This window comes from Microtus oregoni, unplaced genomic scaffold (assembly GCF_018167655.1).
Source record: "Microtus oregoni isolate MIOR12 unplaced genomic scaffold, Mior012 000096F_ref0000112, whole genome shotgun sequence".
In the NCBI taxonomy this organism is placed as follows: domain Eukaryota; kingdom Metazoa; phylum Chordata; class Mammalia; order Rodentia; family Cricetidae; genus Microtus; species Microtus oregoni.
Window position 1 is genome coordinate 2,168,924 of NW_024544709.1, and position 288,358 is coordinate 2,457,281.

The following is a 288,358-nucleotide window of genomic DNA, read 5'->3' on the forward strand; positions in this document are numbered from 1 at the left end:
ACACACCTTTAATTCAAATCTTTAACCTAGATAGAAACTGGGCTACACCTTCTGCTGGAAGCATGTACATGGTCATAGAAGAACAAAGCTTCAGTTCTTTTCCTGCATGCCCGGTCTTTACTAGAAAATATATTTCTTCACTGGCATTAGAGTCTACTGTTTTGGGATTCCAGCATATACTGAAGACCTGCTGAAACATTTAGCCTTGTGGACTGAGTAACTACTGGATTCTTGAACTTTCTGTTCACAGCCAGATATTGTTGAATTAGCTGGACCATGGCCTGTAAATCATTCTAACCTAAATCCAATTTTTTTCTCTACATAGATAAATTCATTCTATAAGTTCTGTTTCTCTAGAGAACCACAACTAGTACACTAACATTCTTACATACTCCATTATTGTAAGTGGTAAATTTTATTTTAGTGTCTCTGCAGACATCATCATCAGGTCATATAAACAAGTGCCCGCTCTCTGATACATTTTCCTCCCCACTTATATCAATACTAGGAAGACATTATAAATACTTTGCAGTTTAGATTTTTCTTTTTTAATCAAGCCACAATTACTATGCTGAAAAAGTGTTTCATTTCGAGAACTGGCCATAGATCATAATCGTGAAGAGTTGTCTTCCTTCACTACTCTTTCCGGACTGCATCATTAAACCCTCACTTTTATGTTCAAACCCAAATATTGACCTATTTCCAGTTCCAGAAAGTTAAAGTGCTCTCATTGGAAAGTTTTGCTTAAGTAAGAAAAGCGCAATAACTAAAGCAAATAATGAAAACTCTTAGATACCCACGGCAAGCGAATTTCTAAAAATGACGGGCTTGAGCATTGTGTAGTTTACAAAATTTTAAAGTGAGTTAAAGCAAAGCATGGTTATAGTATGGGGAAAAGAAGGCGAACAGATCTCTCAGTTTTTAAGCCTAATGTTACTTTTGGCCAATATGGCTTATAATAATTTCTTATAAAGAGAAAGATCCTACTTATCCTAGTCTTACTTCTGCTACTGTGATAACATCTTCTTATTAAAGGCACCTTTGTCGAAAAACCGTCCTTTCAAGGAAGTGAAGGCAGGGACTTACGCACCACAGTCACAATGAAGAGTAGAGAGAGATGAATGCGCCCATGCTTTCTCATTTCTTGCTACAAGCTAGCCTTTTGCAATTTTATGAAGTTCAGGACCTCTGACCTAGGTATGATGTTGCCCATCATGGGCTGGGTCTCCTGACATTAATAAACAAACAGTATGCTCTCGCATGACTGGCCAACCTGATGCAGATAATTGCTCATAAAGGCTTTCTGCCAGGTAAGTTTAGGTCCTGTCAAGTTTACCTAAACTACATTAAAGGTAGTAATTTAAGAATGAGCATCAAGAAAAATTCCCATCACTTCTATGATTTTGCTTTGTTTAAAACAATGATAATGAATCTCTCCTTATAAGTTAAACATACACCCTTTTGCATACAATTGCTGCCTTGCATACTAATTCCAAATTACTAATTAAAAATATGGATCGGCCCCATGAACTTAAGTTAGTGCTCCAACCAACAAGAACTAAGTTATTAATTCAATACAAATTAACCTTTAATGGATGGATTACTTTGAAATAAAAAGATGTTTGGGTCCATTGTTTTATTGAAAGCAGTTACTAGAGGATATTTATCTTGTGTGTTTAAAAATCTATTATTAGCAGCTCTAGGAGTCCCTCTAGCCCAATTAAAACCTCTGCTTATATTTTCCATTACCTGAAGTTGCTCCGTAGATTGACATTAATTACCACAGTCATCTAGCCAATATCTAAATTTATTGTGCATCTGTTGTTTACCTTCTATAAATTTTAGATATGCATAAAACAATCTACTCTCACTAAAATGTGCATTTATTTTTAAAATTATTCTTACTTTGTATATATTCCAAACTGTGGTCATAAACCTTATATTCTATAGATTCAATCAAAGATTAAGTTTAACACAATTAATTGTGGTAATTTTTTTTTGGTGGAGGAGGATTTGCAGTAAATTATCAAGTACCCAAAGTCAATTTTTTTCTTGTCTATATGTAAATTTTGTTCATTAGTTGTATTATAGTAAGTCCAATAAACATGAATTTTATTACATTCTTAGGAAAATGTTAAATTGTCTGTGGTACAAAGAATTAGGGATTATCATGTTACTTGTGCTTAGTGTAATAACTACAAACACTTTTCATACATGCAATTATGGTTGAAACATGAACCATATGTAACATAACAAATCCAAGTGTTTTCAACCTGGGTCTAAGGTTTTAAATATGTCTCTAAAATGGTCTTTGAAATCTATACAAAAATCAATGATAGAATTAAATCTGTCCATTTTGTTAGTGGATATTTTTTAACAGAAGCTTAGTTTCCAAGTATTTTATCTGTATTCCTAACCCCTGAGAGCAGCACTGCAATCAGTCAAAAGAAATATTTCTGGAACACCTACTGCGCAGTGAGCACTTTAGTGATCCATCAAATGGCAAACAGAAAAATTAGTACCTAGCAAGAACAGCTACATCTTAATATTGTGATGATGACCCAGATCAAGTGGTTAGAAGTATATCGCAGTGTGAGAAGGACGACTTCCGGCTGATCACCTACCCATCTGCACCTCAGCAGCTTCATCTAGACATTAGTCCTAATGTTGACATTACATGTTTATTGTGAAGGTAAATATGATATTGTATACATAACAATAATTGGGACCTAATAAATCCTTGATAAGTTTCTTAAGTTTTTGCTTTCTTGATTTTTCTTTTTCAAGACAGGGTTCTCTGTAGTTTAGGAACTTGTCCTGGAACTCACCCTGTAGAACTGCCCGCCTCTGTCTCCCAAGGGCTGAGATTAAAGACATATGCCACCACTGCCTAGTTCTTGATACATTTCTAATGCCTATTTAATCCTGAAAATTACCAAATCCTGCTGTATTTGGAACAAACTGATTATCCTTCAAAATGAGCTTTATTAGCAGAGAGAAAAAGATTGTCACACAACTACAGGAGCTATGTTGGACCATAAGGTAGGACAATGTAGGAAGGGAGAGAGCATAGTACCAGAAGCAGCACAACAAGCTGCAATGTGGGAGGCATCAAAGACATTGTAAAAACAGTAATAGAATTACTTAAAGGGAAGATGGCCACCATGGAGAGTGTGGGATGGGGTCCTAAATAGGAGCAGAAGAGAGGAGAGAGCGTACTCTAGAGCAGAACAGCCAGACATGAAGAATGAGAGATGAGAGAACCCCTTTTATAATTTTTCCTCAGCTGGTGGGGAGGCTGACCACAGATAGAAGTCTGTTCAGGAGCAGACAAGAGTACCTTGTTCAGCAGCAGTGATAACTATATTCAGTTTCCCATTATTCCTTTAGACCTAAGAGACCATAGGTGTGGCTTGATTTCCAAGAGAGAGGTGTCAGAGTGGGTAGGTAGGCTGGCACAGTCAGTCAGCAGGTAAGCATACACACAGAATGAACCATTATGCCTAGTTGCTCATATCAGAACTAGACATTTGCCCAGCCTTCCTTCTAAGGAACTGGGAATTCCCTTGCTCTCTGGTGTAAACAGGTCCTCTCTAGCAAGAGACTAGATAGGTCTTCCAGTTTTTAGACCTCTTTGGAATGTGAAAAAAATGGTTTCAGAAAAAACAATACCCTTATATACTTTCAGACAATTTAACTTTCACAGATTTTACTTTTCAACTGGCCTTTCAGAAGTCATTGACCCTGAAGAAACGCAAGTATTCAAGTTGACTTTGAATATGTTTATGTTCAATAACTACTAAAGGTCCTTTGTCTACTGCAAGTACATCATAAGGATACTGTCATAGGCTCCATGTTCTCTCTCTCTCAAAGAAACAAAGAGGAAACAGGGCTTGGACATCATCCATCCTTTACAAAGCAAGCTTGTGCATATTAAGCAGCTCTTGTTTTTCTTTCGTTTCTTCAGGTACCTTTACACAGGGTTCTCCCCACTTAGAATCTTTTGAATGGTTTCTTCAATACTAATTAAAAACATACCTTTAAAAACATATCTGCATCCAGTTTGTTTGAAAATGCTGTGGTACACATCCCTCATCCTGTTTGTAAAACTACACTGCAAGAAATTTTGAAGGACGTTCATTCACTGCTTACAAAATTTCAACTGTAAGGGACTAAATTGAAAGAATAAATGTCCAGCAATGTGGTCTCTAATTCTTAGGCAGATTAACAGAAGAGCTAATTGTTAGAAAAGCCCCCAATATAACCTCTTGATACTGGAGAAGGAAAATTCTACAGACTTTTAGCACATATGAATATAGGATAAGTATAGATATATCTCAACAAAGTTTCACAGAAAATTTTTTAAAAAAGCTAATAATTAAGAACATAGCTTATCTGGTAAAACGTGTGTCAAATACAAGTGTGGCAAACCGAGTTTGATCCCAGGAATTCATGGGGCAAGCTTGTTGTTTTAGCACTGGGAAGGTAGAGACAGAGCTAAATAAAAGAGCCACAGGCCAATAAGATTGTGTCCCCCCAAACAAGGTCAAAAGCTCCTGAGGGATAACATTTGAGGTGTCCTCTGCACATATGCATGAACAACCTTGCACACAGGCAATCTGTATTAGTCACTATTTTATTGCTGTATAGAGACCATGACCATGACAATTCATAAAAAAACACTCAATTGGGGGCTTGCTTATAGTTCCAGAGTTTTAATCCATTATAATCATAGTGTGGAACATGGTGGAAGGCAGGCAGACATGGTGCTAGAAAAGATCCTGAGAGCTCTACATCCTGATCCACTTGCAGCAAGGAGAGAGAGAGAGAGAGAGAGAGAGAGAGAGAGAGAGAGAGAGAGGAGAGGGGGGGGATAGAGAAAGAAAACTGGGTCTGGCACAGGCTTTTGAAACCTCAATGCTCACCCCTGTCATTTCTTCCAATAAGGCTACTCCTCCTGCTCCTCAAATTGCTCCACCCCCTGACTCAAATATATGCATTCAAACGAATGCAAATATAAGCCTTCAAATATATGATCTTATGGGGAATATTCTTATTCAAACCACAACACAATCCCTTAGTAGGATGTATATGTGTATCTGCAAATGCACACACACACACACACACACACACACACACACACACACGTACTATGCATCATACATTGTATTTAACATAGAAAAGGCAAAGAATCTCAGGACACACAACTCTGTCTTTGAGATTTCTGACTTATCTTTTCTTAAAATTTGTCCTGAATGTTAATCAAGCCACCTATAAATACTGCATGAAGTCTCAGGACAATTCTATCTAAGCCCTATTTATGTCATTTGTGTTGAATAAATCAATCTCTGTGGTTTGCTGAAGGATAAAAGAGAAATCTAATTTCTGTCAAACCCATTAGATAGCCTTTCTCAAATATCCTTATCAAGTCCACTGAATCTATAAGTTTATTACTTTCCCAATCTAATTTTCTCTAAAGGGGCAATGATTCCTTTTCTCCCTTTCTTTTTCTTTTTGCTAGTAAAGCAGAATTCACCGTGACAAATTGTTTTAAAGCTGGCATAGAAAAAAAGAAAAGAAAAAGAAAAAATTCTCCAGAGTATTAGTTCTTAGTAAAGCTTTTATGTGCTTCTTTGGTTATGCTTGCAATTCATGGAGTAGGCAGAACTTTGATGTCGATGCTTCTATTAGTCATCCAAGAGGTGTCCACTGAGCTTTTATTGTGACCCACTGTGTTTTGCTAGTGCAAGAGAACAAGGCTTCAGAGTCTCCTTGAGATGACAGGAAAATAAACCATAACAACAACTCAGTGCTTCCACGAGTCAATGACAAGGACATCACCGAAGAACAATAAGGGAGGGAATGTTTGGCAGCCCTGACTGCTACTTTGGAAAAGAGGAAAAGAGCCTTAGAGGGAGACCACACACACATCACTCAGAACTGCATCATACGTCCTCTCTGATGTTGCTAAAATAACAAAAAGATAATGGATACACATTAATACATAATCTTTACTATTTTGGCTATATAGTCTAATCTACAGCTGTCTGATCTAGAAGACACTTTATGTAAGTCCTTGTATTTAGGGTTTAAGCTAATAAGCATGGTATCTTGTTATCAAAAAACCTGACAATGCCTGCTTACTTTAGGTTATCCTTCCATGGATGTCAGTGGAAGTAATGCTACCCTAGATACATTAAAGACTAATCTAGGATCTCGTTTTACTCTAAACGTAGCAACTTGATGGAGCAGTATGAACATCTGATACTCAGAATTCTTTCTGCATGCTCATGAGTGATCTTAATATTTTTCTATTGTTCATTTTATTAAGAGATATTTTGCCTTGACATTTTAAAGCAACAGTAAAACTTTTTTAATTTTAATAAAATAGACGAGATATTTTAATTATAAATATTATTATCTACTTAATATTTTCAAAAGTAAATATATCTACAAAGTTACTGTTGGAGCTGGATAAGGCATAGTCATTGAACCCTGCAGCAGGTGGGGCTAGAGAGATTGTTCAGCGGTTAAGAGCTCTGGCTACTCTTGCAGACGACCTAGGTTTGATTTCCAGCATCCACACAATATCTCACAGCTACATATAACTCCTGTTCCAGGGGATCTGATGTGCTTTTCTGATCTCCACAGAGACCAGGCACACACGTAGTGAACAGATATATATGAAAGGGAAAAAAATCAGTCCTTAAAAGTAAAATAAAAAATATTTGACAATTAAAACTGAAAAGAAATGAAGAGAAGAGAAAACAAAACCCTACTAGTTAACTTGAGTCAGAATTCTTAGGTCCTTGCAATTGCTGAGATAGGGTGATAAAACTCATGAGATGTTGATGAGATAGTACAGGCATGCTCTTTGCTCTGTTCCAGGATCAGTTAAGTATTTCACCATAGGCAAGCAGCTTGAACTCTAAGAAAGATGAATGAGAGAATTCTCAGGTGAGAAGAGGATAGAGAAATTCCCTTGACATCCTAATCCTAGGTGCACAGCTGTAATTAATATTCACATGTGCATTTTCAGCAAGCGAGCCCCTAAATTACCTCAGAGTCCCTTCATTGCCCCGAAGTTAATGGCAACAGTGCCAGATGACCCTTAATCCTTCTTTGGCTCTAAATACTATGAAACTGTGATTTTTACAGTGGAACTCTTAGTCGTATTTTCTGCAGATTTAGGAAGTGTTTGTAGTGAAGCAAGTTCTTTGACAGAATGGAGGCACTTAAAGACCCAAGTTATCCTTTTTAGGAGAAAGTAGTCATATTTTGTTTTGCTTCAGGGGTCTGGAGAAATGAACACAATGGAATACTCCCTTTACTCATATCCAGTTGATTTCTTCCACTACTGGTGTATGTATATTAACACATCTTTGCCTACCAGATTAACACTCATTTGTAAGATAGTCTCAAAACTTCTCTGAAAATAATTTCAATTTCTTGTTACAATTTTTAATTAATTAATTGTTTAGGTCCTGGAGCTTGACCCCAGCATCCAGCATGTTAGGCAACTGTTACAGTGCTGAGCTACTTCTCCGAACTTCAAGTTAATTTGATTAGGTCTGAAGTGCCAGGCAAAGACCCATGACCTAATTCTTTAACTGGGTGTATTACATAAGAATGGAAAACATTAGCAAATAGCTCAAACATTTCAACAGGATGTAAAAAAAATTCATAGTGCATTCTTCCTTTCACCACCACAATCATTCCCAGCTCTCAGATTCACAAGATTCTCAACTCTGAGCTACTCAGTGTAAATCCCAATTTATAATAAGCAGAGAAAGCCAGGCGGTGGTGGTGCACGCCTTTAATCCCAGCTCTTGGGAGGCAGAGGAAGGCAGATCTCTGTCAGTTCGAGGCTAGTTTGGTCTACAAGAGCTAATTCCAGGACAGGCTTCAAAGTTACAGAGAAACTCTGTCTTGAAAAACAAAAACAAACAAACAAAAAAATAAGCAGAGAAAACAGTTCATAATGCCTGACATTAGATATAGTGCTATCTATTTTGTTCCAGGGATTCTTAGGAGACTTCCTGGCAGTTCAATGGATAGTAGTTATTCATTTCATAATAGGAAGGAAAAGCAAAGTATGTATCGGGGGAGGTAGGGTGCATGGAAATGCAGGTGCCTACAATGACCAGATGCATCGTGGCATCAGGCTTTGAGATGCACTGTACCCCATGAGAAAATAAACTATCTCTGCAGAGCAGGCAGTGCTGTTGAGCCAACCCATGTGGGTGTTGGGAAACAAATCTGGGTCATCTGCAAGAGCAAAAAGCACTTTTAATCTCTGAGGCATCTCTCCAGCTGCTAATCAGGAGATTTTTTTTTTTTTTTTTTATTTTCGAGACAGGGTTTCTCCGTAGCTTTTTGGTTTCTGTCCTGGAACTAGCTCTTGTAGACCAAGCTGGCCTCGAACTCACAGAGATCGCCTGCCTCTGCCTCCCGAGTGCTGGGATTAAAGGCGTGCGCCACCACCGCCCGGCAATCAGGAGAATTTTTAACTACCGGATTCTGCCATGTATGTGACAGGGATGTGTGTGACAAGATGGGAAAAAAAAGAACAAAACTATTTTTTATGTGAATTCTGTAGTAAATGGGGGGACTGATTACAATCGATAACTTTTTCTTTAATTCCAATAGTTATATACAATACCCGAGTCTAATCCACTGCCTCTCGATTTCTCAGTCTCCTCTGTGGGTACAAGTTTGTCTCAAAGTACAGCATCTGTTCTCCCACAACTATCTCCTGAGTTCTTATTCTGGGCATGCTGAGCATTGAGGCTTTCTGCTTCCTCTGTGACCCTACACCACTGTGTCCATCTTTACCTGCCTGGAATTTCTACACAAAATTGGATCTAGAAATCAATACCACTTTCTCTACTGTTGGCCTGAGAATTGGAGTGGCAAAAGTTGTGGTTTTATGGTACTTTTTCTAAGAGGCTCTGATTTGAACGTCTGACTTTCCTTTCATTAAGGTTTGGTGTATAGAAAAGGTTTTTTAATGCTCTGAGTGAGGTGCAGCGGAAGATCACACGTACAAATTCTCAAGTCTACTTTCTCACAGAGTACAAATTGGGATCCCCTTTATACCACTGTGTCTAACACAAAGCCTGATGCCCCTAAATCTGTAAGCATTTGCTGATCATCTTATTTTGTCATGGCATTGTAGAAAATAAGTATGCTTGTTCATCATTTCAGCAAATATTAATGGCTTAAAATCACCCACTGGTCAGGATAGTGGTCAGAAAGACAATATGTGTTGTTTCTTTCTCTTTTGCCTGACTTCTTGTAGTTGGTACCAAGGGCTTCCACTTGTATCCCAGTATGATTACTAGTTTTCCTTTCCACCCTGTTTTCCCCCCAAGTGAAATTCATGCTACCTGTGCTCAGCACAGGACAATGGACAACACCTGACCTGTTATGGCCGGAGAACTTACTTTTGTTCCGTCCCCTCCCCATGCAGGATAGCTCTCCAGATGGCCTTTGGCTCCCTCTGGTTTCCTGATGTGGGATGTTTTTCTGTATATGTGTTTCTTCTACCAGTTAATGAATAAAGCTGTGTTGGCCTATGGCAGGGCAGAATATATCTAGGCTGGAAGAGTTATAAATAGAGATGATAGGTGGAATCAAAGAGACACCATGTAGCTGCTGAAGGAGAAAGACGCCAGGTTGATCCGTCCCTAGATCACAGGCATGTGGCAATACATAGATTAAAAGAATTGAGTTAATTTAAGATTTAAGAGTTAGTTAATAAGAAGCTGGAGCTAATAGGCCAAATAGTATTAAAATTGATATAGTTTCCATGCAATTGTTTGGGTCTGGGAAATTAATGAGCTTTCTCCAATTATGAAGTGGTGCCCACTATCTGGGGCATCATCCCTGCATCATCTTTGAACAGAACCTTGCATACTATGGTCATATTAATAATATTAATTTTTACTTGCTATAAATGTAAAAAGTTTTCCCATTTATTTGTGCTTTTTCACTTTTCTTCTTAATCTTTTGTGACATTTACTCTTAAACATTTAGTTTTTCATGCCACCTTAGAAGGGGGTTTCTTAATATCTGTTTTCAGAAAGTCCATTCTTAGTCTGTTAGAAGAATATTTTTTCTTAAATTTATACTGCTGCTTAATTAATCTATCAGTTTTAAGATATGAGATTGATCATGTGTTTTTATTTCAGTTTTTCTATATGGTGGATTACATTTGCTGATTCTCAGTATGTTGATTCATTCCTGCATTTCTGGGTTTGAGCCTACTTGATCAGTGCTTTTAACTGCTGGGCCATCTATCCAGCCTACCACTGAATGCTTTTAAAAAGAGGGTGACACGATCTTATTAGGACTAATTTTGTTGCTTTGGGTACAGTGGAAGAGTAGAATAAATGAAAGCATGTAAATGGAACTGTAAGACAGAAAAATTAGAAGGTACTTAAAATCCAAGAGACAGATAACTGTGATTTGGGTGGGCTGAGGAAAAGTGACAATTTTATCTGTTCCCCTATTTTTTCAATTACAAGATATATTTTTATCAGACTTTTAAAATATGCATTTAAACATATTTTTAAAAATATGCACTCTAATAACACACTTTAAAAATATGCAGTACCCAAATTAGAAAATCTAAAGCGTGTCCTTATGATTCTCTGGAATTCCTCAGTGTCTGTTGCTGTTTCACGCTTTTTGTTTCTAATTTTATTAATTTGGATCTTCTCTTCCTACCTCTTAGTTAATTTAGCTAAGGGCTTATCAATGTTATTGATTTTCTCAGAGAACTCACTTTTTGTTTTATTGATTTGTTCGTTTCTTATGTTTTTGTTAGTTTGTTTCTATTGATTTCAGCATTGCGTTTGATTATTTCTTGCTCTTGGGTGTAGTTTTTTTGTTCTAGAACTTTCAGGTGTGTGATTAAATTGTTAATATGAGAACTCTCCAATTTTTGTATGTGGGTGTTTAGTGCTCTTTGAAACAACTTCATTGTATCCAATAGCTTTGACTATGTTGTAATTTTATTTTCAATCCATTCTAAAAAGTTTGTAATTTCTTTATTAATTTCTCCACACCCAGTTTTCATTAAGTAGTAAGGTTTTCAGTTTCCATGAGTTTGCAAACTTCATGTTTTTTTTCCCCACTGTTGTTGGTGCCCAGCTTTAAACCACAGTGGTGAAATAGGATGCAAGGGGTTATATCAATTTCTTGTATCTATTGAGATTTACTTTGTGTCTAACAATGTTCTTAATTTTGGACAAATTTCCATGAGGGCTGAGAAGAAGATATTTTCCTTTGAGTTTGGGTAAAATGGTCTGTAAATATCTGCTAGGTCCATCTGATTAATGACATCATTTAGGTACAGCATTTTTCTGTTGAATTTTTGTCTGGATACCTGTCTGTTGGGGAGAGTGAGTGCAAACGTTACCCACTATCACTATGTAAGCGTCAGTGTGTGATTGTAGCTGTTGTTGCATCTCTTTTATGAACATTGGTGCCCTTGTTTTTGGTACATAAATGTTTAGAATTGCAACATTAAATGTGTCTTCTGATTAGCTTTGAAGTCTATATTTGAAGATATTTAAAGGGCTACACTGGCTGGTTTCTTGCTCAACATAACATTTTTCTTTCTTCTCTCCTGAAATGTCTATCCTTGATGTTAAGGTGTGTTTCTTGGATGCAGGAGAAGGATGGGTCTTGTTTGCTCATGTAATTGGTTAGTCTGTTCTTTTTTTCTAGGGGATCAAGATCATTCATATTGATCGTTATCAATGAGCAGTGTTTGTTGATTCCTGTTATATTGTTGTTATGGTGTCACTTTGCTGTTTTTCTTCCTCCTTTGATTTATTGGTCTGTGATTATTTATTCCTTGTGTTTTCTTAGGTGTGTTTAACTCTTTTCAGATTGAAGTTTTTCTTCTAGCGCATTCTGTAGAGTTGGATTTGTATACAGAGACTACTTAAATTTGGTTTTATTAAGTGATGTTTATCTTTCCTCATCTTTTGTGACTGAAAGTCTGGACTGCATCTGTGATCTCTTAGTGTGTTAGAACATCTATGCAGTTCCTTCTGGCTTTTAGAGTCCCCACTGAGAAGTCAGATGTTATTCTAATGAGTCTTTAAACATTACTTGGTTTTTTTTCCCTTATAGGTTTTAACACTCTTTCTTTGGTCTGTATATTTAGTGTTTCTTTATTAAATGCGTGGAGAATTTCTTTTCTAGTCTATGTCATGTTCTGTATGCTTCTTGAAACTTGATATCCACCTCCATTACATTAGGAAGATGTAGATTTATTTTTAGTTTTTTTTGAGAATTTTCCACACTCACTTCCATGTCAGTTATATTATTGATATTGCCATTCTAACTAAGGCAAGACAAAATAAATTGTTTTGATTTGCATTTACCCAATTGATAGGAACAATAAAAATTCTTTGAAATATTTCTTAGCCATCTTGAAATATTTTTGAGAGCTCTGTTTAGATACATAGCACATTTTATTTTTGGGTCATTTGCTTCAAGTTTCTTTAGGTTTGTTTATTTTTTGGCTTGGATACACACAAATGTATGTGTGATATATATATATATATATATATATATATATATATATATATATATATATGACTTTCTCTGCACTCAATTATTTCCTTAGCTGTGCAGAAGCTTTTTAATGCTATGAGGTCCCACTTGTCAATTGTTGACTTCAATTTCTGAGTAAATAGAGTTCTACCTACTCATATCATATAGAGTACTACCTATGACTTTTTTTCTAGAAATTACAGCATTTGTGGCTTCACTTTGGGCTCTTTGCTCCACTTGGATCAAAGTTATCCTAAATAATTATGATAGCATAATAAATAGGGGTCCAATTTCCTTCCATACTTAGACATCCCATTTCTCAGCACCATTTGCTGAAGATAATTTCTTTTCTCCATTGTATATTTTTAGCATCTTTGTCAAATATCATATATTTGTAGAAACATGCACTCATGTTTGGGTCTCCTACTTTGTTCCATTGGTCTTAGCATCTGTTTATGCTGGTAAGATATATTTTTATTATTATAACTCTATAATATATTGTGAACTCTGAATGATCATCACTCTAGAAGGTTTCTTTTTGCTCACAATTGCTTTGTATTCCAAGGTGTTTTGTGGTTCTATATAAATTTTAGAATTTTTGTATATTTCTGTGAAGAATGTTGGGGATTTGGCCTGGGATTGCATTGTATATATTGTTTTTGGCAGAGTGATTGTCTTCACAACATTAAGTCTACCAATACATGAGGTTGGGAGGTCTTTCTACCATCTAGTGTCTTTCTCAATCTTTTTTCTTAGAGATGTTAAATGTTCTTGAATAGTTCTTTCACCTCTTTGCTTGGGTTTATTTCTAGATGTTTTATTTTCTTTGAAGCTATTGTGAATTGGGAGTGTGATCTCCTTTTTCATGTGTTTGTAGTTGACGCATAGAAAGACTACTGATATTTGCAAGATTATTGGTATCCTGCCACTTGGTTGAAACAGCTAATCATTTCCACAAGTTTTCTGATAGAATTTTTGAGATGTCTTATGTTTAATATCATATCATATGGAGATAATGGTAATTAGACTTCTTCTTTTCCTTCTTGTATCACTTTGATTCCTTGCCTTATTGCTTCAGGGATAGTGGAAAGCCTTGTTTGAGTCTCAATTTTAATAAGATTACTCTGCATGTTTCTCCATATATATATATATATATATATATATATATATATATATATATATATATATACACATGGGGAGAGAGAGAGAGAGAGAGGTTTGTAATGGGTGGAATGATGTAGAACTAGAACAATACAGAACAAGGAAGAACAAGAAGGAAAAATGAGAAATGATAGATTGAAGAGAAACGCATAAACAGAACCCGTTGTGAGTAGACTTCTTAACCCTCAGATTTTTAGCCCCCCTTTAGCTCAGCCTGGCTTCTTTAATTGAAGCCTGAATGGACACTTTAAAAGGTAGAACTTTTAAGACTCTTATTAATAGTCAGATACAGAGGAAGCAAGATGAGAATGCTTTCCTGAGAAAAGGCACCAAACCACATGACTAAACATATTTTAAAAATTATGGGTTTAGTTTAAGTTGTAAGAGCTAGTTAACAATAAGCATGAGCAACAGGTCAAACAGTTTATAATTAATATAAAACCTCTGTGTGTTTTTTGGGAATAAATGGCTGTGGGACTGGGTGGGATAAAAACTTCCACTTACAAATGGCATCCCACTCACCTGGTGGTGACGTGTCAGAGGAGCAGTAGCTGGCAGTTGACTTCAGGATATCAGCCCACCAGCTTGGAAGGCACTGATAGGTGAATCTCGGATAGGAAAGACCTTAAGAACCTTGACCCCAGAATGTCTCTTGCTACTGCTGTTTTGTTTTGTTTTGTTTTTTTTTTTTTTTTTTTTTCCCGAGACAGGGTTTCTCTGTGGTTTTGGAGCCTATCCTGGAACTAGCTCTTGTAGACTAGGCTGGTCTCGAACTCAGAGATCCGCCTGCCTCTGCCTCCCGAGTGCTGGGATTAAAGGCATGCGCCACCACTGCCCAGCGCTACTGCTGTTTTTATATGTTTGACACTGCCACTTTTCTTTGATATCTGGTATGGTGTGAATAGGTACTTTTGATGTGGTGTGATTATCATTCTACTTGGGCATTTTTTGCCTGTGGATTATAATGAAGATGATTTCCTCTTCAGCTACACTGTTTAAATGAAGCAATGATTTTAGACAATAATAGTGTGAGCTTAAATAGGACTTTGATGATTAAGTGTTTTTAATAAATATAATAAAGGATTATGGTAAGGTTAGTTCAGTGGAAAAACTAATATAGGTAAAAGCAGGATATGGTTTTACTCCTGCCTCTGAAAAAGCAGGGCTGCAGATGATAAAATGTAAGAACAAGGAAATGTCACAAAACTAGTTTCTCTTGAGGAGCTCTAAAGACTGTGAATTAGTGCGGCTCACGACACCAGTCTGTGCTCTATGTGCCGGCATACCGTTCGTGAACCGGGCAAGGGACTGAAGATTGAAACACACAAAGACTCACAGACAGCACAGACAGAGAGAGACACGGGTCATCCTTGAAGCAAGAATGCTCCAAGAATGCCCCCTTTATTGTGTCCAGGGGCAGCTTATATAGGGATAGCCACGCCCCAGCCAAACCCACCAGAAACCACTCTCCTGCCATCAGGAACTCCTGAGGGTCTCGTGCAGAGCAGCTGTAGGCACTCAGATAAGGGGAAAATAAGTTGTTTCAGGATGTGGGGGTTCACAGCTCCCAACAACTTAGGCTAATGATTAAGAAAAACAATTGTGTCCCAGAAGCTGAGTTAGTTCACATTTTTTTTTAAGTCTTAATTGTTAAGAATTGTGTTCATGAGTTTTGGTGTACATCATAGCTAAAACAAAGCTTTAAATATGACTGAAGGCTAGGTTAAGATGTTTTGTTAATGGATTTTAGCTAAAAAAAACAACTTGGAAACAATATAAAGTTCAGAAAGGCACAAGGTTGAGTAAGGGACTCGTTAAAGTCAGGGAACAAGAACAAGACATCCCAATTATTATTAGTTGACATGCCTTTCTTGTTAGGATGGTTTGATGATCAAAGATGATGATTAATTCTTTGTGCCTATTTCTGCACTCATATCTCTATCTATCTATCTATCTATCTATCTATCTATCTATCTATCTAGAGATAGATCTGTCAACAAATGGGTATGCAACCTGAGGATTTAAAGTAGGTTATAGAGAGCCCTGGAACTGGTTCTAAGTCACCTGATGTGGGTTCTTGTAACGAAACCTGACATTAATGTTTACCCAGCTCTTTGTCCTTTGTGACTCATGATCTACTTGCAGCAAGAATAAGACACACGTTTGTAACAGTGCATGTCCTTTATAAGAGAAACAGCAGTAAGAATGTCCACACGACACATTTCATGCATATGGTCTAGCCTTGTACAATGCTAATAATTCTTTTACATACATTCCACGGATTCCTTTACTAACATGTGGTTCCTTTACTAAAGGGCAAACAGTTCTAAAACACATTTTCATAGTTACATTGTTATTTATTTCACTCCTGTAGCATACACTGAATACTGGAAAACACTTGATGTTCCATTGTGGATTACTCAATATTACATATCCACTTCTATAAATTAAATTTTTTAGGAAAATCCACAGTTTAAAAAAATCATACAAGAATAAGCTAGCGTATCACAATCAACAGAGAATGAATCCAACAATTCCAAATAAGAAAATGTGTGGAACAGCTTCTCTTCACAGGAAACTCACTGTATGTGAATCCTACTTGGCTTCATTTAATTAAAAAGCTGAAAAAGAAAGGAAATTATTACACATTGAGCAAAAGAAACCAGCTACTCACTCCATTCTAAATCAGTGTACATAAATATAACAAAAACACCATCATTATCATCAGCCAAATGAAACTTTGCCATCAGGGTCTGATTGTGAAACGGGCTCCTGTAACGGGGTCAGGCTTACAGCGAGGACCGTGTCAGAGGTGACCCAGCATGTGCTAAGTGAGCATCAGTCAGATCAGCGTTGAAAATGCAGGTGTAGGGGAACTAAAGGGAACGGACCTAAATAATATCTGAGTTTGAATTTCCTGAAGAAATTTTACATTCTTACTGAATTTATAATTCATTTGTTTACATAAAATAGTAATTACTTGCAACATTGTATGTAAGCCACTTTTAAAAGAAATATTAAAAGCAAAAATGAAATTAATGGTTACTGAAGCAGAGGAGATGTTGGAAAACTGTTCAACCTAGTAAATTTAACATTTCAATATTTAAATTATATCCTGATATGTATGACTTTGTCTTTCTGAATCTCTTTACTTATCAGTGACGAGAACACTTGTGGATAATCTTAAGTTTTGTCTAATACTAATGATTTATATTAATGCTTAACTAAAACACATTGAAAATAACAATTATAATTATATAAAATATAATTTACATATAAAGGTTTTACAAGTGAAACATTATACACTGCTTTGATGTTATTTTATAATTTATGACTATATAAAGGCAACAAACGTAACTGTTTTTACAGAATTGTTACAGATAGAAATATGTGCCAATACCAGTATGCAATCATACACTGCTTTTGTTTGGGGCAGCTCCTGATAACTGTAGTAGACAAGCATCACCTCTGCAAGGAGGGTGATTGGTCATCCTTGTGGGTACAAGCTGCAGTTACTGCTGATTCCACACAAACCTCCACAGCAGCTGGCAAGGTGGAGGGGCGCTGTGTGCATGCACTCACTGGCACTCTCTGTCCTCAGTTACAAGCTTGTTCAAAGGGAAACGTCAACTTGAGGATGGCTAACAAAGAGAAACCTTTACCAAATACAGTGTGTATACAATACAGTAAATATGCGGGTGTATGCACAAGAGCATGTGGGGATAGAGGCTGGCGTCTTCTTCAGCATTCGCTGTCTCTTAGTTTATTGAGTAGAATCTCTCATTGAACCTGGAGACAATTAGCTCAACTGGCTAGCTCTGGGGATTTCTGTCTCTGCTCTTGGTGTGCTGGGTTTACAAGACACACTGCCATGTTCGGCTTTGTATGTGGGTGCAGCGCACACTCTGTCTTAGCCACAGAGTTTAGTTACAGTTGAACAAATGGGACCCTGAATCTGGGAACTGGTAAGTTAAGTGTTCTCTCTTTCCCTCTTTCTCCTCCCACCTATGGGTACAGAAGCCAGAGAACAGCCTTAGCATTCCACAGGCACTGTACACCTTTCTTGTTTTGTTCAATTGACCAGCATCTTTCACTGGGCTGTAACTTCCTTGTAACTAGGCTGGGTGAAGAACCTCACTGATTGCTTTTCTCTGCTATCCGGACCAACGCCTCTGCACAGCAGACTCTGGTCTTGCTGCCCACTTGACCTGCCAGAAATGGTCTCACAGATTTAGAAGCCTGTATATGTTGTGCACATATATACATGTAGTAAACACTCATACATATAAAATAAATCTTAAAAAAAGTTTCTTAGGAAAGTACCAGCTGTTATTCTCTGGGTGCTCACTCAGAATCTCATGCTTGGAATGCCCAAGATCTGTTTTAACATGAAAGCAGCATACTGAATGCATCACACTGGTATCAACAATCAATGGTTAGTATAATTTCTGTCTAGCTTGATCTGATATATCTTTTTATCGGTGCCTGCCTACTACTGCTGATGCATTATCAAATAGTATGATAGTTTTTTATATTTATACTTTGAATAGTGCTTGGATATTTTCATTTATATTATTTGTCATAAATATGTATGTTTTTATATTGTACTTAAACCTAAATTACCAAATACTGAACACATTTCTCTTATTCTTCAGTGCTATAAGTTTTCTGAAGGAGCAAGAGGCTGCCTTGGGTGCTCCTCAAGTCCTGCTGTCGCCCAAGTACTCTCCATCAGGAACAGATCTCACTGTGACATCAGGACTCTGTATAATCACAGTACTGACTCCTGGCTGGCTGGCAATGTCAGCTGAGGTAACAGAACAAGCTAGAAGCTGATAAGCAAGGGAGTGAACTGTTCATATGGAGACCAAGCACTGGGTGGGACTTGTACAGACATAAACACTTCCTTTCCTTTAGTCTCATGTATGTCCTATGCCCATGCTGTCTCTGAAGCTTTACTATTGCTCAAAGTATGGAAGGGGAGCTGAGAAACGCTAGTTTATAATGTAGAACAGGAGGATGATCTCAAGTGTAACTTTACGTTGGCTCTTTTTTATCACATACAACATTCAGAAACAAATATAAACCGCCTTTGACTTCCTCAGTGTAACATTCCAGAAGCACACCAGCCAAGTCCATTACTTAAAATCCAAAGTGACTTTATAGAGCATGACTCAAATTTTCTCAGATTATAGCCCCTCCCCAGAGTCATTCTTAAGCAGCAGTTAGCAAAGTGTCGGTCAACTGATGAGTGCTTGGCACAGAAGGGGCTGTAGGACGTGGAACGACAAGCCATGTTCCTTACATTTCTCTAGAGAGAAAGTCCCAGGTACAGAGAGTGTCATTAAAACAGCAACCGTGAGAAAAGAATATGAGGGACCTAACAGTACAGGACAAGAATGTGGGCTGAGTACAAGGACTCTACAAATTCCAACTCCTTTGTCAAGGAGAAGTGGTAGAACTTCATTTTGGATGCAGAGGTGATGCTAACTTGGGACAGACAAGTAGAAGATGAACTGCTCAGCTAATTATTTAGTTCTGCATCTCAGGGCTAATATATCTGACAGTGAGATAATAATAATAAAAAATAGGGTTTGAAGCTTGAAAGGAAAAAACTAGTCAATTAAGTGATAGAAAGGTCCATCCTGATAGATTTTTCCGCCTCTCTGCATTCACTGTCTGAAATGCCAGGGAACAGTGGTATGCTATTCCTTTTTGTTTTCACCTTACCATCTCTTCCTGATGTTTGGAAAACCCAGGATGTGCATTTTGTCCAACTGGGAAGTAGTGAGATGTCTGACTAAATGAAATTTCTTATCTCCTGTTCTTCATGTTCTAAAGCCACGGGAAGAGTCGGGGAGCTCTTGTGGCCAGGCAGGATTCTCTGCCAAGAATCACATGTGTGGTAAAAGAGACGCTGTTGGGAAAAGAAGGACCTCACTTTTCCACTAAGTACAATATGGATTTTTTTCTTGTTTCTTCTTGTTCCGGGTTTTTGCTTTGTTTTGTTTTATATTTGAGGCAAGGTTTAGTCAAGAATGGCAATGAGATCTTGATCTTCTGGCCTCCACCTCTCTAGTGCAGGTGCGCACCACAACCGACCACTAGTTGAACCTGTACTCCTGTAGTTAGTGTCCTGCTGATTCACTTTCTAATATTTAATCCCCTACATTTGCAAGTGTAAAATGGCATGCTAGTGAGAGTAATTATCGTCCTTAGTGGGACCTCATTAACCTAAGTCCTGAGGCTCTTTCCTTACTAAGGGTCTACAGAAGCCAGGAAAGTCTTATCCTTTGAAAAGGTCAAAAGAAATCCTGGCCTTTATTAGGAATAAGAGACCCTGGGGAAGGAGTTTTTCTACTCAGAGTTATAGAAGGTAAAAGCTACTAGGTTTAATAACTAGCAAGGTCAGTTCTCTACACAGTTTGTACACAGAGGCATACTTAGGATGAATTTTCATGATATGACTATTAATAAAACCAGATATGCTCCACGTGTAGTGGAGTTCCCTGAGAGGGACCAGCGCTCTGCTTAATGGCACCTTAAGGTGGACACTGTTTGGAGGAAAACAGATTCAATTAACAAGCACAATCCTTTGTGATGCAAAATGTTGTGTCAAGGACCATTCATTCCCAAAATAGTCTTCCAGAAAGGAAAGAAATGAAACATGTGGTGGCTGAACTGTACATAAAAACTTAACAAAACAGTGTAGCGAAGTGATACAAAGTAAATGCTAAGGTCCTTGTTGCAGATGAAGAGAGGTTAGGTGAAGTCACTGAGAACCAAGAGTACTTCAGGGACTATACATTTATCCACAGGCAATTCTAAGGTTGTTGTGCATAATCTCATATAAAGAAATAGCCAAAGATACTGAACAGGTACAGAAACGAGACACCTTTAACTATATGTCTCCAACTCTTTAAAAGTCAACCAGACGAGATCGGGCAGGAGCATGGAAGCACAATTCTTAGTTAAGGGAGCCACCTTAGGGCTGGCAAGAGACTTGAACCTAGAGTGGCTCCCAGGAGCCCAAGGCGATGTCCCCAGTTAGTTCCTTGGGCAGCTGAGGATAGGGAACCTGAAATGACCCTATCCTATAGCAATACTGAGGAATATCTTGCATATCACCATAGAAACTTCATCTGGTGATGGATGGAGATAGAGACAGAGACCCACACTGGAGCACTGGACTGAGCTCCCAAGGTCCCAATGAGGAGCAGAAGGAGGGAGAACATGAGCAAGGAAGACAGGACCACGAGGGGTGCACCCTCCCACTGAGAAAGTGGGGCTGATCTATTGGGAGCTCACCAAGGCCAGCTGGACTATGTCTGAAAAAGCATGGGATAAAACTGGACTCTCTGAACATGGCGAACAATGAGGGCTGATGAGAAGCCAAGGACAATGGCATGGGGTTTTGATCCTACTTCATGTTCAGGCTTTGTGGGAGCCTAGCCAGTTTGGATGTTCACTTTCCTAGACATGGACGGAGGGGGGAGGACCTTGGACTTTCCATAGGGCAGGGAACCCTGACTGCTCTTTGGACTGGAGAGGGAGGAGGAGAGGAGTGGGGGGAGGGGGAGAAGGGTGGGAGAAGGGGGAGGGAAATGGGAGGCTGGGAGGAGGGGGAAACTTTTTTTTTCCTTTTCTCAATAAAAAAAAAATAAAAGTCAACCAGAGCCGAGCAAAAAACGACAAGGCAGTAGCTAATTCTAAGACTATATTATATTAGTAAATAGATCTAAGATATTTTAACCAGATTTTTTTCAACTACAAAGTCAGAGATCTTATTTAAAGTGCAAAAGCAAGCCCAAAACTTTCATTCTAATATTATTTTCTCATTATGCTACTGTCGCTCTGAGCCAATTAAGACTCCTCAGACAGTTAGCACAGTGATGGAATGAATACAGACATTTCATGCTTTCTCCTTCTGCAGTAGAGGCTTTGATGATCCAAAGATGTTTTTAAGAGACATCTGCAGAAAATACTGGTTAGTCTGAGTGCCAGTAGAAAAGGCTGAGAAGATCATTATCTCTAAGCAGAGACCACCATCTTGCCATGCCAACATCCTCTTAGAAAACAAAGCAAGGGGAAAAGCCAGTTCTTATTCAATATATAAATGAAGTCAGTGCTACCAGAAAAATGTCTTCTGAATTATGTCTCAGATGGTAATTAGATAAAATCTCTAGGAATCCTGATATTTCACTGGTAAGTTTCAAGGGACTATGGAGTCCAATTAAATTCATCAAAAGGTTCAGTGAAAACCTGCTCTTCACTCAAATTATGTAAACACGAGCCAAAGCTACTTGGTGTGCACTGTAAAGAAAACTCCATTAGAGAAAAGTAAAATATGAGTGTAAATATTTATATCAGAATTAATGATAATTAGCATTAAACATTTATAGGGCAATTAATTACTACTATATACTGGTATTCTAAGACATTTACATATATTATCTCCTATAAATAAAAAGGTGGTATATCAAACTGACTTTATTTATAAGCAAGAACACCTATGGTTTAAAAAGTTTAGCAATTTGCCTATGGTCACACCCAGACTGGGATACAGGGTAAGTCTACTTATTGAGGTTTCAAAGGCGATCTGTGAATTTAGTTGTTGTACGGAACAGGTTAATGCTACAGAATACTCTTAATACTAACAAGGAGAAGCCTTAAGAAAGCAAGACAGATAAATAAAGTAGACTTTTATGCTTTTAAGCGGGCACATACATAAAGATAAAGAAAATAGAAATTTTAAAATTTGTGTGAAAAAATGTGTTGTGTGGGAAAAATTTATTTAAAATACAAATGAAAATGAATAATCAGGAAAGGATCACTATAGAGGAAATCAAAGGATATAGAATATAATAGAGTGATTAAAAATTGTGAGGAAAGGAGATATTGAAATGAAAGTCAAAATCAGGTCTTAAAGAAGACACTGAAAGAAGAATACTGTAATTGGATGTTTTTGTCCTGACTGCCTGCTCCTAAATACCCAACAGCTGCTTCCCAAATTACCACACAGAGGATTATATTAATTATAAATGCTTGGCCAATAGTTTAGGCTTTTTAATAACTAGTTCTTACACTTAAATTAACCCATAATTCTTATCTACATTCTGCCCTGCGACTTGTTATCTCTTCTCAGTATGGTATTCTCATCTTGCTTCTCTGAATTTGCCAGTGACTCTCTGACTCTGTCCTTCCTTTTTCCAGAATTCTCCTAGTCTGCCTCTTTTGTTTAATCTCTTCCTGCCCAGCTATTGGCCAATCAGCTTTTTATTAGCAAATGAAAATAACACACGTTCATAGTGTAGAAAAACTGTCCCAGAGCAGAATATTATAACATAAACCAAGAGAGTAATTTCTTTCTGAAACATACACAAGTGGGGTGACCCTCCTCCCCATGGCATAGCACAACACAGGTCTAATCCTTGGAAAGGCTCCCTTCTGCTCCTCACTCTGAACCTTCACCATTAGAATACCCTGGTTCCCAGGCTCTCTTGGACAGTTTGCTAGTTTTCTTTCTACTGATTCTACTGTTTGCCAACAACTCCTCATGTGTTTTCATCTAACCTTAAATGTCATATTCACAAACCAATTCTTATGTATGATTCCCACCTCTTAGTTATTTTTAAGAGAGTTCATCTACATTTCTATCCACATCAGTCCAACACTATAGAGTAGAGGAATCTTCACAGGGAACGGTCACCTTATACAGACAAAGCTCAATTCTTGCCTGTGCCATAGAGTAATTAGGCGGGGACACAGGTTCAAATGGTCCTATTATGTGTGTACAGGATTATCAATAGGAAGGCTTATGTTTAGCATTTGAAAACCTTCATTGCTGGGTGTTTTATATATTTTACCTGGTTTCAGAAAACAACAAACCCTAGCCAACAACCGTCCCCAATGACAACAACAAAAAAAGCCTACATCAAACAAACCCAGAGCAGTGGAGTTACTGTATTAATAACAATCCCTCAGAAATAAGTATGCATACTGGAAAGCTAGTCATAGTAAAAAAAGTGCTGTCAAATGTCACACTCTTATAACAAACTAAAAAACTGTATTTTCTCTTGTTCATAGACATCACATTTGTATCTATATAGGCTATGACCTTTGAATACAATTTCATGTGCTGATACACAGAAAAGTTATATTAATTTTCCCTTTATATTTCTTTACTGTTAACTAAATAAAGTTGAGAACTCAATGATGACTTTTGCTAGCCTTTATATTTTTACAAAACCAGAGAGGCATTCTGATTTCATATTTTTGGATTCTTTTTTTTTTATTCTTGATTTAACTTTACTGTATATATCAGGAAAATTCTCCCATTTCTTTTAGATTTTCTGCAATTTTGCGGAGTATAAGTTTTTAAGTATGTTTTTATGATTCTCTGGATCCCCTTTCTGTCTGTTTCTATGTCTACCTCTGTACTTCTAAATTGCTTAATTTGGATCTTTTCTCACAACACAGATAAGAATCAATAGCTGGTATTATTAGCCCTAATGAACCACTAAAAGAGTTTAAATGAAAGCATCAAGATTACTATAAATGTCTCACCTGTATGGATAGCCGTGATACTTTGAACGGAATATTGAAAGTAGGAAACTGAAGAAGAAGACCACCAGGCCTAATCCCACGAGGCATATTACTAGGAAGACAGACAACACCGTTAGGGGCTGAAAACATGCAAGTGGTGCTTTTGAAATGCATCCAGTATACAAATACTTACATGTCACAGTTCAGGCTCACACAAGGACCACAAATCAGACCGTTCACTATACAAACACTTACATGTCACAGTTCAGGCACACACTAGGACCACAAATCAGACCGTTCACTATACAAACACTTACATGTCACAGTTCAGGCACACACAAGGACCACAAATCAGACCGTTCCCTATACAAACACTTACATGTCACAGTTCAGGCACACACTAGGACCACAAATCAGACCGTTCACTATACAAACACTTACATGTCACAGTTCAGGCACACACTAGGACCACAAATCAGACCGTTCACTATACAAACACTTACATGTCACAGTTCAGGCACACACAAGGACCACAAATCAGACCGTTCCCTATACAAACACTTACATGTCACAGTTCAGGCACACACTAGGACCACAAATCAGACCGTTCACTATACAAACACTTACATGTCACAGTTCAGGCACACACTAGGACCACAAATCAGACCGTTCACTGTACAAACACTTACATGTCACAGTTCAGGCACACACAAGGACCACAAATCAGACCGTTCCCTATACAATGTATTCATTACTTTCCACAATCTTCTCAATGAGAATGTACTATTTGGGGGTATGAAGACAACAACGCTGACTTAAGACTAGTGGTTATTTTCTTCTCTTATAAAGTCCCAGAGGGATCAGAACAGAACCAAATGTGACAAGTCACAAACATGATTGTCAGTCCCCAGATAATGAAGTCTGGCTACAGCAGAAGGAGCAGATGATGGCAGATGCTCAGAAAATCCTCTTCTCAGATGTGCGTCACACAAAAATGTAATTCCAGCTCTTGGTTTCATGATTGCCCAAGTAGAGCCCATTTTATTTAGAAACACGACATCTCAGCAAACACAAAGCTATGAACAAAATCCTGTGCATAGGGAACTTGTTAGTGAAAGCCAACGAGGAGGAGACCACTCCAGAGTAGGTCTCGGTGTCAGACTGTTATAGGAGGGCTGAGGCTACCTGTGGCCTGGGCTGCAGTGCAGGCTTTGAACACTGCTGCAGTAAGTAATGAAACTGGAGAGCAGGGACATTGCTTTCTTAGTTTTCATTTTCTTTTCTTATGATTGGGAATAGATGACTAATAAAACAAATTAGCTCCTCTTTTCTTATACATACGGTATTTAAGCAAGATTCACTGCTATTAGTAAAATTAAAACCTGCTTCTAAAGTTTAAAATATATTAGTCATTTAAATGTAGACACACTTAGAATAAATAAATCATATTTACATATGTCCATAAAATTAGGCATTGGTGTTACTTAAATATCAGTTATGAATAAAACATTTTTAAGATAATTAATATAGATTTGTTAGTCTGAGGGAATATCAAGAGAGTGGCATAATTAGATTAAAACATTAAGTCAGAAGAACGCTGCGGTCAAACAGATCTCTGTTTCTAAGGTGGGGTAGGAGCGGGAGGAAAGGCCCGACAGCAATGCTGAAATCACGGCAGTGAATGCACTGCCTGTGGACACACAGTCACTGATGGGCGGTTGTCTGCACGGTTTTGTCAGGCATGTCAACCGCTGTCTACAGCTGAAACTATAAAACATCATCCTGCAAAGGAAAATGCCTTTCAAAAAATATATATAATCCACAAATATGAATCCTAGCAGACCCAGGATATATACTACGTAAATTTCTTACAACTCTCTCACTGGCTTAGTTTTATTTCATACCTCCTCAAATACAGTATTCTACCACATACTTTTTCTTTCATACTTTCTTAGGGGACCATTTAGAAGAGGAACAGAGCAATGGAGAAGGATGCTTCAAATCTGTGATCAAGCAAAGCTGATGGACTAACGTCACTCTATGCAGTGAGAGCAAAATACTGCTAGCCTAGTATCTGAGGATGGGATTGGAGAAGCCTGTGAGCTAACAGCAGGGGAGGAAGACCTCAATGAGGCCCACACTCTTGCACAGGGAAGAATGATAACCACAGCAGTTGTGCAGGTCAAAACCATCTCTTGTTCCTTTTCACATGTATCCTATCCCTTCCCATTCACACACAAAATTAATCTGGAGGATTAATTAAGGGGAACAGATGTTACAACAGGAACATCTATAAGATGGAAGTTCAGGGCAAAGCTTTCATAGATTCTGTATCATAGTTGTGAGATTAAATAATTCATTACATATCTCTTACTATAATTTACATTGGAGGAAATAACACTAATATACTCTATATTAAGCATATGGGTTCATAAAAATGCCTTGTCAGTGCCAAGAACATTTGTTTATAAGGATGTGCCACATTATTGATGTCACCATGCTCACAGCAATGTGCTCAGTTCTGAGGTTTTTTTCTATTAGTGTCGATAGCATCAGAGAACATTGAGGCCAGGCTCAACTCTCTACACTACCTCCAAACATTTCAATACTTCATGCTTTTAAATTTCTAGAAGTCACCACAGCTCTTTTACATACTCATAATATTAAAAGTACAGTAAAAAACAAATCTAGGTTTTTAGTTTTAATAAATTAATATTCTTTTGGGGATCATGTGCTTTTTATATCTAAATTTTACGTTTTAAAACAGCTCAGGAATTATACAGTAAAATGGGTTGCTGCAAACCATGGCGGTATTCATTGAATGATGTGCTGTAGGAAGCTATAACATTAAGTCTGGAAAACTCGGTGGCATGAAACTGTACCCAAGCCTCACTCTTTCCTCACGCCTTCTCAGGGCAGCAGATACTCCTACATACTCTGCTGTGTTTACAACATCACCCATCAAATCAAGAGGTAAATTCTATCTACAATCCTTTGATATGGAACAGTCCCATCAAAGGATAAAAGTTAACTCCCTTAAACCTAAATGCTGGCATCTAACAGGGTTGTAAATCTGGGGGTGGAGAGGAATAGGAGATAAGCAAAGACCCAGGAACCGGCAATTCTTCCCTTTCCTGGAACAGAGATCCCTGTGGTCTCATAAATGTCAGTAAAAGACATGGAGGGATTGGAAAGTAATCAAGTATCTGTGCACAAAGGAAGCCTCAGCAGCAGCTCCCCGCTTCTGCACCAGCTTCAGTGAGATACCTGAGTCTCATGACATAAAAATACATTACTGCCAATAAAATCTCTGCAGACTGACCATCTGTGCCTTGAGGATGTTCCAACTGAGACCGGCTGTAGCAGAAATGGGCCAGACAGCGCTGAAAGAGTGTTGCTCCCTCCCTCCCTCCCCTGTGCATACAACTCACAGAAAGCTGTCACGTGCCATCCTGAAGAAATGTTTTCAAGTTCATTCTCACATACATCAAATAAAGGGGGAAAAAAGTAAAACAAAATCTTAACCTCCTTCAACATAGAACTCTTCCAAGGGAGGTCTATGTTTACAAAAAGCTGTTCTGTTCCCCCTTTGAATTAAAGACTAAAACAAAACAACAAATACAGCAACATAAACTTACTCCGTCTTTTTCCGACATCCCCTTTGGAAGTTGCTGCTTCATTTAGAAGAACCATCCCCATGGTGATAGCAGCATCTACAGTAGTTGTCAAGGAAACCATAGACAGGTGCGAATAAAATCTGCTATTCTTTTTTCCTGGATCTGAATATAATGTTCCGGAATGGTTAAAGGACAAATGTGAACAGGTGAATGCCAATCAATTCTTTGCATATTAAACTTACCAATCTTGGAGTTTGCTTTGACTTTTAAGACTTTCATTAACACATATGAATTACAGTTTTTAAAACCAGTTATAAAATTTCATATCTTACATAAAAATACGTGCTACTTTTAGTACAGTGAAATACACTGCTGGCAAGTCTAGAAGAATGTATTCATCAGGAATTCTGTTTAATTCTTCTCATTGTCATAGCATGCCTCTGCACATGTATATAGTTCTAGAATTTTAAAAGTATTACTTAGAGATTCTTTAACTGTTTAGAGAAATACCTAGCTCAGATACCAATGACAAGACTTATACAATCAAGCCAGAATATTATGATACAATCTGACCACCTGAAAAAGACATTTTAAGAATGGAAAACAACCGTGCTGTTGATATTCATACTCATTGTCAACTTGACTAGATTTAGAATCACCAAATAGCCATAGCCCACACATACTTGGGAGGGTGTTCTTCTGAGGTCTTTTGGGCAACAGAAGACCTACTCTGACTGTGAGCAACACCATCCTATGAGCCACGATCCCAAACAGAATAAAAAGAAACGAGGAAGGAAGCTAGCCAAACAGCAGAATTCCCTGCCCCACTTCTGGACTGCAGGTGCAGTGCGGCCATGCCCTCTTCGTCATAAGGAGCTCTATCCCTCCAAAAGTGAGTTAAAATCATCCCTCTTTAAGTAGCTTTCATCGGTTATTTCATCACAGCTACAAGAAAGAGGAGACTCCTCACCTACTTACTGTGTGCTTATAACTGACGATTTACTCAGACATGCTCACAGAAGCCAGGAGCTAAAGTGACGGGATCAATCACCTTCACAAAATAATCTTGTCAGACTATCAAAACACTTTTGATATTATCTACTGCTAAGATTATAGAACTTATCAGTGCTGGAAACATAGTATGTATCTGTTCAAACGACTAATGAATTGTAAAAAGTTAGAGAAAAATAAAAAGAATTCTGGTTCGGAATGTCATCCATCTCCTTGACTATGACTTCCTTGTCTTCCTTTCTCCTGTGATGTAGAGGAAATAGCCAGTTATACTATTTGTGTCTGAGTTTGTGCCAGACATCATTACCCAGTGTCTGGATGTAATATTCAACTCTTCAAGTTATTTTTTATGTTTCACTGAACTCTCCATGTAAATGATTTTCAAACTATTCTAATTACTATAGCACTGAAACCTTTTCTGGAAAAATAAACTAGGCAAATCTTTGTTAGAGGCTGAACATGACCAGAGTTGCATCCCCAGTCCTGTGTGGTGCTGTCTGTCCATCCTACACAGTCGGACAGTGCATGCTCCCACTAAGCTTTCAAGGGAGCCTTAGCACAGAGGCGTGAGTCCACGGGAGCTTGAAGGTCAGAGGAGTCCTGGCTGTTAGTCACATAGCTCTGATTTTCTTATGACAACTGTCCTGAGAGTTAATGTGACAGTAAATACAGACTGCAACAATTCATTATTTCTAAAATGTTTTGGACAATCTGCCTGTATGAATTCCTCACAGTCTGCTATCACAGAGTGCTAATAACACATAATGGAAAAATGAATTAAAACGTGTCATTTTTGTTCAGAGACGAAACTACTAGTACTCAGCTCTACCTTTTGTTGTAATTACATTAAAAATACTCTTGTGACAAATGAGTATGACTGATGTTGATCTTTAAGGGAGTTTTACTTCAATTTTAATTTTTTCATAATACTTATACTCATATATAAATTATGACTTAAACATTCACATATACACATTTGATAAGTGATAGTTCATACAGAATTCTGAAGAATTTTAACCAAAATAAAATTTTGCGAATATTAAAAATGTAGTTAAAATTTGTAGTATTCTATAGGTACTAAAACCAAAGCCAATATTCATTTCACAGTTATAGCTGATAAATAGCTATCTCAAATCTATCAATAAAATTGTGGATAAGGTGGTACAAACTAAATCTTCAAAACTAAAACCATGGCAATTTTAATGAACATAAAGCTATATGTAAAAATAGTTCCAGGGTCAAATGATATATAGACCACACAAATGTCTACTGTGTTTATGAACACGCACACAGACACAGACTGGTAATCATGGTGTAGAGTGTATCTCAGTGGTGCAAGGCAGTGCAGGCCTAGCTGATCAGAAAGACTGTGTCTCAAGGGAAGAGAGCAACAGCACTTGCCTACTATGCACAAGCCCTTGGTTCATTCTTCAGTGAGAGAAAAAACCAGTATGTTAATTCGATGAGTTTTCATTTTATTTTTCTGAGCTTTCCACTGTTGAACACTGAACTGCACATCTCATCTGAAATGCTTTAGAATTTCTTGCAAATTTAAAATATCCTGATAGAAGGTTCTAAGATTATTTTGTAACAGTATAAAATATTTTATTGTTTTCTCTTACTTAAGGCACTGGGGCTGTTCCACCACCATACTTGCTCTTACAAATCCTGCTGCATGCAAAATTCAAGAAGTCCTTGTTTTTTACTGCTGAGTAGTACTCTAATATGTATATATTCCATACTTTCTTCATCCATTCTTCTATTGAAGGGCATCTAGGTTGTTTCCAGGTTCTGGCTATTACAAACAATGCTGCTATGAACATAGTAGAGCATATATTTTTGTTGTATGATAATAGAAAACACTATCCTGAGTGAGGTAAGCCAGACCCAAAAAGAGGAGCATGGGATGTACTCACTCATATTTGGTTTCTAGCCATAAACAAAGGGCATTGAGCCTATAATTAGTGATCCTAGAGAAGCTAAATAAGGAGAACCCAAAGAAAAACATATAGGCATCCTCCTGAATATTAACCTTCATCAGGCGATGAAAGGAGACAGAGACAGAGTCCCACATTGGAGCACCAGACTGAAATCTCAAGGTCCAAACCAGGAGCAGAAGGAGAGAGAGCATGAGCAAGGAACTCAGGACCGCAAGGGGTGCACCCACACACTGAGACAATGGGGATGTTCTATTGGGAACTCACCAAGGCCAGCTGGCCTGGGTCTGAAAAAGCCTGGGATAAAACAGGACTCGCTGAACGTAGCGGACAATGAGGACTACTGAGAACTCAAGAACAATGGCAATGGGTTTCTGATCCTACTGCACGTACTGGCTTTGTAGGAGCCTAGGCAGTTTGGTTGCTCACCTTACTAGAACTGGATGGAGGTGGGGGTTCCTTGGTCTCTCCACAGGGCAGGGAACCCTGATTGTTCTTCGGGCTGAGGAGGGAGGGGCACTTGATCAGGGGAGGGGGAGGGAAATGGGAGGCGGTGGCAGGGAAGAGACAGAAATCTTTAATAAATAAATAAATAAATAAAAATAAATAAAATCTAAAAAAAAAAATCCTGCTGCAAAGAATTATCTCCATATAGGCCTCTTTGCATGTGTGCACAGACCTCCTGCACCCAGCTGCAGTGCATTTGAGGCTAGGTATGTGTACCTTCCAACTTGTTAGTTATAATGGTCCTGTTCCGGAGTAAGGTTGAGCCTGCACTGTCCTTACCTTGCATGGAGGACTGCTGCACTGCTAATCTCAGCAAGCTGCTAAGGAAGAAGCAGTATGACCACTTGAGTCTGGGCCTCTGGGCTATGCTGATTGTTTCTGTCGTTTTTCTTCTGCCCATTTAAAGTTTCTGTATATTCCAATTAGGTATGTCTCCACTGTTTTTCTGAATGCTAGTTGAATAATGTATTATACACTGATTCTTCTAATTTATGTCTAGCATTTATTTCATCATGCAGAAGTTTCTAGTTCTAATGTGAACAAATTAATGTTGTGCTTGTTTTCTTGCTCATGAAATGAGTTTCTATCTCTAGGTCTTCCAATATTCCCTGATCGTTTCTTATCAGAACTTTAAAAGGTAAGACACACCATTGCAGGTCTTGTCCATCTCATTTTGAGGAGAGTCACAGGGGCTCTCAATGAGCACAAGGTCACATATGACTGAGACCTCAGCCCACTGCTACTAAATCATTCTCTTCCCTTGTTTACCCTATTCTGGTCCTGTGCAGTGACGTCAAGTCAGATTAGCCCCTGCCTTGAGATCGATGAACGTATTATTCCTACTACCTGCAATGCTGTGAACGTTGCTTGTGACCCCTTCCCTCGGTCTCACCAGGCTTCTCTGTTCTTATTACCCGACCAAATTCTATTGATTACGTTTGTTCTTTTACAACTCCACACATTGTTTACTCTCACCCCACTCTCTCTTATTCCTTACATAGCTCCTATATGCACATCTTTCTGTTTTGTTTTATAACCCACTGGATCATTTATGTGACCACAGGTTTGGAACCCAGTGGGGACACAAATGAAGAAAATAACAGTGTCTCTCCAAAAATCCATCAGTAGCAAACAGTTCACCAGGAGAAGAGGGCCTTATGATCCCTCCCAATCCATAACTGACCCCACCTTACTTCCTAACAAAACACATGTTCCTGGGCACCATTCAAAGCATTTCTCTGGGCATCACATCACATGTTTCCTGGCTGACATCCTCCTCTGACTTTGAATAAAGTCTTTTTCTCTCCTCACATTGAATTTGGTTCAATTTGCCTTTAGGTTAACAAAATAAAAATACTTAGGGATAACTTGTAATGTTGGGATACTAAAAACATAGAGTCAGCTACAATATACAATACATTTACATGTGGAAGACTAAGTAGTCATATAATAAAGTGACAGACGTTATTACTACTAAAGCAAGACAATTTTGTCATGCTAAATGAAAATAAAATATTGATGAACACATAATCTCACGTCTTTCCATAGAGATTCAGAGAAATGATGAGGAAGAGAAAGAATTTTTTAAAAAGCTAATTGTATCTATTCTTGGGGTAGCAAAACTGTAGATCTTTGTTTTCTTGACTGACTACAGGTTTTCTGTGTGGTATAAGATATAAAGATGTAAATAATATTGGCTATGCATCCTGCATAATGTCTGTTGCTACCACTCATCTACCTGTTGTAATACAAAAAATGGTCATAAAAGTGTGTCTGCGTTCCAATGCAGCTGTATTAAAGGACTAGCAGGCAAGATAGATTTTGGTGTGAAACCCAATCAATTTTATACAATAGGAATTTAGGACCAATCTTTTTAATTGAATTTCAAGTGTATGCCTTAGTAAACCCTTGGGCATTCAACCCCAAAGAGAGGTTAACCTGGAGGGATGACTATTTCAGGCTTTGTAAAACCCAAAGGTAAACTATAGTGTCAGCAGTCAGGGCAGCAAAGAGGCACAACTGCCTTCTTGAGTTTGTTGCGAAGGCTAATCTAGGCTTTTAATAGAACACAGCCGCCAGACTAAAATTTTCTGGTCATAATGAAGACATATGGATTTAAGAACAACAGGTATAGGACACCAAGCTATGATGTCCTCTCTACCAGAACAGTTCATAAAGAATAAGGTAGCTCTCACCCTTTTATCAGACAAACTTCTCTATCTGCAGGTGGAGACAATTATAGAAAACAATTCCTACACAAAACCACAGCTCTCATCTCAAAGGGAATTAAAGACAGTTTATTATGGAAACATTTTGGGTGACCATGGTCTAGGAACACAGATTTAGGTTATCCTAAATTCACTGTTCCAATGTGGAAGAAGTTTCATGGTTTTATACAACAAAGACAGTCATACCAAGATAACTTAAAAGCAAACACTGGGTACATCAGACTGACACAGCAAGATGGTTGGGACACTTCTATAGGATAAAGATGCTGCTCAATGACATTCTTAGCTACTGAGTGGTGAACATTATTGTTCTGCTTGGTTAATAGATTCCAAGACAGTTTTATTTACTAGTTACAAGATACTCTAACAATAAAGTGGGCAAATAATAATTCCAGAGGATTAGAACTAGTCTAAGATCAGGTAATTAGCTCTGGGCATGCAGTATTCCAATCTCTCCAGAACACCAAAGTTCCAATCCACAGATATAGCTTCTTTCCAGGATTTCCCACACAACCACAGCTGGTCAAATGCAGAGAACAGCTGAGAGTGGGGTGATCAGCCCCAGTAGACACATCTACAACAGAACTACTGCACCAAGGCTCAAAGAGTATCATAGAAGAAATGGTGGAAACACTGTTAAAAGCTGGAGGACCAGGAAGGCTGCTGAGATTGTGTCTCCTAGAAATGACAGGGAAGCTACACTCATGACACCTCAACAACATGACAGCCAAAAATGACTTGAAGAAGTATACCAACAGACACACTTAACATGGAAGGAGGAAATCTCACAGTCCCCAGCCCTAGACAAAGAACATCAGTTAACTGAGGACACTGTAGAGTGGGAGAATTAGTTGTCCTCAGGAGTAAGCTGCGAACTGTGTTATCTGATACGAAGAAACACTAAAAGGACACACACACACACACACACACACACACACACACACACACACACACAGTGAGAACTTTCACGCCCCCACCTGCTGTCTGTAGAAATTCTTTTTATACCCCAAAGCACAAGGGAAATTGGTTCAGCTTCTCCAGGCCGGGTGTTGCTTGCTCTTGCTGCTGTATCACACGGAGTGACTGCAGCACATGTCCCACTGCATTGTACTGGGAGACACTGAAGCTGACAGACAGTGAGCACTGTTAGTTCTATCACTCCATGAAGATGGAACTGAGCAACACTAAAAGAATTTTTCTGGGAGCTATATAAAGCATATGTCAGTTATTCTGGGTGTTTCAGACACACACCCTATAAAGTGTCCCCATGCCATTTATTACTTCTCATATAATTTTCCCCAAAACACGACAGAGCACTGCTTCTCCTCTCCTTTCTCCTGAGTTAACAATGCTCTAGTGAGATGAAGAACTGTGCAGTGACAGGACATATACATCCTTAACGTGTGACCAGTAGATTCATTCTACTGTCTCTTGGGCATTCAACCAAACTTTCTATAAAGAAACCTTTCTTAATGATGTGTTTTATATTAAAAAGAAACTCATAAAATTATTGTAAAATACTGTAAGACAAAATCAGTAGACTATTATTGGTAGAAATTAACATAAGAAAAATTTCAAAATGGCTCTTAAACTTTACTATTAACAAGTATAAGCTAAATTTAAAATAGTAGCCCTCCCTTTAAAGTTTTCTCTGAAGTAGGAATACACAGGACTAAGAAAGAAAAAATTGCCACAAGAATAAAGGGAATGGGGACTTTTAATTGATTTATGTACTATTGAAAAATATATATAGAAGACTTCATACTATTTACGAAATATCTTTCTGTCTTAAATCTCAGTTTGATACCAATGAACCAGGAAATGAAACCCCAGAGAACTCCTAGTTACTAAGAAGGAAGACTTCCCACTAGCTTCTCACTGCTCGGTATTCCTCGTGGTCAACAGACTTGATACTTATATGAAGCATGCTGTAAACATGCTGGACCACGGGGTGGGGGGAGAGAAGAAATGGAAAAAGTCCAAACTGTAAATAAACAACTTACCAGAAACAAATACCTAGGATTTCCTTTCATTTGCTTCAAGCTGTATACCTTGTACTTCATGAACATATGTAAATAATTAAAATATAAACTCTTAGTTTTTAATGATGAGTTGGTCACATCAACACATTCACAACTATTTCACTTTCCCACCTAAAGCCACTATGGTAAACAGCAGCAAAAAGCAATAAGCAAAAAGCTTATAAAATTATACATTACTAAGCCAATGAAAGCAATAGGCTAATTTGACATGTAATTCAATATACGGATCCAACTGTGTCATCAGCAGATGAGAAACCGTGACACAAACAGATGAAGAAGATGGTCACCATGGCTTGGTAAATTTCAGAAACACATGGTTTCAGTGCCCGGAATAATAAGCTAAACATTTAAAAATTCTTTAAATCTCATCTCAAAGCTCAGGTCAATGAAGAGTATCTTTTTTTGAACTACCCTGAAAGTGAACAACTGGAAGAGTTCCATCTCACTATGGAAGAATGGAACTATTTCAGCATTTTCCAGTATAGGCTTTATTACTGTAATGATACCAGGGGCTGTATTTTCCAAGTCATCTACACCTTTGTCATTTAGGCCAATAAAATGTATCTCAGTGTTCAGTTTGTGACTGGTAAAATTCCAAGTGGGAAAAAAATGGAGATTAAACTAGTGGGTTTTTTAATCCTATGCTTTATGTGTGCTATATCCAGTCCAAACAGAAGACAGTAATATATTTCTGTCCTACTGTATATACCAGATACACAGTTCATTCTTCTATTAAGCTCCCATTAGAGGAAAATTATTTAAACACACACACAGAGATGACACAAATACAGAGACACACAAAGACATATACAACACCTACGCAGAGATAATCAATGCTTTGAAACTTAATAGCCAGTAAATTAATAATAAATTAATATAATTATATAATCATATTTATAATCTGTAAATGATTATAATTATATAATTATATTTATAATCTGTAAATGATTCAGCATAACAGAAAATATAGTGCAACAGGAAGAAACTGCATGAGAATTAGAAAAATTAGTTTTAAAGTTAATGTATTTTAAAAGTCTAGATATTTACTGCCATAAATCAGCAATCTGTTATCTCTTCTTTACCTGCTTCAAAACCTCATACTTCAAAGGATACTCAGTACCAGAATGATGTGTGACTCTGCCACAAACTGAGCCTGGCTGCTCCCATGAATGTAGCTCTGTAAATGAAGAAAATAAGCAAAGAGTCACGAATGGGGAGACAAAAACGGATTCACAGTTCTGTCAGCCATGTAAGCCATACAGTCATCTATCAAGTTTCTACTTATAATTCTTATGAATAAATTTGAGCTAACTGTGAATAGATTGAAGTTTTAATGATATTGCTACAACTGTAGAACACAACTTGGTAGTAAGTCATCCCACATGTATGAACTTTACTCCTTAAAACGTTACCACATACACAAGCACATAAGCAATGGCTCTACTGGAGTCCTTGTAAAAACACCGGGCAGAGTAAGGTAAAGATCAAGCAAGCAAGTTTTCAACTTCTTATTGTTTAAATATTGGCCCGCAGTGTCCAGCCACTCTTGGCCACATCCTCAACATCTGGAATGAGGAGTGAGCCATAGAAAGGCACACAGGCCACTTACCCTGAAGCACTCTCTATGACCCCTTATGAAGGTCGCTGGTTTTTGAAGATGTTTTATTACTTTTAATGTTTTTAGTTAGCAAACAACACAATAGATTTTATTCTGACCATCTCATGGACATGCTGTTGTACTGTTCTTACAAGCCATTCCAAATGCCCTGCTCTGTTCTCTTCACCCCATATGAGTAGTGCTCACAAACAGTTAGTTTCCTTTTCTGGGTAATTGCTTTAAATAACAGTCCTTGTATAGGTTTCTCATGTTAAAAAACAAAAACACAGCACCTTGTAATACAAATAAGTATCCTAATTTTTTTCTATTATATATAGTACATAATTGTATTATTTGAGTTTCAAAAGGTCCCGCAATTGCTTTTGTTCAATTTTGTCTTGTGACAATAAACAAAATTCTCTGTGTTTTAATGATAAGCACACTTAACTAGGACCAGATTATACCTTCCTGGTGCTATCCTTGGATAAGTTATAAAATAAATTCAGTATTTTCTCATCAATAAAATATAGAACTCTACTACGTACCTCCTAAGGTCTTTTTAAAGTCTAAATTTTTGTCATCACTGTTGTTTTGGGTACTTTATTTAAAAATTTCCATTTTTTTTAAAAATTATTATTTATGTGTGTGTATGTGTGCACGTGCACAATGTATGTGTGTGTGTGTTTGTGTGTACACATGTCAGGGAATGCTTGTGCAAGTCAGAGAACAACTCTATGAAGCCAGGGCTTTCTTTCCACCTTAGAGTCCAGGATGCAGACTTAGATCCACAGGCATGCTCTGCAAAAGCTCTTACTTGCTGAGCCATCCTATTCTAATTCTTCCTTCATACATTGTACCCCAACTTCAGTTTCCCCTACCTCCAGTCCTCCTAGGTGCCCCATTTCCCTCCCCCTCAGACACACACCCTCTTGTTTCCCTTGAGAAAAGAGCAGTATTTCCTATCTAAATCCTTCATTTCTACCTCACATTCTAAACAGACTTACCTCCTGGACAGATGGGTTTGTAAGCACAGCCACACGAAAGTCCAAATATGAGTCTTCTAATGCACTCATGGGATGACTTCTAAACCCTGCTATTCATATTCTCTCCCAACTTTATTTAATATTCTTCCATGAAAACTACTATGACTTTAACAAAGATAATCTAACAGCTAATCAAACAGGATTCATCCTCTCTGATACATGACAAAATACATGTATTACGACTAACTCATGGTAAAATTATTTCTTAGAAAAAGCCAAGCAAATAAAATACTATAAATTATAGTTGACATCAATTCTAGGTAAAGAATCAAAGAATCCACAAAGAGTAAGATTTTATTCTTTTATTAATTTAATCATAAAGATAACAATTATATTCATAATAGTATAGTAATAGCTATAATTTATGGACTACTCATTCTGTCTAAGGTACTTAAAAGTTCTACCTGAAGCATGCAGAGGAATCTTAACAGCCCTATAATATATGGTGGTTTATTAAAGCCATCTTATAGATGAGAGGTGAAAAAATCTCCAGCTTTTCAGAAGCTTTAGGAATTGAACTTTGGTCTTTGTGAATCAAAATTTGGGCTTTTATTCTACTGTAGTACACTGTCATTTGCTGAATGTGTGAGAAGATTATATAATTTCCTACTTTAATCTTTTAACAACCAAATAAAATAGTTATTACCTGTCATCTCCCTATGATAAAATAGAACCTAGAAATTTAATTCTTTGTTCAACATTGTATAACTAGTAATTATCTACGTGATATCAATAAAGTTTTTTTTAATTAATCCTTACTTGGCAATCAGATAAGCAATTGTTGAAACTTAAAGGAATTAAAACCAGTATTTCTATAACTGCCTAAAATAACTGACTATATCGATTTAGGATAGTAAGCCCAAACCTACAGAACAGTTTCAAGGCACCATGTTTATTTTTAAATACAATAAGGAGAAATTCAGGCTTTTGTTCTGGTTGTTCTAAGGAAGAGAATCTTCTCTAATAAAGCTTCTGTTGGGGTCACTGAGGAGAAACGACCATTTCACATAGCCCTCTTGGGACCGCCTCATTGGATCGTCCTATCCTCTTTAGTGACCCCCTCATTTCTAGGTTGCCACTCTAATCTACTTCACTGGAGCCTCTTGCTTGAAGCTCATGGCAGTCCCTGCCTCCCAATACTCAGCTATCTCCAAACTCTCTGGTATCTCCGAAAACCACAGGTTTGGGCCTCTTCTGTATCTCAAGGCATTCTCACCCAAACTTCAGTGATTAAATTTGTATGCACGGCTCTCACATTTGCTTTTAGACTCATAAGATATCTATTCCACTTCTACCAATTGTCGTTAACAGATCCCACCTAGAGATCTGAAACTTAAAAAAGGGCTAAATAGAAACTTTTGATGCACCTTCATTTCTACTCCAGAATTTGCTGTTTCTCTCATTTCAGGGAACAACTTGATTTATCTAATTGTTAATGCTAAAACTTTGAAGACATCCTTGCGTCCCCCCATATATCCAACCATTCAGAAAATCTGGCCTCTACTTTTAAAGTCCTTCCCAATTCAGAATTTGTCAGCACCTACAGACCTGGCAAAGGTGCCAAAGGAGGAAGCCGAAGACTTCCTGTCAATCAGGCCATCGTCACCTTTTGCTGAGCTTGCTGCAAAGACTTCTTCACTTTGCTCAGACTGCCCTATCAGTCTGTTTGTCAGTCAGATTAATCCTGTTTAAAGCACACCAGATCCTATCATTACCTTGCTCAGCCTCGATGCATTCCAAAATGTGTGCAGCAAATCTTACCACAGAATGCACTATTTCCAGTCACAACACCAGAGACTTGTACTTATCGCCAATTTGTATGTACAACCGTAGTTCAGAGAGAGAGAGAGAGAGAGAGAGAGAGAGAGAGAGAGAGAGAGAGAGAGACCCAATACCCAACAGACTTCTGTATTTTTTCTGACAACACTTCAAAGATGTCAGTTCCAGTCAGATGGATGCGGAAAAATAGGTTGTCTTCTGATATTTAAAATCTTTGAAATTCACTTTGGTTCTTTGAGATTTTCTACCAGGAGGGCCACAGCACTGCTGACTGACCCCACAGCCTGTATGAAATGAAAGATGTTTTTCTTTATATAATAGAATTAAGTTCATAAAGTGCTTCACTTTGCTCAGACTGCCCAAACAAACAAACCAACCACCATGAACTGTGGAAGCCACATGGATTGGAGACTGAAAAGTCCCAGGAGAACAAGTATGTAAGGAGCAATTATCTTGCTTTGGTTTCAAGATAGCCACCTTCCCACTCTATGCTCACAAGAACTCCTTGGTAAACCGTCAGTTGCTTGGTAAACTGTCAGTTGTAGGGGGTGGTCTATTCTCTGCTCACAGAGCCACCAAACCTGTAAGATAAAGGTCCTCTCTTTATGACCTTCTCACTTCTACTTCCTGCAAACATGACTTCTAAATCTTGTCAACTAACTGTTGTTCATATGTCAACACATAAACCCATGTGAAGGGTGAAATTTAGAGCCCAGCATCTGCTGGTTTCATTTCAGGACACCACTCCTAACAATCATCCAGGAGAGATGTACAACAACAAGCTGGTCTGGTCTTCAAATTATTTTGTATGCTAAGTTATTCAGAATATATAAATTAATAATATTTCTTTTCAGATTCTCAGAATACTAGAGGTCAACAATGAATACTTTGGTTTTTGTAAAGACTGGACAGATAAATGATTGTTCTTAATGTTAGTCCTATTAAAGACTCTAACGGTAGAGTAAGAGTGTCCCACTGTGTCTAACTATAATCCTGCCTAAGGCAGAACAACTGAGCCTTTATGAAAAGCATGTAAACATGAAGCAAATTTGAAAGAAGAAAGGAAGAAAGATAGGAAGGTATGCAAGCACGCAGGGTCGAGGAGACATTCTGGGTCAAGAAGATCACTATGCAAAATAAGTGGAAATCCCTCACTGGAATTTTAATAAAAGGTTCCTTTATCTTGTATAGCTACATATTTCCAGGTCTATCCTTGGAGCCGTCTTTGTATTCCTCATGTTACATCAACTTCTCTAGGTAGGATTAATTTTTAGTAGGCAGCTACATTGAAGAGCAGATGAGCTATAGATAATAAAATGGCTAGGTCAAGTCCTTCTGGGTTTGTTTAAAAGAAGAGGTACAAATAGGTATTATCTACCTTCAGTATTTGATTTCCCTAGAGGTTGTTCATACCCTTTGCTTTAACCTTCTATGCATTTCATTAAATTATTGGTGCAAACTGAAAGAGAGCTAAAATATAAAATCAAAGTTCATGAAAACCGTGATAAATTTCACTCATTTGTAACTGTCAACTGTCAAGGATAGTCTCAAATCTATTGTTACCTAAAAGATTAGAGGCATTTTTTATTATTTTTACACGCTATATTACCACAGAAGTTAACCTGGCTCAGGCATACTCTCAAAGGGTTCCTTAATTGTAACATTTCCCTTGATGACTAAAAAGGAAAGTATTTCTCAAAAGAAGCCTCAAGTTGTGTGTGCATGAAATTGACCTAAGATATTTTCTTAAAAAAAGACTACGGGTTTTTATAACAGGGTAGAACATTTAAAAACAGTCGGTGATGGGACAGAAATAGTATTTCATTATGCGAGAAGCTTTCTGGAAAGGGGCAATGCTGTAATCATGTATTTTAGAAAGGTTAGAAGCTCAGAAGAAACATTTCACTACTATGTTCTTTAACACAACGAACAAACTGTCATTGCAAATGTAGAAATTTCCAGTTCATATAGAGTGATGGCTAAAAACTGAACAGAAATAATAGTAGGAAACTACATGACATAAATCAGACAGGTAATACTGTCTTAGGATTTCTACTACGACAATGAAACATCATGATCAGAAAGCAAGTTGGAGAAGAAAGGGCTATTTGGCTTACACTTCCATTTCACTGTGTTTATCAGTGAATGAAGTCAGGGTGATAGTGATACCATCAACAGTTTGGTAGAATTCAAGAAACGAAGATTCAGAACAGAATTACTGTACATACTGCTCTTGTGTTATTTATATAAAGTTACTTCATAGGTTATGTGCTTGAGGAAAGGGCTACAGAACGATGTGATACTTGATTTTTGGAAAGAATTACCTAAAAGAGAGACACATTTAAAAATACACCGGGAATCAGTATATGTGTCGTCCTTCATCTGCCTTCAGTCAGCAATAAGATGCAGATTGAGCCATGCAGATTTGCTGTGAGCTACTCTGGACAGAACTGCTGCAGCTCCCATGAGAAGGTAGAGAGTTATTAGCAGAAATTTCACCAATAAAATTTTAACATGTAATTAGTTAAGTATGTTTTAAAGACAGAGCATGTCCAACTGAACCTGTAAAGTCCTGTAACAAACAGTTTAATGGACTACGAATATCGTGCTATGCACTGACTGAGGTGTGTACTCCCAGCAAATATACCTGTTGGAATTCTTAACTCCAACAACCTAAAACATGACTAAGTGGAAAAAAAGGCATTCAAAGAATTCAATTAGAATTAAATTGTTATGTCATTCCCTAATTCAACAAGGGGAAGCATCCTTGTACAAAGAGATGATGGCAGACAGGTAGAGAGAGAGGCTGTAGTGATATTTCATTTGTATTTTAATAAAGAAAGCTTGCCTAAGACCAAAGAGTAAAACAGTCCCACTGGTCAGCCCATATGTACCAGCATTAGAGAGGAATATAAGACAGGAGGAGACAGCTCTCAGCTCAGTCTCATTCTGAGGATTCGTGGAGGCAGGATCACCATTTCGGTCTGAGGCAGAGGTAAGAGCAATTGGCTGGCTGTTTTGCTTTTCTGATCTTCAGGGTGAACCCTAATATCTGTCTCTGGGTTTTTATTATTTGCGCTGCATCTATAACCTCAGAGAAGGGAAGCAGAATCTTGCTTACTGACACTTACTGACTCACTTACTGACCTTAGACTGATGGAGGAAAGTCATTGGCTAATAAAGGCACTGCCCTGGCCCATTTTATTGGTTAGAGGATAGGTGGGAGGAGAAAACAGGACAGAACACTGGGAGGAAGAGGAAGTGAGGTCAGAGACTTGACAGCTCTCCTCTAGGGAGCAGACGCCTGAGAGAGACGCCATGCCCCGCTCCCGGGATGAAGCTCCGACCCAGGATGGACTAGGCTAGAATCTTCCTGGTAAGCGCACCTTGGGGTGCTACACACAGATGATTAGAAGTGGGCTAAATTAATATGTGAGAATTAGCCTAGAAGAGATTGGGCCAAGCAGTGTTTAAATGAATACAGTTTGTGTGTTGTTATTTCGGGCATAAACTAGCTGGGCAGGCGGCTGGGGTGTTGGGGACGCAGCCCCGCCGCCGCCCTTATTACTTCATATGGCGCCCACGTGGACAACTGCTTCCACATAAAGCCTGAGACAGCTTGGGAAGTAATTCTAGAACAAAATGAAAGCATTGTGCCTGGTTTCTTGGTAGCAGTAATTTCTCGGTTCTACTCTGCTTGCTAGAGGCAAGCAAGCGCCTCATCTAAGAGAGGCTTCCTGACTCAGCTTTAGCTGCAAAGCCTGCAGCTCATTAAGAGGTCCTGCCACGAAACACTTAAACGGTGTTGACGAAAAGCTGAACACATGCTTTTCGGTTTTCAGCCATAGCAGGAAAAAAGCTGCGCCGTTTAAAAATGCCGGCTTTCTGGGCCATCCTGCCAGGGCAAACTCTGACTGTTTGAGGCAGGAGGGCCAGCTACCGAGAGAGGACTTGAGTGTTGTCTGTAGCTCACTTGCTGGCAGGGACCTTGAAATGCCATACAGTTGTTGCAGTAAACATGGCTACAGCCTGTATATCCGCCATGAGGCTGGAAAGCTAAGGAATGGACTGGATCTAGCTGGCAAAGCCACGCCTTTAATCCTACTGATATTGCTTGGTAAATTAAAGACTCGTGTGGTCAGAAAAAGAGAGATATACAGTAAAGAGAGATTCAAAGGCAGAGAAAATTTCTAAATGGTTTGAAGTGTGTTAAAAATATATGCAGACTAAAATTTAAAGTTCTTAAAGTAACAAAAAAAAAAGGAAGAGAGTTGTTGTGTGTAGTAGCACACGCCTTTAATCCCAGTGCCTAGAAGGCAGAGACAAACAGATCTCTGTGAGTTCAAGGTGTAGTAGTGTACACCTTTAATCCCGAATGCCTGGGAGGCAGAGACAGGCAGATCTCTGAGAGTTCAAAGACAGCCTGGTCTACAGAGTTACTTCAGGTCAAAGATACAGAGAACCTATCTCAAAAAGCAAAAAGTTAAAAGTAAAAATAAACAAAATAGAGGTTAAAATAAAACGAACAAAGATGGAAAATACACAGAGAATCTTGATACTGTATGCTATTATGCTCTCTTTGAATTGTTTGAATGCTGAGGAAGGAGCAACAGCTGCTAAAAGATATTTATTTATAAATGCTGCTGAACTAATCCGACATAGATATTTTGATGCCTTGACTTTGAAATTTGGATCTAAGGACATGATGCTTTGGAAAAGAGTTTCTTATTTTGTTTTCACAGAGGATGAGACGCTGTTCATTTCTTCTATTCCGATTTGGTATGATGGACCACGCCCTCCTGAAGGGTTGCAGTGAACATCTTCAGAAAATTGCTTCACTCAACTGCCAACTGAGATGAAACTAGCACACAGGTTATACCATGAAAGACCTAATTAACGACGCCCCCATTCAGCAGGAAGCAGTTTGGAGAGAAAAAACTGCGCCCATGTTCCCAAATATTGTTTATAAATGTTCTTTTACATTCAAAGGGGGATATGATAGAGATATGAATAATTTACATTGATATGGATTTTGTTTTAGTGATTTAAGGTCAATTTTGTTATATGTATATGTGTTTCTGATCTTGATTAAGGAACTGTGATTGTGTAGTTCATTTAAAAATGTAATGTATAATTAGAAATATAGATTGTTAATAGATAATCATAATAGTCAAGTTTGTAGTCATGTTAGTTAAGATTTTCTAGATGTACATAGATATATTTTAGATAGGCATTCTTCATATTTTTCAAAGATTATAGAATATGGCATTTTAAATGTTTTAATAACTTAGGACTTTTCATGACAATGAAACACTCTGCTCCTGGCAGCACCAATCTACTTCAAGAGGAAGATGGGCATCGAAGAGGCATCTTATGGAGTTTGATAGCCATTTGGGCAAGAAACTGCTCTTGCCTGGACTATTGCATAAACTGGACACAGAGAACCCGCAGAGAGAGGACTACTGAACTTGCCTAAGGTGAGATGATCTTTCGGGGTTCCTGATTCATGAAAGAGTCTGCGAGACATTCTGCAGGACACAACAGATAGTGACTGAACTGACTTTGAATTTTCCTGCTTTATGGAAATGTCTGCTGGATACCATGGGCCTGAAGGCTGAAGATGGATGCCCCAACGGTACAAAAGAACTTTGGGTGACTGTCCAGGCAGCGAGATGTCTTTGTCATTTCTAGAGTTTGAAGTTTCTTAGTTCTTGTTTACTTAGGTAATATTATATCTTTCTGGAGTCTTTGATGGAGTTAAGAATAGTTAGTTATAGTTATAGTATTCCTTAGTTATGATAAAGATTATTGTAACTTTTACTTGATAACTGTTTTGTTATATGTAGTTTTGCTATGTTAAAGTTAAAGCCTTTTTTTTTGTTTAAACCGAAAAAGGGGAAATGATGGAGGAAAGTCATTGGCTAATAAAGGCACTGCCCTGGCCCATTTTATTGGTTAGAGGATAGGTGGGAGGAGAAAACAGGACAGAACACTGGGAGGAAGAGGAAGTGAGGTCAGAGACTTGACAGCTCTCCTCTAGGGAGCAGACGCCTGAGAGAGACGCCATGCCCCGCTCCCGGGATGAAGCTCCGACCCAGGATGGACTAGGCTAGAATCTTCCTGGTAAGCGCACCTTGGGGTGCTACACACAGATGATTAGAAGTGGGCTAAATTAATATGTGAGAATTAGCCTAGAAGAGATTGGGCCAAGCAGTGTTTAAATGAATACAGTTTGTGTGTTGTTATTTCGGGCATAAACTAGCTGGGCAGGCGGCTGGGGTGTTGGGGACGCAGCCCCGCCGCCGCCCTTATTACTTCATTAGACCTCAAGATTCCAGCCTCTGTTCAAAAGAATTTATATTGCTGAAACACCAGCAAGTGTTCCTTTGTTACTGTAATCCAAAGTACACTAATACAGGTTCAGCTGGCAAAAATCTAGTATTTCTTTTCTAGAAGTATATAAATTGATGACACTAATGAATAAAATTATTTTTGCTGGCTTCCAGGAGAATAATGTTAATGTTCGACTTTTCCTTTAAAAGCATTCATATTGACTACTCCTGGAAGTATGTATAGGTGAACACACACACACACACACACACACGCAAATAAAACTGATAGAATGAAAGAACAAAGTGGCACTTTTTACTACTTATGGTTTATGTTGTTGTTTTAAACTTCTACATAACACGCACACACACATACACAAACACCATAAAACGATTATTTGGGATCAATTTCATTTTCTGTCAGTGCTGGTCATAGACCCCACTTTGTGCATGCCACAAAAACTCCTATTGAACTATATCCTCAACCCAACATACTCTGTCAGACAGATATATATTCTTACTATCAATAGTGACAATATTACAACATAATATGAATTGTTTACAAATGCACACAAATTACTTTTTATAAATTATGGAAAAATATCAATCAAAATGACTTAACATGGAAATGCCCAAGTATCAACTTGATGGTACTTTACAGGCTCCTAGAGAAAATAAAACCAAATAAATTGATCTTAAGTGAAAAATGGGAAGATGGCCAGAAGTGTGCAGTAACAAACTTCAAGAACAAACACGACTTAATTGGGGGAGGGGGAGGGAAATGGGAGGCGGTGGTGGGGAAGAGACAGAAATCTTTAATAATTAAATAAATTTAAAAAAAAAGAACAAACACGAATGAACTGAAATCTTTACTTTCTCTAATGTTTTACAAAAGACAGAAAAGAACACAACAGAGCTTAACAGGATGCAGGATGAGCAGGAAGGGAGGGTGAAATAGGGGGCAGAGGCTTTGGGGAAAGAATATTAAGATTCAGTTAGTATCAATCTGAGAATGTTTTAGAAAAACAAGAGGACAATAAGAGAAATGTAAAAAACAGGTCAGGGCTGAAGATCGGAAGAGACTAACAGCAAATAAGACCGCACTAGAGAGCTCTACCTTTCAAGTGTATGTCCTGCTGTTGGAGAGTTACAGGATCTGATGAGTGTCAGGAGGCTTCCAAATGGGTATGTATAGTGGGAAGACAGGCACAGAATTTAAGGGGAAAATGTTAACACAGAGACAGCATGCTAAAAGTATAAACCTACAGGTCTCAAACAAAGGGTAAGATTCGTTTAAGTGAGGACATTAGAACTTATTAGAAATCTTTACTACTCTTTCAGAACCCTGGATCATATTTTTCAAATAAGTTATTAGGTGATTCATTCAGATAGTACATAGCTCAATCACACTTTCTAATGTGAGTACATATGATATAACATATATATTATTCAATCCTAAGCAATACAAAGAAACTCCAAATCTACTTATTTTTTTCTCTAGAAAGGGCTGAACAATTTTCACATAACATTAAATGGAATTCATATATCATCTGTTGGCTGCTGCCATGTTTTTCTTAAAGTTCATAAAATTAGCTTCTCATTTCTTTTTTCTTTCAGTTCCCCAAACATTTCAAAACATGACTATAGTAAACTGGGAAAAGAGAAGTATACTTTTTACTATATTTTCATAGTAGAATCATTTCAATCCCTACTGAAATTTTTCAAATGAAAAACTCCCTCAAAATATAGGTAAATGTCTGTAAGCAGCATTATATTTATTGATATACACCAAGGGAAATTATACAGTTCACGTAAGGATACATTTTATTTTCCAGACAGGCTGTCCCATCTTTAGAAATGTCTATTCTATTACCTTGCCTGGAGAATAAGTTAAATAACTGCCCCAAATTCATCAATATGCAATAACTTACAATGCGATTTGATTTGGAAGCAGGTGTAGGTGATGGTCAAGTATCCCAGTCAGGGACAGCCAAGGACACAGTGAAACAAAGAACTGGTATGCTGATGGAGGCAGAGATTGCGGTGGTATACCAGCAAGTCAAAGAATGCCAAGAACTTCAGACAACTATCAGAAAATAGGGAAAGTACTGGTAATTTCCCCTAGAACCTCCAGGAGAAGCCAAGTTTGCCAGTCTACCTGCATTTGGATGTCTGCTTTCCTGATCTCTAAGCATTACACTACCCAGTGTATGGACAGCTTTAGAAAGTCAATACACATCATTATCCACTTGCAAAATCTCTATAGAAACTCAAGGGCCTGGGCTCTCGCATTTCTGTCTTCACGTTCTGTACTTAAATGTAGAAAGCTGCTGTTCCAGTTCTGCTACCTCAGAAGGTATCTTATCATAGCTTTCCACTCTAACACTGTGAGCGTATCATCCTTTCATGCCCAGTACTGAGAGGGGTTGGTATAATTGATGTTCAGTTATTACTTTCAGAAGTTAAAAAAATAGAATTAAATATGACAATCTACACATCTCAGAAATTCTTACATAAATTCAGTTGATGAAAGAATATTTGAAATGATCATTGAAGGACTGAAGAAACCAAAGCCCAACAACTTGAAACCAACAGCTGCATTTTCAACATATATTTACAAAGCTCACTGATAATGTCTCAGGATGATTATTTTCCAAATACCTGTAATTTATATTTAACTATCATTTCATTTCTTTAACAGGTATTAGGAAAGTCACTGAATCTCAAAAATAAGAATAACATCCAAAATTAGGCTATCTAAACATACTTTAGTATACTATTAAATAATAGCATTAGGCTTTTGGACGTAACATACTTAAAACCACAACAAACTAATTATTTGAGAATTAAAGTATAGAGCCAACACCCTGAAAAGACATATCTTAACTGTTTTTATGTTGTTCTGTGGGCATGAATCAATGCCTAAGCTTCCACATACCTTCATTTCAAAATTTAAATTGCATAAACTAGAAAACAATGTTCAGTTGAACAGAGGGTGCCTCAGTACTTTAGTTTCCAATAACACTAAAACTGTCATACCCAGGTCCTATTCTTGTGCTTTTAAGAGTACAGTGTAGCTGTATTTCATCCACACAATGGAAGTTATGTAATATTTACTATTATATTCATATTTTATATTATAACCTTCATTTCAACATGAGCAATAAAAATTGTCTATTCTCTTTAAACAAAGGTAACATAGTCTAACTTTTCCTATGTTATAATTTGAAGTGCCTGTACTGACAGCTGAAACTATTTTCCATTATCTGCTTGAAGGAGAACACAGTCATCAAGAACAATTAGAAAGGGCTGGAGAGTTGTCTCAGTGGGAAAGAGCATTTGTTGTCCGCGAAGAGGGGAACATTTGATTCCTAGCAGCTACATGGTGGCTTACAACTGCCTACAACTCCAGTTTCAGGGGATCCGAGGCCCTCTTTTGACCTCTGTGGGCATCAGGCATGTACGTGGTGCATACACATACATGTATGCCAAATACTCATCCACACAAAATATGAAAATCTTTAGGATTTTTTAAAAAATAAAGTTTAAAGGTCATTTTCTTTCGTAGCTAATTTAGAACCAGAAGTTCAGACTCTAAGAAGATGTTAGATTATTTAAGAATTTTTTGTGTCATTTCTTGAGAACAGCACTTCAAAGCATGGTACTTTTCCTAAGAAATAAGATTTTCTTTTGCATGCATAACTGACTTACTATTAAAATGAGAACAATACTACTAGGCTAGAAGATGAAAATAAGCCAATATATCATTTGCATATGCTGTACCTATATGCCTAACAGTCATTTTATGATCAACTGAAAATTCACTGGCGCTCTGATACAAGACGGGAAATATTCATGTCTGCACTACAACCGGGTGCAGTGAGAGACCCAGACAAGAATTGCAGTAGACTTCATGTTCCAATTTAAGGCATTCACTCATTTATGATACCAGTGAGTTTAGAAACCAGACATCTGAATCTAAGCTTGATCACGAGTGCCATTGTGTCCTAACATAGGAAGTGGGGTTTCTAGGCAGATTTCCCTAATAAGAAATATGATTGAAGAGTATGGAAGAGGTGATCCCAGCAGCAAGAGAAGTTCCTCTCACATTAGCTGTCAATGTCCCCTCATGCAACACCACTGGCATGGAGCAGTGACTGCAGTCGAGATAAGCAAAGCTTAGTTTCTAACATATTGCAAACAGCTCTGCTTGAGAACTCTTATATCCAGTCTTCTGAGAAACTTTCTACCAGACCATGTTAGCAACAGTCTAGTAAGAATTATTTTAAAGAAATCTGTTAGTTCTAACAATGCCAAAAATAGCTACCTAAAATTTTTCATTGAGTTGATATGAAATGGATTTATAAAAATTGCATATATTATTTCTTAATAGCCAATTAATTTAGTAGAATACTATATTTCCTATATTCTCCCTATAAATAGCTTCATTATACTGAGATAATAAAATGGTTTCATTAATAATGGTTTAAAATTGCAATAATTACGCTTAGTGTGTACATGTGGAGGGGGTGTACATGCATGTATACAGGTAACATGGCCTATGCTAAGGTAATGGGACAATATGCAGAGCTCCTCCTTCCACCATTTGGGTCGTGAGGATTGAATTTAGGTTGTCAGGCTTGCTCTTGAGTATCACTCCCTTCTGAGCCATCAAGCAGACCCTTTTATAGCAATAATTATGTCTATACAGCATGTACAAGCATAATTTTTAAAGTATGTGATTAAAAAGTATCAATGGCACCATGCAGCTCTATTCAACTTAACAGGTGAAGAGGAAATTCAGGCACACACCTCCTTGAGTCACCAAAAACACATCTCTACATTCCTTCGCTCTGCACTGGGTGACTACCACGCCCAGCCCTGTATTCATGGAGGGCACAGGAAGGAAGCATGCAAATGGGTCCTTTCTAATTGTCTGAGAAGAGATGGGTCATGAAAATATAAATATCAGTGGTAATGTAAATAACAGCATGCAACTGAAATAAAGCCACAGGGATTCTAGATAGACCTAGGAAATTATGTAACAAAAGATAGAATAATGACTTAAAAAAAAAAACGAAACAAAAGGGTGAAGGGCACCAGGTGTTATAACACAGAAAAAAAAAACTGATTTGAATTGTTTTGTGATCAACATGTTTTGTTAAAGAAATCACTTAATCCTACTAATATCCTGGAGATCTGATATTACAAGTGATTTAAGATTTCCAAACCCAAATCCTGTAGCAAAGTTGAATAATATAAGAACGAAAGGTGTGAGACTGTAGATACATAGCTCTGTAGGTAAAGACACTTTCAGCTGAAGACCTAAGTTCAAATCTCAAGCACTCTCAGAAGAGTCTACCACATCAGCCAAAGTGATTCAGATTCCAGGGAAAGGGAGGTGGAGACAAGAGTCTCAGTAAGTTTGTGGATAGCTGGCCTGGTTTATGAGAAGGGAAGAAACCCTGTCTCAAACAAGGAGGAGTGGCAGAGGTTTGTATCCATATGCTGTCCTCTTGTTCTCATGTGTGCATGACCACATCCACATACATGAAGTCAGGAGCACTGAGTGTACACAGACATACATTCACACATTCCTTGTGGAATAGTCCTCATGTACACTGTAAAGATTTGTCACTTGGACTGGTTTAATAAAAAGCTGATTGGCAGTAGCCAGGCAGGGATTATAGGTGGGACAACCAAACCAGGGAGAATGATGGGAAGAAAGGTAGAGTCAGAGGGGATACCACCCAGCTAGCTGCTGAGGAAGAGGATGCAGAGAAAATGAGGTAAGAAACCATGAGAGATGTGGCAAAGCATAGATAAGAAATATGGATGAATTTAATTTAAAAGTTAGCTAGTAACAAGCCTGAGCTACCAGCCAAGCATTTATAACTTATTAAGTCTCCAAGTCAGTTATTTGGAAAGCTGCTGCTGGGTACATAGAAGAAACAGGAAACACTGCCTGAATACAGGGTTGTCCCAAACTATTATTTTCAGCATCACTAATAAAGTACACATACATTAAGAACACTAAAAATTCAAAATCAATAGTTCCACCATAATCCAAAATACATGACATTTGTAGAAATTTCCATTTAGTCAAGAAAAAGGTAAATGAGGGTTTAGTTTCTTTTACTTCTCTTTCCAAAACACTACACGCTATACTGAATTAGGCTCAACGAAATCTTTCAAGTTATACCTGTACTAGTATCACCTGTTGTAGTACCCCAGGGTACTACCTTGTAGTACCTTCTACAGCCCTGGGTTCACAGAGTTTAGAAGGCACTTCCTTCTCTACTATGAATGTGCCCCACAACGATATGGAGATATAGTAGTCACTTGGGAGAATCTACATGCGGTAACTCGTTTACCATAATGTTGAGGTTCTAGTTAAATAATGGTGGCAAAGTCTCAGGGTTGCCTGTTTTCAAGAACTGTGTTCAGTTTCAGGAGCAGTAGAGGGTTTATTTCTCCCTGACTAAATTAATTACCAAGCACAGGACTCCCTTAGTAGGGCTTACTGAAGGCTACCTATGAATTTACTGATAGCTTTTTCAAGTATAGTTCTGAAGCCACAAGGTCTTTTAATAGATGATTACTTCAGGGGATGGTTTCCGGTTCTAGGGTACAGAAGTCTTCTTGTCCTTCTTGTCCCTTATACACATTTCTCCACTCACTTTCAGACCGTGTACACATGCGCACACACACACACACACACACACACACACACACACACACACACTTTCCAACACAGAGCTTTCTATAGCTGTGCTGACTGTCTCATGAGGAAGTTACCTACCATCTCAATGTCAGAGATGGATCACCATTACTGCTTAACAAGGAAAATTGTATATGTGTTTTGTAAATAAAGTCTGATTTTTGGTAGCATAGAGATTCCTACCATCTATTAAATGTATTTTAAAAAAGCTGAAGGATGAATGCCAAAGTAGGCAAGTATAGCAAGTAAACCCTAGGTGGTCATGAGAACACTAACACTGCTGCTCCATAAATAATGGTTGTTCTCTTCTCACAACGGTGCTGTTAGTCTGAAAAAACTCTGACAACCTGAAATCCATCAAAAACCTCCTGAATTATCACTGAGAACTGAGAACATCTGTGTCAACATGACCGAATAGTTTGTTTAAGGAAATCTTTGCCTGACAAAGATAAGACTATAAGCCAAAGAAATAACAATAGTGTTTGCTTCAGGAAATCTGTACAAATCAATTTAACATGAACAACAGTCCACACACCTGGGTACGTAGCTCACTGCCAGAGCCTTGCCTTACAGTATCCAGGAAAAACAAATTGGAGTGTCATAATCTTTTCCAAATCCTATCAGTTGCCTGCCTTGGCATGCCCACTTAGACCACGTAAGCCCAGCTCCAAAGCTCTGGGAAGATTCCACTTCTCTCTGAAGCGCCACACAGTCCTTCTTCCTCAGTCATGACGTGCTCCTACATCTGTCCTAAAATGTCAGCTACTGCCCTCACTCCCAAACACCTGCAAAAGATGTTATACATTTCTTACATTCCTAACTACAGAATAATAAATATTTATGTAATTTCCTATAGAATATACAATTTTATATATAAGAATTTAAACAAGAGTCTAGCTTAAAACTTCTCATAAAAAAACAGTATAGTCAAGCAGCAGTATATTTTGTATGTAACATGTGAGCTTTTAGCTCCATGTTCTTTAAGACTCCTGTGTTTATGTCACACATCGCATTTCTTGCTAGAAACCATATGGTCCTCCAGTTTAATTACTGGTTAATAGATTAAGTTCTAAAATCATGGGTCGCCTTCAGCAATGGTAAAACACTAAGTTTATTAAAAATGCTGCATGACTATAACTAGAAATCCCTGACTTGGAGTCACCCTTCCATGTTGCAGTATTTATGACACTCTTGTTCCTAGACCATCTTTGTCCTAGGATTTTCAGGCAACATTTTGTTTTCCTGTAATTATTGAGTATGGACGAGGAAAGTGTAGAGCTCTGAGTGCACAACTAGACTGCAGTGACAGATGGGTCCTAGAGAAAGAACAGAACAGTGTGAAACAATCCCATAGACAGAGAGATGCATTTTTAAAGATGGATAGTTACATTCTGAAAACATAACCTAATATTTACTAAGTATATAAACTGAAATCTAATATATCTACACAAAATACAGTTTTACATATTTGAAAAGTTTCTATTACTGGGAAAATGACTTTTCATTCTTTCAATGGAAAGGACAATACATAATTTTGCCTAATATTCTTGGCCCCTGACAGAATTTTACAAGGCTTGATGTAGGACACTGCCATTTTATTTAGTGAAGAAAATGTTTCTTTCACAGCAACTGTTCTTTTGCTTTCGCACCATTCACACTGCAGCTTTGCTGTGTCGTCTACTACATGACTACTTCACTGTTGCAAACAATGACTTTGCAGACTGCACATTTCAACGGTGTTTATTTGAAGTATAGATTGATTGAAGTGGAAGAAATCAGTATTAGATAGACATTTAAACATGGTATGTCACATATTAATTATAGTTTGACACAAAGCCTCATTTAAGTCTGAACTGAGTATCTTAGCTAAATATCAAGCTTTCCAAATGGATGAAGTTTTAGGACATGCAACAATTATAAACTATGACGGATAATTGATTATGCAGGATCAATAGTTAATGTTTCAAAGGAAGAAACAGTTTTGTAATAATAATCTATAAAGTCTGTGTAGTCAATGTTCTACTAAGTAAACTGTAATATATGTAATGCCATTACTTTTCCAGATTATTCCTAAAAGAATTAAAAAAAATCAATCAAAAAATAAAGCAAAGTTCAAGGAAATTTATGAATGCACAAGTTTTATATCTAGTCTAGTTATTTTGGATGCATCTTTTGGTACATTTTTCACTCAAGAGGAGAATAATTACAGCTTCATGAGAACTACAATGAAGTATTCTGGCATAATGATCAAGTATTTTTACTTCATTAATGGACATGATTATGAAATGATATATGGTAAATGAAAGAGTTATAGCAAGCAAGATAATACCACTCAGAATAATAATATTCTCTCAAGAAAAACAAATAACTTTCATAAAAAAGTTGTATGTGAAATGGGTTAGAAAAAGAAGAGCTCAGGGAATGAAGGAAGGAGGAAAGCCATTATGAAACCACAGCACATAAGGAAAGAAAACATGTTACGTGTTTCCTGTGAACAAGAATTAAATTAAATACAATATATTGACTTATTCTTCTATCTCCATGGATTCTGAATTACTTAGTTATTTGAACATAATGATAATAATGGTTTAATACTGGAAGGAAGAAAGGAGCAAGTGGTGGGATGACAAAAGCTGAGAGAAATCTATTGACACATGAATTTTGTCAAGTATTTTTTAAATGTGAATTTTCCCCAATGCATATCTATTTATTCCCACAGTAGCATTATTTTGAAATTCTAGTCATATATAAACCAAGCCTATTTTTGCCTATAGGATAAGCAAATTGTGTTGCTTTTCATAGTTATTTGAATAGAAGGCAGTTAACAAATATTTTTGTTTTGGTAACATGTGTAGCATATAATATGAGGTTAAAGTTTACAGAAGTCCTAAGGCATATAAAACACTAAAATTATATTATAGCAAATATTTAAAACTTACTCTAAGTTTTCATTTTGGTGTATACAGAAGTAACATAGATAATACGAATACTAAAGTGACTGGTTTTGAATGTTTATTTACTTCAGATTTCATTACTATTATGAAATGTCAAATGGTATTATATTTGGTAGCATTCATAGATTAATGTCAATTAGTGAAATTTATAGGTCTTATTCTTAAATTTAATGATACACATTTAAAATGCTTTTCCTAGATTTCAAATTATATGCCAAGGCCAGCTAGGGAGGCAATGAAGTCAAAAGTAACAGGCAATATAGGGAAATATGTGCAAAAGATCAGACAGACATGGAGTTGACATAACAACCCTGCAGCATAGTAAGAAGCAAGCTTCTACAGATGAGACTCTCTGCTGACCCATAGAACCATACGCAATTCCTTTCTGGTTTATGAGGCGTCACAGTGAAGCTGTACCAAACATAACATCTGACATTAGTGCCCTCTCAAGAAATGTTCACTGCACTGAAAAGTAACGGGATGAATCAACCAGGCCAGAAAGAAACCTGGTTCTAATCCCTAATATAAATGTTCTGCCCATCTTTTGTACATTAATTATATTGAAATTTCTGGGCTCTATTGTTTTTTAATAAAGGTAAGATCAACATTTTTGTTGTAGATGATACCGAACAGCACTGGTAAACATCTCTACTCAAAATATCACAACAGTAGTTTCAGTACATACAAACTCCAACTTATAATTGGAGATGGCATTATACAACTAATAAGACCCTCAGAGATCCACCAGGAGTATAACCTGAGGCATGAAAGTGATGCATGGCGATAGATAAGGATCTATATTCATTCTTCTAATGTTGACATCCAATTATGCCAGCACCATTTGCTGAAGATGCTTTGTGTGACATGGGGTTGGCGAAGATCCTTTCCTATTCTGTAGGCTGTCGTTTTGTCTTGTTGACTATGTCCTTTGCTTTATAGAAGCGTCTCAGTTTCAGGAGGTCCCATTTATTTATTGTTGTTCTTAGTGCCTGTGCTACTGGGGTTATATTTAGGAAGTGATCTCCTGTGCCCATGCATTAAAGGCTACTTCCCACTTTCTCTTCTATCAGGTTCAGTGTGATCAGATTTATATTAGGGTCTTTAATCCATTTGGACTTGAGTTTTGTGCATGGCGATAGACATATGGGCAGAACACAAGGAACATTCATAACTCAATTGCAAAGCAGTGACAAAACCTGGATTATGTATGACCAACAGCAGCAGTCCTAGGCAATAGCTGACATCTAAATCTTGTTTTAAAAATATTTATTTATTTATTATGTACACAATATTCTGTCTGAGTGTATGCCTGCAGGCCAGCAGAGAGCATCAGACCCCATTACAGATGGTTGTGAGCCACCATGTGGTTGCTGGGAATTGAACTCAGGACCTTTGGAAGAGCAGGCAATGCTCTTAACCTCAGAGTCATCTCTCCAGCCCACTAACATCTAAATCATAAAAGGAACAATATATTCGTTTATAGTGGGAGCAATAACCTAAATATAAACTTTACTGCTTTTATTCATTTTTCTTTAAGATGACTATCAACAGAAAGGTTTTGTGCCCCATATAACTATGAGTTGTATAGTTTCCCTTTAGCTACACAGTAATGATCACTTCCGTGATGGCTTTCATGCTGTTAAGTAGATCATTAGTGCTTGACTTGTGCAATTACAGAGCATCTTAACAGTGACAAACAAACTCACAATCAGCTCAGCACTCTCCTCCTGCACTATTAATTCTCTTATATTCCTCATATCGTTTACATTGAACTAGAACTTTGTTAATAGTTTCAGCTTTTTAAAGTAGTGTTATTTCACAATTAATATGTCATAATATGGAGAAAAACACTGTACTACAGATAGCTTTTATGTATAAAGCATTGAAATCAAATGAAAAAGTCAAAACAAATCGCAAATGTTATTTTATTTTTATTAAGCTTGTTTTGTCCACTGTAGCTAGACTAGTTAGAAGCTTATGTAATTAAAGACAGAATAAGATGTTCAGAACTGACACGTCATCTATCAATTACATGTACTTACTTTATATTACATACTGAACCAAACTAGAAGAGTCCAGCTGAGAAGAGGGAGAAAGGACAGCATAGAAAACCTCACAGAAATGGCTAGACTGCCTCATGGGAATTCAGAGTCTGAACCAACAAGCAGGGAACCCTTAGGGAACCACTTAGGTCCTGTGCATACACGTGTCAGTGGTGTAGCTTGATCTATATATATATGTGGGACTCCCGGCAAAGGGAGCAGGAGCTATCCCAGGTGCTTTGACTGGCTCTTGTGCATCTATTTCTCAGGCTAGATTGCCTTGTCCAGCCTGAATACAGGGGGAGGCACTTGGTCATGAGACAGTTTGATATGCCATGCTTTGCTGGTACCCATGGGAGGTTTGCCCCTTTTAAAGTGAATACAGGAGAGGGGAGGGAAGGTAAGCTGTGGTCAGAATGAAAAATAAATAAATTAAAATTTAAGAAAGCATCTGTCATCTTTAAAGAGTAAAAGTAACATCAGTAAGGAGAAACTGTGCTGTCTACAATAGGGCAGGAAGAAAAGCATCCTGAAGGCAAAACTCCATCCACTGAAAAAGCCAGGGTATAAAATGAAAAATCCATTTTAAAGACTTTCTTCATAAAGAAGGACAGCAGGGCTGTTCTACTATCAGGGCCACTCAGGCAAGTGTCTTCCTGCTCACGCCGCATAAGCACAGAGAGGACACAAAAACTAGAGCCCAAGGAAGCCTAGATACTTGTGCTGATGGGAACAGAACCTGGCATTGTTTATGTATGTTGATTTTGCCTGTACAGGATTTACAGGACTGGGAGGTTTGCACCCAGGTTTCCAAGATAAGCTGACGACATTCCAGGTGGAAAAGTCCTTCATGAATCAGTGCATGGAGATGTGAGCCTAAGACAGAATGGAGAACTCAGCATGGCAGAGATGCCAGACATATGAGAAGCCAGGCAAAGTGGATGGCCCAAGAGAAAGAAACACACATGAACTGAAAGCAATAGGGCCAAAAATCTGAGGATGCCCAAGCTAGTGACACTTCATATGGCTTGACGGACAGATTTAATGTCAGCCTGCTAGTTTTCAGTTGTTTAAATTCTCCCATTTGGAATTGGAAAATTTATTCTGAGACATTGTATTTTACTTTTTTATGTTTTTAAATTTGGCTGGGGCACACATCTAAGAGATTTTCTTGAATGTTCGTAGAAGCGTGGTACTTCTAAATAGTCCAGGAAGTACACCACCAGGGACTCCTGGTATTGAATGAATGCATCTTACGTTTAGAGACGATCATAATACTCTGGATGGCAGAGGATGAGCACTGTGCTTAGATGTCTTCCATAGACTCATGCTTTGAGCATGTATTCCCCAATTAGTGGCAGTCTCTTGAGAGGCTATTGATTTTTAACATGTGAGTGGTTTGCTGGAAGACATCAGGTCACAAGAAATAAGATCACAAGGACCTTTGAGAGGTCCAAATGCCCCTACTCTAGGGCCTACTTTCTCTGTTTCCAGGTCTGCTGTAGTGCACACCGACTCTGCCTGACGTTCCTGCTCTCATGGATTAGCATACCCTCAGATTGTGAGCCAAAGTACATATGTCTTCCTTGAGATGCTTCTGCTGGGTGCTCTGTGACAGCAGTACAACAGGAACCATAACTGGCTACACACTGAAACGTTTCCTCATGAGATCAAGAGTGAGCGCTGTGGAAAAATAACTGATCACAGGTATGGGTGGGATGAGGAGATAACTGATAGCAGTCTGCTGACCTGAATGGCACCACTATGTAATCCAATAAAAATCCTTCTATTTTTCCAAAAGAACAAAAAAGAAAATGAGAAAATAAAGCAAATCTCTAAATATTTTTAAAACTCAGAAACTTAATATTAAACGTGCAGGGGAGAAAGTGGATATGTAAATCTATTACAGTATTTCCTTCCCATCTAAATAAAAGGAATCTAACAGACCAAGTCATATGAATTTGTAAGCTATTACTGATATAAATTCCACTACTTATTTTTAATAAATCATAAGTTTTTACAAGGTTTTCAATTCTACTTTTAAGTAGTAAAGGTTTCTTAATACTCTAATATGATGTCAGAATTCTTAATGATATTTAAATTAACCTCTGAAGGTTAAACTTATTACTAATGGGACACTAGATACTTGTTTAATTTTTCTTATGTTGTATTTCATGTTGTTGCCACAGTAATTTGCAAACCTGTAGAATACTGTTAAGTATATGTGTGCATTCTGGAGTGGGGACAGTAATGTTTAGGATGATAACATCAAAGAAGTCTTTATACTAAGTAATACATATTATGTGTTTATGCATGTGTGTGTATATAGGGCAGAAGTAGTAAATGAAAAAACGTGTGGCTTTATGAAGAATACCTGCTTTTACTAGAGGATAATCATAACTTCATTTAAGAGGGATCTTGTTTATAGTATCGACTGATAGAAAACAAACTTACCACTTGTCCATTGTGTGGGTTCTTATGAGCATATGGAGGTCCACGGATATGATTCCACATCTGGCCAGACGTCATAGCAAAGACTATACACTGAAAACCAGGGTACAATATTTCAATACATAAGCCAGGGAATGGCAGAATAATGCATTTAAAAAGTAACACTCACCATTAAACTACCATTTAAGAATCATGTTTCAGCTCACACAGTAAAAAAAAAAAATCATTTACTATAAGATTCTGAGCATTTACTATCTGCATCTTCAATTCCACAGCTATGAACCTGACTAATTGTCCCCGAGAGATAGGGTGATGGCTAAATGACAGAACGTGTTATGCCCCTGGCAGAGTGACAACCTGAGAGCCCTTGTGAAGCTGCCAGTCCAAAGAATAGCTGAGACAGGAGGCAGAGATAAAGAGCATGAGCCTCTCCATCTCCTAAACTTCCGTTGCATGCTGGCTGGGGGGCTGTCCAAAGCTGATGTTTTTGGGTTACCATAGCTCCACCCCCACTACTACTTAGCTGCTTTTGGCAAAGTGCCCACAACAAATCTAAATCTGTACAGATGGAAGAAGCTATGAAAAGATACATTCAAGAAGAACTCCTAGAGATTATTTTTATACCTGTTGGCTCTATGCCAGAAACGTTTATTTGGAATATATTCTTGATGGTAACAAAGCGTTAATGGGGGGGGGGGGGCGGTTAATGAACAAGAAGTAACAGATTGGTCATGATAATTTATAGGTATGTGACTAATACCAAAATACTATTTTAAAATTCATAAAGTCAAAAACACCTCTAGAACAAAATGTGTGCCTGGGGTCAGAATGTTCCCTTTGGCCCTGTGATCTGTCCTATTACTCTTCACTTCAGCGGCCATCTCTGGAACTGACCTATCTCGATGAGGTTAAATATAGCAATAAACAACTAGCCAGGTTTGTGCGGTTTGTTTGTTTTTTGTTTTGTTTTTAAAAACAGGACACAAAGAAGAGCAGGATGTGGCACATCTTTAGAGGACAGAAAAACTCAGAGAACTAAGATGATTATGTGCAATAACTGCTTTTTGAACCAGAGTTTCAAAAGAAAATGGAAAACTAGTTTAGAGATGTTAATCTCAATCTTCTACTCGCCTTGCTGAAAGTAACTCTGACATTAATTTGGTCTTCTTAGAAGCCAGAGCTGACATGGGCAGAGTTGAGTAAGACATTTTCTGAAGCCAGATATTTACAAATATTTGTACAAAACTTAAGACTGTATATTAGAATACCAGTTCTACTATAGGTAGAAAACATATTTAACCATCTAAAACTACAGTTTATGATGAAATTATGTGAGGAAAATAAATTCTATATTTAATTCACATATTAGTGCCAGTGATTAGAGAGACTGGTGAGTTAAAATTTTGTGCTAAAGACATACAGTTCAGGTAAAAGGTATTTAGAAATCCCACAGAGATATAGTAGTAAAAAACACATTTAGAGTAGAACGGCTGACCTCTGCTACTGTCATAGACAGCCAAAGATACCAGAATTCTACTGGTTTGGGGCAAGGCCTTCACAAGAACTAAATCTGCAAGTGAAACTATCCTAATGCACCTTGCCTTATTGTACTGACTGCTTTGTTAATCCTACTTCCAGACACGGCCAAGGTTAGACTTCATGAAGAGACAGTACTTGCACTATGGAGAACAGTTTCGAGAAATTAGTAGGAAGAAATAATAGTGGCCTCTCCCATGGTACTGATAAGAACTGACAGAAGGACAATCATATAAGAGGTGGAAACAGTGGGCCTTGACAGTTTATTGACATGACAGAAAACATACTCAAAGCTAAAACTAAGAACCCAGGTATCTGGCTTCTTCTTTATCTTTGAGGCAGAGTCTCGTAGTCAATGTATAAGCTCTGTTTGCATGAAAATAACGGCGTGGTCCAATCTGACTTGTGAGCCACAGTTTCCACCTCCCGGGGTCTAGGATTACCATGAACAATATGTATGGGTAGGTTACTGGTTTCTGACTAGAGTAATATGGTAATTTGAAGAGCTACTTAGAGATACTCAGAATGAGGTTTAGGCATGCAAGAGTAAATAAGGAGAAAGAAAAACTTGGAATTCAGTTTAAAAGAGTAAATACGATATGCCCTCAAAATACTCCTTTCTGGAGCTGAAACAATGGCTCTGCAGCTAAGATCAACAGGCACTCACATATACATATAAAATCAAATCTTTAGAAAATTCATTTCCAAATGCACTACACATTATATAACAGCAGAAGTAAAGGAAAAGATGACTAGAGATGACTATGAGAAGAAATTGAATTTCTCAAGAACACAAGGTAGGGCGAGATTAAAATAAAGTCTAAGAGGAACCCCAGAAGGTGACTCAGAAATACAAGTCATCACAGACGTTGGAACCTGCTGTGGAATAATCCTTCTGTATGCTGTGAATATGTATTACTCTCATTGGTTAATAAAACAATAATAAGCTAACAGCAAGGCAGGAAGTATAGGACAGCCAGAAAGAGAGAACCCTGGGAGAAGGGAAGAGTCAAAGGAGTAGCCAGCAGATGCAGAGGGAGAATGCGACAGATGTACTATGCTAATAAATGTATCATTACTTGGCAGAGCACAATTTAAAAATATGGGTTAATTTAAAATATGAGAGCTAGTTAGTAATAAGTCTGAGCTAATGACCGAACACTTGTAATCAATATTAAGCCTCTGAGTAATTATTTGAGAGTGGCGGTGGGACAGAAAAACTCAGTCAACAGGAACCCAGAGGTCTGATGTAGTTGGGAAATGTTACATAAATAGCAGGCAAACACAGTATTTTAAAAAATGAGGTCATAGTGGTCTGCAAACATCATAGTGGGGGGGGGGAGATCAAATATAAAACAACCTGACAAGTCTCAACATGGAGGTAGAAGGTATTTACCTGGGACATTTACATCAATCACCTCTCCAATGCTCAGGGCACATCACCATAAAGGGGTCAGAAAGAACACAAGAGCTCAAGGACAGGAAGGAGTGCTGTGAACAGCTGTCTGCTGGACATAACAGGATGTTGTACCAATGAACACAACAGCATGGCTGCATGCACAAGACCTACATCCTCTGGGCCTATCAACAGCCCATCATGGGCTTTTAGAAAGGAAGCTATTATTATACTCCGGCCAGCTGCACTGCTAGAGAATTAGTTACAAAGAGAAGATTTTACAATGATACTGAAAGAAGTGAGGGTGGTTAGAGTACTAATATTAATAAGTAAGAAGGGGGACAATCTAGCACATGAACAAGAGGTGGTAGCCTCAGGTAGGAGTTGAATTTGTTCAGTGTTGACAGTAGTCCAAGACACAGGAGGTTCATCTATCAAACAGGGTGCTACAAGGGAGTCTGGGAATTTACATCAGATAAAAACAAATCTTAAAAAAAAACAAATCTTCATTTGCAATCATAACAAAAATGCATAATCATTGTCAACTGTGCATTTGAGTGCCAGATCAAAACCATTTTTGTGGCATGTGAACTACACTCAATAAAACAAATATAGAATTTTTCCTAAGATTTCCATGTGATAGAGTTTAGCCAATATTTGAAAATAAAGAATTACTGCTAAATTATGATACTGACACCATGATACTGTAAAATATTAACATAGCAATAGATACAAATGTAAACACATTTTGCTCGTGCTCAAGAGGAAATGACCAAATTTTCTTAAATATAGATTAAGCAACAACACAATCTATGGTAGGTTACTTAAATTTTGCAAATTTCCTTTAGTTAATTATATACTCAGGTCCAGAGGTTGGAGTAAGAAACATAAAGGAAGCCGGGCGGTGGTGGTGCACGCCTTTAATCCCAGCACTCGGGAGGCAGAGGCAGGCGGATCTCTGTGAGTTCGAGACCAGCCTGGTCTACAAGAGCTAGTTCCAGGACAGGCTCCAAAACCACAGAGAAACCCTGTCTCGAAAAAACCAAAAAAAAAAAAAAAAAAAAAGAAACATAAAAGAGCCTTAAGGAAAGCATGCTCTGCTGAGCCAGCTGAGGCAGTAACAGACATACTTCCAGAAATCTAGGACTCACAAAGTTCTGGCAATTTTCACAGGACACAAGAAAATCCTGAATGAACAATCTTCTAAAATTCATGGCTTGCTAAGTTTATCCCAACCAGCCTTTAAATGTGTCATGTTTTTCTCTTTGGCTTTAACTGCTAAAATATCACCATCTCAGTATACTCCTTAATGTGGATATTTCGGGGGGTTCCATTAATATAAGTGAGACTTTTATTAAATATAATATTCAGAAAATGCATGATTCATGAGGACACAGTCTCTATGAACCATCACAACGAACAAGAACACAGTGCTAGTCTTTCGTCTTTAAATATTTGGTTACCTGCCCTACTCTTATTGACTTGGTGAAGTTCTTTATACTTGTGAATACAGGTTTTTTTTTTTTTAAATACACAGAGGGCAAGTAAGACTTAGCAAAAGGATGCTATTCCCTTCATTATATTAGTGTCACATAGCAAACAGTTCTGAACTTTAATAAAGCTCATTTATTTATTCTATTACACTTCATCTTTTGTTCTAGGATATTCTTTTCTAACAATGCATACCTACACCTTCTGTTGAAAACATTACACTCCCTAATAGATTGATAATTCAGTTTGCTGTCTTATACCAGGTTGTAGGTGAGAGGTATGTTCATGTTTTTGGCACTTCCACTGCATGTAAAACTTACTTGTCTCAAAATGCATGATTGTATAACCTTGAACATGTTTTTAGACAACTGTGTTCTGTGTATCTTGCTGTGAAATGAAGAAAATTTTACTAAGAATATACAGTTTATGTTGGTTTTTAAGTACCATTTTTCAATCATTCTAGCTTTACTTTTATGTAGTTATGCTTATTCTATTCTTTGCTCTTTGCATTTTCAGCAATATTAGTATCTCTTGTCAACTGTCACAAAATTTCCCACAGTAAAAAACACATATTGTTACACTGTGGAAGCATCCAATTGGTGATTACATTCTACCTTTGCTTAAGTCCCTTTTCTTAAAACAATCTTTTAATAACAATCTTGGTATAGTTTACTTACCTTTTATTGAACTGACATGGGAGTGCTTCTGACAGTCTGACAATGTGTGATTTCTTTAAAACTTTCTTTTATTTGGTTAAAGCATCTGAATATTTTATATTGCTAATTTATGTATATTGAGTATTTCAACCTTGCTGAATTACTCACTAGCTCTTGTATTTCTATTCATTCTCATTCATATTCTCTCCCCTCTCCATTTATGCACATCCAGACCCCACGATAAAACTTCCAATAAGAGGCATCTTATTCTTCATCTCAGAGATGTCAAAATTTGTGAATTAAGATCTTTAGAGAATGTTTCATTGTCAAATTGACTGATCCCTTCCTACCCATCTTTCATTTACTTTTATGCCAAATGGTGCTAAATCTAGCAAATGCTCATATATATAAGATCATGATTCTTTTTTCATATTAGTGTAGAAAATTTTATTAAATTTTTATATTAAAGTGGGCTTCTATTATTGAAATAAAAATATAACTCACATTACTATTTTAATGATAAAAATCAAAATTTTGTTGAAAATATTTCCATTTATATTCATGAGAACTGACTTATTATTTTATTTTTAAATACCTGTGTCATAACTAAAAAAGCAGTTATTTTGTTTCAGAAACCTAAGAAAATTTCTATTCTTATTGATCTAAGTATTTATATGATAAGACTATTACTTCTTAATCGTTTGGGAGAATTAGCTATCTATTATATGAAGGTGTTAAGAATGGACTCAATAGCATATAATGCAGATATTCTCTCTCTCATGTCTCGATTTGGTTTGCTAAATTTACTCAAGTTTCTCAATAATTACCAATTACAATGTTGAAATGTGATCCCTTAATTAACAAGGTATCTACTGAATCATGGCTAGGCTACGACCCTGACAAAGTTCAAATCTATGTGCTATCATGTCTTGAACAGACAGAAACTGGATCCCAAACTGGAAGTGTCACATCATAGTATTAAAAAAAGAATCTACCTTGCATCTGGGGTTCTAAAAGTATTTTGTCCTTGGTAAATATGTTAAGACACTATATGCCTGAAGTGTTTGCTAAATTATTTCCTGATTTTTTTTTGTTTCTCTACAAAACCAGATACTTGGGTATTTAAAATATAAATTTTTAAACACTGGATGAAGACCAAAAGTTGGGCTAAAACGAACACAGTATAAACAGCAACAATAAGAGTCACTCAGAGAATGCTGCTCATTCAAGGAGTAGCTTCAAAGGTTATTCCACTGGGAAGTATTTCAGGCTCCTCAGGCTGGACCTTAACCCAGTCTAAAAGAAGCTCTATTTGGAAAACTAAGATTTGAGCATGCTATCAAAGCTCACTATAAAGCACAGCATGAGTACACACGCCTACCTGACCTTCCTCACTGTACAAGGAGGATTCTGAAGGCAGGCTTTGTGTGCCGCTTTATCATTGCTTATCTTTGTGTCACCCTAAGTTCTTGAAAGTTCTCAGTACAAGGCAAATTTTCAGACTCTCTTGGTATTCAATAAACACCTGAACAAAGGAAAGGTAAACTCACAACTGTTATTCTGAAACTGATCTAAATAAGGTAGCAGAAGAAGGAAAAATTAAAATGTACTAACTCCTCAACTGGAGTCTAATAACATGGTTAGTAAAAATAACCATGTCTTCAAATCTAAACTGTCTGTTCGCTTCGCTTCCACTCTTTCAACAAACCCTTCCAGCACTGTCGTGCGTGCTCCCAAGTCTACAAAGACATACTTCTGTCTCACAGTTGCAAGGGATACTGACTTTTAGTCCTTGTAAACCTGGCAAGCATTCAACAGAACTCAATATATTGTGCCAACCCTCTCACAAAGAGAAGTTTCTAGAACCCTGTGATAAACTAAGAGTGCTGCTCCTAACACGTACGTTTATGCTTTCCAAAATGGGCTACTCAGCTCTGGAGGCTCTCCAAGTCCAAGCATGGTCCACGGCACTATACATTTAACAACTTGAAGCAATGGGCTTTCATAAGATAGTTCACTTGGTGAAACTGGTTTACATTTCAAATACTTAAAAAGATGAATAAAATAACAAAACACACTTTATCATTTCTCACTTTCACTTCTGTAGCTGTTTCATAGATATATCTACTTAGCATCAGAGACAAACTTTAAAAAAAGTTTTTTATCTTCTTATACAAAATTTATGGAAGCCGGGCGATGGTGGCGCACGCCTTTAATCCCAGCACTTGGGAGGCAGAGGCAGGCAGATCTCTGGGAGTTCGAGACCAGCCTGGTCTACAGAGCTAGTTCCAGGACAGGCTCCAAAGCCACAGAGAAACCCTGTCTCCGAAAAAAAATAAAATAAAATAAAACAAAACAAAAAACAAAATTTATGGAAGACTACAAGTATTTTCAGGCCTTGGAATTAATCAAATACTAGCTGTTAATGAAAAAATTCAAATATAGTTATAGTTCTATATCAGTGAATTACACATGTAAATTCAATTAATTAGAAATCAGAAACAATTTTAGGAAATTTTGACTACTCTGAAACATGTAGACATATGTTTTCCATGGTATTTGTCCCTACATGGTAAAACGTAATAAGCATTTACATGGTACTTATTAACCTATAAATGATTCTAATGTAGACATTTACAGGACATTGAGCATCTGCAGACTGTGCTATCTAGATGCCTCCCAGATAAAGTCTTTTATAGGTACGAAACAATATAAGTATTCAGAATTCTAAGTAAGATTATATGATTTTATTATTACATATCCTTAAAATAAAACAATGCAACTGCTATTCCCAGCGATTACACGGATCTTCTCCTACATACAGCCTTCCTCTACCATCCGTTCGTTTCAGCGACCAACTCCTTCAGACAGTCTCCCATATTTCACTCCAGCTGGCAGATTTGCAAACCACCTATTGTGCCCTTCCTTCTTCTCTGCTCCTATTCCCAAGAGATCTCACAGATCTATCTCATTAACTTGTCTAACACCCCATCCTATGTCTCAGCTACTCCCACAGACACTTCCTGAAAATACTTCTGCCATGCTGGCTAGGGAATCAGGTGGGCTATTTTACCTCTCCCTCTTCTCTGCCATTCCCAATCCTGGAGTCTTAACTCCATCCTTGCAGCAGACTACCTTTTTCTCATTCCTCTCTGCCCCTGTTCCCAAAGGTCTACACAGGTCCTGGTCTCACACCAAGCTTTCTTCTCTCTACTCTTCAACACCATCCCTCTTCTAGGTCATCCCCATTTCTCAGTGTTAGCTTCCAATACCTAGAAAGACATTAAGACCCCTCATGGCCACACCGAGAAGGATCACAGAAGCAATACACAGTCACCACACTCTAAGAACCAGAGAGGGCAACAGAAACCAAGGAACAAAACACACACTTAGCAAACACAAGACCAGATAGCAATACCTACAATTATAATCAACCCAAATCCAGATGCCTAGACACCAACATAAAAATATATTCAATAATAACACCAGGACAATATATTGCTAAATGAAATGAAAAATTTAGAAACATGATGAGGAACCTCAGAAGCGAGCTTCTCCAACAAAGCTCAAGGTACAGAATAGAGATAGAAGAATGGATACCCCGGTTAAAGAAAATTTTAATTTAAAAAAATCCAGACACAAAAAATTAGGAAATCTAGGAAACTATGAAAAGACCATTTGAGAATAATAGGAATAGTGAAGAAGAGGAAGAAACCCAGGTAAAGTCATAGAAAATTCCAAGACAGCCAGGGCTATACAGAGAAACCTGTCTTGAAAATCTAAAATTAATTAATTAGCTAATTAATTAATTGAAATACATAAGGGAGGAGGTTTTTTTCTACCCTCTGTGAAATCAGAGCCACTCAATATCTTTGAATGTTTACTCCAACAAATCACAATGTGTTTAAGGCTTAAGGGCCTTTCCTGAATGTGAAAATTGTCTGGGAATTTATACTAATCTTCAGCCTTTAAGCTTCTCATAAAATCTAAGTAATTAAACTGATATAATTTCTTTGAGGCGGGAGAAACAATTGGGTGTGAGAATCTACTAGCACAGCTCATCAGTAGGAGCAGACAGAAAGAACTTCTATCCCACTGTGATTTACTGCGATAATAAGGCTGGCTTATTAGACTTTTAATGATGTCTTATCTTTCATGTTTTTAATTGCAGATCCTTGGGATGTTTTCTCTTGTGTTTGAAATGAATGTCACTATTCACCACACTAATATTGCTTAGGTTAGAATGACAGTAATCTGTGAAAAACTAGAGGTGTCATGCAGCTCTGCACTATGCACTACGAACGACACAATTTTAACCCATTCTTGTATTTCAAGCAACACCACTTTTGGAAAATTACAATCTTTAAGTTTGTTCTACGTTCCTTGAAATTATATACTGCTATAATTCAGCATTGTATTCAATCATTCTATAACAACACCATAAATCAGGAAACAATTAATCCTCCAACTAAAAGGAAAGTAGAATAAACGGAGAATGAACCAATGACCTGGGTTCGGTTCCAGGGAACCATTGTTGCCTTCAATAAATAGAAAGTATTTAAGAATAATTTTGTCTTCTACTCAAGAAGCTTATGAGACAGTAAAATCTACCTGTCTCACTTTTGTAATATAACTTAGAACCTAGGAAGCTATGCAATATGTATGTGTTAATACCTCCAGAGCTCATTTCCTCTTTGCCAGGAAGTTCAAATCTTTCTGTCCATTCTATATAAAAATCATGATGAATAATTTCCTCCTGTTTGCAATATACAGTATATTCTTATTCGAGTCATGAACCAAAAACATAAAGTAAGTACAGTAGTAAATTTAATTTTTACCCTTACAGGACAGTGTACTCAGTGGTAAGGGCTTATAACACTAATTAATTTCTTGGGAAGCATGTTTTTAAAGATCATCTATAAAACATACACCTAGTAGTACCTAGACTTATTATTTTTTTTTCCTAGAAAATAGCACAGGGTAAGAGGCTGTTTCCAGACAGAATTTCTCTTTGTTACAGCTCTGGCTTTTTCTAGAACTCACTGTACTTTGATCAGGCTGGCCTTTAACAGAGATCCACCTGCCTTTGTCTCCCAAGTGCTGGCATTAAAGGTGTGCACTACAACCTAAGGGTGTGAGAGTTTAATCTCTATATTAAAGAAAGGAAGAGATATAAAAATGTAGGCAGTTTACTTTTTTAAGATCAATTTATCATCATGATAGAACTGAAAATGTATTGTCTGAAAACGTCTGTTCTAGAATTCTGTTAGTGACTTCAAAATGGCTCTTATGGAGAGTGGTTCACATGCCAAGATTCCCTTGTCGGGTACGTATTTTTAAATGTTAGAATATAGTCTTCTATGCCAAGGTAACTAGTTCATAAGGTTTCAAAGTAAAACTCAACAAAACTATGCACATGACACAGATGTGTCCAGTGAACTAATACCCGAGATTAAAAAAAAAAAATGTTCCTGATTTTAGACACAGCCAGCTTTCTCAGTAGAGAATACAGGTAATTAGGTTCAAATTCCAGTTCAGAGAGTTTCCAGCTGCACAAACTGTAGCAAGTTGATTTTAATTGACTCTTTGTTTTCCTGTAAAATAATAATATAAACTTCTTTGCATAATTCCTGCAACACACACATAAATTCAATAAATAATAATACTTATCATTATTGCTGTCTGATACGCTATGAGAGTTCAAAGAAGAAAACTGACTACTATTTATCCTTTTGGTTTGAAACAAAGGCCAGATTTGATATGATATTCTTTAAGTACTAGTGAATTGGAAAATTTCAACTGTTGGGTGAGACTGCTTGTTTATTCCCGGCTGCCAAGACTCCCAAAATAATCACACAAAAATTATATTATTTGCACTACTGTTTGGCCAGTAGCTTAAGGGTATTTCTAGGTAGCTCTTGTAAACTAACCCATCTCTATTAATCAGTGCATCACCACAAAGTCGTGGCCTATTGACAAAGTTTCAGTAGGCTCCATTGGAAGTAGCTATCTCTTACAGTTGTTACATGGCTTCTCACTGACTCTTACTGTTTTCTCCCAGCATTCAGTTTAGTTCTCCTGCTTAGCTTTATTCTCCCCATCACAGGCCAAAGCAGCTTCTTTATTCATTAACCAATAAAAGCAACACATATACAGGTCTTCCCACATTATTCAACAACACTTTCAAAGACAAACTGTACTTTTACAAATAAATTTGGGTATTTGCTGAAATAAGCAACCTCAAATCCAGTCAAGACAAAACTTAACTTACTTTTTGACATGACACAGTTTACCCAATGTTTATTTATTTTCCTTCACTTTAACTCAATTAATACAAAACAAATAACTTTCTTAGATAGGTGTTGCCTTCTTTACTCTTAAAAACATGAAATCAAACATACAATATTTCATGATACTGGAAAGACACAGAGATTCTGTGTGGATATCTAAACTGCATGTTCCTGGAGAAGAGAGACCTGCTGGGAGCTGCCAAGAGGGCCTACTGCCCAGAGTCTCTCCTAGACTGCTCTGTGGGGTCTGGTCTGTGTGCTTTCAGTCCGCCCTGTGAATCCCATCTCAGTTCTAATGATCCCTAATGACTTGGTGAAAATAAAATGTGAAGTATGAAGGACATAAAAGGCTATTGGATATAGGCAAAGTGAGAAGAAGCTGGACAAGTATGCTACTAGATTATACATATTGCATTACACATGTCTGATTTTAATATGCTAACCATAGATAGTTCAGCTATCTTAACTTTTCACAATATTTTATTTTAATTGGAAATATTTATAGGTTTCACCATGACATTTTCAGACACACATATATTATGTTTTGACATATGTATCTAGTCCTCTAAGCTTTTCTTCTTCCTACAGGAAATGTAAGATATTTCACTACCATGTACTTTCTTCCTATTATAAAAGAGACTTAATTATGTATTCAAATTGTGCCATATCTAAGACACCTATACATCAATACTACTAAAGTCTACTATTGTAGGTTCTTCAAAAACTGCCTTAAACCTTCACATGACAACTATATTAAAAGTAAATCATGTCAATAACGAATTTCATTCTAACTTTTACCCTAATATTTTTATTGAACATATGACTAATTTAAAGAGTAAAATGAAGAATAATGAAACAAAATTAAGCATAATTTTAACCTTTACTACAAAGATGTCTACTATGGTTATTGCCAGATAAGCAGTGCCTAATTAACAATGTTCACATGAATTCACAGTTTATTAACCTTTTAAAATTGTGATTGATTATGATTTCTGTGGCATCTAATTATATTCACAATGACAATCTATTTCTCCTCTAAACAATTATTGTGATGTTTTACAATTAACAAGACTCATAATGCTTAGCCTGTCACATGACATACTGCTTCCTATTTTATGCTTTTTATTTTAAAATTCTGGTGCTAATTTGCCATACTTCCTATAGGATTTCTGCTTTCATTATCATAAGTGCAGTTTGCAACATGCCTGGATACACTATGCTTTAGTCTTCTCTAAATTATAATATTCTTAAAATATTTTTAATATTGTAGCTTTTATTATTTACAGAATAATAACTGCTAAAGTTTCCATAAACTATGATATATTCTCTACTTTATTTTTCTGGTGTAAACAGGATCCTTATTTATAACTCATTTAATACTATATATGCACATGCATCTATTGCTGTTTTTTGTTTGTATTATCTGTACGATTCATATATGGATATGGTTTCCTTTTCGTTAACTAGCTATTGGCCAGAGTTTACTCTGAGAAGGAAGCAATTTTCAAAGCTGGGTAGTCCATTTTATATTTTAAAGAAATCTACTGTTTCATTAAAATTCAAAACCTCAACATGGCCAGGCTCAGTGACACACACCATTAATCCCAGAAATCTGGTAGCAGAGACAGATGGATCTCTGTGAATCCGAAGTCAGCCTGGTCTACACAGTTCTAAGACAGGCAGAGCTACACAGTGAAATCCTGTCTCAAAGAAACCAAAACAAACAATAAAACAAAAAATAAAACCAAACCAAACCAAAACCAAACCTCAACACTACCATACCTCTCTCATCTATCACAACCCATCTAGGTACACAAAATTTTCACTCACTCATTTCTCCATTGTCAGGGCCAAGACTGCTTAACTTTCAAGATCAAAGGAGAGCTATCATATTCAAAGCGGTGTGGCTCTACCATAATTAGAAAATCATGACATATTTTCCAATAATAACAAGAAGTTAATGGCATCAATCCCTTACCTCAAATGACTGACAGACCAGATTTTAAAAAACACACCCCTCTACATACTGCCTGAACACGCACTTAAAATTAAAGATGGAAAAGTTATTTCAAGCAAGTGCCACCAGAAAGCAAGCATGAGTATCTACACTAGTATCTCAATACCTCATAAAAAAATTAAAGAGATAAAGAAGAGCAGTTCAATACAATAACTCCCTATCAGGACTATATACGACTGTATATAAGCATTACACACACACACACACACACACACACACACACACACACACACATATATATATATATATATATATATGATATACCAAATATCAGCCCAAACAACTTCATAGAAAAAAACCTGTGCATAAAATCATGGACTGATCTTCACATATACCACTACTTTATCTGGACAAAGCATCAATAAAGAAGTTATCAGAAATAAAGGGCAATTTGCATGAAAATGATATAACAGACTTGGACAAAATATTCAAACCACAACATTGCAGACTACACCTTCTCAGTACTAAAAGACCACAAAACTTTTCTCTAAAACAGGCCATACTTGAGGATATAAGAAACTGAGGGATACCTTGCTTAGCTTAGATCTAGTGGAAAGGGCTTTGGTCCTGCCTTAAAGTAATGTGCTAGACTTTGTTAACTTCTAATTGGAAGCTTTACCCTCTCTGAGGAGTGGAAGGGGCATGGGGTAGGAAGGTGGAGGAAGGGGAGGAGTGGGTACTTAGATTGGTATGTAAAATAAGTTTTAAAAAAAGGAGGAAGAAAGGAAGGATGAAAGAAAAACTGAAAAAAAGTATTGCACTGCACTTGATAACAATGAAATAAAATTAGAAATATGAAAGAAATTACAGAAAACATATATAAACTCACAGAAACAGAGCAACACATCCATCTCCACCTAGTAAAACTGTTCCTAAGAAATCAGGGGGCAAATTTCAAACTCCAAGAAATACAGAAAATGAACACATAGAAAACTTTAATATACAAGAAGCTGTGAGATACAATAAGAATGGTCTTAAGAAAGAATATGTATAATTGCACATCCCTAAATTTAAAGCTTAGAGAAATATCAACATATCTTACTAATGCATTTTAAGGTCTTAGAAAAATGAGGATAAGACAAAAATGAAAATAAATAAATAAATAGAAAGCAATGATGATCAAGGCAGAAAATGAAGAGAAATTAAAATGACAGTGCAATGAAACTAGCCTTTAAGTGATTCACAAAAATGACCAAAACAACAAAAGCAAAAGAAAAGTAACAAAGACGCCCAATTAATAAAAATAAAGTGAAAAAGAAAAACATTACAATAGATACTAATGAAATTAAGAGGATTTTAATTGGAAAATCTAAAATAGGCAAATTTACATCAACAAAATCAAACAAAGATAAAATAAGCAATTTAAACAGAAGACTGAAATAATAATAAAAAAAGTTTCCAAATAAAAACTGCTAAAGTTCAGTTAGATGCATCACTGGATTCTACCGACAAAATAACCAATAATGCTGCTCAAACTATTACAATAGGAAGGAAAAAACACTTAAAATCATTTATGAATCAATCTATTACTATTTTCATATCAAACACAAGTAAAGAGATAACAACTATGAAAGAAAATTATAGTTCACAAATACTGATGAAAACACATGGAAAATTGCCTGTAAGTACTGAAAAAGTATACACAATCACACATCAAAGGGAATATCCATCAGTCAAAAGGTTCAAGGATGTTTCAACAAATACAAATTTATATAAGGTAATTATGTTCGAGGAGAGAAATCAATTTGAATACAACATCAGAACAAGCCTTCAACAAAGTACTTTCAAAATGAAACCTCAGAAAAACTAGGAATAGAAAGAACTTAGCTCAACAAAGTTAATTACTATACACGGTAAAATACAGCCAGCCAACTTTATACTAATTAGTAGAAAATACGAAAATGTTCCTCTAAAATCAGAAACAACACAAAGAAAGATACGAACTTTCTCAGCTCTTATTCAATGGTCAAAGTCTTAGCTTGAGCAATAAAATCAAAAGAAAAGGTAATCAGGAAAGCAAAAGTCAAATTATCATCATTTGCCACAATACCAGTAATTCTATATGTCAGAGGTATTATAAACTCTATAGACAAGTCTGAGAACTGAGGAAGATTTTCAGAAGAGTACAGAATAAAAAAAAATCTCATTTTATAAAATGGGAGAAAAGGAAATGAAAGGGAAGGTTATTATTAACCAACCACCTAGGAATAAAGTCATTCAGTAATATTTAATTCATTTTGAGTTTTACCGTATTGTATAAAAATGGTCTTGTTCCATTATTCTGCAAGATGATGTAGAGTTTTTCCAACACCGTTGATGAAAACACTATCCTTTCTCTAACATGTATTGTTGTTGCCCGTACTAAACATCAGCTGACTATACAGATGTAGAATTACTTCCAAGTTCTTTCTTCATTTCCATTTCTCTTTTCATCTGTTTTCATATTAATAGCTTACTCTTTTAAATGTTTACAGCTTTGAAAGATTTTAAATCAGAAAGTGTGATGCCTATAGGTTTGCCCTTTTATCCAGTCTTGTGGTTCCATAAAACCTTAATTGTACTATTCCATTTCTGTGTAAAAAGAAAAGAAGCCATAAGGGCTAATTACATTGAATCTGTACATTCTTCTAAGTTTTATCATTTTAACAATGTAAGTTCTTCCATTTCATTTTGCCTTTTTATATTACTTTCTTACCATCTTTATTTTTTAGTGTATGAAGTTTTTTTGTTTCTTTAGTTATCTTTATTATTAATTATTTTATTCATTTTGCTACTACTGCAAGATTATTTTCTTTTAGATAAAATCTTATTAAGTGTATAGTCACTATTAATTTTTGAAAATATTTTTTTGTTTTGTTTTGTTTTTTCGAGACAGGGTTTCTCTGTAGCTTTGGAGCCTGTCCTGGAACTAGCTCTTGTAGACCAGGCTGGCCTTGAACTCACAGAGATCCGCCTGCCTCTGCCTCTCGAGTGCTGGGATTAAAGGCGTGCGCCACCACCACCTGGCTGAAAATATTTTATTAATTCTTTAGATCACCTATTACTGAAAGTTGTAAATACTGACTAAGGTTTTTTCGGTTTGGGTGTTGTTGGAGAAGGCCGCTTGTTGGTTTCCAGCTGCCCAGCTTGCTTAGACCCAAAATATTCACAAAGAAACTGTATTAATTAAATCACTGCTTGGCCTGTTAGCTCTAGCTTCTTATTGGCTAACTCTTATATTAATTTAACCCATTTCTCTTAATCTGTATGGTAAAGTTCCCAGCATCTAACTCTGGCGACTCTATGGCTTCTCTCTGACTCCGCCCTTTTTTTCTCCTGGCATTCAGTTAAGGCTTCACCGCCTATCTCTGTTCTACCCTATCAGGCCAAGCCAATTTTCTTTATTCATTAATGGTAATCACAGCATACAGAAGGGAATCCCATATCAGGGTATCTTTAGTTTTCTGTAGGGAAGCTTACTTCTTTGTGTTGTTGGTTTGTTTGTATAAATAACATCCATTTCTCTCTCGCCTAACTGCTCTGGTTATCCAATACAATGTTGAGAACAGATGGCAGGGTCAGCATCTATGTCCAGGTCCTGCTCTCGGAGAAGCTTTAAGATTTTCACCACTAAGTATGAGGTAAATTCTAGTCACATAAAATTATTGTTATACTGAAAAACTTTGCTCCCATAGTAATTTTTAAGATTACATAATTAAGACTTTCAATACAGAAATAATCACAAGGATGTGAGTCTTCCTTCTGCTAATATTACATATTATTACCATGTATTTGCATATAATCAACCATATTACATCTGAAGATAAATCTTAAGTCTTATGTAATCACACTTGTGGTTTGCTAAATGTAGTATTGGTATTTGGTCTACCAATAATTTATTGACGATTTCTGAATCTATGCTATTCAGGAATATTGGCCTGTAGTTTCTTAGAGTATTTGGTCTGACTTTGGGGGTACTGGTGGTCTTATAATTTTTTGGAGTTTTTTTTTTATTTTTGTAAAGCAAAAAATAGTAGCATTAATATTTTCATGTTTGATAGAATTCAGAGAAGCCATTTTTTTCTAGTTCTAGACTGATAACACTCATCTATTTTCTCATTACTAGTATGTGCAGCCTTTCTATCCCTTCCTGGTTTAGCCTTCATAGGTTCTATGTGTCTAGAAACATACCTACCTCCTTAAGGTCATCCAATTTGACAGTGTACAGTTTTTATGAGACTGAGGTGCTGCCTACTGCGCTAAGAAGGCGCTAGTGTACAGTGTTTATAGTGTTGCTCATAGTCCTTCTTATTAGTAAGGCACAGACTATGATGCAACCTCTCTTTATGTGAGTTTTTCTCATTGTTGTCATTTTATCAGAAAAAAAAAAGTTTTATAGAGGCCTGGACTGAATTTGCCATCTATTCCAAGTCTTGCTGAAATCTGATTTTGTCTTTTGTGAATTCTGGCTTTCCTCTATCCTTTTTCTTTACAGTAGGCTGTTCATCGCAAGCTCTGGCTTTCTTGTGACTTGCTGTAAGTTAACTCTAAAAGGGTTCTGCTGTGCTGTAAAGGTTTGGCTATGCTGCACTTGCTTTTAATTAAAATAAAATTACATTATTCTCTCCTTCCAGTCTCCCTCTGACCATTTGAGTTTACATTTTCGTTTTTTAATCTCCTTCTTTGATCAGTAATTGTTCAGAAGTTTGCTAATTTGCAAATATTTGTAAATTTTCTGATTTTTCTGACTGCTAGTTTCACACCAATGTTGTCAGAAAAAATACTTAATATGATTTCTGTATTACTAAATTTATTAAGACCTAATTTTGTATTCCAATATACAACCTATCCAAGAAAAAGTCTTCTGCGTACTTGAGAATAATCTGTATTCTGCAGCTGCTGCAAAGTGTTTCCTGTTTACGTCTCTTGAGTTCTTTTGTTCTATAGTGTTCCTCACATCAGCTGTTTCCTTAATAGTCTTCTGTGTGGTTGATTTCTCCATTGTTAAAAGCAGGGAACTGAAATGCCCTAAGGGAGGCTGACTATTTCTTCCCTTACTCCTACTAACGTTTCTTTTCTGTACTTAAATCCTCCAAAGCTGTGAACATACCTTACAGAAGCATTAGTGAATTGGCTCCTTTTGTTATATAACACCCGTCTTTCTTCTGCATTTTATATGTTAAGTATAGGCACTCTTGCTCTCATTTAATTACCATCTACATACAGACCCTATAAGTCTTTTACTTTCAAGCTATATGCATCCTTAGCCAAAGGCTTAAACTCTTCATCTGCATTTATTTATTATGAAATAATAAGTCAATTATTTTCTATATGTCTTAAATTCCATTTGCCTTCTAGTCATCTTAGCTTTCTCTGTTTAATATTTGAAGAGTTCATAGAAAACCCTGTGTGTTCATCTTTCAAGGTTAAGGTAAGTAATCGAAAGGGCTCACAGCAGTGGAGAACGGTAGAATGCCTCTCCTATGCTATACTTGGTATACAGTTACTCTATCAAATGTCCTGGAGAAAGTTGAGTCAAGGATTCAAGGATGACAATACTAACCCACCCACGCTTACATGAGTATTCTTGGTCATTTAGGGACCTCAGATAAGGCATTTATCAGTCCCATGGAAACATTATCACGAGACCTGGCTGAGACACCTTAGCTGAGTAACTTCTTCCACTCTCATTCAAGACTTTTTCCCTCCTAAACACTGCCTAACCACCCCACCCCCAAAATGCATTTCCCTTTTGTAGGGCTTAAGACCAGCTGCTCTGCTGCTCTGCTGATCCAGCCCGAGCTGGATTTGCCTTCTTCCTTATCTGGTACTCACACAGCAATGCTACCTCACACAGGCTCAGTAAGTGAGTAGAGGCTGCTACAGCTCTGTTCCCAGCCTTAATAGATGTGACAACCAGAAACTCAATGAACTAGCATGTGCAGATGGAAGTAACTGAGCGGGACGCAGCTCATGAACAGCAAAATGCATCCTTTAGACATTCTAGGGAGTGCTACTGAAATTATGACAGACTCTGAGGAGCTCATGGGCACTTCAGAAACTGGTCCTAAGGACTGAAAGCACATGCCACCAGCAATGCTTAGATTGTACATGCAAAATTTTAGATCTGTCTGCTCCTTTAACTCCACATTCCTAGTCAAGTTTGCATACTAGATTATATGGAAAAACCTAAAAACTGAATTCTAAAAACAGTGGGAAACAACACAAGCCATTCTCATAGTCCTCTGACAACAGGGCCAAAACCAGTCAGAGTTCCCAGCACTTCTTCTTCTTCTTTTTTTTTATTTGTAGTTTTACATTTTTAATCCAACCTTGAATCCTGGAGTACACTCATGCTCATACCGTAAGCCATGAGTGTTTCCTGCTGATATTCAGGATTTTTAGTCTATCCCTAAACAGGAAGAAATTTCCTATCCATCCTCATGATGGAATGAGTAAGGTCCCATTCTCTCTTAAAGACACCATGAGACCTGGCTGCACGAACATAGAAGGAATTATAGAGAGCTGTGCAGAAGAAAGAAGGGTGTTCACACAGCTTCCTACATTTTCTTCAGTTGAAAGCTTACCAGCATGGCTAGGTGTGAAGTCACAGGCCGGTTCCACGCTACTCTAATCACAACAGCCTTAGGTAAGACAAAATCATTTGAGGCCTCTGATTTTCTTCTTTTAGAAAAATTACCTCAATATTCCAAAGCTTTTGCTTTTCTATATGAACTTTAGAACCAGCTTTGTTATTTCTTCTAACAAGGTCATTTAAACATGAAGAAATATGATATGCAATACTAAACCTCATGCTCCTGAATACACTGGCCTGGTAGCATCCAGGCCAGTTTGCTACAGTGTAGTAATATGAGCGGCGGGGCTGCATCCCCAGGACCCCGGCAGCCTGGCTAGCTTATGCTCCGAAATAACAACACACAAACTGTATTCTTTTAAACACTGCTTGGCCCTTCAGCTCTAGCCCTTACAGGCTAATTCTCACATCCCGATCAACCCATCTCTAATAATCTGTGAGCTCCGGTCTTACCGGGAAAGGTTCAGGATGTCTAACTTGGCGGCTTGCTTCATCACGTGCGTCTGCCCAGGAGAGCTTAGCATGGCATCTCTCTGAGGCATCTGTTCCCGAAAGGAGAGCTGTGGAGTCTGAGCTCACTTCCTCTTCCTCCCAGCGTTCTGTTCTGTTTACTCCTCCCACCTATCTTCTAACCAATAAAATGGGCCAAGGCAGTTCCTTTATTAGCCAATGACCTTCCTCCATCACTACAGCATTAACGGATCCAGTCTGGCAACCTCTGCTTCATCAATACATGTTAAACAAGTTCGCACGTAATGCAATGAACACATTGATGTGACTGAACTTAAGTCTCTCATTTTTTTATGTCACATGGCTTTCTCCCTGTGTTGTTTCCATATCTACCTCTGTGCTAATTATAGTAGTTTCCACTTTAACCCATACCTTGAGTTTTTAACGGTATCTCTGTCTTTTTTCCCAGCTATTCCTCTGAAGATTACAACATGCATCTTAAGCTAATCCCCATCAACTTAAATATGATACTGAACAACTTAAGACATAGGAACAGTGCGTGAGCCGGGACCAAGTTAGCCTTTATCTGCTACTCCTATCATATGCAGACATACATATATATAAGACATCAGACAATTCCTTAAACCAGTGTTACAAATTTTGCTTTCCTAGCATATATTTCAAATTAACTGAAAAATGAAAATTTAATAATTCTTCATATATTTGGAAATATTTCTATTTTTCCAGTAATAGTTTAAGCCTACTTCTGTAATACAAATTTTGAGTCTCTATTTATAATGTACACTTTTTGAAGAGGAGAATTTTGTTTTTTAAAATACTTATTTATTTATTTTATCTTCAGTGATTTGTCTGCAGATACATATGCCCACCAGAAGAGGGCATCAGATCCCAAAAGGCAGTTGTAGACCACAGTTATAGATGGTTGTGAGATGCCATATGGGTACTGGGAATTGAATTCAAGACCTCTGGAGATTAAGCAGTGTTACTTCACCACTGAGTCATCTCTCCATCCTTGTAATCTATAATTTAATACTAATATTTCAACTGAAGTCTTAAATAGTAATCACACCACTTTTCAAGGCGTTTTGCATTTTATTGCACTAATTCTTAATATCTTATGCTTATTCTTTAGGGGACACAGTGTCAGAGCATGTAGAGGTCGGAGGACAAGCTGCAGCTGTCACCCTCATTCTACACACCGACTCTGAAGACTCAAGTAGGTAGACAATGTCAGCAGCAAGAGCCTCTACCACCAAACAATCTGGTTGGCCCCTTTATTAGCTAATTATTTTTAAAAATAATAAAAAGGATGATTTTAGGTAAAGACAAAAATCCAGCTTTGTAGAACATGAGGTAAGAGCACATTCTCTGGATTAGTCTTTTTAAAAAAATATATTTATTTATTTATTATGTATACAACATTCTGTCTGTGTGTATGCCTGCAGGTCAGAAGAGAAGACCAGACTTCATTACAGATGGTTGTGAGCCACCATGTGGTTGCTGGGAATTGAACTCAGGACCTTTGGAAGAGCAGACAATGCTCTTAACCACTGAGCCATCTCTCTAGCCCTCTGGATTGGTCTTAACATGGCCTGGACCCATCACCCACCTTTCAGAGGCGCTCTCAGTCACTGCCCACTGCTGGAAGTGTAACGTCCTAACATCAGTTTAATCCCACGGTGTATGCCTAGAACGCCTTCTGTGCTCCCCACTGCCATGACACTGCACACGACAGTTCACTTTTATCTTGTTCTGCCCATCATTGTCCATAACTACTTCAGAATTCCATTGCTCTTCAAAATTCAGCTGCTGTCTCACTTTAGGCTGCCTGTCCAATTTTCCCTTCCCTTCCGGATGGCACCTTCCCTGTGTATTCCAAAACAGCCTATTCAACTTTGCACTGTACGTGTGTGTTTACCAGTTTGTAGCCCCACAGCTGGTTCATTACAGAAAGGTCTGTGTCTCATCGTTCTATAACCAGTAACAAGTGTAACAAGTAAGACAAGTGTACAGTGGAGGTAGAAGAACAACCGCTGGGGGAAACTGAACATCCAAATCTCTATAGCTAACAAATTAGTCCAAACTGCTAATTCTTATTAATTCATTACCATACTTAGAGACATACTCAAGATACATTTCACTAACATTTAGAATGTGTCACATACTACAGTCACTACATTTTAATAGTAAAAAATGGAAGAAACCATATACATAGTTTAAGCTGAATACTAAATTTAATCTATTTTACTTATAAAAGTAACATGCCATTTCATTTGGGTTATTTTTCACTGCAATAACAATCTGACTCTTTCTGTTACTATAAAACACAATTTCACAAGGAACAGAGGCAGCAGGATATGTGATAACATACCAGAGATACCATGGCCCAACCAGTCTTGTTATAGATAAACTCCAAGTTGTTCCTCCTTAGATAGAGCAAGCCACCAACCAGCGATACTAACAGGGCCAGAGCAATGGTGCCGGAGTAGTTGGGTGGCCTGAAAACTCGAATCTGCAAAAAGAAATGATAATCAAATGAGTGAAGAATAAAAACTAATACTTCTAGCAATATTCTAGTCATCACCACTTTAATTTATAGTTTTCTTTGAGAAATACACACAATGAATGTATTTTGATCATAATTATTCCCAACGCCTCCCTTTAGCTCCTTCGGGATGTGCCCTCAACTTTCCATCCTCTATTTGTTATTTTTTTACCAACAAGCTATTAACTCTCTTCTGTGCTGTCCCTCTCCAATGTGCTGTCCATAGACTACTGTACTGGGGCCATCCACTGAAGCATAATTGACCTATAGTATTCCTAACCTTACCACCAAGAATTCAGAGAGCTGACATCCTATTTTTCACACCTAGTTTTGACACAATATTTAATGAGCTCTTAACAAATCAAAAATATGTGCTTTGAACAACTTGGCTGTACAGAGATACTCTGTTCCTTTTACTTGTATGCTGGGGTCTATGCAAATGCTACATATGACGCCCAGAGCTATTCTGGATCACACAACAAACTAGCTAGTACACAGTAAGGCAAGATGTAGGCACATGTAACTTATCTCAACTAGAGATTTTAAATGCAATGTTTAACAAAGCTATTCAAACATAACTCAGAAGTGAAATTATTCCTGTATGCACCCGAGCTGACCTCTACTTTCACAAGCAACTACAGCATGCATGAGGAGATGTGCCCACATATATGTTTGCAGGAATCTACACTTTCGTTACTCTTTCACAGATAACACAGAAGCTCTACATGCAACTGAAGAAAGAGGAAGCTGTTTGTGAAGTGCCAGCGCCAGTATACATCCTCCAGGAGCACAGTAATGTTCCCATTATTCTACTTCTCTGCCAACACCAACTATCCCATATCAGCTCTAGACAGCTTCCTGGGTATAATGCACTATCTCACTGTAGTCTGGTCTTGGATTTGCCTGCAATGTAATGATGAAGAACATTTTTCTCTGTGTACTTATGGGCCATATTTACATTTTCTTCAATGAATTGTTTATTCAGATTAATTTTTAATTGAGAGTTGGTATTTTGTTACTCAGTTTAAGAGCCACACATACACCTTGATATGTGGGAAGTCTTCAGAAAATATAATATGTAAATATTTACTCCATCCTGTAGGCTGTCAATTCACATCCATGTTAATGTACTAGATAAAAGCTAGATTTACAAAGTTAGACAATTGGAACAAACTCATGATTTATAAATTTCAGATCGTTGTTGTAGTTACATTTTCTATTTAAAAGAACCAGGATACTCTGATGACATGGTTAATTGAATGCTAGATAGAGTACAGAGAAAAATCAAGAGCTATAGAAAATAAATGTACCAGAAAATAAGGGCATGCTTTGAAAACAGTTATGAAGCCATGCCTCCGGAACCAGGAGCCTGGGGAAAAAATGTGGGGGAGGGAGGACACTCAAGATAGTCAAATCTTGGGCAATTTTAGCACTCAGCTAATTAACCATAGCAATAAACTAGAAATAAGAGTAACAGGGAAGTGGCAGAGAAAACAAGAAGATAACAGATTCCAAAGGCAGGAAGTACTCCATATCAAACAACAACCATTGGGAGAGGAAAGGGGGAAGAAGGGACGGGTACAGGGAACGAAAAACAGGGACATGTAGGAAGAGACAGGGATGACGAGGGGGAGGAGAGGAGGCAGGGAGAGAGATGCCAAGTGGAGAGAGAGAGAGAGAGAGAGAGAGAGAGAGAGAGAGAGAGAGAGAGAGAATAAGTGGCAAAGAATGGAGCCAGGGAAAGTTTAGGGCTTTTGATGTGTAATTTCTATCAGTAGGGCAAGAAAAGGATGGCCACAGTTTTTCTCCTCAGTGTGCACAGTCTAAATAGAGGGAGATCTCACCCGGTCAGTTTATATCCAAGATACGGTGCTGGCTGGACCCTGTCCAGAAAAGAACCACCAAGAAACGACTAACCTCAGAAACAAAAGTCCCTTCTTAGGTAAAAAAGTTGTATTTGACATACAAAATCATACTACTGGACAATATTTTAAAAGAACACTACAAAAGAAATTTTGAGCAGATCATTAATAAACATAATCTTTCACAATGTTAGTGGGTCTCCCACAATCAACAGAGTGGTGAAACCTAACAAGGAATTCAGAGAAAGAGCCAGAAATCTAGCCACCATGGTGACAAGCGAATTCAGGAAGAATTGGTAACAAATACTCTAAGAGAAAATTGTGATGAACAAGATTATGGACACTGTCTTAATAAATATAAGCTATTAGATATAAAAGGACCCACAAGCTATCAAAATGCTCCAGATTAAAGGATATTTAAAACACATGGTAACTAAATGAATGACTTGACTCTGAACTGGATCACAAAAGGTGAAAACATTAAACATCATTTAACTGGATTCTAGTTTGTATTGTGTCGCTTTTTATAAAATGTCAACCTCTGTGAATTCACGAGACTCCCAATCTCAATATGCTTATAATAAGCAAAATTCATCCTATATAATTTTTATGGGAAAAGTGAATCTGTGTATGTAAATCAAGGCAGAGGAACTGGACCTGAATATTGGAGTAGAAATAAAAGTCACCAAGCAAACATGCTACAACGATAACAGATAAAGCTATGTAAATGATGTATTCTTAAAACTAGTACTATTTTCATTTTGAGTGCACTTTCAATTTGTAATATCTTCTATTTATATTTTATAATTAATACAACTAAAGAATTAAATACATGTGTGATAGGTAGACAAGCCAGAATCACTTCTAATTGCTAGTATATCTTTAACTGACTGTAAATATTTTTGTTTATATTTTACATTTTCATTTATTGTTATGAATTGAGTAAAATAATAATGATCAAATTAAAATATATGTATTGTTTGTGTGTGTATGTGTGTGTGTACATGTGTATGAATTTGATTTCAAATGCCCAAGGAGGAAAGAGGAGGGTATTTGGACCCCTAGGCCTGGAGTTATAGGTTATAGGTTAGCTGCCTGACCTAGGTATTAAGAGCTGAATTCTATGGCCAAGATCAAAAACACCGATAACAACTTATGCTGGAGAGGGTGTGCTCAATTATGTTCATAGCAACATTATTTGTCATAGCCAGCACCTAGAAACAACATAAAATACTCCTCAACCAAAGAATGGATAAAGAAAACATGGTATATTTACACAATGGAGTATGATATAGCATAAAAAAATTATAACATCTTGAAATTTGGATGGATCTAGAAAACATCATATTGAGTGAGGTAACCCAGACACAGAAAGACCATTATCATATGTACTCACTCACAAGTGGATTTTAGACAAAAAGCAAAGAAAAACCAGTCTACAATTCACAATCCCAGAGAACCTAGACAACAAAGAGGACCCTAAGAAAGACATACATGGATCTAATCTACATGGAATAGTAATAGACTAGAGCTCCTGAGTAAATTGGGATAATGAGGATCATGAGAGAGGATCAAAGAGGTGTGGGAAGGGAGGGAGGGGACTGGAAACAATATATAGCTCAATAAAGCAATTAAAAACCCTTAATTCTAGCCCTCTCTAAGAACAGTAAGGGCTCTTATCCTCTAGGCCTCTAGTATTTCTTGTAAGGAACTAGTAAGAGCAGCTACTCAGTCCAGGTTTCACGGGCAGGGAATGTAGCTGAATAGTAGAATATATATTCAGATATTCAGACTACATAGGTCCTGGGTTCAATCTAGCATGGCAAAAACAAAATTTTCTTTAAGCAGAAAAAGTTTTAAAAGGCCACAGATAAACAAAAGCAAAAAAAGAAATCCTGTTGCTTCATTACAACAGTCTAGCAAACCAAGCTCATCAACATAAACATATCTGAGTGTACGTATAATACATAGTCACATACACATATTTACTGTACTGAGCAAAAACATACATGGACATCCGTTCTGTCTGCAATCCATTTTGCTAGCTGTTCAGCTGCAAATCCAATTCGTTGAAGGTCAAAAGTATCTGCTCTCTTGGGTCTGCCTTTGGAGGGAAAATGCATGAATGTGGGAGCAGAGTTCATGTTGAGCTGTAAAGCAAGTGATAAAATGCTATTTGTAACAACACCAGAATATTCCGTGTCATTCATCAACATCTTACGTGCTCTTATTTGAAAATTCAGAGGAAAGAATTTATTAGGAAAGTCTGCATGGCTTTCTCGAGTTTAAATTCTACTTTTATTCATCTTGATACACAATTTAGTGAAGCGGAAGGGCTCAATTTGCTTACGCTGTCCGAACTGACACGTTTAACATACCATTCATGTCCCCAATTTGATATTTTGACTCGGTTTTCTTGTCTCTCTACACTTTTATGATAAAAAAAAAAAAAAGATGCAAAATGCCTGGAAGTGCAAACAGAAACCCTGAGATCTGCCAGCAGGTGGAGCACGCCACTCTGCAGCAGCTGCAGGAGCAGGGCAGAAGTGGGAGCACATGGGGAACCTGTGAGCTGTCAGCAGGTGGAGCACTCCACTCTGGAGGAGTTACTACAAACAGAGCAGAAATGGAGGTGCATAAAAAATTCATTTCAAGAACATTACAAGTAAGGCATATTTCTTATTAAAATTTTAAAAATTAGCCTTTGTTGTTGGTTAATAAGCAACAAGTATTTTTGTTATAAACAACTTGAATATATAAGAGATAAGAAAAATGATTGATAGTCTGGTTCTATTCAAGTTCTTAATAAGTTATGTCAAAATGTCTAAAGCATGAAAAACTTTTATAAAGAAAATTCTTACTCATAAAATACAAGAAAGAAAACACTGCATCTTGTGTTTATTAAAAATATATTCGAAAATAAAAGGGTATTTGATAAAAGAGCTAATTACAATATCAATGTATTAAATTTCTGATATCTGGGGATAAAATTTAAAAGACCTTAAGAGAAAAAGCAAAGAGATTCACTCAATGAGAATGGAAATCACAACCAAGTAACTTGGTAGAAGACAGCAGGCAACAGGTGAGGCTAGCCCTGAACGCTTAGCTGTGAGGATGATGATGTTTACAATCCAGTCAAAACAGCTCCTGGCTCGTAAATAAACGCTACCTGTAGCTGTGTATTCACAGCTTAGCAAGACAAACTGAAGTCTCAAAAGCAATACATCTATATAAAATATTTCTCATTTGTACTACTGTGAATGCTATCAAACTCTCATTTACCACCACATTACCGTAAATGCTCCAGACGGATAGGGAATGCTTGATGCTTGGTCTCTGTTTACCCTGGTTTCTGTTTATTCTCTCAACACACACACACACACACACACACACACACACACACACACACACTGCTAAATTTAAATTGCCACTTGTAAAAGTGGAACCATCATGATGGACACCTACATAAAAGGCCTCTCTGCTCTTCTCCCACAGCTACACAAGAGGGAGTTCTTCATAAGCTGCTGACACTGTTGTGTTAGTCTCTGTGTCCTTTGTAACTGTGAGTCTATACACTTGGTTCACTTTAAATTGCCCACTCTGAGGTATTCTTACTCTGGACATTCAAAGACAGCACTTAGGCAATTAATTTTCCTAAAAGATATCTGGAGATTACATTTTTGTTCTGTTTCTTTTCTTAGTATTCATTTGTTTAGCCTTTCGACTCTTGCCGTACAATTTAGATTTAGCCAACATCTGCAAAAATACGCAGTGTGAGGAGGTTGACAAATGTATGCTAATACGATTACTAACTTATACCAATACAATAGCAATTAGTAAAAACATATCTCGGGACTACAACTAAGCATCTTCACATGTTAATACCTCACTCTAATAATCCCCCACATTATCTCTCCTGCTCCAGAGATAGCGCACAGTCGATAAAAACTTCAAATCACTCAGCTATGACGAGGTAAAGCTAGAATGTGGCCTCAGATGTCCTACTTCACGCCCTACACTACCACTACAGCACAAGGCTCTGCAGAAGCAACTCCACAGCAACCATTTCATAAATAATAGAAATTTGAACAAGTTCATTATAAAACTAAATTACAAAACCAGTTCCTATAATGTGGTAAAAACCTGACAAATTCTAACATACCACAGCATATATCATACAACACATATCATATCATCAATAAATTGTGTATGCTTCATATATGTATTTATATATGTGTCAAAGAGGAATAGGAATCTTCTCTGAATTGAAATAACACCTCCTGGAGAACAGAGGGAGGCTTGTGAGACCTGGGCAGTAAACAACCTTAAAAGCCTGGAGAGCTGAAACTTAAAGAATTCCCAAGAGCCTAGGGAAGGTTATAAAAGCGGGAAGCAACTGCTGTCAGAATAGGCTTTGGAGCTGTCTGCAGGAGACTGTGTATCACCACCCTCCTGAAATGCCTGCAAGTCATACAAAGAGCTTGGGGTTTGCAGCTTTTATGAATCATCACTTATTCGTGACGTCCCTGGAAATCATCCCTGTTCATGCCAGCAAACTCTTATCCATACTCCTAAGGAAACCCAATAAACACACTGGCTCCCAAGCTGGATTTGTGTAGAATCATTATTTTGGTCTGTTATCAGTTCCCGATCTGAGGAGTAGATGTTCATTTTCATTTCTCCCCCAAAAGTCTCACACATAGGATGATACAAAACGTGTTTGTGTCCCAGCACTGTATCTTATTCCACATGTCAACAGATTACCACTCTAGGCTAGGGATAACCATGGCAACAATACCATTTCTGACTGCTTCATTTGGCAGCATCACTCAGGAACACATATGAAACACTCAGAGTGCACTGCTGGTCAAAAGTCCGGGTCAGGACTCACGGTGACAGTCCCACCAGCGATGACTAGCATCCTCCTGCCCAAGTACAAGGCGGAGTCTACTGAGAAGACTGCATCTACACGTGTTGCTGTAACTGAGTAGGTGACTTAAGAGAAGTTTGTTTTCTGAAATTTTTGAGGATTAATGTGTAAGATCTAGGTGAAGGGCGAGGCTGGGTTTCTGAGGAAGCTTCTGGTCCTAGCTCTCAAGAGACCGTTTCAATGCTGGGTTTCCCATGTCTGACTCTGCACACCTGCCCTCCTGCTATTCTCACAAGAGGTATCGGTCCTACTTGATTAGTGACCCCTCCTTGGAAGTCCTTTAATGTTCTCTCACACACACATGATCACTGGTGATTTACAATTGCATCACTGCCTGAGATCCAGGCCATCACAAGCAGAAAACACAGATAAAATTCTATCTGTTGGAGTAGAAAATAAGTAACTCGGGCAGCAGCTAAGTGTGTAGAGTGCATATTACAGAAGCATGGGCACCTCAGCTCAGACCACCTGTACTTGAACACAGGACCACATGTCTGCAGCCCAAGCATGGAGGCTGGGGTTTGAGATAGGTCGACCCCATGAGTCAGCTGGTCAGCTAAACAAGCCAAACGGGCAATACTCAGGATCAGTGAAAAACCCTATCTCATAAACATATCACATAAATAGGGATCAGGAAGATGCCTTATGGTACAAACCAGGCAGCCTGAGTCCAACTTCCCTCCTGTCCCAAAAAATTTAACAGTGAAAACAGAGAACTAACTCTACAATGTTGTCCTCTGACATCAACATCAATTTATGGCATGCACACCAAGACATAGATCACACACACATGTACACATAATAACAATAAATAATATGGAGAGCAAAATGAAAATACTCAGTGTTAACTTCTTGTTTCCATATATACAGATATGCATGTACGCACATATCCACACATGCACATATACATGTACACACATATCATATGTGTGTTGAACTTATATGTTGAACTTATACTATATGAAATGTCATAAGCCTGTGTGAAATACAACCTAACCAATACATAATTATCATAGTACGGTTAATTCACATATATTGTCACTGTGTGCTAAAAAGCACATTTCCTCTAAATAAAAATGCAAATGCTTTTACTACAATATAAAGGCAAAAATTGTGTAATGATGGAATTAGTAGTCTCCAAATATGAACTCTACTTTAAACACATCACATTACTTACTATGCTCACTCATTTACTCAGTGAGTTGTATTTATGTGGTAGACGAGATGTATCAAAACTAACAAATGCAGTTACGCATTTCAAAATCATATCTAGAGAGTTTTCACCTGCTGGAAAACATCTGTTCCTTCATCATAGTCCACCATTCCAAAGAACAGTTTGTTGCAGGAAGCAGATGAATAACGCCAGGAATTAGCCAGGATTTGATATTCCTCATTAGCTTGCCTGAAACAATAGTGGGACAAAAAAATTTAGTGTACAATGAACAGAGCCATCAACAGAACAAGTAATTCTGGGGTAGAGCTAACCAATTACTGTAGGGACCATCATCTCATTAATACTTGTATGAAATACAAACTAAACTACTATACAGCATAAAAAGATCAACAAATACTTTTTAAAAGGAAGTACATTAGAGTACAAGTTTATTGTTCATGAACATGTAGTTACAATACAGTTACACTTACTCATATGCATGGTACTGAATCCCTTCTATTTTTTTAACCAATATATACAAAGCTTAAAGATTTAACTGTTTATAGTATAGGCTACAAATGCTTCTAAATATTACAACACTAAAGAGGGTTGGTTTGATATGTCAAAGTAGAGGATAAGAAGTAATGGAATTGGTGTGCTTAATTAATTTTTGTATATAAATCAGATAATCCTGAAACATCATCTACAATTAAGGGTCAGGAAACACAATGATGTTATCTGTGTTGTTACTGTTCATCAAATGGAATATTCTAATGGTAAGGTGAGCTAAACTTTATCTTTCATAGGAGAAAACGTAAAGATCAGTTTAGTTTGGGACTATTATAATATCTAGACACACAGGGCCATCAAATCTAGAGAAAACATGGAGGAGCTACAGTAACAGGCTCTGGCTCAGTGTCAGCAAATAAAGGATGCAAGGCCCATAGTATTAAAGCGATGGCATTGAGACAGTATGTAAACACACTGCAAAATTCAGGTATTTTATTAGAAAATATTTTGTTATAGAATATCAAACCTAGGAAAATGGAAAATCATTAAGAAGTAACATTCTTGTGATAATGAGAAAAATAAAAGGGAAATCCACCAATATAAAATAAAGCAAGGGATAAAATAATATTTTAGATTTTTCAGCATCTGTGTATACAATAGCTTCTGATGAAACATCCTAAAACAGGCATTTCAGATTTCTCTATATCATGTTTAAGTTGGTCCACGTATATCAGTCAATTAAATATGCATATGTGTACTCACAGTTCAATCAATAAATCCATACAAATTGAAAAACAATGTGCAAATGACAAATGACAAACCCTTGACTTCAAGATGCTTACATTCTAGAGGGAGCTCTTACACAAACACAAACTATCAGATAATTTCTAGTTCTCTGAAGATTTCTTAATAAATCTGTGTTAATAAACCAAGGAATCAAAGGTGAGTTCTCTCTACCTTTAAATTCTGCACCATTGTCATTCTATTTTTTCTAGAGTTAATTTTCTAACAATCACATTGTAAATCCACTACAAAATCCTCCACACCTTAGCCACACCCGTACCACAGCTCTAGAAACATAACACATTTGGTCTACTTCACAAAAATGTCATGGTCATTCTTACAACATGCATTAGACATTTTGTTTAGAAAGCCCTCTCTTCCTTCAAAAGGCAGTACAAATCTGCCATGTCTTTTGAAAGGCACTTCCAAGTCTACCCTTGTAAGCTTGCTGATGCTGCTGACTGCAACAGCAACCCTCCACAAAAGCGAAGAAGGACTTGCTGCATGCACATTAACTGTTCCACTTGGATGTAGAGTTCTGTCCAGGGGTAGAACCTGGAACTTTTACCAAGTTCTGCTGTTAGTGATGCTGAATAATACTCTTTCCTCCCTGACTTTTTTTTTTTAAGATAAAATTCATCTGCATTAGAGATTCTCAATCGTGGGATGTGACTAAAAGTCACATATTTCACTCTATTTAGGGGGAAAGAACATTGAACGTTTTATATATCTCACTATAAAAATAATATAATTATTCTCATTTAAGTTGGTTTCATTGAATACTTGGTTCACTTTATTTTTATAAACTATAACTACACAGTGAAATGTGGGGGGGGGGGGCATTGTGGTAACACCAGAGATATCAGGGCCCAAATAGTCTTGTTACAGATCAACACCAAGTTGTACTGTCTTCAAAAGAGCAAACCATCAACAAGAGACACTAACAGGACAAAAGCAATGTATGCTACTTGAAAAATGAATGCCATTTATGACTCTCACCATGATAGTGAATAAATCATTGAGAGACATGTTAATGTCAATTTTATAAGCAAATGTGGAATTTAAAACATAAATATGTTTATATTCAGCATTTTAAGTAGATGCTGCAGTAACAAAGAGAAATGGCTGACACTGTCTACCTCAGAGGAGCAGACATACACAATCATAACACAGAAATAAGAAACACAGTTTTAAATGTGGCTTACAATTGCATACACTAGATGGGGAAAACAGATTAGAAGCACGGTCAGTGGAAACATCTGGGACAAACGAGTCTGTTCGAATGACTAAAGCTATGAGCAAGACTAACAGGAAGGAAGATAGCAAACCACATAAACGAGCCACTCTCAAATGTGTCCTATGTTCTACAGAATCTAGGCCTCATCTAGACAACAAGGAAAGGAAAGACTAAGAAGATAACTAGGAGTGAGGCTCCATTCTGTAACAGTGACCAGCTTCAGGAGCTTTTGAAAGGAGTGTGTTTGCAAACAGTATCTGAGCTGTGTCAGATAACCACGTGTCTGAGGGCAAGTGCCATTATGATAAAGGTCTGGAGCCCATTTAAAATGCTCAAGATGGGAAAACACAGGTTCCTAAATTATTATACAATCATGTGACCTATCTTGTACATATTCTTCTTTGGAATCTAGAAGATCACAACATCCAACTAAAAATTCTATACAATCCTTAGATGGTTAGTTTTGATTGTAGACTTTATACAAGTACAATCACCTGGAAAGAGAATCTCAATGCATAATTATCTGGATAAGTGTAGCCTGTAGACATACTTTTGAGGGCTTTTCATAACTGGAAAAATGAAGGTGGGAAGATTCACTCTCAATGAGAGCAGCACTGTTTCCCGGACAGGGTCCTGGGCTAATGAAAAGGGGAGTGTATTAGTCACTGTTCTATGGCTATGAAGAGACACCATGACTAAGCAACATATAGATGAAAGCCTTTGAGGCTTAGATAAATTAGATAACTTTTAGAGGTTTAATCCCTCATCATTATGGTGGGAAGGAGACAGGCATAGCACAGGAGCAGTAGCTGAGAACTCTACATCCAGAACTACAAGCAACGGGGAGGGAAGGAAGGAAAGAAGGGGGAGGAAGGCAGGGAAAAAGAGAAGAGGGGAGGAGGGGAAGGACAGAGGAAAGCTGAACTTAGTAGCATGGAATTATGAGTCTTCATTAATTCAACTGCTTTCTGCTTCGGACTTCACAGAGTGACAAGTTGCTTCAAGATCATGCTGCATTGAAATCCCCAGAAAGACAGACGACAGCCTCAGATTGTACACTGAGCCCTTTCTGGCTTACTTTGCTCTCAGGGTATTTTATCACAGCAATAGGAAAAATATTAAGACTAATCCTCAGAAATATCTATAATCTGAATAAAAGATTCCATGAAAGCCAAAGCAAATTACAATTCTAAACTCAAATACAAAACTTTGAGCAAAGGTAATATTGACAAAATAAACAAGGCTTTCTCCTGTTTGGGTACATTGAGTAAAAATAGTTCCAAGGAACAAATCTATCTCTAAAACAAAACTAGAAAAAATAAAATTCATAAATATGTACTACTAATGCTATATATTCAAAGTACAAGTCATTAATCAGAAATAAATGTGTCCAAAGATGTAAAGCCAATTATCTTCTATTTCCACTACTATTCTAACTTCTAAACAGGGAATTAAAGAAACCTAAGAACAACAACAAAAAAATCAGTGGAGCCTAGCCCATTTATCAGTTTATACTGAAAGCACACACAATTATTAGTGTGTATTAGCATACTGCATTCCTGACTGCTAGTCAAAATAAAAAGTGAAAGCCACAAACACCAGGAGCTCAGACACAAATAACCACACCTTTAATAGTACCATCGGGGAGAGACGCCCATAGGAAAATGAGGGTTCAACCTTAGGGAACTGAGGGAACAGCATGAATTGTCCCAGTGTGCTCACGAGCCTGAAGAGGGCAGTCAAGCTGCATGAGAATGATCCAGGAGCGTTAAGTAAACTGCAGAGCACTGTTCTGTTAAATCTCTTGTATTAAATCTTCTCCATTTTTTATTAGAGAACAAGAAAAAAAATCACTTAATTCAAATGCTATAACTTTTTACATTATACTCTTTTAAAAAGGTTATGTAAAACTAAAAAGGATTATTAACTCATCTATGGTTCGATATATTTTATATTTCCCAAGATGAATGTAATTTTCATCTTTAAGCATTTAAAGGAATGTTTTAAGTCATTTCTCCTCATGATATTATTCAAATTTCCTATCATATAAAAGACTCATATTAAAAGTATATGCCTTTATAGTTACTTATGATTAAATTACATATACATAAACATATATTACATAGTTATTTCAAAGTATGTCTTCATCAAGCCTCAAATAATTTCAGACGACAGTGATTTGCACAGATTTGAAGTCGACATGCCTTTTAAAAAGGCTTCTGGTATTACAGTTGGGGAGAATAAAAATAAAAAAAAACTAAATAGCATCATTCAAAGCTTGTAACTGCTTTTCTGGCTGTGCTAAGCTGGTCACTGTGTTGGATTTTCCTCACTAAATCCAATGCAACTATGCTAAGGGAATATTTACTCAGGCTCACAGTTGCCAAGGCTTTAGTCCATCACAGGTTGACTACACATTACATTGGGCCTAAGGGCAAGAAGAATAAGATAATGGCAGAAGCATGTGAAGAGGTAATTCACCGTGAGGTGCCCAGGAATCAGGGTACAGAAAGAGAGGACAAGAAATTCTTCCAGGGCCAGCCTCTTAGTGACATATTTACTCCAATCAGGCCCACCTGCTACGATCCCACCAACTACCTACTCTGAACCCAGCAAAGAATTTATCCATTTATAAAATCATAGCTGTGATAATCCAATCACTTCCCCGGAGCCACACTCTAAACACTGCTTGCATGAGATTGCACAAGGTCTTTTTTTGAAACATGTCAAACCACAAAGATTTGCATGTCCATGACAACACTCCATATCCATATTGTCTTCGTTTTTCAAAATAAACAGTGAAAAAATAGTAAAAATTTGAATAGAAAAATAGAAATATAAAATACAGGATAAATACAAATGGTACAGATGAGAAACATAGAAATGCTTAAATATGGATATCAAGATAAATAACATACAGATAGCAAGGAAACAAAAAGATATACCACTTGCTCACTGAGCAAACTTTTTAAAGTCTATGTGGATAGTTCAGAGGAAAATTATAAATAAAGTGAACATAGTAATGAAGATTAAAAATAAATCAACAGATAAATAAAGTGATTTCTGATAAAAGGAAGAAATACTTCCTCATCTCAAAATATTCCAATACCTTCTAGAAACATAAAATTTAACTTAAGGATAGGAAATCATCAGTGAACAAGTTAAAATAACGCACATTTTCTTTACCATAACATATTCACTGTGATCGCTATTCTTATCAACTTCACTACATGGCAAGATGCTAAAATAGCTAAAAAATATACTTCCAGGGGAGTCTGTGATGGTATTTTCCTAAGTATGCTTAGAGGAAAGACACAGCCAGACTTGGTAGCACACACTTCAATCCCAGCACTTTGGAAGCAGAGGTAGAGGGTGTACTGGGAATTCCAGGTCAACCTGGTCTACATAATGAGTTCTAGGACAGCTAAGTTTTACATAGTGAGATCCTGCCTCAAGAAACAAACAAAATGGAGGGAAAACTAACCTCGACTATGAGCTGTATTATCTCATAGAAGGGGGACCAGAGCAGAGTAAAGCGGGAAAGCACAAAAACACTAGCAAAATTATCCCTGCCCATTGCATTTCCTGACACCATGACATGAGCTGATCTGCTTTGCCATACTCTTTCTGCCATGGGCCAAAATGTAGATTCTCTCACTTAAGTTACTGTTCTCAGATATTTGTCACTTAGACAAACAGGTTAGCTAGCACAGGGAATTAGCACTAGGGGAGTAAACTCAACTATGACATGGTAATTGCTGAGTACATTTAGTCAAGTTTACAGTGAGAATTGTCAAAAACACCTTCAAAAGATTTCTTGTATCTGATTATTGATATGTATCTGTCTGGTTTTGCTTTGGAGCAGGCGCTGATAACACATTAATTTTATTCCTGTTCACTAGAGAAATTTCAACATAGAAACTAAACAACTTATCTGTGTCTCACAGTAAGGAATAAATGGAGCAAGCAAGAACTCAGTCTCAATTGGAGAAAGCTTTATTGTAGGTGGAGTCTCCTGTTCCAACCGCCTGGTCCCCAATAATCAACTCAGAGGCTGAATATGAATTAGAAATGCTTGGTCAATAGCTCAGGCTTATTGTGAACTAGCTCCTATAATTTAAATTAACCCATTTCTATCAAAGTACATTTTGCCACGTGGCTGGTGGTTTTACCTGTGCTTCAGCATGTCCTGCTTCCTCTCCATTTCCTGGCATCTCCTCTAAATCCCCTGAGTCTGTCCTTCATCCTCCCACCATTCTCCCTGTGCCATCTCTTTTTGTCCTGCTATCGACCAATCAATTTTTTATTAACAACGAGCATGATCCACAGCATTTCACTCTTTTTGCCTAATTAAAAAGGAAGGTTTCAACTTTAACATAGTTTAATTATATATAACAAAACAGTTATTAAGTAAGAATTACAGTAACAATATCCAATTCATTTATATTTGGCAAAAATTCAAGAAAACATTTTATCATCTATCTTATAAGCCCAAAGTTTTGTATCTAATTTATCTTTTATCATAACTAAGGAAAATTAGAAGTATAACTATCTAGTATTCAAATCCATCAAAGACCTCAGAATGGTGAAATGTTATTTAAGGACAAGGACATTTTGTTGCCTGGATAGTCCCCCAAAGTTAATCTGCAATGCTGGGGCATCCAACCCTGGTTTACAGACCTAGCATATTTGACAGAATTCCTGTGAAGCAGGGAATTTTGAAGGACTATACTACCTTGTCTTGGCAAACTTCTAGTCACCTGTCTTGTCTCCTGCTGGTACAGCTTGGATTGGACAGCATATTGTCAGTAACTGAGGCAAAGGCAGTTTCTTTGCCCATATGGCTAGCTTTTCACAATTACATTTGGCTATAAGAATATAAATATGTTCTCAATTCTCAGAACCACTCTCAGCCCTCATCAGAAATCAGAACTTTTTAATGCAATCCATTAAACCTGTGTCACATTAAGTTGGCTAAACCTTCTAATAATGTGTTTTGTAATACATGTGTATATATTAATTTTTATACCAATTTTCTAAATGTATTATTTATACACACAAAAGAGTTCTTAATAGAGAGCATAAAAGAACACTTTGAGAGAAGGATGCTTTTTACATGATACAGTGTGGATTGTAGCCTCAGAGGTCAAACAATTTGATGTGTGTTCAAAATAAAATCAATGTACAGAAGTATAAGTTACTATAAATAAATACAAAACTATGATACTAACACCTACCAAGTGTAGTGAGAATAGTCACACACTGTAGGCAGAATTTGAACTCTCAAGATCTGAACTTGAGAATAACTTTACAATTCATGATGTACAAATCTAGAAATGTCATAGTCATTTTATCCCTCCCCTCTTTTAGCATGAAAATATGAGTAATTCCTCCCTCGAGGGTTGTTAAAAGGTGAAAGCATGAGGCATGTCAAACTCCTAGCTAAGTGACAAAGGGTTATATAAAACTCCATGTGTCCGACAACTGCCAGAAAAGTGGATTATTCACACGCAGTTTCATGTTTCTTCAACAGGTACTTCTCTCTCTCTGCACCAAGTCCCAAAGTCTTCTTTAATTTCTCTCCATAAAGTCGCCTTACTATTGACAAGTGTTTCCACATGTTCTTCTGTGATTCTTCTAAACTTCCTATACCTAGAGTGCACACATGACACAACACATACACTAGAAACATACCAAATAACCACAGCAACAGACAAAAGAATATGCATGACGTATTAATTTCCAGACATTCTCTACATCCAAATATGGTTTATGAATATTCAAATTAATAATAGAAAGGTATTGTCATTGATCTCTACTTTTCTTTCCTGATATTTATGAGTTTAGGAAAGTACCAATTTAAGGCATAAGTACTTGTCAAGGTCCAGAATTCCAAGTCTGTTCTGAGATGGAGAGCTCTAGTGGGTGAGTCTGTTCATGTTTATCTTCCCAGTATCCAGCTAAATACCTTATATAACCACTGTCAGTAACTGTAAAAGACAAATTATAATCTCAGCAGAGGAATCTGGTAGTAATACCAAACTCTAGGGTGGTTACTACTAAGTTTATGAATGTTTCTTAACAATATAGTCTCCCATTTAATAAAATTCTACTAAGCACATAAATACACACATAACTTAAGCCCATATTTCCCATCCTCATCATCATCACCACAGTCACCTTTCCAAAATTCTTTATACAAAGGGCTTTCATACTTCTGTTCATATTTCAAGTTATCTCCAAAGAATAAAGTTATAAGTAGAAAATTACATATCACTGTAAAGTCATGATAGTCAACAAATAATTCCTTAATAATGATTTTATTTTACAAAAACAACAAATAAAATGATTTACAGTGATAAATAAAATGCTATACACAGAGACTGTATATGACCACTCTCAAAGGTAAAAGGGGATAAAGGCAGAGAATTAAAAGTAAGCAGCATTTTTCAGTTCAAAACCGAAAAAACTTCTTGGTTATGTGGGTGGCTGACTACATGAAATGAAGTGAAGTTTGACCCAAGAGACTCTAGTATTGGGGACACAATGAAAGAGCAACATCACCACTGCAGTCACAACCCATCAGTGGGGGTGGGGGTGAAGGGTGGCAACAGGCACTTAACAAGAGGTCAAACTGGGAAATAGATAGAAAGGTGGTCTGAAAGCAACTGATCTAGAAGCTATAGTTTAGCCAGAATTTGAGATATATTCTGCATTTCCCAATATTAAGTACTGTAACGTTGAGAAAATTGTTGCTTTGGAAAATAAAAAAAATCATTTACATTTCAAACTTGGTGTGGTGGCAAACAGCTTTAATCCCAACACTAGGGAGGCAGAGTCAGGAGGATCTCTGTGAGTTTGAGGCCAGCCAGGTCTACAAAGTGAGTTCCAGGACAGCCTGATCATACATTTTGTTTGTCACACCAAGAATTGCCATGCTGTCCTGGAAACCATCTGTCATGTGATCACATGTGGCACTGATGTGATAATGGAACCTGATTCAGGGACACAAGTCACAGTTTAGCTTGTTTTCCTCCTAAGATCCATGGCACAGATGAAGATGGCCAGCTTTAGAAAACCCAGAGTCTCAGCCTGTATCAGGGAACGAGCATCAGAAGCAAGAAGTTTAGGTGCTGAAAACTCAAGCTCTGGTCCTGTTGCACACCCCGCACTGGGCAGTGTGTTGGCCCATCCATCATGTGGGCTCCTCCTTATGCTTCAAACTCTTTCCCTTCTCCATCTGCCTTACCTTCTTCCAGTCTTCTCTTTCTCTTTTCACCTTTCTCTTGTTCTCTATCTATACTTTTTTAATGTTACTTATTTCATTTCTTCCTTTAATTCAATCCATTTTTTAAATCCACTTTATAACTTTTCAGTTTGGAGTTATGCAGAAGGTAAAGCCAATGAGGTGTTTGCCACCAATACTAAGAACCTGAATTCAGTTCCTAGACCCACAGTGGAATCAGAGAAGCAATTCCTGTAAGTTGTTCTATGACTTCTACTTGTGCTGTGTATGCATACACACACACACACACACACACACACACACACACACCACACGTTTGTGCTTACTGTATTGTATTGATTATTTTCAAAGCTATGGAGAGAGGTGGAATTAGTTTTTCTCTATTTCTGGTTCATTTCAATTTGTTGCCATGACTATACTGCCCCCCTCTCTCCCAACCCCCAAGGCTGGAACACCTGAGAATACACTGTGCACGGTGCATGTACTCTATTGATGACACTCCTAACAGACCTAAGAGCCACAACTCTTTGCTCTGCCCACAGCTCACATCTTCGTCAAAAAGTTTAATTCAAAGATTAAATGACATTTTGCTATTAGTAAAAGTAAAACTACAAATGAATAGCCAATACTATGATCTAAGTAAGCCTGACTAGACAGTTTTGAAAACCCACTCTTGATTCTTGAACAAATACAGCAAAACAAAGAAAAAACTAATAGTCTGGGGACAGTGCACTTGATAAGAAAATTAGACATGATACAAGCAAAATCAGTAATTAAAAATACATATATATTTATCATAGTATTGTTGAACTTCAATAAGTATGAATTGTGCAGAGTAGCATTCCACACTAAGATAGTGTTCATGTGTTACTATTTTACTCCAATTAAATTCACTTACCCTTGATCTTCTTATCCATCTCCCATCACCAAACCATTTACCTCCCACATCCCTATCATACCCAATTCATTTGGATTGCTATTTATTTCCTTAAAGTCATCCACACATGACTAACACATGCAATATGGCTCCTTGTGAGCCTGGTGTAATTTATCTAACATGATGACTTCTAATTTTCCTCATGATCCAACAATGTCCTTATTTTTACTCCTCTCTAGCTCTCTGGTACCATGGACCTGAATAAATGCATCTTCAGGTTGCCTTAGTCATGGTGTTTTATCTGAGTATCAGAGAAGTAATAAGACAACAAAGTATCTTCCCTCCAAACCTACTTACAGCTCTCAGATATATACTACAACAGAGGAAAGAAAGTCTACTGGACAACACACAGATCAGAAGAGAATCACCTGCATTCAGTCTCAACACTCTACTACTACATGCCTCTTGATGAGAATGTATGAATGACCTTTATGTCACTCATACACTCAATTACACAAATCTAGTTGTAAGTAAAGTGAAAAAATCAAAGTGTCAATGTCTTTAGAACAAAACACCACAAAAACCATGTATCATGTGAGAGTAATATAAAACAAAAGAAACTAAGGTATGGCAATCACATATAACAGATCAACACTGATTACCTCAAAACAAACAAAAGGAGAGACTATGTCGGAATGGCTTCATGCTTTCAAACTTTCTACCGAATTTAGGAATGTACTGACTGACTGCTCCAGTTCAGACACCTCTGCTGATGGCTGACAAAGGTTATTTGACTTTTACTTGAAAGAGAAAAAAAATTAAAGGCAGTAAATGTTACCCATTTGTAAAATCTTTGTAAAGAGTAACACTGGTGCCAAATATTCTACTGTCCCAATTTCTTGTACGTTTGAAATTACAATAGAGATAAGGATCAATGATTAAAGCAAGAACTTAAATGCAGAATACAGAAAACAGAAAAGAGCTCAGACAAATGTTACAGTATTTCCTTCATCAGCAAAAGATATGGCAAAAAGTAAAGAAGCTGGGATTATACAACCTGACAAAGAAACTCCGAGAATACCAATAGACTGAAATTATAACATGTTGAAACATAAATTAAATCACTGAGCTAAGCAATAACTCCAGAATCATTTCTACTGTTAAATTAGTGAACATTTTCTCCCGAGTATCAACCAAGCCATGAGGCAGAAAATAAGTGAATGGCAGTGGAGTTTCTAGTCTTTGGCAAATCTTGTTTAAGGAAGTGAACAAAAGAGTGAATTTAAAACAAAAGCTCTCAAAGACACATTATTTAAGGAGTAAAAAACAAGTAAGGGTTCAAGTCTCCATTTATAAAGTAATGTACTTAAAATGGCCTTTGGATAACATGCCAACACAATGTAATTTACACATGGTTTTCATCTGCTAACTTGAGAACCTAATCTTACAAGTGACTTCACTGGAGTCAACAGAAGTCCGACGAGTTCTGCCCTGCATGGCTTCGGCTCAGTACACTAAATACTGCACCTGCTGCCTTAAAACAAAGTTTCCACAACCATTTGTTTAGGAATTGCTGGTTGATGCATCTACACCCAAAAACACCAATATTTCAGTTAAATATGCCAGGGCAAGACACAAGTTCCACCCCTAGGGCAAGGGCTATGATGAATCCATGCTCTTGGGAGGCATCACACTCTAAGAGTTCTCCAGTCACAAAATCTCGCCATGGAGGGCATTTAGCATTATGATTTCAGGAAAATTAGACAACCTCTCAGCTTTAATGTCAATGCTAAAATGGATTTTATCAGATATACCTTTCAGTAAGAGAATCACAAGTTTGTGTATGTATGTATATGTGTTTTATATACACACATAAGCACACATTTCTATGTTCATATGTGAATATGCACATATAGTCACTTAACATCTAATCAAAACATATCTGTAATTTACTATGTTTCAAATGAAGTACAATACTACATTAATCTGTAACACATCATCATATTTGTTTATAAACTTTGTCTAATTCTAAAATGAAAGATTTTATTTTCCTTCTATTTGATTTTTTTAAAAAATCTACTGATCCATATTAACAACCTTGAAAGAGGCTGCTTTGTTCCTAGAAGAGAGTCAGTTCTAGAGATGAGTAAATTTGTGCAAGAACACAGCTAAGCAATTACAGAAATATTCTCTACAGTATAATTTAGCAACGGAAGTTTGGAGTTAACACTTAGAGGAGGTGAGAATTGTATTGAATAGTCATAATTAACAATTTTATTTGGCTAAGGTCTTTGACGTTAACGGGGAGAGAGGTGAGAATTGAATTCTGAAGTTTGAGAATAAAGTGACTGTGAGGGAAGAGCAGGAAGACTGGTGAAGGACTTAAAGGAAGCCAGAAGCTCAGTCACCAGCCTCTCTGCAAGCAACCATACATCTAAACAGAACTTGATGCTACGAGAAACTTCCTGTGCCTTAAAAGAGAAGGAAAAGGCAGCAAAGGCTAAAATTGGAAAGCATATATTTTTGAAAACTAACTAGGAACCTTTCAAAACTATACAGAATTGTAAAATATTACAACGTCAGTGCAGAAACCATCCAAACTTACACTGACATAGAAAGAACCAGAAAAACTCATTCCTGTGTGGGGTTGGGGAGGGAGCAATCACTGCAGAAAGAATGATTTTCTCAAGTGTCTCCAACTCCCCTTGAGGCTGTTTGTAATGCAGGTATATACAATCAGGCATGAAGACATATACCTAACTAACACTAGAGACTGCAAAATGAAGGCCAGTCAAGGCCCAGAGCTAGTTTCAGGTTAGCCTCATCTACATACAGAGTGAGCAACATACACCCACAACACACACACATATAAATGATGGCACATAACTCAGTAGGAACAATCAGTTAGCAATAGACAAAAGACATGAAATGGTACTTCATCAAAACTATCTAGATAACACACAAAAAAGATATTCAAAATTAATATGCATATAAAAAGGCATTAATCTTCACCAGCCATTATGAAATATTCAGTTGTTTTATTTGAACAAGCTGAATATGCTTTATTCGCAATGCTTGTTATAATGTTTTAAGTTTAGAATTATTTTAGATTTTTAAAATATGTACATATAATGTAAAAACTTGGAAAGGGGGATCAAATCTACATATAAGATTCATTTGTTTCATAACACCTGATACACATAACCTACAGGTAATTTTGCAAAATAGTCTGCCTACCCTTTGACTATGGCCTATCACAGACACACTAATAAACATTTGACTATGGCCTATCACAGACACACTAATAAACAAACTGCAAAACACCTGCACTATGAAATTATTACTTGGTATTAAAAAGAGCATGCTGTTGATAAATGCAACATCTTGGGTGGTATTTGAAGGAATTATGCTAACTCAAAAAGAAGGGGTACAAAAGATTCTACAATGATTAAATATTCATAACAATCTTGAAATAACAAAATTATACGAATGGGAAATCAATTGGCTACCTGCCAAATTCAATGCACAGAGTGCAATATGGCTGCAAAGAAATGGCTATCTAATCCCTCTATATTGTGGCAGACCAATGCTAATTATTTACTTACAATGTGGCATTGTGGCTTTGCAAGATATAACTACTAGAAGGTACTGGAGAAACCATCCACAGGAAACTGTTTTGAATAAAGCTGTCATCCACTTGTGTGGTGAAGACACGGTAAGCAGCTGCTGGCACTGTTGAGTTACTTGGTCATGAAAGCTCGTAACTCCACATGTGTGTACATATACATAGTGAACATTATACATATTAGTGGTTTGATCCACTGAAAAATCCAGAGCTGAATGGGCTGTTAAGAGGTGGGGAAAAATAAAAGGTTGCTGGGCTATGCCTCTGAGAGCTTTGTCTCAGCCCTGGATCCTTGAACTACTTTTGGGCTGCCTTCATTGAGTGCAAGCCCCAAAACACAAATCCAAGTGAAAATAAAATGAAATACCCAAAATGAATGAAGCATCTTTCCCTGCGTCACATCGACTTTTCTCGGCTACTCTTCCACAGAGATGTAAAGCAGCACAGAGTCTCTGCATCACTTCTAACAATTCTACCATTATCTCTGAATTTACATGCATTAGATCTGTTCTTTCCAAAATTCCTTTCTGATAAACACGTCATTCCTTTCAAATTCTTTATCTCTCTCATCTACTCAGAAGTTTCTAATCATTAGGACCAAAAGTAAATGAATGTCCCTGAAAAAAAAAAAGTTCCTTTACATGGAAGTATACCAGGGAACTACTTCATAGACCACAGATATTACCTACGGATCTATAAACAAAAAGACTTAACAATGAGAAGTCAGTTTTAACAGATACTTCTGACATTGGACATTGTCCTGATTCACAGCTTACTTTTACAATTCAGTAATATTTCACACTAAAAATGTACTGGATTTTCTTATACATGTATATCGTAATACAAGCATATAAGCTGGGGCTATTGCTCTTTCCAGGAGTTTAAATCCATAAATTACCTGCAGACAGAACATTGCCGCTGAGGCTGGAGAGCAGTGAACATAACAATCATAGAGTAGTTTCGAGGTGGGGCCTTTACGAACTTCCGGAACTTGTCGCCATTCATTCGGAAGATCGAGCGCCTGGAACTCCATTCCATCAGCTGTTCTACTTTTTCAGCCAAAAGGTTCTGAAATTAAATAGAAAGAAACATTACAAGGGCATTCGTTCCCTGGAGTCACTCCCACTCTGGGGTGTTCTCACTTTCCCTTAGTAAGTCTGCATGTGCTGTGCTGTCTAAATGATTCGTGAGACGCTAATAGGTTTCAATTACATTTTATATAGATAGAATTATATCAAGGCTATATTCTTAATTTAATGTTTGTTAATAGCCTTTATTTGGGCAAATATATTAGCCCCTTATTGATCTGACTTGCACAAATATTTCATTTTTTGCAAATGAAGTTAAAGTTTATAAAAAGGAGCCAGGCAGTGGTGTTGCACGCCTTTAATCCCAGCACTAGAGAGGCAGAGGCAGGAGGATCTGTGAGTTTGAGGCCAGCTGGGTCTACAGAGAGAGGTCCAGTCAAAAGCTACAGAGAAACCTTGTGTCAGAAAAAAAGAAAGAGAAAAAAATAGAAAGCTTATTAAAAAGTTATTAAAGAAAATCAAATTTCTGCTCTCAGAAAAAAAAATACAGCTAAAAATTGTCTTTATTCTATTTTTTTAAAAAAAAAAAAAGCCAGCCAGCAAAGAAGTCTGTACCAAGCGGAAGACACACAGACAGGCAGGAGACTTGAAGATCTGAAGAACGACAAAGCAACAAGTTTCCTGCAGGTCTGATCTGCTACCCCTAGGATGGATGCTGAAGAAGCCAGCAACATAAGCACGTGAATGGTGCAGACAAAAGAGACTTAAGGAAACTTGCTCTGCTTCTCAAAGGGCAGGGAAAGGACATCTAGGTAGGATCAAATCAGCAGCTCTACCCAAGCTGACCACCATGGACACACACACAGAGACACAGATAGGTGTATACACATTCTCTCCCTCTCTCCCTCTCTCCCTCCCTCCCTCCCTCCCTCCCTCCCTCCCTCCCTCTGCCTCTCCCTCCCTGTCTCTCTTTCTCCCTCTCTCCCTCCCTTCCTTATCATGCTCTCTAGCAAACTGTGGAGTGGGAGCATCTCCTTGACTAAACTTCCTTTACTTTTATACATGCAATAGCAGAGAAATCTTCTAAGTATAAAAATCCATAAAAGACCACTGTGTAATTTTATTTATAAAGGTCACAAGCAGGAGAAATTCAATTGCAGTGATGGAAGGAAGGTGATGGACATGGGGCAGGCAGGGGAACAATGAGAAAGGCAGAGATTGAAAGATCACAGAAGAGGCTAGAGTTCTTCTGCCATTCCAGAGTGGATACCCAAGCTTCTAAGCAGAAGGCTCGTCCTCAGACCACTGACTGTCCCTGTAAAAGCCTGAAAAGAAACCCTACAAATGGATGTGCATCTGGAAGCAAGACGGCCCTTGTCCTTGCAGACCACACAGGTGTCAGGTCAGAACAGGCTGGAAGTGTTTCATCTAAGCCAGTTCCATATACAGTTTAGGGGGAGAGGCAATCTCGCCCCTTCCTTCGCAAAAAGAACGCTCACAATGGTTCCCTATGAACTCTGCAGAGGTGGACATACACAAAAAGAGAAAGGCAGATGTATCACCTGCCTTTTATGGGGAAAAAAAAGCAAAAAAAAAAAAAAACATTAGTGTATGCTGGTCCTACCAAGGCAAAGGGAAAAATTAAATCAAAAGAAATGGAAGAAGAGGGTGCAGCCTGGCTGAAGAGTGGGCAGAAAGTATTAAAGTTGGCATATAAGGACAAATGTATGATAAAGAATTATAGCTAATTACTGGGTTAATTGTGTTTGTTTTTAAATGACATAATCTGGCTCTAACCAAAAGGCAAGAACTGAAATTAACTCTAACTTGAAAACAACCCATTTAGATGCAGATGAATGTAACCATTAATTCCTCCTGAAAGTCTGAGTACATTTTTATAAGACTAATAATCATATTAAAATAACTAATAAAAACTAATTGGGAAGAAACTTTTCAGCCCCGTCAACAGCCCCAAAGAGTTTTAAGAACTCTACAGGCAGGGTTAGCTCTTAAGTCTTCATTCTGAGAAGACACACATTCTCAAGGTACAGAAAACTACTGGATATTTATAGGATTTAAGCCTTCAACTCTTCACGCTAAAGCTCAATGAATCAAGGTTGCCCAAAGTTCCTTTAAGCTTTTACAATTTAACTAACAGGTACAATATAAACGTAAAGTGTGTCTTAAATATTTGAGAATTGTCATTTTAAAGCAAAAACAGTCTTCAAAGCAGAAACTAAGCCGAGTCAAGTCAAATCCCTGAGGAAGCCTAGGAAACTAGTTTTAGAAACTGCTACCTCTCTGATTCCTAGGGGAGATCCTAATGAGACATACTTTTCTCATTAAACACAAATATTCACAGCACACTTTGAATTTCTTCAAATGATAGCTGCTGGAGCAGTTGAGTCACATAATTAAACCAATATCTATCAGTTAAAACAACTGCTTAAATCAAACTGTTTCAGTCTACTTAAAACATACCATAACTTCAGAGACTAGAAGAAACTCCCAGAGGTATTTCTCACGGTGAGAACGTAACGATGCCATCTGTATCCCAACAGGAACCAAGTGACCTAAGTGTATGATGGACAATCAGGGGGTTTATCTGACAGCTCAAGAATCCAGAGCTTAGAAACCCGCAGTCTTTTGTTCTGTGTTTGTGGCACACAGACATGTTCATGTCAATATGTGCAGGGTGTGTGTGGGTGGGTGTGCTTGTGTATGTGGAGACGAGAATGGATGTAGTACGCTATTTTTTTTTTTTTTTTTTTTTGGACAGGGTCTCTCACTGAATCTGAAGCTCATAATTCAGCTAGGCTGGCTGGAGCTTCATAGACTGTCCCATTTCACAGTCTCCAATTCTTGAGATATAGGTGTGCTGGGCCACTCTCAGTCTTTACTAGGTGCTGGAGAACGGTACTCAAATCCTTGTGCTTGGACAACAGCTACTTTACTGAATGAAGCAGCTTCCCTGCTGTGAAAAGACCAAGCTCTTAAAAGAACTGTTAGCAAATCTGCCCAACCTTTACCGTGAAGAGAAAAAAAAAAAAGTTTCTGTTTTTATGGAGAAGTAAATCTACCCTCTGGCCAAGAGGGAGCTGCTATCCCAATCTTCGCAGCATTTTATATAATGATGTCCTTGAAAAGACAGCGCAACCACCAGACCTGTGCACAAAAACTCTGCTCAGACATGCGTGACCATGAAACACAAGTGGTCCATGGAGAAGTGCTTCCCAGTCATACCGAGAAGTTTACTCTTTAAAACAGTCAATTTACAGACATAACCTAAATTTTAAAGCCTCAAATGTGACAGGCAGGCAGGGCGTTTACGTCCATTTAGAAATTAAAGTTCCAGTTCTGGTGTGCATGTTTAAAATGGGTATGGAAAGATCAGTACTTCTGAATGGAAAGGGGCATCTGACCTCCACCTCCCCAGACTGGGTTCCAAGACAGTTCTGTATTTGGCTTCTCATATTACATATCCTAAAATATACTTGGCATCGCTGACTAGTTTTTAGTTATTTTAAGGTTTTAAGATTTCAAAGGTAAGAGCCATCAACTACTCACATAAAAATATTCACCTATCTTAACAAGTATTCCACTGAGACCTGTGCTGCAGGAAACAAGGATGGAATCTGGGCTTCCCCAGTGCTATCCACCTTACGGACCAGCACCCTCAGAACCTGACGCCATCACCAATGAAAAGTCTCAGCACAGAAAAGAATTTATCTTGGTCAGTCTGGATTATTTTGACTAATATACTAATTTACTAATTACTATTTACTAATATACTAATTTCTAGTTCCATTCTCCCACAGATGATATAAATTTGTTCTTACCAGCTGAAGAAAACCCTATAGTATATGAGTGTGTATTTGTGTATGTGTGTGTGTTTGTGTATTAACCATTCATTCATTTGCTGATGGAAACCTGGGATGAATCTATAACTTGCAGGGCTGCGGTAAATATGGAGAAAAAGAAATTTAAGGAAGGTCTGGGAGATGGCTCAGCAAACACATTCTCCCACAGATGATGTAATTTTGTTCTTGCCAGCTGAAGAAAACCCTAGAGTATATGAGTGTGTATTTGTGTATGTGTGTGTGTTTGTGTATTACAGAAATATTAACTTTCAAGAGAGAACAGCTGTAGAGATGGAGATGCTTAAAAGGAAATTTCATTTAAACGTCATTCAAACATAATGGAAAGTAAACTCAATACTAGGTCTAATACAAGGGACCTGGCTTCATGTATCAACTGTCAGGTATCACAGACTGTCAGTAGAGGAGAATGTTAATTTAAATTATAATGACACCCAAAGGAAGTTACACATTTTAAAACCATGATTTTTGTACTTATTTATCACAAAACCCTAAATACCTACTAACTGCTTACTGAATAAACGAAATGTGGCATATCCACATGATGGAATGCTGCTGAGGAGGAAACAGGCAAATGTCACATCAATGTTTAATACGGAGAATCCTCAAAACTACTCGCTGAACGCAGACACCAGAGAACACAAAGTGCCGTGATTCCAGGACATGGGTCCAGGAAACTCTCTAGATACAACACCAAAACCCATGGGCTGGGGCTGGGGAGAGGAATCAAATACTTTAAATGGTAAATGTCTACGAGTCTCTTACTGGAAACATATAAATGCTATAAAACTTATTTCTGGGATAATTATACCATCCCTGAAAGTTACTAAATCACTGAATTACACCCTTGAATGAGTAAGTTTATGGAACGTAAAACACATCTAAAAGATAAGAAAGCTCCCTGTCATGAAGCAGGAAGGCTAGCAAGGATGAGAACAGGGTGCAGCACTGAACGCACAGATCAAAGTCTAGACTACTGTTCTGTACTCGCCCTTGCATGGTGCTTCCGGGAGGTGATAAAAATGTAATGAAATGTGTTAGCGGGTAGTGCACAGAAAATGCTAGCTCCCAGAAGAACAGTTATTCTGATGTTATGCAATCTGAGGATCTCAGTCTTGCAGAGGAGAGAACATAATTTTCTGCACAAATCCATAGTGGATTTCCTTGGGCCTATCTGTAAAATATAGCTAGACAAATAACAGGAAAAAAAAACAACAAAGTTTAGTAGCACACATACATGGTAGGCACATATGAGACAACATAATGGAACAGTCAATCTCTAAAGTATATTTCAAAATCTTGACGTTCTCCTGAGTCCCTCATGGTCTTTGGAGAGAATGATGACCATGAACGCCACCCTACTTTCAACCGAGGAATCAAAGAGGTAGAGACACTTTATGTCACGAAACTTGCTGCAATAAACAGACAGCTGTGAAATGAAACAATGCAACCTGTAACAAATGGAGTCAAGGAGCTAGGGAGAAACTAGGAGATTAGAAGCACTCGTTGCTCTTAAAGGGAATCCAGGTTTGAATCCCGAGGGACTCACATGGTGGCACATAATCACCCTTAACTCAGTTCCAGGTGACCCAAAGTGTTCTCTAACCTCTGGGCACCAGACTTAGACCTGGTACACATATATAGATTCAGGCAATCATACACATAAAATAATTATATCTTGAAAAGAATGCACATTTTAATTTTAAAAATGAACAAAGTATTTGATGTTCAAAATATGACTGAATTTATATGTATGGCAATGTATCCAAATTGTTTCTCTCAACCGTTTTTCATGCATAAAATTCAAACAAAATCTAATAAAGATGTTGACAAGATTAAAGCATGGGAAATATTTATACCACAAATGACAACAAAGTCAAATTTTGTTCCCATCTCTTCAGGTAAAACTCTTTCAAAAGCATTGATAGGAAGCACATAAGAGACTATCTGTAGTTAAGATAACCTAGTTATTACTTTATATCTCAGACTTTTACAATTTTTTGAGTACTTACACTGCATGAAAAACATTATGTTACATTCACAAAATGAAAAACTGCTTCATAATTTGTGTTTTGTTTGGAAAATGGCATGACCAGTTTGATGGTTTTTACCATCACTTCCTAAGGAACGTAAGACAGATAATTATAGCAAATACATTTTAGCAGTGATATGTGGTGTTGGGGCTTTAGCGTATAAGAAAATGGCTGTGTGATAGTAACTAGAAAAAGATAGTAAAAATAATTTTATTTCTGTGACTACTAATTCACAGTGGCTACTTTCAATTTGCAACAACTGTTCTGCATCCAAATTAATTCTATCTAACACAGATACCATGTGTATATCATAAGAAAGAATTGAGAAGTCTGTAACTGAGAAGCTTCAAGTAGGAAGCCCTACATAGTGCTTCCTGGTTCACACCATGTAAGCAAGATGTTTGGAGACTTCATTCACTATGAATGGAGCAAGTCACCAGATGCCTTTTTGACCTGAACAATACCCATCCAGACATGGGCCAAAATAAATGGTCCTTTCTTATGCTCACTCTGAGTGTATTTACCACACTGACATGAAGGTGCATGTGTGTTTCTACTTCATAAATGCAATATTGTTGGAGTTTCTACGTTTTTCGCTTTACAAATAACAAAATGGAGAGCAGGGTGAGGCTGTCTGTTCTACTGCTATGAAAAGACACCATGACCAAGACCAAGACAACTTTTAGAGAATATTTAGTAGGGGTCTTACTTATAGTTTCTACGGGCTAGTCAGTGAAAGAGATCCTATCTCAAAAACAAAGTGGAGTTGTGACTGAGAAGGACCACCAGCGTCTTCTACTGGTCCCTAAACACACATGCACACCAGCATGTATATAATACACAAAGAGAAAAAAAAATAATAAAAACCACAGAAAGCAAAACAGTTAAGTGTCAATTAAAAGGGAACGATAAAAACATCTAACAAAGACTAGATGAAAGCCAAGACTCTGCCCTCCAGTACAGAACAAAGCAAGTGTAGGTTTCAGCTCCCGAGACCATGCCGCATGCTCTTTCACCCTTCACCACCTGACTCCACTCTAGGAAACTACACTCAATGCAGACATATCAAATTCCTACTTCAGGGTAAGGGGTGTTGTCTGAGAAAACAAGAAGTTTCATAATATTAGAATGTCAACAGTTTCTACTATGTTTATCTTTGTTGACTAACACCGTGGTTCGTTTCAGTAAGAAATGACTCAGAGAACACACCAGAAGTTCTTCAATAACTTAAGTTACATGTATGTCTGTGCTAAGAGACTGAAGAAAGCAACCCAGATATTGCAAATCCAATTCAGTTACCCATAGAAAGAAGCTACAAGAAACCAATAAGAACAACAAACACCACCACTTTTCTGGACTTACTAAGTAACATGACAGAAATGCTTAAAATGGGCAAATTTAGGGCAAAGTTACTGCAGAGTACTAAGCGCCTTTGTGGTTGCACTCTGCCTCCGTAAATAACAGCCTGCTCAAAGATGGTTTTACCTTCCGTACACAACAGCCAGGCAGGTAGTCAGCATCAGTCCTGAATGTCAGTCAGTCCAGTAGAAGCGCACAGACACACAGAGCACAACACAGAAGTTAAACATATTAACTATAATATGATCCTTTTGTATTATAATAACTATTTTTTAAAGGTTTGTGAACTGTTTTAATTCAGAAAGTATAAAAAATTAAAAGCCCAACCAAGTATATCTACCCAACAAAATGTAACTACTGCTCACTATCCTCAGTGACCTGGGATCTTCTGGTTTATTTTAACATGAACAACTAAACTAAGCAATTATGTGAATTCATTGTAATCTCTTCCATCTTTACTTCCTCCTGCCACTGGGAAGACCCTCCCCCAAATAACCTCAAAAATATAGTTCACAAGTACATGTAAAATGGAAGATGTGAAAGACAACTCAATTGGGTTACACAAAAAGAAACCTAGGAAGCTTCTTCACTATGTGCAAAACTCATTTAATGTAGGTTGTATCCAGAAAAGTATATTGTAGTAGAATCCATAAGATATAAACAGCACTCAGTGAACAGCAGGGAATAAAACATAATAATTCATAGGAAGTTAAGTCCTAAATAATATAAATCAAAACAAAATTAAATGCTGGCTCTACGCTGCAGTTAATTCTAAAATCTGAGAAAGGCAAACTGCAATTTAAAAAAGAAAATCACAGAAGACATATGAATAATGCGTTCATGGTTTATGTAGACCAAGAATCATTTGTAAAAGCTGACACAAAAGGAGCTTAAAATACAGTAAATGATGTAAAGTCCTACGTATTTACTTCTAGAACTCAAGTTTTCTTGATGCATATGTTTATTTAGAAAGGAAAAAAGTATTGCTTAATCAATAAGCAAGGCATCCCCTGAGGAAGCCAAGCCTACGCACACATGTAGGGGAACAAAGGCTTCACTGAGCACGTGCTGCTGCTGAAGAAGAGACACTAACTCTGACGGACACTCACTCTAGAGCAGTGGTTCTCAACTGTCCTATGCAGACACACTGGAACACAGTTCCTCACATTGTGGTCACCCCAACCATAAAATTATTTCATTGCTACTTCATAACTGTAATTTTTCTACTGTTATAAATCATAATGTAAATATCTGTCATGCATGATATCCGACATGCAACCCCTTTTAAAAGGGTCACAACCCACAGGTTGAGAACCACTGCTCTAGTAACTAGCATTATACAAATTATCAGCAGAAACATAAAATCTCTTAAGTACCCAGAAAAAAGCATCTCAGGCCCATGCTATTTAGACACTTGAGCAGTCTCTTACTAATCAGTAATATTTCCCATATTAAAACTATCATCACTGTCTTCAAAATGCCAAAGGATACACTCTATCTCCCTTATGAGGTATCTGAGGCTTAGCCTGCATCCAATATGGGAGTGCTGCCCCCTCTGCTACAGAACCACTGATTTTATAGATGATAATAAAAAATCAAAGTATCCAAATTAAATCTCCATTGTTATAAAATTAATCCATGTACTACTACCCTGATCAACTGTGAACAATGAATTTTTACATTTTAGCTTTCTTAATGTAATATTTTATTCATTATTAGTTATTTTGGAATTTCACATCATGCACCCTATCACACTCACTTACCAGTCCTCCCAAATCCACCTGGCTTTTAAACAAGCAAGCAAAACAAGTCAGGGCCTCTGTTTAGCTGTGATATGGTGAGCTGCCAGACTGCCACTAGGTGGAAGTGCCACCATGAAGGTGGTGTTCAGTGGTCTAGGAAGGCTCCATAAATCCCAATCAACCTTACATCTTTATACACTTCAGCCCTTCCCTTCTTTAGGAGACAGCACAATGATGACAAAATGTTTGGGATAAAATTTACAGGGAAAAGGAAAGAAAACACTATACAATGCCAAAACAGTATATAAATATAAAGAAGATATCCACAAAACTAAGAAAAGAATGCAAGTACTTCCTTTTAAAATAGTGGATAAAAGGCCCAGCTCAGTCTAGCTACCCATGAGACACATACACCTACCATTCACAAAGGGAACACATACACTGAGGCCCACAATGTCATAGATTTGCACTATGAATTGCTTGTCTTGATTTTGGTGAACATGTTTAGTGCCTATACTATAGCTCCACTAACCATATGACAGTCCATTATATAGCTGTACACATTAGCTCAGATAATCAGTAGCATTAAGTAATCAAATTAGTCGTTTCTATTATTAAGCAATGCTAAACTGGTAGTCCATTTTAAGCAAACAACTGGGAACAAAACTGAGTACGAGCAACAGTGCTAACAAAACAAATACAAAGAAATTCAGATCACAGGATTTGAACAGTTCAATTAATTCTACTCTTGAACAGCAAAAGATCTCATGTCACAATTGCCAGAACTACACCGAGTTCCTTCCTCTGATGTCCGTGTAAGTCTATCTCTCTTCCCCATATCACATCCCATTCATTTAACTGACAACCCATTAAGAAAAAGGAACCAATTAAACAGTATTTCCTATACACCAAGCCAATAGTTCCTTTACCCTGATACATTTCTGACCGTCAGAAAAAATAAGCACAAAACAAAATAAAGTATAAATAACAAAACCACCCAGAGCAACATGGAAGCCGGAAGAACTAAGACAAAGAATTGATATCAACTATGATCAATATGTTAAGTGAAGAAAGTAAAGAGCATGCAAGAAAAGACAAACAGGGAGGGAGGCAGAGGTGGGAAACCTAAAAAAGGACCAGAAGCAAAGACTAAAGACAATAATCACTAGATATTTAGGAGAAGCGGCAACAGGAGGCAGGATATGAATATGCTACCCACGAGCTTATTAGTCGACTGCACGTAACTGAGGAAGGTCTCTGACCATGAGGCTACATGACCAGAAACCTGAAACTCTGAGGAGCAAGCAAGACTGAACACAACATGGCACACAATATCCAAGCACTGGAAGTTATGTATGAAACATTAACATCAATATAGTGGGATAGGACAGGAAGATAAAGCAAACAGGAGAAACGTGCAACAATAACAGCCAGAATTTCTCCAAATCAACTCAGAAGTAAAACAACAAATCCAAAGAGCTCAGAAAAACTATCTCTCTCTCTCTCTCTATCTCTCTCTCTCTCTCTCTCTCTCTCTCTCTCACACACACACACACACACACACACACACTTAAAAGAAAAAGAAAAATCAAAGATAAGGCACTATAGGGAGAGGACTGAAACATTATCTAAAGAAAACTAAAGGTAAGGTTTACATCTGACTTCTCAGAATCTCAAGAACTAGTCTGAAATATTTCAACTATCGGGGGGGAAATTTGAGAATTCTGAGCCCAAAGAAAAGATATCCTTCAAAACTGAAGTGAATAAATACTTTCTCCAAAAATATAAATTGAGAAAATGTGTTACCAGCAGACCCTCCTTTCAAGACATACTACAGAACATACACTACATTGGTGGTACAGTGGTGAGCATAGCCGCCTTCCAAGATCTACAGAATGTTCTTTAGAAAGAAGACAAGCACACAATTTCTCCCCTCAATTTACTGAACGAAGGCGAAGGCAAAGATGGAATAAATAAAGATAGCACTAAAAAGTAAATAAAATGCACACCTTTAATCCCAGCACTTGGGAGGCAGAGGCAGGTGGATCTCTATGAGTTCAAGGCCATCCTGGTCTATAAGAGCTAGTTAAAGGACAGGAGCTCAAGCAAGAACCTGGAGGCAGCAGCTGAAGCAGAGACCTGGAGAAACACTACTTACTGGCTTGTTCTCCATGGCTTACTCAGATTGCTTTCCCATACAACTCAGGACACAGGGAATGCTTCTCCCACATCAACCATAATCAAGAAGATATTCCACAGACATGCCCCCAGGTCAATCTAATGAAGGCAATTCTTCAACTGGGCTTCAGTCTTCCCAGGTGTGCCAAGTTGACAACGACAATGTGAAAGAAGCACATCACACTAATCCGTACTCTTTCGTTTCTTTGTCCCAATTATTTCAAGTTAATGTTAATATAACAATATAAAACACAGGACAAATTTTAGAATTCTTACACTTTAAATGCTTCAATACTTCCAAAACCAGCAGTCTTAAGGCTGATGATGGCTAAACTGGAAATAGGACTTGCCTCTCTTGCAGAGGACTGGAGTTCACTTCCCATCACCTACAAGACAGCTCACAAGCATCTGTAACTCCAACTCTAGTAGATCCAGCATCCTCTTCCAGCCTTTGTGAGCACCAGCTACGCACATAGTGCATATACAAGCAGACAGACAAAACACTCATCCAGATAAAAAATTAAATTTACAATATTAAAAAAGTCTCTTTACTGTTACCTCCTGTAATTTTCAAAATATGTGTTATACTTTCTTATTCCAAGGGGAAAAGAAACAGCCCCTTTACAATCAGGTCAAGCAAAATCCAAGAGCATAAACTATTGAGTGTCTGACAAATAGGATTCGCTCTGATCTTCTGGACCCAAAGGCCATGGACAGTTCCACTTCTTGTATCTGTGCCACCCTCAACACACACAGCTTGTCTCACAGGTTCTCAGCTCCACTCCACCCATGACACTGTCCTTGACTGTCATCTCTAATATGCTGGGTCTCCACTGCCACTTAGGCTGTGCCTTTGTCAAGTGCCTCTCCTAATTCTCTTTAGACTGACCCTGCATGAGGGTGGAAACCTTAACTGCTTCTCTACATAGCTTCTTTAATCCTGGAGCCCCCATACAACTGAGACGGCACCTTAATCAACAGCCTGTCCTACTCCCTCTTCAGGGAGATGCTAACCTTGCCACCGAGTACCAAGCCTCAGCTACTCTCCCATGAGCCCTCCTTCCAATCCTTCAAACCAGTACCATATGCATGAGTCCTACACATCATTTGTCCAGGTCTGCTGTCAGTGTGATGTAGAGTCTTGGATTCCTTTGGATGACAGCTTCTATATGCTGACACCCAAAATTTTACCTCAATAAGGCTGGCCTCTCATTAATCACAGCCAACTCTTCAGCCCCTGGTAACCAGGATCTACTGGCACAGGAAAGCAAAGGCTATACTGCCACAGTTCTTAATTCAAAATATATCAAGAACAGCTGTGACAGTCTTTGCTTCCCTCTGAAACTTCACAAGCCAGGCATTCATCCTCTGCACCTCTCTCAACATTCTATCTTCCAAGCCCCCACAACAGCTCATTAAGCTCAGAGTACTTTCTAGCTAAGGCTCCAAAAATCCTTCCAGAATCCTCCCAAAAAAGATACATGTCCAGGTTCATTACAGAACACCGTACATTCCTGATACAAGTTTTCGTTTATCTGTTCCCTGTTGCTGTGAAAAACTCTGCCTGAAAACAACTTAGGAGGGAGGTGCTTATTACATTACCTCTTGCAAGTTACAGTCCCCCAATGAGGGAAAAAAAGCAGGAACTCAAGGCAGGAACCTAGAGGCAGATACTGAAGCAGAGATAGGCAGGAATGCTCAGCTTGCTTTGCTATACAACCCGGTATCATATGTCCAAGGGTGACATTACACACAGTGTTCTGAGCCCTCCCACATCAATCATTAATGGAAACACTGCCCCATAGCAATGCCTACAGACCACCCCTCAATGGATCCAGTCTACCCAGGTGACTCTACAGTTTGTGATAAGTTTAAAAAACACTCACCAGCATAGAGAAAATATATAGATTTAACTTCCCAATAGAAGAAAACAAACAAAAATCACAACAAAACATATGAAACTATAGAACAGTGCACATTAGGAAATAAAAAAGCATTAATATTGAAGAGAGAGGAAACATAGTGAGTTTTACTTCCTTCAGAGGGACGAATACAAAGCTGAGGCATGGGAGGCCATACCAACAGAGAGGCCAGGTACCCAAAGAAACTAGAATCAAGGTAAAGAACTATTGAGTTATACAGAAATCTGAAAAACTCTATATCCTGAATACTCACCTAATTGTTGATCATATCCTAAATATGAAGTTGTAACCGAGGCCATGAAAAGATTTAACTCAAACTACAATGATTGCTAATTTCTCCCTAGAAATGCAGGTCTGTCTAGGAGTGCTATATTACCAGGAGCCCAGGACAGGCTGCTTCCTAGGGTTCACTTAGGCGGTACAAGTAGGAAACAAATAATCAGACTTGATGTACATGGGTACCTTACCTAAGCCCTGTGAAGGACAAACTAGGTGTCTGTTGTCCTTCCTGGCTCCGTGTAACAACCTGCTTCATATAACTTGCCACACGAGTATTTTCCATCTCACTAGACTCAGACAATGGGTAAATAGTGCACAGTACATATGTTTAAAAAGAGCAGTTACCAGACACTCACAGTCAAGAATAGCATCCGTTCCCAGCAGCCACATGGAAAACAAACAAAAAAACAAAAAAACAAACTAGCAAACAAACAAAAACCTCCTAATTTAAGATGCATTAGTGAGTACTCAGAAAGCTTTGCCTCAGTAGAAAAGATTAATCTCTCTCATATGAAATGCTGTCCTGGTCCTACCTAATAAATCTTATGCAAAACCTTAAAAGCATCAAAATACTTGCATCGCAACCAGAATAAACCTTAGTGATACTTCCAAGAAGACAAACATCTTGTATCGTCCAAGTAAAGCCTACATAGTCTGATTTCCATTCAAGCACTTCTGAACACAAAGCAAAACAGGACACATTTCAACATAAGAAATCAATAAAAGCCACAACACAGATGGCAAAATTAGCAGGGAATGACAGTGAACTGCATTCTACATGCTCAAGACATCAGACATAAAATATAATAGTTATAGTCAATCTAACTTCTAGAGACACAGACATAATATCTAAGACCGAGATATAACTGGTAGAAGTGTGTGTGTGTGTGTGTGTGTGTGTGTGTGCGTGTGTGTGTATACTTACACTTATAAGTAACTATAACATACAAGCTTGTAAGAAATTTGTTTTAGAGTTTCTATTGCTCTGCTAAAACACCACAAGCATAAACAGTTTGGGAAAGAAAGAGTTATTTCACTTACACATCCACATCACAATGCATCTACAAAGGACGTCGGGGCAGAAACTCTAGCAGGGCAGAATCCCGGGGGCAAAAACTGATTCAGAGGCCATGAAGAGGTACTTACTAGCTTGCTCAAAGCTTGTTCAGTCTGATTTCTCTATTAAATTCTCTGCTTACTAATTTTTAGGATAATAATAAAGATAAATAGTCTACCAAGCAGTCCAAAACAAGAAAATATTGAAATAATACTGTTCTTATTTTAAGGTACAAATGTTATTTTAAAATTCTATTACTATTCCTTTTGAATTCTGTCTTCAATTTTGAAACTTTCAATTTAAGTTTACACAAACTCCTCAATCTAAGGCCATAGCTATAGAGCACAGAATTCTATGTAGAACTTTAGTAAGAATTTAGTATAGACTATAGAACCACTAGCTTACACAACTGCCATGCTAGTTGTGAATATCAATGCGAAGAAGCTAATTTTCCATCTCAAGGTAAATTTAATTAGTTTTCGTTTTAATTTTTTTCATTATCCACTATTAATCTCACATTAAAGCTTTCTTTGAACTATACATTTCCTTCTTAGACTTCATGTTTAGTTTTCTAATTGGTCAATTATAAAAATCAATCTGCATCCTAATCTTATTTCATCTGAGAAAGCTGTAGTGTACACATGAATATCTCAGTATCTTGATAAAGTACAGGCTCAGAAGCAAAGCCCCTGAAGGGCAAGCTGCAATACTGCAGCCCTGAGCTCCTCTGTGAAGCTGGGGATGCTAGCAATGAACCACAGTGAACAAAGAGTATGAGCACCAACAACCTAGCAACAATTACCTGTGAAATAAAAGGGTTGATCTTGAGGTAATATATTACAAGAAGTTTTAGTTTGAAAATAATGAAATCAAGAAGTCATATATTTGAAAGAAATTTGAATATTTAAAGAATTCAAATATGTTAGAATAATGATGTAAAGGCACTAGTATGTAATTATACGACAGTATCATTAGCTTACACCACGTTTGCTAATGCAGTTCAGGTTGAAAACATTTAAGTGTCAGATCTCTCTTGAAAGACTGAGAAAAGCAGTCCCCAGAACTTCATTGTCATTGAGCTCTGATAGTTCTAAGAGCATAGATAGAAAAGTTCCTTCCAGCATGTTTACAGGGTCCAGAAGGAAATGAGGGATGCCCTAAGAAAGGTTGTTCCCAAACAATGTAAGTAAACTGGTGTGGGGAGTGTGTGAAATGAATATGGGTCACTTTCCTTAACATTTACTAGACAGAAACACTAACAAAACTGGAAGTAGTAATGACACATTAAATAGACACAATGCATTTCTGAAATGTTAGTGTATCTCTAAAAATATTTTAAAGCATAAAGGTCAAAAACAAAAGGACAGAAGATCCAGACAGATGCACAAACAGCAGCTTCATCAGCCTCAGTTCTGCCTGGCTAAAGTAAACCTTATGTCACAAGCTAAGCATCTCCAATCCCAACACCTGAAATCCAATGTGCTCCAAATTCTAAAGTCATTTGCATGTCAACAGGATCTCACAGATGAAAAGCTCCATTATTATTTACATGTGACAGATGGTGTGTGACTTTTCCTGGAGAAACATACACAAACTCCTAGTCACATCAGACAGGACACTAACAACCCAAAGAAACATTTTCATGCAAGTCTAACTCAGTCAGCAAATCGACTTTAGAATTTGGAGCACATTGGATTTCAGGTGTTGGGATTGGAGATGCTAAACTATCACCTCCACAAACCCTATGCAGCTGTGACAGGATTACATGACGCTGGGCAGATAGATAGTGAAGGATCTGATGATCCTCACTAACCCCTCCTCTAGGCACAAATGTTAACAGCCCTAATCTTATCAGAACCTCCTACAGATAATCACAGAAATTGATGTCTCAAGGGAGTAAAGATCAGGTCACACCCAGAGGACAATATTCCACAACACTATTTAAGATTTTACAAAATACTCAAATTAAAAACGTTTTGTAGATTACATCTACAAAAGCATCTAAAACATGAACAAATCATGAATGACATCCAGATAGGCCCACATAAGGAAGTGAAGGGAATTGGCTATTAACATATGAAGAGCAGTAGTTTTCAAAGTATAAATCCCCAACCAGCATTTCCCAAACTTTAGCATGGACCAGAATTTGTCAAGAAGCTGTTCTTTATTTAAATAGACATTTCAAAACCAGGTCAGTAGGACCTAAAGCTTCTCATTCTAACAAGCTCCAATAAAGCTGGTTTTGCTGGTGAATTGAGAAAGGTCACAGAGACCTACCTCTCCCTGCCGCTAAACTAAAGCAGCAGAATCCCTAAGTACACTCAAAATACTTCTCCTTATCCCCACAAATAGGTGTAGTCCGCACCCTCCACCAAGAAAACTTCTCTTTGCAACAAAGACCTCTATAGAAAACCACAATGAACCAAAATGGAGAATTGTGGGGCCGTTCCAAAAGGATACAAGTACAAAGCATTCCTACACTAAGGCTAGAGACTTAGGAAGATCTTAAAAGCCAAAGGATCAGGGAATTTGCTGTGAAGCTGTGTCCCTAGGGTGCCAGTCATTAATCTATCCCTGCCATTTTTTTTCCCTCTTGTAGATGGCATGGTGTGAATGGGGGTGGGGAGATCTCCACTGCCTTTAATGTGGTGTGATCATCTTTTGGAAATGTCCTGTCCTACTGAGCATTTTTACCTGTGAATTGTTATAAAGAATTTCCTCTTAAGCTGTACTGTTGAAAATGTTGTCCTTCCCCAGGCCCTGATAAAACATGGGCTGCAAAGGATAGAAAATAAGAACAAGTAAGTGTCATACAGCTAGTTTCTCAAGGAGCTATATAGACTGGGGTTAGGTTAACGATTAAGAAAAACAACTGAATCCCAGAAGCTGAGTTAGCTCAAGTTCTTTTAATCTTAATGTTGACAGATGCCTTCATGGGTTTCAATGTGCATCATAGCCAACACAAAGCTTTAAAAATGACAAAAGGTTAGGTTAAGATGTTTTTGTTAATAGCTTTGAGGTAAAAAACCTGTATAAACAATCTAAAGTTTAGAAAGGCACAAAGTTGAGTGAGGGACTCATCGAGATCAGGAAACAAGAACAAAGCAGCCTGGTTATTATTAGCTGACAGGCCTTTCTTGTTAGGAGGCTGGCGATCAAAGATGATGATTAATTCCTGTGCCCATTTCTGCCCTCAGCTCCCTGATATAAAAAACTGTTGACAAATGGGTATGCCCCCTGAGGATTTAAAGTAGAGATGACTGATTGTTTTTCATATATAAAAGTTTAGATTTGTGACTCTTCTAAGATTTCTTCTAAGATTACCTTTTAAGATAAATAAAAAATGATTGGCTCTTTCTTTGTAACCCCAAAAGAAATGGCTGAGAAAAGTACCTTGCTTGCTTACACTCTGTTAATGTATAACAAGTTGCTTGGATATGTGAGTTTTGGGGATAATTTGTTTTGCACCTATAATACAAAAAAAATGTTTAATCATCTAAGAGATATGGAAAACATGCTTTTTTATTTGTATTCATTGTCATCATTCACTTAAAAGTAGAATGTTTCCACATTATAATTTTTATACTACTTGAAAGATGTTGCTGCAATATATAAGCGGCAAGGGAAAAAAAGAAAGTTATTTAGAAGCAGGACAGTAAGAGAGACAGAAGGAATACATCTGGATGGAAGACAAGAAATAAAGACCAGATAGAGAAGATGACAGAAAGATCCTAAGGGTGTGTGTGTGTTTCCCTTTTTCACCAGTCCCAGAGTTACGTATAGTCCCCTCCCCACCCCCGCCCCAGCAACAGATAGAAAAGTCCAGTTGAGTGATTAGTCTGCCAGTTCCCTGGCTCTCCTTCAATCCTCCAGCTGCTTGAGGTGGTCTTCACAGCTGCAGTATCAAGGAAGGTCAGAAGCAACAGCACATGACTGCCTAAACATGAACAACAAGACCACCACCAACAGATAGGCCAAAGCTGACAAGGAAAGCAAAGTCCAGGAGGCCTCATTCCTCTAATGTAGCAAAGAACTACAGACAATTAAGGAATGCTGAAAACAGTAGATATTGTTATTCCCAAGGAAGAGAACATTAATTCGTTATCAAGTACCAAATAGAAAGGAACGGTATACAGAAGGGTTGAGGGAAGAAAGGGAAGATTAAAAATGTATTAAACTAATGCTGGTATCATTTGAATAAATGCTACACTACTGCCCAGCTGCTCTTCCACATGAGCCCAGGATGCATAACAAGAGATGTGTTCAAACAGGAATGATGCGGGGCAGTAGTGGCACACTCCTTTAATCCCAGCACTGAGGAGGCAGCGGCAGGAGGATCTCTGAATTCGAGGCCAGCCTGATCTACAAAAGCTAGTTCCAGGACAGGCTCCAAAGCTACAAAGAAATGTAGCCCCCATGCCACTACAGGTCGGTATGTGAACCGGGAAAGGGGCCTGGAGATTTAAACAGAGAGAGAGAGACAGAGAAAGAGAGACAGAGAGAGAGAGAGACAGAGAGAGACAGAGAGAGACAGACAGAGACAGAGACAGAGAGAGAGAGAGAGAGAGAGAGAGAGAGAGAGAGAGAGAACACTTATATAGGCTCTGGCCACACCCCAGCCCTTGGGATCTTTCAGTCACAGGCCCACCGGAAACCACTCTCCTTCCATCAGAGTCTCGTGCTCAGAGAGAGCAGCTGCAGGCACAGGTAAAGATGTTGTTTTGCTCAGTTGACTCCAGCAAGCAAAGGATCTGAGGCAGGCAAAGAAAGTCAAGGGGCCAGGGGTCTGCAGTCCCCAAGAGAGAAAAAAACAAATAACAATAACAAATGACAAAGACCCAACCTATATCTAGTTATTTGACATCTACCTCATAGATTGAAGTGAAAATACTGCATAAAACCTCTCAGCATTGCGCTCAAATGTATAAAACAGTACTCTCCTCCTAATCTAGAAGTGTGACCCCAGTCCATCTGAGAAACAACCTGGTTAACTGGTTTCTAGAAACCCAGCCACGGGAGGATTGGTCTATTACTTTGCACTTTGCTACCCTACTAAGACGTGAATAGAAACATCCGCTACAAGGTCATGGGTTTGCCCCCAGGAGTCAGAGCTCTTTGCAGGAAGCTATGCAAGCACTGGAACACGGGGGTGGAAGTGGAAGAGGGCAGAGACGAGGCGCTGTCTCTGCTTCTGGGTCCAGGCGCCATGTGAAAAGCCTCACCACACACCCACTACCACAAGTGACTCCAGGACTCTGCATCGTACTTCCTCACCCCATGGACACAAATCCCCAGAACCAAGAGCTAAAATGAATGTTTGCTCCCCTGTCCGTCACGTGTTTCGTCACAGGCACAAGTCGCTGATGAGCCGCTCTCGTATTTCTTTCCTTACCGGGTCTCCACGATGGTCTCCATCTCTACTCCATCCACCCAGCACCCCTGGAAGCTCCTGCTTTCACGCTGCACTGACTTCCTGCCTCCACTGCTGTTCTCAGCCACAGTCAAGCACTGCCAATAGCAACTTCCCCTCTTGTTTTTACCTGGAATTCACTCACTGACCTTATTAATTCCTGACGAGCAGCAACTGACCTCTAAACGAGCAAAGATGATGGATGGTTTGCTGATTTGCATCCTCTCTGAAAACACTTAGTCCCTCCATCAAAGAGACGCCTTTGGTTTTTTGAGTTATCCCATTCTCCAAGTTCTCTGAATTCCCTTACCATTTCCCAGGCTTTTTGATGGATTTTCTTGAGAATCCTGTTTGCTCTGTTCTCTGTTCTGCATGAATTCCTCAGGCACTTTTTCATACTTTCATGGATTTAGCTACTGACTTACATAACTATGACACCTACTTCAATCTCAAAACTGTGTCTTTCAACTTCTGTGGTGCCTAGCATAGCTCGGTAACTGTATCTTAATGTCAGTGACTTCTCCAGTTGTCTAACCTATATCTTTATTTTATTCTATCCCCTTCTCTCCATTATTATAACATCTAACTTTCATAATCCTTTCCAAATTAGTGCTACGATACCTTTAGTTTTGAGTCGTATTTTGGAGCACATCAAGCCTAATATATCTTTCTACAATATTGCAACAATTGTGCTTTGTGAGCAGATGCACAGTGCCGCACATGTCTGCATTTATTCATTGAAATCTTCACATCTCCTACAATATAAATTCCAAATATTATAAGGTGTTCTGGTTTTTAAAATACCTTTAGCTTATACCTCTCCAGCCTCAGTCCATACTAACCTCAACAGGTCATGCCCTTTCCCCATCCTCTCCCTTGCTAAACTGTTAGACTGCATTCCTAAAGCTAGCCACTTCCATTATCCAGCCACTTTATGCCTGACACATACCTAACACTCAACACTCAGGACCAACTATCAAAACATCAAGGTCCAGTTATCAAAATTCATTTTTGTGATTGACCTAATTAAAATACCCAATCAGAACTTACCAATATGTCCTAGCTCATTCTAACACAGACCTCTTTTTTCCTTTTTAAAATTAACACTTGCAAAGCTGTTTGCTGCTGTTTCAGAGTCAGCCACCTTGTCTCTTTGCCTTGCTTACTAAAGGATCTTTGTGTTTGGTTTGTTCTGGGAAATTGGCATTTGGATGTGGTCTGTGCCTAATCCGGGATCCAGAAGAGACCCGCATTATGTTAGTCCCTTCGTTTGATGCCGTGTCTGGGACTGACCCTTTTCCAACTCTTTCCCCACACTTTCTAGTCCTCCTGATGCCTGATCCAATAGCAGCTGATTGGTAAGACTCCCATCCTTGCTGCCCTAAACAATCCCAAGTCATCAGTGAAGGCCCTTGAATGTCTGATGTCTGTGTAATCTGTGCCTAACCTAGGGTCTAGAGGGGAGCACCCTGCATTATGCAGGTCCCTTCACAAACGGTCTTACTATTTTGAAACCCTCTAAATTCATCTTAACAAAGTTGTTCCTTGTGAAGTCATTTCCACCTGAGTCTTCACAGACTGGTCATTTCTCAGCACCACCGCAAACACACACATGCCACATCCAGTCCCCAGACAACTCAGGGATCAGTTTTTGGTTTTTTTTTTTTTTTGGTTTTTTTTTTTTTAAGTTCTACTGACCGGCCAATTTCATAACTACAAACCCGCACACTTGCTCTTTATCTACTTACCTAAAAAGAATAATACTTTCATGAAGTTCACAACGGAGAATGCTAAAGAAATATTCAAAAACTTGAATCTCAGAAAAGCATCTAAGCATATTAAATTCCCGTCATTGGCCATGTCAAAGGAGCAGTAGGTGGTGACTGAGGTTCAGGGTTGCAGCCCACCAAGAGCCAACCCCCATGGGTATTTCTCAGGTAAGCAAGCCTCCCCCACTCCAACACAAACCCCATAAAGCCTCTTGCTTCTGCTGTGACATTTACAAGTTTGCTGTTGCTCTACTTCTCTGGTATCTAGCATAGTTGAATTAGATGTGGGGAGATTCCCCATTGCCTGTAATGTAGTGTGTTTATCTCAGGGAAACACCCCAATCTACTGTACACTTTTAACTATGAATTATTATGAAGATGACTTTCTCCCTAAGATGTGCTATCTAACAGATAATAATGGTAGCTTATACAGATCTTTGGTAAATAAAAATAAATACAGGGATATGTTTCACAGCCAAGGACTATGAGTTACACCTAGAATCTGTTTTAGATCACAGGCTGTTCTGGGGGAAGCCAAGTCAGCCGAGTCCAGCCCTGTCAGTCCATCAGAAGAGGTTGGCGAATCAAAAAGAAAAACATCAAGAGAGTATGTACATGTCTTCTCCTTAACCCCCATCAATAGAAAAGGTCTTAGCTTATGCCACCATCAGTAGTTTTCTCTCATAGCCCTGTGCTGCTGGAGGCTGGTCCCCAGACAGCAGTAAATTAGCACAGGAAAATAAGAATATTAAAACTGTTAGGTCATCACTTGTTGTATAGTAAGTTGATGACCTTTGTTTCAAAACCATCGCCCCTGAGATGGACAAGGCTAAGCAAGGGACTTGACTCTACATGTGTCCTAGTGAGGTGATAAGTTCATTCCCAAATTTCTCTCAAAAACTGTACCACCAATTTAATCAAATGTCATCTCAAAAGTGTTCTTCTGGCTTTGGACATGGAGAGACATATAACATATGTAATATGTTCTTTCAAGAGCTCTCCGAGAGAGAAAACACTGGTTTAATAATTAATTATAGTTCCCCTCCACAAAACAATATAATTGGTAAAGTAATTAAAGCAATTTAATTGAAATCGCCAGACAATGTAGCATGTGGAATAAACTTACAGTGGATCAAAGGTGAACACTTCTAGTAAAAATCAATTTGCTCTGAAGCTGATAAGATGGCCAGATGGAAACCTGGGAAAGTAAGTTTTATCCTTGCAGCCAATAAAAAGGAAGAATGAGAGAACACTCAGAAGCTTTCCTCTGACCTCCACACATATGCCATGGCATGTGTGTCCGCATACACATCATGCAAACACACGGTAATAAAACAGCATGCTCTCATACTAGGAAGCAATTCCATTCTAAAACAGTAACATTCAGAAAGGCGTCCTTAAAGGAAATGAATGCATTAACCTAGGTAACACCAATACAACACCAAGGTTCTTTTAGTATTTGTTTACTGCCTTTGTCTTATTGTGCTCTGCAGTAAAAGTCTTTGCTGTATGTGATATAATTTTTTTTAATGTTCGGAAAACTATCATGAGCATCGATGTTTCCTATTCAAGTGAAATTTACTAACTTGCAGTATTCCCCATGTAATGTGGCTTTCCTTATTAGCATCTATCAACCTTCTCTCGCTTTTAGACCCAAACTGATAGCTATTTGCTTTGTTACACTGACAATACAAAATGACAATGAATTCTGTAGCACCATGCTCCATGCCTTACTTCATCAGGAATTCCAGCCTGACCTTGTGTCTGTTCAGAACTTCCAGCAGGGCTGGTACAGAAGTGCAGAGAACATCAACCTGGACTCAGCAGAGAACATCAACCTGGACTCAGCTAATGCTGGTTTCAAGGAAACAAACAGATGCACAACTGTATCTGCCACATTCACGCTATTTCTACCTCAAGACATGTCACAACACCTTGGCAGTGAATTTGATGTTAATAACAGCTTAGAAACCACTAAATTTATGGAATGAGATGCAATAAAGTCAGAGATTCTTTGCCAGTTGGCATGTATCATCTTTACGCCACTTATGAAGCTCCTATATTAACTCTATCATCTGACAGATGTAGAATGTGTCTCTTAAGAAGCTTTCTAAGGGCCGGGCGGTGGTGGCGCACGCCTTTAGTCCCAGCACTCGGGAGGCAGAGGCAGGCGGATCTCTGTGAGTTCGAGGCCAGCCTGGTCTACAAGAGCTAGTTCCAGGACAGGAACCAAAAGCTACGGAGAAACCCTGTCTCGAAAAATCAAAAAAAAAAAAAAAAAAGAAGCTTTCTAAGGCATGATTTCCATGATGCTAAAGAAAGGAGCTCATTAGGCCATCTTGTCCAGCAAAACAGACCTTAGCAGAAAAGGAAGAGATTGCCATCAGCTAATGGACTCAGGCCAGAGCTCTGCAGGCTTCACAAACTGATACCTCATTTTCATACAAAAGTATTCTTTAGAAAGCTTAGAAGGAAGTGCTGATGATAAATTCAAATTAATATCTAATTGAAACGTATACATTTTAAAAATGAGATCAGTCTCAAAATCTAAAATCTGTAATCTTAACTGCTGTGTCATTTAATACATATTTTAACAAATAAAACATGTATTTCTGATTCATTTTTACAATCCTGCCTTCAATTGACAATCCATCTCAATCTTGGGCAGTACAAACATAAAAGTACAAACATTAAAAGTACAAACATAAAATTTCTGCCAATAATGATATGAATACATACCTCCTTATCCACTAGGTGTAGATTTGAAGATGCCTGCTAGATATCTACACCAGAAAAAGCACTAACCTCTAAGTCACTACCTGCTGTCCTGCACATTCACACTGGCGGTATGTAAGTTTAGCTTATAAATTAGCTATAGTATGAAGTTAGCAGGGATTGGTAAAATCTAAAAACTATTAGAACAGTGATACTATAATAAAAGTTCTGTGGATGTTACCCCTTTACCCTTCCTCTTCCCTGCCCCAGTTATCTGTCTATATCTGTTTCCTGTGACTTGACAACCCAAACAGCTAGTTGAGAGGCATACACATATACATATAGAGTGTGGACATACATATAGAGTGTGGACATACATATAGAGTGTGGATATACATGTACAGTGTGGACATACATATAGTGTGGACATACACATACAGTGTGGACATACACATACAGTGTGGACATACATATACAGTGTGGACATACATATGCAGTGTGGACATACACACACAGTGTGGACATACATATAGAGTGTGGACATACACATAGAGTGTGCACATACATATAGAGTGTGGATATACATATACAGTGTGAACATACATATAGAGTGTGGATATACATGTACAGTGTGGACATACATATAGAGTGTGGATATACATATACAGTGTGGACATACATATAGAGTGTGGATATACATAGAGTGTGGACATGCACATACAGTGTAGACATACATATAGAGTGTGGATATACATATAGAGTGTGGATATACACATACAGTGTGGACATACATATACAGTGTGAACATACTTTTAGAGTGTGGATATACATATACAGTGTGGACATACATATAGAGTGTGGATATACATAGAGTGTGGACATACATATACAGTGTGGACATACATATAGAGTGTGGATATACATATACAGTGTGGACATACATATAGAGTGTGGATATACATAGAGTGTGGACATGCACATACAGTGTAGACATACATATAGAGTGTGGATATATATACAGTGTGGACATACATATACAGTGTGAACATACATATAGAGTGTGGATATACATAGAGTGTGGACATACATATACAGTGTGGACATACATATAGAGTGTGGATAGACATATACAGTGTGGACATACATATAGAGTGTGGATATATATACAGTGTGGACATACATATAGAGTGTGGATATACATAGAGTGTGGACATACATATACAGTGTGGACATACATATAGAGTGTGGATAGACATATACAGTGTGGACATACATATAGAGTGTGGATATACATAGAGTGTGGACATACATATACAGTGTGGACATATATACACAGTGTGAACATACATATAGAGTGTGGATATACATATACAGTGTGGACATACATATAGAGTGTGGACATACATATACAGTGTGGATATACATATAGAGTGTGGATAGACATATACAGTGTGGACATACATATAGAGTGTGGATATACATAGAGTGTGGACATACATATACAGTGTGGACATATATACACAGTGTGAACATACATATAGAGTGTGGATATACATATACAGTGTGGACATACATATAGAGTGTGGACATACATATACAGTGTGGATATACATATAGAGTGTGGATAGACATATACAGTGTGGACATACATATAGAGTGTGGATATATATACAGTGTGGACATACATATAGAGTATGGATATACATAGAGTGTGGACATACATATACAGTGTGGACATACATATAGAGTGTGGATAGACATATACAGTGTGGACATACATATAGAGTGTGGATATACATAGAGTGTGGACATACATATACAGTGTGGACATATATACACAGTGTGAACATACATATAGAGTGTGGATATACATATACAGTGTGGACATACATATAGAGTGTGGACATACACATAGAGTGTGGACATACACATACAGTGTGGACATACATATACAGTGTGGACATACATATACAGTGTGGATATACATATAGAGTGTGGATATACACATACAGTGTGGACATACATATACAGTGTGAACATACATATAGAGTGTGGATATATATACAGTGTGGACATACATATAGAGTGTGGATATATATACAGTGTGGACATACATATAGAGTGTGGATATACATATACAGTGTGGACATACATATAGAGTGTGGATATATATACAGTGTGGACATACATATAGAGTGTGGACATACATATAGAGTGTGGATATATATACAGTGTGGACATACACATAGAGTGTGGACATACATATAGTGTGTGGATATATATGGACAGTGTGGACATACATATACAGTGTGGACGTACATATACAGTGTGGACATACACATACAGTGTGGCCATACATATACAGTATGGATATACATATACAGTGTGGACATACATATAGAGTATGGACATACACATACAGTGTGAACATACATATACAGTGTGGACATACATATAGAGTGTGGACGTACATATACAGTGTGGACATACACATACAGTGTGGACATACATATACAGTGTGGACATACATATACAGTGTGACCATACATATACAGTGTGGATGTACATAAAATATACAGTGTGGATATATACACACATAGAGTGTGGATATACATTTACAGTATGGGATATATATATATAACATGTATATAAATATACAGTGTATGTACATGTACACATACACTGTAGATATACATATATACATTATGAATATACATATACAGTGTAAATACACATATACATGTTATAGTTTTTATCTTTACTCTTTTTGCTTTTTTACTCTTTGGCTTTTTGCCTTTTGGGGGTGGGTCCAAAACCCAGCTCCCAAATAAATCATTCACAGAGGTTTAAACTTAGTTGGAATGCCTGGCCTTAACTTGACTTGTTTCTTGCCAGGTTTTCTTAAATTATACTTTTTGCCTCTAGGCTTTTTCCTTTCCTTACTTCCGTATATCTTGCTTTCACTCCTACTATATGGCTGGCTGGGTGGCTGGGTGGCTGGCCTCTGACATCCTCCTCCCATTGGTCTCTGATTGCTCCCTCTTCCTTCTATGCATTATTCTCCTTCTATATATTCACTCTCTGTCAGCCCGGCATATCCTTGCTCCTGCCTTGCTGTTGGCCATTCAGTTCTTTATTAGGACCTTCAGGTATTTTAGAAAGGCAAAGAAACACAGATTCACAGGAACAAATTCAACATAATTAGAAGTCAAACTCTTTAAAAGAATATTCCCCAGAATATACATATGCAGTGTGGATACACAGGGAAACTCACATAATGAGAAGGACATAGGACCTTGAGAAATACTATTCAGATAGCACACAGTATAAAACTATGAGTAATTTACTGCTAAATTTTCCACTTAATATATTTGAACAGCAGTTGAAAGTGAGCAACTGAAAGCATCTAAAAAACAATGAAAGCAAGGGAGAATTGAATGATTGGAAGCGTCACCCCGGCCCCTGGCCTGGGAGTTGCATTGGTCCGGACTCCAATAACCCAGCCTGCCAAGCACTAACTCCTCCCTGGGGAGGGTCAGGACCACTCCCACAGGCTATTTAGGCTCCTGCCAGAAAAAGGAACACGTGGTTTCCAGGGTTTGTGTGGGTTCCTCTCCAGCCATGCTGTCTCAGTCCACCTGAGAGTGCTGCATTTATTAAACATGCGCACTTTAGTTTGGTCTAATCTGGATTAATTGGAGTTATTTGTGTTGGCAGAGAGGCTTTTCTTAAGATTAAATCAAACAAGAAAGACCATCCCTCAGGACATATTTTTGAAATAAAACATATAACATTCTCTTATAGTAAAACAATATGCATATACATATATATATTACATATTTAATTATTTAATGTTTAAACTAGTTCCATAAAAAATCCATTTTGCTTGGAAGTTTGAATATCATTACAAAGCAAAATCAAATGCTTTCAGTTTACAAATACTTTAACAACACTGATCACTTATATACATTCCATTATGTATGCAATTTAATTGACAATGATGTATTTTTTAAAAAATCAGTGAGTATACTGGGTACTCTGTTTCATTTTGGTGGCTGTTCTCTCTGCAACAGTACAAACTGACTCAAAGATACCCCTTCCTCTTTTTACTTAAAAACGCTAAGTAGCACAGTTTGGCCCAGGAATCACTCTAGCTCAGGCATGCCCTAATTGTTGGTCATCCTGCCAAATCTTCCATGGTAACTGGGATTACTCATCTATTTCCTAGGCTTTACCCTGCTTTTTAAAAGCATCTCAAAACTAAAATTTCCTAACAAACAAAAGAGTTTCCAAGAAACATTTCAATGACAAAGTACTCCACAGGAAGTAACCATCACTGAGTTAAACATTAAACTACCTTTTCTTTCAAAATAACAAGGTAGTTAGTCTCTAATCCCAAAACTAAAATTTCCTTAAAAAAAAAAAAAACTCAAGAAATGTTTCAATAAAAAACAAAGTACTTTGCAAGTTAAACTGTCTTTTCTTTCAAAATAGCCTGATCATGTAATAACAAAAGGATAGTTAATCTCTCTGGAGTCATCCCACATAACTTAAAGGTTAAAGCAGAACAGGTTTCTCAAGTTTTAAATTGGCTGCACCTTCTGTTTTCCCAGTGACGTACACCCAGATAAAATCTCCTGTGGATACAGAGTTTAACAGCTACCTTAAAATAATGTTTGGAGGCTGAGAGACTACACAGAGCTCAGGAGCACTCTTGTTAACCCATGAGACCTTGCATTCAGATCCCAGAAGCACACAACTGACTAGTGGACAGGGTCACATGGACAGCTGTAAGGGCACTGATAAGGGCAGACAGGACTGCTGGTGTCTGTTAGATACCAGACAAGCAAAAGAACTGCCAGTTCAGCTTTAGGGTGGGATTGCCTCAAAAGAGCATATACACTACACACATACCTACCAAAGGCAAGCGTACATACACATGCACGCGTGCACACACACATCAAAATAAAGAGTATTTTACCATTTGACTGATTCACTTTTCTGAGGTAGTATAAAATCAGATATGCAAGATCAACAGGTCAATCTTAAGTGTGAAATGAGAACCACTCACTGAAACAGCCATGAGCCAAAGTGTGACCTCTTTAAGACATCTTACCAAAGAGTTACCAAAATTATATTAAAGTCTGAAATAAATACCAGCAAGAATAAATAAATAAGCAAAACAGACATATCTAAAATTCCCTAAGGACAGGCTGAGTGTCAGTCCCTTCTCAACTCCACCTCACGGTGACAGTAAGTGCCTTTCCCTCTCCTGTAAGGGTCTATCAACAGTGTTAAGAGGGCATGCTGTGGGGACATCCAGTCTGCATGTCTCTCACAGCCCTATTTTGAAATATCTTTAAATAACTATTTGCATAAAGTTTCCAAAGCAGGGCTTCCCTCTGAGTCAGAGCACAGACTCTTTCCCTCCTAGAAGAAGGAGCTGTGGCTCCTGCAGGGCAGAGTTGAAGAGGTTTAGAGTACCTCACTCAAAACTCAGGCTAAGCTAGGGTTTCCCAGCTGTGGCAGATACCTACTGAGTAGGTATTGCACTCAGCTTCACCTGTGTGTTGGGTCCTAAAATCCTACTGAAACCTACTTAGGCTCAAGGTCTCCCTTGCAAGCAGAAACCATGCAAGTGCAGCAAGCCAATCCCGGGCTTTCACCATGCTTCCCCTCAATATAATTGTTCAAGTGCTGCAAATACAGTCCAAATGCTGGCAGTTACTCAGTATTGCTGACAGAATAATCCTAAACTCCTTTGGGGTAAACAGAGAGCATGTCAAGAAAAATATACTATACAATCCTAAAGCAATATAGTCAACAGAGAAACAAAAATAAATAAATGAAGCACATTTTAAAACAATAGAGAAAGAACAGAAAGCAAAGTCTGCAAAATGTTTAATGTAAATAAAACATAAGATCACAACGATATTTTGAACAGTCAGCTGGCTTCAAACTGTACCTCCAGATCCCCAGAGAGTCGCACAAACACAATCGCTCCCTCAAGTCTAGGAAGCACAGAGAAAAGCACGGTTAATTAGGAGCAGCTTTGATGTCAATGCTGAACTTGTTGGCACAGTTGTTAGTGTCCTGATTTAGGGCAAATCCCTAATCTATATACAACACGCATTTACTTAGCTCATCTACAAAACAGGCTCACACTGAGATATGTTGTGAGGTAATACAAAATAATTAAAAGATGGCATACTGTGGGAACTATGTTGAGCATATTAACAGTAAGTAAATTATAACATGCTTTAATAAAATCTATACAATTACATGTTTTAAAATCACCCCTGTGATGGCTAATCTTGACTGTCAACTTGACAAACTTCCCAATCACCATGGAAACAAGTTTCTGGTAAGTTGTAAGTGATCGCCTAGAAGATGTTCACTGTGAGAAGACATTTCATAACTCTGAGTGGTACTACCTATACCATGGGCTAGGATTCCAGTGGAATAAAAAGAAGAAAGGTGAACTATCTAGAAATTGTTCCCTGCCTCCTGGGTATAGACACAAGGAGTGGTTGTCTCCTGCTCCTCCCACCACACGTTCCCTGCCACAGTGCACTGTATTTCCCAAACTATAAGCTAAAGGAAAGGAGTTACTTTTATCTTGTACCGTACTGTAGCAACAAGACAAGTAAATGCTATAATTTACAAAATAAGGATGGCAGGTAGGCATAAACCCCTTTAACTTTATATAGTTTTATATGTTATAAATATAGTCATAGCATATTCAAAAAAATATATTCTTTCATTTTCTATCAAGATCAGTCATTATCCAGTCACAGAAATTTCTATACAAACACACACACACACACACACACACACTCACACAATGAACTATAAAACTATTGTTTTAACACTAGAAAAACACTAAAATGTATGCTAAGGTGTTCTAAAGCATAAATTACTTTGTGGAAAGGAAGTATAACATGCTAAATCCAACTTTCACTGTGGTGCATGAGTAAGTGATGGGCTGGGATGAGCAATGCAGATGGCACACACGACTTTTCCTAAACCAGGACTCTCTGAAGAGTACTTTTTAACCAATGTATTGTGCATGGAATGCAAAAGCTCATCTTCACAAATAAATGGATATGAAGCTTAATTTAGGTTTTAATGAAAACAGCTTCTCAATTAATGAAAAGGTAGACGTGGTATGGTAAGTTGTAGAAATGAGCTAGCAGGAAAGCCATCAGCATACGACTCTGGTCCTACTCTGTCAGGCACATCAGTGGCACAGTACTGACACAGAAGAATGCTATAAAGCTACACTAACTCCCCAGCGAAGTTACTCACACACTGTATACTCACTTTAAAGCCCTTTCCTGCCTCTTACTTCAGTCACCAGAAGTCAGTTACCCCAGGAATAGCCTCACCTAACTTGAGATATCTCAGTAAAATTATTAATCATATCCTCTCTTTTACTCTCAAGTGTCGCAGTTTGAACAATCAATTATACAGTCATCTTCCTTCTAAATAGCTGGCTCCTTCTGGCTATAAGCTATTATCTTTGCCCTCATCCAGATGTCAGGATAATTATATAGATATTCTGAGATGAGTTAAATAAACTTTATGTGTATGTATTATGTGGCTTCATTAGCATTATGCTATAATTTGTTATCTCAAATTCATGAGGAATTTTCCTCCGATTCTCATTTTAATTAGTCTGTATTAACAGGGTATATGTATTGTCTATGAAAATAAGCTGCCCGCACATTTTCCAGCAGGGACTACAGGAAATGGTACAGATGAAGGCAGCAGAGCTCAACAGTGGAATGACTGAAGAGGTAAGCTGCTTATCTATCTTACAGTACTGGCTAACACAGCACAAAAGCATCTCAGAGACGTTTCCACAGTAGCAAGGTTCAAACAATTTGTTTCACATATTCTTAATCCACTAATACTAATTTTAAAACTCTGTCAGTCACCAAGGTTGCTCATGAATGTAGTAATCCCAGCACTCAGGAGACTGAAGTGAGATGATCCGCACATAGTCAAGGCCAGCTTCGGCTACACAGGAGCTTCACACCAGCCTGGGCTATGATGTATGGGCTACCATCTCAAAAACAAACAAAACACTATCATTAACCATTTATAATTTCTCTAATTTTGTTCATTCAATATGCACATAATCAAACAATAAGAGACTCAGCAGAATGATGTGATCTAAAGTGGATCTGCCCAGCAGCATGTACTATTAACAGTTACATTTTCATGTATGACTACAGAAAATAGTCAAAATGTTTAGCCAGAAAGAAAGGAAGCTAAAGCTTGAATGGCACATGAAGACGTGTGCTGATATATATATATATATATATATATATATATATATGAACTAGACATGAACTAGAGTCATCTGAGAGGAAGGAACCTCAATTGAAAAAAACTTAAGATCAGGTTGAGGCAAGCCTCTACGATATTTTCTTAATTAGTGGTCCATGTGGGAGGGCCTTTGTGGCCCTTTGTGGCCAGTGTCATTCCTGGACTGGTGGGTCCTGGGTTCTGTAAGAAAGCAGGCTGAGCAAGCCATGAAGAGTGAGCCAGTAAGCAGCACTCCTCCATGCATACGCATCAACATCTAACTCCAGGTTCCTGCCTGTTTAAATTCCTGCCCTGACTTTCTCAATGACGGACTGTGATATGAAGAGATACGCAAAATAAGCCTTTGCTTCCCTAAGCTGTGCTTTGAACACAGTGTTTCATCACAACAACAGTAACCTGAACTAATGAATGAAAATGAAATTTATGCCCTGGCAGTGCTGAGCACGCCTGGGCAGCCCATATATGGCAGTTATGTTGAACTTGTACGTGGTCTAAGTTGATGAGGACACGTGACCAGGTCTCTTCCTCAAGAGAGCACCAAATCTCATTACAGATGGTTGTGAGCCATCGTGTGGTTGTTGGGAATTGAAATCAGGACCTTTGGAAGAGCAGGCAGTGACACTTAGCAATTTTTCCAGCCCTTAACTAAGACATAGGGAAATTAAGGACAAGGTGATCTCCACCAACAAAATCTAAGGAATGGTTACCTAAACTTAAACATCAGAATTGAAACATCTTTCAGTCTTGAATTTCATATTCTTAATGAAAGATGAAAGAAACTGAAAATATATATGTTCATATTTATCAAAAGGCCTGGAATTACGAGGAATGTAATCCTAATTCAATCTAGTTTGAGAAGACATATGTAAGTTCACAAAATAAGGAAAACTGCTAGAACTGGGCTTAGGATGTGTAGGTTTGACTCCTGCTGACTCCCCTGGCTACGGGAACTCAAGGAGCATGATTTTGCTATATTTTATTTTTGTGCTAGCCATGCCTAAAACAAAGACTGGCACAGACTAACGCAAAATATGCACTGACTGAATGACTTCTTTTGTATTCTGCTTAGCAGAGTTTTTTATGCCAGAAATAATAGAAAATGGAAGAGGATATCTTCCTATTTCATAAGCAAATTAGCAAGGCCATCATCTAGCTAGTTTCATTTTGAATTTCTTTCTTCCTCATCCTCCCCCTCTCACACATACATGTGTGTGCACACACAAACACACACACAAAAATTTAAACACTCAATATATACACACAAACTCAAAATGTGTGCATACACACAAAAACCTGTTTTTATAAGACTCACAAAGGACCAACTACATATAAATGTGTTTTGTGTCTGAACATCCATCTTTAGTCCTCCTATTATCTAATCAACCCATCATATAGCACAATTTTGGTCACTGTTATACTTAACTAAAAACATGTTTAAGAAAATGATAGAAAATTACTCAAATTAAATGCAAAGCAAATGATAAGTGAGCATCTGACAGAATTATAATAATTAACATAGGAAAGGGGAAAAACAACAAGAATGAAGCCCCTAGGTATTTCAGAAGAGAACACAGGTATAAAAGAAGCCCCCAGGAAGGGGGAGAAAATGAAAGTCTCTGTTGAGAAATGACCTTTAGAATGATGCCCACAGACTGCAAATATAGTTAACAGTACAACTCTTGTCATAGTCTTAAGAAAGACCATGATTCAATTCCCAGTACAAAAATCAAACAAAGCCACCTATACCTACGCTCATGTTCCAAACTCTATAAACACAAACAATAACTGAAAATATCCTATTTAATTATCATACAATCTCACTGAAAAAACAATCACCAAAAAAACCTACCAGCTTTGTTTTATTCTTTGTTGCTTTCCAAAAACCATGAAAGTTTGTAATTAAAAGCTAAATTTCAAAACCATGACCAATTATGAGCTAGAGAGAGGGCTCAGCAGTTAAGAGTATTTGCCTTTTTGTAGAGGACTCAAGTTCACTTCTGAGCATAGAATGGACAGTAATTCTGTCATCAGGAGATCCGACAGTGCTCTTCTGGCCTCTGCTGGCACCCATAAGCATGTGATATCTGTAGGAGAAGGAACGGGCTGTGTCCCGCCGCCCTGCTAGGATAGCCCCAAAATAACCACACAGAAACTGTATTCATTTAAATACTGTCTGGCCCATAATCTCCAGCTCCTTATTAACTAATTCTCACATATTAGTTTAACCCATCTCCATTAATATATATTGCCACTTGACTGTGGCTTACCAGCATGGGTCTAACCAGCGTCTGTCTCAGGCAGGAGAACCATGGCATCTGCCACACTGCCCTTCTTCCCAGCATCCAGTTCTGTCTACTCTGCCTATCTAAGTTATGCCCTATCAAAAGGTCAGGCAGTTTCTTTATTAACCAATGAAAGCAACACAAATACAGAAGGACCTCCTACACCAGATATCTACAATACCACCCTAGACACACCCATAAATACATAAATGAAACATTTTTTTAAAAAATAGCTATAAGATTAGTTATTAGAATGTCACCAGTTAAAAATGTAATTTTGACACATTTTTACAAAGACAATCCAAAGGCTTTTTTATTTTTCACTATAAAATAATGTTAGTCAGTTAAACTTCATTCCTAAGCAGGTCTCCTACAAAACACTAAAGGAAAAGGAATCTAGTATATCTGAGGAATAGTTAGCTAGGTCTTTACTACTAAGTGAATAAGTACCTATTTGGGGGCACAATGGCAAACAAGGTTCCATGGAAGACTGGAAGAAAAAGAGTACTATGAAACATACACACTCAAGTGTGCTCAGCGGGGTTAAGGAACGAATTACAAAATTGAGGCATGGGTATCGTGAAAAAGATGTTACCTCCTGTCCTGTTTGGAAAGAAAAATGAAACTTAAAATAACATTTCCTAGTCTGCCCTACAGCATTTTTCAGTACTTTTACAGTAGGGGTAGACACTGAAATTTACTTCTAATCCATAGAAACATTCTTTTAGATGCCATGATAACAAAATTCTGGCAACACAATTTCTGTATCTCATGTAAGAAGGGGACATCCATTAAACATCTATTGAGTCCCATGCTTTAGTCTAGACATGCACATCCCCCTCTAAGTGTTCAAACAACACCATGTTCTGACAGTGGGGTCCAGAGAAGACACTGAGAGTGCAGGTACAGTGGCTGTTAAATACTAGAGAGAGGTGCATATTCTCCATGAACGGTATCTCCCAAGACGCAAACGCAGGAGAAATGTGCTACTCTGAAATGAGCGTATTGAAGTTCACAGAAAGAGATGGGATTTGGCATAGAGTTTTATTTTAATAAGCTTTATGAGTAAGAAACTGAATATTCTCAGTGCCTTCAAAAAACAATTTCTATGGACAGCTATTTGGTCAGTGCGGCTGGTATCTTTACATCTCACCTCTAGGCCGGTGAAACAGTAACTTGTCACTGTTGGAAACAAACACAAAAGAAAGAAACTCAATGTATGAGCCAGGGCATGGGGAGATGCACTGCACAAAGGAATCTCGGGGCAGCACTTATGCTCGCTGCAGTGTGTGCACTATTTATTCAAGACTCGGCCTATCAACATTTCAGCATGGATGGGGGAGGGGCCTGTAAGTTTCCACCCCTTTATGGAGGAAGGTTAAGTTTACAATTGTTGGGGGAGGGAGTTGCCCTTGCTCCAATGAATAACTTCCCACCCAGACTAGGACAAAAACTCTAACTGAACCCCGTGAGTGGCACACAAAGAAACATGAAAGCAGCAGGCAGACTTGCTGAAAGAGTCACCAAGCGTAGGGAGAGAATGAGGTGGCAAGAACTAAACCCATCATGTGAGTATATGAACCGTCAAAGTAATGCTTTCAAATGTTTGAAACTTCGTCCTCCAGAATTTGGTCTGCACACATACATAGGGTCCCACTATTTCTGGAGAGCAGTAGGAAAAAAGAAGAAATGTCACATGAACAATGTCAGGGACACTTCCTCCCACCTGGAACAATGCCACCATGTGAAGATCAGGAAAAAGTTACCATCTATGAAAAGGTCCCCTCCTCCAATCAAATGCCAAATTCGATGACAAAACGATTATGGACACCCAGGCCCCCAGACTGACACTTCTACTGCTTTGAAGCTAGTCTCAACTGGATAGAGGTCCCAATCGACTAAGTCGCTACCACATACATGTAAGAAAGCCGAGTAGCTAAAAGCAGCCCTGAACCACGTTTCTTTTTTGTCAAGGCTAATACACCCCTTCAATTTGCATTTCTTCATCCTACCCTTTGTCCCCTGGTTCTATCAATTTTCTCTTCCTTTTAGTTTCTTTTCTAGCTACCATCTGCTAAATTCTGCTCCCATTCAGAGCAAAATTGCTTGCTGTGTTGCTCTTTTCCTCACAGCCTACTTATTCACTAACTGGATGCATCCTGATCGCTACAATACAATTATTCTTGTTAAATCCAAAGGATTTTTTTTAACAATACAGCAGCCACCACTTGTTAGTAGTGATCTGTCCTTGAAGTATTCTCTTCTGTGACATCCACACTCAAGCAGGGTCCTTCCTAGCTCTTTAGCAGTACAGTCTTTGGTTCTTCCACATGGATACTATTTGTACAACACCAAAATACTAGCATATTTCAGGATTTGGTATTAAGTCTTCAAGTATGAACAACCATGATTCAATAACTATGCTAATGAATTCTAAATTCATTTTATCATCAACCCAAGCTGCACATACATTCTACTGTCACCAAACATGCAGCTTTGATTTTCACAAACGCATCTCACAAATTAAAAACTGAACACATTACCTTCCTTTCCATTTCCTATTTCAGTAAGCACAACCGTCCTTTAATCAAAAGCTATAATCACCATTCTTGTCTCCACCCTCACTTGACACAATTACCAATGCTGTCTTGTCTGGTTCCTAACCAGCTCTGCAAACCATCATCTTTTTCCCTTACTTCACTGCCACAACCAAGTTCAAGTCAACATTACCTCATACTTCTGCAATATCTCTGAGAACCCACTGTTACTTTTTCTAATCTTGCAGCCCATCAAAGCTACTCTCCATATCACACTCAGAGAAATACTTCTAAATATAAACTTCACCTCCAAATACAAAACCCTTCCAGTCTACCTGCTGATTTCTAGTTTCCCCCTATGTCATAGTTCACTTTCTGTTGCTGTGATAAAACACTGACCAGAGCAACTTGGGGAAGAAAAGGGTCAGTTAACCTTACAGTTTACAGTCCCTTCTGAAAAGAAGTCAGGCTCAGAACCTAGAGGCAGGAACTGAAGCAGAGATCACAAAGGAATAATGTTCACTACCTGGCTTTTTCTGGTTTGGTCAGTTACCTTTCTATACAACCTAGATCTACCTGTTCAAAAAATGGCTCCACAGTGACCTACACCCTTCTACATCAATTAGTTACTAAGAAAAAGACCAATCTGATAAGGCACTCCTCAGTTAAGATTCTCTCCCCCCAGGTTTCTCATTTGTGGCAAGTTATTAAAAAAAATGACCCCCTACATGATATCAAAGTCCTCACTCAAGTTCATGAATTCTCACACTCTATCTTTTGTGTATGAATTTTCTATATAATTATAAACTATAGGAGACACCAGAAGCAGTAGTTGTCTTAGCTATTACCCTACCGCCAAAACTGGCACAATGTCTAATATGTAATACTCACCAAAAAAGTGACAGAACATATCTTAGAATGGCATAGATGGCATACATGATACTTTTAAAAAATGATGCTCATATGCCTTGTTACTTCAACAGTATTATTTCTACTAAATTATTCAAAAAGTACAAGACATGAAAGTTACAATACACTTCAATTTTTTTAAAGTCATAGACATAGAAAGCAACAGCAAAGTTTGTATTTTGCCAATAAGTTTATTTTTTACTAAGAAATCACATCAACATGGCTCTATAAGAAGCTCCCTGAAATCCACTATCTATTCTATCATGACGAATCCTCCGAAAATGCAAAGACAAAAAGATGGTACTCTCTAGGGTAAACCCTAATTCACAGGTAACCTGACAAAGAAAAGAGGTGCAGATAAAGAGAAAGGATGCAACTATTCCCCTCCAGCCCTTTTCCAATCAGTAAGTATCCTGTACTTCTACTCAGTAAGTGTAACTTGGGCTAAGTGCAATGGCTCACCTATAACCCCGCTGTTTGGTAGAAACAGGCAGAAGCATGAGATATCCAATAGCAATGGTTGTACCTAGACAAATTACAGCTTTTCTAAGTTTTCTGTCTATCATGAGTAACTGTTTTTATTGTCTATAAAGCAATAGAAACTTGAAAACTAAAGTGGGGGCTGGAGAGAGAGCTCAGTAGTTAAGAGCGCTGACTGCTCTTCCAGAGGACCCACGTTTGGATCCCAGCACCCACATGGTAAACCAGAATCATCTCTATCCCCAGTTCCCGGGAATCAAACACCCTCTCTGAACTCCATGGGCACTGTACAGATATCCAAACATATAAAACGAAAAATGAATAAACATTTTTTTAAAAAGGAAAAAGGAAGCTTAGATGCAGCAATAACTTACATTGCAATAGGTGGCTTTATGCACAGGTATTTGAAATGAGCAAAAATGAGACCATAAACGTGATTGCTATTTGATAGGCAAAAGAATTTAAATATAACAGTTCAGCTGTGATTAGTTCCTGGTACTCCCTAAGGATCACACAACTCAATTAAATTGTTGAAAATTGATGGCATTTATGATTTTCTATGATACAAAGGTTATCAGATCAAAGTATAACGGTTACCAGGAGTTAACTTCTAATATATAAAATTAACTTTGATACTCTCTGAGTTAGGGTTAATATTATTGTGATACAACATCCTGACCTACAGCAATTTGGGGAAGTAAGGTTTTTTTTTCACTGATATATCCTTCCCACATCAATCACTAAATAAGAAAATCCACTATCTAGGCTTCCTGCCTACAACCAAATCATAGGAGGCATTTTCATAATTGAGGTACCCTTCTGAAAGATGACGTCAGCTTGTGTCAATCTGATATAAAACTAGCCAGCACAGATGTGTAAAGAAATTGTTATTAATAACTCCATCATCATATTTCATAATTAAAATAGAGGAAGGAGCTACATGAATATCTATACTAGTAGTTCATTATCATTCTATAAAGTAATAAAAAAGTTCAAGACCAAACTAATCCCAATCTGGCACTGGTGTCCCAGAAAATCCCTAGAGAGCTGCTGGCCTTCAGTCTATTTTAAAATCCCAGAAGTACATGCTAATACCAGTAAAGGGGTGTTGCAGCAACAGGATCAGTGAACGTGCCAGCAAGTGTGAGGGCTGGCAAGCCGAAGGAAAAGCATCCTTCTGCCGCATCCTTTCATGTGGTCTACCACCAGAAAGAAGATGTGGTTGATGCAGAGTGAGTCATCCCACCTCAACAGAGCCAATCAAGAAAATCCCTCTCCCTTGTGTCCAGATGCCTGGGTTTTAGTTAGTAACAGATGTAGTAAAGTAGACAGCCAAGATTAGCAATCACAAGCAGGAAGTAGAGAACACAGGGGGCAAACAAGGGCTCATTCTGGGAATACTACCAACCACTACACCAAGAAATGTAAAAGGTAGGGGTTGGGGGCTATCTCTGTGGGTAAAGTACTTGTGCAAACATGATGACCTGAGTCACCTACAGAACTGATATAAAGTGTAGGGGTGAACTTGCCACCCTAGTGCTCCGCGGGCAGGGACAAGTGCATCCCTGGAGCCAGCCTAAGCCTAAACAGGGAGCTCCGGGCCAATCAAAGAGCCCATCTCTCAAAAAGAAAAAAAGAAGTGAGAGGCAGAAAAAAAAAAAGACACCTTTCAGAGACCTGACCTCTGCACGTACCAGCAAACAGACAGATAGACTGACTGACTGACTGACTGACTGACTAACTGTGTCAGACTAACCAAAAATATTTGGTAAAATGGGCCCTAATTTCTAGATTTGGCAAAGATACTGGGGAACACTTTACTTGGTGTTAGATATACTGCCTGGGCAGAAACGATGATCCCTACACTCTATGGTGACTAATACTGTCAGACTGACAGAATGTAGGAGCACTAGGAGAAACCTCTGGGGGTGTGTGAGGGAGTTTCATAGGGTGGGTTCACTGAGGTGTGCTGGGAGCAAAGACCTGTATTTGGTTATAGTCATCTTAGCTCACAAGTTAAGTAAGCTATTCAGCTCTGTAGGGCAAGTTCCAGACCCTTATCTCCCCGTGTGAGTTAAGAATGCCAGCAGACTTAGCAGGCCCCAGGGCTCGGAAGTAATTAGCATTTCCCCCCTGTAAACATTTACAGACCCTCAGCATTTCCTCATCTCTTCCTATCAGCTAGGGACGTCTCCAGACCTGACATTCCAGCATCCTACCCTCCCCACTGCCTTTTTGCTATTTAATGCTCCTGAGAAAAAATAAAGGTGGCAGCTTGATCAGAATACAGACTTGCTGTCCTTGTCTCACGTCTCTTGCCCCTTTCATTCCTCTCCCTTCAAGGTTCTTATTCCCGTTCATGTCGGCTAAACAGAGGTGAGAAGATCCATCTGAACTGTGAGCAGCACCAGTCCCTAGTCTGGAGGCCCCGAACAACAAAAACCAATAGTAATAATGAGGACAAGCTGCCCACCAGCATTCATCTCTGTACTTCCTGGCAGCAGATGGAATGTGACCAGCCTTGTTACACCTGCTACCATGAAAAGTTGACCCTCAAACTGTGAGGGGAAATTAACACTTTCTCCCTTCCCTAAATTGTGCAGCCAGTATTTTGTCAAAGAACAGTATTTAATACACCTTCATACTTTGTGACCCACACAAGTTATGTAGTTTGACCATTACTTGTAATCGAGATCTACCTTGGCTTAATTTTACTTGTTTCAGCAGTTTATAGAAACAGATACCCTAAATTCAGAGACTGTTCTCAAAGTAGCCAAATAGGTCTGCTATATGGCTGCCTCAGTTTTAAACATTTGTCAGTATGAGCAAAACAGGATCCCAAAAGTAGAAGGATGAAACCAGACTCCTGTAACTCAGGAGTTGGAAAAAAAAATCAAAGCAAGGGATTCAATCAAGGCTTAACTGCATGGCCTGATAGTATAAAACCACCACAAGAAAACCGTCAAATGTGGTGGTGGTTTGAAAGACCCCTGAAGGTTCATAAGGAGTAGGACTTTTATGGGGTGTGGCCTTGTTGGAGTAGGTGTGGTCTTGTTGGAGGAAGTGGCTTACTGGGGGTGGGGTATGAAGCCTTAAAAGCTCAAGCCTGCCTAGTAGCTTACAGATCTCTTCCTGCTGCCTGAGGATCTAGATGTAGAACTCTCAGCTCCTTCTCCAGCACCATGTCTGCCTGTGTGCTGCCATGCTTCCTGCCATGGCAATAATGGACTAAACCTGAAACTATTGGACCAGCCCTAATTAAATGTTTTCCTTTCCGAGAGTTGCCGTGGTCATGGTGTCTCTTCACAGCAACAGAAACCCTAACTAGGATAAATGTTTACTCACTGTAAATAGTCACTGAATGGCTAAAGATTTTTTTAAGTTCTCAAAAGCATGAGAAAAAGTAAAATCAGAAAAACAAAATTACATCAACTAAAATTCTTCACCACGCAAAGGACACAGTAATTAGAGTGAACATCCTGTGGAATGGAAAACAAACAACTACGAATTACATGTATGATGAAATATATATATATTCTGCATGTTAACCCTTCATATATATATATATATATATATATATATATATATATATATTATACCCAAAAGCCACAACAGCAAAAAAAAAATATAGTAAGTAGACTTTAAAATAGGCCATAAAACGAAACAGAATTAACCAAAGGACATGCAAGAGGCCAGTATGTACATGAAAAGTTTACTATCTCTTTTAAGAGAAATCAAAACACTGAGCTATCACTTTACCCCAGTAAAATGACTACAATCAGGAGCTCAACAGTGCTGAAGAAAATATGGACAACCCATTCATATTGTCAATGAGAAGGAAAACCAGTACACACATTATGTAAAAACAACATTAAGTTTCCTCAATAAACTTAAAATAGAAAAGAAATCCTAAGGCTATCTATCAGTCACTTTCACAGGAAAGGGAATCACTAAGTCATGGAAACTGAACCCCCCCACACACACACTGACACGGCATTATCTGCAGGTGCGCGTGCACACACACACACAAACACACACACAAACACCACCTAAGTATCTCACACACTGCTGACTGGATAAAGGAAATGTAGTACACGTACATACTGAAATGCTATTCAGTCATAAAAAGAATACAACACGGACCCGGGAGGTTAGGTTCTGTAATCGACAAGGTGAATCCACAGAAGTGCAGAGAACAGTACTGAGTGTGGCCTGTGGAGAGCAGATAGAAGCCAGCACTAGGAAAGATAGTCATTGGGTATTAACTTTAGCTAGTAAGAAGTTCTTTGTGCTATTATAGGGGAGGCTGATTAAAGATAACATTATTTTAATAAGTTCATCATGAAATGATAAACACTAAGGAAAATCTTCTAAACCTAAGGCAAACATTATTTAACATCACTGGAGCCACTGTAATTTATACAATTTATGTCTTTAAATACAAAGTAATATAAATTTAACTCGTTTTTTTTAAAAAAGCACACTTCAATGGAAAATTTCTTGAAGTATCAGCTATGAGAAGAAAAACAAAAGCATAGACATAACAATGATATTAAGTGTAAAGGGGTGCAGAGACCCTAAAGCACAAGTCCCTAATAACCAAGGAAAGGAATTTAGAAACATAAACCCTACATAAATCAGTAGCTCTGATCTGTACTCCCATTCTGGTATTTAGTCTAAAATATCATAGTCCCACTCTAAAACTGCAGTTATTACCATGTCTGCTTTCTCTAACATCCAAGTATATGACTCCTACGGCTGGCAATGGGAAGCTACCCTGAATTATAGTGCCATTAGTAAAGTATGGGGCCTTAATTCATCCACTCTTCCTCCCTCTGAGGATTCCAAGAGAGAATTATACAGGAAATCATGGCCAGACACAACTCATCACCCCAAATTTATGACTATGAAAAAGGCCATCTCTCTTGGAGACTCAGAGTTCTAGCAAAAGGAGGGCACTCAGCATACACTCCTCTATAAGACATGTCTCAATTTTATATTTTCCATAAGTCTATTTCAAAAGTTAGCCAGAAGAACATATCAAAATATGATCATTTTTGGAACTAATGAAATGGGTCAATTTTTTTAACATATGATCTTTTAAAATTAAACATGTATCTATGTCTTGGGCTGTTGTAAGTAGCAAGCCTCTTGTTGGTTCCCAGCTGCCCGGCTAGCTTAGACCCAAAATAATCATAAAGAAATGGTATTATTTAAATCCCTGCTTGGCCCCCTTAGCTCTAGCTTCTTATTGGCTAACTCTTACATATTAATTTAACCCATCTTCATTAATTTGTGTATTGCCATGTGGCAGTGGCTTACCAGCAAAGTTTCGGCATGTCTTACTCTTGACATGGCTCCATGTTGTCTCCCCGACTCTGCCTCCTTTCTCCCAGTCTGCCATTTAGTTTTTCCCACCTACCTAAATTCTGCCCTATCAACAGACCAAGGAAGTTTCTTTATTCATTAGCCAATAAAAGCAACACATATACAGAAGGACCTCCCACACCATTGGGCAGGATGAATTGCTATAGCAAATTACCATATATGAAATGTCTTAGTTTGCTTTTCATTGTTGAGATAAAACAACAGTACTAAAAGCAATTTGTGGAAGAAACTGTTCACAGTTTACAGTCCCCCTGTACAGTAAGCAGCTTACTGACTTGTTCCTACTGGCTTGTTTGGTCAACTTTCTTATACACCCCAGGGTGACCAGCCCAGAGGTGGCAGCACCCACAGTGGGGTCCGGATCCTTCAACATCCATAATTAATCATAAAAATGTCCTACACACTTGCCTGCAGGCAATAGGATGGAGACATTTTCTCAACTGACTTTCCTCTTCTCAGATAGCTCTAACTTCTGTCAAGTTGACAAAAAACCAACCAGAACACAAAAGGACTCAAAACAAGAATCTGGAACTCTAAAACCTGGTGTCAACATGGTCAGGTTCTGGTGAGGATTCTCTCTCTAAGCTGGAAGATCACTTCATGGCAGAGAGAGCAGAGCTCTCTGCAGTTGCTTTCATAAGGCTTGGGGAATCACTGATGAGTGGCTGAAAAGTCAGGACCTAATCACTTACCAACAAGGTCATTTCTGCAGCTATCACATTGGGGGCAGGAATTGAAGCCGTGAGTTCTAGAGGGCACAAGCATTCATTCCACTGCACACTCTAAGTGAGAGCATACTGGAACTTGTTTGCTCTGCTGCTTCTTAGGTACCGTTTGCTAACATACTTTAACTCATTTTCCATTCCCAATTTGTTACATTTGGCACAGTATACTAAGGTATCTGTTCATTATTTTAACAGATCCCTAAGTTTATAAGCAATTGTATATCATCTTTAAATTTTGCCACAAAATCCCTACAGATAAAAGATGTGACTTGCCCTTTAAGTCAGCACAGCTTATTTAGACTATACTAGTGTGCATCTTTCCATATGTATACTTGATTATCTAATGATAGCATAAAAGAAAATATGTGTCTTTCTCATCTTCAAATGTCAAACTCAATAAATAGTTTTATATAATCAACTAAAAGTATAATAACAACCATTCCAATTAGAACTTCCTTTCATCTTTCGGTCCTATTTTTCTGTTCATTGTTTTCTTTAGAGACTATTCTAGGTATATTAGAATCTAATGCTTTCAAATCACTCTATAAACTTACTGTTGACCTTTTCTTCCAAAGCTAAAAAGAAATATAGAGACAGGCAGAGAGAACCCAATCACTAGGAAAAAACACTAAGGCTTTTGAATAACATTTTGCAGCTTTAATATTTGTTCTAAATATATGTGCTTATATATCTACATAAAAGTATGCTACTTTTAAGAAATGCTTCATAAACCCATGTATAAATCCCCAGGAAATTTTGTGCAGCCAGCTTCCCAATGCACTCTACCCAAAAACTCAGGATAAGAACTACCATGATACATATACAAGTAATTGGATAAAAATCAAACTCTTAACTGATGAGAATTATTTCCATTAAAATAGAACTATTAATAGCAAGGAGAAACCAGAAAGACCATACCAAAGAAAAGAAAAAAGGTTCCTTTTTAGAGTTGTTCAATGCCAGACGTCCCAAATTTTGCCCAAAATATATAAATAAAAATTAACCGGATACCAGAAAAAACTTCACCCACTGGTAACGCACATATATCACAACAAATATTTGGTTTTCCCCATCATCTTGTTTTTTAACAAAGCTTGATTACTCCACTCCTACACTTAATCGAAGGGAAATTCATTTTTTTTAAGATTTATTTATTTACTATGTATACAACATTCTGCCTCGATGTATGCCCGCACGCCCAGAGGAGGGCGCCTGATCTCAGTACAGATGGTTGTGAGCCACCATGTGGTTGCTGGGAATTGAACTCAGGACCTTTGGAAGAGCAGCCAGTGCTCTTAACCTCTGAGCCATCTCTCCAGCCCCGAAGGGGAAATTCTTTATCTCAGTGAGATTGCCATGGTGCTTCAAGGGGGATTCTTCTGGAAATAAGAACATGCAAAAAAAAAAAAAAATGCACTATCAGTCACAAGGCACTACAGCTCAAATCCAAGACCAGCAAATATTCAGAACGGCAAAGAGTAAAGAAGAAAGAAGGTTAAAAGCAGTCTATGAGAATGCACATGCGGCAGACATGTGGCTGTGGATGAAAACACCCTCCTGATGATCCTTTTGACAAGGATCCTGTCTCTAATATGACAACAATGCTTCTCTTCATGAAATTCTGTAGAACACGAGGCCCTCACACCCACAGATAAGCACTAGAGAAACCAGAATTGGTAAACACACAAGTTTTTTCCTTCAAGGGAAGAAACTGACACCTGTTTCCCCCGAAGGCTGAAGTGGATGTTGTTTGATAACCTGGTGATCTTTGCTAGACTGTGGAGCCATCCCTCACCTGAATCCCCAAAATCCTAGGCACTGCTTCTCAGTCAATAGAACCCATCCTTGTGCTTATTATAAACCCTTCCTGCCTAAACCCTTATGCTGAGCACCGTTTCTCAGTGAATAGAACCCATCCTTGTGGAAAAGGTCACAGGAGTTTGCTATAGAGATGTACTTTGCAAGGGAGTTTCGATGCCTTGGTGCCTTAAGCTTTGCCGTGGTAACTATTTTTCCAAAATCTTACTGTGTTTAGATATGTTAAAAATAAACCTCATGGTTCCAAACTCCAGAAGCTTAGGCCAACACTGGCTAAGTTGTGTTGAACTGAACTGAGTTTCATTCTTACCTCACCCAGATCGCTCCCATGCTAGCTGTAGTGCTGGCAGGGACCCCCACGGGTTTCTACACAGCCTGTGACAGACTGACTTGGTTTTGGACTATCTTTTCAAAAATGCTTGTAAAGTATAGTCGTGATGGAGCCTGCACCCTGGAAGGGGATGAGGGGGAAGGGAGTTTCTCTTCAAGCTTAATAAAGATAATGTTTCTCTCTAAGGAAAAGGTCAAATTGCTCTCTTCAAAAGATTTGGGTTCCTTAACCTCAAGGTTCCTTTCCTGCAATGCAACTCACTCCAGGGGTGAGCGACCTCTTTGGACAGGCCTTTCCTTGTTGTCTTCTGTCAAAGGAAGGTGACACCCTGATTCAAACCTTCTGAGAATGGCAGTAAGTTTATTGAACTCTATCAAAATACTGCTGTTGTGAGTGATAACCTCGTGTGTGCTAGAGTCCTGGGATAATGTACCACAGGAAGGACAGAGACGGGTGATTGCCACCCCAATCCTGAGGGTCCACAGGCAGTAGGGAACAGCAGTCGGCTGAGTTGAGGCAGCAGCACTGTGGAGAAGCAACAAAAAGGAAATTTCCTAGACACCGACAGTAGAGTCAAAGCAGAACAGCAGCCAGGGACAGGCAGCGGCAAGGACAGCAAAAGAAGCAAAAGTCACAACACAAGAGCCACAGCAAAAGAGGCAGTTGGACAGTTCCAGAGTCACTGTGACAAGAATGCAGAAAGTAAGGAGACAAAAAGGCAAAGGCTGAAGGAAAGAAACTGTAGGGAAGAAAACCACAGGTACTAGAAACTAAAAAGATTCCAAGGAGCTTAAAAGCTTAAAAGCCAAAGGTCTTAGGCACAATAGGCCAAGGATATGTAACACTGGCAACAGTCAAGGGCCTGGGAAATCCCAGCACTAGCAGCTGTCAAGGGCTGTGCTCTCAGACCTCCCCAATTCATTGCCGAGGGGTCTCAGTACCCTGGGCCTCCTCGAAAGCTCTAACACTGTGGGTTTGCATCTGTTACTACTACTGCTGTCCATAGCTGCTCACCGCTACCAAACACAACCACCACCAAACACAACACAAAACTGTCCGATCAGCACTGGAAGAGCTTTCCCTCGCCAACCCAGTATTTCTATATCCACAGAGCAAACGGACCACGGCTGATGAGAACAGAACCATCCAGTGCTGTTATGAGGAACTGCACAGAGGCAGCATGGAGACTCAGTTTGGCCTGTTCACGATAAGGCCTGTTGTTTTCAATTAGCCTTCAACTCGCTGTCAGATCACAGCTAAATTAAATGACAATCTTGACACGTGTGTGGGTATCAGCCGGTTATTTCCTAGACAGTTTTGAAATTTGTACTATAGCTGCAAACTTCAGTTTTGGCTGAAAATATACTACTTACCAATATTCGGTAAAACATTCAAATCTCTCACAGATGAACCATTAGAAACAACTGGAGAGTATTATGCATTCCCGCATAAACGCTCTTTACAGACAGACATAAAAGGCAATGGAAATGTTTCAGTGGGGACGGGGAAAAACTGGTCCTCTCTCTACCTGAGAGCAATTTCGGCTTCCATACCACCTACTCCTGTCATCCACACACTGCAGCCCATTAACGAGTCACATTCTGAGCAAGTGCGAGAGATTACAGACACTTCTGATGTTTGGCAAAGTTATTAAGTACACTGCTAAGGCTTTTTATAATTTATTATTAGAAGAGGTCATTAAAAAATAAAAACAATTCTAAATAAAGGTGATTAACTAACTGGTATTAATGATATAAGAAAACAAGAAAAAAAGCAAAGTTTCCCACAAATTCTTATCACTTAGCATGAAAAGGGTTCAAAGTTGGTTGATAATGGCTATATTTAATGTAATTATAGGAAATAACTAAAAAGATCTCCAATTGTCTCTAGCTACTCAGTTATTTCTCAAGTATATTCCAAAACAGAAGACATAACAAAACTCATTTTAAGGAATGTAAATGTCATTTCATGAAGAAATGTGTGCAAACACATGTACAAGTTGTGCAAAAACACACACCAATGCATGGACTATCACTAACTTTTATATGATGGAAAAGCAGGGCGCTTCAACAACCAAAGGATTTTAGATTTCAAGTGTTTGGCAATATGGCAACTTATTAGAGAGGCATATGGCTTATTTTGTAGAGTTTACTTAAGAAAATAAAAAAATTAAAAAGAAAAAAATCTAACTTTCATTTGAGAACCCCATCATATTATACTTCCCTTTATATAAACATCACATAGGAGAAGCCAGAACTATTTTCATTTGCTGGTATGTCTGAGGCACTGTGGTGGAATCTGTATACACTCTCAACCTCAGTATCCTAAGATGGACATACTTGGTGTCTGGATTTGAGAATAAGCACACTTAACTTCAAGATTAAGTACTTGCCAGGGGTCAAATCAGAGATCCAGTTGCAACTGGACCTATCTGTCTATGACTCAAAAATCCACAACAACTGTTGCTGTCATAATCCATATTAAAAGCACACACAACCCATTTTGCCAGCTTAACTTTAGACTTCAACATGGCTTCCTACCTTACAAAGAAAATGTGTTCATGCCAAGACAGCTACTCTGATACACATGTGAATAACATCTATTTTAAATTGTGTTCTGACTACTGTCCTTTCTGATTCAATGTTATAGGATCTTATATTGGCAACTAGGTTCTTAGGTCAAGAAAGGAAAAAAAAAATCTACCAGAAAAAAAAAATGTTGGATTACTATTTCTCATCATTTCCAACAAAGTATGTTTTTTCTTCCAGAATTAGAAGAAATCAAAGTCCGTGAATTAAATATCATTCAAAATACTCCAAGAGTTTAATTTCCTCTGTAATATCACCATATATTATTGGTTTTCTTGTTATGGCAGAGGTACTTTTGGAAGACATCCCATTTCAATCTCGAATCATGGTTTCCCCCATGTGTGTCTGTGCACATGTCAACGCCCCCGTGTGAAAATCAGAGGAGACTCTATAGGAGCTGGTTTGCTCCCCCATGAGGGTTCTAGAAAGGGAGTCAAGTCATCAGGCTTGAAGGCAAATATCTCTGCCTGCTGAGCCATCTCAGCGGTTCCTAATCTTTTCCTTTCCCAAAATATCTAACAAATATTTTACGGATTTTTAAGGGAAATATGCACTTTAAGCTTAATTATTTAATTATAGTAAGTTTCCCAACATCTTACCTATTGAGATGGCCTGATAATTGGAGATGCTGAGAACCTATGAGCCTGTAAACTATCTAATATTTTCCCCTACGACTTACAGTGGTCCTGGTGACATTCTTTTTTTTTCTCTTTTTTTTTATTTAAATTTATTTATTTATTAAGGATTTCTGCCTCGTCCCTGCAACCGCTTCCCATTTCCCTCCCCCTCCCCCCGATCAAGTCCCCCTCCCTCATCTGCTCGAAGAGCAATCAGGGTTCCCTGACCTGTGGGAAGCCCAAGGACTGCCCACCTCTATCCAGGTCTCATAAGGTGAGCATCCAAACTGCCTAGGCTCCCACAAACGGCACAAATAACACAAATGACGAGAAGTGTCTCATCCATTTCTATTGCCTTTTGTTTTGTATACACCCCCCCCCCAAAAAAAATTGCCTACTGCAAATCTCCTACCTTTCTCATTTAAAAAATCTGGAAAATACGACACAAAACACAAAGTGCTGGAAAGTATATCTAATTCGTGTAGAAAGGACGATTTCAATTTACCAGCAGTTAGTCCCCAATCTCCTACCAAAATACCAACAATTTCGTATGCCCGACTTTTTATGCAAAGAAAAAAATTTCAAAGGGGAGGGAGGCACAGTCTTAATACCGAGATTGTTTCAAGTAAAGGTGAAGAGAAGGGATTGGGGAGGACTTCCCTGTTCAAGAGCACTAATTGCTCTTCCAGGAGATCTGGGTTCGATTCCCAGCACCCATACAGTCGCTCATAACCCGCTGTGACTCCGGGTCTAGGAGATCAGATGTTAGAAACCTCCTGGGCTACCAACCCAAGTGGTGCACAGACATGCATCCCGACAAAATACACATGTACCATTTAAAAAATTATTAATGAATGAAGAGAAGAAATTACTGTTTACTCTGAGACTGTATCCTCTCTCTCTCTCTCTCTCTCTCTCTCTCTCTCTCTCTCTCTCTCTCTTTCCCTTACTAAAGAAATGCTTGCAATAAACTGAACCAAAGTCAAATTATGAGACTCGTGTACCTGTGTAATTTAACAGTAAAAGCATCTCCTGCCATAAAAACAAAGTACTCTTACCAAACTGGTCTACAATTAGAAATCCTAGTCACAATTCCACAATGAATGTTTTTATGAAACGACCAGACCAGACTTCCACATTAATTCTGTCAAATTGAGTTCACAAATAACTCTGCAACTCACGCAGATACATCAACTCTCACCCTCAAAATAATGGTAGGTTGAAATTGAAATCAGACCCAAACTTCGCAAATAAGTACAGAGTATTAAAAAAAAAAATGTTATTGTTCTCTCTATTACACACTGAGCTAAACACAGAAATAAGCATTTAGTGCTAAAGGGTATAATTAGGAATACAGAATAACACACTCAATCACTCAATATGACGTCTTAACATAAATAAGGGAGCTGAATAAGAGGTAGAGTTCCCCTGCGCTTACAAGTGCTTCCAATGGGTATTTGCACACCCAGGATATTAAGGAACTGCAAAAGCCCGGCCTACACCTGAGGCTCAGCGCAGCAATGGTCCCTGAGGCATGGGCTTTCAGACTTCAGCCCCCACTTCCTGGATGTAGAACTAGGGTCACCCTCAGCATCCACAGCCTGATACGCCCCAGGGGCACGCCCAGCCCGCTCCCGCCCACGTGGCTCCCGCCCCCGGGCGCCAGCGCCCACATCACCGCTGCCTAGCAACGCCACGGGGCTTCCTAGCAACGCGGCCAGCTCCAGCCCGCCCGGGCCCTGAGGCGACCGCCCGCGGGATCCCATCTACCTCCTTTTTCTTCTGTCCGCCCCCGAGCTGGATGCAGAGCAGCAGCAGCAAGAGGAGGAAGGGAAAGCTGCCTGTAGGCAGGTAGCGCAACCTGCGGCCCGCTTGTCTCCTGCGTGAAGGAGCGGCCCTGGCACCCATGGCCGCAGGGCTGTGTCTCCTCCACGCGCGGTAGCCGTGCGCGCCCAGCTCCTACCGTGCCCGCGCCCGCCGGGCCAGTCGCCAGCAGCCTCTTGGCCAAGGCCTCAGGGTGGCAGCGGCTTCTCCAGGGAGCTGGGTGGAGGCTAAGGACGCGGAGGAGGAGACTGACAGCGCATCCGGTTCACCGGCAGAGGGACCGGGAAAGGCGAGGGATGGAGCAGGAAGTGGGCGTGGCGAGGACGCGGCTTCTTGCGCGAGGCTAGGCTCCGCTCCCGGGGTCGTCCTGTGTGCCCGCTGGACGGGAGGGCTTCTGTCAGTCACCTCGGTCGGAGTCTGATTCCCCTCTCCAAACACCCTGGGGCGCGGGAGTGTGCCTTGAACCTGTTAGTCCAAACTTCCACCTGGATCATGAGGCCTTCCCACTGCCTTCTTGGTTCTAGCAACCAGGAAGCTCCCTTCTCATTGAGAAGTAGTTAGGGACCTCCGTGTGCCCTTTGACATTCAGCTTAGTCCCTTGGATGCATAAAAAGTGTTCTACAACTTTGCCTTGGTTTTTTTTCCACCCTCCATCAAGGACGCTAGCAACCAACGTGGCTAAAAACCATTCACTCACTATTCATGGAGTGTTGACATGGTTCTGGAGGCCTTCTGTGCAAAAATGAAAAGAATATAATGAATGCACTTGTACATCCATTCTTTTCCTCTACCTTTCACTTGTACAATGAACACCTTTGAGAATCTGATGAAGCCTAGAGACATCATTAAAAGTTCATTGAAATGAATATAGTTATACATAAAGAATTATCAAGAACTCAATTATAATGCAATATTATTAACATTAAAATAATTCACGTTTTCTGACCAATAAATATTTGTATTGGGGAGTTATCAGACAGCATTGTAGATGTGAGAAACAGCAGGTGAATGCTAGACTGAACGAAAAGTGGAGGAACTACAGGGACTTAGCCCATAAGTCAGGTGAGATCTGAATAACGCTCCCACCTGCCATCTAACAGAAGTTTTCATTTAGTGATTTTGAAATAATGATCGCAGCATTCCATGTTACCTGCACCCACCGCGTTGTGACATGGCAAGGTAAGTTGTGGGAAAGTAATAGATACTGCTGATACATAATGTAGCCATTCGGAAAGTTCTAGAAAACATAGAGCCATCACAAATTAGATAAGTTCTCACTCAAGAGTTACTTGGTAAAGCTACGAAAGGGTGAAATAGAAATCCAAGCTTATGTCCGTGCATCCCTGAAACCAGGTATATGCTGCGTCACTTTTTAAAATGGTTTGTCTATTTTTATTTTTCTGTTGATGAGTGTTTACATGAGTATGTGTACCAAGTGCATGCCCGGTTCCTGCAAAGGTCAAGAGAGGGCATCAGAGCACCGGAAACTGGACGTCCAGGTGGTTGTAAGCCATCCTGTGAGTGCTGGGATTGAGCGTTGTCCTCTGGAAGAGCAGCCACTGCTTTTAACCACTGAGCCATCTCATCACCTTTTTTAAAGGAGTTCATGTAAATATGTCACTCTTGTGTCTCCTAGGTTTTTGATTTCCTAAAATTCTGCAAGCATTCTGTTCATATTAATTAGTTGGTGTTTTTTCATGTTGTTTTTTAGACAGAAGCTCTCTCTATTGACATGATTATAACCAAGGCTAATCTTGAAACATGATCCTTATGCCTCTCCATACGAGGCACTCAGAATATACACATATACCTGCCACGCCTGGATTGATCACTCTTTGTTAAAGAAAACTTTCACAGACTTAACAATCGAGCATAAATAATTCATGATTCTAGCAGTACTTAGAACAGAAAAGTTTCGGAAAGCACACTTGCAAAATGAATTAAGTTAAAGCTGAGTAAGGCTATTGCCTAATTGCCCGAAGCTATGCATTTGACTTCTGAAGGCATGGTATAATTTGCATATGTGAATGTGATCTAATATGAGATCCTTGTGGTATAACCCATCCGCAGATTGACTGTGTGACTATTGTCAGTGGTTTCAATACACACACACACACACACACACACACACACACACAAGATATGGTGATTTGAATAAGAATGGCCTCCTTATGCTCATATATTTGAATGCTTAGTCACCAGGGTGTTATCATTTCCGCCAGGGACTGGCACTAAAGAAAGGATTAGAAGAATTAGGAGTTGGGGAAGTTTGTCACTGGGAGTGTGCTTTAAGTTTTCAAAGTAGGACAAGTTCTCTCTCTCTCTCTCTCTCTCTCTCTCTCTCTCTCTCGTCTCTCGAGATATCTCCCCCCACTCCAGCCCCCTCCCTCCCCACCCCCACCCTGTGTGGATCAGGATGAGGCTCTAGGCTCCTGCTCCAGCATTTATCTGTGTGCTGCCACATTGCCAGCATGATAATAGACTAACCCTCTGAAACAGTAAGCCAGCCCCGAATTAAAGGCTTTCACTTATTTGCCTTGGTCAGGGTTTCTCTTCGCAGCAACAGAACAGGGACTAAGACAGAAGTAGCGTTTGTGTGTTAAGAATGTACTTTCACCCGATTTCCTGCCTCCTTTGGCTCTCGCCCTCCTAAAAGAATAGTCCCTCACTTTCACCATGAGGCATTAGAAAAGAACCTCAAGTTTTATCTAGTCAGGGACAAGAGAAAAAGTATAATTGACAGCTAATCTGCATCCACAGTCTAGATATACTCAATATGATCAAAGTGCTTTATCCCACCCTTTATCTCCCAAATAGGTCTTAATTTCCTGCCATAATTAGCTTCACCCTCCCAATGACTAACGTTGAATGCCACAAAGCATGTTTCATTTCCCTCATTCTCCTGATGCAGGCTGCAGCTCAGTTTCCAGTTCACTCTACATCTGCGGTGCTGCGAGCCTGGTTTCCTTTCCAGCTGTGTAACTCCATCACTCTTAAGAAAAGCACCAAACATTGTTATTAAAATTGCTCCTTCATTTTTAAAAACTCTTACCATCCTCTGCCATGTATAATCTGGAACTCCTAACCCTGCTTCCCTGCATTTTACACATGGCCCTTTAAGACAGAAACCTATATAAAGTATTTTTCTCTGTCCTCACTGGAGAAAGCATAGCATTCCATGTCCTCAAGAACTCATTGCCTCATCCATGATGATCTTTCCTAACTCATTTTCTATTTTCTCTTCTATTTTCTCACTGTGTTCTACTTAGTTGCTTTGTTTCCCTTAAATACATCATTTACACTCTGTCATTTGGCTCTGTACTGATGAGCTCACTGGTGTAAACTTTTTCACCTAGATAAAGGTTCACATCTATGCTGGCTGGTTTATAACACTTTAACACGAAGCAGTGGTATCTGGGAAGAGAATATTGATCAAGAAAGTGCCTCCATAAGATTAGCTTGTCAGTCAGTCCGTAGGGCATATTCTTGGTTGACTGTTGATACAGGAGAACTCAGCACAGCAAACTGAGTATCCAGTACACAAGACCCCTGCCTGGTCTCTGCATCAGCTCCTGACCCCTGCTTCTTGTTGAATTCTAGCCCCGATTTCCCTTTGCAATGGAGTGTGACCTGAGAGTTGGAAGCTGAAATAGACTCCTTCTACCGTAAGTTGTTTAAGGTCATAACATTTCATCACAGCAGTCAGTGAACTCCTTCACCTATCCTTGTATTTATGATAAGGCTTAGAGCTCCTAAAATGTTACCTCCCTTTTTGAAAAACTATGAAAACACTAAAGTCTTTAAACTTTACATACACCCTGACTCCTTAGAGTATCACATGACCAGTACTGCCACTGCATACCATTGTTTCTGCTGCCCTCCTTAGTCTGTAATGCCACTTTGTGTCCTCACAGTCTAATGGTGGCCCTGCCTTTTTCTTGCCATTGTCAGCGGTCTTCTAAGTAGCCACTATAATTGTGAATTGTCTCTTGAAAATTTCACTAGTCACAGAGTAACTATATGTTATACTAAGAAAACATGGAGGAACCAAGGGTCTCACCTGAAAGAGGTGCCAGTTTAGATTAAGAAGACACCATGAGAAGTCAGGAGGTTAATGGGTTTAGTGTGTTTTTTGAAGTTTTGTGCCTGTCAAACATGGGCAAATGGTAACTGACACTAATCAGAGACAGACAAAATGCTCTGACACTGGACAGAAGAAATGGCATACGCCATTTCTCAGACTAAGAAGAGAGTCCTTGTGCAGACTTGAAAGAGTGTCAGTAGGTTACTTTGCTCTAGAGAACTTGGATGTCTCATAATATTTCCAGGACTCAGACTTCTTTCTGACTCAGCATTGGAATTTTGAAGGTCTGTGTCTATTTTCTCCCTATACATGATTCCTTGTTACAGACTTGAAAATAAAATGGTCCAAAGATGTAGGTATTTCGAGGTTCATAGAGAAGCAATAAAGATCTGATCAGGTGACTGCCAACCCAAGCAGAATATGTACCTAAGGAAATGAATAATAACCAAAGAAAAGGGTTTGCAAGTCACAACCAAATATTAACCAAAGCTCTGGCCAGAGTAAAATCCAGTCCCCACCCATGGTCTAGTATTCTTAATGTAATTGGCTGCCATAGGGAGTGGCACTATTAGGATATGTGGCTTTGTTTGAATAAGTTTGGCCTTTTTGGAAGAAATGTGTCACTGTAGGGGTGGGCTTTGAGGTCTTTTATATGCCCAAACCACACCCAGTGTCTCAGTCCACTTCCTGATGCCTTTTGATTAAGATGTAGCCAACACCATGTCTGCCTGCACACCACCATGCTCCCTGCCATGATGATAATGGACTATACCTTTGAAACTGCAAGTCGTCACCTCTGTAAGAGTTGTCATGGTCCTGGTGTCTCTTCACAACAATAAAGATACTTGGCTTGTTTGTACATGTAGAAATTCCCATATTTTCCAAGTACACACAACTCTGCTGTAGAACTACCTTGGGCAAATGGTAACTGGTACTAATCAGAGGACAGACAAAATGCTCTTACATTACAAAAATGTAAATATGTGTTACTCTTACTGGTTAATAAAGAGCTGACTGGCCTATAGCTGGGCAGGAAGAGATTGTGGGGGAGAGTCAGGCTAGGAAAACGCTGGGAAGAAGGAGGACAGAGTCTCAAAAGTTGCTGGCCAAACACAGGGAGCAGAATGTGTACGAAATGAGATAACAAGCCGTGAACCATGTGGTATAACTTATATAAGAAATATGGGTTAATGTAAGTTGTGAGAGCTAGTTAGTAATACGCCTGACCTATCAGCTGAGCATTTGTAATTAATATTGGGTCTCCCTGTCTATTATTTGGGAACTGGTGGGCATGAAAGGAAAGTTCACCTACATCACTCTTAAACCTAGCATCTTGTTAAATCGTCAAGTGTGTCTGTAAACACACATATGGATCCCACAGTCACTGTCAGCTGAACCTTGCCAGGAGCACAGCTGAAATGCAGCCCGTTTGAGCTTATTAGTCCCTTGCGATGAGATGGTAATACTGTAAAACCTATAAAGGCTCAGAAATGATGTCAGAAGAGCCCATTCTGTGCTTTAGGCTTTATCTGCATATGTTCAGAAGAGTTTAAGAAAGTGTGTTTCTCCAGATGAGAGGTGTTAGACATGGGAGATTCCACAAAGGTGTGTGTTAATGACTTTGGTCTAGAAGGTGGGAAGAAAGGGCAGAACTAATGATCAAGAGGGAGCAGCTACATTTTATCTGCTAAAAGAGGTGGATGCTAGACCAGTACTGATGTTTGGACAGTATTCTTGCTGTTTTATATGACCTGACAAGATCTAGGAGGGTACTTATTTTTGTCTTTCTCAGTCATAGTCACAAAGTGCCTTTGTCCAGTGTTAGCCTGGTGTAGGATGTGTTGCTAAACAACTGGGGGAAGAGGTGTGACAGAAACCCTAATGAGTCGGGCCTCATGTTACATTGGCCTTCTGTGCATTTCTTATATTCAACAGGACAAAACATGTTCATTTTGGTAGTAGCTTCTTAAGAAACCATCGCCAAGAGGGGACTTAAGAGGTGAGTGAACAGCCACACAGCAGGATGCCCCATTCTCTAGGACCTCCAAGTGGAACAAAAGCCTGGGCCCCTCTCCCAACTCCCTTCTGCTTTTCTAGCCAGACAGCAGGGAGTTTCCTAGGCTTCCCCCAAAGGCAAACCCATCCACTGGACCACCCAAGCTACTAGCCACACCCTGCATAAGAGCTGAGAGCTTGCTATAATATTGAGGGTACCAAGAGCTTGCTACAACACTGAGGGCATTAAGAGAGAGCACCAAGAGAACAAACCAGGAGAGAAGACAAAGAGAGCAGGCAGGCGTATTGACCTCAGAGGCTTTCTGAAACAGACATTGACAGTACAGAGCAGACCAAGAAAAACTCCCAAACACTCAGACAGCCACTTGTAAAGATTGGACCAAGACACAAAGACACTGCCGATCTCATTTGAAGGAAGAGATGAGTAGGTACCAATGCAAGAATTCCTCCAACAACCTAAAAAGCAACATGGTAACACCAGAACCCAGTCGCCATACAACAGGAAGACTTGATCATCCTAACCCAGAAGAAGTAGAAGAAAATGACTTTAAACATAACTTTATGAAAATGATGGAATTGGAAGAAATTAATAAATCCCTCCAAGAACACAAGAAAAAGCAATCAACAGGTGAAAATCAACAAGATAGACAAACCCTTATCCAAACTAATCAAATTAACAAAATCAGAAATGAAAAGGGGGACATAACAACAGACACTCAGGAAATTCCGAGAATCATTAATTCATACTACAAAAACCTGTACTCCACACAATTGGAAAATATAAAAGAAATGGACTTTGTTTTTACATATATACCATATGTCAAAATTAAATCAAGACCAGGAGAGCAATTTAAATAGACCTATAAACTGCAAGGAAATAGAAGTCATCAAAAACCTCTCAACCAAGAAAAGCTCAGGGCTGGATGGTTTTAGTGCAGAATTCTACCAGAATTTCAAAGAAGAGCTAATTCCTATACTCCTCAAAGTGTTCCACATAATAGGAATAGAAGGGACATTGCCAAACTATTTATGAGGCTACAGTTACTCTGATTCCAAAACCACACAAAGACTCAACCAACATGTGATCACAATTTCTTCGTGTTTCTGAATCTAACATACATCCCAGGTCCACAAACTCATCTGGAGCAAGGCTTCCAGCATGAAATATTACATAGGTGTAAATATATAACATACAAAGGAGTTATATGGAGAAAAACTCCTGGTCTCTTCGTCTTTGAAAAGCAATTATTGGGGGGCTGGAAAGATGGCTCAGTGGTTAAGAGCACTACTTGCTCTTCCAAAGGTCCTGAGTTCAATTCCCAGCAACCACATGGTGGCTAACAACCACCTGTAATAAGATCTGGTGCCCTCTTCTGGCTTGCAGACATACATGTAGACAGAATACTGAGAATACTGTATACAGAATTAATAAATCTTTATTTAAAAAAAAAGCAATTATTGGAAATAGCAATAATTAATCCAACCTGACTCTTCTCATTTCTTTAATTATAATGATATGATAAGTTATCCAAATAATGCTAGTATTTTTAAACAAAATTTATTAACTCAACATTTTTCTATGTGTTTCTTGAAAGTACTCTAACAGTGATTTTGTATATTATGATAAATTTCTTTCAGTTATTTCTAAACTATATCTTATTAATAAATGAAATTTCAAAGTTCTATGTCTATAATCAAGAGCAATGAAGTTGTATTTAATGCCATTATTAAAACCTAATGTCATATTGGATATTAAACTAAAATATTTTCTTTCATATAATTTCAGGCATTTGCCAAGAGCCTTTGTATATGGTCTACATCTCACTTGATTTGTGCCCTAGGATTTCTATCCAGGCTATTATACATTTATGTTGAAATATATTGTTAAACATTCTAGTAAAGAATTTACTAAGTGAAATTATAATAGAAAGAGCATACAACCTGTGCAGTTGGACTTCCTTTTGTGTTTGTGTTTGGGGTGCTTTCAGAAACCCTTATCAAATGAACTGATTTTGCTGGACATTTCATTGTCTCAAACAAACAATATTTTACTTACTTTTCATATCCCACATATCCAGAGAGGACAGTGGCATGCACATTAAGCCCAAGAAATATAATGTCAAAGAACTCTGAATTATTTAGTAGCTTTGGGGAAGGAAGAGTACTAAGCAGAAAAATACTATTTTCTTAAATCCTGCTCTATTACATACTCTAGAATCAAAGTCCATAATATGTTTTTTTTTAGCAGTTTGCAACCAGAATTTCCTCGTTCCCAATAAGAAAATTCATTTTATCTTAATGAAATGGTAAAGAGGGGGGTAGAGAACTGGACAAGTGATTGAAGCTCTTCAATTCAAACAATCTGTAGCAATTTTTCTAAGAGAAAAAAGTCCAAGCAGGTCACAGGAATGTATAGAGGCCATCTGTGAGATTCCGGAAATAATTGAAGAAGAATTCCACAGAGCCAAGGAAACATTGGAAAGGAAATTCTGAAGCCAGGTGAGCCACAGAGATAATGCTGCCATTCCTATTATGTCAAACAAATTGTCTTGGCTTCGATAGATGTGAGCTTGCTGCAGAATACTGAACAGTGTATTCTGTTTTGTGCTTCTCTGGGTTTAAGAAATGCTATAATTTTTTAGGGAATAAATGGCCACCAGTTCAACTGCCTTTCAAAGCCCCTTCTTTTGAGTTATATATAAATGTTCAAATGGAATTCTTGCAATTAATGAGTAAACTATGCACCGAATCCTTGATTCAATAACTTTCTTCTCAATTTATTTCGTATACTCACTAAGTGAGCTAATAACTTACATACCAATAATTTTATTTCACTGAATAAATGCTCATTTTAACCTTGTCATTTTCAAGGAAAGAAATGATGGATAGTTGGGCTTTTAAACATTGGAAATGCTGAGTTGGGTATATGCTGCTCCTATATTAACAAAATCAAGTGTTTAATTGGAATTATAATTAGTCATTAAGTTTTATTGTAGAATATTGCGACACAGTCATTTTATTTCCTGCAAAGTTCTTCATCTGTTTCACAAGCTAACTCATTGTCAAAAAATATGTCAAAGGAAAATTTAGTTCCCGAAATGAAGACTTCCCAGGAAGTTCTAACTTTTAAAGTGTATATTAATATTATTCCAAAACACCATTCATTCATATAAAAGTTGTGTAACTGTGTCCGTATGTGAGAGAAAGAGAGAGAGAGAGAGTAAAAGAGAGAGAAAAGGTAAATGTGTGTGGAAGAAAATGTAAAGGATTACAGAACAGATTAAAATAAAATAAAACTTTCCCCAACCAAAATACAGAATATTTTTATTAATTATTTGTGAATGTCATACAATGTACCATATCACACTCTCTTTCCATCCCTCCCAGGTCCACCCTCCCATCCCTGCCCTCTCCCTTCCTCCAAAATGCACCAAGTTCAACTTGCTCATACACTTATTGAATCAGTTCAATGTTTCAGTGGCCAGCCCCTTAAAGATAATTGAGTCCTTCCCCACCCCACACTCCTCTCAGAGCCATCTACTATGAAGAACTACATTTCAGAGTCTTTATCACAATTTTTAAGCACTTCCTGTCTGAACTATTTTTTTTGCGGGGGGGGGGTTGTCACAGAAGACTTCAATGTCTGTCATTCTCATTTATGAGCCTACAGTCATCAATCCCACTGCAAAAGAAGCTTCCTTGAGCATAGCAGCCAGCAGACCTCACAGTCATCTAGATATATGACTGCTTTTGCCTTCTAAGTGCTAGAATTAAAGATCACCTTATTGGCCCCAATTATTTTTACCTGAAGGGTTTATTTTACTCAATGATTTGGCTATTTCTCAGTAGCGCTTGGTTTTTTTTGCGCGGAGTACCTTTCCAAATGAAAACAAAATCAGTTTTAGAAGCATTTGAGCTTTCATAGAAAGAGTTAATGATGTAGGAAATAACAATTTTAAATCTACATATTTTTTTTCTTCATGAGGGGAACCATTCCATAGCATATGTCAATGTGTCTAGCATAGTAAACATTTAATTAACTGAAATTGTAGAAAGGAAGAATTTTCATTCGTCAATTACTCAAATTTATTTTTAGACTTTCATATATTTTAATGATAGATTTATACAAATCAAAATACAAATACAAAGAAATACATTTTATACTTAAATCGTACCATGTATCATTTAGTATTTACAATTCAGAAGCTTCAGCAGGGGCGTAATTCATCATAATAGTATTTTGCCCTTTCTTCTAATCCCTACTGAGTGTTCTTTTTGCCTTAATACTACTCTCATTGTCCTACTCATTCAAGCCCTGGAATTTTAGGACTAATCTTCATCGCTTTATACAAGGACTCTAGTGATAATATATCTAGTAGTTCACATCTCTAAAGAATCAAATCCACCAAGCAGATGATTCCCTTGAAGCATAACTGCATTCATGTTACTCTATTATCCATGCTTGGAAACATTTACTGGCTTCCAATAGCCGATATTATTAAATTTATAACCCTGTCTTTTAGTATATCTCTTTCCAACTTGACGCTCACAACTTTTCTGCTGTACAGCCCCCACTCCCCTGCCCCCACTTCCACGGCCCCTCAACTCCTCTAGTCTCCTTACTCCTGCACTTGTGGTTCCTGCCCACATTTTCTTTTACTGCCATCCTTAGCAGGAAGTCCTTTCCATTTTACAATGCTTTAACCCATATTTTCATTTAAGATCTAATACTTTTCAGTTTCTCCAAGAAACTGTCACAGAACCTTCAACCGCAAGCTCTCTTTCTGAACTCTTTGCCACACTTGCTGTTGGACTATTAGTGACACAGTGTAGTAATCCTCAACATTTTTGGTATAAAGACCTTCTTGAACTCTTAAAAATTATTGGAGATGCAGGGAATTTTAGTTTAGGTGGGTCACAGCCATCAATATTTTTAATGTTATAATATAAAACAGAAAAAATAATTTATTTTAAAATAGCAGTAGGTTTGTTGCTTGCAAAATTAAGTAATATATTTGCTCAAAAATTAGCAGCAATTCATTTTTTACAAATCTTCTTGATGTGTAACTTATTAAAGGCTGCATCTTTTTATCTATGTTTATATTTAGTGAAACATTATAGAAACTCATTATAATCACTTATGAGAGAATGAGGTTTGAATATCTCAGGAGGGCTGCTTCATCAAGTCCATTTTTCTCCCTAACTACTTGTGAACTATCAAAGAACAAGCACTCATATATGTTTATAATTATTCAGGCACAGACTGCTCTCTTTGAGGTTTTCATTTTTAGATGTTACTAATATTGACATTTAAGAAATGACTACTTGCCGGGCGGTGGTGGCGCACGCCTTTAATCCCAGCACTCGGGAGGCAGAGGCAGGCGGATCTCTGTGAGTTCGAGACCAGCCTGGTCTACAAGAGCTAGTTCCAGGACAGGCTCCAAAACCACAGAGAAACCCTGTCTCGAAAAACCAAAAAAAAAAGAAATGACTACTTGTTGCCAATCCAGACATCTTGAGTTTGGTTACCAGATTCCATATGGGAAAAAGACAGAACCAACTCCAGCAAGTGGTTCCCTGACCTCCACACACATACGTACCATGGCCTATGTACATGTTCACACACATACATACACATGCTCACATACAAATAAATAAATAGAATTTTTAAAAAGAAAATATACAAAATAAAAAAATAATACAAAAGTTATAACAAAAAGAACAGCACACTGTAGGAATGTCAGTGCAAGGAGATAACTACTGGAGCACTTACAAGCATCTTTGACACCCATTCAAACCTGTCCCCTTCTTCATCCCCAAATGCTGGCTACTACGTCTCCTGTCTTTTGATGGATTAAGTAACACTCAGTTCAGGCTGTTTCATGTGCTTCTTCCTACTTTACGAACTCCAAAGTATAGCTTCTGAACACCAGGGAGTGAGAGCCAGTAGGTGTTTCTCTGGGTGATCACCACGACAGATGTTTCTGGTTGGTTATAAAGCTTTGCAGAGGAGACAACAGAAATGATACACGTTTCTTTTCCTCTGAGATAGCTTACTTGAGGAAAAATATTTGGGTTAACTTGCAGCTCTTTAACACTCTTCTTTTGCTCAAGTTAGAATTCAAATTGCTTCTCAAATAAACTACACGTATTTAATTCCTGAGCTCAGGTATTTCTGTGGGCAAACTTGAGTATCTTGAGCTATCAAAATTCTTGAAAGTTACAGAGGTAATCCCTTTGCTAAAGGGAAAATGTTTCTTTTTGAATAAAGGCACCAGAAAAATACAGAGCAAAGCCAGAATACCGCAAGAATAATGCACCTCTTAGATGTTTGCATTTTATCTTTGAAGGGCTCTCCTAGGTTCACGTCGCAGCTATTAAGTGGGTTGTTTGTTTTCTTAGTGGTTAGGGTGTTTTTTTTTCCCCAGTTCTATATATATTCTAGATAGTAGCCCTTTGATAGACATAGAGCTGGTAAAGATTTTTTTCTAGTTCTCTAGGCTGCCTCTTCACTCAAAGGAGCCATGTAGCACTTTGCTGTATGAAAGCTTTTTAAGTTTATGACAGTCCACTTATTAATTGTTGGTTTTTAATTCCTGTGGTATTGGGATCCTCATCAGAAAGTCTTACTGTGTGCCAATTATTTCAAGAGTGTTTCATACATCCTCTTCTATCAGATTAAGCGGTTCAGGTCTCATGTTGAGATTCTTGATACATTTGGAGATGAGATTTGTATAGGGTGAGAGATAAGAATCTAATTTCCTCCTTCTACATGTGGCTATCCAGTTTGATCAATATCATTTTATTTTGTCCAATGCATATTGTTAGCCGCTTTGTCAAAAACGAGGTGGCCGTATGAGTATGTGGGTCTTCAGTTTGATCTCATTTATCAATGTGTCTGTTCTCTGCTAGTACCAGACTGCATTTATTGCTATTGCTCTGTAATATAACAGAAAATCTGGCATGCTGCTACCTCCAGCAGGTTTTCTATTGTCCAGAATTGTTTTTACTGTTCTAGCTCTCTTGTGTTCTATCTTAAATTTAAAATCTTTCTAATTTATGTGAACAACTTAGTTGAAAAATTAATGGGGATTACCTTGAATCTTTATATAGAATGATTATTTTAAAATTCCGATATTACCAGTACATGACCATGGGCAGTCACTCCATATTCTGGTGTCTTCAATTTCATTTTTACAAGTCAGAAAGTTATCATTGCACAAATCTTTCACTTCATTGGTTAGACTTATTTCAAGATTTTTAGGCTCCTGTGAGATTGTTACCCTGATTTCTTTTCAATATGCTTGCCATTTTTATATAGGAAGGCTAATAATTTTTAGTGTGTTAATTTTATTTCCAGTCACTCTGCTGAATATATTTGTCATCTGTAGGAATTTTCTGGTGGACTATGTAGGGTCTTTTATGTATAGGATCATTTCACCTTCAAATAAGGATTCTTTGATGTCTTTCTTTTCCAATTATACCTCCTTTTATCTCTTTCCCTTGTCTTACTGCTCATCTAAGTCTTCAAGCACTATCCTCAGCACGAAAGGTGAGTAGACATACATGTCTTTTTACTTGATTAGTGTAAGTGCTTTGAGGTATTTTGTTTTGTTTTGTTAGTTTTTTTCTTTCTTTCACTTAACCATGCATTGGCTTTGAGCTTCATATATATATATATATATATATATATATATATATACCTTTGTTATGTTGAAATGTGTTCCCTTTATTCCTAGGTTCCTATGAAGGGATGTTGGACTTGTCTGTCGTCAGTGGCATTTTCTGTCTCTAATGAGGTGATCATGTTGTTGCTCACTTGAGTCTATTTATACACAGGAGGCAATGGTCAACAGCACATGCTAGTTATCAGACACATTTCATATAATGCCAGAAAGTGGGATGTGATGTGTTTCCTTTCAACTGCTCCTCATGTCTTTCCTCTGATCAGTTTCCAAATAAAATAACCTGCATTAGAATTTTGTGTCAAAGTTTGCTTTAGCCACTATCTTTAACCTTTCAAATTATTAGTTTTTTTTTTTTAAAAAAAAAAAAACTCATCCTCACAACAAACCTGTCAGGACAAGAACTTTGGAATATTCAATTCTATATTTCCTGTGACTATCACAGAGAATAAATTTACTCTCATTTTATTGAATAATTGATAGCATTTTTGAGAAATATGAGTGCAAACAAAACAAGCTTCAGACTAGAATCGGAAACTTCAGAGCTACAAATTCATTGATTAATTATGGAGGAGTTAAAGCATGAATCTTTTAGTTCATTTATTTGTCTCATATTACAAGATATATGCAATAAAAAATTTTCTGTTATTATAAAAAGCAGAGGTATAATACAAAGCAAGAAGTATGTTTCATGGCATATGCCTGACTCTTTTCAGCTTCACAGACCTACAAATAAATAAGATTGAAATTTTATTAGCTATCATTGCAGTGGTTTGATTGAGAACGTTTCCCCTCGGCTCAGATAATTGAACACTGGTCCTCAGTTAGTGGTGTTATTTGGGAAGGCTTAAGATGTGAGCCTTGCTGGAGGAAATTTGTCTCTGGGGACAGTTTTTGAGTGTGCATAACTTCACCCTGCTTCCAGTTTGTTCTTCTTGATTCATGCTTGTGGCTGAGATATGAGCTTTCAGCTTCCTGCTCCAGGACTCATGCCTGATCCTTCCTGCCACGCTTCTCTGCCTTGATTGATGAATCCCTCTTGAAACTTAAGCTAAAATAAACTCTTCCCCGAGTCACTGTGGTCATGGTAAAGCATTGCAGCAACAGAAAGGAAACTAATCACCAATGGTCCACATTTTGTTAGAAATGGTCAAGTGTTAAATTAAATGTTCCATATAAATGATCCCATTTAGAAATGAATAGAAGGCTTTGGGGACCATGGTATTACTCAGTGTCAGAATATCTTTGTGCTACAATTAGGAGAAAAATTCAATTATACTATAATTATAGTCTGTCCCTACTATTTTAAAAATATTTATATCAATCCACTTACAAAGTCAGTAATCCCTATTGATCAAAAGATGTCTCATTTTTTTATTTCTCCCTTTAGTGTTTCCATACTTCCTTACAGATACTGAATTTGTCTTAATTTGAAAGGTGAGAAAGAGAATATTTGACCACAGAAAAGTTCAGAGAGGAAATATAGGCATCCACAATTTATGTCATATATGATCTGCATGCCTAAAGTATCATTTGATATTAATAGACCATTCAAGGTATTAGATAATTTTGTGCCATATATATATATATATATATATATATATATATATATATATATGGTGTCAGTTTGCCCAGATGATACATGTGAATCTTTCTATAACTAAATAATAAACATTTATATCATAGTTTCAATTTTCTATATAAAAAATAATCAAGGGCTGGAGCGATGGCTCAGAGGTTAAGAGCACTGACTGTTCTTTGTCTGTGTCTTAAAACAATGAACTGACTGTTCACTGACTGTGTTGAGTTCAATTCTCAGCAACCAAGTGGTGGCTCACAACCATCTATAATGAGATCTGGTGCCATCTTCTGGCATGCAAACATACATTCAGGCAGAACACTGTGAACATAATAAATAAATCTTATTTTGAAAAGTTGAAATCTTACATGGCTCTCATAAATAAACAATTATAAAAATGTTTTTCATATACATATTTTTACAATAAACTTATTAATGATGACTTTTTGGTTTTTAATGTCTTTAAATATTTATATTTATTAAAATCTTTTGCCAGAAAATGTGTAGATCAGAGTAAGCAGGGGCCCAAATTAATGAGTCAAAATATAGGCTCACACAATATTGTAATAATGTATTGTTGTGTAAGCAAATGTTATTTTATGGCATAGTTGCAGACAAAGATTTCATTTGTTGATTCAGTTTTAAGATAGACTTGTGATATTATGGACATAATTGAATATACATTTTCAAATATAGTTGAGAGAATAGTATGATTTAGATTGATTATATTTTTAATGAAATTATGTCTACATTTATATGAAAATTTAGCATAAAACTAACATTTAACTTTATGGAAAAATGAAGAATTGTTAGCATTGCTAACTTTCAATATTCCTTTAGGCATAGGCAAAATATATTCCTACATTAATCTTTAATGGTCCAAAGCAGCTTTAAATCTTACAGTTTTCCCAAAGTTTTTTTTTTCCTATACCATTTCCCTTTATTTGAAAAGGAAGGTTTTAACTTCAACATAGTAATATTACATATAACAAAACAGTTATCAAGAAAGAATTCCAGTTACAATATTTATATCTACTTTATTTTTATCATAACTAAGAAAAACTATAACTATCTATTCTTTTTTCCTTTTTTAAAATTTATTTTTACTTAAAAATTTCCACCTCCTCTCCTCCTTCCATTTCCCTTTCCCTTCCCCCATCCCCCTCCCTCTCCCTCTCCCATCCAAAGAACAGTCAGGGTTCCCTGCCCTGTGGGAAGTCCAAGGTCCTCCCCTCTCCATCCAGGTCTAGGAAGGTGAGCATCCAGACAGACTAGGCTCCCACAAAGCCAGTACATGCAGTAGGATCAAAACCCAGTGCCATTGTTCTTGGCTTCTCAGTCAGCCCTCCTTGTCCGACACGTTCAGAGAGTCCGGTTTGGTCATATGCTCCATCAGTCCCAGTCCAGCTTGCTTTGGTGAGCTCCCATTAGATCAGACCCACTGTCTCAGTGGGTGGGTACACCAAATGAGGAGCAGAAGGAGGGAGAACATGAGCAAGGAAGTCAGGACCCCAACGTGTTTCTTTTTAACTAAATTTATTTCTTAAACAATCTTTTTTCATTTTACATACCTATCCCAGTTCCCACTCCCTCCCCTCCTCCTGCTTCCCCCTTCCTGTTTTCCATCCTAGACCTCCATCCACTCCTCAGAGAGGGTGAGGCTTCCCAAGTGGAATCAACAAACTCTGACACATCACTTTGAGGCTGGGCTGAGGCCCTCCCCACAACACAAGGTATCCCCCCCCCAAAAAAAAGGGGGATTCCAACAATGGCATTGTGACAGCTACAGGAAAAAAATGGATAGAACTGGCAATCACTGTGATATGTAAAAGAAGGCAAACATTTTAAAAACAACATACACTGTGTCAAATGTAGAATCTTAAATTTATGTGTATTTTACTTATATGCACATATGTGTTGACATAAGTGTAGCAAGGGGATGATGAGAGACAAGGAGGAGTTCAATGGGAGCAAGGAAACAAGACAGGTGATAATAAAGAAGTAATAAGAGGAGAAGAAAGACTTTATGCATTTTGATCAATGTATTTTGTAATATATACATGTATCAAAAGATCTCAAGATAGCCCTTCAGTGGGTGTAACTTTCTTAATTTTTAACATATATAAGTTAATAATTTCACTTTTAAAAATTAGATACTATGAACATTCTAAAATTATCTAGTATTGTTTAAAGCTATTATTTCATTTTGAAGTATAATTGTTATAATGAGTAACCTTCATTTTTGTGTTTTCTCTGATGATATATTACTCATCATTTTCCTCGTTCAACAAACATTGAGGGAACGGTGACTGACCTTTAATATTTCCTAAGATTAATTGGTCTAAATGTGGCCTGTTTAATTCAGAAGGTGTTTTGCCCTTTTGCATACTGTTGGTGTGAATGCGAGGGAGAACACTCCCCATAAGGACAGCACAGAGCTGCAAGGAGGAGCCAAGTGCTTTCAGCTCCAATTTATAAACCTACCCACTTTAATTAAGAAAAGTAATCTGTATGGTAATAGAAAGCCAGCCATTTGCAAGGGAGAGACCATCACTTGCCATAGCATCAAGAAGCTGTATATGTATCATGGAGCCCAAGTGTAATGTATTGTAAGTGAATAATGCCCTGAGGTAATCAAAGTGAGAAGCTCCTTGCAGCAAGAGAAGCCTGTAAACAAAATTAAATTGTCAGTAATTACGGTCAGGTGAGACGCATGGAAACATTTTAATATCTAACTTGCTTTTTTAAAAGTTGAAATAGACTATGAATTCTGTATGTTTATTGCTGTTGTTTCCCTCGGAGGTTATTTTAATACTCCTTATAAGCTGAATGTGTCAAGGAAAGAATACAGGAACTATATGTCAATTCTGATGTCAGTGAAGCATCTCTTTTACTATAGATGAGGGTTACCCAAACACAGTTGACTGAACCATAATAGTCATTAACAGAGTAACTGTGAAAATCAATATGAATCTGACTTCTACATCCAAGACTTCTCCAAAGTCTTTGATAGTGTATTTAGGATCATGTCACACAATAAGAAATTCTGAGAAAGCACAAAAGCTTTTGTAAAGAAATCTTAATGAGGAAATGACTTATGCCACACAAAATATAAATGTTCCTATGTGAAAAATAATTTGACTAACTAAACTCTTGTTAATTTGCTCTAGGCTGTTGTTAATAAATGTCTTCAAATTAACATCTAATAATGAATCAAGGAAAATGTAACATTTACTTATTTGTTAGAGTCAACATGATCCTGAGTAACTGTTAATACCAGAAGTAAAGGAAAAGAATTTGAGCAAATTTGCAGTTAGATGGTCAAGAAATCAGTGTTTAATATATCGCCCAGAAGTATTGTCTTCACTATTTATTTATTTATTTATTTATTTATTTATTTATTTATTTATTTGGTTTTTCGAGACAGGTCTCGAAAAACCAAAAAAAAAAAAAAAAAAAAGAAGCCACGCCTAAGTAGGCCGGTAACTTAAAGGCTACTGGCAGTAGGAATTCCTACAACACCTCCGCATTTTGTTTAAATAAGAATGTTATAAGCCTAATACAAAGTTATATACAATAAGAAGAAACATCAAGTATAAAAAGTAGAATTACAACAGCATAACCAATATCAATCAAGAAACATGTGACAAATGTTTCAATAATTATCCTGTCCTAAGGAGTTTAAGTCTTGTATTATAAATAACTAGACCAAGTCATGAGAGGAAAGTAACTACAACTATCTATTCTTCAACCCCAACAAAGACCCAAGAAGGGAAATAATATTACTTGAGTAAGCAGGAAGTGCAATCAAGCAGAGGAAAGCCAATGAAGTTCGCATTTTCTTGGTAGTGCTAAACTTTACATCTTTCATTTAGAAAAGGGCGCTTTCATTTTCTAAGATCTTAAGTCCCCTTCCTTTCCTCATTGGGATCTTGTCAATAATCCTTTTCTCGTTTTCCCTACAAGAGCCCTCACCTTAGTTAAAAAATAAATCCTCAAGTTATCTCATCCATAATTTTTAAAAAATGATTGTAGAACATATTACTCATATTTTACTGTTCTGGCTGAAGCATTACCTACCTCACTTACTAAGATGTGATCTTCACTTCTTCAATTCCGTATGTCCTTATTGCTTGGTTGAGTTAATTTGTCCTTTTTGCATGTTTCTTGCTTAGCCAAACTTGTTGTCCCCTCACTTTCTCCCCCTAACCACCTCCTTCTCTCTTTCTTGCTCACGTTGTCACTTTTTTTCCCCATTCCTTCTCTCCTTCTGTCCATCTCCTGTCCTCCCTCACTCTTCTCCAGCAGGTTACTAACTCAAAGAATGCACATATATTTTATTATGACACTCCATGTTTAAAGTCCTCAGTGCTCAAAGAACATTGATTGAATTAGAATATGGAAGGTTATAGAAATCATCACATCATAATTAAATCTTTCCTCTTTGTTTTTATAGGCATTCAGATTCTATAAGATATTCATTTAATATTTTAAAATATTAATAAAACTCAGAACACAAACTTCTGTTTGTTTTTTAAAGACTTAATTAAATTTCTGTATGCACATTGTTGTGAAGGTGTCAAATCCCCTGAGACTGGACAGCTGTGAGCTGCTTTGTGGGTGCTGAGAATTGAACCTGGGTTCTGGAAGAGCAACCAGCATTCTTACCTGCTGAGCCATCTCTACAGCCCCAACTTCTGCTCTTCTTTAGCTATAAAATGTATCTGGGATCCGAAAAACATAATAAAAAAGAATGATTTATGATTTTTACCATTCATAAATTATCATTTGCCTTATTCTCAACAAATATTCAACTGTATAATTCTATACTAAGTCATAAACTATAGAGGGATCAAAGTTTCTTTTGGTCTTAAGTAAATAATAACTATAAAGTCAGAAAGAAAAGCAAAGAATGGGAAAAAAAGGGAAAAAAAAGACGACCCATATCAAGAACATTATAGATAATGCGTTGAGTGAAAGGTGTGACTTAGCAACCCCCATGATAACACAAAGTATGAAGAGCATTAAAAATAAAACTCAGCATTATATATATATATATATATGTGTGTGTGTGTGTTATTTTATCCTTGTATATACTACATATTGAAAAATAAAATAATAGTGTCTTAGATGTTTATTGGTGATATATTGATCTCTTTTGCCAAATCTTATACTACACTGTGAAAATTACACAACTTAAGATAGTATCTACCATTTATCAATTCTTTAACATGTTTCAGTCACAAAGCTCAGTGCTAATCTTTAGCTTCAGCAAAAACTCTGCAAGATGAGAACTACTGAAAACATAACAATTGAAGTGTTTTAGCCATGTATCTTAGACCACACAGTAAATGGAAGGGCTAGCATTTCTACCCTGCTCTGTAATTGTCAATCATTGTCTATACCATGTAAGTCTTGTTTTTATATATCAGCTTAAGAACATGAATCATCTTTTTTTTTAATATTTGGAACCAGAACAACAGTAAGAAGGTGCAACAATAAGTTCAAAACTACTTATTAATAACAATGCAGCGCCTGCCTTCAAAGATTGAACAAACCATTTGGTGAGGAAAAGAAAAACACATATTGAAATGGTAACTTCCTAGTCAAGTACAAATAATAAACACATCAGGTAAACCTTATTTTGGTATCACAAATAGAGTACAGAATTTTACCTTTTGGTCTGTTAACTAATTATAACCTCTCTTTTCAAGTGTGTTCATAAGCCAATTCATCAGGCTGTCTAAATATCACCTTATGGCTATAGGACTGTATTGATAGCTTTTACTGAGAAGATCAATAAATATGTTAAAAACTCAGGAGCTGCTGAATATAAAATTTGCCCTTTGTTTTATAAGTCCAGCTACTATTTACACAACTTGATACTATTTGCACTTCCTTCCCATAGACTGCTAACCTGCTTGAATTCTTTGTTCAAGAATAACCCCATTATACCAGCCTGCTGTTCTCCCAGCTGCTCTCCTGTCTGCTGTTGCTATTGTTCTTATATCTGCTCCCAGGCTGTGCTGTTTCAAGTGGTCTCTTGGTTGTTTATGTAAATAATGAAGTTTAGATCCAAGCTCTTTCACCATATACAGCTGCCATATGGACTCTAATATCTGAATTGTGTGAGTGACTGAATCAATGCTTCATCTGATCAGTAATAAAATGGACTACATTAGATATAATACATCTATGAAGTAACGCAGTAAATACCTCTAGTGCAATGATTTCCAAAATACTGGCAGTATGATAATATTGGGAAAAATAAATATTACAACTCTCTCTCCCATTCATATTAAAGAAAGATTAAGTAAGTCAAATGTCATAAAATTCATTCACTACTATTTTCATGTATTTATGACTTAAAACACAAACCATTATTATATTTGTATATCTTAATATCATTGGTAAAATTTGTCATATTTTTGTTTGACAGTTCATACATGTTTCTATGTGTTTTTTGTCGAATCCACCTTCATTTCCTGCTCTTCAGTTCCTCACAATTTCCAACCACTGTTCCCTCCCAGATTCATATATTCTTCTTTTGTAAATCAACTGAGTCCATTTAGTGTTGCTAGTGTGTACATGGGCATAATGTCATCCACAAAAGCGTGACCAGTCCCTCAAGTGTTGCTTTCCTGAAGAAAGCTGATTTTTTTTCCCCACTTATAATCCATGACATCAGTCATTAATGTCCCTCAGGTAATGGTGGAGCTTCACAAGCTCTCTTCCGAAACATGCTGGCATTGGATTGGCTTGCTCTTGTGCAGGTCTTATGCATGCGATCACAGCCACTGTGATGCTATGCATGGGTAGTGGTCCTGTCATGTCTGGGAAACACTGTTGTACTGCAGCCTGTCCACTACCTCTGTCTCCTTCAAATTTTCTGTCTCATTTCCTATGATGATCCCTGAGATGGAGAATGACATAGACGTCCCTTGATGTGGGATGTCCTTTTGTATCTGTGCTGCTTTGATTGGGTAATGAATAAAGCTGTTTAGGCCAATGGCTTAGCAGAATGTAGCCAGATTGGAAGAGACATAGCGAGAGAGTAGACAGAGTTAGAGAGACATCACGTAGCCGCCAAAGTAGAAGGACTGAGAACCTTTCCAGTAAGCCACACCCTTGTGACAATACACATATTAATAGAAATGGGTTAATTTAAGATGTAAGAGTTAGTTAATAAGAAGCCTGAGTTAATAGACCAAACATTGTTATAATTAAATAGTTTCTGTATGATTATCAGGTCTGAACAGTCAGGAAACAAATGAGCAATCTCCTTCTACAGTCCCTTTTAGGGCTGATCATTCCCCAGTCTCTTTTTCTCTTCATATTGATCAGTTGCAGATCTCTGTGTGTATCACTATCTTTTGTAAAAGGCAACTTCTCTGATGAGGGTTGAAGGATGGACTAGTTCATGAGTATAAAGTGAAATCAACAGGATTCAGCTTAATTCTCTGTCCGTTTAACAGAACAAAAGCATCACATTTTCTCATTTCTTTTCAGGTCTACAGCCTTAATAACCTTAGATTCGTCCCAGTTAATACTACTAGGCATAAATTGTCATGTGAAGTCGGCCTTAAATACAGTCAGAATGTGGATGATGTCTCATAACTTAAAATAATCTTTAATCAATGGGTTTTAAAATTCTTTTTAATTTGATTTTGCTTTTGTATGTGTTTGGTATTTTGACTGTGTGTATATCTGTGCACCATATGCATTTCTGGTGCCTGCGAAAGGCACAAAAGCATATCACATCCCCTGGAATTGGAGTTGCAGACAGTTGTGTGCTGCTATATAGGTTCTGAGAGTGGAACCCAAGTTCCATAGAAGAGTAGCCATTGTTTGTAAACTCTAACCCATCCTTCAAGCAACTTGTGGTATTTTTTAACACATCTGTTAAAAAATATTGTTTCTGATAAGCAAACCTAATAGTAATTCTAAACACAAGAGCAATAGGAAATCTCTTATTTATTTATTTATTAAAAATTTCCACCTCCTCCCCTCCTCCCATTTCCCTCCCACTCCCCCCCACTCCCTCTCCCCCCTCCCTCTCCAGTCCTAAGACAAGTCAGGGTACCCTGCCCTGTGGGAAGTCCAAGGCCCTCCCCCCTCCATCCAGGTCTAGGGAGGTATGCTTCCAAACAGACTAGGCTCCCAAAAAGTCAGTACAGGCAGTAGAATCAAATCCCAGTGCCATTATCGTTGGCTTCTCAGTCAGCCCCCATTGTCAGCCACTTTCAGAGAGTCCGGTTTGATCACATGTTCATTCAGTCCCAGTCCAGCTGGAAATCGCCAATATCTTGCATCAGGAAAGGCACAAAGGCAGGACGGTGCTGCCAGAGAGTATAGAATGGAGTTTCTCAGTCAAGCTGAATCTTAAGAGGTGTCTAAGGAGGGGGAATAAGCAGTAAAGGTGAACACCGAGTTGCATTAAGCCAGGACAATGACAGATGCAGGTTAAAGTCACGTCCTTGGTGATAAAAGAATAGGTACAGTTGTAAACACTTACGCCACAATGGTCATTCTCACAAGCCTGCATCCTGCAGAGAAGAGGTATCGACTTCACAAAAATCTTTTGACCCACTGGCTTCTGTGTCAGTCAAGCCATTGCTCTTTCTTTGTAGTTGTAAACTGATTTATTTCCTCTGGATATAACTTGTCAAGAATTCTTTCGCCAAACTGATTGCTGCATCGTGTGTACCTAGTAACAAATGGATGCAAGGGAATGATCCTACTAAGTGTGGGAATAAGGTCTAAGACTGAGTATGAATTTTGAGGAAAAAATTTTTATATTAAAGAAAAAGAGTTAAAGTAAGTGAGTTCAAAACCTTGGGGGAAATTCAGGCTTCCCCCAATAGAGAAAAGAGTAAGTAGATATATTGAGTTTTTTACAGAGATCTGGGGTCAATTATTATTACTATTTGTTGGGGAACATTATTTTAAGATGTGTGACTTGCTTGGGCTGCACTTGATTAGCTGTGAAGCTGTGATTCTTTGCCTGTCTAAAACACCTGATGGTCCTAATAAAGAGCCTGAATGGCCAATAACAAAGCAGGAGCAAGGATAGGCAGGGCTGGCAGGAAGAGAGGATAATTAGAAGGAGAAACTAGGATAAGGTAACAAGAGAACAAAGAGAAAAGGACATCAGGGGTCAGCCCCCTTCCCCCTCCCCTGCAGCCGCACACAGCAAGCCACAGAGAAAGCAGTAGTAGAATCTCAAGTTCTCTATCTATTTCTTTACCAGGTAAAGAAATCCTGGGCAGGAGAAAGGCAGACTTTCTCAGGTCTTGACATATTCATAGCTTTATGTGTTACATGTGTAATTCTGGTATATTTTATTCCTAATCTCAACATAAAATAAAATAAAAATTTAAAATGCAAGAAGCCAACAGCCAAAGAAGGAGGAAGGTTAACTGCATCTCTTTTCCTCTCCCTGTTTATCCCCAGTTCTGCAGCAGGCCACCTGCCAAGGTCCCACTTCCCATTTGCCCCATCTCCAGTGGATCACAGGGGTCATACCCTCCAAACTTCCTTCCCACACTCATTGCTTTGTCCCAGTCTGGACTCCAGCAGTTATCCCGAGAGCCACAGGGCACTCAGGCTAACTGTGGATCTTTTTTTTTTTTTTTTTGGTTTTTCCAGACAGGATTTCTCTGTAGCTTTGGTGCCTGTCCCGGAACTAGCTCTTGTAGACCAGGCTGGCCTCGAACTCACAGAGATCCTCCTGCCTCTGCCTCCTGAGTACTGGGATTAAAGGCGTGCGCCACCACCTCCCGGCCTAACTGTGGATCTTCATCTGTCCCTTCGATCACTCAAATCTAACTCCCCATTCTGTAGCAACTGCTACAGCAGACTGCAACCTGCTGCAGCCCCCCCTCTCCTTCTTTGCTGGGCTCTGTCCCCATTTAGGGCATCAAGCAGATTTTCTCCTCCTCCCTTCCTTCCCACTCATCCTTTTATCTGAGCTCCTAACTCTTCGGAGAATCCGGAGGATCCACCACCCAAACCTAGCAGAGAAACAAGTAGGCCAGCAAAACAGGTAGGGAGCTTTAGCTCTTAATTCCCCTTCCTCTCCTCCATATTGAAAGCCCCAGTCTCATACCCAGCTCTATATCAGACCTTCTGCTGGGAGCATTCCTTACTCTCTGTCCCAGTCCCAGAGGACTAAGCAAATCCTGCTTGAATACCCTGTATTCCTCCTTCCTGTAAACCCCAGAACACAGCCCAGCCCATCCACATTCCCAAGTGAGAGCTCTGAAAACCTAGAGAGACATTTTACCCAGAACTTCCACCCGACACACCTATTAGTATTTCAGAATTTTCTGTCTAGCAACACACATCCTCTACACTCTTCTAAGAACCAGATTGGGCAATAGAACCCAAGAACAAAATACCCACATAACAAAGACAAGACCAGATATCACACATGAAATTACTGTTTTCAAAAACCCAGATACCTAGAGGCAAGTATAAAAATACGATCGACATCACCCTGGGCAATATGGTTCTAGTAGAACCCAGAAACCTTACCACAGTAGGCCTGAGTATTATAACATAGTTGGAACACAAGACAAAGATCATAAAATAAAAAGAAAAAAATAAATTTCTTAAAGAAATCAATGAAAATAGAAAGAGTGGAAGGGAATAAATAAAAGAGTTCACAACTTTAAAGTAGAAATAGAATCAGTAAGTAAATCAGGAAGAGAAAAAATTTAATTTAGGAACTTGATCTGAAACCTCAGAGACAAGCGAATCTCAGGCACTGAAGACATAATAAAAAACAGAGATACCTTGGTAAAAGACAATGTTAAATCTAAAAACAAAAATAACAACAACAAAAAGCCAATAACAGCGAAATAAAAATAGTGTATCCAGGAAATCTGGAACACTATGAAAAGAACAAATTCAAGAAGAATAGGAATGGAAAAAGGAGAAGAAACCCAGGTCAAAGGCACAAAAAAACCTCATTTTTCCAAGAAAATTTACCTAAGCTAAAAGAAGGAGGAGAAGCCTATCACTTTACAAGAAGCATACAGAACACTAAATAGACTGGTCAAGAAAAGAAAGTTCCCTCGGCACATAATAATCAAAACACTAAAGGTACCAAATAAAGAAAGAGTATTAAAAACTGCAACGAGAAAAGAACAAGTAACACATGCAATCATATTTGTTAAAATAACACCAGATTTCTCAATGGTGACCCTAAAATCTGGGCCCAAACAGATGTTCAGACTTTAAGAAACCGCATATGCCAACCTAGACTACTATATCCAGCCAAAATTTCAGTCACAATAGATAATTAGGCATGCCACAATAAAACCAAATTTAAGCAATATCTATTTACAAATCCAGCCTACAGAAGGTGCTAGAATGAAAACATTAACCTAAAAATAACCACAGCTAAGATAAAAGAAGGGATAAATGATCTAAATAAGCTAATCAAAAGATGAGAAACACACACACCAGAGTAACAGGAATCAACAAATGGTGTTTATCCATATATTACATCAGTAGTATCAGTTCCCCAATAAGAATATACAAACTAATAGAATGGGTACAAAAATAGGATCCATTCTTCTGGTGAATCTAAGAAACATACCTTAATATCAAGGACAGACATCATTTTTGGGTAAAAAGAAAAAGATATTTCCAGCAAGTGGACTTAAGAAACAAGCTGGTGTATCCATTTTAGTATCTGACAAAATATGCTTCAAAACAAAACTAATCAGAAGTGACATGAAATGTTTTCCATACTTATGAAATGAAAAACCCACCAAGAGAACATTCCAATTCTTAGCATGTATGCCTCAAATATAAGGACACCCAAGTTTGTAAAAGAAGCACTATTACAGTTTAATAAATCATGTATTGACCCCCACACACTGATACTGGCAGGTTTCAATACCCTATTCTCAATCAATAGACAGGTCATCAAGACAAAAACTAAACAGAAATACTGGAGAACCAAATGGACATAACATATTAATAGAACATTTCTCCCAAAACAAAAGAATGTATACTTTCTTATCTGCACCTCAAGGATCTTTCTTCAAAATTGACACATACTTAGAGACAAAGCAAGTCTCAACAGATACAAGAAAATTGAAATAACACCTTGCATCCTATCTACCTATTACAGATTAAGGCTGGATATTAACAACATCTCTTGTCACCCAGTGAAGCTTCCAGTACCAGGATTGGGTTATATTTAGTTGAATTGTTGGCCAAAGAATTCCCAATCTATGCTGTTGCTAAGACTACAGGTTTCTCTCTGTGATCTGATGGCATGGCGCCATTGCTGAAGATAACATCTATATAACTCACTGAACATTTCTGTAGTAATAAGGGTGGCAGGGCTGCGTCCCCAGAACCCCGGCTGCCTGCTCGGCTAGCTTATGCCCCGAAATAACAACACACAAACTATATTCATTTAAACACTGCTTGGCCCATTCTCTTCTAGGCTAATTCTCACATATTAATTTAGCCCATTTCTAATCATCTGTGTGTAGCACCCCAAGGTGCGCTTACCGGGAAGATTCTAGCCTATGTCCATCCTGGGTTGGAGCTTCATCCCGGGAGCGGGGCATGGCGTCTCTCTCAGGCGTCTGCTCCTGAGAGGAGAGCTGTCGAGACTGACCTCACTTCCTCTTCCTCCCAGCGTTCTGTTCTGTTTACACCTCCCACCTATCTTCTAACCAATAAAATGGGCCAAGGCAGTTCCTTTATTAGCCAATGACCTTCCTCCATCATTTCCCCTTTTTCGTTTTAAACAAAAAAAAAGGCTTTAAGTTTAACATAGCAAAATTACATATAACAAAACAGTTATCAAGTAAAAATTACAATAATCTTTATCATAACTAAGGAAAACTATAACTATAACTAACTATTCTTAACTCCATCAAAGACTCCAGAAAGATATAATATTACCTAAGTAAACAGAAATAAGAAACTTCAAACTCTAGAAATGACAAAGACATCTTGCTGCCTGGACAGTCACCCAAAGTTCTTTTGTACCGTTGGGGCATCCATCTTCAGCCTTCAGGCCCATAGTATCCAGCAGACATTTTCATCAAGCAGGAAATTCCAAAGGCAGTCACTATCTGCTTGTCCTGAAGAATGTCTCACAGACTCTCTCATGAATGAGGAACCCCGAAAGATCATCTCACCTTTAGGCAAGTTCAGTAGTCCTCTCTCTGCGGGTTCTCTGTTTCCAGTTTATGCAATAGTCGAGGCAAGAGCAGTTTCTTGCCCAAATGGCTATCAAACTCCATAAGGATCATCTTCGATGCCCATCTTCCTCTTGAAGTAGATTGGTGCTGCCAGGAGCAGAGTGTCTCATTGTCATGAAAAGTCCTCAGTTATTAAAACATTAAATGTCCTATTCTGTAATCTTTGAAAGACATGAAGAATGTCTATCTAAAATATATCTCTATATATCTAGAAAATCTAACTAACATGACTACAAGCTTTACTATTATCGATGATTATCCATTAACAACCTATATTTCTTAATTATACAGTACATATTTAAATGAACTACACAATCACAATACCTTAATCAAAATCAGAAACACTTATACATATAACAAAATTGACCTTAAATCTCTATCAATAAAGCAAAATCTATACTAATGCAAATTATTCATACCTATATCATATCCCCCTTTAAATGTAAAAGGACGTTTATAAACCATATTTGGGAACATGGGCACAGTTTTTTTCTCTCCAAACTGTTTCCTGCTGTATGGGGGCGTCGTTAATTAGGTCTTTCATGGTATAACCTGTGTGCTAGTTTCATCTCAGTTGGCAGTTGAGCAAAGCAATTTTCTGAAGATCTTCACAACAACCCTTCAGGAGGGCGTGGTCCATCATACTATATCGGGATAAATGCAATCCACAAGGTCTGATCATCTGTGAAAACAAAAGAAGAATCTCTTTTCCAAAGTATCATATCCTTAGATCCAAACTCAAAATATCTATGTTGGATTAGTTCAGCAGCATTTATAAACAAATATCTTTTAGCAGCTGTTGCTCCTTCCTCAGCATTCAAATAATTCAAAGAGAGCATAATAGCATACAGTATCAAAATTCTCTGTGTATTTTCCATCTTTGTTTTAACCTCTATTTTATTTATTTTTACTTTTAACTCTTTGCTTTTTGAGACAGGCTCTCTGTATCTTTGACCTGAAGTAACTCTGTAGACCAGGCTGTCTTTGAACTCTCAGAGATCCACCTGTCTCTGCCTCCCAGGCATTCGGGATTAAAGGTGTACACTACTACACCTTGAACTCACAGAGATCTGTTTGTCTCTGCCTTCTAGGCACTGGGATTAAAGGCGTGTGCTACCACACACAACAACTCTCTTCCTTTTTTTTGTTTTTTACTTTAAGAACTTCAACTTTTAGTCTGCATATATTTTTAACACACTGTAAACCATTTAAAAATATTCTTTGTCTTTGAATCTCTCTTTACTGTATATCTCTCTTTTTCTGACCACATGAGTCTTTAATTTACCAAGCAATATCAGTAGGATTAAAGGCGTGGCTTTGCCAGCTAGATCCAGTCCATTCCTTAGCTTTCCAGCCTCATGGCGGATATACAGGCTGCAGCCATGTTTATAGCTACAACTCTATGGTGTTTCAAGGTCCCTGCCAGCCAGCGAGCCACAACAGACAACACTCAAGTCCTCTCAGTAGCCGGCCCTCCTGCCTCAAACAGTCAGAGTTTGCCCTGGCAGGATGGCCCAGAAAGCCGGCATTTTTAAACGGCGCAGCTTTTTTCCTGCTACGGCTGAAAACCGAAAAGCATGCGTTCAGCTTTTCGTCAACACCATTTAAGTGTTTCATGGCAGGACCTCTTAATGAGCTGCAGGGTTTTGCAGCTAAAGCTGAGTCAGGAAGCCTCTCTTAGATGAGGCACTTGCTTGCCTCTAGCAAGCAGAGTAGACCCGAGAACACAGCGAGTCTAGTTGCCATCAAACAAATCATAGCACTTTACTCCAAATGCTCTATTCAAAAGCTCTGTCTCTCACAGGAGCCAGACAGAGATCGCAATGGCAGCACAGCCCCAGGAAGTCACGCTTTAATATGACACAGCGTTTTTTCTGCTACTGTTGCCGAATCAGGAAATCTCTCTACAGCATGCCACCGACAAACAGCAAAAATCTGTGTTAAACTCTCTCTCCCTTATTTTTAAGCCTTCTCAGGTTTTTTAAGTGGGTTTAGTCCATCACGTGGGGCGCCATTCTGTAGTAATAAGGGCAGCAGGGCTGCGTCCCCAGCACCCTGGCTGCCTGCTCGGCTAGCTTATGCCCCGAAATAACAACATGCAAACTCTATTCATTTAAACACTGCTTGGCCCATTCTCTTCTAGGCTAATTCTCACATATTAATTTAGCCAATTTCTAATCATCTGTGTGTAGCACCCCAAGGTGCGCTTACCGGGAAGATTCTAGCCTATGTCCATCCTGGGTCGGAGCTTCATCCCGGGAGCGGGGCATGGCGTCTCTCCTAGGCATCTGCTCCTGAGAGGAGAGCTGTCGAGACTGACCTCACTTCCTCTTCCTCCCAGCGTTCTGTTCTGTTTACATCTCCCACCTATTTTCTAACCAATAAAATGGGCCAAGGCAGTTCCTTTATTAGCCAATGACCTTCCTCCATCAGAACATGGAAGAGTCAAGCTGGTGACTATATAGTCTTCATCCATATGTGCTAACATCTTTGGTACAATAAGGAATTCTTCATACTACCAAAAGAGAAGTATAAATTCCAAACCAGCCACAAAGTCCTTCAATATACTATGGTATTTTTCTTGTAAGGTATGTTAGGGTAGTAGTGTTACAAAGATTAAGGAAGTAACAAACCAAAATCTGATTTAGCTTAAAGCCTTCTTCATGTGGTGTAACCCAGGTGACACTGCTTGAGCAACTAAGAACCTGAGACTTGATAGCTCAGAAACCGAAGTGAAATCAAATTCTACTTTAAAAAAAAAATGGAATGAAATGAATCCCAATGACATTTTACTATACTTGTAAACCAGTGTCTTACTCTACCATCAGAGAAGCTTCCCCCCTGCAACAAACAGGAACCACTATAGAGACCCATAGTCAGACACTGTACAGAGACCTTGGAATGTTCAGTCCTAAATGGATGTCTCTACCATATCCCTTTCAACAGTATTCAGGGATTCATGAGGAAGAGGCAGACAGAGTGTAAGAGCCAGAGGGAATAGAGGACACTAAGAAAACAAGGCCCACTAAATCAACAGGATCTGAACTCACATATGAACTCAAAGAGACTGAGGTGTCATCCACAGCGTCTGCACAGGCCCTGCACTACATGGGACCCTAATATTCATCTAGAATCTTTATCAATGGATAACCACTTGCAACTGAAAACTTAGTTTTCTCCAAAATTGTCAGTATAACTTGGGAAACTATTCTTAGGGATAGATTGCCTGTGCAGCAGTCACTGGCTAAAAGAAAATGAACTTCAAGGCATTCTTGGAGGTTCCTTGTCCCATAATGTCTTGTCATGGGATTTTAAAATTTTTATGTACATTACTTTTATTATTACTTTATTTATAATTTTTCTTATCTCTTTTTACCCTGTAAGTCCTTTGTGTATTTATTAATGCTTCTAGTTAATTGTGTTTATGGGGTTCCTGAGAGTGCAGATGCATGGGTCTCTGTTTCTTGTGCCTCTTCTTAATCTTTTCCTTGTATTTGTTTGCTTTCTTCAACTCCAATATGTCTGTTTTGTTTTGTCTTATTATATTTTATCTTATTTCTTATTATCCCTTAGAAACCTGTTTGTTTTCTAATGAAAAATCGTAAAGGGGCGGGTCTGGATGGGAGGGGACATGGGAGGTGGGGAAACCATAATAAGGATGTAGTAAGCAAGAAAAAATATCTATTTTCACTAAAAGGAAAAATGCAAGAAGTCAGTTATCTAAGTATATATCATAGCAGTTAACATTGAATGTTTACAGATTTTCCTGTTTCTGGGAATATATATGCATATAAATTGCTTGGTGATCCAAACGTACATTTTTTTTTATGTTTTTCTCTACCATGCCATTCATGTGTTTGTGTTTCTGTGTGTGTGAATATGTGGTACTGGGATCACACTCAGAATCACATACATACTATAAAAATCTTGACATTAATCTCCATATCATCATAAATATTCTTTATAATTGTGAAGGTACTTGATTCAATATATTTACCATAATTCAGATTGTTAGTATACATCATACCCTTGAAAGTGTAGTATACAGTCTTGAATATGTAGTGATCATGGAAGCATATAATCAGTGTAACAGTGGCATGTTGCTATAACTTGTCTTTTGTCTATTTTAAAGCATGAGTTTGAATGTATACTATTTTTATATTCAGAATGATATGTGTAATTCAGATAATTTCATATGTCCATTTTATTAAGACAGAGAAATGAGACAACTTGAAGTCTGCCTGAGAGTCTAGCAACAGGTGTTGTCAAAGGTCGTGACCATGCCTAGCCAATGAGTGGCAATGATGTAATGTTAACAGGTCAGAATGCAGCCTGGGTGCTGGGAGGAAGGTATATAAGGCTATCTCCATTGCTGAATAAAAATGTCTGCTGTTTGCCATTTACCTAACTCCCAATGTCTATATCGTTGACGCTATGACTTCTCATCCCTTCCCTGAGGGAGCTGTTAGGACACAGCAACAATCAATAAGAGAATTTATTTTTTGGTTTCAGGGCCTGTTGAAAGAAGAAAAGGAACTAGGTATTGAACTTCTTGTTTAGGGTTTAAAGACCATTAACTTGATTTAAAAGGATAGCACATGTTGATCAGAATCAATTATAAGTCACAGGTTAAAAAAAACAACAACAACAAAAAAAAAAAAACAGTGCCCCAAATCCAAGTGGCTTATTCCAACAAAGATATCTCCCATAGGTATAAATGTAAACTAATTTGGGAATCCATGTTGTAATCTTTTTTTTTCTAGAATACAGACTAGTGAAGCTTTCATGCATAATGTTGCTCTAAGGAATGTGATCATGAGAGCCGCAGGCTACTTTTAGAAGTTTTGTTTATATTTCATTAGATAAACTAAGGACTGAAAAGCAAGGATGTGTAATCATATCTTCCTATAGAAATGGAACCAGAGTGAGGAAACCTGAATTGTCACACAATTAGCCCATTTATAGACTGAATTGTTTCACCCCCAAATCTGCTGAAGTCACCAATCTCAGTACTACTGTGTTAAAACACAGGGCTTGCAGAAGAGTAATAAGGTTCATGTATCACAAATTCACCAGAGTTTTGATAAGGAGAGTTGCAGCATCTATGCAGAGACACTAGCAGTGTGACACAGAGGGAGGGGTGGTCATCATCATGCAAGGGAAAAATGCTGTTTTGTTTGGAATCATCCCTTCTGTGGAATTATGTAGTGACCATTCTAAGAGACTAAGAAAAGTCAAGTATAGTATCTATTCCTGAAACTATGTGTGGATAGTTTACTGATTTCTTCAGCATTACTTATTCTAATTGGAAAAGAGGTCAGAAAGACAACAATTAAAAAAAAATACAGTCATCCAAGGAAGGAATTTAGCATCATCCATCTAATGTTTCTTGATAGCTTATATGAAGTCATCATAACTGCATACACAAATAGGTTTCTCACTATAAGTAGGCTTATGCTTTGTCAATGTGAAAAGTCCAGTCCATTTTTCAAGATAGTTAATTGATGGCAAGGAATACTTGTAGCTCTAAAATCTCTTTACAGGGTGAGTTTGATATTAAGTTACACATAGCATCGCTTTATCATCAAAAGTTATTTAAAAGGAAGAAAGTATGGCAATAACCTCATTGGCAACAGGATGCAAAAGTTTTCAATCAGTGGACCTGAAAATTCTATGTTTAGAGCTATATGGAATAAAATTCTTTATATCTAACATTTTAAAGTATGCTGAACCCTCTGTATTTTAGAAGTTACAAGCTATAGTAATCTAAATATCATGTTTTTTGCAAAAGGTTATTCTCATGAATTAAAAAAATAACATGCTACAGTCAGCATACAAAACCACTGAACTACACAAAAATTTTGGGCTTATTAGAACACAAAAGAATGAGAGATGGTGCACACGTTGAATGACTAAAATTTTTGTGGGAACTGGTGTCATGTTCACTTTTTTCTATTCGGTGTTCACACTAAATTAGACATTACAGTTTTTAAAGAATCTTTAAATGGAATGTTTTTTAAGATCTTAAAACCTACTTGAATAATAACACTATTATGCAAGCCATCCCTTGGGTATACCCGCCAGTACTGTTTTAAAAAAAGAAATACTTTATTTAGAATGAAATTTCTAAGCAGAAGAAAACAAGTATTGTAGAAATAATTTTATAGGTATCTTTGAAAGCCTGATTTACAGAAAGTCAAAAAACCCCAACTCATTAGGTCATTAAAATTCTGAAAGTCGTATTCTGTTTAGCTCTAAATGCACATCACCCTGAGCTATCCTTGTTAGAACAATCCAATTAGAAAGCAGTATATTCTGAATTACTTAACTCTATCCCAGGATAAGAATTAATGCAGCTATGTCATCTAGACTATCAGAGTTCATACATCTTATTAATGCTAATTGCATTTATAAAATGCAAATTAGTTACTTCCCTTTCATCTGTGTATTTATGTTAATATGCACAATTTAAACTAAAACAAAAACACAAGCCAATAATCTCCATATAAAATGAAAATGATTAGTTTTTGTTAATTGCTGTAGTAATGCTATGGAGCCCCAAATACACAGAAGCTCTAATTTTCCAGTTTGTTTATTTATTTTTTTCTTTCAACTCTATAAAAATGAATTCATCTGTGCAGGGTTAAACAGCTTCCGATCTCAACATTTATCTAGGGAAATTTAAAAAATCTCTGTTAGGATTTTGGCTCAGAGGCTGGGAGTTAAACTGAAAACTGGCAGATGGAAAGAATAATATTGGTACTAATTAAATGAAGCAAAAGATAACAATCCTTAAAAACTTTTTCAAATGCTACCTTCACCATGTAAGCCACATACCCAGAGTGCAGGGAAGTAGTAAAATGTCAACTCTCTCTAGGGGAGGCCGATTCTCATGTTAATTCAGCCATTTGCCAGCTCAGTAACTTCAGGAAACTTGTTCAACTCTAGATTCATCTATGAAGTGTTTAGAAGTCATATATAACTCCTAAGACTCCTATCAAAGACAGCATGGGGTAATTTAAACCTCAGGCTGTAGGAGGAGGCTGCTTGTTGTTTCCCCGGCCGCTTTGCCCCCAAATAACCACACAGGTACTGTATCAATTAAATCACTGCTTGGCTCATTAGCTCTAGCTTCTTATTGGCTAACTCTTACTTCTGAATTTAACCCATTTTTATTAATCTGTGTATTGCCATGAGGCTGTGGCTTACTGGGTAAAGTTCACAGCTTCTGTCTCCTGTGGCAGCTCTATGGCTTCTCTCTGATTCTGTCTTCTTCCTCCCAGCATTCTGTTCAGTTTTTTCTGCTTAGCTCTGTTCCCCTACAGCTCTGCTATAGGCCCAAAACAGTTCCTTTATTAACCAATGACGTTTACAGCATACAAAGGGGGAATCCCACATCAACAGGTTTAGCACAGTATATATAGTAAAATAATAACTGCTCAATAAAATTAGTGATTGTTGTATCTATGGCTTAAATGTGTTTTCTCTCCTCCTACACCAATGTTGAGGCTTACTCCTCAATTTTTTCCATACTGGTAGCTTCGAGCTTTGGGCGAAGCATTTGGAATCACACAGATGGGACCCTCAGAAATGGATGGATGCTGTAATTTTAGTAGTGAGATCTTCCTCTTTTGGATAGCATCAGTTACATATGCACAGAGTGCTATGAAATGGGACTGTGCAAACTAAAATTTTACTAGAACCTTGTTCTTGTACCTTACAGTCTCCAGGAACATAAGCTAGAACAAACAAATGACCAGACCAAAAACACCTGTTTGTAAAAATATAAATTTCCAACTCTTGAGAACTATATACCAGCAACAAAAAATATGAGAGTTTTAAAAACATACAAGACATTCACACTGCTCAATCAAAATAGCTATCATTGGCATATATAGTCACAGCTGAATTATTCCAATCAATAATTATCAACATATTTTAATAAATAAAAACAATGTTGGTCAATAAAGCTGAACCTGTGCCACAGAGGAACATGTCTGAAAGACAGATTGAAATTTCTTCTGTTAGCAGAATGATCTCATAATATAGGTTATTAGGCAGACAATGTGAATTTTTTTCCTGTGACAAAGACATACAGATTTAGCTGTTAAAAATTATCATTCCAAGCTCTCAGCTTTAAAGTGAAACAATATATTCTGTAGATTTTTCTCTGTAAATGAAGCATGCGACCCTTCCTACACCTATGGTTTTTGTCACTCCTGGTGAGATTCAGCTTCTGTGTCAACCAATCTAGGTCACTTTGCTGAGCAAGATTGGGTTTTCAAATTTGTCTTACAAGCCTCCAATTCCAAATTAGTGCTGAACAAGTCCAACAATACTTCAACTGGACAAACAAGGTCAGGTAAAGGCATCTTTGCTCTCTGGTATTTTTATGTGAAAATGAAATTTACTCTTAGGAAAGATGGGGCATGGGAGTGAACGTTTGCTTTCAGTTCAGCTGAGCAGAAATCACTTTGGTAGAGAATGGGGTTCTAGCAATATAAGCATGGGAACCTGTGTTTAGATTTCTACACCCATATAAAAAGCTGGGTGCAGTGGCATGGGTTTGTAATAGCAGCAAAGGGAGGAGGAGACAGGCAGATTCCTGAATACTCCAATAAGACAGTCTACCCTAATCAATGAGCACCAGGTTCAATGAAAGATTTTGTTCCAAAAATAGTGTGAATAGTGACTAAGCAAGTTACTTACTTTTCTCTCTGGCATCCCCATATGAACATATATACATCAATATACCATACTTAGGCATATAACAATGAAATTATTTTTGTACTCATGTCATAAACAATCAAGGATGTACATGTTATGGTCATTATCAAATGTTTTAATCAAACATTTATAAGCTAAGCAAGAAATCTGCATCTCCTAAATTCAACATTAGCAACTCTTAAACTGTGCTGAAAATGACTGAAAGCTCCAAGAAAGTCAATCTACATTTACTGGGATCCTATTGAACTAAGCTTTACTTGAAGGAAAGTAAAAAGACTGAGGAAGAGCAGTACAATGTCAGAGTTGTCCCTTCTACCATCATGGAGTACATGCATGCAAAAACTCCTATGTTTGGCCATGGGTTTAAACCTAAGGACTTGGGGTAAGTAATCATGAGCTTAAATCTCATTGTGCTTATTTGCTGGTCGGATAACATTACACAGGGCACCTAACTTCACCGAAATTCTATTTAGTAAACTATAAAAGATAAAAGAGTGCATTACTTATGTAGATCTGCTGAGATGATTTTCTGAGGGGTTCATGTGGGATGCCTTGTACACAAGAGTCACTTATCTACAAAGGTCCCTCTGGTCCTTGTCCCTTCATAGGAGGTCTTCCTTCTGAGTGCATTCTAGAGGACCACAGTCTCCACTGTCATTTCCATCAGGATCTCTTGTCTGAATAATGTAGTTTTTCCCTCCTGAAGATGCTAGAAGTTGTTCTTCTTTTGATTTTCTGAAAGGGGGTATGAAGTCTTTATTCTTGCTCCCCCGTTTTCCCCAAATGAAAAAATAAAACAAACAAAATACCACCTACCTCTCACTATTTGTTTTCAAGAATAGTTAAAATATATTTAACTGTAAGCTGTCTAAGAACAATAATTCTAAGTTTCACATACTACATCATCTAGGGATCTTGAAAAATACATACCATGTAGATACCTTGAAATACATAAAATGTGGAATTTTTAAGGCATATGTGAAATAAAATCACTGCAGAACTTAAGTTCATTAAGACTATGACTATACCATGTTATCTTTACCCTGTCTATATCTAGATAAAAAAAATTAATGTCCTTATTTTTCACAGTTGACTAGTGGAGTATGTTCTGTCTATCTCTTCAACTCTGGAAAGATATAGAGTACTGATTAAAACCTTAAGGAAAAAAACAAGCAAGAAAACAAAACTTGATATGTATAGCTTTAAGAATGTTACCCAAGTAATGGCAAACATTGGGATGAGTGGAGAAGGACAGACATTTTTGTTCTTGTCCTTCAACCCAAGAGGAATTTTAACTTTGACACCATCTTTCCTTTAAAAAGTTCTCATTGTCATACAAAAGAACAAGTGTAATTTGATTTATATGTGTTTGTAAATATATATATATATATATATAGACATGTATTTATGCATGAAGTCATGAATAAATATAGGTAAATAAAAATAGGCATGTATATATGAAAATATGTATTATATATGCTTACTTTCTCTGAATATTTTAAATAATCCAAAATAAAAGAAGATATCAAAAAGAATATTATATTCTTACTTTTTTATTTTATCCTAAAAATTAAGACCTAGAAGTATAACTGAACTCTCTGAAGAGTGATGTTGGTAATGTGTTTGACTAATATTCCTTTCTGCCATTAATAATCAGTTCATAAAAATATGAAAAACAAAGGCGAGACAGGTAAGTTGTAACTTCTATTCTTCTTCTAATTTGATTTGGCTGTACCTATAAATGTTTTATTTATCTGTACCGGAGTCTGTCAAAACAAATAATTTTAGCCTTAAATCTAGCTACTTAGGTTAACATTTTGATTTTAACTTTTGTCTGCACAAGTTGAATAACTGAGTGCACGTTTGTGATGGGTGTTTGGCCCTCTGTAAATCCACTTCTTGTGTTTGAGAACATTTCCAACCTGTGAGCTTTATTTCTTAATAAATTGATGAATTCTCCTCAATAAAACCTAGAATCCCTCTCATCTTTTAGTCTCTTTAGAAATCAGAATTGCTATATGATCAAAGTTATGTTCCTCATGGATATTCATGTTAGACTTTATATGCACAGATTCAGAATAAATAAAAGATTCATTAGAGGGCTCTCTGGTGGCCAAATTGGCAATATTGCCTAACTACAAAAACATGGCTTGGTCATCCCCAGTCTAATATCAATGTAGTTTAGAAAGGACTAGAACCATAATATAAAGTTGTTGTTTCTTGTTGGTGACTTCAGTATTCTTCAGGAGTTATAGCATTTTTCTCAGTGTGTTCTACTTAATGCCTAATTATCCCTTGGTTTGCTTAATTTTAAGACTTTGTGTTTCCTTCTCTTCTGTATTAATTACTTTTCTATTGCTATAAAAAAAATACCACGACCAAAAACAACTTACAGAAGGAGGGGTTTATTTGGGCTTACAGTAAGAGAAGGATGAGTCAGGGAGGCATATCAGAGGGCCAGCATAAAAGTCTGAAAATTGGGAAATAGAGAACTCACCTCCTCAGCTGAAAGCATGAGATGGTGGGGGAGGGAGTGGTAAACTGGAAGGCGGTGAAACTTCTACCTCACAAAGCCCACTCACAATGATTTGCTTCCTCTAGGTAGGTTATACCATCTACTCCTCACCAAAGAACTTCATCAACTGGGGCCAGACGTTCAAATACCTGAGCCTTGGGGGAATATACCTTATTAAAACAACCACATGTTCCTCCTTTCCTCCCACCTTCCCTTCTCTTCTTCCTTCCTTTCATTCTTCCTTCCACTTTTCCTTCCTTCTACTCTCATTCCCACATAACCCAAGATGATTTTTTTTAGAAATGTCATAAACTGTTTAAGTCTGAGCCTTAGACACAGAAACTCTATAGATAGAAATCACTGAAATTTTCTTCTAATTTCTGTGATCCATTATCATTGGTCTGAAAAAATTTTTCAGTCCATCTTTGAATTGAATTACATAAATAAATCATTTTTGGGTAGAGGTTTTGAAAGTTACCAAAAACACACTTTTTGGGAAGAAATGTGAAATGAAGATTTTTATATAGGTTTCTTCATAAGAAATTTGAAATATATTAATTCCAGCATGGAAAATGGTAGTAGTTGTTTTTAACTCTTTGGCTCTTTGAGGGATCTGCCACCCAGCTCTCAAATAAATACACAGAGGCTTATTCTTACTTATGAATGCCCAAGCTTTGCTTGGATTGTTGCTAGCCAGCATTTGTTAAATTATCTTATAAACTTTTTGCCTCTGAGGTTTTATCATTCTCTATTCTATATACATTTTTTTTCACTTCTTCCTCCATGGCTTGACTTGTAACTGGGTGACTGGCTCCTGGAATCTTCCTCTTCTACTCTTTCTTGTTCCTTCATCTTTTCCTCCCAGATTTCTCTTCTATTTATTCTCTCTGCATACTAGCCTCACCTATCCTTTCTGTCTCACTATTTGCTGTTCTGCTCTTTATTAGACCAATCAGGTGTTTAAGATTGGCAAAGTAACACAGCTTCACACAGTAAACAAATACAACATAAAAGAATGCAACACATCTTTGCATCATTCAACAAATATTCCACAACATAAACAAATATAACTCATCTTAACTAATAATCTACAACAGAATATTCCTAAATAATCTCAATAAAAATACACGGTATTCTTGCAAAACACGGGCAATTTTTGGTTTTTTTTTCTCTTAACACAAGTTAGAGTCATTGGAGAGGAGGGGCTCTCATTGAGAAAATACTTTTGTAAGATTGGCCTATAAGCAAGTTTCTTGGACATTTTCTTGATTTAAGTCTGTTATGGGTGGTGCTCTAGTCTGATGGTCTTGGGTCCTATAAGAAAGTTGGCTAAACAAGCCTCGAGGAACAAGCCAGTAAACACAGTTCCTCCATGGCTTCTGCTTCAGTTCCTCCCTCCAGGTTCCTACCTTCAGTTTCTGCCCTGACTTTCCTCAGTGGTGAGTGTGACCTAAGGCTGAAAAAAAGTCTACCTCTCCATGGTCATGGTGTTTTGTAATAGGGATATAAACTCTAACTAAGAAAGTTTGCCTTATATTTTATTAGATTTATAAGATTTTATTTTGATTCTAGCTTCTTTGAATGGGGTAGACTATTTTATTTTTCCATACTCATACATTCAGAAGATGAACTTATGAATTATGACATTCAATTATAAAATTAGTTGAAATGAAATAAATTTCACTCATATAAACTGATACATCATACCATTAAATTAGCCTTGTGAATGTTTAATTTATTCCTAAACTCTTAAGCAACTTGAAGCTATTTTATTTCACAAGCAGAGAAAATGTATTAACAGTTACAAGGTAGTTATTATTTTTTTCTTCAAAATGCTTCTTTTCACAAATAAGACAACCTTTTACAAACTAAATTCATTTTTAGAACAGTTTTAAGTTCATAACAAAATGTAGCAAAAATTATAAAGTGCCCATATATCATATACTCTTCATCTCTCAATGCTTTTGTGTCCAATGCCACAGGGCACAATATCACTTGTCACTGCTGATCAACATACATTGGTACATTCCTGTTTCCTAAAAACCACAGTGCACACTAGAATTCAGTCTCAGTGTTCTACATTCTATGGTCTTGGTGTGGTTTAACAATATACATTTATATTGCAATATCATACAGAAAACAGTTTCACTGTCTTAGATTCCCTTTGTGGTCTGTCTATCCATTGCCCACTCCTTCAGACTTTGTAATCTCTGGATGCTTAACCATTGTCCTTGTTTTGACTTTCCAGAATACTCACATAATTAGAAGCATGAAGTAAATAGCCTTTGAGGCTGGCTCTTTAATATACATTTAAATTTCTCCTGTGTCTCTTTGAAATTAGATTTTTTTTGCTACCATTTAATATAGATTAACTTGTCTAGATATACAATTAAAAAATCTGTTTTCTTCCTGACACTCATATTAGTTCTTCCAAGTTTTCTCATGCATAAAGCTGTTATAATCAGACACACATTCTGCTGTAGACAAAATGATGCAATTATTGGATCATATGGTAATGACATATGTAGTTTTAGAAGAAACTTCCCAGTTGTTTTCATTACCTTTTTTCCTTCTCTACAGCAAGGATGATATCTTACACTTGTTCCACAACCTGATCAAGCTGGTATTAATGTTGGGTGTTTATCATTCTGATGGTTGCATAATAACCCCAACACTGCCCACCAACATTGCAGGCTATTGCTATTGCTCTTTGTTACTCTCCAGACCTTGATGGTAAGGCCCTATTGCTGAACATTCTATATATTTGAGTCATAGAACATAGAGAGATAAAGTTGATCTTGACTGGAAGCTTCATCATCACTTGCTAGCCTTCACAGAGCTGGAAATGATGATGACTATCCTGAAAAGACAGGAGAACAATGATATAAAAATGGCAGGAACATCATGGTAGTAACCAACTACTTTCTGATTGGATTTACGTCCCTCACCAAAGGTGGAACCCATACCTGGAACCATTGTTAGGCCAAGAATCTATGATCAGACAGGTCATAGACCCTACAGGACAAACTTCTACTATTATTTTTCTAAATACTACTATTATTTTTCTAAATGGACTCCTAATAATATCTTTGTACCTGTAGACCAATACCATTCTGAACCCTTATCTGAGAAGCTTCTTTTTTGCAGTAGAGAGACGCACATTTGGCCAAGGTATAGAGAAGAGACTGGCAGAATGCTTAATCCAAATTGGTACATATTATACACACACACATTACACACACACACACACACACACACACACACACACACACACCATATCACATTCTCTCTTTTCCTGGCACAGGGATCTTTACAGGAGAGGGTCAGAAAGAATATAAGAGCCAGAGATGGTGGGTGGAGAGGAAACAGTGTCTTCTGGACACAGCAGGGCAGTTTCACATATAAACTTGGTTGTGACAGCATGCACAAAACCCATACAAGCCCTAACCAGACCAAATCGTAGCATGGAGAGAAAGTTGGAGATGCCATCCTACTTGAAGCCATGGAGCTATTGGCAATTCTTAGCTGCTAGGAGATGGAGAGGTGGTTTTCTCTAAGACTGTAAATTTGATCACACTCCATTAAAAGACCACACATCCAAGAATAGTTTTACAGCATAAGTAGGCCTTAAAGGGTTTTTTTCTCATATTTTTTTAAAAGACCCAGATTTGGGTATAAAAGGAAGGAGGGGTGGACCTGTGAAGAGTTTGCACTGAATGAATATGATTAAACCATGAAGAAAACATTCAAACTAATAAAACTAAAAATATATGTAGCATTTTAATAAAGTGTATTGATATATTATTGATAGGTAGTTTGATGATTCATAGATAAATTGGGTAAATAGATAAAACTATGTCCTGTAGCACAAATAATAAAAACCCAGAGACACCCATTGGGGTTCAACCTGAAAGTCAGAAAAAGCAAAGCAGCCAGCTACTAGCTCTTAACCTCTACCTCAGACCAAAAATGGGAGATCCTGACTCCAGGAATGGTCAGAATGAGACTGAGAGTGAGACCTGTCTCTTTCCATTTTATATTTCTCTCTAACGCTGGGATTAAAGGCATGCACCACCATCTCCCGGCCTCTATGGCTAACTAGTGTGGCTTCTCAGAATAAAGGTGCATGTACGCACTGCCTGGCCTGTATAGCTGACTAATGTGACTGTTTTACACTGATCTTCAGGCAAGCTTTATTTATTAAAATTCAAATAATATACCACTATATCTCTACCTTTTTGCCTAAAATAAAAAGTCTATAACTGAGAAATGAAAAACTAGATACAGTAAGTACAATAACTGTATACTATATATATGAAATAAACACATCAACAATGTCTACTCCATTTGCATTTGATAAATTCAGAGAAAATACTTCATATCTGTCCTATGCTTACTCAGAAAAGGTGAAATATAGTGATGTATTATTTGTGTTTTAATAAAGAAAGCTTGCCTGAACCCAAGTGCAAACAGCTACACTAGTGAGTCATACAGCCCAAGGCAGTGGTGGCACACACCTTTAATCCCAGCAGCCACACTAGTTAGCCACAGAGGCTGGGCAGTGGTGGTGCACACATTTAATCCCATCACTAGAGAGGAATATAAAATGGAAGGAGACAGGTCTCATGCTCAGTCTCATTCTGAGGATTCATGGAGGTAGGATTGGCATTTTGGCCTGAGGTAGGTAGAGGTAAGAGCCAGTAGCTTGCTGCTTTGCTTTTCTGATCTTCAGGTTGGACCCCAATATCTGTCTCTGGGATTTTATTATTCTTGCTACAATGACAAAAAAATGAGAAAATTAAGGTAGATGGCAACATAATAATCTGAAAATGGAAACTATATAGAAAGTGCTGTGTTAATATTAAATCATATATTCAGAAGGGGTAAATCCCCCAAGTCTCTAGGAAAAAAAGCCTTTATGATAATATTATGAATTTTAAAAATACTTAATCAGTCTTTTTTCCTTTATCATCTTTTTTCTAGAAGTTAATCTGCTGGGTTAAAATTGTTCTATGTTCTTTCAGGTATTGAATGAATTATCACTAAGGAGAGCAGTCATCAAAACCTAAATATTTCTTGCAGGTGCTGTCTGAACTCAATATTTCAGAGTGAGTGTGACAGTCTATAACCTTACTAGTTTGGAAAAGCGGGGAGGATAGCGACATGTACTCATTTTCCATGAGTCACATGTCTATACCAGGGTTTTTCTTTTGCGCCACCAACCAGTTCCCAAATCATGACACAGAGAATTATTTTTAGTTTTGAATGTTCGACCTCGCTTACATATATTTCTGCCTAGCTCTTTTAAATTAACCTGTTTCTCTTTATCTTCTTTCTTACTTCTGTATATATTACTTTCACTGTTTCTCTATGCCTGTCTGTCTGTTGTCTACCTGGCTTCTTTTTCCTTCATTTTCTCCTCCATCTCTGTTCTTCCCTCCTTTCTTCTCTTGAGCTTAGATTTCTTCTCCTATTTATTTCTCTGCCTGACTGCACCATCTACCTTTTCTCTGCCTAGCTATTGGCCATTCAGCTCTTTAACAATCAGGTGCCTTAGGTAGGCAAGATAAAACAAATGCAACACATCTTTACATAATTCAACAAATGAAACTCAAACAAATGTAAAACATCCTTACATTTTTAAACAAATGTAGTATAAACAAAAAAACATATCTTTCCACAGGTAAAGTAATATTCTGCAGCATAAACAAATAGAACACATCTTTACCTAGTTTAAACAATATTCCACAACACATGATGGTCCAGCTAGAGAGGCAGTCCTTATGACAAGCCCATGGTGGTGCTAGGCTTCTTGACTGAAGGAGCTCATGCTCAGTCCAGGGTCCTCAGTCCAGAGGAAAGAAAACTAAATCCTGCACATGCTCCTGGGAACTCCCTGTGAGTTCCATTTTTGCAGAAAACACATTGGTCCACTTTTAACAATGTATATTTGGGACAGGGTCAGGACATTTTGCTCTCTTCTTTCAAAGAGAAAAGCAAAATAAATTCTGTTTTTCTCAAGATGATAATTATACAATATTTTATAATTTTTCTTTCTAAAATGCCCACTAAAAACAGACTTAGTAGATTTTCAATATGTATATGGCATTCATTTCTTTGATTACAAATGTATATTTTACTGATTTCAAAGTTACTTTTCCAGATTGCATTATTTACTGACACCTCCATCTTGACATCAAATTTAGATTTTTAAAGTTTTTTTTAATATTTGTTATAGGGTAAAATTACAGGTTTACTCTACAGAAAAGAAAGCAATTACACAGTTGGATTCTAAATAAGAATACTGCAAAATGGTAGTTTAGACAATAAGTACTAATTGAGGAGGAGATGAGTCTAGAAGGAGATAGTGCATTCTTTACAAAAACAAACAAATAAGGCTGCCGGATAAAGGGGGGTTGAAAGGGCACTTCTTCCCACAGTTGCTCTCAATCACGATAGAGGGAAGTGCCTCCTGTAGAAAGAAGTAAGAAAATGAAAACAGCATTAAAAAGAGTTGACACGTTAAGAAAAGCATAACAGGGCTCAGGGCTTGAGTGCTTGCCTAGCCTGTCACAGAGCCCTGGCTTTCATTATCAGCACTGAAAAGATAAAATAGTAGATTACATAGCATTTGTTTTTGCCCACAAATTAAGATAAATGCACAAGAATATTGGAGAAAGGCCCTGGTTAGCTTTGATAGCTGATGTGTGTGCAAAGAGTCACTTTGAAAGTCTCTCAACTCTAATGTTTTGGATAAAATCTGCTTCAAGATTTGTACTGGCTTAATTATGAAGTCAATATTATCAAATTTTGCTTTAAAATAAGCAGAAAAGGAATTTGTGATCTTATGTGAGTACTTTTCATACACGGAACATAATTTTTATTCTAAAATGAGTATTTTAAAATTTCAAAATACCACATTAATTAATATTTTAATTTTTAACATTTATGCATAATCTAAAGAAGACATTTTGTTGTTGTTATTTTGTGGTGGTGTCACAGGCCTTTCATTTCAGCCTCAGGAGGCAGAGGCAGGTGAATCACTGTGAGTTCAAGGCCAGCCTGGTCTTACAGAGTGAGTTCCAGCACAGGCTCCAAAGCACACAGAGAAACCCTGTCTCAAAAAACCAAAACCAAGCCAAACCAAACCAACCAACCAAACAAAAACAGAAAGAAAAAAAAAAAAGAAAACATTTCCCGTTCTAAAAAAATTCAGGTAAATTTAAATGATCTCCATTTGGTGTAGGGTTTTTTGCATGAATTAAAAGTGTGCCAGAGGGCTGCATGCACCCTGATAGAAAAGATACAACCATTAGGAAATATAACTTTAAAAATTTATTTTTTAAAATGATAGTGATTTCATTAGTTTTCCTCATTAATAATAAATGATGCCTTATTATTATTTTTAATGTGAAACATTGTTCCCAGGAAGAAAGAAAATTTTTATAAAAGAGGAATTTTTTTCCCTCAGGCAAGAAAATTTAAGTTTTGTTTTTCAGTTTTTTCCTTCAAATTCCTGGTTTAATAAGGAATTGTTTATTTTGAGAAAAAAGATCCCAAACATCAGGCTGTTCACAAAAATAACCCATGGTATTAACATTAGAAAACAAATATTAAGATTATTACACTATTTTCCTGTAAGATGCATTCGACATGCCAACTCTCATTCACAAAAATACATTGTTACATTCGTGTTGAACAGCCCCACTCAAGTGAGGGAAATCCCACACCTCTAATGCAAAGCTGCTCTTGGGGATCACAAGTAAATGAGATGCTTCTGCAGTTAGAGAAGCAACTCCTGAAATTATATGAATGGGAAGAACTGTACTCCCTGCATAACAAGAGATTATTTGGGAGACAGTTGATAAAAACCATACATCTTTTTATTGTTAAGTCAAAGAGGTATCAAAATTAAAAGCAAAACTTAGGGTAAGACTTAACAAAACTACTAAGGAGCATCATCAAAGAAAGTGAGAATGGAACTAGGCACAAGGTAAATATGAATCAATGAACACAGGATAAGGAGAGGGCGAACAGTTGAGAATGTGATGAAGATACGAGGGGAGAGGATCTGGTGTTACTTCCATCTCTCACGAGCGCCTAGGTAAATGAATAATGGGATAATATCTCTAAACTCTGCTATGTGCTTAGGAGTCAGGCCCATTGGCGCTGTCTCTGTCATCCTCCCCTTCCTCGGCTTCTTCTTCATCGTCCTTGATCAGCTCCAGCTGATCATCCCCTCGATCTTCATTGTCGTCTTCATCCAGCAGGTTGCCCTCCTCGGCAGAGTCATCTGCGCCCGCCTCAGACTCCATCTTGATGTTCGTCTCGTCTTTCTTAACAGAGGCGTTGCTCTGCTCCTCCTCAGACTTCTCATTCTTATCTCTACTGCTTGTTTGCTTTGTTCTTTAGGCTTTCCAGCAGAGAATCCACTTTTTGTTTGATCTGAGTCAGCTCCTTCTTAATGGCCTGAAGGACATCACCTTTCAACTTTCCAGATTTGGAAGAAGAGCCCCGTTGTCCACTCTTCGAATTGCATCCACTTTTGCCCCTTCGAGAGGTGTTTCCAGAAACACATTGGTGTTTAGAAGGCACCACCGCTCAAGCAATAGGAGGAGGAAGAGAAGAAGGAGGAGGAGGAGGAGGAGGAGGAGGAGGAGGAGGAGGAGGAGGAGGAGGGAGGGGAGGAGGAGGAGGAATACGTGCTGGGTAACTGTACATCCTGTCATACTAATCCCATTGAAAGTCATAGTCCAAATCAAATGAGGAACCGTACATCTCCGCTGCAGATCGTTTCACACCTGATTGTCCTTGGTTCACTTTTGGCTTTGCAGCCAGATTAATATCTAAAACCTGGCCAGCAATCATTCTGCCATCCTCTCCAGCTACAGCTGCCCGGGCATTCCTTTCGTTAACATATTGAACGAAGGCAAAGCCCTTATGCACAGAGCAACCGACAATTTTGCCATACTTTGAAAAGATTGCCTCCACATCAGACGTCTTGACTACAAGAGTATTGAGATTCCCAATGAATACACGGGAATTTATGGATCGAGGTTCTGTCTTGTTGGTAACGTTGCTAGCCATCTCCTTTGTTGATAAGGTTTCTCACAAAGCTGAAATGTAGCTGAAAATCAAAACAAAACAAAACAAAATCTCACGGGAGGAAGGAGAAGGAAGAGACCGCCGATCCTACTGCGGGTCTGTGCTAAGACCGAAGCTCCAGCGGGCGGGCAGCGCACGACCGTTAGCTCTCCGTCTCTCCACCCAAAATTTAAGTTTTTAAACAATTATTTTAATCGTGACTTTTTGCAATGGAAGATTATAACCCACAATTTATGAGACACTGGATTAAATTAACTTTCACACTTAGGTGTGCCCTTGGGTATTCAGTGCTGAGCCAGAGACTAGCAAAAGAATTGTGGAAGGAAATGAGGAAATTTCCGTTAATTCCGAGGGTACCTAGAACTTAAAGTACACCCACAAGAAAAGCAACCGTCATAAAGCAGAAAGAGCAACAGTCCAGGGTTTCCTGCAGAGAAGAAATCAATTTATAAATGGAACACTTGCCTTGGATCTAAAGTGCCGGGATGACATGGGCTGTTTTCGGCTGTGTCTTGCGAAACAAGGTTGAAGGTGAGAGTTCTTTATTAACTTGACATCTTTTAAATTTTTACTTTATGTGTATGAATGTTTTGCCTGCATGTATGTATGTACTTCTCATGTGACAGATGCCTGGTGTCTGTGGCGATCAGAAGACAGCCTTGAAACCTCTGGAAGTGGGGTTACAGATGGTTGTGACCCACTATGCATGGGGTGGGACCAAATCTCTGCAAGTGTAACCCGTGCAGCCAATCTCTGAGACGTCTTTCCAGACTCGAATCTGCTTTTTTTTTTGTTCTAAATCAGAAGCTTTCAACCATCCTTACTAGGAATACTACACACAGGCTTTATTTTGGAGCTAAACCTTTATTATCTTAGTAAACTCAAGACACATTAAAATATTTTAATGTCTTTTAAATCACTTTGAATTTTTATAATCAATAATGTCTTTAAATAATTGATGTGATCACCTGAGATCATTTAAAAATTTTTAAATTCTACATGACATTTTAGGCCACACATTGTAGTGTGAATTAATAGAATAAATAACTCACTTTAAGGTTCAAAATCTCTAAGAAAACTGTCTGTGTCTGCTGTTCTAGCTATCCTGGAGGCTGGGGCACAGACGAACGGCTTGAGTTCAGAAATTCAGAGCCAGCCTGGGCACTATGGGAAGACCCAGTGCAAATAGTAACAAAACCAACATACAAAACCCTTCCTCCTTCTCATACTTCCTTCTAGGATTGAGACAGGAAGTTTCTTTGGTGTTTCTCCCATATTGTGGCTTCATTTATTTTGAGCCTCTGGGAAGAATATAGTCCTTGTTTCTCACTGTAGGCAGCTTGCTCTAATACTGATACACACAGTAACTGCATTTGGCAGTGACGTATTTCTCAGATTCGCTATGAAGTAGAGATCTGCTTTGTAAGTCTTCAAGAATTCTGAGAGGATATCAGTCACAACTATGGCACTGTCATGTGCTTCATGAATTGTGATGTTTGATGTATTAGACACTAGCTAGGAATAAAACATTTTGTAAGCAAACTACACCTTGTTTAAATGAGAAAGTCTCAACTAGGAGGAGTGGTACATTCCTGTAATCCCAGCACATGGAAGTAGAGGCAGGGTGATCTCTGGTAGTTTGAGACCAGTTTTGTCTACACAGGGAGTTCCAGGACAGTCAATAACAGAGAGACTGTGTCTCAAAAACAAAACAAACAAATAAACAGTAATAGTCCCAATGAAACTAGAAAGTCTCGTATAACTGTTAAAAATTTAAAACTGAGATACTGAAGCAAACGAAGCTCTAAAGTCTATTAGTTTAAAACAGTCCTACACTGACTACTTGACAATATATTGAAATATTGAATACATTTTAATAAAGACATTTTTAATAGATTTTTAATTTTTATTTATTTACTTTTATGTGTAAGGGTATTTTGCTTGCTTGTGTGTCTGTGCACCAAGCCTGAGGACATCATCAGATCCCCTGAGTCTGAGATTATAGATAGTTGTCAACTGCAGTCTGAAACCTGGGACTTTAACCTTGATCATGTGGAAGAGCAGCTGGTTCCCATAACCACTGTTCCACCTCTCCAGCCCCCATTTGTTTAGTATTTGGTTAATGTTTCAAGTAGATCACTAGGCATAGAACATCATAAAAAGTGAAATTTTCTTTTTGCCTCTGTGTCTAAGTTTAGAACCGTGTTTGACACATAACAGACTTGAATAATATCTGCACAATGGGTGGATGAAGTTATGCTGATGCATTAGCTGTCTGCACAATTGAGATCTGTGGTTGCTTCTGCACCATCAAGTACTCGAGTCTTGGATTGATGCTTGCTACAGTACTGGAACAATTCAATTAGTCAACGGCATCCACCTGGCAGACATTAATCACTCTATTTGTTGGACTCTAGCTTGTATCCAGAAGAATCTGTAATCATGACAACCAGTAAATAACTGGCCAATTCTCCATCCTACGGTTGCCTAGATACACATATATAGATTAACAATGAGGGTTTTGAATCCTTGCCAGAAAACATCTTACAGTGATTTGGGGAATGTTTTTCATGAAGTCCAAAAGTTCTTTCATCTGTAAAGCTATATTTAAGGGATGCTACTAAAGAAATATATGAAGATGCAATTGCCTAATTAATCCCAAAGGCTGGATGTGAAGACAATAGTGGGGTTGTACACGGGGGGTTGTAAGGGTGTGACATCATAGAGCAACTGCAGTGCGATCAGAAATGAGGATGAACTACAGCATGGTATTATCACAAATCATGGCTCCACCAGTGCCCGGAGTGCAGAGACTTCATGGCTGTGGATAAACTTTACACCTAGAACTGACTCCGATACCAGAGGCTAAGCCACCTTGATGAGTATTCCCTTAAAGTTTCCTCAGCACAGGTGCATGGCAAAGCTGACTTCATGGCGCTTCCCAGCGCTAATTATTCGGTAATGATCAAAAGGCTTCATGACCTGAAAAAGTTGTTTCAGTCCAGCCCATTAAACACCATGAAGAGCTGTCATTCCCCCTCCTAACTTTCTGCCACTCAGGTGTTCATTTCCCAGATGCTTTCTAATTAAGATGACATAAAATGAGAATAACACGAATTGCACAAGCCGTGAGCATCTCAGCCAAATTACGGTGCCAATAATAAAAATTCTCTTTTTTATTATTTGGCCAAGATGTAATTACTTCCCAGTGTTCCTATTGAAATTATTGTGTGTCATTAGGAAAAAAACTACTTGACTCTAAAGGTTATAATGTGAATCATAGTGGGAGTGACCCTTCTAACTTTAGGTCAGCCAAAATAACAGCATACACGTTATTATTCTTACCAACACACAAAAAGCTGTTTAAAATTCATGCTACGTGATTTGCTAGTAAGTCTGTCTCAATGGAAACTTTTATTTCATAAAGTAATTCTATTTTTTTAATCAAAAACATTCTAAATTTCTCTGAGGGGTAGGAAGGGGAGAAGAGGAGGAGGAGGAAGAGGAGTGAAAAAGAAAAGGGAAACAGAAGTAAAAATCAAAGTCATTGCCCGCAGACATGCTTTCTATTTTCTCCTTTCGTTCTCCTTTCACAGCTGAAAAATCAGTTTTGAATTGTTCCCCTTGTAGCAGGGGAAAGCACATTCTTTTTCCGCTGGCCTCTGTGACCAGGGGAGGTGGTGATTCAGAATGCTTTCAGAGAAAAGTGGTGTTTGTGCTCGTGGTCCCATGGTCTGAATGGGTTTCTGAAGTGAAACGTTAACAGATTTGTGCAGGTGAAAGGTCAGATGTCAGACAGGGAGATCACGCTGGTGTTGCCACATGCCCGCTAATGGACTGGATTTTAAGAATCAAGTGCCGTAAACTAACATTTGACCATCTCTACTCACAAATGCTGTTTCCTTTGAACACTAACATTGCTACTTCTAAAACAATGCAGTTTATTAATATGTTGCCACCTAAGATTCTTCTAGAGAAGTCCATTCTCACATTCTACAAATTGATTCTCTGTAATGAGATAACAAGAGACATTTATCATGTAGAAGGTAGGGTCTGTTCTGCAAGGGTTCAAGATGTGCCCTGACCCAATTTTAAAGTCCTCTGCCCTTTTATTACTAACCTATTACCACTATTTATGCATTCTAAATACAGATTGTACAGCAGATAAATGATTCACAAAGGTTTTCTGCCTTACAGATGATGGGATTCAACAACTTGTGACATCATAGTGCACAAAACTGAGCCCAGCATGGTATGCGTTAGAGAAGTTCTTTTGAAACTTGGCTCAGGTTCTCTTACTAAACTTAAAGTCATTACATGCTTTACTCCTGACCACTAAAATTAACTGATATTTCATAGACCCCCCAAGTGTCTTACTATTCAACTTTCTCAAAAGAAAGGAAACAATGATAGTCTAAGATCTGACACTTATTAAATTGCCTCAAACATTAGTGGACACACCTCAATAATGGTTTTCACTTTTCACCTTCATCACATCCACCCAAATCTACACTGTTCTCTGACAAAAGTTTGCTTTGTATTAAATAAACCTATTTAAAATGAAAATATATCATTTTTATCTTTAATTGAATATATATTCAAACCTAATTTTTTAAAAATATCTTTTCAGTTGATGTAGATGCAAAGTCTTCATTAATTGGCCATTAAGAAGTGTTCACCAAACCTCCCTATTGATCATTATCAATAGACATTAATAATAGGAATAGATTTCTGAAAGAATTTTTATCTCTACTTTAGAAAAGCATCTTGAATTAGAAAGCCAGTATCCCTGGGGAGAAACTGATGATAATTCTTCTAGGAATCTGTGAGACCTTAAAGCTAAAACTCAGAAAATAACATAATGGTATTTGCAGGGCTTTTGTTCCCCACACAGGATAATTCAATATTTTCTACAAACCATAACATGGGTGATAAGGCCAAGAATATACATACTGAAAATTCTAAGGAATTGCCAGATGTAGACCATTTTATAAAAAAAATTAATTCACTACCTCAATCTGTTTTTAATTGAATTGAACCTGCTGGACATAAAGAAAGAACCACAATAGAATTCACAAGAGGAAAAGCAAGAGGAGGATTTGTTTTAACACCGTTTTCAAGACACTCAAACATAATCCGTGTTCAATCTCTCTGGGGCTAGGGAATTTGTGGACCTAACATAGGCTTTCAAAAGTAGAGAGCCTTGCATACCAATACTCTGTCAACCGTAAGACTAAAATCCAAGACTCTTTTCAATATTACAAGGGACTGGCCTTTAGTTTTTGTAGCAATGAACCAGTGCTTCCTCTCTTTAAAAGATCAGGTTTTGTTCCCAAGCTATTTTTTATTCTGAATTTTACAGAGCATTCCACCTTATTTTTTTTAAGCTTGGAGGAAAGCTACATCTTATAACACTTTTTAAAAAATGTAACAATTTTAGATTATAATAGAATTACATTTCTCTCTCAAAACCTTCCAATATACTTCTTCCTTCTTTCCTTCAAATTACAACGTTTTTTTATTAATTGTGAACTTTTAAATTTGAACCTAATAGATAAAAATTGGATTATAGGTAAGTCTTCACCGTTGTCCTATGGCACATTCAACATTGGCTCGTAGGTGTCTTATTTTCATTAGCCAATCTTAGAAATAATGGAAAAAGACCAATGAACATACTGTCTAGAAAGTGAGGGGCTTGGCTCTGATTTCAAACCACCCACATTATCCTCTTTCTTCCAACAAGACACACCAGTCACTTAATCTAGTCTCTCTATTCTAATACTTTTTCTTTCAGTTTTGCTAACACATGTAAGTCTATTCCTAAAACATTCTTTATTAAGCACTAAACTTCTTTTTTAATATTTATTTAGTATACAATATTCTGTCTGTGTGTATACCTGCAGGCCAGAAGAGGGCACCAGACCCCATTACAGATGGTTGTGAGCCACCATGTGGTTGCTGGGAATTGAACTCAGGACCTTTGGAGAGCAGGCAATGCTCTTAACCTCTGAGCCATCTCTCCAGCCCAAGCACTAAACTTTTAAGCTTTAAGAAGTGCATCACTTTCTGTGTTATCATTTAGGATTCTATTAAAACATAACACTGTGCATTTTATGCACTGTTGTAAGTTATTTCAGTTTCTGAATATGATTGTGTTTGTCATAAGTTATTTCAGTTTCTGAACATAATTGTGTTTGTGTACTTCCCTACATATGGTCTTTTGGGTTGTTTTGAAGTTTTTTTTCTTTTATGCACTTGTCTGTCTTTTATTCCTCTTTGGCTTAACATGTGAACTTGAGGCATGCATGGTAAGCAGGCATTCTACCAAAGAACTATAGGCTGGTTCTTGCTATCAGTATATCTGTATATTTATGTTGTACATATGGCCAATTTTTATGGTTGCAGAAATCACTAGTTAATATGGTAGAGAAATACAAGTCCATGTTTTTCTTTGAAACTTGGGGTTGTAAGACACATAAACTTTTGACAATGAAAAATATATAAGATAGTATTAAATTCTGGCATTGATTTGCATTTTCCACATCACTAATTATTGCTGGCTATATCTTTTCCTTCATAAAAATGCAAGTTTCTATTAGTTAGGGTTTTCTTTATTTATTTATAGATCTCTTTGCATGTTGTTTATATTAATCGTTTTTCTCTGTGCTTTTGAAATATCTTTCATTGACATTTGATTGCCTTTTCATTCTTATACCAATGTTGGAAAAGGACAGGACAAAACAAACAGAAGGAAGAGTGTCTAAGAAAAAGTGTAGGATTGTGGTTCCGTGCTCCCTTATCCACCTTTCCTTTATCCCAATTCTCCTGTTTCCCCAGGTCCCCCCTCCTTCCCTTCTACCCTTTCTCTCCCCATCTCCCCTTACCCCCATCCCACCCCACCCACAAGATCCCATTTTCTCCCCGGCAATTTGGTCTACTTCCCTTAGCCAAGAGGATATCTATATGTTTTTCCTTGTGTTCACCTTCTTACTTAGCTTCTTTGGGTTCACCTATTGTAGACTCCGTGGTCCTTATTTATGGCTAGAAACCAATTATGAGTGAGTACATCCCGTATTCATCTTTTTGGGTCTGGGACACCTCACTCAGGATAGTGTTTTCTATTTCCATCCATTTGCATGCAAAATTTGAGAAGTCATTGTTTTTTACCGCAGCGTAGTACTCTAGCGTGTATATATTTCATACTTTCTTCATCCATTCTTCCATTGAAGGGCATCTAGGTTGTTTCCAGGTTCTGGCTATTACAAATAATACTGCTATGAACATAGTTGAACAAATGCTTTTGTCATATGATAGAGCATCTCTTGGGTATATTCCCAGGAGTGGTATTGCTGGGTCCAGGGGTAAGTTGATCCCGAATTTCCTGAGAAACCGAAACACTGACTTCCACAGTGATTGCACAAGATTGCATTCCCACCAGCAATGGATGAGAGTACCCGTTCCTCCACAGCCTCTCCAGCAAAGGTTATCCTTGGTGTTTTTGACTTTAGCCATTCTGACAGGTGCAAGATGATATCTCAAAGTTGTTTTGATTTGCATTTCCCTGATTGCTAAGGAAGTTGAGCACGACCTTAAGTGTCTTTTGGCCATTTGAACTTCTTCTGTTGAGAATTCTCTGTTCAGTTCAGTGCCCCATTTTATAATTGGGTTAATTAGCATTTTAAAGTCTAGTTTCTTGAGTTCTCTATATATTTTGGAGATCAGACCTTTGTCTGTTGCGGGGTTGGTGAAGATCTTCTCCCAGTCAGTAGGTTGCCTTTGTGTCTTAGTGACCATGTCCTTTGCTTTACAGAAGCTTCTCAGTTTAAGTAGGTCCCATTTATTCAACGTTGCCCTTAATATCTGTGCTTCTGAGGTTATACATAGGAAGCGATCTCCTGTGCCCATCTGTTGTAGGGTATTTCCCACTTTCTCTTCTATCAGGTTCAGTGTGTTCGGGCTGATATTGAGGTCTTTAATCCATTTGGACTTGAGTTTTGTGCACGGTGAGAGATATGGGTCTATTTTTATTCATCTACAGGTTGACATCCAGTTGTGCCAGCACCATTTGTTGAAGATGCTTTCTTTCTTCCATTGTATACTTTTAGCTCCTTTATCGAAAATGAGGTGTTCATAGGTTTGTGGGATAAAATCCGGGTCTTCTATACGATTCCATTGGTCGACTTCTCTGTTTTTATGCCAGTACCACACTGTTTTCATTACTGTAGCTCTGTAATAGAGTTTGAAGTCAGGGATGGTAATGCCTCCAGAAGATCCTTTATTGTATAGGATTGTTTTGGCTATCCTGGGTTTTTTGTTTTTCCAAATAAAGTTGATTATTGTCCTCTCAAGATCTGAGTTAAGGGAGCCACTTTAGGGTGGGCAAGAGACTTGACCCTAGAGGGGCTCCCAAGTGCCCAAGATGAGGTTCCCAGTTAGTTCCTTGGGCAGCTGAGGATTGGGAACCTGAAATGACCCTATCCTAGAGCAATACTGACGAATATCTTGCATATCATCATAGAATCTTCATCTGGTGATGGATAGAGATAGAGACAGAGACCCACACTGGAGCACTGGACTGAGCTCCCAAGGTCCCAATGAGGAGCAGAAGGAGGGAGAACATGAGCAAAGAAATCGAGACCACGAGGCGTGCATCCACCCACTGAGACAGTGGAGCTGATCTACGGGGAGCTCACCAAGGCCAGCTGGACTGTGACCGAAAAAGCATGGGATAAAACCGGACTCTCTGAACATGGCGAACAATGAGGGCTGATGAGACACCAAGGACAATGGCAGGGGGTTTTGATCCTACTTAATGTGCTGGCTTTGTGGGAGCCTAGCCAGTTTGGATGTTCACCTTCCTAGATATGGACGGAGGGGGGAGGACCTAGGACTTACCACAACAGGGCAGGGAACCCTGACTGCTCTGTGGACTGGAGAGGGAGGGGGAGAGGAGTGGGGGGAGGGGGAGAAGGGTGGGAGGAGGGGGAGAAGGGTGGGAGGAGGGGGAGAAGGGTGGGAGGAGGGGAAGGGAAATGTTAGGCTGGGAGGAGGTGGAAACTTGTTTTATTGTTTATGTTTTTTTTTTCTTCTTTTCGCAAAAAAAAAAAAGAAAAAGAAAAGGTGTAGGAAACAGATACAGATGGAAACACCTATTCATTTGCACACTGAGAATTTCCATTAAAACACTAAACTTGGCATCATAAAATATACCCAAAGGACCTGTAGAGTAAAATAGGAAAGGAAAAGCATTGATAAAATAGTTTAAAATAAATAAAATAAAACGTATACTAAAATTAAGAAAAACAAAAGCACTGAATTTGTTTACTCTTGACTATCTACTGCTGGCCTGCAGTGTGCCCTTAAGAGTTGCTTCCCCAGTGAGAGTCCCATGAATAAATGTAAATTTTCATTCACAACCGGTTATCAATTAGAGATTACTTCTGTGTTAGGGATGGGGACATGTGCTCACTTCTTTTAGTTCTAGAACCCCATTGTCTTACTTCAAGTTTCTATTGCTATGAAAAACTGTGACCAAAGCAAGTTGGGAAGTGAGGGCTTACACTTCTACATCATAGTCCACCACCGAAGAAGCCAAAGACAGCTGGGGGCGGGAACTGATGCAAAAGAATGACGATTAATGGCTTATCATGGCATGGTCATCTTGCTTTCTTAGAACCCAGGAACACTAGACATGTGATGGCACCACCCACAATGGGCTGGGTCCTCCCCCATCAATCACTAATTATAAAAATGCTCTTACAGACTTGCGTGCAGCCTGGTCTTATGAAAGCATCTGGTATTGTTGTTTCCTCTTTTATTTATTTATTAAAGATTTCTGCCTCCTCCCCGCCACCGCCTCCCATTTCCCTCCCCCTCCTCCCATCAAGTCCCCCTCCCTCGTCAGCCCAAAGAGCAATCAGGGTTCCCTGCCCTGTGGGAAGTCCAAGGACCACCCACCTCCATCCAGGTCTAGGAAGGTGAGCATCCAAACTGCCTAGGCTCTCACAAAGCCAGTACATGCAGTAGGATCAAAAACCCATTGCCATTGTTCTTGAGTTCTCAGTAGTCCTCATTGTCCGCTATGTTCAGCAAGTCCGGTTTTATCCCATGCTTTTTCAGACCCAGTCAAGCTGGCCTTGGTGAGTTCCCGATAGAACATCCCCATTGTCTCAGTGTGTGGGTGCACCCCTCGCGGTCCTGAGTTCCTTGCTCGTGCTCTCTCTCCTTCTGCTCCTGATTTGGCCCTTGAGATTTCAGTCCGGTGCTCCAATGTGGGTCTCTGTCTCCTTCAGTTGAGGTTCCCATCTTAGATAACTCTAGCTTGTATCGAGCTGACATAAAAGAATCCAGAACACCTGTGAAGGCCATGAGCATACTGCCATTCTCTGTGAGTTCATATATACATCGGTCCTGTGGGGTCCCCTATTGCACTAGCATATCAGGCAGAACACCCTTGCAGATCAAAAGCTTGTGACTGGGTTGGTATTTACATGTCATTTTTTGGTAGTGTGCATGGAGCTTTCTATATCAAATACATTAGCATGAAGAGGTGAAAGTTCTATTTAGGCACCATCTTGAATTCTCTATTTTCAATGAGTTTTGTAGGTGTTGTCTTCAGCAATGGGGACTTGCCTTCATTTTGTGAAGAGCAACATATAGTCTTGGCAACATTCTGAGTTGTTTGGGGGTTCCCATGAGATACCTTTGGCCAACAATTCACTTAGATATTACTCATTCCTGCTACTGGAAGATTCAACTGGTGAAAAGAGATGAGCAAGGAAGTATGAATCTAGAGGACACTTGGGTACTGTAGCCACATATCATAATAATGGTAGGTTAACTCCTGGGGTTTATGAACTTTCTAGCTCTGAATTCTTGATCAGATTTGCATTTTTTCTTGTCTAGAATACTTTCTGAATAGCTTTTCATTTGGTCATGTTAACTTGGGGTTTCAAATGCTTCTTGTTTTGGAATATATGAGGAATGTCCTACTAGAATTTCATAGGCTACACTGTCTGTGACTTTAGTGTTTATCTGAGCTCCTTCTGCTCCATTGATTCTAAATTTTGGGACTTTCAATTCTCTCAGAGTTTTTGAACATTGTGGTGTTGTTCATTTATGTGATTTTTGTCATTGTAGTATTTTTATAAACCTTGTTCTTTAATATCTCATGTTCTATTTCTGATTGGTCAACTCTATATCTCAGGATTTTCAGCGTTTTTATGTGACTTATTGGGTTTTTCATATAAAAAATTTCAACTTTTTTTCTTCAAACTCTCAATATACCTGCTGAGTTTTTTAAGGTCATGATGCATTTTAACATATGCTGGTGGCTTCATAACTGATTTTTTTTCCTAACATTTAATCTATGCTGCTAATTTTTCTCTCAGGGTCCTAGAATAAATTAATTTACTTGTTTATATCCTTTTCATCTGCCACTTTCACCAATTTCAATATGTTTGTTTTAGGTACTTGAGTAATTATGATGCTTTGGAGGTCAAAGTACATATTAAATAGTTTGTTTTTAAAAATGTGTGTCGCTGTTATGAATAACTTGTGTAGCCTTCAAAGTCTAAAATCTATTTTCTCTTATTTTACACAATATATTGCCAACTTCTTTTCTAAAAGATTTCTCTGTGTTCATTACATGAATCTGTTCTTCAAATTTATGTTTTTAGATATTTGCTCCATCTCGTTTTTTGATTCTTTCCCAAAAAGTATCCTTATTTCTGCTTTTGGCCTTGTCTCTTTTCTTATCCACAGAGCAATTATTACCCTCCTCCTAGTCATTTTAAGAACATTGAATCAGGGGGCTGGAGAGATGGCTCAGAGGTTAAGAGCATTGCCTGCTCTTCCAAAGGTCCTGAGTTCAATTCCCAGCAACCACATGATGGCTCACAACCATCTGTAAAGGGGTCTGGTGCCCTCTTCTGGCCTGCAGGCATATACTCAGACAGAATATTGTATACGTAATAAATAAATAAATATTTTGGCCTGGAGAGATGGCTCAGAGGTTAAGAGCATTACCTGCTCTCCCAAAGGTCCTGAGTTCAATTCCCAGCAACCACATGGTGGCTCACAACCATCTGTAATGGGGTCTGGTGCACTCTTCTGGCCTGCAGGCATACACACAGAATATTGTATACATAATAAATAATAAATAAATATTAAAAATAGAACATTGAATCAAATTATGTATTCATGGACTATTTTCTATTATGTTTGCTATTCATGGCATTCTTTAGTATAGTAAACCTTTTCTATTTTACATAGTTATGCTTTTCAATTACATTAACATTTGGACCCTTGGGCCCTATGATGGAACAGCCAGGAACTCCATTAGCTTGTCAGTCTGTGAAAGAGTTCTATTCTTTAGTTTTGGAGTTTCTCAAAAAGAAATTACTTCAGAAGAGACTCAGAAAATGATTCACTGTCCCTGGAGCTTCAGAAGAGGATGGACTGGAAATCAAATTCCAGAGATCAATTGGTGTTTATTCCTCTTTCCAGGATTTTCAGATTTCTATTCAGAATGAAAGTTGAAATAAGTATGGTCTCCAACACATGGCTCCTTTCTTCCTACTTTACTCTTTGAAGGTGTCTTCAGCCCCAGGTCAAATGCATCCCCTTTCCAGTAATCACAATATTGCCTTTCCCTCCCACCTGGGATTGCTCTTTGGCTCCTATCACAGTTTTTCTGTCCTCTTTGGAATCAACTACATTTTGAAAGTACCGAGAACATTTTCTAAACACTTAAACTGATTTGTGGGCTTTGAAATGACTTAAGAATTAGTCAGAAAATTTTTCATCTAGTGTAAAAATACACACAAGATGAATGATGAGCTTATATATGTATATATATGAATCATTGATTTAATCATACCCATATAGTTTTAGGATATAGGCTTTCAAATAATTCTGTCCTGTTCAATTCCAGGAACTGGGCAAGTGTAGAGAATAACTCTTTATTAAAATATTCAGTTATAAGAGCATGCACCAAAACATGTCTATCTAATGTAGGCTAACATTTGATCAGTTTTGCAAAAAAAAAAAAAAAAAAACCTAAAAGTAGACAAACATTTAGCTATAGAAAGCCATTTTCCTGGTTGGGGACAGAATTGAAATAAATTGCCATTTGGAAAGCAATTTGAACATTGACATCTAAGAGAAAGTCTGGCGTAAAAAATAGGTGCTGTTAGCTAAATATAATCTATGTATAACAGATAGTCCCACACTGGGAAATAAATAGTCATCCTATTTTGGAGAACCAGTATTCTGTGATTTTATGAAGTCCCAAGTTATTGGCTCAAGTAAAACATTCTATGAATATTTTCCAGTCATGTTTATCAACTTCTGGGCTAGTCAAGGAACTTATGCATATACGCATGTGTGGGAGATGGAGTGTTCACAGCTAATGATGGGAAAGGTATCTGTGGAGTGCTTCCGGCTGTTGCATCAAGTCAAATTTCATGAGTTGACAAGAATCAAATGCCTGATGGAAAGTTCCCACTTCTTGAACGATGTTGACAGGAACAGCTGGGACCACTTGTTATTTAGTAGTCTTGTAAAAGCGAGGATCCACACAGTGTGGATTAAACAGACATTGATTATGGCTTGCCTTTGAATGCTGCTGTGTTCATAGTTTTAGGATGTTAATAAACATAGAAATTACCTTATAAGTAATAATCATCACATTAACATGAAGTCACCTGCATTGTCTTTAAGACAATTGTCCCAATTAGCTGCTTTTGTACCATCAGTGCATTGGCAGTGTTTTTGCTTTAACAAAAAAATAAAATCAAAGGGCTTACTCCTCCACTTCTAGACACTAATATCAATGACATCCTTCCATTTTACAACTTGCCCCAGGTGTTGACTGAAGGTACATAATTCACTGGTGTTCTATTGTACTTGAAAGGAATAAACCTAATATACTTCCTGTCTCTTAAAAACTTGTAAGATTTAACAAGACATAATCTATAATGGATATACTATTATTACAAATGGACTAGGTAATTTCCACATACTCCTGACATAAAGTTTTGTTCAACTCTTTCCCTTTCACTGATTGGCTTTTTTTTTTGACTTTTGACTGACAGGTGTATCTAAATTTTAATTTCGAGCTCAAGAAATTCTATATTTAAACTTATATTTCAAAATGTTAATGAGGTTTGAAGAGAAAATCAGCAAAGGAAATGTTCCTCGGCTGATCATGTTTTCTCTTAGAGAAAGTCAAACGGACAGTTTGAATGCATATTATTGCTGTTTCTTGGCCAAGAATCATGTCCAAGTTAAAAAAAAAAACCCAAAAGCTAAAAACCATAATTCTGTAGGTTCACTTGTGTAAGGTAGGACAGTGAAAGCACAGTGATGAAACTTTCCCCATGCATTCTCATTGTTTGTGTGAAAAGATATTTTAAGACATCAAGTTCCGAATAAAACCCATATTCCATCTACCCATTACCACGAGTTATTTTGGGAGTTCACAGTGGGTGCTCCGGAGCCAGATTTCTTGGATTAAATTCCTATCATGTTCATTAGCTCTGTGATTAGATCACATGTACAACTACACTGTTGCTAAATTTAAGAGGATACTAATAACTAGCTGACATGATCATTTCTAGAAACTCACTGTGATATTTTGTTAAAACTCGAAGAAAAAATATGTGCCCAGAGAACTCAGTAATTCCACAGTTCATGGGAAATGGTGCTGTCTTTGACTTTCTGTGGCATTGCTACACTGGTGCAAAAAGGTTTGGAGGCTGTGGGAAAGTGGAAAAAGTTCCTGATCTTTTTCTAGCCTTCCTGTATTACTTAGGCGCAACTTTATTATCCACTTAATGTACTAATATCTGGAGAGATTTCATGTGCTCATAGCAACTAAAAATTCATGTATTTACACATGCTTATAATATTTTTGACCATCAAATATGTAGAGATTTCTCATCCCCATACCAAAACGCTCTCATGTCTTTACTTCTGAAGACATACCAACATTCCACAGTATAACTCGATTCTGACACTGTCTATCTGGAGATATCACCGGACCTGCTATGGTTTGGTTGTGAATGTCCCCCGTAAACTCAAATGTTGAACACTTGGTTATGCCTCAGTAATGTGCCTCACCAAAGGAACTGAGTCACTGGGGAGGCCAGTCGTGAGGTTTTTTTATAATTCAACCCACTTCCTGTTCTCTTCCTCTCTCCCCAAGTCTCTCCCTTTCCACTCCATATTCCCACTCTCATTCCTGACTTCCAATGGAACATGATCTTCTGCCTTGACAACGGTGATTTCCCGGCCCTGAGGATCTGTATCCTCAAACTGTCAATCAAACATAAACTCCTATGTGGTTTGAATGTGAGATGGGTTGTGCGGCAGAGCCCATTGTTTAAGTAGTTGGCCCTCAGGTGGTGCTTGTCTGGACAGCTATTTGGAGGCAGAGCTTCTTGGCAAAGTGGGTCACTGGGATGAGGCTTGAACTTTATAGCCTAGCACTGCTTTCTGTTCATGATATCTTTTTATTGAGATGTGATATTTGTACATTATGGGGGACAATGAATTTTATTATATGCATTTATTAGATAAACATCAAATCAAAGTAACTAGGGTATCTGTCATCTTAAACTCTTGACATTTCTTGTTTTCTCTTAAAATATATTTTGAAATATATTTTCTCCCTTTTCAACCCCTCCTCCAGCCCCTCCTGTATAAACCCCTGACTCTCTCTCACACAATCTTGTTGTTATATTTATGCATATATATTCCTAATTATATGAATATAATATGCTCAGTCTATGAAATATTACTAGTATGTATATAATATCAGAGCTCACAACTTGCTACTGCTGGTTTCTATGTTGTGTGCATACATCCAAATTTCTCTCTTCTTGCTCTTGAGCATCCACAGCCGTACTCTTCACAATACCAGCAGTGCTACTGAACACCACAATTGATCACTTTTATCTTATTGTAGCCTGTTGACCAATATCTTCTCATTTAGGAGTGCCTTGTTTAAAAGTCAGTTAGTGGTTTTGCTTTGCGGGCGGTACAGTTTTTAGTTTCAATTTATTGTTTATATCAAATTTTGATTTGTTCACATGAGTTTAAAGTTAAAGAACCACTCAAATCTAATGAGGTTTTTAATTCAAATTTAAAAATTCTATCTTTTTATTTAATTTCATTCATTATTTTAATTTATTACATTTTGTGTCATGTTTACTTGACTTCCTGGAGGCAGCTAAAAAAATATGAAGGCCTGGAGGGATGGCCCAACTGTCCAAAGCTTCTACTAGACTTGCAGAAGTTTTGAATTTGGTTCTGAGCACCGTGCCATGTAGGTCAGAATTGCCTGTTACCTCAGCTCTAGGGAATCCAATGCCTCCACTGACACCTATACTCACGTGCACGTTCCCACGCACACATTCCACCCCCCACATAAAAAATAAAAGAATCTCAAAGATAAATGAAAAGCAGATATATGACCTAAGTGAGTGTATTTTCATGAGACATTCTCTGCCTCATATTTTTGAAAGGAAGTAACTAATCTGAGGAGTCAGGTCATAAACGCTCTACATGGTGGCACATGCTTGTCATTGCTTCTGCTCAGGAAGCTGAAGTAAGGTACCCAGTGGGAAGCCACCCTAGGGGACATAGGGATATTCTGTGTCTTAAAAAAAAATGAGAGAGAACAAAAAAATGAAAACCAAGAAACTTTGTGTATAAACTGTTCCACCTCGTGCATTTTATTGTTTCTTTCTTACTCCTTAGTGAAAAACTAAACTTTGAGATTTCAGCATAGAAAAACTTCACTACATTTAAAATTCCCCGAAACTTTTACTGTTCATTTTTAAGTTTATAGTGATGTATAACAGGAATCTAAATCTGAGTCTTTAATCTCCATTCATGTGATATCTCCTCATTCATGTGCCGTCATTTATTTTTAATTTTTGCCTTTGTTTTTCTGACAGGACAAAGTACTTTTCTGAATATAAATTTACTGAGTTTTACATTTTTCTCTTCAAACTGCCTTAGATCTTTCTCTGCTGTCTTCTGGATTTTAAGGTTGTGTCCTTGAAATATGATAATCCTTGTTTTGAGTTTTTAAAAATTTTCTTTGTTCTTGATTTTTTTAAAAAAATTGTCTTTATATTTTATCTTGGGATAGATACAGAAAAATCTATTCTGTCTGGGATCTCCTATGTTGTGGTCTCATTGTTTCCATCTTGTGGTTCCCTCTGCTTCTGGGAGCAGCGCTAACGTTGTCCTGCTAACACTTGATTATTCTCCTGAAGATTCTTCCTGACTGTCAGCACAACTCTCCACTTTGTGTTTTTGTTTGAAATCTTATTGGCTTATTTTTTCTTTTAATGAGATTTTACCTAATTGTGTTTTTGCGCATGTTTATGTCTTTTTCTTCCCTGAATGTGAAGTTCTGCTTGTCTTTTAAAAGGTTATTTTGTATTTGTTTTATACATTATTCAAAAATTTCTTGTATTTAAAACTTTAGTAGGGGAGTGGATTGATTTTAGAGTTTGCTCTTCCATATTCTGAAATTAGGAATCCACACTTGGTTTGCAGTCTGGGTCATCCTTGGTGCACAAATATGGATCCAGACCCAGGGTCATTTGATTTTGTCCTTCTTGTTCATTGGAAGTGTCTACCAACGCATTTGTTGATGATTTCCAGACCTTTAGGAAGAGGTCTTTTGATGTTCTTTACTTCCCGCCATATTACTTGTTTCAAACAAGCTATGCCTTAATCTACTTTTAGCTTCTAGCATCCAACTTTTTGGTTCCCAAACTGACACAGCATAGACATTTTATTTCCAACTCATTCTTCTGCCTTTGAAGTTCCCAGACTATAAAAGTTCTATTAGTTACTTTTCTCCTTGATCTGACAAAGCCATTTAAGAAGAATGGGTTCTCTCTTGAGAACTATGAGCCAGACTTTGAGGGACTACAGTTTACTGGGATGGGTGAGGAAGCCATGGCAGTAGGAACTAGAGGCTGTTGTCCACACAGACTTCTCAGTCAGGGATCCCAGAGTGATGAGCGCCACTGCTCAGCTTCTTTCTCCTTTCAGTTAAAGTTGGGATTCCAGCTCAAGAAATGGTACTGCTGACACTTAAGCTGGGTATTCCCATTTCAATTAACCTGATCAAGAACATACGTTACAGTTAGAGGTTTGTTTCCATGGTGATTCTAAACCTGTCAAATTTGCTGTCAGTATTAACCTCCATACAAACCAGCACTGGACTCCTAGTTCATTCCCTGCACTTCCCAGAATGCATTGCATTACCATATATCTCTCCTTTTTCCCCACTCTAGTCACCCACTGAGATTTGTATAGCTCTCCTACAATGAAGAAAACTAACAAATTGTAATATGAGGGAAAGTTGAACTATTACCTATTGTCTTCACTGGGATAATTTAAAGAATAGGATAGCATGTATTTTCCTCTCTCAATACAAGTGTTAAATTTCTGAGTCAGAATAAATGTTTGAAAGTATTAAAGAAGACTATTTCTTTAATCATATTCTAATCAAGTTTTTCTAGACTGTTTTAACTAGGTCTTGGTTTTGGAACTTCCGCATTCATCACTGTATTTATTGTCTTAGCAAGGATCCTATTTAACCAAGATGCCCACACTATAGATAATAACTGGTTTCTTCCTCCACCTAAATCTCTATCATCAGATCATTCTGTTCTGTTTATAGTAAAAATCATTTACATTGGCTTCTACATTATCTTCTCTTACTCCATATGTTTATATTATCAATGTTCTGATCATTAAACTCCTTTCTTGACTTCCTGCCAAGTCTCTTGGTGGTAAATTCTTATGTTTTCCTGATATTTTTGTCTGATGTTTTCAGAGATTTTATAAAATAACTAATATATCAGAATTATAAATAAAACATACCTAGAAGGAGTGAATATTAGAAGCATATATGTAGCTGTGTGGATTTCAATATTGACAAAAAGTTTCAAAAACTGATCACTTGATCAATCAATATGTAGATAGACAGGCATACTGTACAATGATAACAGAACAAACATAGCAGAAACAGAGGGAAAAAGTAAATGCTTGAAAGAATTCAACAACATTTGTATCTGTATAGTTTGAGATTAATTTTTGATACTCACTCGTTTTCCCCAGAAGACATTGCACATAAAAGGGAAACTGGGCCAACTATAAAATTCACATACCCATACCCAGAAGATAAAGCAAAATAAGTTGGAAAAGATAGCTATTTGGGAAAATAAAAGCAGACAGGAACTTTTCCCCAGGAATCACTTTCAGAGCATTAAAACAAATATGAGATCCATCTGCACAGCCAGTGTCCACTTTGCTCACTCACTTGGTCTACACCTGACATCAAGAAGCATGAAGAGCTGTAAAGTACAAGGTAATCCTGCACGGGTCAGCAGCGCACTTCATGGAAGTTTTCATTCTTGCTCCCGTGTATCTTTCATATTCTCTGGAATAACATTTAAATGACTTAACCCTAAATAAATAGCTGCACTGATCTCCATCTAGATACTGTCTGTTGTGAGACATATTTGAAACCTATACATTCCAAACACAGTATTAGATTTAAAAGAATCTGTTGCGGGAGGTCCTCCCACTCCTCCAGCCTATCACCGCTGAGGCACCAGCCCATTGGGGCGTGGTTTCTCTCCCTTTAAAAAAGCGGCCACTTCCCTCTCCTCTCTCTCTTCACTTCCTGCTCCGCCAGCGACTAGACTCCTTTCCTGGTTGCATAGAGGGCTGTTGCCTGGGACAGTGATCTGTAAGTTTTTTCCCCTTTAAATAAATACCACCCTAATAATCATAACCCTAAATTGGTGTGGCATTGTTTGTGACTTACGCCTTCATTTTGGCACCCAACGTTTGGTTTTAGAACCTCTCCTTTCCCCACTCGCAGCCGCGAGTTCGGTTTGGCCGCAAGTTCGGCTTGGCGGCCGCGGGCTTGGCGGGCGCTAGTTCGGCTTGGCGGGAGCCCTCCCTTCCTCAGCCGCCGGCAGCCTTGGCCTCCCCACGTGGATTTAAACTCCACAGGCCCGCATAGTCTCTGCCGCGTGGTTTGCTCTTTTCTGAGTAATTTTTAAATCTCCCTTGCAAGCACAGCTCTTAAGTGGCGCGAACCAGAGCACGCGGTTGCTGAAAGCTGCAACCCCTCAGGGTGACTCTGTCACGTGGAGGCATAAGTGGCTTCCAGATTGCTCTTCTCTACCCCTGGATTCTGGGATTCTGGTTCCTTCTCTGGAATTGATTTAATTACATTTACTTTGTTGAGAAACTTGCATTTTCCAGTTTTTAACATCTACTAAGGCACTGAAACAGGACCATGTTTTCACCGCGACTCTGCAACAGCACCACCTGCTGGATAATAGGTAATATGGCAGTTTTTGTTTCTAACGCAAATTTTACTGCTTTGTTTTCACTAATACAATGGATTAGTAAATTTATATTTACTAATACAATGAATTACATCATACAAGGTTTATGATTATTGGGATACCTTAATTTGCTTGTTACTAGGTTTCAGTTTTCTTTTCCATATTCTATCATTAAGAAAGAATATGGCACTCCTAAGAACGATTGAATCTTTATGAACTAATAATGAACAACTAATGGACAGGATTAAAATTATTGAAAATCAGAGGTTATCTGAACAAGTGGATACTATGACAGACAAAATTGACTCCATATCCAAGGGTATTAGAAAGTTACCTGAAAGGGTTCAGGCTGTTGAATTTGACCTTCAGACTTTATCACAAAGTTTTGATAAGGTAACAGACAGAATGTACCTCCAAGATGGGAATCTACATGATATACAAGGAAAGTTTAAGGAGGACATGTTATCTTTGAAGGAAAAAATTAAAGCCCTGGAATCACAGGTGCAGAATGGGGACCAAAAAATTGATGCCTCAGTGAAATCACTGGAAATATATACAGGTCAGGAGATTCAGGATTTAAGAGAGACAATGATAAAAAGATTTGAAAAGATTGGAGAAATTATTGCAGCTGGTGAACAGAGTAAGGAGGCACAAGGACAGGATACAATGCCTCTACCAGCTATTAGAACTGGCTTACCCAGGGTTCTAGCGACATACCCTATACTTAATTCTGAAAAAGCATCAACTTCTAAAGGCTCAAAGGGAGTCAGAGAAGCTAGATGGATGCCAATGGCAATGAATGATCTGAAAGAAATTAAGCAAGCTGTTGTTAATTTTGGCTTGCCCAATGCATATGTAAAGGAAATGATAAGGACTTGGTCTTCTAATGCTAGAGCTACTCCCCATGATTTCCATCAGTTAGTGTCTGCAGTTTTAGATAATGGACCTTCCTTGATGTTTGGAATTTATTTCAGAGAAGAATCCAAACATATGGAACAGCAAGGAAGAGCAAAAGGTATTGAGGTTTCCCAAGATCAAATTCTTGGTGCAGGAGAATATGCTGATCCACAGGTCCAAGCTCTTTATGATGATGAAGTACTGTGTCTATGTCACCAAGCAGCTTTAAATGCTTGGAATAGGATACAAGGTCCAGCAAAAAGGGTTGAATCATATACCAGAATTAGGCAGGGACAGAGAGAACCCTTTATTGACTTTTTGCAAAGATTAATTAAGGCTCTGGACATAGGGGTAACAGACCCAGAAGCTAGACGAATACTTCTTGAATCTCTAGCTTTTGAGAATGCAAACATAAATGCAAAAAAGTAATTGGGCCTTTAAAGTCTAGATCAGCACCTATGGATGAATGGATTCAGCATATGATGAATGTTGAGACGTTTAGCTATAATGATGAATCTTGGGTAGGAGAAGCAATTTCCAAAGCAATGAGGAGACATCAAACTGCCAGGAGTTTTAATTGTGGTAAATTAGGACATTTGCAAAGGGATTGCAGGCAAAGAATTTATAGGAATAATATCTCTTCTGGGAAGGACAAAAATAGGAGACCTCGGCCTTCAGGTATATGTAGGAGATGTGGTAAAGGCCGACATTGATCCAACGAATGTAGGTCAACAACAGACAGATGGGGCAATCCAATATCATCGGGAAACTCCTTGGGGGGCCTCTCGCAGGCCCCCAAGCCAACAGTGGCCCAGTCATTCCCAGTCACAGTGGAGAACATGCCTCACCAAGAAAATTAAAAGCTCCAATTTCTGCTGTAAAAAGTAATACTGGTCTAAATGATGAATTACGTGTGGAGGATGAGTCAAAAAACCCAGTAGGACAGAGTAAATGTATATTTTGGCAGACTTCTATTAATGATCAAAGACCAAAGCTAAGAGTCTGTATAAATGGCACTTTTATTGAATGCTTATTAGACACAGGTGCGGATGTAAGTATCATTACCCCAGAATCTTGGCATCCGAATTGGCCTCTTCAAGAGGTAGATGTTCAGTTCCTCGGAATTGGAACCCTATCTCGTGTAAAACAAAGCACAAGATGGGTTGAATGCATAGGGCCCGAAGGGCAAATAGGAAGACTAAGGCCATATATAGCAAATATTGCCATAAATTTATGGGGCCGTGACCTGCTACAGCAATGGAATACCCAGATTAACATTCCTCTATTTCCAGGAACTCATAATTCTGGGAAGGATATGATGAGGTATTATGGGAAAAGGTCACCAGCCATTCAGGCTGTACAAGAACATACAGCAAATACCAAACCTTTAGAGGTACCAACAGCCCTACCTTTAAAATGGCTAACTGAGAAGCCAATATGGATCAAACAGTGGCCTCTAGCTGAAGATAAACTACAGGCATTGGAACAGCAGGTGCAAGAGCAACTAGATGCTCACCATATTGAAGAATCAACCAGCCCTTGGAATTCTCCTGTATTTGTTGTAAAAAAGAAATCTGGTAAATGGAGAATGGTGACAGATCTAAGAGCTGTCAACAAAGTAATTCAACCTATGGGCCCACTACAATCTGGAATTCCTTTGCCTTCTCTGTTACCAAAAGGATGGCCTCTTATAGTTATTGATTTGAAAGATTGTTTTTTCACTATACCATTACAAGAAAAGGATAGAGAAAAATTTGCCTTCACAGTGCCTACTTATAATAATTCTCAGCCTAATAGGAGATATCAATGGACTGTCCTCCCACAGGGTATGCTCAATAGTCCTACACTGTGCCAATATTTTGTAAGTAAGCCATTGGAAATAATTCGTAAACAATTCCCCAAGTCCATCATTTATCATTACATGGATGACATCTTGTTATCTGATTCAAATAAAGATACTTTAGAAAGGATGTTTGAAGAAGTAAAGAAAGTCTTGCCTAGGTGGGGATTACAAATTGCCCCTGAAAAAGATTCAAAGAGGAAATCCTATTAATTACCTAGGTTACAGAATAGGGTTAGAGAAAATTAAAACGCAAAAGGCACAAATTAGGAGAGACCGCTTAAAGACTCTTAATGACTTCCAAAGATTGTTAGGAGACATTTCCAGTCTACAACCAGCTGTTGGGATAACACCTGATCTAATATTTCATTTAAAGAAAACCTTAGATGGTGATAAAGATTTGAATAGTCCAAGAAAACTGACAGCTGAAGCAGAAAAGGAACTGACAATGATTGAGGAAAAATTACAGGAGGCACATGTGGATAGGGTGAACCCAAATCTTAGCTGCATCCTAGTCATATTGCCTTCCAGAATTTCTCCTACAGAGATTCTAATGCAGAGGGAAGATATTATTTTAGAGTGGATATTTATACCTAATAAACCAAGTAAAAAATTAAAAACTTATGTGGAAAAAGTCTCTGAATTAAGGTAAGCTGAGACTTCGTCAACTAGCAGGTATAGACCCAGCAGAAATTAGAGTGCCTTTTACTACTGAAGAAATAAAAAAGTTATGGGAAGACAATGACCCATGGCAAAGAACTTGTGCTAATTTTTTGGGAGAAATTAATAGCAACTATCCCAAAAGTGGTAGACTTAACCTCATAAAAGAACTTCTTGGATTCTTCCTAGAATTGTACGTGATGCTCCAATAACTGGAGCCCGTACGTTCTATACTGATGCAAATAAATCAGGGAAAGCAGGTTACAAGTCAGATGAATTGAGTAAGGTGGAACAAAGCCCTTATAATTCTGTCCAGAAGGCAGAATTATATGCCATTCTCATGGCGCTAAAGGATTTTAAAGAACCTCTTAATATAGTTACAGATTCACAATATGCTGAAAGAGTTATCTTGCATATTGAAACCACTGAATTTATGCCAGATGACACAGAGTTGACTTCATTGTTTATCCAGGTACAAGACATAATCAGGAACAGGCTTTGTCTGATGTACATAACACACATCCGGTCCCATACAGGTCTGCCTGGTCCTCTAGCCCAAGGCAATGCTGAGATTGATCAATTATTGATTGGAAGTGTGTTGCAGGCCTCAGAATTTCATAAGAAGCATCATGTCAATAGTAAAGGCCTAAAGAAAGAATTTTCCATTACTTGGCAACAAGCTAAGGACATTATAAAGAGATGTCCTACTTGTTCTTTCTATAATCAAACACCGTTGCCTGCAGCGAGTAACCCAAAGGGTACTAAGAGAAATGAAATCTGGCAGATGGATGTGTTCCACTTTATGGAATTTGGTAAATTAAAATATGTACACCACACCATAGACACGTATTCAGGTTTTCAATGGGCTACTGCCCTGAGCTCAGAAAAGGCTGATTCAGTAATCACACATTTATTGGAAGTTATGGCCATCATGGGTATACCTGCACAAATAAAGAGAGATAATGGTCCAGCATATGTATCTAAGAAAATGAAACGCTTTTTTGATTATTATAATATAAAACATATTACAGGTATACCAAATAATCTTACAGGTCAGGCAGTTATAGAAAGATCAAATCGTACTATAAAGGATATGCTGAACAAACAGAAAGGGACTGAAAATACCCCCAGAAATAGATTACATAATGCTTTATTAACCTTAAATTTTCTTAACGCTAATGAGAAAGGAACGACAGCAGCAGAAAGACATTGGATAATGGAAAAGTCTGCTGAACTAAATCAACCGATTTATTTCAAAGACGTGCTGACCTCTCAGTGGAAGCCAGGAGATGTGCTACGTTGGGGAAGGGGTTTTGCTCTTGTTTCCACAGGAGAAGAAAAATTGTGGATACCATCAAAATTAATAATGTTTCGGTTTGAAGAGGAGAAACCTCTTGGAAAGGAGAAATGACAACTCATCCACAACGATGATATTCATACAGGTGGTAAGAAAAACATATAGAATGGGGGCAGGGTTCTGTTCTTATCTCCACAGGAAAACACTCATCTTTGAGAAATTCAAGGGACCCTGGATGTTTGGATACTGACAGATGGAAAAATACCTGCCCAATAGGAAATATCAAGACAACTGAATGTGTTGTGTAAGTAATATTAAACCATATTTCTAAATTTATAAAGCTGGTTTTGAAGTTGGACTCTGGCTCAGTCCCTCTCCAATTCCAAGCCTGTTAGTAAGAGAAAAACCCAGAGTTTCTGGAGTTTCTGTCTCATGTCAAGAGCCATGATATGGGACAGAAAGAAATATGAGTTTAGAAAACATCTTTGCTTTTCTTCATATCTATCATACTTTTCATTGAATATATCTATCATGTCTTTCATTGAATATATATATATATATATATATATATATATGTGTGTGTGTGTGTGTGTCTATATATGTCTATATGATTAATGTTTAAGTTTTTCATAATGAACAATGAGTTTTTCCTGAAGTGACATTTGAAGTTTCCAGGAAGAAGATGGGGCCCCATAACAACAACTCCACCTGGTTGATATGACGTCATGATACTGATAGCGCTACTACAAGACCTGCTTTGGGTACCAGCTGCACAAGACAGTTCCAACTTGGTTAGCTGAAATGGTGCACATCTTATACAACATTTTGGCCAGACCTGCACGAAAATACTCACAGACTATTTGCAATTTTAAAAGACATTATCTTGAAATTTAACCATCATTTTACTTTCACAGGATCCCCCAGAAAGAACGTCGCCCCTATGACAGCTGGAAGTAATTCTAGAGAACGACGTCCCCTCTCCCAGTAAAGTTTGCCCTTGGGTTTAGGGATATCATTTAGGGGTTGATTATAATTAGTTTATGATTGAGGGTTGGGGGAGGAATTTTATAAGCTCAGGGATCATTTTGAAAAAAAAAAGAGGGATGATGGGATAATAGATTTGTAATTGTGAGTTACTGTCTTTAGACAAATATATTGGTATAGATTCTTGTATATTGATACAAAGTTAAATTATATTGACTATTGTATGCATGCATGTTTCTACCTCTGTTTAAAACATTTTTTATGTATTGACATATATTGTATTGAGATATATATATATATATATATATTGTATATATTTACCATATTGCAGTGTACATTTCTACCTCTGATTAAGATACTTATATAATATTTGTGTATTGATATATATTTACCTACTGCAATGTATATTTGTACATTGTTTATATTTGGAGGTCATTGTCCTCATTTGTTTCACAGTCGTTTATTGTCTTAGTCTTTAAGTTAGATAGATATTGAGAATTATATAGACTAATAGTCTTCTAAGTTTGTCATTTATAATAGACTAATCAGGTTCTTTAGATATATAGAGATTATACTCAGTATAGATAGATAATCTTCAACTTCTTCAAAGAGCTGTAGAAATGGCCTTTAATCTAACTCAGAGTTTTGTGGTAGTGCGATTGCTCCTGGCAACACCACTCTATTCCTGAGAGAATGTTGAGCACCAAAGACACTCCACCTGGAGCCTTCTTTTTGGCAGAACTGGCCTTGGGGCAAAGAAATGCCCATACCTCAACGACTGACAAAGATACAGAGCGTGCATCAATGGATAAAACAGGGCTGTCATATCCTGCCAAGACAGGGTAAGATAGTTTTGAAAAGTTGCTTGCCTTTGAAAATGGTATGTCAGTTATGTTAGGCCTTAGCCAAAGTTGGTTGCTTCAACGCTGCTAACGTGATTTTGGGTGATTGCCCAGGTAGCCAGTTGTCTCTGTGATTTGTTGCATGTTTTGGAAGTTGTTTTACTGAACTTCCTAATTACCCAGGTAACATTATTTCCCTTCTCAGATCTTTGATGGGGTTGAAGACTATATAAATGTAGTTACTTTCTCTCATGACTTGGCCAAGTTATTTATTATACAAGACCTAAGCTAGTTAGAAAAGGATATTTGTACTTATTGTATATAATTTCATAGTAGGTTTAGAACTCTCTTATTTAAACAAAAGGGGGAGGTGTTGCGGGAGGTCCTCCCACTCCTCCAGCCTATCACCGCTGAGGTACCAGCCCATTGGGGCATGGTTTCTCTCCCTTTAAAAAAGCGGCCACTTCCCTCTCCTCTCTCTCTTCACTTCCTGCTCTGCCAGCGACTAGACTCCTTTCCTGGTTGCGTAGAGGGCTGTTGCCTGGGACAGTGATCTGTAAGTTTTTTCCCCTTTAAATAAATACCACCCTAATAATCATAACCCCAAATTGGTGTGGCATTGTTTGTGACTTACGCCTTCAAGAATCTACCTCACATGTATTTTTTCTTAATTTTTGACAGAACATTTTGTGATAAGACATTCTAATTATTCTCTGATTACACATTTATTTTCTTTCTTTAAGTATTTATAATGGAAGTATATAAGTAATACTATTTAGACTAATTAGTTTTGGTAGTAATTTTGTATTCCTTAAAGATATTTAATAAGAACTTTTGGGGGTGATATTTATATCATTGCCCCCTTCTGTTTAGGCAGCCAAACTTTTCCATGTACCCCAATTTGTTTTCTTTCAAATTCATGGTCTCTTTTTCTTTAATTGTTATATATATATATATATATATATATATATATATATATTCCTAAATATATAAATACAACATGTTTACTGCATGTAATATTATTTGTACGAATATATATTCAAGGCTGATCATTTGGTATTGGATAGCCAATGGTGTTCTCTACATTGATGGAAGACTGTTTCTCCTACTCTCATCATTCCTTAGTTAACTGTAGTTCTTTGTCAAGGGCCTTTCAGATTCCGTGAGTCTTCCTGATCCAACCATAGAATGTGATGTGGTCATTTTTCAGGTCATATTAGAACTTAAACCTGGGGACCGGCTGGGACCGGAGAGGCAGCAGAGGACACAGGCCGCAGGTGGCGGCAACCATCGTGGTAGCAGAAGCAGGCTGCAGGGACCGCGCGCAACACCGAGAGCAGATTGCCCCACTACAATTAAATCAAAGAGGTAGGCCTTCGGTTGGGGAGGTCCCTGGCAAAGGAGGAGCCCGGTCCTATTTCTGAAGACCCTTCTGAGGAGTGAGAGGGATCTTGTCCCCTGTCAGGAACCAGGAAACATAGCGAGGGCATTTTGTAAGAGGAGCCCCTGGCCAGCAGGGAAACCTGAACCAGTTTTAACAGACCCCTTAGATAGCATCTATAGGAGGAGATGGGCAGGCACCAAGGCAAGAATTCACCCAATAATCTGAAAAACAGCATGAAAACACCAGAACCCAATGATCTTACAACAGAAGGTCTTCAACACGCTAACACAGAAGAAGTGGAAAAAATTGACTTTATGAAAGCAATAGAGTCCCTTAAACAACATGTGAAAAATGCCCTTATAGAAATGGATGAGAAGTATAACCAAAAATTTGAAGAAATGAGTAAATACGTACATAATACCCTGGGAAAACAAGAAAGAACGATCAAACAGGTAGTGGAAACAGTTCAAGAATTGAAAACTTAAATGGAAGCAAGGAAGAAAACACAAACTGAGGACCAGCTGGATATGGAAAATCTAAGTCAACGAGCAGAGCCTACAGAAACAAGCATAATCAATAGAATACAAGAAATAGAAGAAAGAATCTCAGATTCTGAGGACACCATAGAAATAATAAACGCTCTGATCAAAGAAAACTGCAAAGCCAACAAATTCTCATCACAAAACATTCAGGAATTATGGGACACAATAAAAAGACCAAACCTAAGAATAATAGGAAGAGAAGAAGGAAAAGAGTCACAGCTCAACAGTCCAGAAAATATTTTCAACAAAATTATGGAAGAAAACTTTCCCAACATAAAGAAAGATATTGCTTTGAATATTCAAGAAGCATACAGAACACCAAACAGACTGGATCAAAGAAAAACTTCCCCTTGCCATATAATTATCAAAACACAAAATATACAGGTTAAAGAAAGAATACAAAGAGCTGCAAAGGAAAAAGGCCAAGTAACTTATAAAGGTAAACCTATTAGACTTACACCTGATTTCTCTATGGAAACAATGAAAGCCAGAAGGTCCTGGATAGATGTACTGCAGAAACTAAGAGACCATGGATGCAAGCCCAGACTACTATACCCAGCCAAGCTTTCGTTCACTATAAATGGAGAAAACAAAATTTTCCAGGATAAAAACAAATTTAAACAATACATAGCCACTAATCCAGCCTTACAGAAAGTAATAGAAGGAAAATCACAAACCAAGGAATCCAACATTGCCAACACTGCCTACAATAACTGAGGCACCTAGCGACCCTTCACTAGCACAACTCAAAGAAAGGAGACACACAAATTCTACTTCCAAAAACAATAAGAATATCCAGAGTAAACAACCACTGGTCATTAATATCACTTAATAATAATGGTCTCAATTCACCTATAAAAAGGCACAGGCTAAGAGATTGGATATGAAAACAGGATCCAACATTCTGCTGTTTGCAAGAAACACATCTCAACCACAAAGACAGGCATCTACTCAGAGTAAAGGGTTGGGAAAAGGTCTTTCAAGCAAATGGTCCTAAGAAAAAAGCAGGTGTGGCCATATTAATTTCTAACAAAACTGACTTCAAACTAAAATCAATCAGAAGAGATCGAGATGGACACTTTATACTCATAACAGGAACAATTCGTCAGGATGACGTCTCAATCCTGAATATTTACGCCCCTAATATAAAAGCACCCATGTACGTAAAAGAAATATTACTAAAATTCAAGGCAGACATCAAACCACACACACTAGTAGTAGGAGACTTCAATACACCTCTCTCGGCAATGGACAGGTCAATAAGACAGAAACCTAATAGAGAAGTAAGAGAACTAATGGAGGTAATGAAGCAAATAGACTTAACAGACATCTATAGAACATTACACCCAAATAGGAAAGAATATACCTTCTTCTCTACAGCTCATGGAACCTTCTCGAAAATTGACCACATACTCGGAAACAAAGGAAACCTCCACAGATACAAAAAAATATTCGTAACCTCCTGTGTCTTGTCAGATCACCACGGATTAAAGTTAGAATTCAACAACAATCCTACCTCCAGAAAGTTGACAAACTGATGGAAACTGAACAGTCAACTACTGAACCACACCTGGGTCAAGGAAGAAATCAAGAAAGAAATTAAAGTCTTCCTTGAATTTAATGAAAATAAAGGGACAACATACTCAAACCTATGGGACACTATGAAAGCAGTGCTAAGAGGAAAGTTCATAGAAATAAGTGCCCACTTAAAGAAAACAGAGAAAGCATACATCGGAGACTTAACAGCACACCTGAAAGCTTTAGAAAAAAAAGAAGCAGACGTGCCTAGGAGGAGTAGAAGACTGGAAATAATCAAACTGAGGGCGGAAATCAACAAAATAGAAACACAGAAAACAATACAAAGAATCAATGAAACAAAAAGTTGGTTCTTGGAGAAAATCAACAAGATCGACAAACCCCTATCCAAACTAATTAAACGGCGGAGAGAGAATACGCGAATTAACAAGATCAGAAATGAAAAGGGAGACATAACCACAGACACAGAGGAAATTCAGAGACTTATTAGATCTTGCTACAAAAGCCTGTATGCCACAAAACTAGAAAATGCAAAATAAATGGACATTTTTTTAGGTAAGTACGATACACCAAAGCTAAACCAAGACCAGGTGAATGATCTAAATAGACCTGTTAGTCACGAAGAACTAGAAACCATTATCAAAAATCTCCCTTCCAAAAAAATCCCAGGACCAGATGGTTTCAATGCAACATTCTACCAGAACTTCCAAGAAGAGCTAATACCTATACTCCTTAAAGTATTTCACAATAAAGAAACAGAAGAGTCATTGCCAAATTCCTTTTATGAAGCTACAGTTACCCTGATACCAAAACCACACAAAGACCCATCCAAGAAAGAGAATTACAGGCCTATCTCACTCATGAATATCGACACAAAAATTCTCAATAAAATACTGGCAAACCGAATCCAAGAACACATTGGAAAGATTATCCATCATGATCAAGTAGGCTTCATCCCAGAGATGCAGGGCTGGTTCAACATACGAAAATCTATCAATGTAATCCACCATATAAATAAACTGAAAGAAAAAAAAGCCATATGATCATTTCATTAGATGCTGAAAAAGCATTTGACAAAAATCAACACCCCTTTATGATAAAAGTCTTGGAGAGATTAGGGATACAAGGGTCATACCTAAATATAATAAAAGCTATTTACAGCAAGTCGACAGCACACACTAAATTAAACGGAGAAAAACTCAAAGCCAACCCACTAAAATCAGGAACACGACAAGGATGTCCACTCTCTCCATACCTCTTCAATATAGTGCTTGAAGTTCTAGCAATAGCAATAAGACAACATAAGGGGATCAAGGGGACTCGTATTGGAAAAGAAGAAGTTAAACTCTCGTTATTTGCAGATGATACGGTAGTATACATAAGCGACCCCAAAAACTCTATCAAAGAACTCCTACAGCTGATAAATACCTTTAGTAATGTGGCAGGATACAAGATCAACTCCAAAAAATCAGTGGCCTTCCTATACACTAAGGATAAGGAAACAGAGGGAAATTAGAGAAGCATCACCTTTCACGATAGCCACAAATAGCATAAAATATCTTGGGGTAACTCTGACCAAGGATGTTAAAGTTCTATTTGACAAGAACGTTAAGTCTTTGAAGAAAGAAATTGAAGAGGACACCAGAAAATGGAAGGATCTCCGTTGCTCCTGGATTGGGAGGATCAACATAGTAAAAATGGCAATTCTACCAAAAGCAATCTATAGATTCAATGCAATCCCAATCAAAATCCTGTCAAAATTCTTCACAGATCTGGAGATGACAATAATCAACTTTATATGGAAAAACAAAAAACCCAGGATATTATACAACAAAGGATCGTCTGGAGGCATTACCATCCCTGACTTCAAACTCTACTACAGAGCTACAGTATTGAAAACAGCTTGGTATTGGCATAAAAACAGAGAAGTCGACCAATGGAATCATATAGAAGACCCTGACATTAACCCAGAAACCTATGAACACCTTATTTTCGATAAAGGAGCTAAAAGTATACAATGGAAAACAGAGAGCATCTTCAACAAATTGTGCTGGCAAAACTGGATGTAAACCTGTAGAAGAATGAAAATAGATCCATAACTACCACCATGCACAAAACTCAAGTCCAAATAGATCAAAGACCTCAATATCAGTCCGAACACACTGAACCTGATAGAAGAGAAAGTGGGAAGTACTCTACAACACATGGGCACAGGAGACCACTTCCTACGTATAACTCCAGCAGCACAGACATTAAGGACCTCATTGAATAAATGGGTCCTCCTGAGACTGAGAAGCTTCTGAAAAGCAAAGGACACTGTCGCTAAGACACAAAGGCAACCCACTGACTGGGAGAAGATCTTCACCAACCCCACAACTGAGAAAGGTCTGATCTCCAAAATATATAAAGATCTCAAGAAACTAGACCGTAAAAGGCTAATCGACCCAATTATAAAATGGGGCACTGAGCTGAACAGAGAATTCTCAACAGAACAAGTTCAAATGGCCAAAAGACACTTAAGGTCATGCTCAACTTCCTTTCTGATCAGGGAAATGCAAATCAAGACAACTTTAAGATACAATCTTACACCTGTCAGAATGGCTAAAATAAAAAAAAACAATGATAGCCTTTGCTGGAGAGGTTGTGGAGAAAGGGGTACCCTCATCCATTGCTGGTGGGAATACAAACTTGTGCAACCACTTTAGAAAGCAGTGTGGCGGTTTCGCAGGAAATTCGGGATCAACTTACCCCTGGACCCAGCAATACCACTCTTGGGAATATACCCAAGAGAGAGGCCTTATCATACAACAAAAGTGTATGCTCTATGATGTTCATAGCAGCATTGTTTGTAATAGCCAGAACCTGGAAACAACCTAGATGCCCTTCAATGGAAGAATGGATGAAGAAAGTATGGAATATATACATATTAGAGTACTACTCAGCAGTAAAAAACAAGGGCTTCTTGAATTTTGCGTGCAAATGGATGGAAATAGAAAACACTATCCTGAGTGAGGTAAGCCAGACCCAAAAAGAGGAGCATGGGATGTACTCACTCATATTTGGTTTCTAGCCATAAACAAAGGACATTGAGCCTATAATTAGAGATCCTAGAGAAGCTAAATAAGGAGAACCCAAAGAAAAACATATAGGCATCCTCCTGAATATTAACCTCATCAGGCGATGAAAGGAGACAGAGACAGAGACCCACATTGGAGCACCGGACATATATCCCAAGGTCCAAATCAGGAGCAGAAGGAGAGAGAGCATGAGCAAGGAACTCAGGACCGCAAGGGGTGCACCCACACACTTAGACAATGGGGATGTTCTATTGGGAACTCACCAAGACCAGCTGGCCTGGGTCTAGAAAAGCCTGGAATAAAACCGGACTCTCTGAACATAGCGGACAATGAGGACTACTGAGAACTCAAGAACAATGGCAATGGGTTTCTAATCCTCCTGCATGTGCTGGTTTTGTGGGAGCCTAGGCAGTTTGGATGCTCAACTTACTAGACCTGGATGGAAGTGGGGGTTCCTTGGACTTCCCACAGGGCAGGGAACCCTGATTTCTCTTCGGGCTGAGGAGGGGGGGAGACTTAATTGAGGGAGGTGAAGGGAAATGGGAGGCGGTGGCAGGGAAGAGACAGAAATCTTTAATAAATAAATAAATTTAAAAATAAAAGAAAGAAAGAAAAAAAAGAACTTAAACCTGTGAAGTCTCACCAACATGGCTGCCTAAATATGATAGCATGCTTGACAACACAATAACAGATCTCAATTATTTGAGTTTTAATTTCTTAATTATTTTTTCAGTACTTGTAATGCAATTGAGAGAAATGAAACTCAAATGTTTTAAACAAAACTGAAGAGCATATTATACATTATAATTATGGAAGTAGTCATTTTGTCAAATGCTTCTCAATGAGACTGTAAGGTAATTGCTGGACATGAGTACAAGTTACACAATAGGAGCAAACCCAGGAGGTGCATATTTACGTATTTACTACAGTTATTAAAAATAGTAAAGTTTCCTTAAAGGATACAAAGAGCAAACTTTTACTTCATAACCAGAGTCTACTCTTTTTTCACTACCAATTTTGTATAATCTTAGCTGAAAATCTGTCTCTCTTGAAACAGTGTGCCATTTTGGGTCTTTTTGATTCTTTATCTTGATCTTGAATTTAATTATTTCATTACTAATCATGAATTGCATTGTTGGGCGTTCTTAGCCAATAGATTTTGTCTTATAGCAGAGATAGCAACAGGCCAAGGAGACTGGAGGAGGTCAGATGTTTATCTTTTGCCTTTGCAGATTCTGAACAGATGCTGCATTTCTGGACTATAATAACTTTCCAGGCACTACTCCTGGTCCCTTCGGGCCAGATAATACACTGACTGTTTCTAGGTGACACTGACTGGGCACTGCAATGTCTTGTATAGTTTCTCTCCACAGTAAGCACACCATTGTCAATAGTGTCCTTCTTCAACATTCTCCACATTACTCACATCGATGGACCATGTGTTTCTTGCCGGAAGTCTGACTGCCAGGTCTACTTCATTCATTGACTTGGAATGAGAGAATAATGTTGGCTCTACCTGATCCCTGCAATTGTCCAGAGATGCAAGCTGTAGAAGGTCTCTTGTTTATTCCCAGCCACCCAGACTCCTGAAATAATCACTCAGAAATTATATTATTTGCAATACTGTTTGACCAATAGCTTAAGCATATTTTGCCTAACTCATATTTTATATTAATCCATTTCTATTATTTTATATTTTACCCTGAGGTTCGTGGCCTACTGGCAAGGTTCCAGCTGGCAGCTTACGTCTTTTCCCTCTGGTGACTCCATGGCATCTCCCTGACTCTGTCTTCTTTCTCCCAACATTCAGTTTAGTGTACTCCACCCCCTGCCCTTCGCCTAGCTCTACTCTACCCTATCATAGGCCAAGGAAGACTCTTTATTCATTAATCAATAAAAGCAACACATCTACACACAGAAGGATTTCTCAATACAGATATACAGAATATTTCAGTGCATTTTAAGCTTCCATAAATAAAACCCCGTGCAAAAATCAATGGTTGCATGATGTACAGAATCATAGCTCACATGCGACTAGCCATTTGTAGTGTAAGTACTCAATTTATTGAATGCTTACTGAAGTAAAGTGTCTTTGGTTAGCCAAGGCGGTCTCATGAATAACATGAATCAATTGGTATTTTCATGAGCACTAAAAATACCTCCCTTACTAGTCTTTCTCAAGTCCCTGAAATCCTCAACAGAAATAATTACCTGAACTTATAGAGCTCCCAGGACAGTACTAGACAACAAATGTGGTAGACCCTTTGCAATCAGTGTCTCCTAAAGTCACAATCTTATTTAACCACTGAGGTAAGACTGGAAAATTTAACAAGAAGGAAACGATTAAGACAATGGGATGCCCATTTTCAGAGGTATTGTTTTGTCTAATGTCATGTCATGATTTAGTATAACTTTTTCATTTGAATGGACATGTTGTTCAATGAGGGTACATTCATTTTGTTCATGAGCAGAGTCAATCCGACAGACAGATAGTTAGATAGATGGATGGATAAATGGATGATTGAACAGATGGATGGATGGATATATAGGTAGATAGATAGAAAAAATAGATAAATTAGTAGATAAATAGGTAGAATGATAGAAAGATAGATGGATAGATAGATTTTAATGCAGGTGTTTTTCTGAGTTCTTGAACACATTGTGGTAAAATGAAATATGAAACACAAGATATGGAGACGTTGCATGCAAATCAGGTGTCAGATTTCTTGAACCATCCAGAGAGATATGAATGTAAACACAACTTTGGTCTGCTTTTATTATCTCAGAGTATACTTACTTTGTATATTTATTATCTTTAATATTGAGGTTGTTTTTGATCCTAATATAAGAAGGTTATCCTGATATATTTTACCTGAATTGCTTTTTCAAAAATGTCTTAGAATTTATAATAGACAAGGCTGGCCTTGAACCCCAGATCATTTTAACTCTCCCTTCTAAGTGTTGGAATTGCCAAAGTGAACCATCCTTACCCATGGGAAACATTTTTTAAAAATATCATGTCTCCTTTGTTCTTACTTTAATTTTCCAATTGTTTACTATTACTAAAATTGCTACAAAGTAAAATTTTCTTAAACATTCTTTATTAGCAGGATGGTACAAATTAGAATAAGAAAATATAAGCCAGGTAGTGGTGGCATATGCCTTTAACTCCAGTACTGGGGAAGCAGGTAAATCTCTGAGTTTGAGGCCAGCTTGGTCTACAGAGTGAGTTCCAAGATAGCCATGTATACACTGAGAAATCCTGTCTTGAAAAACAAACAAAACAACAACAAAAAATAAAGAATATATGTTGACTGAGTTTTCTGTCTTGCCTGGTACCAGCAGTCATTATGTCCCAAAGAAATCACACAGAGGTCTACATTAATCATAAACTGATTGATCCATTAGCTCAGGCTGCTTATTAACACTTATAACTTACATTAGCCCATTATTCTTATTTGTGTTAGCCACATGGCTCAGTACCTTTTTCAGCGGCATAGTCTGGACAGGACTGCAGAGGGAGCTTTCCTCTTCCCAGAATTCTCCTGTTCTCATTGATCCGCCTCTACTTCCTGTCCAGCTACTGGCCAAATCAGCATTTATTTAGAACATAATTGACAGAATATAAACAAATGTCCCTCACCAAAAATATATATCACACTAGATGTCAAAAGACCTAGGTTATTCTTTAGTCTGTCTATCTTCCTAAAACATCATTTTATTGCCTAAGCTCTGCAATTACTGATTCTACAGCTGTGAATGTAGTGAATGGTCTTTCAAACCATGAAGGATAATAAAAAACGAAATTTTAATTTCTTATCAAAGATGGACATGTTTCAAATTTTCAGCTAATTACCAATTCTGTTTTTATTTACATAGCCATTCATGAGCTAGTGGAGTCATAATTTGAACCTATGCTTAACCTAAATCATGTTTTATCCTTCATATTATTTATATTGAAGAACTCAGAAAAAAAATAATTGCTCTTAAACTTAGTTTCTACTCTGTGAAAGAGAAATGAATATTTATCTTATGCGGTTATTTTGGAGGTCAGTGTAGCCTAAGTAAAAACAGAGAAACTGATGTTTGGACTGTGGAGGATGGATGCTCGTTGTTGGGTGTCTCTGAAATGTAGAACTGTGGCAGACTGTATACTGAATCAGTAAATATCCCATCCAAATGCCCGCATTACACTCTGGCATTGACGAAACTGTACTTGGCAGCTGTCCAAGTCTCTTTCCTTTTGTAATTTTCTTAACCAAGGGTAAGCAGCAAATGTATCTCTTATTGCCTCTATGGCTGGCTTTTTTTACAACAGTGTGTCTTTGGCTGACTTCATTTTTTTTCAGAACTTCCACTGTTGAGAGAAGTCAACACCAAAGCAATGAGAAAACACCGTAAACAAGACTAAAGCTCCCAGTTCATAGCAGATTCCCAGTTATTAACCACGTGTGTGAGATGTTTGGAAGCAGTGATTCCCATCTCACCCAAACCTTTAGTGAACTACAACTCCAGATGACCTGTCTGTTAACTGCAAAACCTTTCTCCAATGGAAAGAGCAGCCCCACTACAGCTTATCTATACTCCCAGGAAAGAGACCATGCTGAAGACACTGACCACGATTTCAAGGCGTTACACTTTGGGAAAATCTGCTGTAATCGCTATAAGAGTGAGCATATAACAAGTGCACATTTCATTAGCAAGCTGTTGACTGTGCTCCCTGTAAAAAGTGAAGTCGTACCAGTTCAGATTCCAAGATCAGCACAGGCCTAGTTACTGTTCATAGAACCTAACTCGTAATTGATATGCTCAGATAGAAGGTGAACTGTATGCTTATCTTCCTAAGTTGACCTAGTGATAAGGGGTCACAATATGGTTCTTGTTAAATTCTTTATATTTCAGGCATTAGATATGTCTGAAGAGTTGAAATATAACTATTTCATGACATTGGAAAGTAGGAAAAGTTCTAACACTTATTTGTTATTTCATGTAGTATGTTGTTTTAAATATGTGTAAATCAATATTAATGAAACAAATATTTAGATAGACAGTTAATTGGTATACCTTCAGTCCATATATTAAAGTTGTCAAAATGCTATAGGTCTTTACATTAAGATATAAGAACTGACTGGATGAATTAAGCATAGGTGAGTGGAATAAGGTCCCTAAAAATATTTTCCATTTGAACGAGATTTTGAATAAAAGGAAAAGAAAGCTCAGTCATAATCTGAAAGATTTTTGAAACAATAGTATTTATAATTGAAAAAAAATTATTCACAATACACATATCTGATAGAGAGTCTGTGTAATGAACAGACAGACGTCACTATGAGTAGTCAATAGGTAATGGTTTCTTTAAAGGCAACAAAGCAAATAGTGTAAGCCAATTATAGCATACAAGACAAATATGCTTATCATTTATAGTAACTATGATAATTTAAATTAGAACTACAAGAGATTATCACTGAAGACCTACCAAGATGCCTAAATGAAAAGCTGATCATGTCAGGAGCTGGAAGTGAGATGGAACTACTAGAATTTTTATATATCTTTATTGAGACTATGAAATGGAATGGCCACTATGGAAAATTGTTGGCAGCTCTTCATGAAGTTAAATAAATAGCACATGATATAGCAATTTCACTTGTAGTTGTTTACACCAGAGAAATAAAAATATTTTTTCACCAAAACATTTCTCGGAAATATCTATGAGAGCTCTATTTCTAATAGCCTCAGAATGGCATAGCGGGAGTTTCATATAGCAGCGATAAACAATAGTAATTTCTTATGATGAATTTTCTGACTCAGGAATGAAAAGCAACAAGTTACTGAAGCACTCAAGAGGAATGAATGTCAAAAATATTTTTCTAAGCAAACACAGGCATGGAAGGGGAGTAGACACATATAATTCCATTTTTATGAAACTCTGAAGGTGCTAAAGTGAATCTGGAGTGACAGCATGGATTAGAAGGTCATTTAAGCCCTTGGGTCATGTGTAGTGCACGTGGGGACAGCGTGAGCGAGGTACTGGGCTGTTCTGATTGAGAGAGGGAATAAAGAGAATTTTGTGGGATGATAGAAATATTTTGTTGTGATTGTTTTTGTGTTTTTTTCCATGTCATGCATTATTTGTCAAAATTCAAAGTATGCTGTGTTCTAGTTTATGCAATTTATACCTCAACAAAACTTTTTGAAAAGGAAAAAAGAAGCCAAACGCCCTAAAACTGTGCTCAAGTCACAGGAAGACATGCGTTTTGCAACCCCTTGGGATTGCAGAAGAAAAAGCAGCTGACCCTGACCAGAACACAGACACCCAGTTCATACCAAAGGCAAAGGACAGACCCATGCCTTCCCCTGCACTTACTTTTCCTATTCTACCCTAATGAATCCCACCACTTCTCTCTTCTCTGCCCCAATCTTCCAAAACACCTGCTTCAACTATGCAGTAAGTACTCTCTCACAGAGCAGGGCTGCAGGGTCTGATACCCAGTCATCATGGAGTCAGACCCTGAGGTGCAACCTCCCAGGAGAAAGGAGTCTACTATTGCTGTCAATGTTGGTCTCAATTTTTACTTGCTACTTCCTCTTACAAACTTAGTTCTTACACATGTTAGCAGACACTGGCACTGAGTGTGACTCCAACCATATGGCCTCAGTTTACCTGTATTCAAGGTTATATATTACTATGCTATTTCTTGAGTATATGTGGGTAAAAATTCCAGGATGGAATAAGATTTATGCACAATCAAATAAATTACATCAGTATTATATTTTGTTTAAAATGTTTTAATTTGGAGATTGATTTAATCGTCACTTTCTAATCACCCCCTGATATTTAGAGTGAACTCAAAATTGATGATAAAATCCCCTTCATTTGTGGCAGAGGAGGGCAGAATAAACAAAATTGTGAAATATAACAGCGCACTCTGTTCTTTTGGTAAGCGCTGCCCTTAGGGTTTTATCAGAGCCAACCTGACTTGTGGGGAGGGATTCCACATGGTGGCTACTAGCTCTGACCCACTATGCAGACAGAATGCAAGCCACAAGTTCAGGTCACTTTTCACCCTGACTCACCTAAGCATGTCCGTGTAACAAAGGATGGAGACAAAGACATGTGTACTAGTTTCCAGTCTTATCATTTGTCTACAGACTCTCCACCCCACTTTCCCAACACATCACAGGCATATTGACAGGTATATCCCCAGTATTGGATACAAAGTACCCACCTATCAGGAACAAGTACTAAGACATAAAAGGCAAAAGAAATAATAATAATAATAATAATAAACAATAGTAGTAGTAATACCACCTCTGTCTAAAGGTACAAATCAAATAACAGACAGGACAGGAATTGAAGTCTCAGTAGCATGGCTTCCTAAACATGAGCTGAATAAGGACACTATCAATAAACTTGCCCAAGTACATGGGGAAAAAGCCCATGAGGCCTCATCCCTACACAAAGAAGCACAGTCAGCTATGGAAAACTGAGAGCAGGAGAGGTCATCTTCCCTGGGGAAGAGCACACCAATTGGTTAAGCAATTCCAAATGGCCATCCCTGAAAACATATATAAAAGTAACACTGTACAGCCGTGTCAGGTTATATTTAGGAATATATATGTACACACACACACACACGCACACACACACACACACATGCATGCATGTCATAACAATTAGTAAAAGAGGCCACAAACTGAAAGGGAGCAAGGACGAATATATGGAAGGGTTTAGAAGGATAAAATGGAAAAGAGAAATTTTGTAACATAGTCTCAAATTTAAAATTAAAAGTTCTATTAAAACTAATAAATTCAATGAAGCAGTACAGTAAAAGAAGCAACATTGGGATTGGAAGGCTTGCTCACTGCTCAGGTACACTTGTTGCTTAATCATGAACAGAGTTTGGATCCTGGCATCCACTTCAGGAGGCTCACAAGCTCCTGTATCTCCACACATTAGAGAAATAAATGCCTTCTTGCAGACTCTTCTGGCAGCAGCAATACGATATGTAGTAAATTCAGAAACACACAAACACAGAGTGTGCATGCACTTGAACACTCATAAATAAAAAACTTAACATCAAAATTAACATACAGACCTAAGCTACAGGTAACGGAGAGATGGCTCCGAAGTGAAGAACTCTGGTTGCTCTTCCAGAGGACCCAGGTTACACTCGTATGGTGTCTCACAGTGGTTCATACCTCTAGTTCCATGGCTTCAATGCCCTCTTCTGTCTTGTGCCAGAAAGTTTTTAAAATTCTAATTTAAAAAAATAAATATTAAAAAAGACAGGTGCAGTTCTATTTATAAGTAAGGAATACTCTGAAGAGAAACGTGCTGAAAGCCGTCCTATTTACAGATGCATCAAAGGAACCAAGTATTTAGCAATACATTTAACCAAGAAAGTATACTATCTGTTTATTCAAAATGAGAGATTATTGATAAAGGAAATTTAAGACATAAATAAATTGAAAGTTTCCTATCCTCACGGTTCAGAAGAATTGATATTTAAAAAAATGTCCTTACCATGCAAAGTGATTTACTGTTGATCCTTTCAAAATCCCGAACGTGCATTATGCTACAGAAATAAGTCCTAAAATTCATATGTAACCACAATAGACATCAAAGAGAGCTTGAGAAAAACAAGAAACACTCAAAGTATTAGTGAGAGTAGCATCTAAGTACTATACTGGCATAAACACGAGAAACAGACCAATGGAATAACAGAGAGTTTAGAAATAAGTACAGGTGTTTGTAGTTATCTAGCCTTTGGTAAAGAATCTAAGGATACAAAGTGGAGAAAAGCTACTTGTTTCAAGGGTTGATTGTACCAGGTTTTTTCTTTTGGGTTACCAGCCAGCTCTCCAAATCATGACAAGGAGACTTCTTATTAGTTATTAATTCTTGGCCTTAACTTATGCTTGTCCCACTAGCTCTTATAACTTAATCTGTTTCTATTCATCTGCATTGATGCTTTTTACCGTTCTTTTCTTCTGTATATCTTACTTTCATTGCTTCTCATGTCTGGCTCAAGTGAGTACCTCTCTTTCTTCCTTTCTCTTTCTTCCTCCTTCTTCTCTCTCTGTCTAGGTTTCTCCTCCTACTTATTCTTTCTGCCCACCTATCACTCTCCTGTCTAGTTATTGGCCATTAAGCCCTTTAATTTGCCAATCAGGTGTCTTAGGCAGGCAAGGTGAAATTAATGCAACACATCTTTACATAGTGAAACAAATGCAGCATAAACAAATGTAACACATCAGTTGATACTGGAGAAACTGAATAATCAAATATGGAAGTAATTAAATTGATCACCCTTTTAGATGCTAGTCACTTTTGACTGGGGATGTTAATGTAAGGTTTAAAAATATGAAAAGACAATATAAGAGATAATATTGTCATCCACGTGGGTTATGAAATGAAAACACAGTCAACAGAGCAGAAGTAGATGAGAACATCACATTCAGACCACAAGGCTTCATAGTAAGAAGGTACTTGAGGATAAAAAAAACAACAACCAGCCAGTCTGTGGTGGTGCAAGCCTTTAATCCCATAACTCACAAGGCAGAGGCAGGCGAATCTCTGTGAGTTCAAGGCTAGCATGGTCTAAAAGAGCAAGTTACAGGGCAGCTAAGACTGTTACACTAAGAAACTTTGTCTCAAAAAGAATAAAAACAAATAAACAAAAAGCAACAACCAGACTAGGCATGGTGGCCTTTGATTTCAGAACTCAGGAAACAGAGGGAGGCAGATCTCTGTGAGTTCGAGGCCTACTTGGTCTACATAGTGAGTTCTAAGACAGTCATAGCTATTTATGAGACCCTACCAAAAGATAGTAACAACCCATGAAATTATAGAAGATATTTGCTGATAAAAGGTTAATATTCCAAACAAATACTTGCTATCATACAATGACATGAGATGAAAATAACAAAACAAATAAAGTTGCCAACAAACACATCAAAAAAGGCATCTGAACACACATTTATTTCCCAAAGAAGAGATACAAATGTCAGTTATAGATAGCATAGGTGTTTAAAGTTATTTATTTTCATTGAGAGAAAGTCAAAATGACAATGATCTATCATACTACTTAGGGTGGTTTTAGCTAGCTGGGATCCTTGCTCTTGGTTGGGAGGAAGGTAAAATAGTAAGCAGCTGTGGCAAATCGGGGAAAATGGGATGGAAGTTCCTTTTTTTTTTTTTTGTGGCAATGCCACTCTGGGGTATCCCAAAAGAGGTAAAATCAGGATTTTAAATAGCTATCTGCTCCAGGCATATTGTAGCTTATTGTTCAAATAGCTAAGTTACAAAAATAGTGTCTATCGACAGTTGAATGGATGAGTAAAGTGATGTGTACTTACGCATTGGGTTATTACTTAGTCCTGAACAGAAAGCAGTCATGTCATCCTTTTTGTGATAAGGCAGTAAACATGGAACACATCACACTAAATGACAAACATGAGGGGACCAAGGGACAAATAATGTGTTATCTACTTGTATGAAGCTTCTGAAACAGTTAAATTCATGGAACTGCAGAATGTAATGGTGATTGTCAGAGACAGAAGGTTGGGAGAAATGAGGAGTTGTTTATTGTGCGTAATATTTCAGATAGACTGGAGAATAGTCTATATGCCATACTGCATGTTGCCTATAGCTGGGAATATAACACTGTGCCTTTCTCAATCTGTTATTAAGACAGAGCTCAGGGGAGAAACCATTATAGCCAACAAGCATAGTGATAATAACAAATGGACAGAAGGAATCTTTGAGAATGTCTTCTAATTTGACTCTGCTGATAGTGCCAATGTATACTTGGATATGTCCAAACTTATTAAGTGTACCCATAAAATACATAGTTTTTTGTATTTATGTTTCACCTCAACAAACATGTGAAATATAAATAAATCATGATACTAAAAAAAATTTAAATTTGTGGGACGGTTTTAGTTATCTACTTAAAATATCCAATGTCCTTGCATAGGCACAGATATGCAGTAGAAAGATTTTAGGCATGTGATCTAGGTCATCAAATGTTTGTCTGAATAAAAAGTAGAGAATAATGTAATCTTTGGTTTCAATCCCCAGGTTCTCAACATGGAGGCCCTTGATGGCTCAAGTTGACCATTGCTCTGGACTTATGCATAAGCATCTGTGGCATTAAGGTTTTCCCACTGAGCCTGAGTGGTGGGGGTATCAGAATAATCACACTCTATTGAAAAACATCTCCTGCTTTCTGCTCTCCTACCAAAAAAAAAAATCACTTCCATAGAACAAGTATCCTCTTAATTTTTGTCACCATCTGGTGGTTTGGAAAAAAATGGCCCCTAAAGGAGTTGACAATATTAGGAGATGTGGCTTGTTGGAGTAAGAAATGTATAACTGTGTAAGTGGGCTCTGAGGTCTCAGATATGCTCAAGCCACACCCAATAAGCCAGATCACATCTTGTTGTCTGCAAATCAGGATGTAGGTCACTTGGCTACTTCTCCATCAACATATCTGCTTGTTCTCCACCATATCCCACCATGATGATAATGGATTAAATCTCTGAAAATTAAAAGTTTTAAAATTAATGTTTAATTAATTAAATGTTTACCTTTATAAGAGTTGCTGTGGTCATGGTATGTCTTCACAAGAGAAACCCTAACTAAGACACATAAGATCATGGTACTTCCTTGGGGAGAGAATTTTATATTACTATACATGGGTCTGTCTTTTCCAATCTTCCCAGAAGTATATCAAAAACATTCCTTTTTTAAAAAAATTATTGAGGTTTATTTTACTTATCTTTCTGTGTATGTGTACTTGAGGGTGGGTGCTGACAGAGGCTCTGGAGCTGAACTAAACCCTGGTCCTGTGCTAGAGTAACAAGCAATCTTAACCGTGGGGTCAGCATGATTTATTTTCTAATAGATGTATATTTGGGTGTTTCCCCCCACCTTTAAGAGTTTTTTTAATTTATTTTATTATTTCATCTGTATGTGTGTTTTATTTGAATGCATCTCTATGCACTATCTGTGTGCCTTGTGCCTATAGAAGTCAGAAGGGGACAATGGATCTTGTAGACTGGAGTCACTGATGGCTATGAGACACTAAGTGGGTACTGGGGATAAATCTCTGTTCCTCCTCAATAGTCACAAGTGCTCTTAACCACTGAGCCAACTCTTCAGCTCATACTTCACTATTCTTAATGGGGAAAAATGCCCACAAATGATGGTTGCTGCCACAGTAAAGTTTATAGTTTCCAACCTGAATTGGGTCTTGAATATGACATGATGTTTGTCCCACACTGATGTACTTTAACAGTTCTCATTGCACACAAAATATTTACTACCTTTTTGCTATCCCAAATACCTTACCAGAGAGAGCTGGCTGTTTGTTTTAATCATTTTAATGCTTTTTATTTCTATATCTCTGCAAAGTTTACTGACACTTTAATAAAAAAAAAATCTCACTTTTACCTCTTTTCTCTCCAGATTCTTCTTGACCACCACAAGTGGTGTTGATCACTTTCATATCTTGCAAATAGCATGCTGTAGGGAATCATACAGTCAATAGCCTTTATGTTAACCGCCCACTGGTGGGTGGCCTCTTATACTATTTATGCTGATGAAAAACATAGTCTGGCTTTTTTCCAGCTGCGGGATTCAGTTTCTGTTCTCCATTCCAGTGGAGGATTCTCATTTGTGAGTCTATCCATAAATAAATACCAGTCTGTTATTCGCAATTCTGAGCTAGTGTGGGATTTCTTTTAAGCATCTTTCTTCAAGGGCATCTTTTAAAAGTCTGTCCATAGCGACATACTTGATACAATTGTTTTCTACCTGTCTGTGCACTTGCAGAAGCTAACATTTGAGTAGGGCACTAACTATGTTTCATTAAGCTTTGTATCCATGGAATTAAAACACTGTGCTCCTTGGTGCACACGGAAAACTGTAGTAGGCAGAAATCTCTTCTGTTAGTTGAGAAATTTTCATTAAGGAAACCACATTTAACCCAGTTAGTATTTGTTTTGTGGGTTATTATTATTATTTAGAGCTGTGTCCTCTTTTCCCTCCCATTCTTCGTACACTTTAGTTGTGATTAGTTCTGTTCTTTTTATATTTTTAAGATTCCATTCTCCTAGAGTTGGCAAAGCAGTGTGATGTTTTTCTGAAGCAGCTACTGACTTTATGTTTCTGACTACAAGAAGTATGGATATAATAGAAGAAAAATGAAGCCCCTGCAAGAAATATTTGGACTCAAAAACAAGATCTAAATCATGTGGGTAATTCCATCTTCTCTCAACAGGGACAAAACCCCAAACCTCATGAATGAAACACCCTCTTCTCAAAGGGTTCAGAAGACAAGTGAAACCTGGAGTTCTGGAAATTTCTCTGACATCAGACACTCTTCAGAAAGAAGAGGAGGGGGTGAAGCTCTGTGTTGATTTCCCACTTAGAACAGGCCTCTTTTTTTTTTTTTTTTTTTTTTTTTTTTTTTTTGGTTAGGAGCATTAAGAATGAGAGAAACTAATTTGTAGTTATATAACCTTTTATACTTCCAACAATTTATGGATTAAAATAATTAAAAGCTACTATTTTCACCGTTTTCCAAAAAGTACCATACTTCATGAACTAGAGTAATCATATTAGACAATAGATCTTTTGAACTTTTTCTCCTGTGTAATAAAAATTTTGTACCCTTTTAGCAACACAAAAGATATTATTGAAGAGCAAAGACCAATTCTCTAGGGGAGAATAGCTATTATAATGTGATAGAAATTGAGAATACAGCTTTGAGTCAAAAGGAATAAAGAGAACAATATGATAGAACATAATAGAATAGACGAAGATAAAATAGACTGGATGACAAGAATTGGTGAGGGGTTTGGGAAGAAGGCTCACATGCTATCTATGCAAGCACGAGGGCATGTGTTTGCATCTCTAGACCCCTTGTGAAAACCCAGGGGTATTGACTTTGACCATTCTCAGTGAAATAAAGTGAAATCTCAAAGAAATTTAAATTTGCATTTCCCTGACAGCTAAGGATGCTAAGCATTTGAAGATTGTTTCTCAGACATTTGTGTTTTTCTCTTTTGAGAAATCTCTGCTCATATCTGTACCCCATTTTTAATTGGGTTGTATATTTTCTTGATATTTGTGTGCATGTTTTTAGTTTTTTTAAATATATTTTAGATACTAAGCTTATATCAGATGACAATTAGCAAAGATCTTTTCCCACTCTGTCCCACTCTGTAAAATGCTGCTTTACATTTACAAAGAACAGATAATGGTGTTCTTTGCCATGTAGAAACTTCAGCTCTATGAGGTCCCATTTATTAACTGTGATCTTAGTGCCCATGGTAACTAACAGTGGGTGTTCTGTTCAGAAAAAAATTTCCCGTGCCAGTGAGTTCAAGCCTATTTCTCACTTTCTCCTTTTTAAGATTTGGGGTTCATGGCCTTGTGTTAAAGTCCTTGATTCATTTACAGTTGAGTTTTGTGGAGGGTCATAAATACTGATCTATTTCATTCTTCTACATGCAGACATCCGGTTTGATTAGCACCATTTGCTAAAGATACTTTCTTTTCTTCGGTGTGTATTTAAAAATACAGGTGTGTGAATTTATGTCTATGTCTAGGTCTTCACTTCTATTCTATTGATCAATATGTCTGTTTTTTATTCCAGCATCAAGCTGCTTTTATTACTATTGTCTCACTAATTTAACTTGAAATCTGGGATAGTGATACCCCCAGTAACTTTTACTACTAGGGATCGTTTTAGCTTTCATTAACTTTTTGTTTCTCCATATGAAGTAGAAGATTATTTTTTCAATTTCTGTGAAGAATTGTGTTGGAATTTTGATAGAATGACATTGAATCTGTAGATTGATCCTTGTAGGAAGACCATACTTGCTATTTTAATCCTGTTGATCCATGAGCATGGGAGATAGAAGTGGAAGACCCTTCTATCTTCTGGTGCCTATATAAAAAGATAGCACATGCTCGTGCGGATTCAATGTAAGGATAATACTTATTCATTGCTGGTAGGACTGAAAATTGGTACAGACACTAGGAAAATCATATTCCTCATAATCTGATCTTCTTATCACAATATTCAGCTATACTTCTGGGCATATAACCAAAGGATCCTAGATCTTCCTGCAAAAATTCGCACTCACCCATTTTTATTGCTGCTATATTTATAATAGTCAGAAGATGGAAACAGCTTAGCTTCTTATCAACTGATGAATGGATAATGAAAATGTGGTACAATTACACAATGAAATATTTTATGTTTGTTAAGAAAAACAGAATTATTAAATTTGTAGTGAAATGGATAGAACTGAAAACAATCAACCAGACCTTAGTTTTCAAGCTTTAAATATATGTATTTCAGTCAGAATAACCACAGGTGAGGCGGCTTGTAAAGGGCCAGTGGGGAGGAGGGCATCTTCCAAGTGAAGGAAAATGGGATATAGTATTTTAAAAAATTAAGGGGAAACTATAACAGGATTAAATGGGGAGAAGAATGGGAGGGCAAGGTAAAAGAGGGAATATTATTAAGGACAACTAACACCAGAGATCCTTTAGTGTTAAGGTATAACTTTGAGTGGAAAGGTATAAAGGAAACATATAATGTAGAAGCTTCCCAAAATATGTATATATTTACACACATACATATCTACACACACACACACACACACACACACACACACACACACACACACACACACAAATGAATATATATTCCTTTTTTTAAGATTTTAAATTTTGTTTTTTATTTTTATTTTTTTTAATTGAGAAAAGGAAAAAAAAAGTTTCCCCCTCCTCCCAGGCTCCCATTTCCCTCCCCCTCCTCCCACCCTTCTCCCCCTTCCCCCACTCCTCTCCCCCTCCCTCTCCTGTCCAAAGAGCAGTCAGGGTTCCCTGCCCTGTGGAAAGTCCAAGGTCCTCCCCGCTCCGTCCATGTCTAGGAAGGTGAACATCCAAGCTGGCTAGGCTCCCACAAAGCCAGAACATCAGGTAGGATCAAAACCCCGTGCCATTGTCCTTGGCTTCTCATCATCCCTCATTGTCCGCCATGTTCAGAGAGTCCGGTTTTATCCCATGCTTTTTCAGTCATAGTCCAGCTGGCCTTGGTGAGCTCCCAATAGATCAGCTCCACTGTCTCAGTGGGTGGGTGCACCCCTCATGGTCCTGACTTCCTTGCTCATGTTCTCCCTCCTTCTGCTCCTCCTTGGGACCTTGGGAGCTCAGTCCAGTGCTCCAGTGTGGGTCTCTGTCTCTATCTCCATCCATCACCAGATGAAGTTTCTATGGTGATATGCAAGATATTCGTCAGTATTGCTATAGGATAGGGTCGTTTCAGGTTCCCTATCCTCATCTGCCCAAGGAACTAACTGGGGACATCGCCTTGGGCTCCTGGGAGCCACTCTAGGTTCAAGTCTCTTGCCAGCCCTAAGGTGGCTCCCTTAACTAAGAATTGTGCTTCCGAATGGAAGTACTAAAAATGGACTTGCCATATAATTGAGGATACAATGCCCCAACTATACATCTTATCACATCTTATCTTATTCCACCAGGTAAAAACATCTAGTGCCAAGAATGTGTTACATCCTGTACAGTCATTGACCAAAAGGATCACATAGAATTTCCTCCCAAACATCACAGGCTATTGCCTAGGCTAACTCTATAACCTGATATCGATGCTGAAGAAACACTTACGTGGATGAACATGGAGAAATAGAGCTATTGCCTTGCTAAAGACATCATTCCTACTGACTACCATTTATGGTGGTAGAAGGTACTCTGCACACTACTGTAGGAGGAAATGACCCATCAGTATCACCCTATATCCTACAGTAGCAACCTTCTTGTAAGATATATTGCTGCAATAGTGGCACAAATACTATTAAAGCAAACAACTACTTTCTGATTGAACTTTAGGCCTATTTGTTGAGATGCAACCTATACCTGAAACTGATAAAGCAGTCAAGAATCTGACCTTAGGCTTAGAGGAAAACCTAATACTATTATTCATCTAAAGGAATATAGAAACATTGTGACTCCTAATGAATGACATATTGCTATTCCTAGACAAGAGCATCACTCACCCTTCATCCCAGAAGCTTCTTCTTCCAATATATGGTAACTAACAATGTTGTGACTGAATAATGTGCAGAGGATGAGAAGTAGTTTAGGAAAGGGATCCAGAAAATGTAGTTTAATGTCGGTTGCACACAGATATGCTATAATATAGCATGATGTTAAGGAGGCAGGTGGTTATAGAAGTCTGAGCTTCAAGGAAGAAGTCTTTGGAAGAATAATTAATGTCGTTGTTTGATTTAATACAGAGCAGTAAATGCAACGTAAGGAAGAAATCACTGTGTCAGTTTTCTGTTGCTTGGTGGTGGTTGAATGTAATAAAGTTTTTCATGCCAAGTTGTTTGTCATGTGTTGGAAACATTTCCTTTCTTAAGTTACTTTCAGTGCCATTGGTGACACAACATGGGCTTCTTTACATGAAGTCAAAGATATTGCTTCAAGAAAAGGAAATGTAGATAATGATATAATACATTCAATACATGTCTATGGCTAGTCAGAACTTAGTTCCAGGAGACTTTAAACTTTTCTCTTAACTTTAACTCCTAGACATGATAAAAATAGCAGTAAGTCCTCCACTTCAGCTCTATTGACTTTACATTCACAGTGCCAACTCTTCCTTTGCGTTATGTTTCTTTCTTCATTTTTTTTTTTACTGACTTGTGTTTTTTTGAAATAAAAATCTCCTAATTCCCAAGCTTTCCCCTTTGTATCTATTTATAGTGTCTCTTGCCTGCACTGGGAGATTAATGAGAGCTTTGTAAAATGAACGTCTCATGTGTAGTGATAGTTTTAGAAACACTGATTGAAGTAAATAGTTGAAAAGCTTACAACTTTTAGGACTTTCATAAGACAAAATGATTTCGTTTAAAAATCTGCAGAATAAGGCAGTAAGATGGCTCAGAAGGTAAATGTGCTTGTTGCCAAGTCTGATAAACTAACTGGGATCCCTGGAATATGTATGATGGAAAAGACAAACAAAACATACAAACTCAAACACACACACACACACGAGTTAGGGGGCATAATAAATAAATGCAATAAAAAGAAAATGCTATAATAGAAATCCAACATCTATTATCTGTATTGGAAAGAAACTTATATTCAGAAAGTACTTCTGGCATATAGCATTCATGCTCCCAGAATATGATTCAACTTATCTTTAAAATGGAAGAACTATGTGTCCTTATTAGTAGGAACGCATTTTATGAGGCGTTTCGTACTAGGTGCACTGTCGTCTTGGTTGATTAGCTGACTTATTGTGCTTATTTGTTGCTGATTCTTGGTTTCATTTTCTGAACATAAAATAATTCATTGCTTTCTCCTTTTTTTAATGAGCATGAAATTCTTATAACTCTCCACTGTATGGAACAGATACCTGAACCTTTTTGTTTTCAAGTGCTATAAACTATCATGGTTTTTCAGGCATGTAGAGTTTTAATAATTGCTTCTGAGATGTTGCTAAGAACTTTCTCACAGCTCAATAATATCACAAGCTCCTATACATTCCTTCCTTTCATTGACTTAATTATCTCCATATTGAGACAATAGAAAAGACACAGTCTTATTTAATAGCAAGACATCTTAGCAATACATCAACAGTAACTGTAGATTTCATTGCTGGAAGACCTACAGCGCATCTTTTGATGTGTTCACACCCTCTCTTGAGACTTGGCTCCTAGCCTCCTCATGGCAAGTGCTCAAAATCTTTATGTCTATTTACACAGCAGCAATTCTCCTCGAGTAAAAATTCATTTTAATTCTAAGCATTTAAGTACAAGCCAAACTGAAATTCCTTGGTAATTTACCATCCTATGGCATCATAGCCTGGCATAAATTACTGTGCAAATAAGGACCGAAGTTTAATTGCCAGTTTTATCTTCAGACACTTGAATTTATATAGTACACATGTCTTCAGACTGAACTACTTATTCTAGCATTAGATCATCTGTTATCTTTGATATCTGATATCTTTGAGAGATACTGGTAAAAGTAGATAATGAGATATCAGAAGTAGTGACGATAGGGATACAAGTTCAAGCAAGGGATTATAGAACAATACCAGAAATTATAAAGACAATATGGGGGAAAAATTCCCACTAGAGCTCTCCAAAAGAAACAAACTGCTGATACCTTGACTTTAATTTTTGGTTGCCAGAATTATGGAGTAATGCATTTCATTCATCACGAGGCTCTTGATGTATTGCACTTTACTATGACAGCCTTTGCATATAATATAATCAACTAATTTTGATCATAAGAAGGGTAACATTTTTAAAAATACAAAAATTAAAACAAATGGAATTGGGTAGAGATAAGAATTTTGAAGTGCATGATAGAGAAAGCCAGACTGAGTTGAACAGACCCTTGGGAGAAATATGCACATGACAGACATTCCTGGAAAGGACTTGTGAAGAAGGTAGAATTGTCACAGAGAAATTTTCTGCAACTTTTTATGGTACATACTTTTGTTTCATGAAAAAAGTTTTTATTAAAATATGAAGGGTGAAGTTATTTCTAATGAGGTCCCAGGCAGAAATGAGGATCACACTATTGGAGAATGGAAGAAATATAGTCCAGGAATATAAGTAGCACAGAAAGGTATTTACTGTGTTGGGTCAAGAAATAGAATTTCAGGTAATATACTCAGATATTTAGCTCAAGCCATTTTTCTAAAATATACGAACATTTTAGTCTGCTTTCTCCTAGCTCCTTATAAAAGTATGGCGAAAAAGAAAAAATGTGGACAAAACTAGAAATTTATAAAATTTGATGATTTGGGAAATTTCAGTTGACTGATATTTTCATAGCCATAGATGCTGATGATAGTCAAAAGGTTGCTGAATGGATTAGAGGGGTAATTGTAGCAGAAGTCAGGGTTAGTGATAGTGTCATCCAGGAAGCATCTATGAAGCACTGCTGTAAACAATGGTATAGTCACCGTGGAAGTTCAGAGTTTACAACGGGAGAAAGCAATATGCTCAAGGACCAAGTTTTTGAGAGGTTTGCGCTATCAAGAATATGTACTGCCAATCTGAACTGAAAGGGACAGAGAAGCAATGCAGCGCAGATATAGTGAACATAATGGCAGGTCTGTGAGAATATCATGTAAGAGAGAGGAAGTGTATATGACACAGACCTATGAAGGCAGCTATTTCTAGGAATCCAGTGCTTTTTGTTTCAGTGGTCTGTCCACCAAACACTAGTTCCTGTTCAAATCACAGCGTGGTCTTTGAAAGAAAGAGAAAACGCCATGATGAGACACACAGGGAAAATAGCAGAGTTGATATTTACAAGTATGAATTCATTGATTCAGTTGTAAAGTCTGTAAGGACTAGAAGCTGGTGGAGTGATCTTCCTCAGTGACTAAAGCACCTGGTGAATCTCTGCTGCTCCAGGAGGGCCCCCTGGGATGGCCGAAGGGCATGGAGGAGAACAGAAGTTAATGAACAGGATCAGAGCAAAAGCCAAAATGTTGAATGAGAAGATGTGGAACAAATTGTTTTGTGAAAGTCTTAAAGCTATCCCGTGGTGGGGGAAATGAAGTATCCATAATGAATATCATACTACCTCATTGTGGTTGCCTATAGTTTTGATAGGCAAACAGACATATCTGGATTCCTGCTTCATTTGTTTTTACATTAGAGAAAATAAACTCTCTCTCTTTATCTCTCTCTCTCTCTGTCTCTCTGTCTGTCTCTCTGTCTGTCTCTCTCTCTCTTTCTCTCTGTGAATTTAAATGGAAGCCAGGAACTTTCATAGAAGCAATTAAAAACATTTTCAGCTTTGATTCGCTCCTTTCCAATATTTTAGTTTTAAATCAGACCCTTGAGTACATTATAAAAATAGTAAACCAATTTCCTAACTGAAAATATCATTTGAAGGCTAAATATCCTCAAATTATATTTAAGATAAATCAGGATTAGCTTCTTCTTGTAAGTTTTTTAAAAATTATGAAGATATTTTGATTTGATGGCATTAAATGTTTTTTTTAAGATAGGCAAAGTATTTTTATACCAATATAAAACTTAGTGTTAGAAAAAGTATATTCGGTGCTGATATTTTTCTTTGTATTTGCATATGAAGGGAAACTAGATCTTTGAAACATTTGGAAACTTCTGAATTAATAATGCTACTCCCAAGGAAACCATGTAATCATTTCAGGTTTGGATTGATCTGAAATAACTCCACAACTTTGGACTCTGGAATTGAAGGACTGTGACCTAAGGAGATTATAATATATATATATATATATATATATATATATATATATATATATATACATGTATATATAATATAATATAAGATATCCTTGCATTATGGAAAGTGTAGTTTGAACCAAAACTATGAGAAGCAAGACAAATAAAACAAAATAAAAAATCCCAAAACAATTAAAAAAAACCTCTCTGATTTAAAAGGCCAAGTAAACAAGACTCAGTCAGTTCTTAGACTAGCAATGATGGAGAGTACGGAGTCTTTTGTCTCCACTCATTTTATCTTCTACATGTTCTCTTCCTGTAACTACAACAATCTTGAGTAGATCAAGAGGCAGGAGAAAACACTCAATGCTTTTATTATTCTCAACCATCAGCCAAGAGACAAAATAAGTTTTATTTCAAGATCTATCCTTAAAAATGAAAGTCTCTTCAGTAATACAAGTTTCAAAATATTGTGTTGGAAATCACTAAGAAAATTAGTGTATCTTGCTTTAGACATTATAAAACTCGGCGTGAGTGTTTAATGGGCACAGAGACAGGTTCCTCCATGGGTTCAGCCCCTGAACTGATGCTAAACAGGGATGCCATTTCACTTGTGAGGAAGGCAGGCAGCGAATAGAGAGAATCCCTCCTGGCTATTTTGTAAGCCTAATACAATTCTCTCTGTTTTCTTGACATTTGCTTTTGACACCCCAACCAGTTTCCTGTCTTGTTTAGGATCCCCGTGGAGTCAATCTAAGGCAGAGGAAGGGAAAAAGGAATTCAGTTGTTAGGCGCTGGCCAATAAAGATGAGCTACATTTCTACTTTCAATTGTTAGGCCTATAAACCTGGAGCGGGTCTGGGTAGGTCCTTATTGGAGACACAGAACTTGTCTACAAGAGAGGAATTTTCAAGAGGCCTTGGGAATAGTTTCTTTCAGTGAAAGAATCAAGGGGGAGGGAGGGAGGGGGGGGAGAGAGAGAGTGGAAGAGAGAGAGAGAGAGAGAGAGAGAGAGAGAGAGAGAGAGAGAACCCTTTGGAAATAATGCTAAAGCTCAAACATCCTCCTGCATATTTAGATTCTCAAGTCTGCAGGTAAACAAGGCAGCAGGAACTTTTCCACACTGTGAGGAGAGAGGCACCTGGAGCGTATAGCCACTTGTTACAGCACTTGACATTAATTAAACCCATTTTAAATAAAGAAGGAGTTAGGATATTTTTCTATTGCATGCAATATTTACATTAATTATGCCAAATGCTGATTTTTTAAAAAAACTAAGTCATCTGTTCTTTTAATATAACTCGTATAACTCGTTCCTTTTGAAGATTAACAGGATATATTCACAGACGATCCTAGCAACAGCTTGTCTTTGTGCATGGAAAATTAAAATACCCTGCTGGAGAGGCCTTCCTTTCCACATCACATACTGTGCCTGTTTCCTTTTCCCCTGAGGAATCATTAGTGAGGGAACTGCCTTGGCAGCACTGGGGAGAAGAGTGATCTGCTCAGTTCTCACAGCTTGTCGCCTAGAATGTTTTTCTTGGGGATAAAACTCTGACCAAAGGCTGGCTCCTGCTTCCTATTGGTCTCCTGGATCTGTTGATTTCCACAGCTAGCAGTGATGAGCCTAGTGTATGAGACGATAACGAACATCCTTCTCCGAACTCACGCTTGCTTACGCTCTTTCCCACCCAGGCACAGTTATCTTTTTCAGGTCTCACACTGCCTTGTTCCCTCTCCCTAGGGATCCTTTGCACAGGGATCTAGAAGACTTTCCTGTACTCTTCTGTCTTCCCACAGTTCTTCGGGCCTTTAATTAACATATTTGTGGATGCTGTTGTTTGAACAACTCTTCCTCCTATTAGAATATGAATTTTTGAGGAACGTATGCCTATTTTCGTCCCCTGGTATATCTCAGAGTCTCTTGTTGATCTCTGAGAGTCTGGCATAGGAAGATAAATAAACATATGTTTGGAATAAATGGATTGATACTTAATAAGTACATGAATGAATGAACTATTTTCTCTACTTTTCACTATTATTTGTCTCTTTAACTGGCCTGCTGACACTGGGTAGCCAGCCTAGCATGTTAGAACTGTCAGAGCCGTGGCTTTGGGCTTGGCAACTCCCAAATAAAGATAACACCTTATCTATATTTTATTATTCATCCCCATAGCTGAAGTCAACAATGAAAACAGAAAGGATTTTGACCCATGAGCAGAACACAGCAGTGTGGAACATAGCTGGGTGGGTTTAGAATTGAAGGACAACAGTCTAACAAGTAGCACAGGAGGCTGGACAGATACGAAAGACTCATCTTAAAACCAGCTCCCAAGAATAGTGCAGGTCTGGGTAAAACACAGACCACATAGTAACATTTATTTAGATGATAATTCAGTGGAACATGAACTAGTATATTAGCTGTATGAAAAAGAATCCCCTATTTGATGATTATTTGGAAAGCAGTTTGTTATTCTTTGGGCAACCATAATTATTAAATTACTTCATGTAGAAATAGCCTGGAAAAGAAAAGCTTCCAGTATTGAAAAGAAAGTAAGTTTTTCATTCAATTCAAAGAAAGGAGTGTTGGCAGATTATTTCAGAATAAGAACAAGTTTTAAACTGGAGGATAACAATCTAAAACTTAATGTTAAAACTGTGTCAGCATTAAATAGCACAATTCATTATTTTATTGGTTATCTATCATAGTACTAAATACTCTATTGACTATCGACAGATAAGAAGAGAAAATCAACTTCTTTTGCTATGTTGCTCAACTATTCCAAGACCTCTTGGATAACCTATTCTTATTGAAGAAATAAGGTTTGCATATTCAAATTATACTTAAAGCTATAATAGCATAAACAGTGTTTAGTACAGACATAAAAAATGTCAGCATCTAGGCAGACAGACTAGAAGAGAAAACCAAGAAACCAAGCTACATAGTGAAAGCCATTATGGACAAAGGTGCCAAAATCATACACTGGAAAAAAAAGAGACAGGTTCTTTAAAAAATGGTGCCAGGAAAACTGAATAACCACACATAGAACATTGAAACTAGACCCTACCTCTTATTTTGCAGGAATATCAATTTAAAACTGATCAAAGACATTAATGTAAGACCTGAACCATTGCAACTATTGTAAGAAAATATTTTTTAAAAAATCAAGATGTAGGCGAAAACAATGAATGCTTGAATGTAACACAGGTAGCTCAGGAAATCATCTCAAGATTGTGACAAATGGATTCGTTAAATTAAAAAGTTTCTACAGAGCAAAGAAAACAATTACTAAGTGAAGAGATGGTCTAGGTAATAGGAGAAAATCTTGTCACCTATTTATCTCACAGGATTAATAGCCAGAATGTAGAAACAACTGGAAAAGCTATCATTAAAAGAATAATCCAATCAAGTAATAGGCTGCTGTAGGATATTATTTTAATATATGTCATATTTGTCTATGCTGTGAAACATTTGTTAAATGATGCAAAGTGTTGCAATCTTTTATGTTGCTTTTGTTTGAAGCTGTGTTACTTTGTCTATCTAAAATACCTGATTGGTCCAATAAAGAGCTGAACTGTCAATAGCAAGGCAGGAGGAAGGATAGGTGGCACTGGCAGGCAGAGAAAGCAAACAGGAGGGAAAATCTAGGAGGAGAGATCAGGGAGTGAGAAAAGAAGGGGACTGTCATACAGCCACACAGCCAGACACTGAGTAAGGAGGGAAGAAAAGATATACAGCAATACAGAAAAGTAAAAGCCCAGAGGCAATAGGTAGATGGGATAATTTAAATTAAAAAAAGTTAGCTAAAAACAAGTCTGGTCATTGATAAGAAAGAATAAGACTGTGTGATTTATTTGTGAGTGAGGTGGTGCTTCCCCATACGCAAAAAATAAAAAAAAATGAAACAAATAAATTGCAAAATCATTCTGAAAAATCAATGTATAAATGGTCCATAAGTACATATAAAAATAATGCAGATCAAAGAACTTGGTACTCAGTTTCATCTCTGTTAGGAGTAGGATCATAAAGAAAATAACAGATGCTAGCACCTGGAGGAACAGGAATCATTAATTCCTGCTGGGAACCTGCACTGGTGCAGCTACCATGGAAATCAGTATGGAGATTCCTAAAAATCTGAAAGTCAGGGGCTGGAGAGATGGCTCAGTGGTAAGGCACTTGTAGCTTTTACAGAGGACTTAGGTTTGGTTCCCAACACCCACAGTGCAGCTTACACCCATCTGTAACCCCACTTTTAGGTGATTTGATAAATGAATTGCACAAAGATGGAAGATTAGAAAGCATAAAAAAAGAAAAAAAAATTAAGAAAAATGGAAAGACTAGGAAAGCTGACAGGGAACTATAATAAAAGATTAAATTATATTTAATACCGACCAATTATAGCATGGACTAGGGTGGTTTGAAAGCAAAAGTCAGAATGAATATTTGTTTCATGGATAAGATGGCCATGCTACAGAGTCACTGGATATAGAGAGAGAGAGCTAGAGATGGCTTAACCTATTGGTTACTCATTACACTTTATTGGTTACCATAAGCACTTAAGGAAAATTCAGCTTTGGTGGTCTGGTGTAGGAGGTCCTTCTATATTTGTGTTGCTTTCATTAATTATTAAACTGCCTTGGCCTAGTTGATAGGGCAGAACTCAGGTAGGCAGGGAAGACAGAACTGAATTCTGGGAAGAAGGGCAGAGTGGCAGATGCCATGTTTCTCCTGCCCAAGATGGACGCTGGTTAGATTGATGCCAGTAAGCCACAACCTTGTGGTGAACACAGATTAATAGAAATGGGTTAGATCAAGATGTGAGAGTTAGCCAATAAGAAGCTAGAGATAATGGGCCAGGAAGTAATTTAATAAATATACAATTTCTGTGTAGTTATTTCAGGGGGTTAGGCTAGCCGGGAGGCTGGGACGAAAAGCAGGCCCGCTCTCTCCATCAACAGTGCTCTGTGCCCTGACATCTACTTTCCTTGACTTGATCGTTTGGTGTTAGTGTCATGATATGGTGTAGAAATTACTAACAATGTTCAAATATATCTAAATATCTTACACGAATTTTAGCAAGGAAACATAAATGGTAGATCCAAAAGGGTCATTAAAAGTAATAAAACTAGAATAGGTCTTCTGAAGCACAGTCACAATTCAATTGTCACATTATTTTCTTTTCATCCATCTCTAAAAAAGATTCTTAAATAGTTTTGGAATTTCTCAAGTAGAGTTTACATGTGCCCTGTGAAAAAGTCCTTGTGGTTGGGTCATAGCATCAGACACCCACATATTTTCTCTTCTCCTATGATCTTTTCTTGGAGTTCAAAATGATCATTGCCTTGGGAATGCTCTTTTCAAAGCTCCCATCTAAAGGAAAATGCTGCTGATGCTGATGCTCATGAAAGGTCCATTGCCTTTGCCTGTGATGGCTGCATAGGTTCATCTGATGCCTATACACAGAGTACTTCTCCTTGTAGCTGTAGATGCCACTGGATAGTCCTAGATGGCCCCTGCTGGTATTTTGTGATACAATCCTTCTTCTGAAACTCAAAAATGAGCTCAAGGAAACGAGGGTGGGAATATTTTGAAGAGTTTCTTAGTAGTACTGAAAATCCTTATCCCACTCACTCTTGATCTTTGGCAAGGAATATTCCTGGCCTTTTTAAATTGTTGCCTTGTGATCAAGGGACTATGACAGCAATTATGAATGAGGAGGAACAGGATCTGAAGCCATTTGTGGTTTTACCCTCAGTGCTCTTGTTGACCAGCTGCCAGTGTTAAGGTGTGGATTAAAAGTTTCCAGACAAGAGAGATAGCTCAACAGGAAAATCGGCTGCTGTGCTGAGGGTCTAAGTTTGACTGCCCATAACCCACATAAAACCAACTGTATCAATTGTAATTCTGTAATTCTGTGGTCCATATGGTAGCAAGAAGGGGGTCAAAAGTAGCTGACTCCCTAGAAGTTGAAGGGCAAGCTTACTGGGGTGTTTGGTGGGAAACGGTAGACAATCTTTCAGACAAAGTGGAAGGCAAAGACTGACATCTGAGTTTATCATAGTACCATGTAATACAAGTATCTTCATATAAGCACATATGTATGATGTACATACAAAATAGACAAAGATATTTTTTTTTGCTTGTTTGTTGGTTTTTATTTACTTAATTCTGTTGAACTAATGCCATTCTAGTATAATGAATACAAACTGTTTGGAATTTTTTTAATTTAATTTATTTATTTATTAAAGATTTCTGCCTCCTCCCCACCACCATTTCCTTCCCATTTCCTTCCCCCTTCCCCGATCAAGCCCCCCTCCCTCATCAGTTCGAAGAGCAATCAGGGTTCCCTGACCTGTGGGAAGTCCAAGGACCACCCACCTCCATCCAGAGATATTTTTAAAGGATTTTCAAGATGCCAGTTACTTATTTATAAAATAGGCATAGAAATAGCTGTGAATATTACATGAAAGACTTAATAAGAATTGGTTAAAACAAGGTGTTTCCTAAACTATTCTTAGTTTTTCTTTTTCTTTCTTTTTTTTGTTTTTGTTTTGTTTGTTTCTTTGATTTTGTTTTTTTAAGACAGTGTTTATCTGTGTAGCCCTGACTCTCCTGGAACTTACTCTGTAGACCAGGCTGGCCTTGAGGTCACAGATATCCACCTGTCTCTGCCTCCCAAGTGCTGGGATTAAAGGCTTGTGCTCATAAAGATTTAACTAACGACTAAAATAACACATAGGCAGAGGACAGTTTTTCTGAAATTATCAATTATTGCTTCAATTTTATGGTAGAGATTGCATATTTTCTACAAATACTTAGATTTAGGGCTGGGCTAACCAAGAGCAAATTGGAACGTTTCTGTCATGTCATTCTATACATCTCTGTTGAATATCTGTATATTTTGCTTTATATTTGTACAGAGTCTTTGAATGAGGACTTTGACACAGGCACCGTGTGCCTTACATGACGTAGCTTTCAATAAATCCCACATTAGCTCTTCTGCATCCCGATTTTGCTTTTCCAAGAATCTTGGGCGGGGCTATCTGTGTGGAGGTTAGCTAAGGGAAGACTCCATGAATGCAGTTGTGAGAAGGTTGTAACCTTTGCTGGAGTAGAATGTTCAGTGACGTGGCTTTTTAGGGTCGCCCAAAATGCTTGTAAGTAACCAGTGACTGATGCCACTGTAAGACAACTGAATATGTTCATTGGCACAGAGCTAGACCAGTGTTCCTCATCTGTCTCACCACAGTGGTAATGATGTAGGTTGTACCCACCAAAAAGGAAGGCAGAACTGGTTGTAGAACTGGATAGAAAAAAAAAGCTTCACTGTACTGAGGGCATAAATCACAGATGTGGAATAGGTATTGATAATGCATCAATTTATTTCCTAATAAATGAAAGTGCTTGGAGGTAATGGAGTGATTTTTGTCTTGAGAGCATTTCATAAACAAGGACTAATTTATCATTATTTCCAAGCCGATTAATTTTCACCACCTTGGGTAGGAATTGTAATTATGCCAAGACTGGCAGATGGGGAAAACGAAACTGGGGAAAGGATCAAAAGAGAATTGTAAATTTGATAGTCTTGAATTAAGTGGATGTTTATTATTCAATTTAAATAACATAAAACAACACAGTAGAGGATTAGGTTTTCATTACAAATACTTTTGCATCGTTGATGTTCTCATACCCATCTACTTCCTCCTCATCTCATTCATTTATTTGATTCATCCTCTTTGCAAATAGTTTGAGAATTGTGGTAGATATTGAAAATACAAACATAGGTATGATATATTAATATTTCTTTCTTTCTTTTTTTTTTTTTTTGGTTTTTCGAGACAGGGTTTCTCTGTAGCTTTGGTGCCTGTCCTGGAACTAGCTCTAGTAGACCAGGCTGACCTCGAACTCCCAGAGATCCGCCTGCCTCTGCCTCCCGAGTGCTGGGATTAAAGGCGTGCGCCACCACTGCCCGGCAAATTAATATTTCTTAAGAAGCTTGTTTGCTTCCAATTTCCAGGAGGATCTATATATGTTTTTCTTTGGGTTCATCTTGTTATTTGGCTTCTCTAGGATTGCGAACTATAGGCTTAATGTCTTTTGTTTATGGGAAGAGTCCACTAATGAGTGAGTACATACCATATTCATCTTTTTGGGTCTGAGTTATCTCACTCAGGATAGTGTTTTCTATTTCCATCCATTTGCATGCAAAATTCAAAATGTCATTTTTTTTTAACCACTGAGTAGTACTCTAATGTGTATATATTTCATTATCTTTATCCATTCTTCTATTGAGGGTCATCTAGGTTGTTTCCAGGATCTGGCAATTACAAATAATGCTGCTATGAACATAGTTAAACAAATGCTTTTGTAGTATGATAGGGCATCTCTTGGGTATATTCCCAAGAGTGGTATTGATGGATCCTGAGGCAAATTTATTCCCATTTCCTGAGAAACCGCCACACAGATTTCCAAAGACGTGTTCCTGTTCTAATGGGAGCTCACCAAATCCAGCTGGATCGGAACTGAATGAGCATGCGATCAAACCGGACTCTCTGAATGTGGCTGAAAATGGGGGCTGACTGAGAAGCCATTGATAAGGCACTGGGACTTGTTTCTACAGCATATACTTGCTTTTTGGGACCGTAGTCTATTTGGATGCAAAACTTCCTAGGCCTGGACGTAGGGGGGAAGGCCTTGGACTTTCCACAGGGCAGGGTTCCTTGTTCTTTCAATTTTTTTTCCATTTTTTTTTTTTATTGAGAAAAGGAGAAAAAAAAAAACAAGTTTCCACCTCCTCCCAGCCTCCCATTTCCCTCCCCCTCCTCCCACCCTTCTCCCCCTCCTCCCACCCTTCTCCCCCTCCCCCCCTCCTCTCCCCCTCCCTTTCCAGTCCAAAGAGCAGTCAGGGTTCCCTGCCCTGTGGTAAGTCCTAGGTCCTCCCCGCTCCGGCCATTCCTAGGAAGGTGAACATCCAAACAGGCTAGGCTCCCACAAAGCCAGCACTTTACGTAGGATCAAATCCCCGTGCCATTGTCCTTGGCTTCTCATCATCCCTCATTGTTCGCCATGCTCAGAGAGTCCAGTTTTATCCCATGCTTTTTCAGTCACAGTCCAGCTGGCATTGGTGAGCTCCCAATAGATCAGCTCCACTGTCTCAGTGGGTGGGTGCATCCCTCGTGGTCCCGACTTCTTTGCTCATGTTCTCCCTCCTTCTGCTCCTCATTGGGACCTTGGGAGCTCAGTCCAGTGCTCCAGTGTGGGTCTCTGTCTCTATCTCCATCCATCACCAGATGAAAGTTCTATGATGATATGCAAGATATTCGTCAGTATTGCTATAGGATAGGGTCATTTCAGGTTCCCTATCCTCAGCTGCCCAAGGAAATAACTGGGGACCTCGGCTTGGGCATCTGGGAGCCACTCTAGGTTCAAGTCTCTTGCCAACTCTAAGGTGGCTCCCTTAACTAAGAATTGTGCTTCCGTGCTCCCCTATCTAACCTTCCTTTATCCCAATCCTCCTTTTTCCCCAAGTTCCCCCCATTCTCCCCTCTCCCTTTTCTCTCCCCATCTCCCCTTACCCCTATCCCACCCCAGCCCCAAGATCTCAATTTTCTCCCCGGCAATTTTGTCTACTTCCCATAGCCAAGAGGACAACTACATGTTTTTCCTTTGGTTCACCTTCTTACTTAGCTTCTTTGGGATCACCAATAGTAGACTCCGTGACCCTTGTTTATGGCTAGAAACCAATTATGAGTGAGTACATCCCATATTCATCTTTTTGGGTCTGGGTTACCAGACTCAGGATAGTGTTTTCTATTTCCATCCATTTGCATGCAAAATTTGAGAAGTCATTGTTTTTTACCGCAGCGTAGTGCTCTAATGTGTAGATATTCCACACTTTCTTCATCCATTCTTCCATTGAAGGGCATCTAGGTTGTTTCCAGGTTCTGGCTATTACAAATAATACTGCTATGAACATAGTTGAACAAATGTTCTTGTCATATGATAGGGCATCTCTTGGGTATATTCCCAGGAGTGGTATTGCTGGGTCCAGTGGTAGGTTGATCCCGAATTTCCTGAGAAACTGAAACAGCGATTTCCAAAGTGGTTGCACAAGATTGCATTCCCACCAGCAATGGATGAGGTTACCCCTTCCTCCACAGCCTCTCCAGCAAAGGCTATCATTGGAGTTTTTTATTTTAGCCATTCTGACAGGTGTAAGATGATATCTCAAAGTTGTTTTGATTTGCATTTCCCTGATCGCTAAGGAGGTTGAGCATGACCTTAAGTGTCTTTTGGCCATTTGAACTTCTTCTGTTGAGAATTCTCTGTTCAGTTCAGAGCCCCATTTTTTAATTGTGTTAATTAGCATTTTAAAGTCTAGTTTCTTGAGTTCTCTATATATTTTGGAGATCAGACCTTTGTCTGTTGCGGGGTTGGTGAAGATCTTCTCCCAGTCAGTAGGTTGCCTTTTTGTCTTGGTGACAGTGTCTTTTGCTTTACAGAAGCTTCTCAGTTTTAGTAGGTCCCATTTATTCAATGTTGCCCTTAAAGTCTGTGCTGTTGGGGTTACACATAGGAAGCGATCTCCTGTGCCCATCTCCTGTAGGGTACTTCCCACTTTCTCTTCTATCAGGTTCAATGTGTTGTGACTAATAGTGAGGTCTTTAATCCATTTGGACTTGAGTTTTGTGCATGGTGATAGATATGGGTCTATTTTCATTCTTCTACAGGTTGACATCCAGTTGTGCCAGCACCATTTGTTGAAGATGCTTTCTTTCTTCCATTGTATACTTTATCTCATTTATCAAAAATGAGGTGTTCATAGGTTTGTGGGTTAAAATCCGGGTCTTCTACATGATTCCATTGGTCGACTTCTCTGTTTCTATGCCAGTACCACACTGTTTTCATCACTGTAGCTCTGTAATAGAGTTTGAAGTCAGGGATGGTAATGCCTCCAGAAAATCCTTTATTGTATAGGATTGTTTTGGCTATCCTGGGTTTTTTGTTTTTCCATATAAAGTTGATTATTGTCCTCTCAAGATCTGTGAAGAATTTTGATGGGACCTTGATGGGGATTGCATTGAATCTATACATTGCCTTTGGTAGAATTGCCATTTTTACTATGTTGATCCTCCCAATCCAAGAGCAAGGGAGGTCGTTCCATATTCTGCTATACTCCTCAGTTTCTTTCTTCAATGCCTTAAAGTTCTTGTCAAATAGATCTTTCACTTCCTTGGTTAGAGTTACCCCAAGATATTTTATGCTATTTGTGGCTATTGTGAAAGGTGAAGCTTCTCTGATTTCCCTCTCTGCTTCCATATCCTTTGTGTATAAGAGGGTGACTGATTTTTTGGAATTGATCTTGTATCCTGCCACATTACTAAAGCTGTTTATCAGCTGTAAAAGTTCTTTGGTGGAGTTTTGGGGGTCGCTTATGTACACTCTCATATCATCTGCAAATAACGAAAGTTTCACTTCTTCCTTTCCAATTCGAATCCCCTTGATCCCCTTATGTTGTCTTATTGCTATTGCTAGAACTTCAAGCACTATATTGAAGAGGTATGGTGAGAGTGGACAGCCTTGTCGTGTTCCTGAGTTTAGTGGGATGGCTTTAAGTTTCTCTCCATTTAATTTGATGTTAGCTGTCGGCTTGCTGTTTATAGCTTTTATTATATTTAGGTATGACCCTTGTATCCCTAATCTCTCCAATATTTTATCATAAAGGGTTGTTGAATTTTGTCAAATGCATTTTCAGCATCTAATGAAATGATCATATGTTTTTTTTCTTTCAGTTTATTTATATGATGGATTACATTGATAGAGTTTCGTATGTTGAACCAGCCCTGAATCCCTGGGATGAAGCCTACTTGATCATAATGGATAATTTTTCTAATGTGTTCTTGGATACGGTTTGCCAGTATTTTGTTGAGGATTTTTGTGTTGATATTCATGAGTGAGATCGGCATGTAATTCTCTTTCTTGGTTGAGTCTTTGTGCGGTTTTGGTATCAGAGTGACTGTAGCTTCATAAAAGGAATTTGGCAATGCCTCTTCTGTTTCTATATTGTGAAATACATAAAGGAGTATAGGTATTAGTTCTTCTTGGAAGTTCTGGAAGAATTCCGCATTGAAGCCATCTGGTCCTGGGCTCTTTTTGGTAGGGAGGTTTTTGATAACCTCTTCTAATTCTTCGCGACTAACAGGTCTATTTAGGTTGTTCACCTGGTCCTGGTTTAACTTTGGTATATGGTATTTATCTAAAAAAGTGTTCATTTCCTTTACATTTTCCAGTTTTGTGGCATATAGGCCTTTATAGTAAGATCTAATGATTCTCTGAATTTCCTCTGTGTCTGTGGTTATGTCCCCCTTTTCATTTCTGATCTTATTAATTTGCAAATTCTCTCTCTGCCGTTAGATTAGTTTGGATAGGGGTTTATCAATCTTGTTGATTTTCTCCAGGAACCAGCTTTTTGTTTCATTGATTCTTTGGATTGTTTTCTGTGTTTCTATTTTGTTGATTTCAGCCCTCAGTTTGATTATTTCCAGTCTTCTACTCCTCCTAGGTGAGTCTGCTTCTTTTTTTTTTCTAGAGCTTTCAGGTGGGCTGTTAAGTCTCCAATGTGAGCTTTCTCTGCTTTCTTTAAGTGGGCACTTAGTGCTATGAACTTTCCTCTTAGGACTGCTTTCATAGTGTCCCATAAGTTTAAGTATGTTGTTTCTTTATTTTCATTGAATTCCAGGAAGACTTTAATTTCTTTCTTAATTTCTTCCTTAATCCAGGTATGGTTCAGTAGTTGACTGTTCAGTTTCCATGAATTTGTAGGCTTTCTGGGGGTAGGATTGTTGTTGAATTCTAACTTTAATCCATGGTGATCTGATAAGACACAGGTGGTTACTAATATTTTTTTGTAACTGTGGATGTTTGCTTTGTTACCGACTATGTGTTCGATTTTTGAGAAGGTTCCATGAGCAGCAGAGAAGAAGGTATATTCTTTCCTATTTGGGTGGAATGTTCTATAGATGTCTGTTAAGTCCATTTGATCCATTACCTCCATTAATTCTCTTATTTCTCTGTTAGGTTTCTGTCTGATTGACCTGTCCATTGGTGAGAGAGGAGTGTTGAAGTCTCCTACTATTAGTGTGTGTGGTTTGATGGCTGCCTTGAGTTTTAGCAATGTTTCTTTTATGTACGTGGGTGCTTTTATATTAGGGGCATAGATGTTCAGGATTGAGACTTCATCCTGGTGAACTGTTCCTGTTATGAGTATAAAATGCCCCTCTCCATCTCTTCTGATTGATTTAAGTTTGAAGTCTACTTTGTTAGAGATTAGTGTGGCCACACCTGCTTGTTTTTTGGCCCATTTGCTTGATAAGCCTTTTCCCAGCCCTTTACTCTTAGTAGGTGCCTGTCTTTGTGGCTGAGGTGTGTTTCTTGTAAACAGCAGAATGTTGGATCCTGTTTTCTTATCCAATCTCTTAGCCTGTGCCTTTTAATAGGTGAGTTGAGTCCATTGACATTAAGCGATATTAATGACCAGTGGTTGTTATCTCTGGTCATTTTTTTAGTCATAGAGTTTGTGTGTTTCCCTTCTTTGATATGTGTTGTTGAAGGGTCTCTAGATGTCTGACTTATTGTGGTCATTGTTGGACTCCTTGGTTAGTGATTTTCCTTCTATTACTTTCTGTAAGGCTGGATTTGTGGCTGCGTATTGTTTAAATTTGTTTTTATTCTGGAAAATTTTATTTTCTCCATTTATAGTGAATGAAAGCTTGACTGGGTATAGTAATCTGGGCTTGCATCCATGGTCTCTCAGTTTCTGCAGTACATCTATCCAGGACCTTCTGGATTTCATGATTTCCATGCAGAAGTCAGGTGTAAGTCTGATAGGTTAACCTTTATAAGTAATTTGGCCTTTTTCCTTTGCAGCTCTTAATATTCTTTCCTTATTCTGTATGCTTTGTGTTTTGATAATTATATGGCGAGGGGATGTTCTTTTTTGATCCAGCCTATTTGGTGTTATGTATGCTTCTTGAACCTTCATAGGTATATCTTTCTTTAGGTTGGGAAAGTTTTCTTCTATAATTTTATTAAATATATTTTCTGGACCATTGAGCTGCACTTCTTCTCCTTCTTCTACTCCTATTATTCTTAGGTTTGGTCTTTTTATTGTGTCCCATATTTCCTGAATATTTTTTTTTTTTAAATATGGAACGCTTCACGAATTTGCGTGTCATCCTTGCGCAGGGGCCATGCTAATCTTCTCTGTATCGTTCCAATTTTAGTATATGTGCTGCTGAAGCGAGAACTCCTGAATATTTTGTGATGAGAGTTTGTTGGACTTGCTGTTTTCTTTGATCAGTGTGTTTATTTTCTCTATGGTATCTTCAGAATCTGAGATTCTTTCTTCTAACTCTTGTATTCTGTTGGTTATGCTTGTTTCTGTAGACTCTGTTTGTTTACTTAAATTTTCCATGTACAGCCGGCCCTCTATTTGTGTTTTCTTCTTTGCCTCCATTTCAGTTTTCAAGTCTTGAACTGTTTCCATTATCTGTTTGATTGTTTTTCCTTGGTTTTCTAGGGTATCATTCACTGATTTATTCAATTCTTCAAACTTTCTGTTATATTTCTCATCCATTTCTATAAGGGCGTTTTTTACATGCTTTTTAAGGGCATCAATCACTTTCATGAAGTCAATCTTTTCTACTTCTCCTTGATTAAGGTGTTCATGTCCTCCCGTTGTGAGGTCGCTGGTTTCTGGTGGCTTCATGCTGCTTTTCAGCTTGTTGGGCGAATTCTTGCCTTGGCGTCTGCCCATCTCTTCTTCCAAATGCTCCCTTATGGATCTTCTTTTACTGGATCAGGTCTCCTTGCCTAACCAAAGCTGGCTCTCCCCAACGTTGGCTCTCCTGGCGCCGAGAGATCAGGTCTCCATGCTGGTTCGGCAGGTAGCAATGAAAGCACCTACCCTGCTTGGTGCAGGCAGGCAGTAGAAACAAAGGGACTCCCGCCCACTTGGGTGCCCTGAGGATTCGGACCCAGTGCTCAGACAGGCTGGGCTGGGTGATGTTATGTGCCCAAAAAGGGTGGTGGGGCCTAAGTGGGGAGGGTTCTGGATGGGAGCTGGGTGGGCTAGGACCAAAGAGGCGGTATGCAGGGAGTGAAGGCCCTGCAGAGAGCCCAAGAAGGATAGGGGGCCAAGGAACCTCTGAGCTCCCCTGTCCCAGGCTGGTGCCGCGGGGCCAGAAACTCACCCCAACACTGTCTCTCCTGGTGCCAAGAGATCAGGCCTCCGTGCTGGTGGGCAGGTTGCAAACAAAGCGCCTACCCTGCTTGGTGCAGGCAGGCCATAGATACAAAGGGACTCCCGCCCGCTTGGGTGCCCCGAGGAATCGGACCCAGTGCCCAGACAGGCTGGGCTGGGTGATATTATGTGCCGAAAGAGGACAGTGGGGCCGAAGTGGGGAGGATTCTGGATGGGAGCTGGGTGGGCTAGGAAGAAAGAGGCGATATGCAGGGAGTGGAGGCCCTGCAGAGAGCCCAAGAAGGATAGGGGGCCAATCCTTGTTCTTTCTTAAGGAGGGAGAAGGGAGGAGTGTGAGTGGGGGAGTGGGGGGGAATGTGAGGAGGGGAGGAAGTGTAAATTTTTGAATGGAAAAATATAAAAAAGAAAAAAGAATATTAAGATATTAAAAAAAGAAGCTTGTCACTACTTAGAGAAATAAGCATGCAGGCAAAAAAGAAGGCAAAATGACTTTATAGAGGCTATCAGATATGAAAGAAGTAATCTACATGGGAAGGAGAAAAAGACAAGATCTCCTGAGTAAATGGAGTACATGGGGACCTTGGGGGAGGGTTGAAGATGAGAGGGGAGAGCCAGGGAGGGGAGAAGAGAAAGATATAGAGCTCAATAAAAATCAATTAAAAATTATTTCTGGGAAATTAATGTTCAGACATGGAGATGACTATTGCTTTGGAGTTTATGCTGGAAGCAGCCTCTCCTGGTGCCTGTAATCTTTGACCTTGTTTTGAGAAACTGATATCAGGGCTAGGAAGCTGTTAAAGAGACTTCTGTAGGGAAATCATATAATCAAATTTATATTTTAAGTCTAGAGATGTGGTCTGGTAGTAGAATACTTGTCTAGCATATGCAGGCCCTGAAATTGGCCTCCAGCATTGAAAAAAAGTTTATGCTTTAAAAATAACCCCAGTATAATAGTGGAAGATGGATTTGGAGCTGGAACAAAAAATTTAAGTAAAGACTGAAGTCTAGAACCCTTCCCCCAGCCCAAAATTTTGAGATAGAGAGTTTTGAGATTGGCTTAATGAGAGAAGAGGCAATGGGTAGAATTTAGAATGACTCCATAGCTTTTGACCTGGAAAATAAAAGTTATGAAAGTGGAGGACACCCCACACTTCCACTTAGTGTCTCTATGGAAATGATTCATTGCTCATGACTTAGTTGAATGTATGCTTGACTCACAGCAGAGTGAGTGGCTCACAATGAGCCAAAGTTGCACTGTGAGGTAAAGAAGGATAAGATAGGTTAAAATTTTGTTGTGTTGCAGAGATGATAGCCAGCAAAACATATGGTTGCCTGCTATGATGCAGAAATGATACCTATAATCATTATAATAATCAATGGAGAAAAGCGTGATTGTTAGAACTATTCCAAAAGAAAAATTGATAGGATTTTATGACTACTTAGGTATGGTTAATGATGGAAATGAAAGATGAAATTAATATTAAAGCAAAGTTGGGAAGAAAGTTAGAGTTGATTGTGCACTGCTGTAATTGGTTAGGAGGACAGATTGAAAGATGGAGATAAGGTAAGATTATAAACACATTATAAACACAATGGCCTGGAGATGACAGTCAGATATCCCTACAAGAGAATAAAGACTAACTGGGTGCTTGAAGTTACTACACTGGAACTCAAGCAAGAGCCCTGAAGATACTTTGAGCTGGTCCAGCCCTTACTTTTGCTGTGGTTTCAGAATGGGTAACTGAGTTAACCTTAGTTACTGCAGTGACTAGTTAGCTATCGGTTTATCAGAGGGCATTGCTTTATCCAATGCTGGAAATTCTGCTTCCTCCAATCTGTTTCTTATTGCTGAAGTAAAAGGAAAGGGCAGAATATTAATCAAGAATGTAAAAATTTTGAAAAAGAATCATTTATTTTATAGAAAAGAACTGTAAGTCAAAGCTCTTATTTTTCTTTTCTGTCCCATTAGCAGCAGCAACCTAATAATCATGTCCATAAAGACCTGTGTGTTTAAGTGAGCAATTCAGGGTAAAATGTTGCCTCGAACCTAGAGGGATAAACTTTAGATAATTTCCTGTTTCTCCTCTTTAAATTAGAATGGCCAGAGAGAGTTAGCTATGCAGAAGTCTTTTGGCGTGAATAAGAATACAAATGTATAATAATGTATCATATGAGAATGCAAATATAGTTTTGACCACATCTAGTTGAGTTGTTTTTCATGCTTTCTCTAATTCCAAGTTGAATGTTTTATCCTGCATAGATTGAGAATGATTAAGATTTGTTGTCATGTTCTCCAGGGTACTAATGAAACTTGAGGGCAACGCTTCTAGGAAAGGCTCTTTTACTGTTACCTTGCATTTTATTTATTTCTTTTTCCAAGAGGAGTCTTGGTCCACTCTCAAGCCAGTGAAACATTTACAGTGCAAAGACACATTGGTACTTTCGGCTTTCTAGCGATAAAATCTTCTCCAGTGAATTTCAATTATTCTTCGCAGACCGCTTTGAGGGGAATGTAAATCTGCTTCATGATGTCGGTTTCAAAAGTAGTTTCTACCAAGTTATTTCAGTCCAAATTAGGACTCTAGGAACTGGATGCTCTGTGGTGCCACAGCTTCAGCTGTTTCACACAACTGACCAGTGAAGTGTCAATTGGCTCAGTCAATTAAAATAAATTACTGTCGCTCTCTGTCAGGAATTTGTATGAGTCAGCCATGAAAGCTCGTTCTACGGCTCAAGCAGTTGTCACTGGCTTATTCGCTGCTGAGCTCTTGACCTGACATTGCAATGGGAGTTCTATCTTCTGGTCAGGACTATGGTTCTCTACCTACCTATCTATCTTTATGGGTTGTGTCATATAAAGTGTGCCGGAAGATCGGAGAGTAAAACAGCAGCACTGGTCAGTCTCATAGAGCAGGCAGTAGTGGCACACACCTTTAATCCCAGCCACACAGTTTGCTATATAAACCAGGTAGTAGTGGTGCATGCCTTTAATCCCAGCACCAGAGATGAGTATAAGATGGGAGGAGAGAGCTCTCAGGTACAGTCTCATTCTGAGGATTCCTGGAGGCAGGACTGCCTTTTCAGTCTGAGGTAGAAGTAAGAGTCAGTGGCTAGCTATTTTGCTTTTCTGACCTTCAGGTTGAATCCCAATATATGTCTCTAGATTTTTATTAATCATACTACAAATACCTAGGGAATTCTCTATATATTTTATTTTTATATTTTGTCAATATGCAAAATACGATGCTATTAAGTTTGATTAGTGTCTACATAGCTACAAACATTGCCATCTTCTTCAAAACCATAGGAGCTGCAGTTTTAATTTTTAACTGTAAGATTAAGTCAGTCCGAGCTCAAAGGCATAACCAGCAGCATGCTGTTGTGTATTAAGTACTCTTCATCATTTTTTTATCTATTTGACGTTTACTGACAACACATCAAAGTTATTAAGAATGATAATGCATTAGTGCTTAATGCTGGGGTGCACATTAGTAATCAGCCAGTGAGGATGTCTGCAGGGAAACACAATTCCCTAACTGTAGCTCTGATAATGTTAAGGATGTCTAGCACCAAGTGATGTACAGATGGGTATACATGTAGGAAAATGGCACATACCATGAAAGAAATGAAAATTGTGTATTCTTGTTGCTGCTTTCTCATGAAGCTAGGGGTTTATACTGAATTATATACAAAAACTAAAAGGAAAAACAGGAAAAAAGAAAAGAAAAAGAATCAATTCATTCAATACGAAATGGAACAAGTTCATTTAAAGGCTAGCCTTAACAACATCAATTTGCTACACAAAGGGGAAATATTTAAAACACAAATAAAATATCAGTACAGATACCTGCTGATTAGAAACAAATGATGCTTTAGCTGAAATATTTTTGTTTTCCTAGACAAAAGCTGCTATAAGATAAAAAGATGATGAAAAAGATAAACTTAATTTTTGATATTTTTAAGCTTTTTGTATGTGTCCCAAGAAAATTCCAAATTTATAGATAGCCAATTTTCTTCTCTTACAGTCAAGGGAAGATCCTTATGGCTTGTAAAATCTCTGAAATTTTGCCCATAATATTTTTTGTATGTAGAAATGGTTTTCTCATATGACTAACCTTTTATCAATTCTCAAAGTTCTTCAAAACTCAAACATAACTATTGAACAAACTATATATTTTCTTCCATGAACTACAAGGAATAACTCCACCTTGTTCTCAATGAATATACAAATATTAATCTAATTAGTTTGAAAAGTTAGTACTAGAATTTTGTTGAAAAACATGGTGTCAAGGTAAGACAATTTACGGTGTATCTTTCCAGTTTTATCTGTCATTTCTTATATACTTACTGTCTGTGTAGAGCATTTACTGTAAACTACTTATGGATCTTTTGATTTCATACAGAAATATCTGATCTACTTACCCAAGTCATTGACTTTATTCACATTAATTTCAGCATCACAGTTTTTATTTTTTCCTTCTATATTGAAAATTTTTTATTCAGCATATTTTGACCATGGTTTTTCTCCACCCCAGTTCTTCCCAAATCCTTCTCACTTCACTGCCCACCCGTCTTTATGTCATTATTTACTCTCTTGCTTTAAAAAAAAAATATATTCAAAGAAAAAACCCACAGTAACCGACATCAAAACAAACAAAAGACTAGTAAGACAAAAAAAAAAAGATTATAAAACAAGGCAAAAAGAAACAAGAAGTCTATAACAATACCACTGAGTTTGTGTCCTGTTGGCTAGCTACTCTTGGGAATGGGGCCTGCCCTGAAATGTTGTGCATATACCAAGTGAGACTTCATTGGGAAAAAGTGAATTTTCCTTTCAGTTTAGTATCAGTCAGATGGCTCCTGGTTTAGAGGTAGGAAACTATATCCTCTTCCCCTTCTCAGTGATGATATCTGCCTGGATTGTACCTGTGCAAGACTAGGGTGTACATCACAGTCTATGATAGTTCTTATGTGCATCAGTCCATTTGTGTCTGGAAGACAGTGTTTCTTTGGAGTCTTTGGTAACCTCTGCCTCTTCAATCTTTCTACCTCTTCTTATACATACATACTTGAGCCTCGAAAGAGAGAATTTGATGAGAAAATCCTGTTTATAACTGAGAGCTTCAACTGCATAATTCTCTGCACATTGTATATTTGTTGTTTTCTTTATTAATTCCCACCTACTGTAAGAAGCTTCTCTGATGTGATTGAGTCAGGCGCTAATATATGGGTATAGCAGTATGCACTGAGGAGTCATTTTATATTTTCCTAGGCTCATGATCTATTAAGCTCAGATTTTTGACCACATTAGCAGTATTAGATATGGGTTCAAACACATGGAATGACCCTTAAATCTTTTAAAGAAAGTAGTAGATTACTCCCATATCATTTGTGCCACTATTGCACCAGCATCTCTTACAAGCTAGTTGCTATTGTAGGTCATATGATTTGTAGATCCCAACAATGAAAATAATGCAATGTCCAATGTCTAGGATCAACTCACAGTCCTCTGCATTTTTCCAAGGAGCTTGGGTCATTTCTCTGGCTCCACCTTCTACAAAACACGTAGCTTGTCTTCTAGGCTCTGGCTCAACCATTCCACTGCTGCTGCTGTTCTTGGTAGTCACACTACACTACAGGTGCCTCCAAAATACTGGAATCTTGTCTTGCAGCTGGGCTTCACTTTCATCAATAGCATCTACTAGGCTCTCTTCATAGTGCCAAGCCTCAGCTTCTCTAACTGATCCATTAAATCCAGGGCTTTAAACTGCTGCTGAGGCTGCACCTCCACCAATGACTTATCTTATTAATCACAACTGATCCTTCAATGCCAGTTGACCAGCATCCATTGTCATATTAGAGAAAATGTTTTATTTAGTGGTTCTGTTCAGTTCCAGTTTACCATGAAAGGAAGTCAGGACAGTAACCCAAGTAGGAACCTAGAGGCAATAGCTAATACAGAGGCCGTGGAGGAACATTGTTTACTGGTCTGTTCTCCATGACATACTCACTCTGCTTTCTTATAGAATCCAGGACCACCAGTTCAAGGACAGCACCAGCCACCATGGGTCTGGGCCCCTCACCATCAATAACTAAGAAAATGCCTTACATCCAGATCTCATGGAGGCATTTTCTCAACTGAAGTTCCATCCATTCAGATAACTATAGTTTATATCAAGTTGACTTAAGACTAGCCAGAACTACCTGTCTCTTTGTGTCTGGGTTATTTTACTGCCAATGATTTTTTTTTCTGGTGTCATCCATTTACCCATAAATTTCATGACTTTATTTTTCTTGACCTAGATAACATTCAGTTGCATATATGTGCTACATTTTCATTATCCTCCCTAAGTTGATGTCCATCTAGGCTGTTGATTGTTTCCACTTTCTGGCTATGAAGATATAGTAGCAATTAAAACAGATAAGCAAATATCTCTTTAGTGTGATGTAGAGTCCTTTGGGTACATACCCAAGAGTAGTACATCGGGATCTTGAGGGAGATCTTTCCCAAGCATCCCGAGGAACTAGTGAAATGATTTCCAAGCAGCTGTAAAGTTTTTCCCTTTCTGCACATCTTTGTTAGCATAAGCTGTCATTTATTTTATTTATTTATTTTATTGATCTTGACCACTCTGACTAGGTAAGATGAAATTTCAAAGTAGCTTTAATTTGCATTTCCATTATGGCTAAGGATGTTGAACATTTTAAAAAAAGTATTTCTCAGCCATTTCTGTTTCATCTTTTGAGAGCTGTCTGCTTAGCTATATACCCCATTTTAAAATTAGGTCATTTGTTTTGTTTATCTTCAGGTTTTTAAAAATTCTTTACATAGTTTAGATACTACCCATCTATCAGATGTATAATTCATAATGATTCTTCCCCATTCTGTAGTCTCCCATTTTGCACAAATGATGGCGACCTTTGCTGTGCAGAAGTTTTCAGTTTCCTGAGGTCCTATTTATTAATTGTTGGGTTTAGTGCCTGTGCTAATGTGTCTTGTGCAGAAAGTCCTTTCCTGTGCCAATGAATTCAAGTCAATTCTCCATTTTCTTTTCTATGAGATTCAGAAAGGATATTGGCAGGTACTTCAGTGTGATAAGTTTGTTTCAAGTCTTTTGTGTAGGAGACTTAAATAAATAAACGAATAAATTAATAAATGAGTAAGTCCCACAATAATTATGCCTAGTTAGGTTGAGATCCACTTATAAAGTTTCTATTTGCACATTTTCTGGGCTCTTCTACTGTCTACAAAGTTTGAGATTATCTTTATCCTTTGACATCAGGCAAAGTTTGAGCCTCTATTAGTCACAGACATTTATTATTTATAGTCTTTTGTCATCAGTTATTTTTCATAGGCATTTGCCATTTCTCCAATTAGATTCTAAATTCTTAAATGGAAGTACCCTTTTATCTTTCTCTGAAAGCCGTGTGTCACCTAGTTAAGTTTTTGTAATACTGCAGTTAATGAAAAAAAAGTGAGGATAAAAAGCTGCCTTGTACTTTCAAAAAGTTATCAATTTTGTAGAATCAATCTACATAGGGCAATCCTTTCTGTTCCTCCCCAAATCAAATGCTGGAACAAGTGAAGCATTATATACCATAGGAAACAAGATTACTGGCTTAGACTTATATTCTGGGTTTTAATTCTAGTTATATTGTTAGCTTTCTTTTGGACCTAGACTTATTGAATTCTCCTCCGCTATCTCATTTATAAAATTGGGTTACTGCGATCTGCCTTTTATTTCAAAAGAGCTTCCTAACATTAATGGGGATGAGTGATGAAGAGAGTGTAAGACCTTCAAAGAAAAGATGAATCGTGAGGAGCCCGAGAAGGCATAGGAAGGACTTAGCACGGGCGATCACCTGGGGGCTCAGCGAGCTTACAGATTTCATCACTTTATTATTTGAAATAATAAACACCAAACTCTCAGCAAATGCTGACAGGAGTTGTAAATCAGAGGCAAATCTTTTGTCCGGCACTGTGATAAGGATCATTTGAACACACTTTGGTCTGTGAAGTCACACTGGCACAAAGACAGCAGTTATAAAAACACATACATTTAAGGGGACAGTAACAGTTCACCTCTCTGGCTGATGGTAACTTCATCTATATAATAAGAGCAGCAGAGTGGTGACCTTCAAAATCCCTTCCGGTGCTGAGGTTTAACACTCTCGCAGTTCCTCATTCATTTCTGTTCGAGGAATTTGCAAACCTCTTTGTGCCACCCCTGTGTGGAAAGGCAAATCTGTCTCACAGGGTCAGAGAAGACTTAATTTCGACTAGTTCCACGCACAGATTGACACTGTGTTGCTAAATGGAAGCCAGCAGCTCTCCAGACCAGGATCCCTTAGGAGTTACTTGCTATACAGCCTGGCATTGTGGCTCCTACCTTTAATCCCAGCACTAAGGAGACAGAGACAGGTGGTTCTCTCCATAGCACGCTCCAAACCAGCCAGGGCTCCATGGTGAGACTTCTTTTCAAGCCCATCATTATTCTATCACGCTACTTTGAGTTGGGGGAATTATAACATAGCTGTGGAAAGAGAAAAGAGAAGAAAAGACAGAGGAATCCAGGAACGCCAACGCCGTTGACCGAAGCTGTAGAAGCCTATGATGTAGCCCATTCGTAACCGGGATGCTAAATTATGTGAGCTGTTACGCAAAAATGTTTGATGTCTTCAGTTTATCTTCACTTACATTTTTCCTTGATATGATTTACTTCAAATTACAAGTTCTTTTTTATGCTATTTTACTTTTGAATGTTTCTGTGTGCTTCTCGTTTGAGTTTCTGCAGAAATGTGGGGTACAAGTTGTGTTCACATTATTTAAGTCACAGGTTTCAAATACACACACACACACACAGACAGACACACATACACACAAACACACATATACAGAGACAGGGACAGAGAGAAAGAGAGAAATTTTAGAGAATCTACAATTATGACAATTAAAAACTCCCTTCAGTAGTTGGTATTTTCCACTTAAAGCAATTGTTAAGCTGTCTTTAACACGCAGAGAATAGATCTATTATTTACTTTTCAAAGATTCTGATTTTTAGATGTTTGATATCACTTACGTTTTTGCTATTTCTGTCTATCAGGTTACTGACCACTGGAAGTATCTAGCCAATTTGAGCATCTAAACAACCACCTTCCTCCCACATGCCTCCTTATATATAGGTTATATTTTCAGCTAAGCTAGGAAGCAGTCTACATTATAAAATGCCTTTAAGAATATGCTATAGTTAAAATGTACATGAGAATTCAGGGTTATCACATTTGATACACACGATTAGTTGATTTATTGCACTTCCTGTTTACTCAGTTAATATTATTAACAGGCCTAGCATATCAGACAGACTTTTCTGTGAAGCAGGATATTTTGTGTCTAGTTAGGACAGCATAATGTCAGCAGTTGAGACGGGCATTTTCTTAATCAGTGGCTTATTTTAACAAAACAAAAATCAAATAAAATAGCGAAGTATTCTTTTTTCCTCTTTTTGAAGTCTTCCTTCATGTCACAAGTTCATTCTCTCTCTCTCTCTCTCTCTCTCTCTCTCTCTCTCTCTCTCTCTGTCTGTATATGTGTTGCTGTGCAGCTCAGGCTGGTATTGACAACTTGATTCTCTCCTGCCTTGGTTTCTCCACAGCTGTGATTGCATGATTGCAAGTGTGTACAACCATTCCCAGTCCCATTAAAATTTGTAAAGTAATGACTTCATCTTTGTCAACACCTGTACCCTTTATTTTAAATGGTCACACATTCCTTATTTTTCAATGCAAACAAACAAGCCAACAACAAACAAACAAACAATTAGTGTCTTGTGTGTGTATGTGTGCATATGGTGTGTGAGTGTGTGTGTCTGGGAGGGTGTTAGGATGTGTGTTGCATATACAGACAGCTTTGTAGAATTGGTTCTCTGTTTCCACTTTTACATGGGATCTTAAGATTGAATTCAGGTGGCCAGGCTTGTATGGCAAAAGCCACCCACAGAAAAGGTTTATATTAGGCACACATGTAGAAAATGCTCACAGACTTTGTGAAATAGCATGCTATTGATAAGTTTTATACTTGCAATTAATTATTCATTGTATTTTAAAAGTTGAAGCAATTAAACTTTATAAATTATTTTCAAATCTGGTAACTTTCAAAGATATGTATTCCACACCAAGAATTTCCTAAAAGCAGTTTAAATTTAAATTGGGAAAATGCTAAGAAAGCTTCCAAGGAATAAAAAGTAATTTTAGAAAAACAATTTTATGTGTAGTTTTAATTAGGTATATCAAACTCATTAATTGGAATGAAAAATTTGAATATTTATGAAATAATAAGGACTGTGAATACAGCTCAGTGGTAGAGCAGTTACCCAACATGACATGAAAAGCTTGGTGATATCATGGATTGTTAATTTGTTGATTTTAGAAACACTCTGTGCTATACTGTCTTCATGTCTACCTACAGAAATGAAC

General features: G+C 37.9%; 1 protein-coding gene, 1 non-coding gene and 1 pseudogene across 3 annotated transcripts; all 3 read right to left on the bottom strand.

Moving 5' to 3' along the window:
• Positions 1–15,217: 15,217 nt before the first annotated feature.
• Tusc3 (tumor suppressor candidate 3) lies at positions 15,218–159,214 on the bottom strand. Of its 2 annotated transcripts, XM_041644488.1 has the most exons (10): positions 158,886–159,213; positions 106,635–106,804; positions 91,590–91,707; positions 87,385–87,525; positions 83,340–83,480; positions 60,541–60,630; positions 36,735–36,798; positions 27,918–27,992; positions 24,301–24,391; positions 15,709–16,355 (listed from the first exon to the last, which is right to left on the bottom strand). In XM_041644488.1, the coding sequence occupies exons 1-10, from the start codon at positions 159,021–159,023 to the stop codon at positions 16,340–16,342; spliced, it is 1,044 nt and encodes a 347-aa protein (XP_041500422.1). In that variant the 5' UTR covers positions 159,024–159,213; the 3' UTR covers positions 15,709–16,339. The 2 variants fall into 2 exon arrangements, with proteins under 2 accessions (XP_041500423.1, XP_041500422.1); XM_041644489.1 differs by lacking the exon at positions 60,541–60,630 and having other exon boundaries at positions 15,218–16,355; positions 158,886–159,214.
• Positions 159,215–206,927: 47,713 nt separating this feature from the next.
• LOC121442814 lies at positions 206,928–207,882 on the bottom strand (annotated as a pseudogene).
• A 68,940-nt stretch (positions 207,883–276,822) lies between these two features.
• Positions 276,823–276,929, bottom strand: LOC121442830. The gene has a single exon (XR_005973597.1). It is a non-coding gene; the product is annotated as a U6 spliceosomal RNA (small nuclear RNA).
• Between the last annotated feature and the right edge of the window lie 11,429 nt (positions 276,930–288,358).

Bases quoted from the DNA above. Each gene is read 5' to 3' on its own strand.
- Tusc3 (XM_041644488.1), bottom strand. From the start codon at position 159,023: ATGGGTGCCAGGGCCGCTCCTTCACGCAGGAGACAAGCGGGCCGCAGG. The intron at 91,708-106,634 runs GTAATTTATGGA...CTATTGTTTCAG, and splicing joins CGGCAATGTTCTGTCTGCAG to GCAAGCTAATGAGGAATATC. The intron at 87,526-91,589 runs GTGAAAACTCTC...CTTGCTTTACAG, and splicing joins GAACAGATGTTTTCCAGCAG to CTCAACATGAACTCTGCTCC.